Source organism: Canis lupus, chromosome 24 (genome assembly GCF_011100685.1).
Source record: "Canis lupus familiaris isolate Mischka breed German Shepherd chromosome 24, alternate assembly UU_Cfam_GSD_1.0, whole genome shotgun sequence".
Lineage (NCBI taxonomy): Eukaryota > Metazoa > Chordata > Mammalia > Carnivora > Canidae > Canis > Canis lupus.
In genome coordinates, this window is record NC_049245.1 from 19,351,852 (window position 1) to 19,596,835 (window position 244,984).

At 48.0% G+C, this 244,984-nt stretch overlaps 3 protein-coding genes, 2 long non-coding RNA genes and 1 other non-coding gene across 24 annotated transcripts; 2 read left to right on the forward strand and 4 right to left on the reverse strand.

Moving 5' to 3' along the window:
- Window positions 1-14,574: 14,574 nt before the first annotated feature.
- STK35 (serine/threonine kinase 35) lies at window positions 14,575-58,850 on the reverse strand. 2 transcript variants are annotated; one of them, XM_038571796.1, is made up of 4 exons: window positions 58,530-58,850; window positions 57,338-57,935; window positions 44,243-44,992; window positions 14,575-19,301 (listed from the first exon to the last, which is right to left on the reverse strand). In XM_038571796.1, the coding sequence occupies exons 1-3, from the start codon at window positions 58,833-58,835 to the stop codon at window positions 44,280-44,282; spliced, it is 1,617 nt and encodes a 538-aa protein (XP_038427724.1). In that variant the 5' UTR covers window positions 58,836-58,850; the 3' UTR covers window positions 14,575-19,301; window positions 44,243-44,279. The 2 variants fall into 2 exon arrangements, with proteins under 2 accessions (XP_038427724.1, XP_038427723.1); XM_038571795.1 differs by lacking the exon at window positions 14,575-19,301 and having other exon boundaries at window positions 43,958-44,992.
- LOC102156297 lies at window positions 56,914-142,200 on the forward strand. Of its 8 annotated transcripts, XR_005377675.1 has the most exons (9): window positions 58,847-59,302; window positions 79,478-79,552; window positions 80,664-80,764; window positions 81,476-81,644; window positions 87,824-87,959; window positions 120,631-120,784; window positions 131,540-131,730; window positions 141,421-141,617; window positions 142,021-142,200. It is a non-coding gene; the product is annotated as an uncharacterized LOC102156297 (long non-coding RNA). The 8 variants fall into 8 exon arrangements; XR_005377669.1 differs by lacking the exons at window positions 131,540-131,730; window positions 141,421-141,617; window positions 142,021-142,200 and adding an exon at window positions 57,778-58,480 and having other exon boundaries at window positions 59,135-59,302; window positions 120,631-121,987; XR_005377674.1 differs by lacking the exons at window positions 131,540-131,730; window positions 141,421-141,617; window positions 142,021-142,200 and adding an exon at window positions 89,300-89,371 and having other exon boundaries at window positions 58,857-59,302; window positions 120,631-121,987.
- On the reverse strand, window positions 59,930-60,034 carry LOC119865791. Its single transcript, XR_005378149.1, has one exon. It is a non-coding gene; the product is annotated as a U6 spliceosomal RNA (small nuclear RNA).
- Window positions 142,201-144,096: 1,896 nt separating the features above from the next.
- On the forward strand, window positions 144,097-157,993 carry PDYN (prodynorphin). Of its 9 annotated transcripts, none has more exons than XM_038571799.1 (4): window positions 144,097-145,041; window positions 146,293-146,349; window positions 154,453-154,597; window positions 155,913-157,993. In XM_038571799.1, exons 3-4 carry the CDS (start codon window positions 154,469-154,471, stop codon window positions 156,552-156,554), a joined length of 771 nt encoding a protein of 256 aa, XP_038427727.1. In that variant the 5' UTR covers window positions 144,097-145,041; window positions 146,293-146,349; window positions 154,453-154,468; the 3' UTR covers window positions 156,555-157,993. The 9 variants fall into 9 exon arrangements, with proteins under 9 accessions (XP_038427727.1, XP_038427734.1, XP_038427725.1 ...); XM_038571797.1 differs by having other exon boundaries at window positions 144,098-145,041; window positions 154,450-154,597; XM_038571798.1 differs by lacking the exons at window positions 144,097-145,041; window positions 146,293-146,349 and adding exons at window positions 152,389-152,463; window positions 153,066-153,385 and having other exon boundaries at window positions 154,450-154,597.
- LOC119865632 lies at window positions 149,197-155,334 on the reverse strand. Its single transcript, XR_005377677.1, has 3 exons — window positions 152,306-155,334; window positions 150,048-150,213; window positions 149,197-149,871 (listed from the first exon to the last, which is right to left on the reverse strand). It is a non-coding gene; the product is annotated as an uncharacterized LOC119865632 (long non-coding RNA).
- A 37,523-nt stretch (window positions 157,994-195,516) lies between the features above and the next one.
- SIRPA (signal regulatory protein alpha) lies at window positions 195,517-237,130 on the reverse strand. Of its 3 annotated transcripts, none has more exons than XM_038571808.1 (9): window positions 237,076-237,130; window positions 235,961-236,048; window positions 217,911-218,264; window positions 212,783-213,103; window positions 211,857-212,195; window positions 209,842-209,949; window positions 206,801-206,825; window positions 200,463-200,514; window positions 195,517-198,233 (listed from the first exon to the last, which is right to left on the reverse strand). In XM_038571808.1, the coding sequence occupies exons 2-9, from the start codon at window positions 236,037-236,039 to the stop codon at window positions 197,979-197,981; spliced, it is 1,533 nt and encodes a 510-aa protein (XP_038427736.1). In that variant the 5' UTR covers window positions 236,040-236,048; window positions 237,076-237,130; the 3' UTR covers window positions 195,517-197,978. The 3 variants fall into 3 exon arrangements, with proteins under 3 accessions (XP_038427736.1, XP_038427737.1, XP_038427735.1); XM_038571809.1 differs by lacking the exon at window positions 237,076-237,130 and adding an exon at window positions 236,607-236,644 and having other exon boundaries at window positions 200,475-200,514; XM_038571807.1 differs by lacking the exon at window positions 237,076-237,130 and adding an exon at window positions 236,607-236,644.
- Window positions 237,131-244,984: the final 7,854 nt, after the last annotated feature.

Sequence of the window (244,984 nt, forward strand, 5' to 3'; positions counted from 1 at the left end):
GCCAACATGGAAGCTGAGGGACCCTTTGAAAATGGAAGCCAGATCTTGTCTCCGGGCTCAAGACCCCCCAGAGTCTCCCCCTACCACTGGGAGGAAAAGCCAAAGACCTTGCAGAGACCTCTAGGGCCTGCCTGGTCTGCAACCTCCCACCTCGTTCCCACCCACCGCCCCCCCTCTGCTGCAGCCACCCTGGTCCCCCCACCCTCCATCAGCACGTTTGTGTCTGCTGCTCCCCCTCCCCAGCTGTGGCCTGGCTCACCCCCCCACTTCACTCGGTCCTCTGCTGCATGTCCCCTCTGCAGGGAGGCCTACCCTGCTACCCTGACACTCTCTAGCCCATTGCCCCGAATTCTCTTCAGCATTTTTTTAATATTTTATTTTTATTTTTTAAAAAGATTGTATTTATTTTGAGAGACATAGAGCGTGTGTAAGAGAGAGCATGAGCAGGGGAGGGCATAGAGGGAGAGGGAGGAGCAGACTCCCCACTGAGCAGGGAGCCCAATGCAGGGCTCCATCCCAGGACCCTGGGATCATGACCTGAGCTGAAGGCAGACGCTTAACCGACTGAGCCATGCAGGCGCCCCTAGAATTCTCTTCTTCAAAGCACTCACTGCCCACTACATATTTTTATTTGCTGTACCTGTCTCCCTGCCCTGCGCCCTAAGTGCCAAGAAAGCAGAAGCTGAATGCATGATGGCTGTGGCTCCCCAGCAGCCGGCCTGGGCTGGCCCATTGGCCCCTCTGTGACTGGGACATACCAGCCCCTCTCACTTGCTGACCTCTGAGACAGAGTGGGCCCCCCGTGGGCATTGCTTCCAGTAACATTGTGAGGGCAGTTATCAGCATGACTTCCTGGATAGACAGAAGAGGACGCTGAGGCTGCCAGAGCCCCATGACCTTCCCTGGGTCACTCTGTAGGAGGAGGCCTGAGGCACTGGGTTGTGCCCCTTGAGGCAGCTCAGGCCTGGAGTCCCCAGGCAGGAAAGGTCAGTGGGCAGATGGGCTGGGTCCCGAGCAAGCACCTGGAAGCCCCGGCATATGTCGGCAGGTGGACAGGTAAGTGTGGTCTTGAAGGGTGGTCAGGGCTCTGGAGGGGGGGGCGGGGCGCTGAGGCCCCAGGCAACAGCGTCTGGAACATACCAGGGCCTGAGCTCCTCCCAGGCCCCGGGCGTCCGTGCAGGCTTCTTTCAGGGCCAGTGGGCAGGGTGAATGGGCGGTGGGCCCTGTCGGGGCAATTAGAGGGCACAAAGCTGAAGGGTTGGCAGTTTGGGATGTGGCCTGGGGAAGCTTCTCTGGGCAAACACAGAATAAAGGCCCTGCCTGCCCCTCTCACCCCTGCCCAATGCCAGATTATGTAATGTGTTGATGCTGTGAGTGGCATCCACCCAACCCTCTGAGAACTCTGCCTACACCCCAGGAAATGAGTCTCGGGAGACTGACCCAGCTGGCTCCTGGCTCACCAGCCCCCAGCCTGCCCGACGCACACGCACACGCACATGCACATGCATACACACGTGTGCACACACACACGCACACCACTGTCCAAACAAAAAGTAAAAACCTGACTTTTGACTCAGTCACTTCAGAACTTTGTATTGAGTACCTGCTGTGATAGTGGGTGTTCTTCTAGGCCCCGGGAATACCGTAGAGAACATGACAGGCAGACATGGCTGTCCTTGGGGAACTGGCACGTGGGGGTGATGGGGACACAAAGGACACGACAAACACTTGGAGGGCGAGGTGGTGAGAGGTCCTCGGGAGAAAGATAAAAAAATAAAGCCAGCAGTTTGAGATCCCTGGGTGGCTCAGCGGTTTAGCGCCTGCCTTCAGCCCGGGGCATGATCCTGGAGTCCTGGGATCGAGTACCAGGTCGGGCTCCCTGCATGGAGCCTGCTTCTCCCCCTGCCTCTCTCTCTCTCTCTCTCTCTCTGTCATGAATAAATAAATAAAATCTTAAAAAAAAATAAATCCAGCAAAAAAGACATGAGGGAAAAGAGGGAGCTGGGTGGATACTGGGGTAGAGGATGGGAAGGGAAGAATTTCAGGAGAGCAAACAAGTGCAAAGGCCCTGCAGCAGGAATGTGTGCCTGTTATGTGAGTCCTCAAAACTAACACAGTCGTGCGTGGGACTGGAACAGGGTGGGGACAGTAGCCGATTAAAGGCCTGTGAGGGTCTGCATGTGATGGAGAGGGTTTCAGTTGTTACCTGCCAGGAGATGGAAGCCATTGCAGGGTTTTAGCGGATGGACCTTGGGTCAAACGTGGCCCTGGAAGCATACACAGTGTTACTCATCTACAAATGGAGCTGGTGACCTGGTGCCTCCTGAGGGCATCTACAGCCTGCCGGGTACCACACACGGCGCACCCATGCTTTATTTCGAGTTCCCGGGAGCTCTGGGATGGAAGAGTCTGGCCGGAGGGAATAACCATCCTGTCCTGCTGGCAGTGGCCTGATAGGACCAGACTGGGCTATGGCTGTTGAGAGGAGAAAGAGGCCTCTATATTGCCTGGTGGTCTAGCGTCTGAGCCCTAAGGTGACCCTCCAGCTGGAAAAACCCTCTGGGCTACCGACCCCTACTGCTTCTCCTCCCATTTTTACCTGTAGTGTTTTCATACCGATGGAAGAGTTAAAAGAATCATACAATGGACACACCCAATGACGCTTGACCCCACTTATTTGCACGTGATCCCATAGCTTCTCCCATCTCCCTCTCCCTTTCTCTCTTTCTCTGTCTCTAGAGAGCAGGGACAGAGGAGGTATGGTTCTCATAATGTTTCACCCCTAAATGCTTCAGCATGTACCCCCTTACCACCTAAAAATAAGGCCATTCTTCTATACAGCAAAAACACCAAAATAACCCAAATGCTGAGCAGTGTTACAATACGGTCATCATGTGTTGGTACCAGCCCCTCGGCTTCTGCTCTGTCAACTCCTAGCCCGTACCCTGAGTTCTCCAAATAGCTCGACCGTGTCCTCTACAGCTGTTTCACTTTGACTTTCCTCAATCCAGGATTCCATCAAGGATTAGACACTTCATTTGCCTGTTACACTCCTTCAGTGTCAGATGTAGAATGAATAGTGCCCACTGTACCACCCACATCGCCTTTTTTTTTTTTTCCTTTCTTGACACTGACATTCTTTAAGAGAGCCCAGTTGTCATGAATGACCCTCCATTTGGGCGTATCTGATTGTTTCCTTGTGATTAGGTTCGGGTGGAACATTCTGGGCAATAACACCACAGAGATGAGGTCGTGTTCCCCGCACCGACCTTCCCCTTGTGTGTTACATAAGGAGGACATCATGCCAGCTTGTCCGATCTTTAGTGATGTTAAATGTGATCATTCGATTCAAGTGGTTCCAACAGATCTCTCCATTGTAAAGTTAATCTTTCCCTTTGTAAATAATAATCCATCTGTGTAATGAATTATGATGTTTCAGACTGTGTGAATGTCCTGTGTGAATTCCCCCCACAAATTTTCACACAGTGATTTTAGCAGCCTTTGCCTGAGACCTTGCCTGAATCAATGACTGCATTGCTGGCTGCAATGTGGAGGTTTTCCTAATTTTATTAACCATTCTACATTCTTCAGTAAAGAAAGTCCTCCCCCACCTTTTTGTAGTATTACCACCCACTTATGGACTATTTAATCATTCATTGCTATTCAATGTGTTAAAAATCCAGGATGATTGTCCCTTTTTTCATGTTCAAATTGTTCCAAGTTTGGCCCCTGTGGAAGTCCCTTCAATCTGACTCTATATGTGCCCTAACTTTTTTTCATAGTAAATTTATTGAGGCATACTTGACATAGAATAAATTGCAAATATATTTAAAGTGTACAGTTAATACGTTTCGACATATGTCTACACCCATGAACTCATGATTGTGTTCAAGAGAGCGAACATACCTGTCCCTCCAATTGTTTCCTGGTGCAATTCCATCTTCATCTGATCACCCTCCCCTCCAGCCCTTCACCAATCTGCTGAGTCATGTGGATGAGCTTGCATTTGGTAAATGGAAGCTCCCTTCTGCACTCCCCTGCGTTATTTCATTCCCCTCAGCATCGTCACTGCCATCCTTCCCTGTTACTGTGGGTACCCAGACGTCATCACTCTTGTGGCCGAGTGGCATTCCGACGGATAGGCACATCACAGTTTGTCCACGTGTTGATATAATGCTGGACATCCTGGCTGTTTTCAGTTTGGGGCTATTACACATAAAGCTACTCTGAACATTCGTGTAAGTCTTTGCAAAAAACATACACTTCTTTTTCCCTTGAGTAATCATCTAGGACTGGGATGGCTTGATCATACAGGAGGGGTATATTTAATTTTTGAGAATCTGTCCACGTGTTCTCAAGGTGATTGTGACACTTTCCATGCCTGGTCGCAGTGCCTGAGTTCTCACGGAGCACATCCTCCCCCAGACCGTTGTGGTCAGTCCAAAGAATCATAGCCATTCTATTAGGTGTGTGGTGATAATCTTGCTGGGATTTTCCTTTTTAAATTTCAATTTGAAAAACTCAAAACATTTAAATTCCCTTAGTGACAAGTGATGCTGAGCATCTTTTCACGAGCTGTTTGCCATATGTTTGTTTTCACTTGTTACATGTCTATTGAAATCTTTGGCCAGTTTGGTACTGGGTTGTTTTTCTTACTCCTCAGTTTTGGGAGTTCTCTAAATATTCTGGATACAAGTCTTTTATTAAATACGTGCTTTGTAAAGGTTTTCTCCCAGTCTGTGCTCTGTCTTCGCGTTCTCTGAAGGGTTCCTCGAAATGCGGAAATTTTACATTTTGATGTAGTTCAATTCAATCACTTGTTCTTTCATGGATTGTGCTTTGGGTGGCATGTCTAAGGGATATCTGCTCAACTGTAGACTAAAAAGATTTTCTCCTGCGTTTTTTCTGGAAGTTTTATTGTGTTTGGTTTTATCTTCAGGTCTATGAACTGTTTTGAGTTAATTTGAGTATACAATGTGAGGCATAAATTGAAATTCTTTTTTTCTTCCTTCATACGTTTATCCAGTTATTTCAGCACCATTGTTTAAAAAAGATTTTATTTTCATTTTGTTTTTATTTTTTATTTTTTTAGATTTTGTTTGTTTATTCGTGAGAGACACAGAGAGGCAGAGATATAGGCAGAGGAAGAAGCCGGCTCCCTCCAGGGAGCCTGATGCAGGACTCAATCCCAGGACCCTGGGATCACGACCTGAGCCAAAGGCAGACGCTTAACCACTGAGCCACCCAGGTACCCCCAAAATATTTTATTTTTAAATAATCTCTATCAGCAACCTGGGGCTCAAACTCACAACCCAGAGATCAAGAGTCACATGCTCCACTGACTGAGCCAGCCAGGCACCTCTCACTGCCATTTTTAAAAAGGTGATCCTTTCTCTACTGCATTGCTTTCATAACTGTCAAAAATCAGTTGTTCTAATGTGTATGGATCTATTTTTGGACTCTGTTCTGTCTTATGATCTATATGTCTGTCTTTATGTCACTATCCTACTGTTCTGATGACTGTAACTTCATAATAATTCTTGAAAACAGTATTAGTCTTCTAAGTTTTTTTTTTTTTCCAGATCTGTTTTGAGCATTTTAGGTCCTTTTTATTTCCATGTGAGCTTTAAAATAAGCTTGTCAATTTTTACAGAAAACCTGCTAGGATTTTGGTTGGGATTGCACCAAACCTATAGATCAATTTGGGGAGAATTGCCATCTTAATATTGAGTTTTCTCACCCCTGAACAAGGTACAGTTGACTCTCGTTATTCACAGTAGTTATGGTCTATAAAGTCTCTGTGAATGTTGAATTAGTGAATACTGAACTATTGCTTCTAAAGGAAATGCAAGGTTAGGTTCCTAGAGCCTCTGGTCATGGTTTTGTCAATTGATCAATAAACAACCTTATTTTATGTGTGTTTTTGTTTAAAGGGAACTTATGTGATATCTATGGTTGATTTATTAAACATTGAACTCACAGCCAACAGCACTATAACTCATGCCTGAATGAAGTTTAACACACACATTTTCTCAGTAAGGCATATCACAGCCTTCTCGCACAAAGGAACCCCAGATGCACTTCGGCACTATGCTTGGTGGTGATTTTAAAATCACCAACGAAAAAGGCAAATGTGAAAAATGTAGCACTAAAAAGATTGCAAAAAGGACACTTGCTCACTTGCTTATGATATGAAAGCTGAAACAAGAAGGCAGAGCATCACCTGGTTTGACCTCAGCTGGGAATGCACATCAGGCTACTCAAATTTTTTGCTGCCCTGTGCACGTCTGAGTAACTGCAACACCACTGCCACTATTGATTTTGGGGTTCTGGATACATTTTAGCATATTTGTGAATTTCCAAGTGTGGAATCTGCGAATAATGAGGACTGACTTACATTTCTCCATGTATTTAGGCTTTCCTTAATTTCTCTTAGCAATGCTTTGTAAGGTTAACTGTGCAAGTCTTTCATATCTTTTGCCAGATTTATCTCTAAGTAGTTCAGCATTTTTAATGATATTGTAAATGGGTTTTTTTTTCTGTTTCAATTCTTGATTATTCATTGCTAGCATATAAAAATACAATTGACTGTTGTATATTGATCTTATATCCCGGAGCCTTGCCAAACTCAATTAATTCTGGGAGGTTTTTTGTAGATTCCATTGGATATTCTACATAGATGGTGATGTCATGTGCTAATCGAGACAGCTATACTTCTTTCTAATCTCATGCCTTATCTTTAATTGTATTTCTCACATTTGCACTGGCTAATTGAATAGTAAGTATTGAATAGTAAGAGTAGACATCCTTTCTTGTTCCTGACATACGAGGGAAAGCATTCTGCCTTTTACCTTTAGGTATGACGTTAGCTGGAGCTTTTCACAAATGCCTAAGGAAGAACACCATGCAAGGGTTTTAGACCTTGCTGAGAAAGGTATAGCTCAGTCACTGGTAGCAGAAAAATTTGATGCCTACCCAGGCTGGAGCTGACCTGGAATTTCTTGGTGGGGGGGGGGGGGGGGCTAGCAAAAGGCCACCCTTCAGAGGGAGTGTGTTTGTCAGGGGTGGGCAGCAGGCCTTCAGCCAACCATCATGGGGAGCAGAAGGGGAAGACTGGGTCCCCGAGGGATAGGTGGCCTTCAGACTACCTGGACTGCACAAGGACTCGCAGAGGGAGCATTGTTGCATCTGTGAGTCGCACCAGGCTATGGGCAATTGTGTGCAGGCCATGGAGGGGTTTTGGATTCAGGAGGGCTGTAGACAGATTTTCACCTGGTGGAGGCTGCAAGGTCATGGGTGGATCAAATTCTGGGCCCCTGGCAGGGGTAAGAAACCACCGTGGTTTCTTTTTCTTTTCCCCCACCGCCCCCTACCAGGCTACCTCCCAAGCTGGAAATTGCAGGAAGCTTTTTCCTTCTGCAATGTCCCCCCAGAGTCTTCTACTGAGGTCTTAAAATTGTGCTCACTTTACAGGAGAAATGCCTAAAGGCTTCTGCTGCTCATCATGGAGTATTTATAGAAGGAGCGTTTGAAACAAAGGGGCAATGAATTAGTTACTGACAGGGGTGGGCTGAACCCCAGATTTCAACCACTCTCTGAAGCTGGTAGGGGAGGGCCAGGAGGGTCTCAAAAATAGGTAGGGTTGGGGAAGGGGTCAAAGGAACTGTCAGAGGAAGAGAGCTTGGGGCCCTGAGAGCAGAGAACTGGCAGGCTCCAGTGGGAGGGCAACTGGCTCAGCTCTGCAGGCACCCGCAGCTAATCACCTTTGTTCCCAGATTACTGTTCATTTGATGACCCAGGGAAATAAAGGGCTACTTTTCTGTGCTGGAGTTGGTGGCCTCCTCTCCCAGGCCCCGTCCACAGGCCTGGCCAGGCTGCCTGTCCAGAATCACGGATGTCTGCAGGCTGCATGCCGCCCACAGAACTGGGGCCAGACCCCAAGTGTCCTCCCCCTAGGTCCACGTCTGAGCCAGGGTTCTCAGAGCGTGTCCTCTGTGTGTCCCGCTTCTGACTCCACGCCTCTGCCTAGTTGCCTTCAGGACTCTCCGCTTGTGACACAAGCACACAGTAGGGGCTCAGGGAACATCCTGATGATGAAGGAATGTAGGTCTAGGTGTACTTCATCTTTGAATTTCCAGTGAGCGGCGGCAGAGAACACGCTCAGTGAATGCTCAGCATGGGCAGGAAGAAAGCAGAGTTGGGGTAGAGAAGCTCGTGAGTCCACTGGAGAGATCAGAGGGGGGTTTTTCAGTGTTCAAAGCACTTTATTTGTATTAATTCCTTTGACCCTCAGAATAATCCTGTGATGGTGTTTATCATCTTTTCTCCATCTTAGAAGAAACAACAAAGCCTAGAGAGGTTGTAAACTGCTCAAGATCACACAGGAAGTGGCAGGCCTGGGACTTTAACCCAGGCACTGGATTTCAGACACCACTCTTAATCACCACAAAATACTGTCTCTTCACCCATCTCTGCTGTATCCCCAGCACTAGAAAATGGCACTCCATACGTAGTAACTGAAGAAATGACATATTAACAGACAATGATCCCAAGCCAACTCTCTGCATCAGGTGGTTCTGCTCGTTGCACCATGTGGCTGTTATCCCAGCTCTGAATAAGCTTCCTTAGAGGCCCCCTAGCCAATGTGGTTCTTTCTTTTCTTTTGAACCCAGGCCTGCAGGACTTTTATTAATGATAATGCCTAACCTTTATTGGGGTGATCTAGAGAGGCACGCACATGGCACAGATGGCCACTTGCCTCCCTGACACCCAGATTCCGTCAACCTTGGTAACAGGACTGCTGCCCCCTCTGCTTCCCAGCCTCCTTGGCACCAGACATGGCCATGCTAAGCTCTAACTGATGTGATGTAAGTGGAAAGGTGGTGTGGGACTTCAGGGAAGCTTCCACGGAAGGAGGGGGCTGGCTCTCTTCCATGTCCCTCCTTGATGTTGCCTGGGATGAGGAGAACGTGCCTGAAGCTCCACTAGCCATCCTGGACTGGGAAGTGACCTTGTTTCAGCCACTTGCTGAAGAGGTCAGAACAGGAAGACAGAAGGAGATAGGATCTCCCCATGTATGAAGCTGTGGATTGCCCTGTATTAATAGCCTCTCATTTCCTTTATTTTTTTTTTTTAAGATTTTATTTTATTTATTTGAGAGAGAGTGAATGAGTGGAGGGAGAGGTAGAGGGAGAAGCAGACTCCCCGCTGAGCAGGAAGCCAGAGGCAAGGTTTGATCCCAGGACTCCGAGATCATGACCCAAGCAGAAGGTAGACACTTAACCTACTGAGCCCCCTCAGGCACCCCTCACATTTTTTTTATGTAAGAGAGCTCAGCTTATCTCTTGCTTCACCTGCTGCTATCTGGGATCTCCGTTCAGGCAACCAGAACTAATCCTCACAGACAAGGGTGCGGTTATGATGCCCATTTTTTTCATCGGATAAAATCAAGTCCTAAAGAGCTAGAGCAACTTGACCCCTGGCAGTCTTGCAGAAGGGCCTGCGAGATGCATCCACCACACTCGGGCGCCCCCAGCAGAAGGCTAACTGCTCAGAGTGCTGGGTCAGCGCTAGCTGCAGAGTAGCTGGTCTCTGCCAGACGGGCACCGGGAGTGTGAGGATTTTGGCAGAGGCCTGGTCTGCTGGCTGGAGGAGCTGTTCTCTGTGTTCTCACCACATTCAAGTTGTCTGGGCCAGGGCCCTACAGCATTTTGGCAGGGGATTCAGACTGCGGTTATTAAATTCCTCATATTCTGATCTGCCCTCAAGGAACCGGTAGACCAAGCGGAGGCAATTACTGGAGGCCTTTGCAAGAGGGAAGTCATTCCAGCTCCATGTGAAACAGGATGGAGTGGCTAACATCCCCTGATGGGGAGTCAGGATCTGAGAGCTGCAACAATGGTCTTGTTTAGCTTCTCCTGAGGTAGGCCTCAAAGCATTTCCCCAGAAGCCCAATGTCAGGAGACGTTAATAGGTGTTCAATGTGGAAACATTACTGGTCACAGAAGCTTGAAAAACTGGGCTCATGCAGACCTTCTCAGGGCCTTTATCATGCACTGGGACATGAGCAGGACGAGAATGAGACACACAGAATTCCTTAACAGTCCAAGCATTTTTTCTAGAGAAACTCTTAAAGAATTTTTTTTCCCTTTAAAAATATTATCAATAGATACCATTTATGGATTTACTTCACATCAGGCACTGTGCTATGGATGACACACGAACGATCTCATTAATTCTCAGAAAAACCTATGAGGTGGATACTGGTATTGTTGCTATGTTATATAGCTAAGAGGACAGGCTCAGAGAGGAACATGCCAAGATCATGAGACTGTACGTGGTAAAGCAGTAATCCAAACCCTTCTGTCTGATTCCGGAATCCACCATACGATTAGGCCCCAAGAGGAGAGAGATTGCCACATCCCACACAGCTGGCAGGAGGCCAGGCTGGATCAGGATCCAGGTTTTTTGATTCTTGTTCCAATCGGGTTTTCCTACTTTGCCGCTTCTAGATTTGAACGTATGTCAGATGGTGAGTGATGTCCATCTCCCTATCCAGCACTTCCCTCCACGCACCCAGAGTGGCAGTGGCTAAGAGACCAGCTGGAGATGAAGCAGGAATCCGGGGCCTGGTTCTTGCCTCATCGCCAGCATGCTGCATGGCCCCCTCATTTACCTTTATGAGTCTGACACATGACACAGGGACACAGCCCTGAACTGGATCCGTCCATTGTGGGCCATGCTGTCCACCACAGGCCCTGCTCACGAATGCTGCCCTCCGCCCTGTGGGCTCCCCAGCAAGTTCCTTTCGCTGGGGCTGTGTTCCTACTGATATAATCAGCTCTCATCTATCTACTTACTCGATATGTATGGAATGCCTCCTATGGGCCCTGTCAGGGGCTGTTTAAGGATAGGAGAGACTTTTACATCTATACACACACTTGTGCAGGTATTTATATAGGTATGTTATACAGAAAACGACTTTCTGCTAGTGACAGTGCTAAAATTGCTAATGTTAAAGAGAGAGTGATGGTGAGGAGGCATTTCTTTAAATGAGGGGGCCAGGGAAGGGCTCTCAGGTGTGTGAGTGGAGACCGAGATGAAGCAAGAAATTATGTGCTCCAGGCAGAGGGAGCAGCAAGCACGAGGGTCCCAAGATGGAAATGTCCTGTGTGTGCTTCAAGGTCAGCAACAGGGGTGCCTGGGTGGCTCAGTCGGTTGAGCATCTGACTCTTGATTTTGGCTCAAGTCATGATCTTGGGGTATGGGATCAAGCCCTACACTGGACTCCACACTGGGTGGGGAGTCTGCTTAAGATTCTCTTTCCCTCTCCCTCTGCCCCTCTTTGCTCTCTCTCTCACAACAAGGAAGGAAGGAAGGAAGGAAGGAAGGAAGGAAGGAAGGAAGGAAGGAAGGAAGGAAGGAAGGAAGGAAGGAAGGAAGGAAGGGAGGGACAGCAATAAGGCCCAACAGGCCAGAGGGTAGAGCCTGGAGGTGCTTAATGCTGCAAGCAGGCCTGAGCATTAAGTGTGGGGAGAGGCGGCAGGTGGAGAAGTGCCTTCTACAGGCCAAGGAGAGGGTCTGGGTAATATTCTCTGTGCAATGAAGATCTACTGAGGCTCTTGCACCTTGGCCTGCTCTGCTGTGTGTGGGCTGGATGGAGAGCTGGGTCTCAAATGCCATCAACCCTCGTTTAGCTCCTCAGGGTGGGATATGGTGAGGCATACACCTCCCAGGAGCCAGGGAGGTGCTGCGACGCTTCAAGTGGAGAGGCCAGCGCAGGGCGAGGGACGGTGCTGCGTCCGCTGCGGGCTGTCTGTCTGGGTGCTGCTGGCTCAGGGGCCGCAATGGGGTGGGAGAGGGCTGGGTCCACACGGAGCTCGGACGGATGAGTGTGGCCTCAGGCCTCCCACCTCCAGCAGGTCTCCAGGTCTTTGCTCCAGAGCCCCTGGAGCTTCCCTCCTGCTTGGCCCGGCCCACCAGGATGCCCTGCCTGTCCTGAGGCTCCTTTCTCTGGACCCAGGGCTCCTTGCTAGCAGGGCCTGGGAGGCTTCGGGAGCAGGTTTAGTAGAGGTCAGTGAGGGCCCAGATGCCTGCCTGCTCCTTCCATGGGAGCGAGCTCCAGACACCTAGAGCCCTCCCTCCCAGGGCCTGGGTGACACAGACCTCTCTGCTCGGCGTGTGTCTCGTGTGTCTCGGCGTGCTCGGACCCTGCGTCCTCAACGGAGGACCCTGCGTTACGGTGACCTGTTCCTCATCACCCATGCCGAACCCAACATGTTGGGAGCCCTGAGAGCCTCATTTCGGAGGCCTGCCCTACTTAGCCCCCATGCCTAGGACACAGGGACAAGGAAATGCTCTGAGCAGTGCCCACCACGTAGTTTGCATGACAAACCTTTAGTCTCGCCAGCCACCCTTCCATGAAGTGGGTATTTACTACTTTCTGGATTTGAAAATGAAGTCAGAAAGGTGATCTGTCTCAAGGTCAAGGGAGCCAGTACATAGCAGAGTCAGTCTGCTAGGTACCTAATACTTGCTGGATCAGTGACTGCATCTGACTCTAAAGTCCCTATTTGCGATTCTCCCCTCATCTGCCATTAATAAGTAGTACAATGGTGTCGACATCTCTCTCTAACACCCACCAGGATGACTGCAATAAAAAAGACAGTAGCAAGTGTTGGTGAGGATGTGAAAAAAGGAGAACCTTTGCACCTTGTTGGTGGGAACGTGAAATTGTGCAGCGTCTTTGGAAAGCAATCTGGCGGTTCCTCAACCACTGTAGTTACCGTATGACCAGCAATTCTGCGACGTATGTTAGGTGTCCAAGGCAATCAGAAACACAGGTCAGTGCAGAAACTTGTGCACAAAGGTTCACAGCAGCATTATTTCTAAGAGGCCCCAAACAGGAATAATCCAACGTCCACCAACGATGCATGGAGACAGGGAACACGGTGTTTCCACACGATGGAGTACGATTCAACAATAAACAGGGACAAAGCACTGACACACGGGAGGACATGGATGGGCCTGGAGACTACTGTGAAGTGAGAGGAGCCAGACACCAAAGGCCACTTAGTGTGTGATTCCATTTACATGGAATGTCCAGAATAGGCAAATCCATTTACAAAAGATAGATTAGCGGTTGCCTCGGGCTGGGAGTGAGCATTTGGGAGGGGATGAGAAGCGATTGCTAACGGGTGTGATTTCTTTTCTGAGGTGGGAAGAATGTTCTGGAATCGGACGGTGCAATGGTTACACAACTAACTTTGAATATATGAAAAACGCCTGACCCGTACGCTTCAAAAGGGTGAATTATTTCAGCCAAATTATTAAAGCAAACTTGTGGGTCGTCCTTCTCCAGGCTCCAGGCTAAGCCCAGAAGGATCCTTTGCAAGAAGCTTCGTCCCCAGACACCAAAGCCTGTGCCTGGAATGTGGCGTGTTCACTCTCAGATCAGGGAGGAAGGCAGACTTATCTGTTCCTCTGGCACACATTCCAGAGGCCTGACTCGGCCTCCAGTTTTATGATTCCTGGGTCCACAGGTCCAATCCCCGAGCAGCCCGAGTGGTGGGCCCCAAGTAAAACACTGGGGCCCACCACTTACCTTACAGACTGAGCAGCTTTCCAGAAGGCTGTGCAGGCCCGGGAGCCTGGGCTTAGCGGCTTGCAGACTCTGGGAACATCCCAAACCTGCCTTTCTGGGAGAAGGGAACTCTAGGAGCATCTGTTGAAAGCCTACTAAGTGCTGGGCCCAACAGGAGGTTCCCATTTGGCCTCAACGGTTCTAGAGGGAGCACTGTCACTGCCATCTTGCTCGAGAAAAAGAGATGTGCAGTGAGACTAAATGCCCTGTCCTCACCAGCAAAGGGTAGAAGTTCCCTTTTCCTGGGGCACCAAGCACTCACCCGGCACTCCACAGGACTCTGGGCTTTAGCTGTCTCATCAGCAGAGGGACACACATCTACCCCACCTCCCATGTGGCCTGGTAGCTATTAACAGAAGCACCTGGCTTTTAATGAGTGCCAGGCCTCATTCCTCATGGGCTGTGGCTGCCGCTGGCCAGGCCAGGGGAGATGGGCTAGACGGTCTTTCTTCCACCAAGGTCATCACTGCGGCTTCACCCAGTTAGAGCCCTCTGCTCTCTGGATGTGGGTGTTACCCCCTCAGCCCTCAAAGGTGCTCTCTCCTGCTCCTCCCAGAGCCCACCGCTCCCCCTGAGCTTTTCAGGGATGGCCCTGTTCCCTTCCCCCGCTGCTGTAGTCTGGGGACTTCTCTTATCTCTAGGATAAAAATCCTGAGGGCAAAAGTTGCAGAAGCAGTGCTGGGGCTGGAGGGGAATCCCTGTGACAGCTGCCCAGGCTGGTGTGGATTCCTGTGCCCTGGGCGGGTTCCTCCTTCTGAGGGCCTGCTCCCAGGGTGGGGTGGGAAGGCTAGTCCAAGGCCACCAGGCAGTTTTCTCTGCCAGCAGCCAGGTGTCCCTTGCTCTGGTGCTGCTCAGCCACGAGGACTGGGAGCTGGGGGGCTGGCTTCTCCCTCCCCCCAAGGACGGGCGGCAACAAAAACACAAAGCACTCATTTTCAAATCACATATGGCTTCTCTGACCCCATCAAGTAACTTTATTCACACAAACGTCCCTTAATTTACAAAGCCTCAGTCATTCATACACATTAGGGGGAATCCACAGTGTTCAAGGAACTTAAATATAATGTATCATACCAACCCAAGTAAACCAAGTACAAAAAATATTCATATAAAGTTGTTCACACGAAGGTCCTAGATTACCAGCTTCTGTGCAAAAAAAGAAAATAAAGAAAAATAGATTTATTAACTAGTATTTGAAGCTAACTCTGTGCCTGGGTTACTCTGTGCCTCCCTCACACCCAAGTCAGCCCCATGGTGAGTGCTGAATCCTTGCAACATACTCCCCGGCTCTGATGGGAGAGGCCCCCTTGGGCACAAAAGATTTCTTTAAAGTGTTCCTGAACAAACTCCCTTCCACTTGTGGCCTCTCTTGGAAAAAGATGTGGGGACCTCCGGGCGACCGATGGCAGTGGGTTCACCTCTTGATGGTGGCCATTGGAAGCTGACATTTGCCAACCCTCGTGTCCCACCTCCTAGCTCCCCACTGAGGAGCATCTCCCTGGACAGGAATCCCCATCCTCCGAGCCTGGCAGGCAGGATCAGGGCCAGCCTGGTGTCCCAAAGGCTGTGCCTCAGCCCAGTGTGGGAGGACAGCCTCAGCCCCAAGCTTGTCTATTGTCAGGGGGTCCTCCAGTCACACCATGCCTGTCTGGGGGCCAACACAGGCTAAAGAAGGGGAAAGGAATTGGGGGGAAGCAACAGCCCAAGAGCCACCAGTGCCCCCAGATGTGTGTGTATCGTGGGGCAGGGGTGCAAGGAGGATCAAAGGTGAGAGGCGCTCTTGTTGGGCAGGGCCAGGGGCCCAGGCAGCATGGAGCAAGGTGAGGGCACAGAGTTTAGGGTTCCCTTCATAGGGGGTGGATGCCCAACTTCTGTTGTTCCGAGTTTCCAAAAGATACTCTGAGGCTGAAACCCAGGCATCCATCAAGATCTGTCTTCTAAAAAGGTAAGCTGCAACACAGAAACATAGAACATAGAATGTTCCTACAGTGCCAGCTTTTTAACCTTTTCTTAGAAAAAATGACTCAAGCAAAAATAATGTTATTGCTCCAAACACTGGTTTTCTAGGAGACAGCTGATATGTCAAGGTGCAGAGAACCTTGGAGGAAGGGAATGGTTGAGGCAGGGAATGTCCGGGGGGTGAGAAGGCTGCGAGGAAGGTGGTGAGTGGTCTTAGCACCGCAGGGTCGGGAGCAGAGGGAGTGCTGGGCGCGCGCCCCTCCCGTCTCCACCTTCATTCGCTCTGGGACGACCACTGGCAGTGCTGGACAGGAGGCCAGGCCAGGAGTCAGCTCTCCGCCAGTGTTGGGTACATTTCTCCTCCAGCTGTAAACAGGGTATTTCTTAAGTAAACAATGAATAGCTCCCTCCTAAAGGCAGCCGACAGGGGGCCAAACCACAGCAAGGTGGGAGGCCAGAGTTCTCACTCTCCTGTCCCAATGCCTCTGGGATGAGTGGAGGGGCTAAGGCCTGAAGCCTTAGTCCCCGGTGCCCAGAAAGGGGTCAGCCAGAGCCAGGCTTGAACGCACAGACTGTGGCATCCTCCTGGCTAGAGGTAAGAGGCAGGGGACCTGCTGGGTTGTGAGAGGCAGAGAGAGAACACCTGGTGGAAGCATGGTTTTTCTGTCCCCAGCTAAAGCTGCTGCTAGTACCCTGGTGGTGGCAGGGAGCCCTGTGCCTGGCTGCAGCCTCGGGGAAGGATTGGGCAAGGACTGGGGTGGGAGGGGACCCTTTCCTCATGGCTCTCTGTGGGTGGGAGTGAAGTTTAAGTGCCAGGAGGACAGGTAGGGAGGACACTGCCGACCTCCAGCTGAGCCAGCAGGTCTGGTCAAGGGAGGGCATGGGATAAGGCACTATGATCTGTCTTGCTGAGTCCTCTTGCCGGTGGGGAAACTGAGCTTAAGACCCACTGGGTCTCAGGCCCAGAACCTCCCCACTACGGACTAACTGGTTCACAGATCCAAGGAGAAAAGAATGACCACTATTTTAAGGTTTGGAAACTCCTAGAACTTGGACAGGCCTTACGGATGTGGTGATGCTGAGGTGAGGTGGCAGATGCAGGTGGAGGGAATGAAGGGCAGGAAGAGGCAGGAGGCTGGGCCACAGCGGGACTGCTGGGGGTGGGGTGGCTGAGAAGTGGATGGGAACTAACCGGGTCTAATCACGGCTAGTCCACTGGCTGTGGGCAGAGCCGGTGTTTACTTTGGGCTGCCGTCCACCTGACCACCTGGGCACCTAAGCTGGGCAAAGCAGGGAGCAGGGAGCAGGGATGGGGGGGGTGCAGACAGGAGGGAGAGACAGGCACTCGGGGCTAAGGAGTTGGCCGTGGTGAGCCAGGGAGGGAGGCCCTGCCACCAAGCAAGGGTAGGCCGAGTCCTGCAAGACCAGGGTGTGTAGAAGCCTGCCACCCCTCCCAGGCTGCCTGTCTTGCCCTGAAGGCAGAGAGACATCCTATGACCTACATGGGTTACTCTGATGCCAAGAGAAATAACAGGGGGACTACCCCAGCTCTGAGACCTGATCCAGATGGAGGATAGAGCCCTGGGAGGGCAGAGGAAAAGTCAAAGGAAAGGGAATACCTTGTTAGGCCTGAGCCTTTACCTGGGACCTGCAGACGGGGCTGCAGAAGGGGCTGCAGCCAGGGAGGGCGGGGGTGGGGGGCACAAGCAGAGAAGGGGAGTGAGCTGCAGGCAGGGAAGCTGTGCTCCCTACCCTCTCAGGGGGAGTTCAGGGCACACTCCTGGAGGCCCCAGAAGCCAGAAGGGAGCCAGGGTGCAGGCGGGCACAAAGCATTTCACAAGGAAGGGAAAGGCATGGCTCCCACCCGCTGCCCTAACTGTGGCCAACCGGCTGCCTTGGTATTTAAGGGGCTTGAGAAAGGGTGAGAGGATGCCAGCAAACACGTGGTGAGTTTGCAAGTTTGGCTGGTGTTGCCTTAGTCTGTCCCAAATGCCCAGGGCCAAAGGACTGCCGCTTTGGGGGAAAAGCCCCCCTCCTTGGTCACACACCAACCCGAACAATTTCTGACTGCCTCCCCTATCAATCCTATGCTGGTTTAGATAAAACAAAAAATGAACATAAAAGAATTCCTTTCCCCTTCCCCCTGAGACCCTGTCTTGCTTGACTGTAAAGGGGGGGAAAGCCTTTGGAGATGTCCCAGTAGCTTGTGGGTGAAAGGGACAACATAGGCCCAGCCACTTGCCCCTTTGAGGGACAAACACTCCGGTTCAGAAGCCCGAGAGGAGGGAGCAGTGTGAGAGCCGCAGAGGGCCAGATGGCCACACAGACTGTGGCCACACAGACGCTGGTGCTGAGGTCAATAGGGCCACGCTGGGGAAGCTCTAAGGTGGTGGCAGGCCACAAATGGACACCTGACAGCTGCGGGGGGTGGAGGGTGGGGGTAGTGGTGTTCCTAACTCATCCCCTCCCTGCTCTTGGCAGGTCTATTCTTTTCCCACCAGACACGTTTATGCTGAGGGAGGGCATCTAACAGTGAGTCCCTGGGGGTGAGGGAGATGGCGCTTGACACTGTCGCCGACTCTGACTCCACGGGCCCACGTGCAGGGGACACACCCTTCACTGCAAGGAGATGACAGTGGCAGCCAGTTCAGGACACCCTGTTCTTATGGCCAGGTCACAACCAGATCTCTGGGACTTAGGTGGTCTCTGTGACAACCAGAATGTTTGGCGGGCACACATGGGAAGGAGATGATCCAAGAGGCAGGAGGTGATGGGTGCTGTCCTCACAGGAGTGACAGATGCCCACCGAAGACCCAGCCATGTCCCAGGCAGAGGTTTGGCACGACAGTTTTTTCCTGGGGGTCTTCCTCTGGGAGGGAAACCACTAACAGAAAGGTAGGCTTGTAGAGCTAGACTGGGCTGGCGCTTGACCACTGGGAAGTGGGGAATAGTCACCTCTGTAGGCCCCCCATCGCCTTTCCCTCCCCTCCCCCCCAGTACTCCTGGTTATAAAGGGCAGAAGAGGGAATGGACTCCCACTACTGCGAGTCCTGGTGTGGCCCAGGTCTTCCAGCAGCTGAAGGAGAACAAACCCGCAGTTTAGACTTTCTTTTCTGCGTCCTCCTGGCCAAACCCTGTCTTCTTCCTCTTTCAGGTGGTTCTTCGCCTCGGACCATTTGTAAGGCCCGAGGGCTGGCCAGGAGCAGCCCCCGGGGGGTCCGGCTGCCTCCTGTCTTCAAGTCTCGCTCATGTTCTGGGACCCGGCCTGGTTCTCCACAGAAAGGCAGGCCTTCTCTGGGGAAGTGAGGTGTTCTAAGCAGAACCAAGGGGTGGGTGAAACAAAGGAGATAGAGGGAAAATAAAGGAACAAAACAACATAGCTCCCTAACCCCTTATAAAAATTAACAATGAAATTTATACATATGCTTTGTCCATGTTGTTTCTCTGTAGCATAGTTTCCTGCTCTTCTGAAGTCTTAATCGTTTAAATTAAAAAAGGAGAAAAAAAAAAAGGACAAAAAATAAAATAAGATTTTAAAAAATTAAGCAAAACTAAAAGGAGTGGGAGGGAAACCCAAACAAAAGCTTCACATTGCCGGAGATCCAGCTGTTGGGAGATCACCAACTGACCAAGCCACTGCCTGCACCCTCTGCCGTCCTCTGTGTGAGACACGATGAGACTGTGGGTCCCGAGGATCAACCTGGAAGACAGAAGACAGAAGGCAGGGGATAAATGGACACTAGGCTGGTGGGCTCGGGGTACCTCCAAGCTCCAGATGCCAGACTAGAGGCCAGCACCCATCCCAGAGACGGCAGGAGCTGTGATGGGCTGGGGAGGTTTCTAAATACCTTACAGGGAGTGACTCTAGATTCCCTACAACCGTCCTGCCATTGACACACATTATTCTCCCAGGGAAACTGAGGCACGGGTTAAGTCACATGATTAAACATCATACTGACAGAGAAGCAGACCCTGGCTGGGAACCCAGGCCTGCTGGCTGTGGCTACAAAATCCTATCACGAACCCCATCCCTGCACTACTAGGAAAAGATGCCATGGGACCCTAGCCATCAGTCTTTCCAGACTTCAGCCCCCTTCCCTCCTTGCCCTAATTGTGCTGTATTGAAGCTTCATGCGCACGCTTGTGTTTATCCTATTTCACAGACAAGTGAGACTCAGCCCCCTAAGAACCTGTCTGAGTTAACCAAAGCTCTTAGGTCTCAAAAGGGGCCAGAATCCCACAGCCAGGGGCAGGGGTGATTTGGGAGTTGGGTTAAGAATGAGGTTCTGGGGGCTCTGGGTGGCTCAGTTGGTTAAGTGCCTGCCTTCGGCTCAGGTCATTGATCTCAGGGTCCTGGGATCGAGCCCCACGTTGGGCTCCTTGCTCTTGCTCAGCAGGAAACCTGCTTCTCCCTCTGCTTGCTCACCATCCCTGCCCTTCTGCTCTGTCAAATAAAATCCTTAAAAAAGAAAAAAAAAAAAAAAAAAAGAACGAGGTCCTAGAGCCAGAACCTGTGGCCATTAACAGGTTCTGCCACTTGACTGTGGCAAATTTAAGCCCTTTGCTCCTTGGTCTTGTTTCCTGTACCGAATCACAGGTTATTATGAGGGCCAAATGAATACACAGAACTTGACGCAGTGCCTGGTCCTATTATGATTAGCTATTCTTTGGGAATTGCTGGGTGCCAGCCTCATGAACAAGACCAGCTACCAGCCTTTCAGGGACCCGTCTTAGTGCAGGCCTAGAACACAAGAGCCTATGGAGATCAGCCTCGAGCCAGCGACTGCCACCAGCCCGCTGTCGCAGCCCGAGCTGCTCAATCAGGGCCACGTAGAACCCCATCCTAGGCAGGCACCCAGGGCAACAATGCTTCATCTACGCGGCACATGGACTCATCTTGGGCTTTCAGAGTGCCTGCTCTCACCCTGAACAATGGAATCAGAGCAGTCTTCCATGGCATGCTGGAAATCCCTCCAAATCCCCCCCTGCTCTGGCTTCATTTTTTTTTGGGGGGGGAGGGTATTTATTTATTCATGAGATAGAAGGAGAGGCAGAGACACAGGCAGAGGAGGGAGTCCGATGCAGGACTTGATCCCAGGACCCCGGGATCACAATCTGAGCCAAAGGCAGACACTCAGGGTCCTGAACCATCCAGGTGTCCCCTGGCTTCACTCTTGTGTAAACTCCACGCAGCCCGAAAAGGTGTGCCCTCCCAACCCTGCATCCTCCTCACCATCACTTGGCACCTGTGCAGTCTGACCACATGGGCCTATTGTCCTCAGCTCTCAGGGAGACACTCGGCTAGTCCTCATGGGAGGCAGTGGGGTCCGGCAATGCTGAGCCTCACTTGTCTGTGAATGTTTGCTTCCTACCCTCAACCTGTGCCTCTGTGAGAAATGGCTCTTCTTTGAAGTCTGACTAGAGTAACAACTATCAAGTACCTGGTCCACAGCAGGAACTGACTCACTCCATGAGCCCATCCTGTCCTCGTCCCCAACTGGAGATGATGGATGTGTTAGGTTTGGACAGGATGTAGTCCGCAGTCACTGGACCACCCAAACTGCTCCTAGGTGGGTGAGGGTGGCATGGAAGGGATGCAAGGCCTGCCAGAGAAGTGTACCAGTGCCTTCTGGAAAGCCATCTGGCCAGGTATTTTCAGAGCCTCAGGTAATTTTCGACCTCTAGACCCTAAAATTCCACTTCCGGAGACCCAGCTTGACTGGTCACCTTACATGTGTAAAGGACTTCACAAATAAAGACGTTCATTGAAGGGTGATCTAAAGTACGAGGCAACAACCCACAAATCCAAAAAGAAAAGACTGAAGCAAACAATCTATCCACTCAGTGATGTATTACAGAGGAAATGAGAAGGCAGGTGGCATTCTGACATTACGGCAGAAGCACTTCCCCGGCTTAAGGGGAAGGAACAAGCAGGCTCCGCCTTCCTGCGGCGTACAGTATGGGCAGAACTATGTAATAAACAAAAAACCTCCATGTGTAGGAATATCTGTCAAGAAATGCATCAAAATGTTGTACTTGTCACATGTGTATTTTCTCCTTCCCCTGGTGCATATTGAGTACATATCACATTGCCATGCTTTACTTTGCAATGGCAAAAACAGAGCACTCTAAGGGATGAGAAGAGCTGGCAGCCCCAAAGAAAGGTCCCTGGAATAGCAGGCCAAGAGCCTAGACCCAGGCTCTCTTCTGGGCTCTTCCACACACAGTGGGCAGTGGAGAATTTTCTGTAGCTGTCAGGTGAGGTCAGATTGTACAGTTTCTTCCTCCAGCGCAAGGCAAGGAGTAAAGTGGGGATGAATTATAAAGGTGCCGGAAAAGTGTTTCATCTGGAAGAAAACAGTGGTTTTCTCAGCCTCCACCTCTGCTGCTTGTTTCCCTGTCTGTTAAGTCTCCTCAATCAACAACAACAACAAAATCCATTGGTGGGTCTTGTATCCCAGTTTCTGACTTGGCAAAATAAAATTACCAGAAGCACATCCCGGGCTGACCTAGAAGCTATCTCGAGCTCTGGCTTATTCAGCATGCCTAGGCCTTCTTATGCTTTCAGGACAAAGCAGAGCAACCAGGAGCCGGGGGGAGGCTCGAGGGGAACCTCACCATCCAAGTCCTTGTGAAATGCAACAAGAAAAGCCCAGGAAACTGTATGCTAACGTGTTATCTGCTAAGATAATCTCTTGGACCAGTTAGGACATTTTCAGCACTGCTTTCCTCCATCCCTTGCAGGACCCAAGCTAAGGACAACCTACTCAAAGGGATGCCCATCAGCAGGAAGGTGGCCCATAGCAGCAGAAAAGCAGTGGTCAGGGAGGCAGAGAGATTCAGAGGCCAGAAGTCTCCTTTTACATAATAAACCAGCAGAACAGAGTGTGCCCACGGAAAGTCAAACCAACAGCAGAGCTCTCTGCAAGAACTCCTGAGACACCAGCGTGTAATGACCGCTGTAATCACTGGGTCCCTTGCCAGGAAGCCAGGCTGACATTTCCCACAGGCTCCTCCACCCTCCCCTGACTTTGGCACTGGGTCCCATCCTCCTGTAGGATGCCTCAGGACAGCCTACAGGTCTGGGTCTGCTTCTCTCCCAGGGACAGGGCCAAGAAAGAGGGCTCTCTTTCTCTCTCTCAGGGAGAGGGCCGGGCCTTCGGGGTTGGTCCTTTTATAGACGGCCCACCTGCCACCTGCCTCAGGGAGCCAGTGGTGGCAGCTGTATCACCAGGGAGAGAGGCTCTACAGCCATGAGAAGGGCTCAGACTGCATGGTCCTGGGTTATAGCAGCAGCCCCTCCCAGGCACATGCTGGGGCAGTAGATGGTTTAAGGGCCCAGCCCGGGGAAGGGAGGGCTCGAGGGCTGGAGGAGCTTCCGACTTCACCTGAGCAGATGTCACCCCTCGGCTCCCTGACTCCCAGTGACCAGCTCCGACCTGGGCCTGCCTTGTGTGATTAACCTCTGCGTGATGTCAGCAGCACACCCCCTCTTTCGCCTTTCTGATCATCTCATTTTGTGAGGATGACTGCCCCATTTTAACAAGGGGATGGGCCCAGAGAGGTGGAGCAGCTGGGCCCATGCACAGAGCTGCTGAGCCACAGAACCAGCGATTCGTCCCCGCAGGCCCAGCGCCACTCACCGCCCGGGCTTCCCGCTCGGACTCTGCCCGTGGTCCCTGCAGCTCCCTCAGCACTTCTGACCTTATTTCTCTGTAATTATAGTCACAGCAATTGCTCACCCAGCATCGAACATTCCAAGGGCTTTGTAGGGAACAACCCTATTAGGGCAACTTTCAGCTCTTCCATGCTGCTTCCCACTAACCATGTTCCCACACGGAGCCTCCGTGTTATGGCTACTGCCCCATCTCACCTCCACAACCCTATGAGGTAGGCGCTCCGGTTGCCCAGTTGCACCGATGCCCAGAGAGAAGGGCTGCACAGCTAATGGGTGGGAGAGGACAGGGTCTGCCCACGGCTCCTACTTTTAGCATTAACTGTCCTGGAAAATCCCTTCCTGGAGAGACAAGAGGTTAAGTGGAGTTTAAAACCCACTTAATCCCTTCATTTATAAACACATTCACTCAGAAAAGGGTTCATGGAGGGCTTGTAGGTATTTCTGCACAAGTCTGGTGTCTAGAGCACATTGGAGGATGTGGAGCCACGAGGCTATGAGCAGACTTCTAGCAAGTTCCTCTGCCAGCTAAGCAGTTGTTTGGGCTCCCATTAACGCCACCAGCAGTTTGGAGAACAAGAAGTGGGGAGAGGATGGGATTCATGGGTTCCCCCACCCACCACCTCCCCTACCCCTCGGCCCACAGACATGGTCATCTAGGGAAAGAGAAGGCTATCCTGTACTCTAGAAGCGTGGTCCTCCTACTTTGTTGATGTCAAAATGTCATTTTTAGATGAAACTAAATGGCGGTGGTTCCCTGTCTGTACCATCCTTCCAAATGTTTAAGTCTGGCAGTGGCAGGGTATAAGAATCTCTAGGAGCCTAGAGATTCAGCTACGTTTCAGTTGAGCGTCTTTCCTCAAGTGCTCTCTCGGGGGAAACAGTACAAGCTGTGGTGACGGTCCTGGGTTCAAATCTGGTCTCTGCCACTTACCAACCATTTATATCATCTGAGTCTCCTTTTCCATACTAGCAAGTGGGGATGCTGCTCTTTACCCTTCTAGGGTCTGCAGTGAGGATTCAAGTAAGCTGCCTATTCCAGCACCTGGTACGGAGTCGGATACTCTGTATGATCTATCCTGTTGTTCACTGTGTTAATGGTCACTCTGGTTCTTAGACCAGAGCTGTGCAACTTATCTAGAGATGAGGCTTAATTCAGGAACTTTCTGTCCTACATCTGCAATATGGAGACGTAAGGGGAAGGCAGCGGAGGTGGTAGTAGAGGGAAGGGGAGCTCTCCAAATACCCTATCTGAAATGAGTCTCTGCCACACCATTGTTGTAACTCCCCCAGGACAGCCAGATGGTGGCAAAGGTATCCTCAGCACCTTTCAACCTGCTCAGGCCTAAAGATAGATTTTTAAAGCCCAGGAACCTCGAAATCTGAAATACAACCTAGCTGTCTGCGAGGACCTATCCTCTGTGGTATTATACAAAAATGTCATAACTACGTTGAAAGGATGGGCCGGTAGCCCAGGTACAGCACATGTCAGAAGGAGGACTCACATAGCAGTCTACAGGTTCTGAGGTGGCACAGAACACTGAAGCTCATGCCACCTGCTGTGAAGGTGTGAAGCAACCATAAGCATGTGTGATGTCAGGTGCCAGTCACTACATACACTCGTGCCACTCAGCAAAATAAAAAGGTTAAATGATTAGTGCATGCTTAACTGGGATTCCAACCTAAAGTCTGGTTTTCTCTGTCCCTCTCATCTATTTTTTAAAAAAGATTTTATTTCTTTATTCATTAGAGACACAGAATGAGAGAGAGAGGCAGAGACACAGGCAGAGGGAGAAGCAGGCTCCATGCAGGGAGCCTGATGCAGGACTTGATTCCAGGACCCTAAGATCACAACCCGAGCCAAAGGCAGATGCTCAACCACTGAGCCACCCAGGTGTCCCCCAAGAACTCATTCTTAACCAAAGCTCCCCGTGCAGTCCTGCAAGCTGATATTATTACTGTACTTAAGGCTATCTTTGACATGCTAGACATCATGCATGCCAGGCTTCATAAGCAAAGCTTCCTTTGTCCAAACAAAGGACTGTGTAGGAATTATCTCCATTTTACAGATGGGCAAACCAAGGCTCAGGTATCCATTTTCTGTGTATCATCTGTGGAGGTACAGAGGCAAGGCGATGGATGTCACAGTCACAGACAGCAGGCCTCTCCTAAGTAGGATTAGCTTCAAAATGAGTCATTCCTCACTTGTTTAATACACCAAAGCAGCTGGATTTTCATACTCACATATTAACATGCCAGCCCTGGGCCGGGGGGGGTGGGGGCGTGTCAGTGGCCCTGGCACTACTGTCCATTCCCATCTGTCAGAGGGACAGAGGCCAGGGAGCCAAGCTTTCTGATACACCATTTATCCAAGGCTTTGCTAGCCACAGTGGGGCTCAGAGAGGGGCAAGACTAGGGTCAACCGTGCTACAAGTGGCCCACAGCACAGCACAGGGGTAAAAAAAAAACAGAGGTGGATGTGACAGATGGGGTAGCCATGCTGTCCATCTTCGGATCTACAGAGGGCATGATGTCAGGGATGCCATCCGCTCTGGACTCTGAGCCCTGACCAGGAGGCCAAAAGAAGGCAGAAGTTTAGGGGTAGGTACTGAATGTGGGGTAAATGTCATTCAAAGAGCATCACGTTCCAAGAGTGGCAAAGAGCTGATGCTCCGTCAAGGGCCTGGGCTTTGAGGTAGGAGATCTAAAACAGGTAGCTTGGCTCTCCCCACTACTAGGTGAGGTCCCCAAGCCAAAACTTTATCAACATTGTAGTCATGTCTGCCGTGCAGGGTGTGACATCCAGTGACAGCGTCTGTACTGGGCACAGTGAGGTACACAGGAGGCAATTAACATATGGGGACAGCAGCCTTATGTCCCACCCCAACCCCAAACCTCACCAGCTTACTGGCCTGGGCGAGACAACTTGGCATCATGCCAGCCCCCTTTCTGCTCTGGGCCTCGGCAAGTGCTGGTCGGCTTGTAAGCGCCGGTCCCTTGACCCGCCCCGTTGCTGTCAGCTGGTCCCCTCCACATGCCTTCCCCCAGGGACGCTGGGCCCTGTGCCCCGGCGAGCACTCAGGGAGTGACCACAGACCTCCACGGGCCATGCCCTGTGCACTCCCCATCTACCCTAAGGACAGGACAGTCCTGTGCTTCTCGAGCATCTCAGGTTTGCCAGACCGATGAATCAAACGCTGGCTGACTGACAGGAACTGGGAGCTAGTGCAGGGCAACAAAAGAATTAATTTACAAGTCCCACAGAGTCATTCAGCATGGCAGGATCTTAACACAAAAATATGGTTATAAAATCCCTGCCTATAGCTGAGTTCCCACGGAACATCCCGCCATGCTAGGTGAAGAGAGAGATGCTCACCGTCACCTCAGAAAACCGGGCCACTTGTCCAGGCTCCAGCAGGTGGCAAGGGAAGAGCTGGGATGTCCTCAGTGCTCATTTCCTATCTGGCCGCACCGCGCCACCTCCCCCCAACACACCTCCAGAGCCCTGTGGGGAAAATGAGGCACATGGGGACCAAGGGTCTCCCTGACAGGACACAGTCCACCTGCTACAGAACCAGGAGGCTCTGCTGCCAATGTCAGCTCTCTGCCACTCCTTCCATGACTGCCTTCCCGCAGGAGGCCACCTTGCAAAGGGAAAGAAAGTAAGGTCTTCTGTTCAATCTGGAGAGGGAAGCCTGAAATCCAGGGGTGGCCAGCAGGACCAGCCTGGCTTCAGTAAGTCCCCCAGGGCAAGCCAGCCACAGAAAGAGGCAAACGAGAAGGCTGGCCTTGCAGACTAGGAGCCTTGGCTTTGGCCTCAATGCTGTGGTCTTCCCCAGATCTTCAAGACCACATGGCCTATCCTTCAGGTCTGACCACCTATAAAATGCAATGATGCCCAACACTGCTCCTCAGCAGGCCAGTGGCTCAAGAGGTGGTGGTGGCGTTCCAGCTGGGGGTGCTGTCAGGTAGGTTGAACTGCACCCCACATTCGAAGCACATGGGTTGCTTAAATAGGTAGTGATGGTGGTATGGGGCAGCAGCAGGGCAGGCCCCCCACCCCCTGCCCTGAGAAACTGAACACCAGCTCTCAAGCAGCCAGGGGCCCTCCCTCCCAGCTTCCACATCCTTTTCACCCACTTCCGCATGTCCAGAGGGGGCAGCCCTGTGAATTCTGAAAAGCGGCCTGTTGCCCAGGCTGTAACAGCACAGATGCAACCACAGGAATGGACTCCCATGTGGCCACCTACTAAGAGACACTGAAGCAGAATGTAGAAATAACGATGAAGGACCCCGTGTGGTGGTAGGAACCCCCGTTTCCAGTCTCATCTAGCTCTCTCCATGCTCCCTGCTGGGGATCTTGTTTCTTTCTAACGTTTTTTGAAGATTTTATTTTATTTATTCATTCACAAGAGACAGAGGCAGAGACACAGGCAGAGAGAGAAGCAGGCTCCTGGTGGGGAGCCCGATGCGGGACTCAATCCCAGGACCCTGGGATCACGATCTGAGCCGAAGGCAGATGCTTAACCACTCAGCCACCCAGGTGCCCCTGACCTCGTTTCTTCCTATGCAGCTAAGGGGCTTGGGACCAGGACAGGGGTTCTCAATCCGGGGTCCTTAGAATTGTGAGGAGGCATAGGGTCTGCAAATGCCAGAGGGCATATGAAGTATCACAGTGCAGGTCAGTCCCCTTTTTCTGGAGGGACACCCCTGATGCTTGGATTCTGAGAAGGGCCCACGCACAAGGAATCTAGATCCAAAAGCACCTCGCCAAGGCTCTTATCTATCAAGGCAAAACTCTTACCAGAAAGCAGCACAGGAGTGCTAAAAGGGGTTCCCCAGGGCACAGGTGAGCAGGGCAAGCTGCATGGGGGCTGAGGGCTAAGGGGCGTTCTGCGGGGGAGGCAAGCTTCAGCCTCCTGTACCATAGTCCTGCCTACCAGTGGGACAGGGGAGGTCCCTCTCCTTACAGATTCTCCAGGCAAACTTGAGACTCAAAGCAGATAAAGGCCATGGAGAGGAGACAGGCTCTATGCCGAGTCAGCTGAGCTCAGTCGGTGGCCCACTTACCACAGTGAGGACACGCACTCTCTTGCAGCAATCACTGGCAGGCCCAATGTACGGCAGGACACGGTTTACTGAGAGAAGGGAGGCGAGCGGAGCTCAAGCCAAGATGGTGTGCTGCAAACAGACGCCAGCCTTATCTCCAGCGTGTCAGAAAGTTTGGCTGGGGCAGTGAATGCTCCTACATAAACTGCAGCAGGCAGTTACCACAGGAGCTTACAGACTTGGAGACTCGGTCATATTATAGCAGTGCTCATGTTGTCACCATTGTGGACTTGCTTCATATTGTTTTAAACCTTTTTGATTTCTCAAAGTGAGCTGCCCCAAATGCTAGATTCAAAAGCTTGCCAAATGCACAAAAGGAAGAATGGCTGGGGCGCCTGGCTGGCTCAGTTGGTGAAGCATGTGACTCCTGATCTCCGGGTTGTGAATTCGAGCCCTATGGTGGGTGTAAAATCTTAAAAAAAAAACAACCCCCCAAAACCCCAAACACCAAAACTTGAAATCAAAGGAAGAATTAAAGGCAAGACCTAAGAGTCTGAGATCTGGAGGGCTCTCTAGTGACCAGTGAGTGATCCATAGGACTGTACTCTAAGTCATCCCATGGGGGGTTGAGGACGCAGACCTATTTAAACCTGGTCTTTCTGGCCTTGGGACGTCACATCTGGAGCTCCTCAGGGAGCTGGGAAGCACCTGAGCTGGTAAACAGGTACTGGCTGGCACTCCAGACTGTCTGCAGAAACAGCCCTGGTAATTGGCAGTCGGCTACAGGGACATCCTCACTAATTCCCTCCCTCAACTTATTAAGTATAGGGATGAAATGAAAGCTGCCAACTGCCTCAACAGTCCCCAAAGAGACTGAGGTTCAGCTGTGGCTGCTGTGATTAGCAGACAAAGGGCTCCAGGGAGAGGCTGGGCTCCTGGGAGAACCCTCCTCACCGGCCCTTTGCCAGGAGCATGTCTAAGGTGCTGTCCCAACTGAAGGAGAGGTCGCTCTTCCATATGGCGACAGGACAGTCTGTGGTTGGAAAAGGAAAGACTCAAACAAGGTCATGCCCAGAGTGGTCTGGGCAAAGGGAGACCATATGGACTTCTGGTTATAGCAACCAGACTGAAGCACAGTGAGCTGAGGAGAACTCACTGGGGGCACCTGCTAAGGGGCTTGGAGCTCTCTTAGGGAAAAGAAGAGCACTGCAGATTGCTAGTGAAAGGGAATGATTAGCCTGTAAGGATTTGGCAAAAACAAACAGACCGAATGAAGGCAACACACAGAGCTGTCCGTCAGTGAGCTCTCGCGGTGCACGAGGAAAAGCACTGGGGACTTCCTATTTCTTGTGCATTTAGTCTTCACACCAGCAGACAGTGAACGTCAGTGATAAATGAGTATCATTTAGCAGACAGGAAATGGGGACCCAGAGAAGTTAGGGGACTTGCCCAAAGTCACCCAGCTGGGAAGTAAGAGAGTGGCAATTTAAACCCAGATTTATCAACATACCAGGTCCCAAAACCAGTCTCTTACAGACACTAACATGGAAGCACAGCGCTCCCATATGGGCCATTGCTATCTCCCTTTGTGTGCTCAGGAGGGTGCCATCTCACACCTTCTGAAGAAGGCTGGCCCTGTCAGGTGTAGCATCTCTTCCCTCCCGCAGGGAGCCAATAGCTCTTGCCTCACTGTGACCTGCTCATCTGCCAGAAAACCACGGCCTTGTACATACACCATCACCACCACCTGCTTCCGCTTTCTTTCCAGGGTGAAAGTTACCCTCCTTAGGCTGACATTCAAAGCTCTGGACAACTTAGTGCTATTTCGTTCTCCCACTTTATCTCTGCATGACCCAACCCAAAGATCTGCTCTTGACACAAATTCTCAATGTTCTCATGCCAGTGTTCCTTGCTTGCACCACCCTTGCCGGCCCTCCTTTCTTCAGGGGTTATCTTAAGTCACAGGTCCTACAGGGTGCCATTACTTCTTCAACCAAAAGCCAGCGTTCCCTCCACTGAGTTCCTGGGAGCATGGAGGACTGCACCACTGCAGACGTACGAATGTGACCTACCTTCAGAAGCCTATGGAAAAAGAGCATGGTCTCCAGGGCTCTAGCCCTGGAGCTGGTACTTGCTAGCCATGTGGCCAGTGGGATAAATCACTTACTGTCTTTGGAGTGGGAAGGACATCCTACCCAGGACCTGCATGAGGATTTCAAGAGGTAAGAAACAGTGGGGTGGGACACACATGGGCGGCTCAGAGGTTGAGCGTCTGTCCTCGGCTCAGGGCCTGATCCCACTGTCCAGGGATGGAGTCCCGCATGGGGCTCCCTGCAGGAAGCCTGCTTCTTCCTCTGCCTATATCTCTGCCTCTCTGTGTCTCTTATGAATAAATAAGCATTTGTAAATAAGTATAAAACTTGGATCCATTCTCCAGGGAAGGAGAGGAGGTTAACAGGTAGAGCAAGCTTCTACCCCACACCCTACACATAGTTCAAAACAAGGGGTCTGAGGACAGCTGAAGGACTGACTCTGAAATCCCTTTCCATCAGCTTGATGTCAAGTTCAGGCCATGGGGTCGCCCGCCCCTCAGTTCTTCGCACTGACGTGCCTGAGGGCAACTGAGAACAGAGCGCCCTGCACCCCTTCCCCCTTCTCCTCTCCTTAACCCAAAATAAAAAGTTATTTCCAATGCACAAATAGAAGTGGCCCTCAAAGTCTATTTTATAGCCAGCGATCATGATCCTGATGTTACATAACCATGGGGAAAAACAACAACAAAAAAACCAACAACCCCCCCTCCCCCACCACAAAACCCTGAGAATGAGATGCAGGCGCTTCAAAGCTGCTCTTTGGCAGAACCACCAGCCTGCCCACGTGACAGGACACTGCACAGGTTTTCGGCTTGGAAAAGCAAAAGTAAACACAAAAAAACACAACTAATCGCTATGTTCTTGGGACACAATTATAGCAGAGTGCATATGCGAATAAAGACAGAGAAGAGCCAGACACATCAGTCACCTAATGAGAAGCTGATTACAATGGAAACAACAAAACACAGCAAGATACAGTCATTGCATGAAGGCTGTGAATCAGCCCTGGGTCTCAGGAGGGCACCTGGGGCTCAGGAAGGTGTCCTATGCTTAGCCCCAAATTTGGGATCCAGCAGCTCCCCAAGAAGATGCAGATAATCCCTTACCCATCCAGAGGAGAGGATGGGTTTGTGGCCCTATGTCCAAGACCCACCTTGTATTTCTCACTCCCCAAATCCCCTCCCTCTCCTGCAGTGTCCACAGTCTCGTAAATGGCTCTCCTCCCCACCCAGTGATTCATGGGGGCACCCTTCCTTCATCTCCCTCATTCAGCTCACTTGCAAGCCCCCAGCAATCTCCAAAGGCACTTTAAATTCACTCTGCCCCATCCCGTGTACCATCCACCCTAACCTGGGGGACTCGACTTCCTAGCTGGGCTCCCACATCCATGCCTGCCCTCTCCGATCCTGGCCGAGTGCTTCTGTAGACACGGAAACTGAGGGGGCAAGCTGCTGTGACTTATCAACACCTCCCCAGCCAGGCTCATCAGGTTCCTGTCTCCTCCCAGCCTTTCCCACTTTGCCCCTGCCAGTTCACTGCCCCTCTGCCTGGCAGACACACCTCATTCCTCAGGTCTGAGTTTCAATGGCATCTCCTATGAAAGACTTTATCAGACCCCCTTGGGGAGCTCCCTGCTATTCTATTTCCTCCATCCATCCATGCCTGGTCAAACCTGTAGTTGTCCCTTAGGATGGGTCTCTCAAAATGAGGTCTAAGTGTTTGGAGGGTGGGGACCAGGTCTGAGCTGCCCCCAATGTGCTGCAAGAACCTACCAGTGCCTGCACCATACTTAGGCTACCCAAAAAATTAATGGGCCCCTATGAGGTGTGTGTGTTTTCTTTATTGGCAGGGGTGGGTGGGAAGCATGCGAACCTGCACATGTTCTGAGACTACTTCCAGCTGTCACAGTGTGGCTGAGAACTAGTTGGAAAAGACAACAGAACCCAAGAGCTATGGAGGGCCTATTCGTGCCTGGCATCCCAAGGCTAGCTTTACATCAACTTTCCATTTAATCCACCTGAAAATCCTATGGGGTTAGTACTATCAGTAATCAGTTGTATAAATGAGGACTCCAAGGCTCAGAGAGATGCTTAAGTAGGTTAGCCGGACTGAGGTCAGGGATTACTCTCATCTCCATGGCCCAAGCTGGGCACAGAGCAGGTGCTCAATACATGTCTGGGGAATGAACAAGTGAAGATTTCTCGTTGTGATTCAAAGCCTATGTCTGAGACTCCACTTAGAGACCTAAGCCAGACCTGTGCATCCTATTGCTTCCATTCCCTATGTGCAGCTGCCTCTCAAGTTCCCCTTTCTGGAAGGGTGATCTCCCATTCTACCACAAAGACCACACAGGGCCCCATATTCCCCTGGTGGTACTTTGCTGGAGATCATCCCGAGATGCTCATTGTTATTATGGCTCAGAAGTCTGCTCTCCCAGGGCCAGGGAAGCCCATGGAGAAATTTAATTTTCTTCCTCCTCCCAGGAACAGGTGGCTGCAGGACCTCACCTCATCCTAAGGATACATGAGCTGAGGGAGAAACCAAGCAAGATCAGGAATCCCGAGTCCCGGAAACTCACCCTCTGTGGGATTCACAAACATAACTGGGCTGAGGGAACAGGGAGAGAGGGGCGGGGGAGTGGTCCCTTAGGTACCCTGGTTTTCTGGACAAGGAAACCACGGCCCACAGAGAAGTAACTTGCCCAGAGTCCCAAAGTTAGGTAGTTATGGAAGGCAGAGACACGATCAGGACCTGGCAGGCCCCTCTTCTCAGCTCTTATACCTAGATCTAAGCTTTTTGAGGGCAAATGGTTAAGAGGTAAGGTATGTGGTTGTGTGTTTAACAGACAGTAATGTGGCAGATTGTGCCTTTACCCTCTTTTGCCAGAGCAGCTCTCAATCCTAAGTGTGCATCAGCATCACTCAGATGGCTTGCTGAACAGCCCCCTCCCCGGTTTTCAACTCTGCAGGACTGAAGGGGGACCAGAAGTATGCACTCGGACAGTTCCCAGGTGATGCTGCCAGTCTGGGGACCACACTGAGAAAGTTGCTCACTGACACTGTGTTAGGGGACGGGAGCCAGGGAGTAGGCATAGGGAGGAGTATGGCAGTAGCTTGTCAACCTCTTCAAGTTCACAGGAATAGAATCCTGATCTATTAAGTAGGAAACTCCTTACTTGTGACTTCCTCAGTTCCTTCCACTGATAAAATGGAAGCAATCTTCTGAACGCTCATCAAACTTTACCCAGGCCACATAACCAGGCTGCAGATCCTAAAGACTCACATCTGGTTCCGCCTATAGCACCACGAGCTTACACCCAACACCCAAGGACACCCAGAGTAGGCAGGAAACCAAAGTTCCAGAACAGCTGTCTCACTGCTCTAGGACTTCCAAAACCCTGGGCCGCAGTGATATGCTCTCCAAAGGCTTTCTGTGCTACACCCGGTAGCACAGTGTCCTGCCCTGAGCATTTGAGGGCGGGGAAGGGAAGAGGATCTCTGGGTCACATCCGTGGTGACATCTGGATTTCAGTTTAGGCAATCTGGCCTAAACTACTAAATAATTTTTTCTAGAAGGTACGAATCACTGTGTTGTCTGGGGTGTGGTATACTCACACTCATTTCTGCTGCCCCATGCAAACCAGGGGTTCCTTCCAAACATTCATTAAATCCTAGTATGCAATCTGGTTACTAACAACAAATGAGTCTTTACTTGCGACTTCCAGTTCTCCTTATGTCTGTACAAGGCTGGGCTGGGCCGGTAAGGTCCACGCACTCTGCCAAGATCTGACTGCACTGTACTTCCAGCCCATGCCTCAGATGTGCCCCAGACCAGAGCCTTCTAGAAGGACATGTCTTAGACATGTCTGAAAAAAGCAGAAAGGCAAAAAATAGAAGGGTGCTGTCCCTGATATATGTAAGGGTTTCCTTCTAAAGGGATGGGAGTAAATGCACAATGAATCAATGGGCTCACACCATCTCTGACTCTGCCTGGAACAGCTGGCTAATACTAAAATCCAACATCATATACCAAAGCCCACCTGCCTTCCATCATTGCCACAATACTGGCGTAGGATGACGTAAAGCCCAGGTTACCCTCTGTGAGATTACCGCCCAGGCTCCACATCCAGCTCCTTTTTGCAACCTAGAAAAACAGACGCCTTTTCATCTTCCTCAGTATGCCCTGTGGTGTGCCTAGGTGGCTCTAATCCATTCCTCCCGAGTCCCTAGACATCATTTTCTTTTACAAAGAAACAAAACACAGAAATCTGACCTGTGTATGATGCAGGCTGAGTTATAGCTTTCCCTTGGCACCTCTAACTGAAAGTGAAATTCCTTTAAAGTTGGGAAATTCATTGCAGTATTTTATGGTATTGATTTATTTTAAACTTGGTTGGCAGTTTTAAGGCCTGCCATGCTTCTGAATCCTAGAAATGCTGGAAGAGGTCTCCATTTCCTTTGATTGTGTAATACTGCAGAGGACTCACCAGTGGCAATGAAAGGAGGGGCTGGGAGCTTGTGTGTCACTGCCCTGGTTTATCAAGATGGAACCCTGGGTTTTCTCCCCAGGTCCAGGGTCTAGAAGGCATCTCTGGTTGGGATCTCACTTACCAGAACAGTAGTACCCTTTCCCCTGGCCAGCTGGATCCTGTACCCGACACACCCTCAGGGACTAAGGTGAGCTTCTGGTGAGGTCTGAGCTATGACCCGCTCACTTGTCACCTGGCTTACAAAGTGCCTCTCAACTTACCTTCAAAAACCAGCCCAGGGTGCCACCTCCTCCAGGGAAGCTTTCCCTCCACCCTCTGAGGCTTCCTGTTACCTCTCCTAGGCCACAGCTTCTACAACTAAGTATCCAGGTCTTTTTCCCACTGCTACATCGTGAACCCCTGGAGGATAACACTTGTAGTCTACACTGTCACCTCCACCACCAGCCAAGTGCCTGCCATATATCAGGAGGGCTCTTGTTCATTAAATGCAGCTTGGCTCCAGCATCTTGCAACCACAGGGCTGAGGGCAGCCATATCAATGATAGAGACTCCCAATGACGACTACTGCCATCTTGCTTTGGGTTCTCAGTGTCAAATGCCCAGGCTAAGTCCACTTGGGACGGGCTTCTGCCAGGATCTGTCCTGGCAGAGGGAAGGAAGAGAGACAACAGGCTGCCAATGGGTCCCATCGGAGTCCCTTCCTCACTGGTGCCACAGGCTGCCCCGTCAGCACTCCCTCTGTGCCAGTGCTTTCCCAGAAGCATGCTTCCAGTCTCCCACCTTCCAACCTTTGGGTAGTTTTGACTTCTGCCTGCTACGTGCCTTCTGCCTACTACTGCCTGCCCCCCAGGGGTTAGGTGGGTACCTCAGCTGCCCACATCTGAGATTGTCTCAGTGTACCCCAAGAGGAATCCACAGAGCTGACCTCACCTGAAGGAGGGGATGGTATACATCCTTAGACCCTGAGAGATGCCCATGGGCAGCACCATACACCAATAGCTAGGGGGCCACCTAAATGGTGCTCCTCTGAGGAGGGAGTCCACCATCCACCTGAAATTAGAAGTCCATCAAAAGCTGCTTTTAAAGAGGCTGCAGGAAGCAGAACCGAACAGTGAAAATTTCCAGTCAGCTACCTCGTTTGGAATCCTGGCTCTCAGAACTCAGCAAAGGGATTCTCCACATCCTCATCCGCAGCAGGATGGATGGCCGGTGGTGGTTACGCAGATGCTATGTGATAATTACATATGTGGTGTCAACAATCAAAGAAAGTGTGGAACGTATTTAATTCAGAGCTGAAGAGAAAGAACAAGGCCTCTCTGCTCAGCACAAGTCAGGGGCCCCTTGAAGCAGGTTTTTATAACCAGAAGCTGTTATTGTTGGTAGGAGTGTCCGTGTCCCAGGGGAAGAGGAAATGGGACTTGGACGGACCCCAACCATCAGGCAACCTTGCTTACAGCTGGCCGATTACAAAAGTGATTTTGCTTTGCCCAAAGGGCCGCCGTCTGGGCTGGGAGGAGCCAAGGATGCCAGGGAGGAGTAGAATGTGAGCAACAACAGCCCTGGGGCAGACCTGTCCCCTCACAGATGCTTTGATGTCCTGCAGAGCTCCAAGGGACAGACTATCCCTGGGGGCCACCAGCCCCATTACATAACCCACAGCTCAGACAGCTCAGCTTCCTACCGTTGATACAGCTGGAGCTGTCAGGGGATGACAACTCCAAGGGCAAAAGCTGGCCCCCAGGGAGTCGCCTGGCCTTAAAAACATCAGCCTTCCTGACCTAGGGGAACCCCCAGAAAACATGAGCAGACAGACCAGGCCTCATAGTCTCTCTATATGCCAGTACCTAAGGCCACCAAGTCCTCACAGTAGAGGCAGAGCTCCCAGGGAGAAGAGAAGTAAACCTTCTGGAGCTTCACCCCCATCTCTCTGCTCGTAGCCCTGTGGAGTGCTAGCGAGACAGGCAAGGCAAGGCTAAGAAGTCCACTTTACAGACAGGGACTTAAAGGAGGCTCAGAAACCGGAGATCTGCTTGGGTCAAAGGATTGATGATCACCGGCTACATACATTCCCCTCCCAATTATCACTCAACTTGAAATAAAACCCTTATTCTCTAAGGATCTAATCACCTACTTCAGGGTAAGGATGGCATTTCCCTCCTTCCATACTTCCTTTGGAAAGTTCAAGGCTCCACCAGAGACTAAGTGGGATGAGCCTCTGGGGTGTAGGAATCAAATTGATGCTGGTCTCTTCGGCGGTTAAGGCTGCATGGAGAAGGGGTCGTCCTGGCTTATCCCTCTCGTTGGGCTACCTGGCTGTTCACCATGAGCACATTGCATATTTTTTTTTTTTTTTTTAAAGTACAAGAAACCATCTCCCAACTAAATAGAAGGCTACTAACTGCCCCGTGCCTTGTGCCCGCATCATTCATCTCACATGCCACTCCGTGTGCTTTGTTGAATTACAAAGACATGTGATTCCTACAGATGATGCAATGAGGCAACATCCCCTATCAGTGGACACCAGGGCCTTAGACCTGGGTTCAAGTCTATGCTTTGCTCCTTATTGCTGTGACCTTTGGGAAGATGAAATGATGGGTCAAAATGCACTTGGCCCCAGGGATGACCAGTGATTAGGAGCACCTTCAGCCACCTTCAGCACTGTTGCCCTTCTTTTAAAACCTAACCCCTCAGCACCCCCACCCCTGACACAGGTGGGGGGGTCAGGCCCCCACAGCTCAGTTTCATGCAGCTACCTCCCACAAGGGCCTGTAGTCTTGTGGGTGAAGGTCATGTCTTTATTTATTCATGAGAGACGGCGGGACGGGGGGTGGGGGGGTGCAGAGACACAGGCAGAGGGAGAAGCAGGCTCCATGCAGGAATGAAGGCCATGTCTTAGAAGCTCCTGGACTTGTTCATGTCTGTCCTCACGGCTGGGCAAGGGAAGTCACACTCAATTGAGTGAGGGGCCCGAAAACCTATTTGTCCTAGTTCCCAACTTCTCACCGAAAACTTGGTTTTAACTCACCCTCCAGGGACTCTGTTTTGAAAACTGCTGTTTAAAATGAACTAACAATTGGAATTTTTCTTTTCTTTTTTTTTTTTTAAGTTTCTGGGATCACTCTGATGAACTCAACACTTGATAATGTGACACGATTCTGGTGTAATTCTGCCAAAAGTACAGAAACCATCTGAATCGTTTTCTACAACTTCCATGTGAGCAATCATGCTGTTGTTGCCTGTTAGAGGAGCTGAAGCAGCTTGTGAATACTCAGAAGACCATCAGGGACCCAACCAGTGGGTTGCAGACCTCCACCTCCAATCTCAGAAGACAGGAATGTGAAGCCCAGGTCAAGGGATCACAACTCAGGTCCTCCAGCATGTGAGCCCAGAGCTGTGGATGTGGCCTGGAGAACCATAGAAAATATTCTTCCTTCCATACATGAGGTCTTGATGGCCGTCTACCATCAGAGACAAAAAATCCAGCCCAATTTATTGTTGAAGTAATAGAGGATATATTTATCCTTGGCCTGATGTCCAAAGACCCAGCTCTGGGCTGGATAAATATATCCTCTATTACTTCAACAATAAATTGGGCTGGATTTTTTGTCTCTGATGGTAGACGGCCATCAAGACCTCATGTATGGAAGGAAGAATATTTTCTATGGTTCTCCAGGCCACATCCACATCTAATTTCCTTCTGGAGTCCTGAGATGTCTGCTCCAAATTAAGTGTCATCCAAGTGCCACAACTTCTAAAGGCCCTGGTAACCGAGGCTTAGCTATGAGCCAGCAAACTTGGCAGTGAATGCAAACTCCCTCATCTCACAGCACCCACCCTGGGTACCATGGGCGGTGGTCCCTAAAACACCAGTTTAGCTTTACCCACTTTGGGTAAGGTCTGTGGCCGGCTGGGAGGAGACATTAGGAATTATTAAACATCTTCAAAAAAAATGACAAATAAGGGAGAGCTAGAATCCACCACTGAGTAATCTTTAAAAATAGTTAAGTTTTCTGGAACAAGAAATTGGCCAGAATTGCCTGGAGTCCAGCTTTGTTAAAAAAAAAAAAAAAAAAAAAAGAAAAGAAAGAAAGAAAGAAAGAAAAGCTATTGGTAATCTTCCAAGGCAAGACTACTAAGGACCACCACTATCTTCAGAGATGAACAGAAGGCAAGACAATACTTTCACCTCAAGCCAAAGTATGTATCTAAAATTTAGCACTTCGTTTAGGCAGTTTATATAGAGGGCACTTTCACAACCTCCTGTGATTCCAACAACCTCAAAAAGAGGTATCCCATTTTATGGATAATAAAACCTCAGTAAGATAAATATGATCTACCCTCATTTAATGGATGATAAGACCCAGAGAGGTAAAATAACTTGTCTGAGGTCACATGGGGGCCAGTAAGCCACAAAAATGGGACCACTTAGTCCTGGACAGTCCACTAGGCAACACTCCTTTCAGAGGAATCCTATGTTTCCAATCCAAAGTGCATTTGTTCACCGTTGCAAGAAAAACTAAAACCAGTGAGTCCTGATCTGAACATTACTCTGACCTCTACAATCCCAGATTACGGAGGCCTTTCTTCATCATGGGGGCAAGAGTGCTTCCTAAACTCAGGTGGAGCTCAAGCCACAAGGTTTAATGGGAAAGCTGACAAGTAATAAGCACACAAAAATTCCGTCCCTTTATTTAGGGCCTTGAATAACTCCTGCTTTCTAGGTCTCCAGAGGCCCCCTACTCCTCAGCAGCTCTCTTTCAAAGAACATTCCAAGAGTCATCTATCCCATTGGTTCTCAGAGGTGTGGTCTGGAGTGCAGGACTCCACAAAGCCAAACCTGTTCAAGGTAATACGAAGACGTGTTGGTCTTTTTCACTTTCATCCTCTCAAGTGTACAGTGGAGTTTTCCGGAGGTTACATGCTGAGTGACACAGCACCAGGGTAAAATCAGAAGCAAATAGGAGAAACCAGCTGATTATAAAGGCAGACAGGAAAATGATTTGTAAGAATATTAAAACAATGCCACTCTACTCGTTAAATTTTGAAAATATTTCTCATAGATGTTAACATAAGTATCATAATCTGAGTTATTCATTTGAAAACCTTTAAAAGTTTCTCAACTTTAATTTTTAATACTACCAGTGTCCTTAGATATAACCCAAAACAAGCTTTGTAGAGTCTTCAATTTCTAAAGTATAACTGGGCCTTTAAATTAAACAAAACCTGGAGAATCACTGGTCAATTCTGTCTGCAATTCCCTTCCTCTCATTCCCTCTCAAACCTGCTCTGGTTCAAGAGCAGTTATCTTCCTTATATGCCACCAAAATTGCTCAGGAGTGCCAATGACTTTCCAGTTGCTAAAAGTCAAAGGTCAATCGTCAGTCCCCATCTCCCTAAACCCACCAGCATCATATGGGCCATGGCCAATTGCTCCCCCCTCCTCCTGTCTTGTCTTCACCCGCTTCCAGGACACCATACTCCAGGTCTCCTATCTGGCTCCTTTCCCTCTCCCCAACTCCACTATGGGATGGCCCAGAGCCGAGTCATTCTTTGAGATTTCTAGGCCTACTCTGGCGCCTTGGCCATCTCTGAATTTCCATCTCTAGACCAGATCTCTCCCCCGAACTCCAGGCTCATCCAACTACCCACACCTCACCTCTGTACTTGGATTTTTAAATAGGCATTCCAAACTTTCCCATGACAGCAAAGCCTAACCTTCTCCAGCCCAACCTGTTGCTCTCCATGTCCTTCTCATCTCACGTGGTGGCAACTCTATCCTTCCAAAGACTTCCAAGGCCAAAACTTCCAAGTCATCTTTGATTCCTTTCTTTCAGATCTTATATTCAATTCAGCAGGAAGTGGCTGGCTGACTTCAAAATTCACCCAAAATTTATCTCACCTCCCTGGCTCCATTGTTCTAAGCTTCCATTCTCTCTCACCCGGCTTGCTACAGTAGTCTCCCACCTGTTCTCCTGTAGTTTACTTTTATCACAGCAGCCAGGATAATCCTCTCCAAGATCAGTTATTCCATGGCTGAATGAACATGTGTTCAAGACTTTCTGTCTTACCCAGGCACAAAACACAAAATTCTTACAATGGCCTACAGGCCTACTCTAGTTGACTCCCAGTTACCTTTCTTTCTTGCTTTTCTTATGACATTCCCCTCCCTGGGTATCTATCCAGCCTTCAAGTCTTTATACTGGCTGTTCCTTCTGTCTGGGAAGCTTTTTTTCCAGAAATCCTCCTGACTCCCTTCCTCAACTCCTAACCTTTACTCAAATGTTGCTGTCTCAAGAGACCCACCCTGATCTCTTGATTTAAAAGTACACCTCCACCCTCCACCTCCCAGCATTCTGATCTCTCTTATCCTGTGGTACACACCCCCCATACTTAGCATTCTCGAACATACTCCTTGTATTTATTATTTCCCCACCAGAATGTAAGTGCGACAACTGCAAGAATTTTTGTCTATTTTATCCACTAACATCTTCTGTTACTAAAATAATCACTGGCAAATAGTCTGTCAATAAATATGCTAAATACGTGGAATTAGCCTCTCTATAAAGTTTAAGTGGGTAGCGCAGGGCAGGGGAAGAGTCTGGAGACAATAGTTCTTTCCAACTCAAGTCTCTCATTCCTTAACTGGCCAGATACAGCTCATTGTCATCACAAATGATATGAAGCTTCTGGCATCACAAGGGCCAGCTCCTTGTGATTAGACCTGGGCCCAGGCCCACAAGTCCAAGTGCCCTGCTGGGACAGGCTAGGCTAGGCTACAATCAAATAGGCACCAACTGACCAAGCATTATCACCACCAGAGGTCAGAACCTGGGACACTCAGCAGAGCTATGTGCCTCATCTTTTCTTATGCCAAGGTCACTTAATTTCTCCTACCTGAAGGAATCAACCTTCTTTTAGCTAAAACTTTGCCCTTCCAAACAGCACAAATCCCAAGTGTGGCTGTCCAAATGGAGACCTGATATCAATTAGATGTGACAACCCCACAATCCTAACCCAAATTCAGGTTTTTCTTCCAATGACGACCTTCATCCTACCCCATGACAAACTTGAATGCTAACAGTTTTTTTTTTTTTTTTTTTTTTAAGATTTATTTATTTTGGAGAGCTAAAAAGAGTAAGCATGTTGGGTGGGGGAGGGCCTAAGGAAGAGGGAGAGAATCTCAAGCAGACTCCATGCTGAGCAAGGCTCAGATCTCCCGAGATCAGGACCTGAGTTGAAACCAAGAGTCAGGTGCTTAACCAACTACACCATTCAGGTGTCCCTCTAGGAATTTTTTTTTTTTTTTTTTTTTAAGTGGAAGGGATGAGATGGAAATGAGAGGTGGTAGCATGAGATACAACTACAATGTGGTCTAGCCAACCCTTTCTGGGCTCTAACATGGCACTACCCCAAACCAAGCTCTAGAGAAAATCCTTACTCAGTGGGCTGCAGGACAAATTGACCAGACATCTGGAAAGTGCTCAATGTTTGTGGGAAGGAATGAAACCTAGAGTCACTCCAGGAGTAAGTTCACTGAGAACACTACAGATGTGACCAGACTCCACACCACACTCACCCACAGCACTAGCACTCTCTGAGAGCTAGGAAGGGAAAGGAAGGGACCAAGAACCCACTCAGGTGACGGATGGCTCTGTGCCCAGTGTGGCTCCTGGGAGTGGCACCACCCCTCACCACCTCCTCTCAAGGTTTCACCAAGTATAAGGGTAACTTATTTCCAGCTCACCATAATTCAGAAAAAAGGTAGGAGGGAGGGTCATGAGTAAGATACACCTATACCTAAATTTGAAGGATAGCAGATAAATGACTTCACCCCTTGTGGGGTGGCAAAGGTGAAACAAAATGCTACTGCCCACCTGGTGTATATGGTAGTCAACATTTTTTTCCCTTCCCACAAAAGTAGGCTGGATTATTTGAAAGTAAGTCAAATCTGACCACTAAGCCAGCCAGCATTTGTGTCTACTGCCATTAACCTCCCCAAATTTATTACTTTCTTTCTACTTCCACACCCGGCCAGCTGCCCTGATGATCCAGGCACTCCTCTACCCTCAATGCTTCTCAGTTTCACGTTCAACCACATCTCCTTGCTGGTAGTGTGACCAAAAGGGTTGGTCCAACTGGTCTCCCAGGCTCCAGCCCAACTCAGGCTTCCATGGGCTGAAGTTCTTAACACTGACTGTTCTGCTCTGGTCCTTAGGTGGCTCCCAAATGCCTACACCAAGGTCGCATTCCAGGGTTCCCGTTTCACCTTGTTTCCCTTGCTTACACCTCAGGGTCAGGTCCAACCGCACAACCGCTGCCCTTTCTGGTATACACTTTTTGGATGTTCTGCCTTGGCTCTGCCTACTACTCTCCTGGCAGGTCACTGATTACTAAAGATCTGCCCTCTCCACCACCCCTTACCACTGGAGGCACTCAAATGTGCTAGGCTCCCTCTGGTTTTGAGTCCTTTGCAGAGGGTTGGTCCTTTTTCCTGGAATGCCTCCCCCCTCCCCCAATTCCCTACTCCTGCCTCTGGGCACCAACCTTAAAAGACTAAATGTCCCTTAATACCATTTCTCCTTTGGCCTAGAGCACCTATGGCAAATTTTGACCAATGTTTTTCTCCTTAACTAATTCAACTAAGCTGCAGAATTCATGAGGATGGGGCTGTATTCTGAATTTGCTTCCCACTTGTTAGCCCAGAGCCTAGCACAGCACTTGACAAATGAAAGCCTACGATCCATCTCTTAAATAAGCAGACTTCCATGTAGGAATATTGACTCACACATCCTTTACACTATCTCAAATGGAGGAAACCCATCATATGTCTAAACTAGTAGGAGACATCATGGTACATATAACAGAATGTCAATCACTGAAAACTGCACTTCCAAGGTATCACATGGGGAGATGCTCAGATTAGTGCTGAAAGAGTAGAAAACCAAACTGTATCTAAATATAGCACGAGCTAAACCGTGCAGAATTGGATAGGTGAATAGGAGGAATACATTAAGGATACGGTTTATTCTCTGAAAAAAATTGTCTGTACCTTTTGCACATTTTCTCCAGTAAACATTTATTAATTGATGAGAAGAAGTATTTCTACAACACTTGAGACTCCGCTCAAATGCCATGTCCACTCAGAAAACTTCTCTAGACTTTCCAGCTCTTATTCCACCCCACAGATCTCAAGACTTGTGTGGGTCTCTCATAACAAGCACTTCGTGGTCTTCAACCCTGCATCTCCCCCCAGCTCCACAGGGCCCACCGTGGGGCCCCGAGATGAAGAATCCAGTCCAGGAAGTGGGCATGCAGAACAAAAAGAGTACACTCACCTAGTTTAAAAACACTCAAGATGCTTTGCCCTGAATTTTAAGCAGCACATGTGACCTGGTCCATTCTGGTTTCAAGTTCAAAGGCATCAGGCCGGTCCTGTGGGTTAGCAGCTAACATATCTTTCAAGAGCTGCTTGATCCCCTCGGACATGGAAGTCCTGCGTTTCTGGGGGATATGCAACTCCATCTTTGGGTTTTCTAGCAGCGCCTCACCAACAGGGACGATTTCGGTCCCCTGTTTGATATAGGTCCCCAGGAGCTCCTTCTTGGTCTCAGAGTCAATAAAAGTGATTCTTTCTATCATTGCCCAGATGATAATGCCCAGGGCAAAGATGTCGGCCTTGGCTGTGTAGTGTCCCTCCCAGACTTCAGGGGCCATATAGAAGTCTGAGCCGCAGGCTGAGGACAGCCAGTATTTATTCACATTCACATTTTTATTGTCTGGATGGCCCTCTTTCCCTCGGGGGGCTAACCCAGCACACACCTTGCTGAGTCCAAAGTCTGCCACCTTGAGGATGGGGGTGCCAGACCGCTCCGTGATGAGGATGTTGTCTGGCTTTAGGTCCCTGTGCACGATGTGGTTTTTGTGCAGGAAGGCAATGGCGCTTGTGAGCTGTAGCATGAAGCTTTTGTTGGTGGCGGGGTCCGGCCTCCGGGACAGGACGTACTGATTCAGGTCTCCACCTTCACAGAACTCCATGACAAACCAGAGATAGCAGGGCTCCTCAGCATAACCCAGGATCCTTTCTCCTAAATTGAAGAAGACCGGAAAGAGCTTGAGTGCCACAGACACATCCCCAACACGCTCAGATCACATGCAGGCAGCACAGCCAGGTTTAGCTGGACAATGCTGACGAGGCTCCAAGCCAGGAGGACCAGCAAACCTGGCAGGGAGCCAGCACCGTGCAGAGTGGGCCCATCTCTACTCACTTGGGGTGAGGTGAGGTCTGCCGGGATAAAGGACACGGGTGGCAGACACTGAGGTCGAGCACCCGGCTCTGGCAGTATCGGTGCCTAGGTAAGGAACTGGTTAACTGTGCCAACCGGTTCAATGGGTAACCAGGAGGCACCGGCACTTAGTTCACCTTTCCAGGTTTCTGCCTCAGCTGCCTCACCTGCAAACGCCTGCACGTAATCAGTCACAGAATACCTACACGGGCCCTTGACATTAAGCTAATATTTACCACCCCCACCCCCTGGGAGGCAGGATGAAATAGCCCCATCTTCAAAGATGAAAAACCTGATGCTCACAGAGATGGAGGAGTCCAGGGACTCCAATACATGTGACCGGGAAGCCACTGTGTTTCACTATAGTATGTCCGGACAGACTACTCCATGTCCCGTGGGACTGCTGATGAGGCAAGGTCAGGTGTGCAAGAAGGTCATAAAAGGTCTGTTAATCCACAACAGGCAAAAAGGACCTCTCCTCCCCTCGCTCCTAACTTTTAAGACTCAGCAATGCACATAGAATGGTACCACAATTGTTTATTTTAGAGGCATACTCCCAGCAGTGTTTCCTGCTTGCCCACTGTATCTGCTTAGCACAAGTTAGTTTCTTTTTAGAGATGAGGGGCTGTTACAGACCAATCTCCTTAGTTTCAAGGAGATAACAGGCTATGTATCTAAGACAGCAAGCATTTTAAGTATCTGCATCAAAGTCAACTTGTACTAGGAGCAGTGAAGGTGGACAGGAGTTGCCAGATCTGGGAGTCAGAAGGCGCAAGACCTGAGTTACACCTTAAAGACAGGCAGTAGATCAGTTGAGAGAAGCAAAAAAAGAATTCTAGGCTTAGAGATGGGATGGATAATGGAACACAGGAGAGGCATAAACAGGAAGGAAATCTGGTGGGAACAGGAGTCCAAAGTAGACACAAAAGTTAGTAGAATCAAGTTGTTCTGGCATGAAACTCCAGCTCTGCCTTTCCAGAAGCCTTTCCTTTTTGAACCACACCAACTCCAGGAAAGCTGGTGACTGACATCTCCAAACAAACCCCAACGTTCTTTATAAGGTAATTAACGGCACACTGAGTCCTTCTGTGGAAGTTATTTGAGGACTGTAACTGCCCCAAAGTCTAAATAGGCAGAGGTCTGATCTTGCTGATGAAAAGGCAGGGCCTGTGGTGGGTGGTCATATGGATCACTCATGACTGAGCCTGAACACCAGTCCTCTGACCCCGAGCACAGGTCTCCATTCCACCAGAAAACAAGAGCTACACCTCCTTAAACAGCCACTGCCAAAGCAGAGTCTATGGAAACCACTGCCTTCAGAGTTCTAGGTTGAGGCAGGATGAAGAGATGGACAAGGCAAAACCTTTGGGTTTTTGACCACAATCTGACAGACCTCACTTCCCCTGTAATTATATAATTTGTTTGTTTATATTACAATCAAAGCAATACAGGTAGAACCAGTTTAGGGCAGATGGGGTGTTTTCTTTTTAAATTAGCTCTTTCCTATCTCATAATCCTCTTTCTAGGTCACTGGCTCTGGTGGGCTGACACTCTTTATCTGAAAACACTGTAAAATGATGCAGTGATCCAAAGCCCAAATCAAACCTGACTCCAGAGTAAAGATCCATAAAAAGGAGGGCAAGAAAGGTCTGCTGGTGGTAGAGCCAGAAAGGAAGCGATTAAAATGCCATCAAATTCCTTCTGTGAGGGCCACCATCAGAAAACAGTACAACTTTTTCACTGAAACAGTGGGGAAATAAAGGGTGGGGAATGGTGATTACTTTATATACAAAGTTGGTAACCAGGGCAACTCAAGTAAAAAGAAAACAAGTCTGCAAAACAGACTACATTGTAAGTCCAGGTTATGAGAACCCAGGGAAAGAAAAGGAGGGTAAGCAAGTGCCCTGGGGGGGAGGGAGGTGCACGTGACTGAAGAGCTGGCTCTAGGGGAGCGAGCTGAGCTCAGGAGATGCTACAGGAGGGGGTTTGTGGAGAGAAAGGCACTGGAGGAAGCAGCGGGCTCCAAATCAGAGCAGCTTCAGGGAGCGTGACAGAATGGAAAACCATGGAAAGCGGCCACTTCTCCCAGAGGCAAGAAGCACTTCTTCCTTGCATGGGCCCAGGCCGTGGGCTCACTTCAGCAGAAACCATAGCATGTGTTTTCAGGCAGGAATCCCCCCGCTGCCCCCACTCCCCTCACAAACCAGAGAGAGGTGTGAGAATTCCAGTCTTTTCCTTTGGGCAGATTGCCCACCTGGGCCCCTGCCTACCTCAGGGCAGGATGGAGGGAGGGTGCATGGGGCCTGATGTATTTCTGTTGAGAAGCCAGCCAGGGTGAAGTCACAGGAAGGGTTCAGGCTAGAAGGTGACAAGTCTGGGGTTAGATGCCAGCTCTGCCCTCCGGTTAACTGGGTGGTCTCTTAGCTCAAAGGAAAACACAAGGAGACAGACACCACGCAAAGAACCTGGGGCAAAGGTCGGGGAAGATGGCTACAGCTTTGTGAGCCTCTGTCATATCCACCAACATTGAGGGGGCACTGACACCATATACTCCTGGGACTCAGGTGACGGACAAACAGATTTTGCAGAGCCTCCATTACTTTGGAGGGAATGACATCCTGACCATCAATGACATCTCCAGAGGGCCTCAGCCAAGTCCAAGGAAGCCATGGACTCCAATAACCCCAGTGCTGTAGGCCACAGAATTGAAGGTCTCACATGCTAGGAAACCGAGGACGTTGAAATCAGAAAAGGAGCACTGAGGGGGCACTTGAGGGGATGAGCACTGGGTGATGATACGCTATACATTGGCAAATTGAACTTAAAAAAAAAAAAAAAATCAGAAAATAAAAGTGGAGAATTGTATCCTATTGCTCAGGCTGTAAATAGCCAAAACCATGTTTTCTAGCCAGAGCAAGCGGGTTTTTTTATTTTTTTATTTTTTTAAGATTTATTTATTTATGATAGAGAGAGAGAGGCAGAGACATAGGCAGAGGGAGAAGCAGGCTCCATGCCGGGAGCCCGACAGGGACTTGATCCCAGGACTCCAGGATTGCGCCCTGGGGCAAAGGCAGGCGCTAAACTGCTGAGCCACCCAGGGATCCCCAAGCAAGCGGTTTTTGAGGTGTTCTCTCTCTAGAAGCCTTCCCTCTCCCCAAATCTCTGCTGGTGCATCCAAATATGTTTCTTTGTACCCTGCCTGAATGTCAATCTACCTGATGCTTGCCTGATTTCCCAGGGAACTTCCCTCTTCTGATGGACCACAGCCCCAGTGTTATAATTTACCAAGGCAACTGCACATCGAGGAAGGGAAAGTGCTCCAACTTTTAGGGATCACCAAACCATGGTCCTGAAATGACACCAATTCCTGGAGACACATCACTGGGGTCCGCCAGTGTATAGGGGCTCGTGAAGGTCAGGTGATCCAAGGGAGCTTCAGGGCCCGCCCAGCTCACAGCAGGCCCAGTGGTCATCAAGCCCACCCTGTGGCTGCCCCCAGTTTCAGGACATAGAACTGGAATGCACAAGCATCAACTATGTAGAATCCCCACGTGAAGCTTATAGTTTGAGGAGAGAGAAACAAAATTAAATTTTGTAATTTCCTTGTTTGGTACAGCCTGATGGTCCTGTAGGGTAAGAGTGAAAAATTTAGCTTCCCAGATCATGAGAAAAGATTGAAGTGTTAGGGATTTGAGGTAAATTAACCTGGGAGAGGCCATTGGCTTCCAGGCACCATTTAAAGGCTCACTGCGTGAGCAGTCCCTTCTCCTGGACATGCTTTTACAGGTGGGGAAACCAGGAGGAAGGTTAAGTAACTTGCCCCAGATCACTGCTGTGGCTGCTTGGGTAAGATGTGAGCCTCCACTGCTAAGCCCTTCTATCGCACGATGATGCTGCCTGGGGTCTGGGAGGCTAAGAAACACACTTGATTAGAGACAGGCCCACCTTCAGCACAGTTTGCCCTCAAATCCAACAGCCAGAAGACTACAGAATAAACTCGATTTTGAAACCTATTCTATGACACAGTTTACGGGGAGACAGAGAAAATGGGGGAAAACAAGTCAAACAGGTGTCTCCTAACAAATGTGGCCTGCTTTGTTCAAAAATCTGAGGCTTAAGGATGTCAGCGCAAGCTCTGGGACAGCAGGCAACTCCTAGAAAGGGATACAATATACCCAGGGGTTTATGAGCCTATTCCCAAGCTGCCTCCAGAATATGGGACTTCCTTGCGCTCGTTCATTCCATTTAAACACTTCCTAGGCATACACTGCTTGTCAGACCCTGGAGGAGATTAGCAGTAATCCCTGACCTTGTAGAGGTTTCTGGTCATTAATGACCAGCCACAGCACCCACAGCCATGACAACAGACTAGGGAGCAATTCTGTGCGAGCAGTGGGCAAGGTGGTTAGGAGAGGCAGGCAGGCTGTGGATCACTCAAGGGTGGCCCTTGAGCAGTGTCTCCCAGGATGGAGTGTGTGCACACCACACAGCAGGGTATGAGCTCACAGCGAGGGACCCAAGTTATCGGAGGAGGCTGAGGTGAAGCTGCTCTGGAGTTGGGTCCGAAGGAACGGGGTCTGGCAGACCAAAGGCTTTGAATTTAGGCACCAAGAAATGGGAACTAAAAGTTCTTGACATGTTTTAGAACAATATCCTGCTTGCTGAGTCTTAAGTCACCAATTTTAAGTCCTATCATTTAAGATATCAGGCTGCTAACAACACTACTACACACCCCTGCTTAGGCTTAGTTCTGGTTGTCAAGATGCAGACACGTTGGAGAGCAGGTCTCAGAATCACTACTACAAGTTCCCTCTGAAGGCATGAGGAGTTAAGAGATAAAGATGGATTGGCAGCTGAGAGGTGCATCAGGAGTTTCTGAAACCCAAAGAGAAGTGAGGACTGGAAAGGGAGGTAAAAAGGGGTTGGGGCTAAGCCAAGGGTAGGGGGAGAGGCCTTGGGAGGTTTAAAAGTCAAATGAACTTAGTAACTAATATCACATGTCCTATGTGACAAGAAAGAAGCACAGAGAGTAGCCAATCCTCTCTTCTTACTCCAAACCCCTACCTACTGAGACCATAATCCTGTTCCTTTCTACAGGGAGGAAATGAAGGCTCAAGATCAATTACTTGGCTGTGGTCTCACAGCCAGTAGGGGATGGGGTACCCAGGCTCTGCAGTCTGGATTCCTAACCATGATGTTCTTCTACTACTGCCTTTGTGCCAGAAGCAAAACTGAATGCCTATATGTTCTACTGCCCGACTGTGACACAGGTTCTTTGTCAAGTTCACGGTATTCCTCCAAGGACTTTCCTGTTCACCAAGTCCCTCATGTTGATAGTGCAACCACACCACCTGCAGATTCATTTTTCAATAGAGCACCAATGCTAAGATAGTTCAGCAGTGTGTGTCACAAGTTTTATTAATGCTCAACCCATTTGACCAAAAAAAAAAAAAAAAAAAAATCTCATGAGGAATTTATTCTAAGAGTATCAAAAAGATAAACAGAAACAAACGAAACTCCTATCACAGACAGCAACAAAAAGGGTACACACTAAGCACCCCAAGCACCCAGGGCTGGTTTCCTATATGACAAAATAAAGGCAAGGGATTGAAAAGAAGGGTCCAAGGATAGTTAGTGGCTAATTAAGGTACTGCCACTTAGCTGAATGCTTTAAAGGGCCATATTGTACTTCTAATTTACTTAAAAGTCAAAAGAGAAGGTCACATAAAAGGTCAGAAGGAAGTTTAATGTGAAATGGAAAAATAGAATATAAAATTATAATTTTAAGATAAAAGGTTAGAAAAAAAAAAACCTAGATAAATGAATTCTGAATTCATTGGGATTAGTCATCCCTGGTTTTGATTTAGTTAAAAACTGTACGTTAATATTTTAAAGAAGTGGCTCAGTTGAAAATCAGTCCTGAGAAGCTGAAGACAAGGACCCTTCGCAAGACAAGCTCTTCTTCCCAAAGAAAGATGAGCACAGAGACCAAGCCCTGGGCTCAATGACCTTGGGCTGTGTCCTGTCACTATAAAGAGGCTGGGTCCAGTATCAACACCCAGGGCGCGTTCAAAGTACTTCACAAGAGTAGTCAAATGTCATTGTGCACTAGACAATCAACCCCTTAGGATGGCTGCCAAGATAGATACAGTGTCCTATAGAGGCCAAGGGGCCAAGAACCTGCAGGCCTAATAGAAAGGATGGAACAAGGGCTACAGAGCCAGCCAGGCCCAGGGTCGACACCACAACCCTTCATTTACATGGCTATGTGACCCTGGGCAAATGTCTTAAGACCCTATGAATCTGTTTCATTATCCATAAATTGGGAGACACCTACCTAACTGGGCTATCATAAGGCGTCACTATGATATAGGAAGCATTGTGGATGGCACCTGGACATCAGAGGATACAACTACTGGGTGTGAATGGTTAATGTGTGCGGACACTGCCCTTGGGTAGTCATAAGGCAGCACTATCAAGCATGTGGAAATTGGAAAGAGCTTCTGGATGTAGATGTAGAGCCAAATAATCCCTCACTGGTGGTACTGTACAACTTACTGGACCTTGATGGATCTGGATTTTCTCCTATATAAGACCAGGTTACAAAAACACCAACTTCAAGTGGGAGGATTAGATGAGGGAACAAGCATGAAAATACCAAGCCTAGCTATTAGTACTTGAACGTTACAGGGGTCTTGTTAAAATGCAAACTCTGCCAGCTAGGCAGAGTCGGAAATAACCTCTGGTGGCCCGGACCCATTTTTCTCTCCACATGTGACTGCCTTACCACTTATCTAGGTCTCATCTCTGGCCAGGATTGCTTCTGTTTTTACCCTTTTACAACTTATCCTGCCCTCCCCTAAACTTAGTCCACATTCCTGGCAGCTGTTCCCATAAGAGCACCTCTGAGAGGTTGCAGTGAGGTAACATCTGTTGTTCTCCTCCATGAGATCGCGCACTCACGGCGGAAGGAAACCAAGTCTCTATGCGCCTCACACATAACAGGCGTTCAATAATTGCGTGAAACGAAAGGAGATGAGAACTGTGAGCTAGAGGCTTAAAAACGAAACAGGGAAAGTTCTAGTAGTAGGTGTTTTGAATGTCTATGTTAAAGACAACCAGGTAAGAATCTACAATTTGAGTCACTAAGGACCTAATTCTTGGAAGTTTACACTATAAAAAGCCTACCTGGTGCAACCCAATTAGCCCAAACTCTCAATTAAGCCAGTTGTTGTTTCTGTCTCCTGAGGCTGGTATCTAAAATTCCCAGTGCACAGAGAAGGCAGGCAGGCAGGAGGAGAGGTCTGTGTGGCTGTCTCAAGACATTCAAGAGCAGATCAGGAAGGAGGAACAGGGTACTCGGCAGCTGAGACACATGGGAGGGAGTGCCGAAAAAATTGGCAGTGCCAAGTACTGATTAGCACATAATTAAAAAACAAACAGTAGGCATTAGTTTCTGAGTAAAATGTGATTATGCATTTAACTACTAAGAAAAACAGAAGAACCCAGAACTTAAGCCACCTGTCCCAAGAGTGTAGCACAGCTGTTAGAAGAATGGACTCAAGCTTGAATGCTTAGGCTTGGACCCGAGTGGTTATTTGCTTAGCTGTTTCACATGGGGCAATTTCACTAACTTGGTTTCCTCACCTGTAAAATAGGGGTAATTATAACACTGACTTCAAAAGGGGGTTGTGAGGACTGAATCAGTTAATGGGTATAAAGTCTAGAATAGCACCTGGCCCACAACAGAAAGTACGCTGTAACTATTAATAGGGTAAAAGTGGAACCCAAACCTTCAAACTCCCAGTTACTACTACCTCGTTGTATCCCGTTAATTTCCAAGGCCCTTGACACCTCTGATCTATTTTGGAGTAGCCAAACACCACACCTAATTGGGATCCCTTGCCTTTCAGAGGGTTCTCTAAACTCAGGCCAAGCCATAGTAGAGAATTCAGAGCTGCTTTCTGGGGGGGAGGGAGGGGGGGTAGCGGCCAGCTCTGAGCCTCCCTTTCCCTAGGCACTCAACAGGATGGGGGTGGCGGGGGAAGGGCAATGTGCAGGCTGACAGCCAATCTACTGCTAAGACCCTGGTTTCCCTCCCCACACTCAGTCCCCCCTTCAGCTTACTCAAGTCCACCTTCTCTGCTTCCCATGCCTGTATATTCCCCAGGGAACCTCTGCTGCTAGCTTTCTAGGTAACATTCAGGACCTTGAATTGTGGTCATCTGGGCCTGAGTCTTCTGTATACCTCGCAGAGGAAACTTTGCACATCCTCTTCTTACAGAGTACCTGGCACAAATGCACAGAGAAGACTTACCAAAGACCTAGATTCCCACCACTGTGAAGCTGCCTGAGGAGCTCTTGAGCACAGAAAACATGAAATAGTTGATAAAGCAGAACTAATATGTTACCAAGATGGGATAAGTTAGATCCTTGGATTTTCCAAACTTCTTTTTGGTTTTATGAGCCTTGGGTTCGTCCTGGAGAGGATGTATCATATATATAAGCTTATTAGTCGCTATGTGTCAGAAGAGTCAGTGTGTGCGTTAGAGAGCATGCAGGAATTTGACTGTAGTCTGACCAGGAGTTCAGCCTTGCCTGCAGTCTAAGTGGCAGCAATCTTGAATTTAGTTTTAGATGCATTCAGTAGAGGGTCCTTTGGCAATGGAAATAAGGGGATAAAAGCAAACTGTTGATGCTTTAACTCCTGTTTTTTGTGACAAGTACTTAAAAGCTAAACACATCAACCAAATAATTTACAAGATTGTTAATCTGGTTTTAAAAAGCCTAGGAGGCTGGTTTGAATGCTGCCACTAACTCATGTGGGGCAAGTCCTGTCTTTTTTAGACTTATTTCCTTCCCTGTGAAACAGAAGACCAGATGAGGCTGCCTAAGACTACCACTGACTCTGGAACTTCTGCTCACTACATAATGCTCTAGGTGTTTGGTCTACGTTCAGAGAGAAAGAAGGAGACCTAGAAGCTTATTAAACAAAGTTGAATAAAACCAAGAATTGCATTAAGAAGTTTCTCATTTCTTTTTGATACTGGATTTACAGGTCAAATAATTTAAGCTACCGAAATGCCTTGCTTATTCTCTGGAGCCCTGATACTGAAGAAAGGGGAAACCTCCCCCCCCAACTGTTCCCTATTTGGGCCAATTGTGAAATAAATCCCACTTCTTCTCTATCTATACAGACCTGGGCACTCTTCTTTCAAGCTATCTTCTCCGCCAACTCGTAGCTAACTCTAGATTATCTTCCTGTTAATCCTGTGCAACACTCTGTAGAAAGCTCTTGTTAACCAGACAACTTGCCTTTTCCTCCTGTGACCCTGATTAGCACCTAAGTCTTCTACAGGTCCTCAAACTTTCAAAATTAAATTCCTTTGGGGCAGACTGCCCTGCCCCTCCCCCCATCTCTCCCCCAGTGAAAAGCTACCATGGGGACTCAGTAAAATTATGTAGATTTAGTTCAATTGAGACTTTAAGGTAGATTAACACTTTTTTGTTCTATTTCAAAATTATTCTAAATTGCAGGACACTGGGCAAAAGGTGACTGCAAAGGAGCTTGTTTAATGACAGGGTTGAACCAGATTATCTTTAAGATTCCTTCCAGCTCTGACATTTCTGAGTGATAGCAGCACACTGTAAATCCAGCGCCCCAGGGCTGATTAAGACTGCTAAATTCTGAAAGCTGAAGGCAGGAAAACTTCACCTACAGCAATGTGGGTCTTTTTGTCCTTCACTTTTAATATTAAAGAGAAAACAATGCCCATTTAGCTGCTAGCTAAATTAACATTTGACATGTAAATTTCAATGTCAGTTTCATCAGCCAGGTTGTGTACATTTCCTTTATTGCTCTGTCTCTGAGCTCAGAGCATTACCTGACCCACAGAAGAGGCTCAAATATTTTCAAAACTGCTTACAACTGAGTGGGACAATTGAAGTGTGTGGCCTAAAGCAACATACTGTTTCGCTAGACCTGTTTTAAATCACAAAGGGAGGAAACTGTGCACACCACAGTTTCTCTCAACCCGGTGTTACCCAGACAATAGGATGTGTTCCATGGTCAAAAGAGTTTGGGAAACTTGAACAAGGACAGAACTAATCTCAAAGGGGATGATGAAAGAGGACTCAAAATGTGGACTTGCTGAGTTTCCTCCTTATCTGAGCACTTAGGGACATTCCCAGGCTGCACAGCAGCTCGAGGACACAGGCACCCTTATCTTATGGATAAAGGAATGCTCCCCACAGGTTTTAAACTTCTTATCCCAAGTCTCATGTAAGTCTGTTGAGACAAGCCATGACTTAAAGTGAGCCTAACTGTAAAGCTGATGGTATTAATCACTAGACTATCCGGCCACCTTTACTGTGTAGTTCTGTCAAATTCTACGTGTGAGAGAATCTAAACAGTATTTATAGGTAAGGAGAGGAAGCCAAGACTTCACACCCAGGTGAAGTTTCAAGATTGGCATCAATGAACTGAGAGTAGAAGGGTAGAGAATTCACTAGCAAAGTGAATTCTCACATCCCAAAGCAGTTGAGTATTATGGAAGTCCAGAATATTGGCTAATCACCTTGGAGAAGACAGGGAGAATGTAAGTGAATAGCTTGTAGGATACAGGTAAGCTCCAGAATCTCCCGGAAAGTCTGCATTCAATCACTATGGGGAGAGGGTGGGCTTTTCAGAATGGATGAGGCAGGGCTGGGCATAAAAAGTGAAACCTGTTTTTGAAAAAGGACTCCAGGTGATACTGCTAATACCTTCAACCCACGGTCGAAGCAACAGACTTGAAATGGGACAGAGCTCTCCTGGGATGGGGTGCAGGAGTTTAAAACTGGGCAAAACAAAATGCCCTATCCAACCCTACCCCCTCAATCCTACTCATTTTTAAAGATCAGTTCCAGTTGATTCTTGGGGAGGTGAGGGCATTATTACCCATCTTGAAAGGATCTAGACCTTAAATCAAGACAGATCTGGGTGTTATGTCACTTAAGCTCTGAAAAATTGCTAAGCAAACTCCACTTCCCTTACAAGCTGATTAACCTCGCCAACTTCTATCTGTTTAACCTCTAATCCTTAGTTTCTCCGTTTATAGAAAGAGGAGAGGATTTACTTTTAAAGTTATTACCTAAAGTCACTCTGTAAGACATCTAGGACATAGCTGGGTCTCAGATTAGTAACCTTTCTGTTGAGGAAGTCTTCTAAGACCTTTCTAGCTCACTGGCCTTCTCCTCTCTTTAGAGAACCTTTGGCTACTTACAAGTCTGAACAAAACAGGTCAACACTGAGCACTCAAGATGAACTCTTGCCCTAAACGCAGCGAAAACTCAGAAATTAGGATTAGCCCTCCCATGACTGCAAAGCTACCTTGCTTCCCTGAGCCCCATCTTCCCTATAAACATGCTAGCCAGGCAGCCTGGGATGGGGGGGGGGGGGGGGGGGGGGGGGTGTTAGAAAAAGATTAAGTATGTAAGGCAGAGGAAAAGAAAAAGATGAAAAAGATGTTACATGTTATGTGACAGCTATAGGCCCACCTGGGGGATTATTATTCAGCAGGACCCAGAGGATTTAGCCAGGAAACCCGCCAGTTTGGTTGACTGCCTTGGGATGGAATGGGCCGTTGGGGGTGGGGGTGTGTGTCTCAGAGGAAAACAGAAGAGTAGGAAGCAAGAGTTTGGAGGTGGAGCTGAAGGGTGTCAGGACATTTGGGACCAGACACGGAGGGGGTGTGGGTGGGTTCGGTAAAGTTCTTTTTTGTTTGCTTTGGGAGGGAAAGAGAAGAGGCCCTAGAGAGGGGGGCTCTGAAGTTCTTCCCACCAACTCAGCCCCGTCCTCTTCACTCCCCCTGTGGAATCTCAAAGTGCTGCAAGTTTAATAGGTTTAAGTTTACTGAGCGCTTAACTAAAAGCACGGTGAGCACTTCCATGAGCTTTTTTTTTTGTTTTTTGTTTTTTTTTTAACGAGAATAGCACCTCCAGTCAGTGCCAGGGGCTCATCCGGGGTGCTGAGGTGCAAGGGGAGCCTAAGCGCCTGGGCCCCGGGGAGGAGGGCGTGTCTGGGCCCAGGCTGACAAGACCCGGGCCGGCCCCGGCATCCAGAGCGGCGGGTCCAGGCCCCGTGAGGGCGGGCCGGCCGCCTCCTACCTTTGAGCGAGGTCTCCACCAGGCGCAGGTAAAGCTGCGAGCTCTTGTTGCCGTGGCTCATGCGCTGGGCGAGCCCGTTGCGCTGCAGGACGCACTCCTCAAACTGCACGACGTTCTGGTGGCGCCGCTTGAGGCTGGTCAGGGCCCAGAACTCGGCCAGCGCCAGCTCCACGTTCTCGGGGGCGTCGCAGCGGATCTTCTTGACCGCCACCCGGGCCCCGCTGCGCCCGGCCACTGCCTCGTAAACCACGCCGTAGCTGCCGCGCCCGATCTCCGCCAACAGGCTGTACCGCGGCCGCGCCGACCCGCCGCCGCTCTCTGGCCGCCGCCGCGCCAGGTAGGCCTCGCCCGGGGCCTCGGCCGCCGCCGGATCCATGGCCTGGGCCGCCGCCGGCCTCAGCTTCGCGCTGGGCGCCCGCGGCACTGGGCTTCGCCTTTTCCGCTCGGGGCTTTGTGTACCTCTGCGGGCGCCGTCCTCCTCCCCCGTTTCCATGGCTGCGGGCGGCGGGGGGAGCAGCAACGGCGCTGCCCGGGTCCCCCCTGCCTCATCCCTCCGTCCGGCCACTGGACGCGGAGGAGCGGGACCTTGGATTGTGACCTGCGGGCGAAAGAGTCGGTTAACCAACTAGGCCGAAGCGGGAAGGCAAGGAGCGTAGGCCGCAGGGCGTCCCACCTCCGCCTCCTCCGGCCGCCGCGGCCCCTTTAAGACGGAAGCCGCCGCCGCTGACTGAACGGGGGGAAGGGAGGGGAAAGCGGGAAGGGCGACACCACTAGGCTGTGGCTCAGAGGGGGAACAGGAAAGAATAGCAACCCCCGCCCCGCCTTCTCAGCCAGTTTGTCGCCTGAGACTAGGAAAAACTAGGACCAGCAGTTTTTACGACTTAAGAAAATTGCCTTAAGAGCCGTTCTGACTGCGGAACTCTTTTTCCCCGCCTCGTCCCCTCCGGGATCACCCTCCCCGCATCCCGCCTTGGGTTCTCCCGGGTGTAAACAGTCCATTGAATTAAGCCGGAGCGGAGCCCGGCGGAACGACCCAAGTCCCCGAGGGCGGCGGGTGGAGGAGGTTGGCTCAGAAGTTCCGCGTCCCTGAACCCGCCAACCTGGGGACCCAGCGGCCCTCCCCCAGCGCCCGCGGGGACGGAGGTGGGTGCAGCCTCGGCGCTGGCTCGGACTCCGCAGACTGCGCCCTTACCTGGCCGGCGCCCCTCCACTTCCGGGCGGCCCGCTTCCCCCCTGGCGCCCTGGGCCGGGGATGGTCCGCTCCAGGCCAGGGCTGCCTCGCGTACGGAGCGGCGCGGGAGGCGGCGGCCCGGGCCGGGTGTGCCTGGGAGCCCGCGGCGGCGCGGGTGGCGGCGGCGGCGCCCGCGGGGGAGAAGCGGGTGTCCGGGCTCCCGCGGCTCTCCACGTGCTCGCGCCGGCTGAGCCCTTTACATAACCTGTTTATATAAGCTGCGCCTCCCGCCCGCACTCGGGCCAGCGGGGGCTCCTGGTGGCCCATCCCCCGGGAGGCCGGCCGCGCGCCGCGCCGCCTGGGTCCTGCCAAGGTCGACGGAGCAGCCGCAGCCGGGCGCACCGGGCACGCCGCGCCGGGGCCCAATCACAGGCGAGAACACCCAGCCCACGAAAAATAGGCGCCAAACTCCCGGGACCCGCTGCGCCCCCCTCCGAGGCTCTGCGGCCGCCTGCCCCCTGCAGCCTCCTCCCTCTCCGCCTTCGCTGCTTGAAGAGGGGCTGCGCGCAGTAGGCTCCTAATAAATACTCATTGTTGATTGGCTTGGCGGTTTGATTGATTCATAGGCAGTGCCTGGGAACCTCCCGGACTGGATTGGAGTCCACACGCTGCCGCCCAGGAGCCCGTTGATTCGGGGCAAATCATCGTCAGGTTCTGTGCCTCGGTTTTCTGTTCTGCAAAATGGGTGATTGGACCTTAACCTCCCAGCGCTGACAGAGCCAAATGAAATACATGTAATTTGTGTGTAAATACATATATTAAGAGTGACTAAGTATATATGAGTACACATAGTAAGTGGCTAATTGGGTGCGAGGCTGAAAGTGCTGTTTTGTTCACTGCTTTGTACTCCAGTGGCCTAGTAGGTGCCTGTGATTTTTAAACTGAATCTGTTGAGTATTTATTGGCTTTCTATAATGTGCTAGGCACTGTTCTAAGTCGCTGGGGAAAGAGCAATGAACCAGACAATCTTTACCTTCAATGAGGGTCTATACCCCTGAAGGAGACCAGTGATATGGTGACCTTGTGCAAGTTAATTAACTTTCATGTGTCTTTACTTTCCATCTGTAAGATGGTGAAGAACAGTGTTGGAGGCCCTGTGCTTATACAGTTAAAACACTGAGAACAGGACAAGGTCTTGCACACACTAAGTGTTAGATACTATTAACTAAGCACATAGAATAATTTTTGACATGGATAAGTATGATGGAGAAAAAGAATGAAAAAGTGCTTTGGGTTTGGGACAGGTCACTTCTGATAGTATGAAGGTCATTCATTGAAAGGTGGTAACTTTGGGGGGGGGTAAAATTTAAAATTTACATGTAAGTTACAAGGATAGTAAGGAATTCTCATGTACTTTTTTTTTTTTTATATAGAACCTTAATGAATTTGTGTGTCATCCTTGCGCAGGGGCCATGCTAATTTCTGTGTATTTGAATTTTTAGTGTATGTGCTGCTGAAGTGAACACAAGAATTCTGATATACCTTTTTTTCTGTTTTTTTTTTCCTGGTTTTTTTCTCTGATATACTTTTAACCAAAATAACAAATTGTTATGTTTTGCTATGTTTGCATTATCATAGACTCTCTTGTGTATGTGTACGTAATATATACATATTCTTTTTTCCCCCTAAGTCATTTTAGAGTGGGTTTTCAGACATTATGCCTCTTTATCCAATACACTTGTGTATGTGTGTGTGTGTATATATATATATGTATATATATACACATATATATATATATACACATTTCCTAAGAATGTGGACATTCTCTTGCAGAATCTCAGTTGTAATGATCAAAATCAGGAATTTTAACAATGATATGATTCTTTTAATACACCTTTAATATTTAAATTTTGCTAATTGTGCCAATAATGTAGCCATTCCTCAGGATCCAATTCAGGTTTCATTTGGCTGTCCTCTTTTTAGTTTCCTTTAATCTGGAGAAGCAGTTAGTTACTCAACCTTTGCCTTTCATGACCTTGACATTTTTGAAGAATACTGGTAAATTATTTTGTAGATGTCCTTAATTTGTAGCTGTCTGTTATTTCCTTGTGATTAGGTTCAGGTTATACATTTTTGGCAGGAATGCCACTGAAAGAAAGTTGTGTCCTGAGTGTATCACATCAGAAGGCACATGACATTGGTTTGTCTCAATATTAGTGGTATTAACTTTGATCATTTGGTTAAGATGATGTCCCCCAAGGTACTCCGCTGAAAAGTTACTATTTCCCTTTTGTAATTAATAAGTATCTTGTGGGAAGATATTTTGAGGCTATCCTATTTTTTTTAAGATTTTATTTATTTATTGATGAGAGAGAGGCAGAGACCTAGATAGAGGGAGAACCAGGCTCCTTGCAGGGAGCCTTGTGTGGGACTCCATCCTGGACCCAGGATCATGCCCTGAGCTGAAGGTAGCCGCTCAACTACTGCTCCACCCAGGTGACCTGAGATCCTATTTTTCATCTTACTCTCTGCCCACTTGTTTTAGCATTCATTGATGATTCTTACCTGAATCGGTTATTATTATAATGGTTGCAAGATGGTGATTGGTTTGCAAGAGCCACCATAACAAAATATTAGACTGGGTGGCTTAACAGAAATTCATTTCCTTGGGGTACCCGATGGCTCAGCAGTTAAGCTCTGCTTTCATGATCAGGGCATGCTCCTAGAGTTCAGGGATGGAGTCCCACATCGGGTTCCCTGAGGGGAGCCTGCTTCTCCCTCTGCCTATGTCTCTGCCTCTCTCTCTCTCTGTCTCTCATGAATAAATAAAATATTTTTAAAAATCTCATTTCCTCACAGTTCTGGAGGCTAGAAGTCCAAGATCAAAGTGTTTAATTTTTCTTCTGAGACCTCTCCTCTTGGCCTGATTTTAGTTGCCTTCTTTTTCCCCACAAGATGGTTCCTCTGTGTGAGCATCTTTTCCTTTTCTTATAAGGACACAAGTCATATTGGATTAGGGCTCCACCCTAATTTCCGGGATCCCTGGGTGGCACAGCGGTTTAGCGCTTGCCTTTGGCCCAGGGTGCGATCCTGGAGACCCGGGATCGAATCCCACGTCGGGCTCCTGGTGCATGGAGCCTGCTTCTCCCTCTGCCTGTGTCTCTGCCTCTCTCTCTGTGTGACTATCATAAATAAATAAAAATTAAAAAAAAAAGACCTATTTCCAAATGTGTTACATTCTAAGGTAATGAGGCTTATGAATTAAACATGAATTTAGGTGGGAGGGAACCTGAAGCCAACCATGCTAAAACTGGTAGTAAGTCATTTAAGAAAGAAGGAAGAAGTATATAGAAGCTGTGAGACAGCAATAAGCTTGATGTTAAACTTTAGCCAGTTGATGAGTGTGTTAAGTGGTACAGCCACTTTGGAAAAAAAAAAAAGTTTGGCAGTTTCTTATGAAATTAAATATACATCTACCCTATGGCCCAGCACCTCCATGCCTAGGTATTTACCCAAGATACATGAAAATTTATCTTTACAAATATATATATTTTTTAAAGGTTTTATTTATACATGAGAGACACAGAGAGAGAGGCAGAGACGTAGGCAGAGGGAGACGTATGTGGGGAGCCGAATGTGGGACTCCACCCCAGGACCCTGGGACCACACCCTGAGCCAAAGGCAGACAGACGCTCAACCACTGAGCCACCCAGGTGTCCCTTCACAAATACACTTTTATAAGAATGCTTCTAGTGGCTTTTCCCATAAGAGTCCCAAACCGGGAAACACTCTAATGTTCCTCAATAAGTGAATGGATATCTGAGCTGTGGTCTTCCTATACCTTGAGGTGCTGCTGGGGGTGGGGGTGGGGGTGGGGGGCAGGGACAGGGAGGAACATAACAAGGATGAATTAAAATAATGATGCCCAATGAAAGAAGCCAGGCACAGAAGAGTACATACTACACGATTCTGGGTACAGTTCTTGAAAATGCAAACTAATTTATAGTGACAAAAGTTAGAGTAGTAGGTGAGGTGGGGAGGGAGGTACAACAGAGGAAAACTTTTTGGGCTGATAGCTATGTTTATTATCTTGTGATAGTTTCACGGGGGTTTATGTTAAAGTCACTTCAAATTGTACACTTTAAATAGGTGCAGTTTATGTATATCAGTTTTGCAGCTTTACCTCATTAGAGCTGTAAAAAGATGGATTAAAAAGAGTACATGCTGCATGGGTCCATTAATATAACGTCAAGCAACATTGATCTGTGGTGGTAGAAAACATATCAGTGGTTAGCTCTGGGGTGGGAATTGACTGCTGTGGGGCACAAGAGAATTTTCTGGGTGATGGAATTTTATTGTATGGAGATTATACCGCAATAAAATTGATTTAAAAGGTGAAAAAACAACCCAGGTCCTGCCATGCTGTGAACACATGTATCTTTATTCAGAGCTGCTGCTGCTTTTTAAAAATTGTTTTAAAGATTTTATTTATTTATTCGCAAGAGACACACAGAAGCGGAGACCTAGGTGGAGGGAGAAGCAGGCTCCCTGCAGGGAGCCTCAAGCGGGACTCGATCCCAGGACCCCGGGATCATGACCTGAGCCAAAGGCAGATGCTCAACCGCTAAGCCACTCAGATACCCCTTTACTCAGAGCTTCTAAGGACAGGGGCTGCATGGTGCCAAGGCAGGGCTGTCCCCATTTCTGCCATTCTGGGCCCCAGAGGTTGAGCAAGGCCAATGGAGTCTTTTCTCCCAGCGAGTTCTCCCACCTGAGTCTTAAAAGAGAGATTGGATCTGAAGTTCTGGGAGAACCACAAGAAGACTTCAGTCTTTTTGTGTGTGTGAGAAGGGCCAGGATGCTTGAGACATTGTTGATGGCTTGACTAATTTTTCCCCCTTTACTCCAGCTTTAATTAAATGACAGAAGGAACCTTATACTTCTTATTATAACCAATAGCCAATGGCCATGAAAATTGACAGCCACAAGAATTGGCAAAGTATTCTCATGCCAATCCTGTGAGATGGTTATTATCATTGGCCCCATTTTAGAGACGAAGAGACTGAAGAGGGAGGAGGTTGCCCAGCTAGGATTGGAACTGAGACCCCAGACTCTTCACTTTACATTTCTGGCTCAGCTCTGCCCAGGGTAAGCAATTATATGAAAATTATGGCAAGCCTTCTTCCACGCTGTTCTCTGTTGGCACACGTGCCTAACTCCAAGTCCCTGGAACGTCAGATGGTGCCAGACATGACTGGAGCCCAATATTTAGTAATGGAAGAAATGTAGGAAGAAAGAGGGGGCAGCAGTGAGGCGTAGGCCCTTCCACTAGGGCCCTTGCCTTGGAGGGACTGACATAGAACATGAGATGCAGTGGAATTATGTGGTTCCAAATAACATTAGTCCTACCCAGGACACTAAAGCCATTTGTGAAGAGGTAGCAAGGCACAGAGCAGGTGCCGTTTTAGAAGAGTGCTTTGGGAAAACCTTTATAAGGAGGTGACCATTTGCAGAGAGACCTAATAGAAGTAAAAGAATCAGCCAAATGCCGATCTACTGGAAGAGCATTTGTGTTAGAGGGAAGAGCAGGTACAAAAGAGGCCAGTGTGGCCGAGTGCCGCGAATGGGGGAGGAGAAGCAGGAAACAAGGGAGAGATGTGGCGAGGCAGAGACTTGTGGGCCATGATGAGGACTTGGGATTTACTCAGCATTTGTGATCTAGCGAGCACCACAGAAAGCAAAGGAGCAGGAGAGCTGAGGCTTGCAGACGCTGTTACTCTGAGAACTGCCCAGAGGGAAAAGGCAGAGTGGTGATGCTCCCTGCCCATCCCAGGATTTCAGGGGGAAGAGGACGCCCCAGGGGCAGCTGTGGGGGTGGTTCCTATGGGAAAGTGGGGAACTGTAGCCCAGGAGGGGAAGGCTGGGTGGAGCAGAGGAGTGTGGATGGAATGGAAGCTGGGAGGGGTGTGAGATGGCTCTAGTGGACCAGGGCCAGTGAGTGGGGGGATGGGGTGGGAGGGTGGCACTGGGTGGCAGGGCGCCATGGCAGAGAATGCTGTGAAATGGTGGTTGTACCAGAGGGAGGTGAGGTTCTTACAGGGGTAGAGGATGAGACTTCACTTTGGAGGCCTATGGAGGTGCTGAAAGACAGAGAGGCTCCAGGCGGGTACCTCAAAGGAGGGTACATTCTGAGCAGGAGACTCAGGAAGGCCCAGAGGAGGCTCTGCAGCCATCTTGCATTCCCCTCCCATATGGGAACTGGTTTTACTGGGTGCCAGGAGGGGCATCCCTGAGGAAAACTGGAGTGTGTTATGCTACCCCAACACCAAGGAGCTCAGACAACCATGTAGGAGAGACGGTTTGTCTTCATTTAGTGAGTGGGAAGATTGGGTCCTGGAAGCTGTTCCAACCAAATAAGTGCAACAGCAGGGGTCTGCCCCAGCAGCCTTGGGTTTGGATATCCAAGCTCTTGACCCCTTATACAGGTGTTTTCAAGCTTGAGTACACACAGGGATCCCCTGGAGGGGTGGTCAAAAAACCAGGTGGTTGACTCCAGCCCCAGAGTGGCTGCTAATCAGGAAGCCTTGGGTAGGGCTTGATCATTTGCAGCTCTAGCTAGGTCCCGGGTGATGCTCTTGCTGTTGCTGGTCCAGGGAATGACCACACTTTGAGAACCACAACATTACGCTATGCTGTCCCTAGACTGAGCACAAAGCTGAAGCCATTATAAAGGATTGGCATTCTGGCAAAGAATTTGGAGATGGATTGGAGCTATTACAAAGAAAACTAAGCAAATAAGACACACAGTGATTATTAAAGCAAAGAAAACAAAAACGATTTATAAGAAAAACATTGTAATCATCATAAACTACAACATTTAGCTGGAAATAATATTACATTGTCATTATAATGTAAAAACAGCACATTGATTTAACCAAAAATTATGCTATAATTATTTGGGGAAAATTGGAGCAAGAAAGTGTGTGTTGTGTGTGTATGTGTGTGTGTAGAGAGAAAGAAGAGAGAGGAAAACTAAATTCTTATTCTCCCTAGCTGTAAGTTAATAGAAAAGTCTACAATTAAAAAATCTTGGAAGTGGCACCATAATTGGGTTTGAAGAGACAACCACAGAATGAGTTATTGCTTCATGGGCAAGGCTTGTGGGTGGCACAGGGGATATTTCTTTCTTTCTTTTTTTTTTTTTTAAAGATTCTATTTATTTATTAATGAGAGACAGAGAGGCAGAGACATAGGCAGAGGGAGAAGCAGATCGAAATGTGGGACTCGATCCTGGCACCGCGGGATCATGCCCTGAGCCGAAGGCCAATGCTCAACCTCTGAGCCACCCAGGCGTCCCACAGGGGATATTTCTTATAAGCCTTGCCATAGGATCTAGTTTGTAATAGTAACTAACTCTTTTTTTTTTCAAATGTTTTATTTTATTGAAACCAGATGAAATTGTTTCAGTTCAAATGGAAGAATTAATATCTGAGAATATTTAAGAAATCAATGAAAATAAGAATGCCTCATGGAAATTAGTTTTACCAGATATTAAAACTTTACTTGTAAAACCATCCAAATAGATGGATAGATATCATTGACCAAACTTTAATCAGACTTCCTTATGCCCTCTTCTAAATGAGACCTTGACCTTGGGTTTCAGTGTCTCTCCTTATTGGGCCTGAATTGCCCACTAACTCTTAAACATTGTGTGTATTTATTACTTGGATTGAAATAAATTGACATTTTTAATGTCAATTTAATGATTTTGAAATTTTTAATTGACATTAAAAATAAAAGTGGGCATGGGATTTAGCTACCACTGAAGCAGCCTGTCAGCTTGGTGGCGCTGTTCAGCTTCTGGCTGTGATGCCCACCTGTTGTCCTGTATCACCTAAAGGCATCAGAAGAGCTGCAAGTCAAGTTAAGCTCTCAAATCATACCCTGTGGATACTGCACTAGAGACATCCCGTCCCCAGCAAGACTCAACAAGGGTGGCCTCTTGTCTCTTTAAGTCACAGAAAACAAAGATGGAAGCAGATACAGGTACCTTGTTTCCCAAACTTAATAGATTGTTCTAATTTCATGTTCTTCCTATTGGCCACCGAAAGGCTCTGAAATTCCAATCTTTCTTCCTCTTCTGTCTGGGGATTGCATAAAAATTCTCTGTGTCAGTCTATGTATCTGAACATTTGCTGCAGAAAATTGGTTGCTAGGTTCTTAGGAGTTGTTTATGATTTTTGGAAAGATAAGGGAATACAATGCAGAGCTAGCAGAGCAAACTCCCTGATTCTGTTAACTACTGGGACATTCAAAATAAATGGTTGGGGAATCTGGTTGAAATGTATATAGCCACAAGGCGACAAAGTACACTCGCTGATCAAAGTGTAAAGAATTCAGCCTTTTAGGAAGGCAATTTGAGATCTCATTGTTTATTAATATAGTTGAAAATTCATACACTGGATCTAGAGATTCCATTTCTACAACTTCCCCTATAGAAATACTTACCCAAGGGTGGAGCAATATATGTACAATGAGGATTTTTATTGTGGTTATTTGAAATAGTAAAATATTAGAAATACTCTGGTGGCAGAAACAAGGATTAGTTACATAAACATTTGAATATAAAGTAGCCATCAAAAAGAAGGAATTAGCTCTGTATATACTACCATGGAACTAGTCACAACATATTATTATATTAAAAAAAGCAAATATAAACTAGGATCTCTAGTGTGACTTCATATTTTGTTTCAATATACATAAATTCATCATTGCTAATCTTCACTGAGTGATTTCTCTGTATTTGTTGCTGTCCTAAGTGCTCTACTTAGACTTATTATTCCGAAAAGCATAGAGGGTAGGCTTCATCATTTCCCTTTTCCATAGAAACTGAGGCACAGGGGTGCCTTTGTGGCTCAGTTGGTTAAGCATCTGCCTTTGGCTTGGATCATGATCCTGGGGGTCCTGGGATTGAGTCCCATGTGGGGCTCCCTGTTCAGTGGGGAGTCTGCTTCTCTCCCTCTGCTGCTCTCTCTGAAAGGAAAGAAAGAAGAAAGAGAAAGAAAGAAAGAAAGAAAGAAAGAAAGAAAGAAAGAAAGAAAGAAAGAAAGAAAGAAAGAAAGGAAAAAGAAAAAAGTAAGGAAAGAAAGAAACTGAGGCACAGAGAGGTTATGTGATTTTCTCAAGGCCGTGTCACTAAGAAGATGGAGCTTGATTTTAAACCTGGGCATATCTGATTTGAAAGCTAAGGGTCAGACAGCCCAGGTGGCTCAGCGGTTTGGCACCGCCTTCAGCACAGGGTGTGATCTTGGAGACCTGGGATCGAGTCCCACATCGGGCTCCCTGCATGGAGCCTGCTTCTGCCTCTGCCTCTCTCTCTCTCTCTCTGTCTCTCATGAATAAATAAATAAAATATTTAAAAAAAATAAAGCTCATGGTCTTTTTTAAAAAAAATTGTTTATTATTATTTTTTTAAAAGCTCATGGTCTTAAACCATCACATCACATGACCTGTGTACTTATATTTTTGTTTCATGCATATATAAAGGAGACATTTAGATAAATAATACTCTAGATGCCAAGAATTCCCTTCAGGTGCTTCTTTTACTTTCAACATATTTTTATAGTTTGACCTTTTAATATGTGTCTTTTGGTTATTAATTTTTAAGTACCTTTTTATAGAGATGAAAAAACAATAAAATTCAGTTAAAAAATAATGTGCAATAATGTTGACTACACCTCATTGCTCATTTGCTCAACAAATACTGATGAACTCCAGTTTGCCAGATAGGGCACTGAGATGAGTAACATACAATTCCCGTCAGGAAGGAACTCATTGGGGAGACACAAAGAAATATCCAATCTATAGCCTTTTATTTTAAAATTGAGGTATAATTGACATTTAATATTAGCTTCACTTGTACAACATAAGGAGTCAGTATTTGTATGTATAATGAAATGAACTCCACAATAAGTCATCACACAGTTACAAAATTATTTTTCTTATGATGAGAACTTTCAAGATTTACTCTCTTATCCACTTTCAAATGTATAATACAGTATTATTAACTCTAGTCACTGTGCTATACATCACCTCCCCATGACTTACTTATTTTATAACTGAAAATTTGTACCTTTGACTCTTCACTCATTTCACCTACCCCCTAATTCTGTCAACCACTAATTTGTTCTCTGTATCTGTGAGCTTGAGTTGTTGGGGTGTTTTGTTTTTGTTTTGCTTTTCTTCTTATTTAGGCTCCACATATAAGTGAGATCATACAGCATTTGTCTTCCTCTATCTGGCTTATTTCACTTAGCATAATGCCTTTAAATTTCATCAATGTTGTCACAAATGGGAAGATCTCATTCTTTTTTATGGCTGAGTAATGTTTCTATCTATCTATCTATCTATCTATCTATCTATCTATCTATCTATAAAATATATATATATTCCTATATATATGTGTGTGTGAGATATATACATATATATGTATATATATCTCAATGTATATATATGTATATACATATATATGTGTGTGTATATATATTTCAGTGACACTTAAGTTGTTTCTGTATCTTGGCCATTGTAAATAATGTGGATAAACATGGGGGTACACATATCTTTTTGAGTTGGTGTTTCAGTTTTCTTTAGTTTTCTACACAGAAGTAGAATTGCTGTATCCAATGGTAAGGCTATATTTAATTTATTGATGATTTACTGATGAATTTTGTACTGTTTTATGTAGTGGTTGCAGCAATTCCAGACTGCAGTTCTGCCCAGGTCAGTTGCACTGTAATTTTTTGTTTGTTTGTTTGTTTGTTTATTTATGAGAGAGGCAGAAACATAGGCAGAAGGAGAAGAAGGCTCCCTGTAGGGAGCTTGATGTGGGATTTGATCCCAGGAACCCGGAATCACAACCTGAGCCGATGGCAGATGCTCAACCACTGAGCCATCCAGGCGTCCCTATTGTACTGTAATTTTACTCTCAATTTTAGCTGGCCAGTGAGGAATGAGGCTGTACCATAGGTATCAATCTCGAAGTGTTCTGCGTTGCAACTAATGAGAGCCAGGTGCTGTGCTGGGCCTGGAACGTTACACATTGCTTCCTTTATATATAAAGGAAGAACAACTCTATAGAACTCATTATTGGTTCAGTCAACATTTATTGGGCACTTAGCCCTGTGTGTGAGTTGGGGATCTGGATGAGCAAGACAAGTTGCCTGCTGATAAACTCTCACTGCATTGTGAGGAAAACTGCCATGTTTATAAATATAGTTCTATGTTGGTGAATGTAATGGTAATAACATTTAAGAAGCACTTTCTAGGCACTGGTTCAAACACTTCTCATGTATACTAATTTATTGAGAGGTACTACTATTATTTCTATCTTATAGATGAGGCACAGAGAGGTTAGGCAACTTGCCCAAGATCGCACAGGTAGGAAGTAGGTCAGGGATTTCCAATCCAGGTAAGTGCTTTGAGGAGCACAACCAGAGCCCAGCCTGCAGTGAAACAATCATAATAAAAATATTAACAACCATAACAGTACCTGTCACAAATCACACGGAGCTATGTTGAGTTTTAAGTGCTTGCACATACTTATCTCACTATTTGGTAGTCCTAAACATAAGGCGACCCTCTCTTTTTTCACAATAAGAAGATTGCAAAAAGGAAAATATTTGGGGGGGCCAACTCGAATATATAAATTCTTAAGGCTGTAGATGAAATAATCAAATGTCTCTATGTGTAATATTTATTATTTTAGGTATGCATATATATACTTTCAAGATTAATCTATTGTTTAAATAATATTTAAATGTATTATATATTAATGAATAATATCTTCAGTGAGAAGTACTGGTTTTTTCTGCTCTCACATTTTTACAAAACAATTTTATTCCTTCTTTTCCCATGTGTCTTTGATTTCAGGATCGTTATTATTACTGAGGATGGTCTCTGAATCACCCAGCTCACTTTCTAGATCACATAAATTTCACTCCTATTGAAATAGTGTGTGATGCAGCACTTTTTGAACCTGTATTGATTCTCTCGCTAAAAGATTTTAACCTCAAAGTCCCGATTCACTTAATCTTAGGACACTATTGTTTTTTGGTTTGTCCTATTGGTTTATATTTGCGATCACAACATCCTAGCATTTAATTTGTTGCTTTTAAAGTCATCTGTAGAAAGCTTGCCTCATTATACAGGGTATGAAGCCAGACCCCAGTAGAATAACTATGTCCGTATTAAAATTTTTTTACTTTTTTTTTCTGAGACGACTTCTATGGGGTGACTTCTATAAACTGGTCTTCCTCAAAGAATACTTTGTTGCTTAAAATCAAGTAATTGAGAGCCTAGGGAATATGTAATATTCTGTCAGCTTTTGTAAGAACTTAAATATAAGGCAACTCTCACTTTATGCTGTGGGGTGATTTTTTTAGGGAAAAACACTCTGTCTTATGTCCAGGTATATAGCATCTGTTAACCTCACCTGTTAAACATGGTGAACCTGTCTGTGCAAATCCACATGGTGCCACTATCCTCACTTAACACATGTGTAAATTGAAACTCAGAAGGTAGGGTGACTTACCCAAAGTGCCTAGCAGATGGCAGAGCTAGAACATAACTCAAATCCAAGTGTATCTGGTCCTCTCACCCCCACCTCTCCCATTAAAGCACTGGAAAAGTTTCTAAACCAACTTCCTAATATAGATGGCTGGCCCTGGTAGGTCTGTGGGGCTGTGTTGACAGAATGCTAACACTGATTAATTTATTATTCTTTTATTGCCTTCTGCTTGTATAGCTGTGTGCAGTATTTCATAAAGAGAATGGCAGAGCAATTTGCAAATATAAAACCCAGATGCTTAATTTTAATTTCTGGGTTTCTGTTTCAAATCCACTGCAGAACAAGGCAGGTTATTTATGTTATAAATAAATGCTCCAGCATCTATGTCTAAAGATCCCCGGAAGCTGCTGCTCTTAGGTCCTAAAGTGATATATTTCCTTGCATTTGTTTTGCTCTTGAAAGGCAACAGTTTCAGGTTTGAAGTGGGAAGTCAGTAGTGCCTTTCTGGGGAGTGCAAGGTCTTTTACAGGTATGTGCTGGAGCTGGTTCCTCTGGGCCCAGGAGAGCTGATCATGTGCATCTCTTCCCAGCTTTGCTCAGTGATATCACATTGGCAGCTTGAAATTAGCCATGGTGGGAGTAGCTACCCCATAGGAACTGGCAAACCTTACAAATCAAGGCTCCTTCCTACCCCACATCCCTCCCCCAAATGATTGAATCTCCCCGTGCCTTGGGAATAGTAAGAGCACTTCCCTTCTAGGTTATTCTGAAGATGTAGTGAGATAAAGCTTGTAAAGCACATGGCATTGCTTGTATATTTATTTAAATAAATAATGCATACTAAGAGTTGAAAACAAACAAATGCTACAGTGAGTGAGAAGTAAGTTTCTTTCTCAACCAGGACCTCGATTCCAATTTCTATTCTGAAAGGCAACTTATTTCTCCAAATCCTTCCAGAGATATGTAAACATATATCCGTGTATAGAGGCGTGTGTGTGTGTATATATGATCTTTCTTCTTGACACATGTATATTTTTTTAAATGACAACATAGTATGACATGATTTTGCCCCTAGCCATATATGTATCATATTTATATGAGAAAGGGAGATAGACAGACATACATCTATCTATCTCTATCTCTAGCCATCATCCTCATCCTTATCCTCATCCTCACCATCTATGATGGATAAACAGGCTCATATAGATCTAGCTTGTTATTTTTTAGGACTGCCCATTATTCCATTTGTGGATGCCCCATGGTTTATTTAACTAGCCCTCTGTGGGTGACTTTTAAGTTGTTTCCTATCTCTTGCCAGTATGAACAATGGGCATTGAACAACTTGTCTTTTGCACATAAACATGAGTATATCTAGGCTTATTTCCTAGAAATGGAGCTCTTGGGTGAAAGGCCATGGCCACCTTACATTCTGATTTGATTGTCCAATTGCTCTTCACAGGGAGTGCCAATTTACTCTCCAACCCACAGCGCAGTGGGTCAGTGAGTCCCCATAGCCTCGGGACGTTGTCCAACTTTTTGATCTGTGACATCTGACAGTCCTTGGCACCTGGATAGGTAAATGATTGTCATAATTATTATTGGTGGAAAAACCCAGATCCAGGGAGGAAAGGAGCTTGCCTACCCTCACCCATATGCAGGCTTCTGCACACAATGCAAAGAACTGGTGGGTCCAGGTTGATACAGATGCCCTTAGCCCTGCCAGGAAGCAGGGAGCATCCCTTAAGCAATGGAGTTCTGCGAATTCTGCTTTGCAGGCTCTTTATCTTCCCTGTTTTTCTAGCATGAAATTTCTCAGGAACACTAAGGATCAAGAGGGTGAGAAGCTCTAGTGCTCTGGGAGGCTTTCAGTACAGCTCGTTCATGATCGCTGAATAGAATCAGTTTTCTGAAATACAGACCTCATCATCTCATCCTTCTCTTTAAAACTTTCTATGACCCCCTCCCCCCGCCATTTCCCAAAGTTCCTAGATCAGCAGCACCGGTAGCACCTGGGACCTGATTAGCAATGTGCATTTTTGGGCCCACCATCAACAGGCTGAATCAGACTCCCTGGAGGTGGGGCTCAGCATTCTGGCTTCAGCCAACCACCAAGTGATGGTGATGGGTGCTCCAGTTTGGGCACCAGTGTCTTACAGAATGAAGTGGCCTCTCTTCATCATATACTCCTAACTCACCTTTACTTTTCCCTCCCATGACTTCTAGACATACCTAGCTACTCGCTCCTCAAACCTCCTTATACTTTCTCACCTCTGTGCTTGGGGAGTAGAAACCCCTAGTTGCCCTCCATAAAGCAATGGAAGCTACCATTTTTGAAATCCCATTTTGTAGCCTCCCTTGCAACTGTGTTCTAGCCCATGGGATTTGAGCAGAAGTGAAGCATGCAACTTCCTCTTGTGCCCTCAAAAGGAAAGAACATGTCTCCTGACGCTGGAATACAGACATGATGGTTTGTAACCAGGCAAATAGACAAAGGCCAGGCCTCAGGTATGGTGGAGCATCAGGAGGGAAGGGGCCTGGGTCCCTGACACTATAGGGTTACCACAGGGGTGGGGGGGCCCTAGACCACTTAAGCCTAGACTGTAATAAAAGAAAGAAACTTCCATTAGCCCAGTGTCACTTGAGGTCTGTGTAAAACAACTATCTTCCCTAATACACTACCTTCAGGTGTGCTGATCCTCCATCTGCCTGGCAACAGCCCTCTCCTTCCTTTTAAGGACAAAATCAAATGCACCTCCTTTCCCTGGTCCTAGGAGAGATGATTTCTCTCTCTTTCTTTCTTTCCTTTTTAAAAAATTTTATTTATTTATGAGAGACAGAGAGAGAGAGAGAGGCAGAGGAGAAGCAGGTTCCATGCAGGGAGCCCGACGTGGAACTCGATCCTGGGACTCTAGGATCACGCCCTGGGTTGAAGGCAGGCACTAAACCGCCAAACCACTCAGGGATCCCTGATTTCTCTCTCCACCTCAGAGCTCTGGTTGCTGGCAAGCATAGTGTCAAGTCACACACACACACACACACACACACACACACACCCCGTCCTTGACTTGGGGTGAAGAGGGGGCATGAGCTTTGTCATGGTGGAATATTCCACAGGTCTGGCTCACTGTCTGACGCACAGTGGATTCTAATGAACATTTTTCAGTGGCAACTCTAAGCTTCTGCGTTTTTCTGTACTCCCTGCTAAATTGTTCTTTGGTGAATTCTTTGGATGAGAAATGAGAACCAATTTGTGATCTGGAACGGTGGTTAGAACTGTTTTTCCCTTCCCAGAATGACTGTGGACCAAGTAGGTTGAGACTGGCCATCAGTAAGTGCTTTAGGGATGACCTCAGGGGTTAGGTGTAGGAAGATAATAGAGCAGGGGAAAGAATTCATTATGTTTCTGCCCAACCCATGAAGCCCCCATCTCCCCATGTTTGTTCTGAATGGTGTGGAGAGGTCTCAAGGTCAAGACTTGCGAGAAATTGTGACACAGCGAGACCTTTTTCAAAAGGCCACTCAGTCATTGCAAACCTATGTTTCATGTCCCGGGAGCCTCCTGGTTTCTCAGAACAATGTTTGTTCTTTCGGACCAAGCTATGCCAGAACACTCTGACCTTTATTCTGACTCAGAACTAAAAAGTCTAAAGCATATATTGTCAATCAGATTGGTGATCTCTCTTGTGCTCTCTTGCTCTCTCCAAGGGCTAACAAGTTGTTAATATTCCATTGGTTCATCAAATATTTATTGGGTATCAGCTTTTTGCCAGGCACTGTATAAGGTGCTTGGAATACAAAGATGAAAAAGGTGCTCTCCCTGTCTTCGCTCACTAAGTGCAGGTGCAAATGTATGAAAGAATGATCACAATAATACAAGAATTTCTAAAGTGTGGTCCCAGGACACCTAGATCACCCTGAGACCCTTGAGGGGATCCATGAGGCCAAAACTAATTTCATAATAACACTAAGACATTATTTGCCCTATTCACTCTTAATTTTTCATGTGTGTACAGTAGAATTTTCCAGAGACTGCATGATGTCTGTTATCACAACATATTATAATGCAGAAGCAGACAGGAGAATCGGTTGTCTGTGAAGCCAGACATTAAAGAGAATTTGTAAATTTGTGAAAGTGTCACTCCTCTCACTATTTTTCAAAAAATTCATTTCATAAAAAATGATTTGTCTATATTAACACGAAAATGAGCTTATCATGGTTTTAAAGATAACAAATACCTAAAAAAAATCTCCATTTTAATTTATGAGATAGAAAATACCAATGAATATAGCCCACATAAACAAAATCTCTCTGCAGCCCTCAATACTTTTTAAAAAATTTTTCACTCTGAGATCATTGTAGGTTCAAAAGGGCGGGGGGCGGGGGGGAGAAAGATGACAGAGTCTGTATACTCTTAACCCACTTTCCCCTGATGGTGAACATCCTGTGTAACTTTAGTACAGTGTAACTTTAGTACAACCAGGAGATTGGCAGTGATACAATCCAACTTCCTTATCCAGATTCTACCCATTTTATGTGTGTCTGTGTTTAATTTACACCACTTTATCCCATGCATAGATTTGTGTGACCGCCACCACAGTCAAGATGTCTAACAATTCCATCACAGGGTTCTTTCCTACTACCCTCTTGTCCCTACAGCCACCTCCCTCTCTCCTCTCTGGCCCCTGTTCTCCCTCTCTACAATTTTGTCATCAAGAATGTTCTATAAATGGAATAATGCCTTATGTAACCTCTTGAGATTGGCTTTCTCACTCAGCATAATTCCGTTGAGATCCATCCAAGGTGTTGTGTGTATCCAGAATGTACCCCTTGCTATGGCTGAGTAGTGTTCCATGATGTAGATGTACCACAGTTTACTGAACAGTTCCCCTATGGAAGGACTGTTTCTGATTTCTGGCTATTGCAAATAAAGTTGCTATGAGCATTCATGTACAGGTTTTTGAATGAACAGAAGTTTTTACTTGTCTGGGGTAAATGCTCCCAAATACAATCGCTGGGTAGCACAGTAAACATATTTCATTTTGTAAGAAATCATCACTTTTTTTTTCTTGAGTGGCTGTATCATTTTACATTCCAAATTATAAGTGATCTAGTTTCTCTGCATCTCCACCAGCATTTGCTGTTATCACTATATTTTATCTTAGCTATTCTGATAGTTGTGTAGTAATATCTCATGATGATTTGAATTCACATTTCCTGATGGCTAATGATGTTGAAAATATTTTTATGTGCTTACTTGCTATATCCTTTTCAGTGCAATGCCTATTCATGATCTTTGCCCATTTTCTAATTGGATTGTTTGTTCTCATTTTTGGGTTTGGAGCACTCTTTATGTATTCTTGATACCAGTCCTTTGTCAGATATGTGGTTTGCAAATATTTTCTCCCAGTGTTTTGTCCTTTTTACAGGTCCTTTCTTGGAGCAAAAGATTTTCATTTTGCACTATCCAATTTATTATTATTATTTTTTATAAATCATGCTTTTACTAAGAACTTTTCACCCAGCCCTAGATCACAAAGATTTAAAAAAATTTCCCCCCAGAAGTTATATAGTGTTGGGGTGCCTGGCTGGGTCAGTCAGTTGAGCAGCCAATTCTTGATTTGGGCTGGGAGCATGACCTCTGGGTCCTGGGATTGAGTCCTGCATTAGGCTCCTGCTCAGTGGAGAGTCTATTTGAGAATTCCAGCCCCACCCCCCATGCCCCTGCCCCTCTCTCTGTCAAATAAATGGATCTTTTAAAAAAATTGTGTAGTATTACATTTTACAACTAATCTTTTTTTTTGATGAAAAATTGTGAGTTAATTTTTGCATAAGCTGTGAGGTTTAGGTCAAGGTTCATTTGCCTTTAAATGTCAATAATTTCTAAGGGACCCTGGACCAAAGATTTGAGAACTTCTATAGTAAGGTATATGAGGTACTCCAAGAGAGGTACGTGCAAAGTGCTGTAGAAAGGTTAATTTTGAGTGAGGCAGTTCTTGAAGACTTTCCAGGGGAGGTGACATTTGAGTTCTGCTTTGGAGGATGAATAGGATTTTACCAAGCAGAGAAGAAACCTTTTCTTTTCTCTGTCTTCCATAGCCAGTGATAGTCTCAGTGATGAAGACAACAAAGAAAAGGACCTAAAGAGTTTGGCAGACCGTGGTTGAAATGCTTCTTAAGGGATGCCTGAGGGGCTCAGCAGTTGAGTGTCTGCCTTGGGCTCAGGGTATGATCCCAGGATCTGGGATGAAGTCCCTATCGGGCTCCCTGTGAGGAGCTGGCTTCTCCCTCTGCCTGTGTCTCTGCCTCTCTCTGTGTGTCTCTCATGAATAAATAAATAAAAACTTAAAAAAAATGAAATCCTTCTTAATTAGCTAAGTTACTTACTTTTCCTAAGCCTCAGTTTTCTTACCTGTAAAATGGAGAGAATAATTCTTTTCAAGGAAACTGTGAGGATTAAATAAGTAGCTAAACTGGCAAGGATGGTACCTGAGACAGGATAGGCACCCAATAAATTACTTTCTCTTCTTGTTTCATTATTTCCTTTATGTTTTATTTATGTTAAGAAGTTAGACCATTCCTTTGATGTTCAGCCTATATTGGTTTCATTCTTTTTTTCCCCACATTGCTCTAGATGAGTGGTTCTCAGACTTTATGTATCAGCTGTCACGAAGCTGATACTCAATATTTAGGCATGAAGGGCTTTAAAACACACGTCACAGAACTTCTGATTCAGTAGGTCTGGGGTAAGGCCTGGGGATCTGCATTTCTTTTTATTGAGATGGGAGGATTTGCATTTCTTACATGCTTCCAGGTGATGCTGATGCTGCTGGTCTGGAGAACATACTTTTGAGAACCACTGTCATAGGTATTCCCAGTAATTGTCTCAATAAATTGTATAGAAGGAATCAAAGTATTCATGTTCTACTGTAAATAGGTTTTCAAGGAAATGGCTTCTCGTGTATGGTTTTCAACATCCATAGGGATTCCCCAAAAACTCAATGAGGAGATTTCTGGTTTTAGAATAGCTAGGTTTTGGGGATGTCTGGGCGGCTCAGTGGTTGAGCATCTGTCTTTGGCTTGGGTTGTGATCCACGGGTTCTGGGATGGAGTCTTGCATCAGGCTCCCAGTGGGGAGCCTGCTTCTCCCTCTGCCTGTGTCTCTGCCTCTCTCTCTGTGTCTCTCATGAATAAATAAATAAAATCTTAACAAAAATAATATGGCTAGGTTTTGTTTTTGTTTTTAATTGTGGTAAAAAAAATAAACACCTAACATGTGTACCATCTTTACCATGTGTGAGTGTGCAGTTCAGTAGTGTTAATGAACTACATTCAAGGTTGGCCTGGTTTTCTATCTTGTTCTCTTGTCATTGAATCCACTTCAAGTAATAAGAACATGCAAACACCCTTTCCATCTTTGCTGAGACCAGGAGACATCTCTAACTGTGAGACACAATAAATAAAGGCAGAATCTGTTTTGGGGAATGACAGAAGGTTTGGTAGAGTGGAGGAGGGTCAACCATCCCGCCTAAGGAGGGGCATATACTGATGGACAGCCCATTCACCCCAGCATCCTGGAAGGTTCTAGAATTGGCAGAACCAGGTTTTGTAGGATGCAGGGGGTAAGGCAATGCTTTGCTGCAATTGCCACTTTGGCCTTCTCCAGGCATATTTCGACATCTGCTACTGAAGAGTCGACTTATGGAAATAATCCTTAACCTGAGATCCCCGCTGTCCTTGACAGTGGGAGCCAGTTTCTGTGTAGGTGTGCATATGAGCTCATGACTGGGGTAGAATGAACGTATCAGATTCTCAGAGAGAGGGGGAATGTCTGAGATGCATTAAAGGATGAGCCACTCATTGACTAGATTTCTAAGCTCTCCCTGGGCTTATCTCCTGGGTATATTTTTGCCTTCTCACACCTTTGAGCTCTGTACACACAGGTACTTTGACTAGAGAATCCTTCCCTTGTCAGTAGAGTGAATTCTCACTCCTTCCAGACTCTTTTGAAATACTGGTTTTCTAGGGGGGGTCTTCCCTGACCCCCCCCCCCAGCCTCCTGTCTGGGGTGGGGTGACTCTCTCGGTGCTTCCCCAAGCTTCTGTACACCTCCCTCATCTCCTTAAGAGGGATACGTCTGCTGCCTCTGGAGGCAAAAGCCCCTTTTCTCCCAATGCCCTGGTTAGAGAGCTGAGTAATAATCTCCCAGCAGCACCTGCTTGCCCAGTCTCAGGATAAAGTACTTGCTAATTGGGCTGAGAGCTGGACTGGGCAGATGCTTGGGAGTAAATAAGCCCAGGCCCCTGAATTACATTTCAAAGCTTAGTGGAAGGCAGAGTGAAATGACTGGGAAAAAAAAGGGGAAGACAGGGCAATCACTAAAACTCTTTTTGCCTCTGTCCTTAGGTTACCTACCAGGGCTGGGTTTACTGAGGCTCTTCTGGATACTGTGAACTTGAACCTGAACTTGGGAAAGGGAAGGTGAGGTCAAGGTGTTGCTCTGATTCAGCACCAGGTGCTAGTATCTGCCAGGAGAAGGGTGTGAAGTGTCTAAGTTGGTGCAACCCTAACCCCCACAATATATGGAACAGACATTATTATTTGGAAGCCACCCTGCACCTGAACCCCAATGCTCTATCTGAAGAATTCTTCATGTTACATGTCTTGATGGAAGGCAGACACCCTTTGTTTCTGTTACAGGATTTTTAATCTCTAACATTTTTTTTCATCTTCGTAAGAATGTCCATCTCTCTGCTCACATTGCCTGTCTGTTCTCACATGTGGTCTTTTTTCCATGAGCGCCTTTAGTATGGTAATCATAGTTAATTTGAAATTCCCAGTCTGATCATTTCAACATCCTGCTATCTCTAAATCTGGTTCTGATGTTTTCTCTGTCTCTTCAAACTGTGTTTTTGCCTTTTAGTATGCCTTGTGATTTTTGTTGTTGTTGAAAGCCAGGCTGGATCAAAGAAACTTTGGGAAATGGGCCTTTAGTGGTATGGTGGTAGCGAATAAGGGAGACAAGCATGCTATAGTCCTGTGATTAGGTCTCAGTCTTCTCATGAGGTTGTGTGTCTGAGCTGTGGACTTCACAAGCATTTCTCAGTTTCTCCCTCCTGTAGGTAGGACAAGATGGGTGGAGAATGCTGAAGCTGGGTACTTTCTTCCCCTAAGTCAGTTAGGCTCTGATAAAATCCCAAGAGATTAAACTCTGGTAAAATAGTTTCTCCTGAGGGTAGGCATTGGTAAGAAGGACAGAGTGCTTTGGCATATTTCCTCTTGCCCTGGCAGAGAGGCATAAAGGGATTTTCCTCCCAATTTCACTGAAATTCCAATATTCACTGCGAAAACCTGGTCAAGCTCCTGAAGGAAAAACTCATAAAATTCTGGGGGTTCCCCATGACTGGGGGCCCCTAGAGGTTTTATCTCTCAGCCTTATTCACACTGAGCCTCCTACAACTCCTCAGGTCTGCCTATGTGTACACTGGTTCCCATGGAGGTTTCAGCTTCAGTGAGTTGTGATTCTCTGTGTCTGCCTGTCTGTCCAATTTTAGGGGCAGCAGTCTGCCCTGGGATCTCATTTCTCTTACAGATCCAAGAAGAGTTGTCGATTTTTCAGTGCTTTCAGCTCTGCACTTGTTAGGACAGAGTGATGATGACTTCCGAGTTCCTTACATGCTGGACCAGAAACTGGTAAGTTGGGTTTTTGTTTTTGTTTTTCTACGTTGTAGTAAAATATCTATAACATGAAATTTATCATTTTATATTAAGGACCATCCTTAAGCGTGCAGTTCCAAGGCATTAAGTACATGCACGGTGTTATGCAACCATCACCACCATGCATCTGCAGAACTTTCTTATCACCCCAAACTGAAACTCCATATTTATTGAACAGTAACTCTCCCATTATGTAAGTGCTAACTTTTATACCGTTGTTGATGTCATCATTATTATTACATAGTGAACAACTGCAATTGTTTGGTTAGGAGGCCGGGCATCATTCTCAAGAACATGTTTTGGGTGGGGCATCATGATTTACTTTAAGAAGGGGGCCGATGGGCTCAGTGTGTATATTTAGGGAGGAAGGGGCACCCATGGGGAACAACCGGGGGCCTGAGTGTGCTATGGATGTTCCTTCAAGTCAGAGCAAAGCAAGCCCTGGAAGTCTGTCCTAAATGAAAGCATTTATCAGGGTAAATGTCCTGACTCCACATTGACTTCATTTCACCAGTTTTGTTTTATGGTTTCATCTGCCCAGGAACGGAACCTTGAAACTCCCAGAGAGATGAATGGGAAGATTCCATGTGCTAATCTCATTTCCAAATGTAATTGGTACCTGAATTACGAAGCTCTCTGCTTCCAAAGGCTATGTTAACAAAGCCATCCATTCTCCTCTCCATCCAGGTGGGCCAGCGTGCCCCAGTGATACATGTTCATTGTTCCAGCAGTGGAGAAGTAGCGGAGTTGGTACAACCTTTCTGGAGGGCAATTTGGCAGTATGGATCAAAATTTTAAATTTGTAGAACCTTCGGCCCAGCAATTTCATTTCAAGGATTTAATTCATCTCAAAGAGGTAATTGGACAAATGGGTAAGGATGTTTGTACAAAGATGTTTAATGCAGCTTTGTTTACAGTTGTGAAAAATTGGAAACATTCTAAATGTCCTATATAGAGGACAGTTTATGTCAATTACGGCATCCACGATGGCGTGTTTACTATGTGACTGTTGCCAAAGAGGGGTTTGAGCTGTAAGTAAGGAGAAACCTCCAAGGTATTCATGCATATCCTGCAGAGTATTTCCCTCCTTCACGTTCTCCCGCTAGAATGACCCTTAGTTATAATACCCAAACTGGTAGTGTGGGTGTGTCTCTCAACAACAATGCTGTTCTTGGGGCAAATGCTTATATAGGAAACCATTTATATTTAGACCCCCAAACTCATTAGAACATTTTAACAAAATTATTTGGGAGAAAAAGTTTCACATTATATCCCAATTAAAAAATGGATAGAGGGGCGACTGCGTGGTTCAGTCGGTTAAGCATCTGCCTTTGGCTCAGGTCATGATCTCAGTGTCCTGGGATTGAGCCCCACATCGGGCTTCCTGCTCAAAGGGGAACCTGCTTCTCCCTGTCCCTCTGTGTGCCACTCCCCTTGCTTGTGCTCTCTCTCTCTCTGTATCAAAATAAATAAATAAACAAAATCTTTAGTAAAAAAATTGGGTAGATTAGAAATACATGGAGAAATGTTGAAAAGTAACCAAGTGACCCAGCTCCTAACATGGTAGTTTTAAAAAACATAAATGTATGTGTATGTGTGTGTATGTATATGTATATGCATTTATACGTGTGTGTGTGTGTGTGTATGTATATACATACACACACAGAAAAGTCATACATACATTTTATGGAGCTTTACCTTAGTAAAATTTCAGGAAATTTATTGAGGGTTTTGAGGTAATCTGTATTTAATTTTTCCCACTTAATATAATGGGAATTGGTTTCCTTTTGATATTTTTATAAGGACATCTGTTTTTTAGGACCTAGTTAGTAAAATGAAAGGGGATATGCCAGGACTGGGAGGGGACCCTGCTGCCCTAAGGCTGATTCCTACCTCCATGGGTTCCCTGATCCCCAGTTCCAGTTCTACCCCAGAGCCCCCAGGGCTGAGGTCTGCCCACCTTGCTGATCCTTGTAAGGGCTCCTGAACCTGAGTGACCACCTCTGGCACAGCCCCTGGACCCCTCATGCTTGCACCTGAGCTGGGTTTCCCCAATTCTGGCATCTCCCCCTTTAGCTTGCTGGTTCCCCCAATCTGGGGAGAGTAGCTACTTTCCAGGTTCCAAGCTGGAGCCCCTCACTGCCTCACCAGTTCCAAGTCCTTCCCTCTAACAGATGATCCTCCTCAGCAACCAGATTGGGGGGGCTGGGAGCAAGCAAGCAACAAATGCACAACTGTAGTAAAAGTCAAAACCCAAAAACAGATGTTGAAAAGCAGGTTATAAACAGTGGTTACCCTCGTTAAGAAGCTTTTGGCTGCATGTAACTCAAAGTGGTGAAAATGTGAATGAAATCATATTATCTCACTCAAGAAGTCAGATTTGGCAGCACAATGATGTCATCAGGAATCATCAATTTCCCCTCTTTGCCCATGGCAAGGACTGGGTTGTGTGACTCATTCTTAAACCAGTCAGTGCCCACAGGGAATGGGTACTGCCCCGAGAGTTGACCAGCAGATCTCAGCCTAAACTGCCTCTCAGCAATACCTGTGAGGTCTGGGTTCCTGAGGCCACAGCAACCCAGTGTATGGCATCTCTCTGGGGGGTGGGACCTAGGGCTTCACCTAGATCTTTTAATTCCCTAGGTGTTTTTGATGGGCAGCACGAATCAGAACCACTCTTTCACACTAATCCTAATTCATTCCCTGAAGGGACCATTTTACCTGAAGCACTTGGCCCCCAGACACCTGAAGAATAATTAGGGTTGTAGCTGAGAAAATGACAGAAAGGCTTCCTTATGTGGACTCATGATAGTATTTCACAAATATGGTGTGCTCCTGTTTCTTTAGGTGAAAACATCATATAAATATATAAAATGACATATATGTCAAGAAAAAATTCTGGAAGACCATAGATCAAACTTGTAATCATGATTGTCACGGTGTGGGGTAGGGGAGAATTAATTATAGCTGGTTTTCACCTACTTGTTGAACTTGTACAATGACCATTAATCACCTAAACAGAAAAACAATGAAGATACATACATTTTGGGGAAAAAAAAAGACAAAAGAAGATGTTGTGAGGGATGAAATGCTGCTTTATCCCTGGGAGGTAACCTCTGTGGGGAGAGCCAAGTTCCTTGTTCAATAACTGATTGCTACAGGCTTAACATTTATCACAGATCCAGCAAGTGTTTCACTCTTTCCCAAGGGACCAGGAGGAAGGTAAGCTCTGATCAGGAACACCCACTTCCCTTGCCAGCAATTGGGTTAACCAGGACATATGATGCAATTATGGCCAGTAAGATGTGACAAGGCATCTGTGGAATGTTTCTTTATTTTTCAAAGAGGCACAGGAAGAGAGGGTCTCCTCTTCCCCGAGCCATATTCTTCTGTATATGTGATGCCTTAATATTGAAGGCACAGTTTTGTGATTATGTGGGGATGGCAGTGTGGAAATGCTTGGTAGCAGATTTTTTTCTTTTTTTTTTTTTTTAATTTATGATAGTCACAGAGAGAGAGAGAGAGAGGCAGAGACATAGGCAGAGGGAGAAGCAGGCTCCATGCACCGGGAGCCCCACGTGGGACTCGATCCCGGGTCTCCAGGATCGCACCCTAGGCCAAAGGCAGGCGCCAAACCGCTGCGCCACCCAGGGATCCCAGATTTTTAAACCGGAAGTGTAATTTCCATTACAGTAAAGTCCGCAAACCTTAAGTGTATATAGCTTTGCAACTTTTTATGTCTGTATACACTCGAGTAATCACTACCGGATGAAGATGCAGAACATATCCAGCACTTCACAGGGTTCTCTTGTGCTCCTTCCCAGGCAATATCCAGCCTGTTCTGATTCCCAGCTCCATACATTATTGTATCTGAACTTCCTATAAATGGATTCATACAATACTTACTGTTTTGTGTTTGGCTTCTTTCATTCAGGATGTTTTCTTTGACATTCTTTTATGTTTTTATGTACATCAGTAATTTATCTTAAAAGTCACTGTGTTGTGTTCCAGGGGTACTGCAATTTTGTTTTATCCATTTCCTGCTGATGGACATTTGAGCTATTTCCAGTTTTTGGCTATTTTGAGAGCGAAAAAATGTGCAATAAACATTCCACGTATCCATCTTTGGGGGGATGAGTGTCCTCGTTTCTCCTGAATGTACATCTTGGAGTGAAATTGCTGAGTCATTGGATAGATAACACTTTATTTAGTTAGTTGATACTGCCAGTTTCCAAAGTGGTTTAACTAACCTATACTCCTGCCAGAAGTGTGTGAGATTTCCAGTTGTTTTTTTTTTTTTTTTTTTCCTGTTGTTTTGTTGTGCCCAAGATTGCGAATCCGAGAAACCACCAAGGAGCCGACACTGATGCAAGCACACGAGGGTTTATTAGCAAGCTTGAGCTTGGGTCCAAGTATACCCGACACAGCGGTGCAGGGACTTGGACCCCTGAAGTGTGTTACAGCTGGGTTTTTTATAGGCTGGTCTAGGGGATTTTCAGAAGGGGTGGAGGAATTTCTCAAGTTCTGTTTACATTTTGATATGGGGCTTTCAAGGGCATTGAGCTCTGTTCTCATTTTAATATGGGACTTTCTACCACAGGTGTGGGCTCTGTTGTCTTTCTGATATGGGATTACCTGCCGAGGACATTCTGCAGTTTTTCCTATAAAGTTCAGCTCTTCTTCACAGGGGCCTAAGATGGCTGTACTTGTGCTAATGCTAAACTTGAGGTGGAATGGCCTTGATTTTTCTCGGCATCCACAATTTTACGTACTTATCAACACTTGATATTGCCAGTCTTTAGTTTTGTCCATTCTGGTGATGAGTTGTGATATCTTGTAGTTTTAATTTGCATTTCTCTGACTAGTTTTTCTTTTCTTTTTTCTTTCTTTTTTTTTTTAAGATTTTATTTATTTATTCATGAGAGCTACAGAGAGAGAGAAAGGCAGAGACACAGGCAGAGGGAGAAGCAGGCTCCATGCAGGGAGCCCGACATGGGACTCGATCCGGGGGCCCCAGGATAATGATATGGGACTCGATCCGGGGACCCCAGGATAACACCCTGAGCTGAAGGCTGACACTCAACAGCTGAGCCACCCAGGCACCCCTCTGACAAGTTTTTCAAGTGCATTTTGGTCATTTTCTCTTCTAAGAGGTGTCTGTCAAAGTCCTTTTCCCTTCCTAAAGTGGGTCGTTTTGTCTTACTGGCTTGTAGGTGTTATTTATATTCTGGATATAAGTTCTTGGTCAGATATATAGAATGCAAATATCTTCTCCCAGTCTGTAGATTGCTTCTTCACTTACTTAATAATACCTTTTGGTGAACCTAAGTTCTTATATTTAATGAAGTCTAAATGTTTTCAGTATAGTGGGTTTTAGGGAGTTTCTTTTTGTGCTCAGTTTCAGAGATATTTGCCTATCCCTAAGATCATGAAGAAACTTTTCTATATTTTCCTTGAGAGGCTTGATTCTTTTTAACTTTTACATTTAGGTCTGTGATCCACATCACATTAATTTTTATATATGGTGTGAGGTAAAGATTCATTTTTCCTCCATACAGCCTGTTTTCTATATGGATATCCCATTTCTCCAGTGCCACTGAAATTCAGTGGAAACAAAATGAACATACATATTTGGTTCCATTTCTGGACTCTCAATTCTGTTCCACTCGTCTATTTGTCTATCCTTGTACCAATACTGCACTGCCTTAATTATTGTAACTTGATATTAAGTGTTGATATCTGGTAGTGTATGTTCTTCTTCAAGATAGCCTAGGCTTCTCCTTTGTATTTCCATAGAAATTATAGAATTAACTTGATGAGTTCCACACATAAACTGTGTGGGAATTTCATTGTGATTGTATTAAATCTATAAGTCAATTTAAGGAGGATTGACTTGACAATATTCAGTCTTCCAATCTATGGTCTATTTCTCCATTTAGATCTTCTGGAAGACCTTGTTGAACATCTGATTTCATTTCATCAGCGCCAGAGTTACCTCACCTCGGTCTTCTTGTCATTATATAATAGGATCATATAAATGTATTACATAAATATTTTCCTTACTGCTTAAGTAATTTTTTCCTGGTTACTTGCAGCCAAAAACATCTCAACTAATATAACTAACATAAGCTTGTCCTGTGGTGTGATGGATTAAGCAGAAGACTTGAGTCTGTGCTATATCCTGTGTAGCCATGAGTAAGTCACCTAACCTCTCTTGGCCTGCTTCCTTATCCATGGAAACCTCATGAGGTTGGAAAGTTCTTCTCCTTTTCACAAACCAGTGAACACTGGCTCATCCTTTGTGTCTCAATATCATTTTCTTTGGGAAGGCTTTTCTGACTCTTTCATTTAAAACCTAGATATTTCATAAAAAAGAAAAAAAACTAGATATTCTTTTCAGGGTGCTTGAGTGGCTTAGTTGGTTGAGCATATGACTCTGTATTTTGGTTTGGGTCATGTTCTTGAGGTCAGGGGGTCAAGATCCATGTCAGGCTCTGCTGGGTGTGGAGCCTGCTTGGGATTCTCTTTCTCTCTCTGCCCCCACCCTGCTCATGCTCTCTGTCTCTCTCTAAAAAAAGATAAAAATAAAAATCAATAGATATTCTTTTCCTATACATGCCTTTAAAAACATATAAAAGCATGTAATGTAATATTATTGTTTGCATGTTTGTCTCCATCAGTGCTTTACTGGATCAGTCAGGGACTGGGACTTGGTAGGGAACAGAGAGTGCAATTAAAGGGCTTAACTAAAGAGAGTTTAATGAAAAGACAATTATAGAGGAATAGCAAGGATTAAGGAAACCCCTAAGGGAAGATGAGGTGTCCCAGGGACCAGCCACAGAGGCAAGCCATTATCTCTGAAGAATTGAGATAAAGGAAGTATTACTGGAACCCAATGAGACTTGTAGCTATGAAAGAGGGGCTGCCCAACAGATGCTCTGGGCTATAGGGGAACATGCCATCATGAGAACCATGGGCGGATGGAGAGGAGAATCAATACCCACCCCTCTCTCTCCTCTCACCCTCTGACTTCAGCTCCCATAGGATCAACTCAACCAGAAGGCAGAGGGTGAAGGAGTCCGGTGATACCATCTATAGAGATCATCCTCTCAGGCCTCAAAGTAGAGCAGCATGAGGCAGAAAATGGATCTGGGAGAAGAAATAGCTAATGGTGAGTATACTCATCTTCAGCATGAGCTTCTTGAGATTGGACACGTATTTGAAAAATACGTTGCCATAGTGTTTTATACACCTGTTACAAAAAATCCAAACATCATAGAAAATTATAAAAACGAAAAGCCTCTATTAGCTCCAGAATAACCATAGCTAACTGTTTGTTAGATAATATTTCAGGTTTTATATGCAGGCACGCTGAATATGTGGGTCTGTGGAAGATTGTGTTTCCCAAAACAACCACATCAGTATTTCTGGTCTCATCTGCTCTTCCAGACATGGCCACTCCTCATCACTAGGCGAGTCTATTTCCCCTCCCATGGAATTGGGAGAGGGCTCTGTGATTGCCTTGACAGGTAGAATGTGGCAGAAGTGATGCTGCATGACTTCTAAGGCCAAATTATGAAAGACAAGATGGCTTTACCTGGAAATCTCTTTTTTCCTGGGATGCTCACTCTGGGAAGCCAGCCACCACATTATGTAGAAGCCCCAGTCACGTGAAGAGACCTCATGTAAGTGTGGTGGCTAATTGCCCAGCTAAGGTCCCAGCTGACACTCAGCATTAATTGCCAGATAAGTGAAAGAATGAGCTTCCAGATGATTCCAGCTTCCAGCATTTTGAGCTACCTCAGCTGATGCTGCACAGAGCAGAGGCACTTATCTTTACCAAGCCCTGCCCAAATTGAAGATCCATAAGCAAAAATAAAATTGTTTTAAGCCACTGGAATTTTGAGTGACTTGTTACGCGTAGTCATAATAACGAGAACCGAGGTCATATCAGGGGGTTAAACTCTCAGGCTCTCCTGGAGTCACACTGGCTGAGTTCTTCTCTGCCACTTATTCTTTGCCTAACTTCGGCCGAGTTGTTCAAATTCCCATTCTTACTTTCTTCACCTGTAAAATGGGCACAGCGACATGAAACCTCTCACAGAGGTTCGTGTATGAAACAATCCACTCAGTTCCCAGCACAGAGTAATTCTTATGATTCTTGATCATTGATTCCCTCAAAGACTACTAGGAAAACTTACTGATGAAACAAAGCCAAGGGTATTAAGCTTCCTGCAGAAAGGGAGAAGGTCACCTTGAGAAAGTTGTAGTGGTGTTGGAAAGGGAAAGTATTTTTATATGTATATTTTTTATTGGAGTTCGATTTGCCAACATATAGCATAACACCCAGTGCTCATCCCGTCAGTGGCCCCCTCAGTGCCCATCACCCAGTCACCCCAACCCCCTGCCCACCTCCCCTTCCACTACCCCTTGTTCGTTTCCCAGAGTTAGGAGTCTCTCATGTTCAGTCACCCTCTCTGATTTTCCCCACTCATTTTCTCTCCTGGGAAGGGAAAGCATCAAGAAAGAATGCTGCTGGGTGTTAAAGGCTGTGCTGGTCACGTAAGATGGTGCCTCCTTGAGGTGGGTCATAGGGCACAGGTAACTGGATGAGACTGGGCAAAGTTTAGGACCTGAGAGCTTTAGACTGGTGGGCCCAAAGGACTTGAAGTGAGTCTAGATGAGCAAATTTTGTTTCTATAAGCGAGGCATTGGGTTGGTTCTGTCTTATCTTCTGAGAGCAGGTATTTCCTAGAGCAAGCAACGAAAGTATTACTTGGTCGCAGTATTATTTAATGCGGGGACAAAAAAGAGTGTTGCTTTCAGTTCTCATTATACTTTTTTTTTTTTTTCATGGAAAAGGGCTCCTGGCCTACCCCACCTATTATATTGAAACTTGCCTTTCCTTTGAATGCCATTGCTTGGCTATCTTTCCTTATCAGTACATATCAATTCATTTTCTTCTTTGTAGCAGCTGCTTGATATTTACTTGTGTGGCTGCAGCATGATCCGTTTGCCTTTTCACATATCAATAGACACCTGGTGTGTGTATACAGTGTGTGGCAGGGGGACCCAGACCCGTAGCACGTGCCTGGCGTGCAGAGCTCAGAAAAGGTTTGTGACTGAAGGGAATGTGTATGTGAAAGCTGTAAAAGGCCATGTAGAAGTAAGGTATGGGTGGATGGTTGGGCTCCCCTGTCACTGCATCTTATTTTGTCCTGGCGTTGTCACCTGTGTGAGGAATCATCTCAGGGTATGCATGACATGGGAGAGCCCCAGAGGTTCCTGCATGCCCCCAGGGAAGAATGGAGGAGAAGCATGAAAAATCGTGAGCCTGGAGAGTGGCCAGGTGACAAGCTGAATCAGGGCTGCATGGAGGGTACAGTTGAGACTCTGAACCATGCAGGTGCCCAAGGAAAGAGATGGAGCATTGAATCCATGCCAGTGGGAACAGGTCATAAATTTCAGCTCCTGCAATCAGGACAGTACTGACCAGACAGGGCAGAGGGCACCTCATGGAACCAGCAAGGCCCCAGAGAACCAGACAAGGGCCATTTCTTCCTGTTGCCACAGGGACATTTCCCCTACCTCCAAATGTCATCAAGGAAACATCTGAAGACCAAAAAAGCAGTGCTGGAGGGGGTTTTTGACTTATAACCAGACATAACATTTATGAAGAAGAGGCAATACAAGACATAGCCATAGGCTTCTCAATAAGGGATAGTACCTCCACACCAATGGGGGGCATTTAGCATCTGAAAAATGGGGTGCAGGGGATTTCCTCCCACTTTTTGATTATGAAAACATTCAAGCAGAAAAGTAAGAAGAATAACTGCACAAATGCACATGTATTCATTGCCTAGATTTCTTGCTTGTTGTGTTTTTTCCACATAATTGTTTTATCTATTTTTTTGAAGCAGTTTAAACTAAATTACAGATATCCTGACATTTCACCCCAAATGCATCTCTGAAAAACAAGAACATTTTTTTTCTGCATAATGTGGGGGCGTTCTTAACTGACAGTGGGGAGCACTGCTGCCAGTTACGTGGGTGAGGGGCAGAGATGCTAAATGTCCTGCGATGCATGGTCTACTTCAACTCCAGGAAGACTGTCGGCCCAGACTTGTCGGTCTGATAGCATCATTCTGCACAAAGCCTGCTCTATAGAAAGACAAGTTTGTGTAGGAGGATGTGTGGGAGTATGTGGGAAGGCTGCTATCATATATTTATTCATTTAATACATATGTCTTTTTTATTAAAGTAACACATACACTGGTAAGATGTGGGGACACACACAAAAAAAGTTATATAGGAGAAGCAGGAAAAAAAATCAACTGTAGTCTCATCTTCCAGGGTCAGCAACTGTTAACATCTTGGCACATTTCCTCTAGTCTCTGTCTATTCACATATTGAGATCATACTATCTCTATGTACTATACTATATGTCTATATCTGTACTTGTGTCTATATCTATACTAGTTGTCTATCTTAGGAAAGCTTATTTTTAATTGGTTATTTAAGGTCTCCTGACTCCTGCCTACTCTCCAGGGGAGTGGAGGCTAGAGAGAAAGAGGAAATCTGTTTTTGAAATGAAAACTATGCCACATTAGAAAAAAATGAGCCTGATGGGTCACTTGTTAATTTGCTGGCACCCTACCTACTCATGACACTCCGTTAATCCTCAGAATGACTTTGTGATGTAGGGTGTATCATGCCCATTTGTTGAATGAGATACATAAGGCTGAGGGAGCTTAGGAAGCTACCCAAAGGCTCCATAACCTGTGTGCTTTGCCATTCTGACTTACAATCCTGAATACAACCACAGGCTTCCTGACCAGCTCCTGGGAGAGGGAAGCAGAGATACTGGGGATGCAGGGTATGTACTTGCCTGGGAATCCTGAGCCATAAGAGACTCACAGACTCTCTTCTACTGAATCTGGAACAACAAATAGGATGTCTCCAGTTTGGAGGGGGTCCCTCTTCCCCCCTTTGATCATCTATTTCTCAGTTGGGGTATGGTTTGAGAACAAAGAGCTTGCCCACCTATGTGTGTGTATTTGGATCTGCGGCCAGTACCTGGAGTGAAAACACAAATTACCTGTAGTAGTTTAAAGATGGCTGCAAATTCTTTGACATTCTTTCCATTCAAGAGGAGGAATCTATCTTTCTCCCCTTGAGACTGGACAGGCTCCATGAGTGCTTGACTAACAGAATACAGTAGAAGTGAAGTTGTGCCTGCATTCAGGCCAACACCCTTAGAGACTAGAAGCTCCACATGCCATCTCTTGGGACACATGCTCTTACAATCCAGCTGCCATGCTGTGAGGAAACCCAAGCAGCCCCATGGAGAAGCCACGTAGAGATAATATAGGCCATTGGTCTGTATAGCCCCAGCTGAACAGTTAGCCATCAGCTAGCACCAACTGGCTACCCAATGGGAGTGAACCACCTTGGAGGTGAATCCTTCAGCCCCCTCAAATCTCCCCAGCTGATGCTGCATGGAGCAGAGATGAGCCAACCCTGCCAAGGCCTGCCCAGATTGCAGATTTGTGAGCAAAGTAACTGATCATTGTTATTTTAAGCCACTACGTTTTTGGAATGGTTTTTTGTGCAGTATTAGATAACCAGAGTGCCACCACTTTCTGAGCTGATCTTCTAAGGAAATTTATATGTGAAACCTTACAAACATACTATCTCCTTTAATCCTCACACTTCCCTCTTAGGCAAGAAAAATAACAGCTAACATGAATTCAGTGCTTGCTATATGCCTAGTGCAGTTCAAAAATCCTTTTCCTATGCCAACTCATTTAGTTGTCCCAATGACCCTGTTTCATATGTACTTTTATCCTTGTTTCACAGATGTGGAAACAGGTACAGAGAAGCCACGCACGTAGTGGCAGAGCCAAGGGCTCAGTTGTCGGATGTGGAAGCCAGCCATCCTAAGCACTGTTCCGCCACTCAGGCAAGGGCTGATGAGAAGGCTTAGTCTCAGAGAGGTGGAGTGACTTCCCCGAGGGTGCACAGCTCTTGAAAGCCTTTGGAATGCTCATGCTCCAGGTTCCTCCATTGAAACTGCCAGGGTCCTGACAGTGTTGACTGCCCCCTGGGTCTGTCTCTGTGTGATCCTGGCTGGCTCTGATCTCTGAGGGTGTCCTCCAGCTTGATCTGCTTCCTTACTCTGCAGCTGTGGTACCCACTGTCCTTGGGCTGTTCCCACACATTCAGTTCCATCTTCAAAGCACTGGATTTTTTCGATCAAGAAGGCGCTTTAGAAGATTGTGCCTCAGGCTTAGGAAGACTTTCCAAAAGAACTTTCTAACATTCCAAGGATAGTTTGTGCTTTGACCACTGCCTGGCTCCAGGCGGATCTCTTGGTCCTTCCTGCTCAGCTGTCCCCTCTCCTGCACCTTGTACCCCCTCTCCTTTGCAAATGAGGGGTGGGAGTGAGCAGGGCAGGATGTCAGGGAGAGGAGAAAGTGAACAGGAGCTCTGCAGTCACATAGATTTGTGGCCTAGGGTGATTATTTAATCTCTACTTGTCTGTAAAGTGGGATTAGGAGTAAGTAGCCTCTTCTTTAAAAACAACAACAACAAAAAAGATTTTATTTATTTATTCATGAGAGACAGAGAGAGAGAGAGAGAGAGAGAGAGAGAGGCAGAGACACAGGCAGAGGGAGGAGCAGCCTCCATGCAGGGAGCCCAATGTGGGACTTGATCCCGGGTCTCCTGAGCTTCAGCCCTGGGCTGAAGGCAGCGCTAAACCGCTGAGCCACCCGGGCTGCCCAATAGCCTCTTCTTCATAGGGTTGTTGTGAAAATCAAATGATGTAATGTAAGTGTTTCCTGGAGCCTCTTTCAGTATCAGATTTGTTACCTGTAGCTCCACAATTGCCTGTAGGTCCCACAATAGTAAGAGAATGTCTAGAGGCTTCTGCAGAAGTCTCTGTGGCCATCTGCTGAAGCCCATGTGTCTGCCCACGAGTGCAGAGGAGCAAAGTGTGCCTTCTGCCTCATTTCTGCCTCCCAGATGTAGGCAGAACTTCCAAGAATGTCTCCCAGAATGTGCCAGTAGGATTAGTCCACCAAAGGAGTTCTATGCGCAGGAAGGTGAAGATTCAGGAAGTCTCTGGCTCAGTTGCTGGCTCAAAGGCCATGTTGCATCAGCTGAAATGCATACCTCAGGAACCTGCTACCACTCTTGGTTCCAGGGCCACACTGCCTCTGCCTTGATTAAAGGCAAACAAAACTGATGTCCCATGGCCTTCCTCTCGGTAAAACGAAGTGAAGCCCCAGTCAATGGACCTCTACTGTCACTGCTGCAAGGAAAAATAATGCTCCAAAAACACATGGTTGTTAGTGCAGAAAGAGAAAGGACATTCTCCACCTCACTTCTAGCTTCCAAACAGCACGGCCATTTTTGGAAGACGGGTTCCTCAAGGACCCAATCTGTAGACTTGGGTTTGCCAGCCTCTAGCATGTGGTAAAGTATGCACAGAGGGCGGTAAGGAGCTGACCGAGCCAACCCTTGATGTCAGAAACACATCCCAAATGTAGGAACCATTTTCCTGTTCACTACATTCATTTGTGCTTGATCACTATCCCTTTCCAGTAACTTTCTTTGCTGGTACCCTAAGCGCATGCACCATCTGCTTCCGCTAGCCTATGAGCCCAATGAGAAAAAGAGTAGCAGCTACAGCTTGGGCCTTCCAAGGCAGAAAGGTAGAAAGTAGGCAGAACATCCATTTCTTCTGTGCTCCGACGAACCAGCTTGACAGAACAAAGGGCCTGGCCATGGGAGCCTGGAGGCCTAGACTCAAAATTAATTCCCTGAAGAAAGCCCTCAAAAAGGTGAGGCTATGTGATGGCTCCAGGGCATGTGTGGGCAGAAGAGGACAAAGCCTGAGGCAGGTGGAAAGAAGACTTTCTCCCACCCACCTGAGCTATCTTGGTGGGACACCAATTATGAAGGAAGAGAAGCAGAAGACATGCCAGTTCCTGGCAGCAGCTTCTCCCAAAGCTAATCTGGGTCGCGTCTGGCAAGGGTGGATGCTGTCTGAGGCATCTGGTACCTGAGCTCCTAAATAAGCATAGTTGGAGAGCATGTCAGAAATCAGCCCTGGGTGGTTCCGTGCAACACAGAGGGCTCTGGAGTCAGGCAGTCGGGGTTATGCACACAGTGACCTGAGGGGAAGTGACTTCAACCCTCTGAGCCTCTGTTTCCTCCTCTATAAAGGATGGTTCACACCTCTACTGCAGGTGTGGGTAGCACTCTGTATAGAGCCCAGTCCAGAGTAAGTCCTGCATATAGTGAAGCAGTTACTAAAATGAAAAGGGAGAGGGAATGGACTCATATTGAGGGGCTCTTTGTCAGCTGCTCTCTCTACACCATCTCCCTTAGTTCTCCTAGCAGGTCAGGGCCTCCAAGGCATGAATAGTAACTCCCAGAGCTTGCAGTCGGCAGCACAGAAACAACCCTATGAACTAGGAATTCTCCCCCCGGGTTATACATTTTTTTTTTTTTTGAGAGGGGGAGAGGGACAGAGGGAAAGAGAGAGGGAGAGAGAGAATCTCAAGCAGACTCCCAGCAAAGTGCAGAACCCATTGTGGGGCTCGATCTTGTGATCCTGAGATCATGACTTGAGCCGAAATCAAGAGTCAGACACTTAACTGACTGAACCACCCAGGTGTCCCTGTCCTCCCTGCTGTAGAGAGAAGGAAACTTTAGGAGAACAGACGCTTTCAGGGCCTCACTTGCATCCTCCTGCCCTTACTACCCATTCCAACCATGGACACCTGCATTTCTTTGTGCAGGCATTTCCTGTTGCCATTGGCCTGGCAGGCTAGAAAAGCGAGAACATCAACAATCACCAACAGCTTTCAACCACTGACTGGTGGGAGTTTGTGCATAAATAGTCTGTCTGTGTTGAGACGCCTGAGTGGCTCAGTGGTTGAGCGTATACCTTTGGCTTAGGGCATGATCCTGGGGTCCCAGGAGTGGGTCTTGCATCAAGTCCCACATCAGGCTCCCCAGAGGGAGCCTGCTTCTTCCTCTGCCTATGTCTCTCTGCCTCTCTCTGTGTATCTCTCATGAATAAATAAATAAAATCTTTTTAAAAAAATAGCCTATCTGGGGATCCCTGGGTGGCGCAGCGGTTTGGCGCCTGCCTTTGGCCCAGGGCGCGATCCTGGAGACCTGGGATCGAATCCCACATCGGGCTCCCAGTGCATGGAGCCTGCTTCTCCCTCTGCCTATGTCTCTGCCTCTCTCTCTCTCTGTGACTATCATAAATAATAAATAAAAATTTAAAAAAAAATAGCCTATCTGTGTTGACCCTCAAGGGGATAACCCTGAGGTGTTGGTTCTGCTCTGTGTCCCAGAAATTTCCCATGGGATTAAACTTCCCATCTAATAAGATATAGTTATCCTTATTACACATGAAGAAGTTCTCACCCTCTCTCCCAAAAGAGCAGAAGCACCATCCCAACAGACATTGTATCCACTGCTAGCTATACTAATGGTTCCCCCAGTTCTGTCCCAGTCCCACTGAAGATTGTTATCGGAAGACCAAATTGTAAAATTAAGTTTCAAAAACTTGTATATAAAACAAAAATGTGGGAGGAATCAAATAGCTCATGAGATCCAGTTAGCAAAATGTCACTAATGTTGGGAACCGGTATGATATTTTCTGGAATGTCATGACAATCAAGATCTCTAAGGAGTATTATTTGTGGCAGAGAACAGAATTGATGTATTTATGGAGCACAACACAGGGAAGGTAGACTGTTGTCCTTGCTAGGTAAAAGCAAATGAACCTTGCATACACATTGATATGGGGTGCGGTGAAGCATTAGACAATCCAGTAGCTGCATACTAAGTGCTCATGGCCATGTTGATGTATTCTAGTAAAGATACTAAATCAAAACAGTAACTGCAGTGGGAAGCATCACTAGTTATGTTTATAAGAGTTCATACTCAGTTTTCAAGATCTGTCTGATTTCCTTGTAGGTCAGACTCATAGGTGAGTTAATTGGGGTATGTGATAGGTATCACTATCCCTACTTTTCTCATCTTTGGAAGTGACATCAATCTTTGCAATTTCCCCAGCAATTTTGTATTACTTCTGGTTTGCCACTGCAATAAGAGGGGAAAGTTCTAAGAGTTTCCACTCAATCTTTCCTACCATAATGATCCTCCTCCTATTGGTCAGAGAGCCTGTGTGAGGACTCTGCCAGTTGTCTAGTATGTTTATTTAAATGATGAATTTGGAAGCTGAAAAAATGACCTACAGGGTGGGTTTGTGGATGAACTGGTTCTGCTGTGACTCTGACTTGAGCTGAGATTCTATTATCTGACCACTACTAACCCCCACTTTGGGCTGTGGTGGTGTTTTGGGTCTCCAGGAAGAAGCATCAGTTCAGAGCCAGTGTCTAGTTACCTACAAAATTTTCTTTTTCTTGCTAATAAAGTCACTTTAGCAAATGACTGCAGGTCCTTCTGGGGGAATTCTTTCAGGAAGATTTTACTGTGCATATTTGAGGCAATGGCACAGAGCCATTCTTCGAGGATACCCCACCACTCCTTCAGTCAAAGGGCTCTTATTGTGGGAATTGACCTAGACTTCGAAATTGGGTGAGAGATATGGCTCTTTCCTGTGGACACTGGTCAGGCTTTTGCTACCAGACCTTGAATCTTTTCCTGTTGTAGAAATCAAGCAGTTCACTCCTAGAGTGCCCATCTATTTCATCCTTAGGATTCCATGATCAATTAACCATTACCAAAGATCTTTGTGTACCAGGACAGTCTAGTTACTGGTACTTCCCTGCTGCCATTTAAGATAGATATACCTACCTAGTCTTTAGCAGTTAAGTGATGCCATTTGTCTTCCGCTACTTCGTGATCCCATGATTTTCATTGAAATCAGGTATCCCATATCAATGGTGACATTCCGTATAGTTGAACCTATCATTCAAAAAGCAACCACAGAGCTTTCAAGAATATAGGTACTCCCCTCTCAAATGTATTTCTCAATGCCTTAAAATCAAGAGAATGTTTTTTTTAAAAAAGGTTCCATTTATTTATTAATGAGAGAAAAAAGAGAGAAGCAGAGACATAGACAGAGGGAGAAGCAGGCTCCCTGCAGGGAGCCTGATGTAGGACTCAATCCCAGGAACCTAGGATGATGACCTGAGTCAAAGGCAGATGTTCAACCACTGAGCCACCCAGGTGCCTCTCAAGAGAATGTCTTCTGGGTGTTCTCATGGAACATGGTGGGTGGGTGAGCAAGTTGTACAGGATAAACCCAATCAAACCTTCTCATGTCCCTTTATCTTTGAATTTCTTCTTCCATATAATTCCAGGCATGTAAATCCAGTTTGCGGACTCTCAGTTTCATTAATTGTTGGTCACTGTTGAGTTCAAGTTTCAGTCAGTTGCTTAGTGAGCAGTTTGAGACACCTCCATGGGTATGAGATAACATATGAAATCTGAAGTCTTTAGTAGGTTCATCTACATCAATGAATGTGCTCACTGTAGTGTTCTAGCCCACTAGATCCTTGGTCTAACAGTCTTCAAATCCAGACCTACACATGATCCTAGATGTGTGCTGATATATATTAGCAAAATTTTATAATTCTTGAATATTTAAGCTGCTTCCTCCTACGTTATAATTAGTATACTAATATTTCACCTTAGTTATGGGTTTAGTGGCAACAAGAGGTGGTTACGGTGGGTCTAAGGCATTGCCTTAGATGAAGTTATCACAGGGTTCAGGGGAAAAAATATGCCAAAAAAGAAGAAAAGAAAGAGAAAGAAGAAAGAAGAAAGAAAGAAAGAAAGAAAGAAAGAAAGAAAGAAAGAAAGAAAGAAAGAAAAGAAAGAAAGAAAATGCTATTGTCCAAATACACCAGAGGGAAAGTTACTGCCACCAATAATGTGTGCTCAGAATGACGTAGGGGTTCAAGATTGTCAGTTTAATCTGGATTCAATCAGATGTTCTCCTTTCACATTTTATGATCCCATTCTTTCCCAACCCAATTTCACATGAACAACTCTATGAAGATGTGAATTCAGTTGTTATTGAAATTCAGCATCTCACACAATTAAATTCTGTACTTCCAGTCATATCAACCTTATGTCTTTAGGAAATAAAATATTCTTTTAACTTCTATTCCTTTTTTTTTTTTTTTTAGAAGGAGGGATAGGGGCAGAGAAGAGGGAGAGAGAGAGAGAATCTCAAGCGGGGCCCAATTCCAAGACCCTGAGATCACGACCTGAGCTGAAATCGAGAGTCAGACGCTCAACCCACTGAGCCATCCAAGTGCCTCTTTTAACTTCTCAGACCATGGTTTGAACTGAACTTGGCATTTTTTCTCTGTAAGCATTCGAGTCTGCTCAAGGAATATATCCCACACTATAATCATTAGAGTCATCATTATGGCCATAGAGTCAACTGAAGCATCTCAGTGGGCTCCCTGGGCGCTTGTTTCAGTTGGCCCTTCATCACAGCCAACCACAAGTGATAGCTTATTTAATCAGCACTGCATGCAATGGATTACCAGCATCTCATTTCCCATTGGTGAGGAGCTCATTATTGCCCTCAAGCCCAAGGGCATGACCACACCAACACCCAAATCCCATTTTTACAGGTCTGTCTCTGGAGACAACTCCTATAGCAGCCAGGGTCCAGTCAAGAGATAAAAACTACACAGAAACTTGAACAGAGAAAGTTTAATATAAAATTAACTATGAGAGAAGATTGGAGTAACAGAATTGGCTAGTGAGAAGTAAAGAACTGTGAAGAATGCAGGAATACTGGCTATAAGGTTCTGAGGGTAGTCCTACCCTTGGGACCAAGAGAATGCCCTAGAGCTGTGATCTAGACCTTAGGGAGGACTAATTGAGTCTCTGAGGTACTGCACCTGCAACAATTGCTGGACATTTGCCCTCTGGGGTCCCAGCAGGGAACCATCTGCCCAGAGATGCCATGCCTTAGTACTTGCTATAAAATTGCCCAAGGAGGTGCTAGGGGAGGCTGTTCACCGGGAGGTACTTGGTCTGTAGCATTCCACTCTGAAGTCACCTGAAGAGGTTCTGGAAAAAGCTGCTTGCCTCTGGGCACTGCTGGCTGCAGTACACTGTAGTTGCTGGCGCCTGCTCTCCAGAGGCCAGGTGTTGGAGAAGCCACTCAAGCTGCTGGAGCCAGGCAGTGGAGAGGCCATAGACACTGCAGGAGAAGCCATGTGTGTTACAGGAGCTGGGCCCATCAGAAGCCACAAGTGCTGCCAGAGCCTGGTGCTGCATAGACCAGGCTGCGCCATGGAAGCCTACCCAGAAGAGTGGGCTGGAAACAAGAAGAGAAACGCCTTCCTTCTTCAGGATCTGTCCCTTGCCACAAGTGACAAAACTTGACATTGTACCAGCTGACAAAGGAGAAATAATGACAGGGCACACCTTCAGTATTGCAGACCAGGCAATGAGGGGTAGAACAGAGGTGGCAAATTTATAATTGGTGCACTGAGAAAACATTGTGAATTATCTAATGCTGCACTGTCCAATACAATAGCTGCATGTCACATGTGGCTAGAGGCTACTATTTATAATAATTAAAATTAAGTAAAGGTTTAAAACTCTAATCCTCTGTCACACTGGCCACATTTTAAGTTCTCAGTAGCCACGTGTGGCTAAGGGATACTACGTTAGAACAGTGCAGATATAGAATATTCTATCACAGACATCATCACAGAAACTTCTGTCAAACAGTTCTGATCTAATGTATCTTTCGTTTTAAAGATTTGATTGATTTATTCAAGAGGGAGAGAGCAGGGGGAGGAGAAGAGGGAGAGGGACAAGCAGACTCCATGCTGAGTGCAGAACCTGATGTGAGGCTTCATCTCAGGACCTTGAGATCATGACCTGAGCCGAAACCAAGAGTCTGACGCTTAACCAACTGAGCCACCCAGGTGCCCCTGATCTAATGAATCTTGATTGCCTCTTTGCTTTGGCTGCTAGAAATCTTGGAGATAAATTCAATCTCAAGGTCAAGGATAAAATTAATCTCTAGCAGAGTGCAAGCCTATAATCCTGCCCTTGGCCTCCTTCATCTCAATTTCCTAATCAATTCATTTTATCTTGCTCTATTCATTTCGGTAACTAATTTTAACATGCATTTTGGAATTAGGATGGGCAAAATAAAAACTTTTTGAGTAGAACTCACTTATTTTAAAAGCTGGGTCAGTCCTTAGAGATCAACCAGTTCATTTTCCAAATGTAGAAGTCAAAGCCCAGGGAGTGAAAGCAAGTCACCCAAAGTCAGAGTCAGAACCAGGATGATGATTCAGGTCTCATGACTCCCATCCCAGGTCTTACCACACAAGACTTGTTCTATGTCCAAGATTTGAGAGACAGGGTAATGTCGTCCAAAGAAATAATTAGACCTGAGATTTGAACTATGATTCATGGCTCTCCTTTGAGGCTCAAAGGCTCAGAAGAGAAGGAATATATAAGCAGGTGCAGGGAGGGGTCGTGGGAGCCCAGGACAGACCTGTCAGGATTACAGACCTTACATTGGTCTCTCTATTCATCGACAGGACTGGTTGTGCTTCTGCCACCATCACTCAGGACCCTGTTTACACCTTTGATGTGTTTTGACTCCAACCTGCCCTGCTGCCCTCCTGTGAATCTCTGTTCCACTCTGTCCCCAGTGATGCCTCTGTCCCCTCACCTGACCACTGTCCCTTATGCAAGGCCATAGCATGCTGTGATTAGCAGGAGTTATGGATGTATATGTGAAAGCTGTCTGTGTATATGTATGGCTCATATAAATGACACAGGAAGAGGCTGTGAGATGCCAGCCTTATGCTGTGGGGCATTTTGGGTGTATACGCACCTCTGGACAAGTTCTTAAATCTGCCTGCTTCTCTATCCGTACCGCCCCACCCCAGCACAGACTTGTCATCTCTCATCTCTAACATATAAAAGCCTTCTAATGGTCCCCCAGCCCTAACTATGCATTCTCTTTTCTGCAACAAACATGCCTTTAAAAAAAAAAAAAAAAAAGCATAGTTTACACACTGTAAAATTCCTTCTTTTTCGTGTGCAGTGTTGTGAGTTTTGATAGACACACACACACAGTCAGGGAACCATCACCTTAATCAAGATATATAGAACAGTTCTGTGACCCCCAAAAGTTTCCCTGTGCCCTATTACAGTCAAGCCCTCCCTCCCCCATCCCTCGGCAATGATTGATCTGTTTTCTATTTGTAGTTTCGGCTTTTCTAAAATAGCATACACACAGAATGAAACAGTAGGTACTCTTTTGAGTCTTCTTTCACACAGCAGAATTCTTAGGAGATTTAGTCGCTACAGGTAGTGATTTGTTTCTTTTTGCTGTTTAGTAGTGGGCATTCTGTTTATCTCTTGGCCAGTCAGTGGGCATCTGGATTGTTTCCAGGTTTTGGTGATTTCGTACAAAGCTGCTACGGACATTGGCTTCCAATGTGTGCGTGTGTGTGAACATAGTCTACCTGGCTAAATACCTAAAATGGGATTACTGGATTAGATGGTAATAAAGGTATTTTTAACTTTACATGAACCTGCCAAACTGTTTTCCAAAGTCATGGTACCATTTTACGTCCCCACCAGCAATATAGGGGAGTTCTAACTCCTCTACATCCTTACCAGCACTTGGTATGGTCTTTTTTTTTTTTTTCCAATAAGAGGGATCTTTTAAAAAATCATATTTGATCGCTTCAGGCTCCGGCTGAAAGTCCTTTATTGCTTCTTATTGCTCAAAGTTCTCAAAGTGGCCTTCAAGATTCTGAAATTTTGCCTGCTGAGTGCCTGCTCTGAGACCAACTGTTACTATTTCCTGATGCTGTCACATCAGCATGAGGCCCTCTTATACCACCATGTATTGATCGCAACTGTAGCAGATAATTAGCTGTGTAACTGGATGCTGAATATCTCTGCCCCTCATTAGAACATCTGCTCCCTGAGGGCAGGAGCACATCCGTCTTGTCACTGCTGTATCTGCAGAGCCCGCACACAGTATGTGCTTAAGAAGGGCCTCTTGGGGGCAGCCCCGGTGGCTCAGTGGTTTAGCGCTGCCTGTAGCCTGGGGTGTGATCCTGGAGACCCGGGATCAAGTCCCACATTGGGCTCCCTGCATGGAGCCTGCTTCTCCCTCTGCCTGTGTCTCTGCCTCTCTGCCTGCCTCTCTCTCTGCCTCTGAATAAATTAAAAAAAAAAAAAAAAAAAAAAAGAAGGGTCTCTTGGTAAGAGATCTCATTTCATTGTGTCAGCCACCTAAACGGAGGGATGATTATTTTTGTTTTACAGAAAGGCTCAGAGAGGTGCAGCAAATTGCCCATGTCACTCAGCTGGAACCAAGTTTGAGTGAGTCTTGGTCATTCTGAAGCCATTCCTCTTCCCCAGGTCATCTGGTCTGAAGGCCCTCTGATCTCATGTTTATAGATGGCTGGGAGGCCCTACATCCCAGGGAGGAGGAAGCCACCTGCTGAGAGTCACCCAGACACTCATATATCTGTTGGTTTTCTCTTCACTGTAAAGGTCTGCATGCTTCCAAAGCCAGTGAACCAAACTGTGGAATCAGCTGGGCTTGCCCTTTGTCTCATTTTCCTAAGGTCACCTGGGAAGATAAAATGGAGGCAAGAGGGGTTATTCAGGTTTCTCATATTCCTCATATCATTGCTCCCCACACCAGCCCTGTATTTTCACCCATTTCACAGTGGAGAGAAGGGCCCAGGCAAAGGCGAAGACAGAGGCAGAGGCCTGCCCTAAGTCACACAGTGAATGCTGCCATTTCCGTTCATCTTAGGGGATGACCAGTCAGGAATGTTTCAGGAGAAATGAAGGGATCCCATCCAGATGTCATTATGTATCAATGTCACCCAGAGGGCTTATTAAAACTCAGATTTATGGCTCTACCCTCAGAGAGCCTGATTCCATGGGTCTGGGTAGGGTCTGATAATTTGCATTTCTAACAAGTTCTCTGGTAAAGCTGGGGGAGGGGGTCGGGGGGTTGGGAGGGGGCAACCTTTGCCTTCTGGTCTGCTTATTTCTTTAGGCCAGTGGGGGTTCTCACTAACCCTAGGGTCCTAATAATAATAACAATGATAATATCCCACATTTTGTTGAGCTGCTACTACGCGCTTGATACTGTTATGACTTCACACACAATAACTCACTCAAACCCACACTATCCCCATTTTCCATGTGGGGGAAGTGAGGCACAGAGGTGTTAGGTAACTTGCTCAAGGTTTTAGCACCTATAAGAACCAGAGCTGAGCTTTGAACCCAGGCAGTCTGGTTCCAAGCCCACACCTATGAATACCACACTATAGTACTCTCCGCTCATCAGTACCTGCCCTTGCATCAAGGATGAAGGGGGCCAGGCCTACCCAAATGCACTTCAGGGCACAGGCCAGAGGCCATATTCACCATTTGGTTTTCAATCCACGCCCCCCCCCCACCCCATTTAGTTCTTGGACTACATTTAAATGGAATGCAGACCTTCCCCAGAGTCTCAACAAAGTGACAGTTGACACATCTGCTGGCATTAAGAAAGCCAGTAGCCAGCATAACGCTACTTGTTGACAACTCCTCAGCTAGACGCAATCAGCAATTACGCACTGTCAGAGGCTTATAAATAGCTTCCCCCTTGGAGGTAGTGGCTCCGGAAGGCAAAGGTGTCTTGAAGGGGATTCTGTAGCGACAAGCTAGTGATGACACACGAGGGCTTGGAGAACAAAGCTTTATACTGAACAGCGGCCAAAAATAACTCCTTTATGTTGGGAGGAAAAGCCATCGGAACTTCATGGCGGTGGAGGAAAAAAAATGCAGATGTCAACTTTCCCGAGGCTGTTATGAGTGGCTAAAAGCGACACATTTAGCTGCATAGTTCCAGAGAACATCGGAGGGAAGTATAGTGTCAGAGCTGGAGAGATTCTAAAAGATGTAGGAGCCACTCCCTTCCCATCAGGAATTTGAGACCCCGCAAGGGTCAGGTCCTGCTTAGAGTCCTACAGAGAAGCAGTTGTTTTGGCCTCTGAGGCAGTGAGTGGGCTCAGGGGGCCGCAAGGTGAGCTGCAGGTTGTCTAGGCAGAGGGATGCACACAGAAGAAGCCAATCAAAGGTGGGCTTGCAGGAGAGACTGGTTTTAGCATACTCTGTCCAACTTGCATAGTTGGGGACATTTCTTTCTGAGTTTTTTTTTTTTTGTAAGATTTTTATTTATTTATTCATGAGAGACACAGAGAGAGAGAGCCAGATACATAGGCAGAGGGAGAAGCAGGCTCCCTGTGGGGAGCCCGATGTGGGACTGTATCCCAGGACCCTGGGATCACGACCTGAGCCAAAGGCAGATGCTCAACAATTGAGCTACCCAGGTGCCCCGGGGACATTTAGAATACACACATTTTATCAGGTCATTCCCCTCTTCAAAAACTTCCAGTGGCTTCCCATTGGACAGGAAGAAGCCCAAACCCTTGTGGAATGGACAAAGTTGTACAAGCTCACACAGGGCAGTACAGCATGGTGGTGGAGACATGGACCACAGTTTCAGAGAGATGTGGGTTCAAGTCTTGGCTCTGCCACTCATTAGCTGTGTGATCTTCAGGAAGTGACTCAGTCTTTCAGATGTTCAGCTGCAAAGTGGGCAAATAGTATCAACCAAGCTCATATATTTGAGAGGCTCAGAGGCACTAATACAAGTAAAGGTGCCCAGCAGAAAGTTCGACTCATAGTAATCAGTGCTATTAAGATTACTATTAATTATTCTAGATACGACATTCGAGGCCCTCCTTGACTTGGTCCCAGCCTCCGTCTCCAGCCTCATCTCTTTTCCTGCTTCGCTCTCACATGTAGGTGGGAAGGATTTGTCATGGCTCCTCAGCATCAGGCTCTCTATTCTTTCTGCCTTGACAGCCCTTTCTTCTCCTAGCTTTGAAGACTCAGCTATGGTGTCTCCTTGCCTGGGACGTATTTCTTGACTCCTAGCTGGTGCTCTGAAGCTTCTTCTGTGAAGAAGAAGGTCAATCAGAGAGGTTAAGAACAGGAGCTTGGAGTTTTCAGCAGCCTGAGTCTGAGTCCTGATCCTGCCAACTACTCTCTGTGCAACAGGATATGTGCCTCCTAAGCTCCAGTTTCTGTAGGGGGATGACAGCAATGACCTCAGGGTTTCTGTAAGATGACCCCTCTAAAGGGCTTAGCACAGGCTCTGGCACATAGCAAGTACTCAATTATAGTACTTATTAAGTGCCATGAAGTAGTTGTTATTTTAACAAGGAGTAACTTTAAGTACCTGGCTATACTTGGTTGCTTTTTCATTCTGGCTTCACCCTGGGCTAGTGCCTAATCTGTAGGTTACATCTCTTGGGGTTTTTCGTATAAAACAGGTCTGTGTCTTTGTCCATCTATCTGCTATCCCTCCATTCCTACACCCCCCACCCTTGCCACCCCATCCATCCACCCCCCTACCATTCTTCCACCCATCCATCCACTGTACATCTATCTGGCCACCAGCTACCCCTTCTATCCACCATCCTTCTCTCTATCCTTCATCTCCCATTCACACACCATCTACCCTCTCTCCTCGATCCACCCACCATATGCCATCTACCCATCCTTCCATCCTCTCCACCCACTATGTATGCTTCAGAACCATGGAGATGTAGGCAGAAATAAGTGAAGGCAGTGGGACATCACAGAAAGATCAGGAGCTTTGGCATCAGACAGACCTGAATTCTAAGCCAGGCTAACTTCATGACATTTCTTCCCTGTGAGCATTTGGCAGGACATTTCTCAAACTGCATCTAACCAGAGTAAATGTCCTCGTTCTGAACATTTGAACATGTATATGTGTGTGTATGTTCACCTGAGCCTTTCCTGGGGCTTGATTCTCTGCGGATTCCCAGCTAGAGATGAGTTCCCATCTTATCCTGTGAAGCTCATATCAGCACCTGTACTGTGCACCTGTGTGTTGACGCCACCTTGTAACATCTTTTATAAGAGACTCATTTCTAATTGTTGGCATTATTATTTTTGCTTGCTCCTAATTTTGTCCCCCTTTCCCCACCTAGTTGAGAGGTCCTTGAGACCAGGGACAATTTTCTTAGTCCTTGCATCTGCCTCCATGTCTGATATCATGCTTCTCCCTGGAGGCTGTCCTTGATTGCTTTGTCATCCCTGGACCCCCTACAATAACAACAACAATATTAACAACAATAGTAATAGCTAATACTTACTGAGCACTTACTATGTGCCAGATTTTGCCCCTGCATTCGTTATTTCCTTTGAGCTTTACCACCATGCCACAAAGCCGAGTCACTGGCCCAGGATTACAAAGCTGCTAATTGGCAGAGCCAAGAGTGAATGCAGCAGTCTGACGCCAGAGCCCGTGTTCTTCTCCATGACACTACACCACCTCCTCTGCTATCGGAGGGATAGATATGACTATATTTGTCCCACTTGCGTCAAAGGATGGTCTGAACACAATAAAATGAAATAGCTGAAGAATGCTTTAAAAATGAAAAAAAAAAAAAAAGGAGTTAGTTCAAAGGAAAAGCATTGTCATTAAGCCTGGGGGATTTCCAGTACTTATTTCATAGTGCAGATCCCCTGACATTATCATCTGGCACCGTCTCCCCTCAATAAAGCCTCCCAAGGGAAAGGCGTTGAGAAACTAGTGGTAATTGGGAGGAAATTGCTTCTTGCAGGTCTTTTTGAGGCAACCTTCAATCTCTGCCTTGCAGATAAAGTAGGTTTCTGAGAAGTTCAGTTTTGGTGCCTCATTTGAAGGAATGACAGAGAAGTGAAAAGTAATTATCTTTTTTGGGATTTGGGTGCTAGGGAGCTGGATCTTTGTGTTATCTGTCTCCCCTTCTAGACCTGAGGATCACCTCTGTCCAGGGCTGGGCTATATCTGTTTCTGTCCTTCTGGTTCATTGTAGGTATTCCATATCGTGCTGGCAAATGACTCCTAGGGAGGAAGGACACTATCTGAGATGAGTAACCAGTATAGCTTTACCCATCTAGGGGTAAAGGGGGGAAAGGGCTTTACCCAGGACTGGGTGGGTGGCTGCCCCACGGGCGGTAGAAGAAGCAAAATTAACCCAAATCATACCACTGATGGGTTTCTTCTGAAAAGGGGGTTCTTAACCCAAAGCAGGTGGGGAAAGGGACAGGTGTCCACTGGTCAGGCATCCAAATTCATCAGTTGGGGCAAGACCTCTTTCTGCTCCAATCCCTTGCAGACAGCACAAACTGTAGCTACTCTTATCTGTCATCAGCAAGAAAATAGCAGAGCTCGTTAGCTGGGCGATGACTTTCCTGCCAAATCCAGAGAAACTCAAGACAATGGAATTATGCATCCATTAAAGAGAATGAGGCAGAGGATCGTGACAGTTAACATTTGCTATGTCAGGAACTCTGATAGGCACTTTGCAGGCATTATCTCATTTAATCTAACAGGCTCATGAGGCAGGTTCTATTATTATCACTCTTGACAGAGGAGGCACTTGGAAAAGTTGAGTCGCCTTCCCAAATGGATCGCATGGCTCAGTCTCTGGAGGACAGTCCCTTATCCTCCAGCTTTTTATTGTGAAAATTTTCAAACTTACGGAAAACTTGCAAGCCTCGTGCAATGAACACCCATATATCCTTTATGTGGTTTTACCAACTGCCAACGACTTGCCATATTTGTGCCATACTCAGGAATTACAATAATAATACTTTGACAAATGCATTCTATCCCTTCTGTATTCAGATTTATGTCCTATATTCAGATTTCTCCAGTTGGCCCCCAACTGTCCTTTATAGCTAATTTCTTTCCAATCTCGGATCCCACTACATTTGGTAGTTGCCTTCAATCTAGAACAGTTGTCAACTTTTTTTTTTAAGATATTATTTATTTTACAGAAAGAGAAAGAGAGAGATTGAGAGAGAGAGAGAGAGAACAAGCAAGGGGCATGGCAGGGAGAGAAGCAGACTCCCCAACAGGTAGGGAGCCCAATGTGGGTTCCCAGAACCCTGGGATCATGACCTGAGCTAAAGGCAGATGCTTAACCGAGTCACCCAGGCGCTCTGCTTTTTTTCTTTTTCCCTCTCATAACATTGACATTTTTGAAGAGTCTAGGAGACTATGTCACATTCTCGATTTGTTTGTTTCTTCCCAGCTAGATTCAGGATGTGCATTTTTGGCGGGAATGTCTTGCAAGTAATTGTGCGCTTGCTAGTACATCACATAAGAAGCGTGTGGTACTAGTGCATCCCTCACCAATGAGGCCAAATTTGATCTTTTGATGAAAGCAGTGGTCATCAGATTTCTCACTGGAAGAGAACCCTCCTCACTCTGTAAATAAGTACGCCGTGGGGTGATACTTGAGACTGCATGAACACCTTGCTCTTCATACAAATCAGCCTACTGCACAGAGACTTGTACATACAGACACGGGATGTGTCCACGGTACATTATTAAATTTAAAAAGCAGAATTGTGTGGGTAATTACAGCCTTCCTTTCTTTGTAAGTGATTACACCTGTGAGTAAATGCATTGGAGGGGGGTGTTGCCTGGAAAAAGATTGGTCTGGCTGGGCCATTTATATAAGGGAAACTGTGAGTACCTGTGCACCTTTTCTCATTTGCTGCTCATTTTTCCACGATGGAATCTTCCAGTTGGTCTAGGAGGACAAAGCCTGACTCTCAGAGTAGGGAGGAGGATGGGGCCTCAGCCTTCAGATTATACCTCTTACTTAACTCAGCTCTTTCCTGGCTTCTGGATTGAGACTTCCAAGGCCAGAGTCTCTTGCCTCAACCCAGAAAGACACCCTTTAATCTTTTGCCTGAGGGCTAGGGGTCCTCACGCAGAGGCCTCTAACAGCTTCTTTTTTATGGACTTCTAACACACCAGCCATTTCCTGCCCTGTCTGTACCCTATTTTAGGAGGCACATGACACCTCCCACTCCTGAGCCTTTTGGGGAATCCAGGCACAAATTAGATGGCTTGCCCGCTCTCTGCTGCTTTGTACAGGTTTCAGCTTTTTTAGCTTTGCTATGTCGGTCACCATTTGTCCATTTGCTACAGAACTTCTGTGTTTGATTGCTGTTGTCCTCTCTTTTGCTTCATCTTTGTGGCTCACTTTTTTTTATCTCTTTCCTTTCACTGTAATGGGAATTTGCAAGGGGCCATGCCTACGTGCTTCATCGGTTATGCTTAACCCCAAGTCCATACCATTCTTAGGTTTGTATGGTTTCAATTTTTAACATGAGCCCTTAGTTTGTAAAATAAACTAATATATATATATATATATATATATCATTCAGTTTAATTATATGTAATTCACATATATTTTTATATAATGTATATTACATATAAAAAATATATTTTTTATTTTCTTTTAAAAATATATGTGTATTTTAGGGGCACCTGAGTGGCTCAGTGGTTGAGTGTCTGCCTTTGGCTAAGGTCATGATCCCTGGGTCCTGGGATTGAGTCCCTCATCAGGCTCCCCACAGAGAGCCTGCTTCTTCCTCTGCCTGTGTCTCTGCCTCTCTCTGTGTGTCTCTAATGAATAAATAAATAAAATCTTAAAAAATATATACATGTGTATTTTAAAGACACCACATACAAGAGGCATTAATAGTCAGGAGCCTGCTGATTGCAAATGAGAGAAATTCACCTCAAACCGGTTTAAATACGGAGATGATTTACTGGTTCACATAACTGAGATGTCCAGGGTGAGGGCATGGGAACCCCACGGACACCAAAAACATCGTCAGGACTTTTTCTCTTTCCATCTTTGGTTTTCTGTTACAGCCTTTCTCCACTGCTCTGCATTGGCACATTTTTCCACCTGCAAAATGGGGCTGTCAGGAAGCCTGAGTGATGGAAAGGGTTGGCAATTAAGGCACTCAGCAAACAGAGAAGGTTTCTGAAATCCTAACCAGTAATAAGCATAATTGCTTTTCAGAAATCTACCCAAAGCCCCCGCCCCCAAGAACACGCACACAATGAGGCAGAGGAGGACGCTCAGCTTTGCATCAGGAGCTGCCTGAGCTGAGAAAATGAGAAGGGATCTGGTGAATGAGTCAGTTGCCAGCCCTGGTACAGGCTGATCTACCTGCCTTGAGGAGCCATGGGCCACTCAAGAGTTGCTCGGGGTTTCCTCATTCTTCAGGCTGAGCACTGGAGTAGGGGTGGGGGTGGGGTGCTGGCCAGAAAGGTCTCAAGGTCACAACTGGCTCACTTTTCATGCTGATGAGGACATGTGTCCGTGACTGATCTCTCCAGCAGTTAGGGGCTGAGCTCTGTTTTGCCGGCCGCAGGACAGGGATGTAGCCTATTGGCACAGCAGATACTGGGATAACGGGAGATGTTACACTCAGTGAGAAACACTAGAAACCGCAGGAGGCAAGAAGATGTGCTATAAGTTTAGAATGAGTAGGTGCTTCTTGTGGCGGGGTGGGGGGTGCATCCCTGAGAGTTTCTTAGCAGATGTAAGTGTGGGACCTCAGACAAATGATTGTATTTCTTTTAGCCTCAGTTTTCTTATATAGAAAACAGGGCAGCATCAGCCCCTTACCTTACAGATGTTGAAAGCTACAGCACGTTATTTTCCACTTTTTTCCTGTTCCGTGTATGGAAATAAATACCTCAATAAGCCTGTGGAGCAGTGAAGTTGGCCAGACCATGTGTGCTGTAAGCCACTTGCTTATGTCTTGCTGCTGCTGTTAGGTCTGTAAGTGAAAAGGCTGAGTAGGGAGGGCATGACACGGAGGCTTTCCCGCAGAGGGCACAGTAAAGGAACCTGTTGGCAGAAATCCCGAGGGAGGACTTCCTATTTAATTTTTTTTTTAATTTTATTTATGATAGTCACACAGAGAGAGAGAGAGAGAGAGAGAGGCAGAGGGAGAAGCAGGTTCCATGCACCGGGAGCCTGATGTGGGATTCGATCCCGGGTCTCCAGGATCACGCCCTGGGCCAAAGGCAGGCGCCAAACCACTGCGCCACCCAGGGATCCCCCGAGGGAGGACTTCCTAACTACGAAACTGAGGTCTGAGCAAAGCTCTTGGTCTACAAGCGGGGACCCCAATGGATGGGGCTACGTATGATGTCCCAGGAGGTCAGACACTGTAATGAATGGACATGGACGGTGTTGGGACAAGGCTTGCTCATTGCAGAGGCTTTAAAACTGTAGCTACTATTATTTAAATTATCACCACAAAAAGCCCTCTTGTCACTCTCTGCTGCCCCTCAAGAGATTGGAAGCTGTGGGTCTTGAGCTAGGCTACCCTCACAGGTGTTTTGTATCCTTCCTGGGAAATGCAATTAATAGAAGGAAGTGAAATTCATTGAGCCTCCTTAGCAATATGGGAACAAAAAATACAAATGAAAACCACAAAACAATATTTTGTCTATTTGGCAAAGATTTTGTTTTTAAGGTTTTAGTATCCAGCATGGGTCTGAGTGGGGAGAAATCAACAGTCTTAAATCATGTAGGTGGGAGTAGACATTGCTACTACTTTTCATGAAGTCAATATGACCCCCCCCCCAAAAAAAAAGGCATCAAGAGCATTAAAAACATGCATGTCCTTTGACATAGCAATTCCACGTCCAGATACAATATTTAGTGGATACTTGCAAAGATTTAATTAAAAGGTATGCTAGACTGATGGTTGCAGTGCAAAATGTAAAATAATGTTCAGCACCAGATTCTTAAATAAAGGTGCATCTGCTCATAGGGCTAAGCAGCCATTCTAAATGATGTTTTTAGAAGTGTGGTCATTGGTGTGAATATAAAGTTAATTGGAGGAAACCAGGGAAAAAACTGCAGGTGTTGTATGATCCCTGGAATGGATGTGAGCTTTTCATCTCCCCAGAATGTTCAGGGCAGGCCATGTCATGACAGGCTGCCCTGGACTCCTGAGTCAAGCTGAGCCACTGAAGGCCATCCCTAGGATGATGCTAAATCCCTCAGAAGAGAAACAACTATCCTTCTATAGGCCTAAGGCCTGCCAAGAGTTGTGGTATCCCCTTTTGCCATCATGTGGGAGAATCTGCCTGAGATGAAATCAAACAACAGAAAGTAGAACAAGGAGATGTGGGAAGACAGATTCAGATGACATTCATTGAGCTCCTGGATCCACTTGCTCCTGAAGTCAGACCCCTGGGATTTTCAACTCTATGAGTCAATGCATCTCTTTTATTGCTTACATTGGTTTGAACTGGATTTCTTTCCATTTAAAGAGTCTTGGCTAAAATAAGCCCTGTTTTTTGAAAACCAGTAACAAGAAAGTACTCCATAAAAAAGAAGTATTCATAAAGGTAGACACCAAGATGTTATTGTGATTTTCTTTGAGTACCCAAGGCTATGTTGTTGCTTATTATTTTCTTTTTGTTTGAATATGTAGTAAATTTAAAACATGCCCTCCCCCCAAAAAAACCTCCTCCAAGCCCAAATATGTCCACAAATTCTTTGATACCTCTGCCAACAGAATATGGGGTCTCTGTTCTCTCCCACTGAATCTGGAGGACCTGAGTGACTGAATGCCCTCTAGAGTGTGGTGGAAATTATGCTCTGTGACTTACAATGCTAAGTCATAAAATGCCATGAAGCTTTGGTCCAGTTTTTCTGGTACACAAGCCTTGGAGCCTGGAGCTTCCACATAAGAAGTCTGAGGCAGCCTTGCTAGGAGGAAGCCCAGGCCATATGGACAGTCCCTGTGTATGTGTTCTTGCTGACAGCCCCAGCTGACGTCCCAGCAAATACCCAGCATCTATGACCAAACATTTAAATTCAGATACTTCTAGATCATTTCTCCCCCCACCAATAAAGTCAGTCCCAGACTTTGGTCTTCCCAGTTGATGGTCCATGCTGGTGCAAATATGCCATGGCTACTGTGTCCTTTCCAAATTGTTGACCCACAGAATGTGGGAGCATAATAAAGTTATTTTAAGCTGCTAAATTCTGGAATGGTTTGTTACACAAAAATAGATAGTTGAAACATAGATATTTTCTGATTATTCTGCAACAAACAAGACTTGTTTAATATTTAAGGATTTGAAAAGAAAAACTAATAGGAAATATTACTCTTAAAAGTTGCATACATAAAAACAAACAAAAAAACACAGCACCATCTAGGAACAGAAATTGGTCTCCCCCCTCAAAGAAAGAAAGAAAGAAAGAGAAAGTTGGTCTCCCACCTGCCTGTTTCTCTAGGTCAAGGTGACAGATATCATTTGTCTTTATAGTCTACTGCTTGCTGGATGAGGGGGTGGGGGCAGCATGAATGAGTTAATGTCCTAGAGTCTTTGTGACCCCTGATATCCTAAATTTGAATTCTTAGAAGCAGCTGTCTTATCAAAAAGGTTAAAGCAATTTCAGCCTAATTGCAAATGTCGACAAATCCTCGAAAAATAATCTAACAGCATGTAGCATATGCATTAGGATGCTTATGTTTGAAAGTAAAGATAAAATGTAACTCAGGGGCACCTGGCTGACTCAGTCAGTAGAGCATGTGACTCTTGATCTGGGGGTTGTGAATTCAAGCCCCACCTTTGGGGCAGATATTACTTTAAAACAAACAAACAAACAAGGAACTTAATGTGGTTTAAATGAGAGAGAGAGAGACAGACACAGAGAGAGACAGAGAGGCAGAGAGAGACAGAATTTATTGAGTAACTAAAAAGCTGAGGGGGTGGGATACCTGGGTGGTTCAGTGGTTGAGCATCTGCCTTTGGCTCAGGCCGTGATCCCGGTGTCCTGGGATCAAGTCTTGCGTCAGGCTCCCCTCTCTGCAGGCTTCTCCCTCTGCCTATGTTTCTGCCTCTCTCTCTCTCTCTCTCTGTGTCTCTCATGAATGAACGAATAAATAAAATCTTAAAAAAAATAAAAAGCTGAGGGATAGACAAATTTCAGGGGAGGCTTATTCCAGCAGCAATGTGACCCAGGTCAATTTCTTTTTGTGTATTTCTCTCCTTTGCTGCCTCGCAGGAGGGGGCGGTGGTGGTGTGCTAATTCTTATTAAGCAATGGGACCTCCCCTTATGGCCACAAAATTGATGTTAGCAGCATAGGAGCTATATGCTTTCTGGCTCTGGTCATAGCTATGCATTTTCCTGTTGGTGGAAAAAAGAAGTGTTGAATCTGAGTCTAGTTGGTCCCACGGGTCTAGCTTTGATCATGTACTTATCCTTAAATCCATCGCCGTGTGTGGTGGTGGGTGGGTGTGGGGAGTGATAGAACATCCTGATTGGATTAAACGAAAATTTACTCAAGGGATTAAGGGTTGATCAGTCCTACCTAAACTCTATGGGTGGCATATTCCAGTTCTTTTTTTTTTTTTGAAACTTGGAACTTTTATTTATATTCCAGTTCTAATGAAGAAAGGGGAAAGGAAAAGTATGGAGTGAGACACATGTCTCTGTAGCAAGAGGCACATTAATCTTTATGTCCTTGTCCCAGTAGCCCTACTTCTGGGGAAATGTTCTAAAATACTAGAAAAGGCTTATTTATGGAGATGCTCACTGTTATTTACAAGAGTAAAATTCTAGAAGCATCCTCAATGTCCAATTCACCCATTTATTTCAGTTATTAAGGTCTTTTACAATGGGGTAGACATTTGTACTAGACTCTGGGGACACATGCAAGTAATAAGACACAATCTGGATGTGACACTCAAGGTTCAGAGGGGAAAATAAAGTAAATGTGCAGTTTTACTAGGGCAGTAAGTATGAATACAGTAGATGCACAACGCTGTGGAAACCCAGAGGAAACACACCCAACTTGGGTTTTGAGAATGATGATAGGAGGGCTTCCTGCAGGAAGAAAGACCTAAAGGACCAGTGAGAGTTGCCACACAAGGGGAGTGGAAATGATGTAGGGACGGTGGGGGGAAAGAGGGGAAACATTTGAAAACTACCAATGCCTAGGTCCTACCCCCAAAAGATTTGTTTTCTGTTAGTCTGGGGTAGGGCCTCGGCATAGTTTGCCTTAGGGGAGTCCTGTCAGTGTTTAAAATAAACAGCTGGATAAACTGTATGGGGTGGATAGGATATGAGATCTCAAGACCATTGCTTAACTATGGAGAGGTGATTGCTCTAATGTGGGAACTGAGGCAAGGAGAGGCATCTATTCTGGTTCTGAAATAAATTAGGAATGGTGATGGCGTAGGGTGCTATTCAAGTGTTCCCCCCTCTCCTGCTTCTTTCCCTCCCTGTTCCTTCCCTCTCTCCCTTCTCATTCCCTCTCCCCCCTCCCCCCTCCTCCCTTCTCCCTTCCTCTCTCCCTTCTTCTCTCCCTCCCTTCTCCCTCCCTCCCTTCTTCTCTCCTTACAGAGTACCTAGCAGGGTCAGGCTGTTCCCAGCCAGCACAAAGCCCTTCCAGACACCTTCCTGTGGACGTGCCTCTGGATTTGTTGAACACTTTCTGTGGTTGGACAGCTTGTGGAGTCCACAGGGTGACAGGGTGGGAGGATGCATGTGGGGTTTGCCGAGATATCAGAGACAGTGGCTCCCAATAAAATCAACCGAGGGCACAGCCCCATGGAAGTCACAGGAACTGGGGGTGGGGGGGTGTACTTCTGGTTCCATGGGCTGTGGAGTGGAAGGTTCCAAGCTCTTTGAGGAAGCAGTGGGGTAGGATACCAGTTGAGCTGGGATAGAGGGTCTGGCATCTTTGGGAGCTGCATGTCATTCATTTGACTGTCTGGTGCCAGAGAGAGAGGTGAGTGACAGGACAGGAGAGGGTACCGGTCGTCAGGTAGGCCTATTAGAGTACTTGGACTTCATCCTCAGGGCAAGAAGGAGCCAATGCCTATATCTGATCGGAGAGTCTCATGATCAGATCTGCCCCCCAGGAGATCCCAGCGCTGCTGTGTGGAGAACACCCCACCCGTGGCAGACCTGGCCTCTGTCTTGGAGCTTTGCCGCTCACAAGTGAGGAAGTGGTTTCACCTCTCTGAGCATCAGTGTCCTCATCTATAAAGCAAAGATGAAAATGTTTACCTGCTTTGGGTTGTCGGGAGGATACATACAATGTAATAAGGTGAATAAAGCCAGAGAGCACCATGCTTAAGAGGACTGACGACCAGGGAGCCAGATTACCTGCTTTAAATCCTGGCTCTGTTGTTACCAGCTGTCTGACCTTGGAAAGTCTCCTGACCTCTCTCTGTTTCAGTTTTCCCATCCACAGAATGGAGATACGATCATTCATCCTTCCTAGGATTGTTAGGAAGATTAATATTATTATAATATTAAAACAATGATCCGTTATAGAATGAATAAGTCCCGGAAATGAAAGACACAGCATAAGGAATATAGCAGATGCTACTGAAATAGCGACATATCCACTGGGACAGGGGGTCGCTGTAGTTGTGATGAGCATCGCGTCATATATAAACTTGTTGAGTCACTATGTTGTACACCCGAAACTAATGGGACATTGTGTGTCAGCTGTACTCACAAAACCAAACCAAAAAACAAAACAGTGACCAGAGAAGTGTTTGCTAGTAAAGTAGCTGAAAGGGCACAGGAGGGGCCCAAAGCCGAATGGCAGGTAAGGTGTGTCAGAGCCCGATCTGAGTTAAAGCCTCTCCCTGTACAGTGCCTTTCCAGTTAGACTGTTCATCTCCCCACTATTGTTATGAATCTTTTCTCTAATATGCGAGGAGAGCACAGACCCGAACCACAAACACCACATAACACTGCTCCTAGGAAACACCTGGCGCTTAGCAATGATTAGTGATCAGAGAAGCAATGTCCCCTCTGCCATGCAGTGTTGAGTGGGAGGATCAGCACAGTTAAGAAAAGGGTGTGCGAAGGGGGCTGAAGAAATCCTGGGGTGGGTCTGTGCCCCCCCGGATCTGCGTTTGTATTCTGAGTTTGAGACTTGGCCCTGCCGGTTAATAGAAGTGTGACCTTGAGCAAGTCACTTAATGTCTCTGTATCCCACTTTCCTCATCTGAAAACTGGAGGGAATGTAACAGTATCTCCTCTAGGGGCGCTTTGTAAGAAACACTTGAGCTAGCATATGTACCCGGCACATGCTAAACGCTGAAAAAGCTTTTAAAAGCTACGACGATGATGGAAACGGTGATGGGGGTTCTTGAGTGTTTACTCTGTGCCTGCCTTTACCTTCATTGTCTTATTCCAGACCCACACAGACTCCAGAAGGCAGGATTTATATCTGTCTTTTTCCAGAGAGGTGAGAACTTGGGCTCAGAGACTTGACACACCTTGCCAAGGTCACACAGCAAGTATAAGGTCAGGCTGGGATTTGAATCTCCATCTGTTTGATTACAAGAGTCTAAACCTTCAACCACCCACCATCCTTTCTCCTGTCAGTCAGCAGCACCCCCAGACTTCAATGGGGGTGAAAAGCATATCCTATTATTTTCATACCCTCCACCACTCTACTCCACACCCAAGGGCTCGTCCCAGAGTGGGCGCCAGGAAGTGTTTGCTGAGTGAATTGATGATCTCCCACACCTCGCAGCCTTCCATCTCTACATCCTTGAACCAGCAGCCTCTACTGGAACACAAGAGGAAGAGTGACGAAAAAAAAAAATCTTGGTCCCCAAGGATACAATTAATCAGAATGCTTCAGTTGCGTACATACCTCTGTCTGTATAAATATGTGTATTTGTATCTATATAAATAGTAGCACTCACAAAGGTTGCTGGCTCAGTGATGTGGTTGAATGGGAGACTGACAGCATGATTCATGGCTCAGGTCAAATTTAACTCTAACCTGTTGTGCAAGACAGATTTACTCTGAGAACCCTTTCTGCTGCATAATTGCCATGGGCCCACCTTCTCCCCAGGGAGAGGATATTTCCAAACCAGCCCACACAGATTCTTCTGCTGGAGTCCTTGGCTACTTTCCCAGCAGTGTGGGCCCAGGTGAGATCCAACCAGGCAGTCGTTGTTGGCAAAGGTAGAAGAAGCAATCAAAAGCCACAGCCTGAGACATCCTGCCAGGAACCTGGAAGGTGAGATGGAGACCCCTCTGGGATAGGTGGTCTAGGAAAAGCTTCTCATCTAGCCAGGCCAGCCAGCTGTCCTGTTCGTACAGCTGTCCTGTCTGTTATTTACCTAGAGCATCCATCCAAATGTGTCCCTCCAGCCATTGGTTAATTCATTCATTAACAAATCCATCCATGCATCATATTCTCCCATCCATCAGAGCCTATCCCTCCAAGCTTCGAATGTGTGTGCAGCATCTGCTATGTGCCAGACACAGTGCTGAACACTGGGAATATAGTAAACAAGTCAGATATTTTGCCCTCACCGAGCTTATGTTCTAGCACAAGTTCAGAAAATAAGCAGATAATCATGCCTGTGTTTTTTTAGTTATGGGCTCCAGGAAGTAAATGTAGAAAAGGGGTAGGTGGTATTTAGGGATCCAATCCCGTGGACAGACGTTGACTTAGTCTTGGGGTCAGAGAAGGCTTCTGAGAATTGATGGGTGAGAAAGAGCCATCCATCTATCTGAGAGCTGAATGGAACTTTCAGGGCGGAGAGGACTTCTGAGTGAGCATGGAGGAAAGGCAATGGAGTGCATTAAGGACGTTACAATGACAAACGACTGGTGGGGGAGGTGTTGGGAGGCTTGATCTGGAGGCTCTGGAAGGATTTGGTGACTGAAAACGTTCCAGTTTCCCTGTGGTTCCATTTTCTCTGAAGAAGTGGGAGTTTCACAGCTTTGTTTAACAGGAAGGTAGGAAACCATGGTGGAAAAGCACAGAGCTAACCTGAGCAATTGGCTCTACGGTTCTACAGGTGTAGGACCTTGTGAGGCAAGCTCTTTAACCTGAACCTCAGCTCAGAACCTCAGGGGCACCTGGGTGGCTCAGTCGGTTGAACGTCTGACTCTTAATTTTGGCTCAGGTCATGACCTCAGGGTCATGAGATTGAGCCCTAAGTAGGGCTCTGCACTCACTGTGGAGCCTGCTTGGGATTCTCTCTCTCTCTCTCTCTCTCTCCTTCTGCTCTTCCGCTGCCTCTAAAATAAATAAATAAGAATTTCTCTGAGCCTCCGATTTTTCACCTATAAATAATAATAATAATTCTGCTGGTCTTTCTTCCTTTGTTTAATATTTAAAGAGCCCCTCTTATGTCCCAGGTGCTTTTATGGACACTGGTAATATTCCAATGACCAAAACAGACTAAAGCACTGTGTTGTTATAAAGATTAAATGAGATAATGCAAATGAAACATTAGATACCATGCCTGGCCCGTTGCCTATGACTATTAGATGGTGGCTGTTTTAACTAGTATTTTAAAAAGTCAATCAAGGAACACATTCCTAATATGGCTCAGTATACTGCCACCCCCCCCCCCATGGAGGTAGCCGGTAGCATGTTCCCCTGCAGTCCTAGCACCCCCACTCACCTGTTCTACCAATTCAGAAACCGGAGAGGCATCTTGCATTCCTCTCTCCTCCTCATACCTGACAGCCAGTCGTCACCAAGTTCTGCTCTTCCTGTTTTCTAAATATCTCATATGTACCCACTCATCTCCAGCCCCCTTCATTGACATAGCTTGGGGCTCTTAATGTCACACTTGTCTGACAGACATTGTTAATTAATTACTTACCTGAAATGTACATTCTCGTCGTCTTCTTCTACACTGAAAACATCATTGTTTGTGTCTGTAATATCTGTGTATCTCAGGTTACTCACATTCCCAGCCTCTCTTGCATTTAGGAGTGACAGTTGTGACGAAGAGGGAAACAAAAATCTCGTGGAGGTAAAAAGGATACGGCATGGAGCCTTGTCTTATACCTGTTCTGAATTTTTCTTTCTTTAAACATGCATGTGATGTCTGGAGCTGTGGCAGCTATCTTGGAGCTGTGAAGTAATAAGCTGGAACGGAAGGACCCCACCATCACCACCAACAACAAAAAGATCCTGGATCTTTGGTAAAATAGCTAACTGCTGACCTCTAAATTTTGTGTGGAAAGAAGAGGAAACCCCTCCTTTGTGTAAGCCGCTGTCATTTGGGGTTTCTGTTATTGGGTATAAATGGATTCCTACATGGTCTGCATGTTGTGTTATCAGCTTCCCAACTTGCCAGCTTGCCTCCCCTGGGGCGAGCCCCCCAATTCATTCCCTGCGTAGCAGCCACAGGTATGTTTTGAGGCATACAAGTCAGTTCCCTTCAGTGCTGAAAACTTTGCAAAGGTTTCTCATCATCTACAATAGTCCCTGGGCATGGTGTTATTTTCTGGCTAAATAAGGGTTTTCAAGCATCTCAGCACCTTGATGAGTTTTTTCTGATGAATATTGAGATATTAATCTCTCACTCAACTCATATGACACTGCTGTTATTGCAATAGCATTTCAAATAGAGTATTAAATTTAACTTTACCTGACTTTAAAGAAAAAGAAGAAACGGAAGTAAAATTGAAGTGCTTGATGATTTTCAAATAGTTTTTCTTCACACAAGGGTTATTATATCTTAATAGATCTCTCTAAGGAAATTATTAAGGAGACATGAAAACTGAGTACAATGTGGGATTGGATCGGATTCTGGACCAGGAAAAGGACATGATTGGGAAAACTGGCAATATTTTAATAAGATCTGTAGTTCTGTTGATAGTATTATATCAGTGTTGATTTCATGGTTTCAATGACTGTATAGGGCATATAAAAGGTTAACATTAGGGGAAACCGGTGAAGGGCATATTGAGTCCTCTGCATTATTTTTTCAAATTCTCCGTAATTCTAAAATTACTTCAAAATAAAAAGTTTTTTTAAAAAACCACTTTAAGGAAAAAATTTATAAAACACAAAAGAGTAGAGTAAGTTTTTTATTGAATTACAATTGACATACCAGATGAGTAGTTTCTAATTATGTTCTGATTCAAGAGAATATGGAGCACTCCCTGGTGTGAAATGTGATGGCATGAGCACTTCTAGAATTCCTTTCATTTTCTCTTCCTAAACTTCCAAATTTTTGTTAATTATTTTTATGTTGTCAAGATTTTAGATCATTGACTTGTTTGTGGGCTTCCTCATTGCTACTGGAGCTGTTTAATCCTAATTATGTATTTAACTAATTCTGCACTCACCACTCTGTTTCCTGAATTCTTTACTTTGGTTTATTTCTTTATTGGATTTCATAAATGAATACTTTAAAAAAAATGTCTCTGACTCTTAAAGATAGAGAACTGAGGGTTGATGGAGTGAGGGGGGGAGGGATGGGGTAGATGGGAGAGGGGTAGTAAGGAGGGCAATTGTGATGAGTACTGGGTGTGGTATGTGATGAGTCACTGAATATTTCTGAAACCAATATTGCACTGTACATGAACTACTGAGAATTTAAATAAAAATTTGAAGAAAAACCCCACACAATGTGTCTTTGCTCCTAGGTTCACGTGTACTTGAAAATGTGTATGTGCTGCCATTTCATTTATACAAATGAAAACTTGACTGGGTATAAAATTATGGGATTTTGGTTTGGAACTTGTAGACATTGCTCTACTGTTTTTCTGTCATTGGTGTTTAAAGCAATTTATATACAGTGCCGTTGACTTTTCGGTATATACTGTTTTATGAAGTTTAATGCGTGTAATGTTGATATAACCATAACCGGAATCAGAATGCAAAACAGTTCTGTTATCCTTCAAAATTTCCTTATGCTGCCCCTTTTTGACAACTCTTGCCCCATCCACTGACTTCTGACAACCAGAGATCTATTCTTTGTCCTTATCATTTTGGCCTATAGATGTCATATAGTGGCATTATGTAATATGTAACCTTTTAAAAATTTTATTTATTTATTTATTTATTTATTTGAGAGAGAGTGAGCGTGAAGGAGGGAGGAACAGAGGGAGAGGGAGAGAATCCTCAAGCAGACTCCATGCTGAGCAAGGGAGGGACTTGATCCCAGGACCCTAAGGTCTGAAGCTGAAGACCTGAGCTGAAATCAAGAGTTGGAAGCTCAATCGACTGAACCATCCAGGTGCCCCACAATATGTGATCTTTTGATGCTGACTTCTTTCATTCAGCTTAATGCTTCGGAGTTGCATCCATATTGTTATATGCATCAATACTTTGTTTTTATTATTTCTTACAATGTATTTAGTATTACATTATGCTGATGGTACACACTTCATTTATCCCTTGTTGAAGGACAGAGTGGCTATACCATTCTCCTTCCCCCAACAGTGGATGAGAGTTCTAGTTGCTCTGAATCTTTATCAGCACTTAATATAGTTAGATGGTTCCCTCCCCCCTTAGTTGTAGCCATCCTATTTGGTGTATAATGATGATGGTTTAATTTGCATTTACATAAACAAATGATGGTTGAGTATCTATTTGTGGCTTATGTACCTCTCATATATCTTCTCTGGTAACATGGCTATTGAAATACTTGACCCATTTTTGGTCTTATTACTGCTGAATTTGGAGCATTCTTTATATATTCTGAATAAAAGTCCCTTACAGACTATGTGATTTGGAAATATTTTCTCTCCATATATAGCTTGTTTTTTCATTCTCTTAGCAGAAAAAAGTTTTCAATTTTCATGAAGTCCAATTTATCAATAATTTTAATGGACTATGTTTTTGGTGTCATATCTGTGAACTCTGTCTAACTAAAGGTCATGGAGAGTGCTTCGATCTTTTCTTTTAAGTGTTTTATGTTTTATCTGTGATATTGTTGTGTTAATTTTTGTATAAGGTGTGAGAATATAAGTTGAGGTTCATTTTTTTTGCACATGAATGTCTGTTCCACCATCATTTGTCAAAAAGACTGTCTTTCTTCTATTGAATTGCTTTCACAACTTTGTTGAAAAACAATGGACTGTGTTTATGTGGGTCCGTGTCTGTACTCTCTATTTTGTTCCATTGATCTATGTGTCTGTCCTTTGTTTAATACCTCACCTCAATGTCTTTGTTACTGTGGCTTTACAATAGATGTTAAAATTGGTTAGTGTGAGCCCTCCAACATTGTTCTTTTCATCAAAGTCGTTTTGGCTGTTCTAGTTCTTTTGCATCCCCATATAAATTTTAGAATTATATTCTAAATTCTATATTTAGAATTATATCTACCGAAAAGTTCCTGCTTCAGTTAGTTTAGGGATAATGGGTATCTTAACTGTTGCCTCTCAATCAGTGAGCATGGTGTGTCTTTTCATTTAACTTCAGTATTTTCATCAGCATTTGGGAATTTTCAGCATACAGATCCCATACATGTTTTGTTAAATTTATACTTACATATTTTACTTTTTGAGGACTTATTATAGATGGTACTGTTTTTAAAACTTCAGTTCCTAATTGTTCACTGATAGTATATATAGATACAATTAATAATCGTATTTACAAAAAACAATTTACACTCTGACCTTCTATTTTATGAACTTGCTAAACACCCTTGTTAGTTCTGGAAGTTTTTTCTTTTTGTTGATTGTTTGGAATTTTCTGTATAGACAATCATAGTATTTATGAATACAGTTCTTTTTTTTTCAATCTGCATGGCTTTTATTTTTTTTACTTGCCTTTCTGCAGTGACCAGGACTTATAGTACAATGTTGAGTCAGTAGTGAGAGTGAGCATCCTTGCCTTGTTCCCAGTCTTAGGGAAAGCATTTAACCTTTCACCATTATGTGTGATGTTAACTGTCAGTATTTTGTAGAGGCCCTTGATCAGGTTAGGGAGAATTCCCCTCTAATCTTAGTGTGCTCAGAGCCTTAAAAAAATCACAAATGGGGGGATCCCTGGGTGGCGCAGCAGTTTAGCGCCTGCCTTTGGCCCAGGGCGTGATCCTGGAGACCCGGAATCGGGTCCCGCGTCGGGCTCCCCGTGCATGGAGCCTGCTTCTCCCTCTGCCTGTGTCTCTGCCTCTCTCTCTGTGTGTCTCTCATGAATAAATAAATAAAATCTAAAAAAAAAAAATCACAAATGGATATTGAGTGCAGTTTAAGTGCTTTTTCTGCATTAGATAATATGATCATGTGGTTTTCTTCTTTACCGTGTTAATGTGATGGGTTACATTGATATTCAAACATTGACCCAGACTGCACTCCCCAGATAACCCTCACTTGGTAAAGATATATTATGTGTACATGTGTATGTACATACGTTATACACAGACACACACACATTGCATGTATGTGTACATATATGTGTGTGTATACTTTGCTAATACTTTTTGAAACCATGTACTTGTGTGTATATATACACGTGTGTGTGTGTGTGTGTGTGTGTGTATGTGCGTGTGTAGTTTGCTAATATTTTGTTGAAACCATAGGGGCCTGGAGTTATATTGTTCAGAATATTTTAAACTACTTATTTGATTTCTTAGACATGGGAATATTAAGGTCATCTATTTCTTCTTGGGTGAGATTTGGTAGTTTGCTGCTTTCAAGAAATCAGTCCATTTCAACTAAGTTGTCAAATTTAAGTGGGTAGAGTTGTTCATAGTTTTTTTTTCTTTATTATCCACTTACGTCTATGGAGTCTATAGTGATAGTCTCTATTTCATTCTGGATACTGATAATTCACATCTTCTCTCTTTTTGTTAGTCTGGCTAGAGATTTATCTATTTTATTGACAGTTTCACAGTAGCAGTTTTGGTTTGATCAATTTTCTCTATTATTACTTGTTTTCATATCATCGATTTCTGATCTTTATCATTGTATCTATCTTTTTTATTTCCTTCCTTCTGATTGTTTCTGGTGTATTTTGTTCCTTCTTTTCCTCATTTCATAAGGTGGAATCTTAGATGGTGGATTTTATACCTATATGACACCTGCCCACATACATGCATTTAATGATCTACATTTCCCCCTACACACTGCTTTAGCTATATCCTACACATGTGGAGAGGTATTTTCATTTTCCATTATTTCAAACTGTTCTAATTTCCCTTGATACTTCTTGTTTGATGCATGGATTATTTAAAAGTGGTTTTTTGTTTGCTTGTTTTTTAATTTTCTAAGTATTGGGGGGCTTTTCTAGGTCACTTTTTAAAAAATATTTTATTTATTTATTCATAGAGACAGATTGAGAGGCAGAGGGAGAAGCAGGCTCCATGCAGGGAGCCTGATGTGGGACTCGATCCCAGGACTCCAGGATCACACCCCAGGCTGCAGGCGGCGCCAAACTGCTACGCCACCGGGGCTGCCCTTCTAGGTCACTTTTTCTTGTGAATTTCTGATTTAAGTCTGTTATCTGCAGGGGTATTTTTTGGATGTTTTCAAATTTTCAATCTTGTGAAGGCTTATTTCGTGACCCAGAAGATGGTCTATTTTGGTGACTGTTCTTTGGACATTTGAAAAGAATATGTATTCTGCTGTTCTTAAATGAAGTATTCTGCAAATGTAGAATCAATTCAGTTCCTTGATGAGGAACCAACTGTTGTTGGTTCTTCTCTATCCTGCTGACTCTCTCTGTGCTTGTCCTGTCAGTTACTGACAGAGTAATAGTCACATCTCCAAATATAATTATGGATGTGTTCATTTCTCCTTTCCAGCTCAGTAGTTTTTACTGATTTTGAAACTCTGTTGTTAGATACAGGCACTTAAGAATATGGGACACCTGGGTGGCTCAGCGGTTGAGCACCTGCCTTCGGCTCAGGGTGTCATCCTGCGGTCTCAGGATCGAGTCCCACATCAGGCTTCCTACCTGGAGCCTGCTTCTCCCTCTGCCTACATCTCTGCTTCTCTCTTCTGTGTCTCTCATGAATGAATAAATAAAATCTTAAAAAAAAAAAAAGAATATTATGTCTTGGGGTGCCTGGGTGACTCAGCTAGTTAAGTGTCCAACTCTTGATTTTGGTTCAGGTCATGATTTCTCAGGGTCGTGAGATTGAGCCCCACAATGGACTCCTCGCTGAGGGTGGAGCCTGATTACAATTCTCTCTCTCTCTCAATCTCTCTCTCTCTCTCTCTCTCCCTCTACCCCTCCCCCACACATGCAGGCTCTCCCCCTCTCTCTCAAAAATGAAGGTTGTACCTTTTTTGTGAAATGACCCTTGTATCATTATTTAGTGGTACTTCTCTCTTCTATGAGGCATACTTTGATAATAATAGAGCCACCCCAGTTTTCTTTTTCTTAGTATTTGCATGATACATTCTTTTTCATACTTTTACTTCTAACCTACCTACATCATGAATTTAAGATGGAATTCTTGCATGCAGCTTATAATTGAGTCTTTTTTAACTTCAAATCTGATCATCTCTGTCTTTTAATTGTATGTTTATACCATTTTCATTTGGTGTAATTATTGAGAAGTTTGAATTTAGGTCTCCTATTTTATTTTACTTTTTTCATTTTTGACTTCTGTTTTTTCTTTGCTTTGTTTTCCTTTTCTGACTTCTTTTGGATTTTTTGAAAATTTTTTTAGTATTCCATTTTTCTCTTTTTATTTACTATATCTCTTTGTATGCAGTTTTTAGTGGTTGCTGTATTATAATATATATGCTTGATGTAGGGAATACAATATATATACTTGACTTTTAATAGTTTACTAGAATCAAGAGGATGTGGTAATTAATTTAATATGAGGATAGGAAAAAATAAAGGATTAAATATGACACTGAAGTTTCTGGATCAGGAACTGAGTATAAAGTAATGTCATCCACTACCAAGGTGAATTTAAATGGAGGAGCAGATCTCAGGAAAATGAGTTTTGTTTGGAACATACAGAGTTTGGGATGCTTGTGGATCAATTGAGTGGAGATGTCAGAAGGCAATTTTTTAAAAAGATCTTATTTATTTATTTTAGAGAGAGAGGACATGAGTGAAGGGAGGAGCAGAGAGAGAGAGAGAAGGAGAGAGAGAGAGAGAATTCCCAGGCTGACTCCCAACTGAGCACGGAGCCTGATGCAGGGCTCTATCCCAGGACTCTGAGATCATGACCTAAGCTGAAATCAAGAGTCACATGCTTACCCGACTGAGCCACCCAGGTGTCCCATCAGAAGGCAATTTATCACATGGATTTGAAGTTAGGAGAAAGGTCCTGAGCTGAAGGAGAGATTTGGAAGTCCTCATTTGAAGTTGGCATCTGGGGATCCCTGGGTGGCGCAGTGGTTTAGCGCCTGCCTTTGGCCCAGGGCGCGATCCTGGAGACCCGGGATCGAATCCCACGTCAGGCTCCCGGTGCATGGAGTCTGCTTCTCCCTCTGCCTGTGTCTCTGCCTCTCTCTCTCTCTCTGTGACTATCATAAATAAATAAAAATTAAAAAAAAAAAATTAAAAAAAATTGAAGTTGGCATCTGTTGTTCTTGACACTTAACATCTATTGGCCTTTAGTATCCCATCTGCAACTCTTGGCCACATGAAAGGGACTAACCCACTCTTAACTCTAGAAGTGGGAGTTGAGTGGACTCAACTAATTATCATATCCCATTCCTCCTGGCCACAGGAGGGGATTGGCTTAGGGCTAGTTAGATCTGTAACCAAATTTGACCAATGAGAATAAGGTCCAATATTTCTGTCCCATTGTCTCAGGGAGACACACTTTGTTTCTAGTTGAAATTACTCTGATAGGAAGTAAGATCTGAAGATACTGCTGCCATCTTTCTTCCCTGAAGGAAGAATCATCTGCAAATACATGAGCAAAAGAGGGAGCAGAGCTGAGGGATGCTGGGAATGAGTGGGTCCAGGGGATACTATTTGAGCCTCTGGTCAATCTGTGCTCAATCTCTGGACTTATCAATCATGTGAGCCATATTTCTTAAATTATGTGTGATTGGGCTTTCTATTCTTTTTGAGTAAAGAGTTCTGACTGATATATAAGCATCTAGTGAGTGTGGAAGCATGGTGGTGAATGAGAGTGTGGAATAAGAGTGGGTCAAGTGTTAGTGAAGAGGGAGACCCATTTAAGGGATAGGTAGAGGAAAAGGAGACCATGAGAAAGCATGAGAGGAGCACTCAGAGAGACAAAGGAAGGGCTCTTTGTCTTAGAAGCCCCAGAAAAAGAGTGAGTCAAGAAATAGAGAGGAATTAGCAATGTAAAATACTTACGGGGGATCAGTCAAGATAAGGACTGAGAAGGGCCCTTTGGATCTTCCAACAAGGAGACTGTTGACAAAATAGTTGTAGTTAACCAAAGTAGAAGGATTCTCTGAAATAATCATTACTTTATACCCTCTTCTGCAAATGAGGAAATTGAGGCAATGAGATACTTATTTTTTTTTTTAGTAACGGATATAAAATTACAAGTAAAGAACAGAACTCTAAGGGTCCTTGAAGGTCACTTGATCTAATTACTTATCCAATACTTGAATCTCTTATACAACATCTCTGAAGGCTCTGCTTAAATGCAGCTACTGAGAAAGAACTCATTACTTCCCAGATCCTATGAGAACTCCCCAGTTTCTGACTTCTTAACTATGTTCTCTTTACCCCACAGAGCAGACACATGCCAAGAGATTGTATACATCCTGAGTTGAGCTGTGGGAAAGCTTGTTGGATTTGAGGTACTCAGAAGATTAAGTCAGATTTTGAATGTTAAGAGGGATTTTTGGCTGAGATGGAACCCTCTTTTCATAACTCCGTCCATTCCTTAAATAAAGCCAAATCCCAGGATGCCTGGGTGGCTCAGCGGTTGAGAGTCTGCCCTCAGCCCAGGGTGTGATCCCGGAGTTCCAGGATCAAGTCCTGCATCGGGCTTCCTGCATGGACCCTCCCTGCTTCTTCTTCTGCCTATGTCTCTACCTCTCTTTCTCTTCTCTCTCTCTCATGAATAAATAAATAAATAGAATCTTAAAAAAAAAAAAAAAGCCAAATCCCTTGGGAGTTTCAGGACCAAGACTTCCCAGGGCCAGCACTAGATTTCCATGGGCATGCTCACAGGCAACATAAACATAGTATACCAAAAGTTGAACTCCTCACCTTCCTCCACTAAAACCTGCTTTTACTCTTGAGATTCTGACTCCCCTTACATCCAAGGGCTCAGGACGGAACCCCGAGATCTCCTTGACTCTTCTCTCTTCCTCCACTCTCCATTTCTTATGAATCACTGGTATCCCTGGAATTTGTTAATTTCTCCTTGATCCATCATCACATCCAAGCAGAGGCCACCGTTACCTCCTGCCTAGACCATGATCAGTCTCCAGCTGGTTTCCTACACTCAGTGTCTTCACCTACAATCTGCTCTCCACACTGAAGCCTTATCAGACCCAGGCTCAGCACCCTTCAGTGACTTTCCACTACCCTGAGGAAAAAGTACAGGCTCCCTGACATGGTCTAGAGTTGGTCCTTAACCCTGAGGCTTCTGCTTACTCTTCAGCCTCACTTTCTCACACTCATGCCTTCTACCTCCTTGAAGAAGCCATGCTATTTTTCTCTTTTATTCCCTTGTGCTACATGCCATTCCCATTCTTAGTACTTCTTTGTGTCCCCTCCTTCTTCTCTTTCATAAATACCAATGAATTCTTTGTTTGGATGTCAACTCCCCAAGAAAGCCTCCCCTAACTACTCCCACCACAGGCAGAACTGCCCTCCCCGCCCCGTTCTCTCAGTAGCCACTGGAACTCCTCTCTTACACAGAACTTATAGTCTTCTCTACTCATTTTGGAATATTTCTTGCCTCTTTGACTTTAAGACCCATGAGAACAGGAAACTCATCTTCCCTCTTTATCACTGTATTCTTACTGCCTGGCACAGTGCTAGCACACAGTGTGTGTTGTGTGTACAATTCTGTGGTTTAATTATTCGTTTAATGCTTATGGTGTTGTTGGCACCATTTGACTGAAAAGAAGCTGAGCTCAAATGAGTTAATGTTGAGACATTCTTACTGCACCTTATAAAATCCAGCTGGAAATCCTCGAAATTCTCCACTGCTGTCTTAGAAGGTGCTAGATGTAACACCGAAGATGGGAATCATTAAAGCCTCTCCAAGAGACCAACCCGCAAAAATTTATCCTCTTCAATACTGGAAATTTCTTTCCTGAAGACCAGTAAGCCCCATGATGACATCAAAGCCAATCAGATCTTCTGATTAGGGACGCCTGGGTGGCTTAGAGGTTGGGCGTCTGCCTTAGGCTCAGGGCATGATCCTGGAGTCCCGGGATCGAGTCCCATGTCGGGCTCCCTGCATGGAGCCTGCTTCTCCCTCTGCCTGTGTCTCTGCCTCTCTCTCTATGTCTCTCATGACTAAATAAATAAAATCCTTTTAAAAAAATCTTCTGATTAGCATGAAACTAATTACTATTAGTCAGTGATTCAAGCCCACATCTAAAGTCTTAAAGGTCCAACCATCTATTCACTCATTTATTCAGCACATATTTATTGAGTCTTTATGTCAGTCTCTCTGCTAGATGCTGAGGGCACAAGAGACACAGGGTCCCTGCACATTAGTTAACATAATTGTTGCCAGTTAGACCATGGGGAAAGAAATGCCTTCTTTATTTATTTATTTGAGAGAGAGAGAGATGGAGCAGAGGGAGAGGGGTAAGTAGACTCTGAGCTGAGGGCAGAGCCTGATGCGGGGCTCCATCTCATGACAATGATATCATGACCTGAGCCGAAATCAAGAGTTGGACACTCAACTGACTGAGCCACCCAGGCACCTCAAGAAATGCCTATTAATTAAATAATACCTTGTGATTGTGTGCTCGCTTCGGCAACACATATACTAAAATACCTTGTGATTGTGATTCGTGCTATGAAGGAAAGCATTGAGTACTCTAGGAGCATATAAAGAGAAAGAGAAGATTGGATACAGGTCTCAAGAATCACAGTTTCCCTGAAGTAGTAACCTAAGGTGTATGTGTTTTTTTTCCTAGGCAATAAAGTGAGCAAAGAGTGTTCCAGGCAGAGGGAGCAGCAGAGCAAAGAGGCTTAGAAAATGGGAAGGGGCATGATGCCTTTTAGCTGCTGAAGGAAGGCAGCTGGCACGGAATTTGAGAGAAGAAATAGGCAAAATGAGGCTGGAGAAGAAATTACATCCAGACCATACAGATCCTTGTACACCAAGGTAGGGATTTACAGTTTTTATTTAAGAATAACGAAGAGTTCTCACAATGAACTAGTCAATGCTCTGAGAAAACAGGAGTAGCTGGTGTCAAGTATTTGCCATGCATTTAATTGTTACAATATCCATGCATGGTAGATGTGGTGATTTTAAAACTTGATTGCAAATTGACACTCTTCATTTAGAGATAGGGCCTATATCCCCTCCCCTTAATCTGGGCTCATTTGTGATGGTTTTGACAAAGAGAATATAAAGCAAGTGATACTGTGTGACTTCCAAGAAGTTGCTAGGTCATTAAAGGTCATGCAACTTCAGCCTGTTAAGTGGAACTCTAGCTCTTTGGGTCCTGAGCCACCACCCTGAGGATGCCATGCTGGAGAGGCCACTAGTCATTGTTCCAGATGAACTCAGCCTTTAATCACCCCAGTATAGGGACTATATGAGTGAAGAAACCTCCAGGCCATTTCAACCCCCATCATTTGGATTCTCCCATTTGAGGCCCCAGACTTCGTGCAGCAGAGACAAACTATAACTCTTATGTCCTGTCTGAATTCCTGACCTAAGAATCTGTGAGCATAATAAAATGATTTTGTTATGCCATAAAGTGTTAATGTAGTTTTTTATGCAGAAATAGACAGCTGAAAGAGTAAGTACTATTATTCCTGTCCTGTTTTACAGACGAGGAAACTGAGTTTCAGAAAGACAAAGCAACTTGATCCGGGTCCCACAGGTAGTCAGTGGCAGAGCCAAGATCTGAACTGAGGTCTGGCTGATTGATTGGAGCTTACTCTCTTCCAATTATTCTAGATGACTCTGACTGAGTCAGTCTCTTTGACAAAATCTCCCAAGTCCCCCATTACTTTCTTCAACCCGGAGAGCCTCCTTGGCCAATCTACATTTCAATGACTAAGATATGGTTAGAGAAGCAGCCTTTATGAAATATTTTATTCACATCCTTTTCAAATAATTGAAAGATATTCACTCTGCAATCAGTTCTTTCCTGATTTTATTTTCTCCTCTGCACTCCCAGGCAGGAGCCAGATACTTCTGCCAAGCCTGACGGATCTGCTCCTCCTCTCCCCACACTGCCCCCAGTGCAAATACCCACTGGCCCCCATTAAATCCCAATCAGGCTTGGAGATAGCTGATTCAGCCCCCTCCCTTGCCTCCCAGGAAGAGTTAGGGATGAGCAAATCACTTATTGGAGTAATTCTGGGAGCTGAGGCAGAGCCATGGCTGGAAGCCACCCGCTAACTAGAAACCCAGGACATCAATCAACCAAACTGATTTTTCCGCTGCTGCAGCCATTTAAACAGTTATCTTTGCTCAGGGCTTTGTCCAAAGTTACTCAACCAGTGGGTTCCTGGGCGATAAGTCACCACAACCTCACTCCACTGTCTCTGTGTCCTGGGGCTGCCTCTTTACTCACTTCTCAAGAGGGGTTGAAGTTCATTTGTTGCACTCTAAAAAGAAAAGAGCCTGCACTTCTTGTGCACACGTTCTGGTTATAGCAGGAAGATGAAAGGGGAGCCCAAGGTCTGTTGGGATATCAATATACTTCTCATTTGACGCCCTGCAGAGGCTGGGGGAAGAGATTTTACATTCATTTTTATACCGCCCCCTGCTGGTCCCATTGCTCAACTGCAATAGATGCATGATTCAACTGGGGGATGGGAGTTGCTGGGAGCGGGGTGCTTATAAACCAGGTTCAGGGGGGAGGAGAGTCTTTAGCCATACCAACCTCCTCTCCACACTTTACATATGGGGAAACTGATGCCGGAAATAAAAATGTGATATACTCAAGGTTGTGATTTAAAGTCATGTTAAGGTTATAACTAGTCTCTCCATGACTAGTACTTTGTCTAGTTTCTAAGGGTGCCCAGGACATAGTAAGTGTCTCTGGTTGCCATCATAGCATGAAATCAGAAGATCCTGGTTTCTAATCCAAGCTCTGCCACTTAATAGCTGTCATGAGAAGACAATTCCCTGAGTCTCAGATTTCTCATCTGTAAGCTAAGGATGAAAAGACAAGGTATAAAACAGGGTTTTGTAAGAGTTCCTTCGTCCATGCGTCTATTTAAAACCGGCTGAGTAGGGCACCTCCGGTGACTCAGCAGTTTAGAGCCCGCCTTCAGCCCAGGGCATGATCCTGGAGACCCGGAATTGAGTCCCACATCGGGCTCCCTGCATGGAGCCTGCTTCTCCCTCTGCCTATGTCTCTGCCTCTCTCTCTCTCTCTCTGTCTCTCATGAATAAATAAATAAAATCTTTAACAACAACAAAACTGCTGAGTATCTACTATGTGCCAGGCACTGTGCTGAGTATTTGGAATATAACAACACATAGGATGGTGCACTACCTATTCTCCTTGAGGGTGGCAGTCTAGTGAGACATGTGCCATCACATGGGCAGAAATTCAACAATTGTTGAAAAAGGAAACATTTTCCGTTTGACTCTCCAACTTTTCAAGTATCTGGAGGCTCAGGGCCTTGCCCCAGCTGTATCAGTCTAGGAATGTTGATGACTTGAAGGGATTAAGTTATTTGAAGGTCAAGACCACGTAAATCTTTATATTCTCCAGTGTGCCTGGCCCCAGGATGTGCTCAGTAAATATTTGTTTGGCTGCGTAGATGCCCCAAGTTCTGGCTCCCTCTGCCTTACCGGCTGCCAGCCGATTGCTGTCCGTGGTGCTGAAAAGCAAATTCCTGCTACTCAGCATGAGGCAGCGCAGGTGCTGAGGCAGAAAATGGAGCCCAGGGGAAGTGAATAGAGAGGGGGAAGAATGAGCCAACTTTTCACTGGCTATTAGTGACATCTTCATTTTGCCATATCTTGGAAACCAAAGCTGGTATTTCTTTTTCCAGCTGTCCTCATTTGGCATTTCTTGCTAGCTGAGAACATTAGGTAGGTAGGTGTTCTTTTTGATAACCACACAAGGTAATAATGTCTAAGATGGATAAGGGGGTGGCTCCTGGGTGCCCATAGTCCCATAAAGCACTGTTTGAAAATGTTATTGAAAATTGGTGGTCTTGGGCGCCTAGGTGGCTCAGCAGTTAAGTGTCTGCCTTTGGCTCAGGTCGTGATCCCTCGGCCCCAGGATCCAGCCCTACACTGGGCTCCCTGCATGGAGCCCGCTTCTCCGTCTGCCTCTGCCTCTGCCTCTCTCTGTGTGTCTCTCATGAATAAATAAATAAAATCTTTAAAAAAGAGAAAATTGGTGGTCCTTTTTCCAGTCTCTTCCTGAGCAAGTAAAAGGCAGCAGTCATAGATGCTCCCCACCCCTAGTTGATTTCACCCATGTCTGCCCCCCAGGAATGTGGGAATCCCTGAGTCAGAAGTGGCCATAGGGAAACCAGAGATAGGCAAGTCTGGAGCTGGTGAGTTTCCAATTGGCCAAGGATTCCTTTTGACCAGTATTTTATGTGATAATATGTTCATTCATTCATTCAGTCTATGAATATTTATCATGTGCGTACCATGACCTGGCATTGCTACAGGAGCTCCAGATAGAGTCGAGTTAAGAAAATCAAGGCCCCTGACTTCCTGGAACTTACATTCCGGTGGGGGAGATAAACAATAAACAACTATAGAAATGAATGTGTTGTATAAATCCAGGCAAGAGGGAAGATAATGAAAAGGAACACTCTTTTAAGTAAGATGATCGTGGGAGGCCTCTTTGAAGAGGTGAAATCTGAGCATAGATGTAAATTAATTGAAACAATAAGACATGTAAATATTCGGGTAGGACAATGTTCCAGGCAGAGGGAACAAAAGAGCAAAAGTGTTGAGTGGGAAAAAGATGTTCAAGGACAGCAAAGAGGTCAATGTGAGTGGAACAGATTTATCAAAGGGAACGTTAGAAAGGGTTGGATAAATACACAGAACCCAGATCCCATGTTTTGAGGAGGAAAATCAAGATGCTCAGAATAAAAGAAACACAGAATGACAGTTGTAGCCACACCTTCCATGGATAAACCAAAATACTCTGGATGTCACTAGAGATATAAGGATAATTAGAGCTCCTGCCGAGATAGATCTCACCATGTCTAAAGATCTAATAAATGGAGGCCAGCGGGAGTTAACAATTTACTATTTATTCAGTCAACATTTTTTGAGCACCTGCTACGTACCCAAAGACCATTGTCTAAAGCAAGTCTCAGGTTTAGAAATGGAAACAGAGGGAATGAAACACTGGATGAAACCAGAATATCTAAAGGCAAGTAAGAAGCTCCACATAGCAGAGGGCTAGGTAAAGCCACTTCTTTCTGATACTTATCTGTTCTCCAATAGGGCCTCTTGAGGAACAGCAGTGGTCTAGAGTAGGCTAATCTTAGAAACAGGTGCTTTAGAAGCCCCAACCATTGAGTCTGAGTCAAGCAGCATGGGCTACTTCCTGCCAGATTACATAAGGAAAGCAGCTCATATTTCAGGCATCTTTGCTAAGAATTTCACTTAGTCTTCCATGAGGTGGTTGGAGTTTCCTTATCACCCCCATTAGGAGACTCCCAAGTTCCCAAAATAAATCCTGCCAAACAAAAAGAGTCCCTCCTTCACTGATCTTGGGTTGCAAAGGAATTTTATACACCCTGCCTTGTAGCTGCAGGATCCTCAGCAAATTTGAAATGTTGGCAGAGTAACGTCTATTCTTTTGACAAAGGAGAAACTGAAGCTTGGAAAAATTAAATGACTTCTCCAGGGTTACAGAATGCTTAAAGTGATGAAATAGGACTCAGTCCTGAATCTGCCTGACCCCAAAGCCATTTGCAGTCCTAATCTGTTCTTGGATCTCAAGCATGGAGATCATGTTTGGCTTTTTATTTTTTTAATTTTTTTATTTTTTATTTTTTGGCTTTTTAAAAAAACAATCCTCCATTTGGCTTTTTTGAAAAACAATCATCCTCTGGACATTTAGAACCAAATTTATAATGGTAGCACCAGACATCTCTGCCCCTTCTATGGCACAGTCTCATTCTTAATCTCTCTTAATCCTCCCAACAATATTGGAAGGTAATAGTGATGAGAATAATAGTTAACATTCACTGAGCACTGAGTATGTAGTAGGCACTTTCCTAAGCATTTTACATGTACTAGTTTCATATTTGCAACACCTGTGAAGTAAGCACCATTTTATTCCCGTTTCATAGGTAAGAAAATTGAATCCCAGAGAGAGAGAAAAATAACTTGCCAAAAATCACACAGCTAGTCAGGCAGAGCCAGGTGGTGTGGCTCTGGAGCTCTTGCTCTTAATCACTGTACTCCACTGATAAAACAACCATTACTCAGAGAGGTAATCAACTTGCCTAGTTATATACAGTCCAGAAATGATGGTTCAATACAAGCCCAGGATCAAACTCCAGATTATTTCCATTGCCCCACACTGCCTTTCTCAATAGTAAAGCAGAAGAAAGGAGAGAGCTTGTTCTATGACACCTTCATGGAGCACAGAGTGATTTAATGCTGCCAAGGAGTCTCATGGGGATTTTATTTAAATGATGATCTGCATTGTGCAGTTGTCTGATATTCCCTCCCACTTACTTTTCTCAAATGTGGAAACCATGTCACTCTGTTCACCCTTCCCAGTGCATAAATACTTCACTGGGGAAGGGATTTGGGGTGTTCAGAAAGTTTTCTCCTTAAGTGCTGTTATTGCAGGGACCTGTAAGGATGACTCAGAGAGGGAGAAGCTGTAATGGAAAATTAATTATTTTACCAGAGATGGGACCCAGGATGAATACTCAGAATTAAACCAATAAAGGCCTTTTAATGAGGGCAAGGAGGAGTCCTGAGTGGTCATTGACCAGTTAGTTATTCAAAGGGAAGTCAAGAACAGGGCTTCCCATCTTCCATTTCCCAGAACTTTAAATATCTCTAATGTGTCCCAGAGCCGTGAGGTGTGCCTATTGGAGAGTATGTTTCCTTGTGTCTGCTGTGTGTACATTTGAGTGTGGTTGTGTTTCTGTGAGTTTGTGTGTCAGCCTGAAGGCTGGTGAGGGTCTGTGTATGTGATTGTGTTTGTGTGTGTCTGCTCTTGTCCTTGTGTGTGCATCAGTGTGTGTTTGGTGTGAATCTATGGGTGTGGGCTTGAGGATACTTGTGGGTCTCTGGCTCTAAGTCCCTGAGGGCCTCCAGGAGGGGATATTGGGTTAGAAATTGACGTGTTGGTGGGGCAGGGATGGAGGAAGCACTTACAGAGCAGGTGTTTTGATGCTCCTGTGATGTAGGAGAAGAGATGGAAATAGAGGATAAACACTATAAAACCTTGAAAAATTTTTTTCTCCTGAACTGGGGAGGATGAGCTACCATTAATAATAATAGAAGGTTATAAATTAACAATAGTATCGTAGAACTAGTCATATGAGCTCCATTTAGCGAGTACCCACTCTAAGCTTTTTTTTTGTACGTTAGCTGCGTTCTCATCATTACTCTGTGCTACCGTTATGTCCATTTCAAAGAGAAGGCAGCTGGAGCTCAGAGAGGTAAAGTAACTTTCCCAAGGTTGCACAGCTAGGAGGACTGGGGCCAGGAAGAGCATTCAGGTCTGCCTAACTCCAGGGCCTGAACTTTGCCCCCCATCGTCAGACTGTCTTCCTTGGCCGGCATCAACCACTACCCCCAGCTCTAGCCAAGCCCCTGCCCTGGCAGGATGAGCCTCAGAATAGCAAGGAGAGGGGGGCCGAGGCTGGCTGGTAGAACAGATGTGATACAATGGGAATAACTAAGTTCTAGGCCCCGCTGGCCATGCAGTGGCTGTGTGGCCCTTATAGCACTACCTCTTCTCCGGACCTTACTTTCCTCACCACTAAAACAACGATTCGAATTCATCTGGTTCCATAGGTGTTCTCGCTCTATGTGGGTCATAGGGCTGAGGCTCCATAGGGGCCCCCACATTACCTGGGGAGCATTGATGTGGAAAATCGGCTCTGCGTGAGGGCAGAAGAGAAAGCTCAAGACATGTGTCCACCCAGCCTAGGACACTTGCCTTTCCACATACAGTGGCCATGCCGGCTTGGCCCTCAGCACGCCTTCCCACCACCTTCTCCTACTTCTCTCTCGCGTGCCTCCCTGGACCGCAGTGGTGAAAATTGTTTTGCCCAGACTCCCTTGCAGCTCGGGTTCTGGATGCAGATTACATTCTGCCAATTAGCAGAGGTCAGGCAACCAAAATGGAACAGAGGTCATCTTTCTGCTGCTTGGGCTGTCTCCTCCAACAAGAGCAGTCATGGAGGTGTGGGGGGCTACACAGCAGCATTTCAGGGATGAGGGGCCACCCCTGGGAGTGGAGGGGCTGCTGTGATGGCAGCATGGTGGCTTTCTGGATCATAATGTTGTGGTAAGTTCTTGAGCTCCCTGTTTGCAGGGATGGCGTCTATCTGCCTACTTTCTGATAGTGTGACTGGTGTCATACAGTGTTCTCAGATTCATTCCCAGAAGCCCAGTCTAGTCCTCCAGCACATGTCCCCCCAACCCCAACAACATCTTTTTTAAATTCCCCAATTTGCTACATTAAATCTCTGTTAGTGAAAGTTCGGGATAGTTTCTTTCATCCACACTGAACCTTGACTGATCAGCATGGTGTATCCCTACTTAGCCTTCAAAACCCAGCCTAGGCCTTCAGCTCTGGGATGACCACCCTTAAGCTAGGCTGACTTAGGTACCTCTCCCCCATGATTCCATAGTCACCAAGTCGCAGACTTTGCCACATGGTACTGAAATTAACTGTTCACTTTCTATCACCCCTATCAAACTGTGATCCCCAGATGGCAGGGATTGAGTCTTCTCAGCCATGCCACTGGGTGTTTAGCAGAGAACCTGGCCTATGGCAGGCAGTCTGTAAGCATTTTGTGGGATGAATGCAGAAAAGGTACCAACTTGCCAGTTTAGGAGAAACTGTGAGATTTACAGACTGAAAATAAAGCAATTTAATCTCCCCCTTTGGCAAAAAGAAACTTACTTCTCATTAAGAGCTATTATTAGGGGTGATGGACCTCATGGAGCTTGTGGGATGATGAGGAGCATTTCAGATCAAATATCCAGAGTCCCTTGGTAGAGTTGTCCTCCCACTGATGTTCAGACTACTCCTGAGGAATATAAGAACAGGTGGCTTTTGAGAAGCAGCGTGATGAGTGAGGAGCCCCGGCTTTCCAGGCTGACAGACTGGGGTTCATATACCAGCTCCTCTACTTCTTACTGGCTGTGCAGCCTCAGGCAAGTGACTGCACTCCTCTGAGCTCGGTTTCCTCCTCTGAAAGGTAGACCTAATGGTCTCTATGTCATAGGGTGGTTGTGAGCGGTACATAGGGTGGTTTAGGAGAAGAGATGAGTGCCTGGTGGAAACTTGATACATGGTGACTGCGATATGATTTGGGTGATTGGAGATGTAAGGTTTTTCTCTTCTTCATTTGAGCAAAACATTTCCCACCATTGACCTCCTGTTTGACTGGTGACAGAGGTCAAGAGTGGGCTCCAGGTGTGGGAAGTTCTCTCCAATTTCTGTTCATCGACTCCGCTCTTGGCACTGGCCTGTGTATCTCAGCTAGGAGAAAAACAACCACTTCCTTCCTGTTGTTACCCGAGAGCTCTCCTCAACCAGGAAAATAGACACCTTCTTTTGTCTGTCCTACCCCTCCATTTTTAGCCATTTGAAAGTGTACAGTTCAGCGGCCTTAAGCACATTCATTATATTGTGCATCCATCACTGCTGTCTATTTCCAGAACGTTTTCATCACCCTAAACAAAAACCCTGTGCCTTTTAAGCAGTAACGCGCCCCTTGGTGGCTTCTGTTCCCCTTTCTGTCTCGGAGTTTGCCTGCTCCAGATGCCTCACTGAAGCAGTGAGATGGGGACAGTTCAGCCGAGAGCGGGTCCTGCAAGTAAGGAGTATGGGTCTTCTTCCAAGCTGGATGAAAACCACTGGAGTGTTTTAAATAGGGATGTAGCACAATTGGAGGTGCATTTTAATTTTCATTATTTTTTTAAAAGATTATTTATTTATTTAGTCAGGGGGTGGGGGCAGAGACACGGGCAGAGGGAGAAACAGGCTCCATGCAGGGAGCCTGATGTGGGACTCGATCTCGGGACTCCGGGATCATACCCCGGGCTGCAGGCAGCGCAAAACCGCTGCACCACTGGGACTGCTTAATTTTCTTTTCTTTTCTTTTCTTTCTTTCTTTCTTTCTTTCTTTCTTTCTTTCTTTCTTTTTTTTTTAAGATTTTGTCTATTTGAGAGACAGAGAGAGCACACAGAGGGAGAAGCAGACTCCCTGATGAGCAGGGAGCCCTATGTAGGGCTCAATCCCGGGACCTTGAGATCATGACCTGAACTGAAGGCAGATGCTTAATGGACTGAACCACTCAGATGCATCCCTCCGAGGTACATTTTTAAAAGAATCTCTCCGGCTGTGGAGGAGCCAGTAGTAGGTAGGGGTAGGAGTGGAAGCAGAAGCCAGGTGGGGAAGTGGTGGGTGCTGGCCCAAGGCGACAGAGCCATGGCAGTGAAGACCTCTGATGAATCAGAAGGGGGGCAAGAGAAAGGGGAGTGAAGCATGAGTCCTCTGGAGGATGACATCCTCCTCAACTCTCCTTGCCTCTAAGCCCTCCTCTGAACTGTTCCCTCTGCCTGGATGTCCTTTCCTCCCCTTTGCCTGGACAACTCCTACTTGGGATCATTTCTCACTTAGCTTTCCTGTCCTCCAGGAAACCTTCCCCTCCTCAAGTACAGCTTCGGAACTCCTTGGCCCTGTTCCCGTGACAGCCAGGTGCACACATGGTGGCTCCAGCATCAGAGGACACCACAGCCGGGACACAGGAAGCCAGTTGGAGACGGGAACTGAATCCCACGGGAGTGCTCCGTGTGCTCCATGTCAGCTGCTCCCAAGTTCCCAGTGCAACAGGTGAAGCAAGAAAATATGTAGAACTTCAAGATGAGATAGAAGCAGGGCAGGGAGAAGCCAGGAAGCAATAGGACCCCTGCTTGGGGCACAAACCCTGGTCCCCCTGGCCTGGTTTCAGGCGGTGCTCTGCCCTCTTCTCCCTGCATGGCTCCGTGCCAACAACGTACCCTTCCCAGCCTCTCTTCCTGATCTGTAGCGTGGGGGTAGCAAGTGCACCTGATTGCAGGGTCACTGGGAAAATCAGGTATTATCATTAACTGGGAACGATTTGCTACAGGCCTGGCATGGAGGAAGGCCTTAGGAAATGCTGGTTTTACTTATCTTTCTTCTGCCAAGTTCTTCCTTTTCCTTCCGAACAGAATGATTCAGGGGCTGATTGTTGCAAATATTTTCTTCTCTTCAGTGTTTGCTTTTGGCCCACTTGGAGATCTGAATTAGAGCCTTGTCATGCCAGGAAGAGAGCATGACGGAGCTTTGGAATCAGTTCTGACACCTGCATGGAGCTGGTGCTGTCCGCCTATGTTCAGATGACTCAGGAGCCCAGAGAGGCGAGGGACCCATCAGTTACCACACGGCACGTAAGTAGGAGCATTGGGGTTTGAGCCCAAGTGGGCCTGTGATTCCACGGTTTCCCATCCCACGTGCTGCTGCCTGTAGAGCTGAGATGTGACCCTGGGCATCACTGAGACTGTGTAAAGGACGCTGCAGAAGGAAACGAAAAGCAGATGAATAAACCATTTGTTTGTCAGGCTCACAATTGGCTCCGGGAGTGAAGAATGTCAAACCCTGATGGTGTAAAGCGGGATTATCTGTGGTGTCTCTACTCCGTCTCTACCCTGGCTGTCCTTACTCCTCTTTGTGATGAACAATGGTTGAAAGATGCCTCCACTCCTCTATCTGGTGCCTGCTGACTCCCAGGAATGGGAGCTGTTGTACTCCATCTCTTAGAGCCTTTGTCTGTTCCAAGGTTATTACCAAGAGCTTATGGAGGTAGAGGTGAGGGGCTGAGCAGGAGGTGAAGAATAAGGAGGCTGGAGACAGACTGAGGATGCAGTTGGCTTTAGGGAGGAAGAAGCCGCTGCAGCCCCAGGTTCCCAGATCCCTGGGGTAGCAGTGAGTGGACTCCACCCAAGTCCCCTGGGTCCCCTGGTGGGAGGGGGTGCACAGCTTGACCTGTGGGCAGGTACTCACTGAGCCTGGGCCGTGGTCACTGGACACTGGGGACAGGGGCTGCCACACTGACTCATGAAGTCCTTTGCAGCTGCCCATCAGACCCCATGTGCTGCCTGAGAAAATGGACAAGGGGGAAAAGAAAGGCAAATTCGGACCCCCAAGAGTCCTCTCTGAAAGGGAGGAGGTAAAAAAAAGAAAGGGAGGAGGTACAATCATCTCCAGGCTGGAGGGGAGCATGAGGGGGCTGAGCCCTGGGGCCCAAGGGACTGGGTTCAACTCCTCCTCCCTCCCTTCGAGACAGACTTCCGCTGTCTCATGGGTTTGAGGATACATCATAATGTCTCTGCCACACACCTGCTGGTGGTGAGGGTGCAGCGTAACATGCGGACGTGTGTGGAACATAGTAGGTGCCCAGCAAACGGCTCCTTCCATCTTCCTCCTTGTCACGAATCAGGTGCAGGGAGAGGACAGCGCCCCAGAGAACAGAGAATGCTGGTGCGTCAGAGCGCAAACGATGGCATTCATCACACGGACAGATGGTGACGGAGCACTCATTAAGTGTTGACTGCGTGAAATGATGCTGCCCACGTCCTGTTTCACTCTTCACAAGAGCCCGATGAGCTAGAAACTTATCCCCATTTTATAGATAAGCAAACAGGAGCTGAAGTTGGGAACTTGTCTCAGGTCTCTCCACCCATGAGCTGGAGATGTAGGCAAACCCACTTTTTCCTCACTGGGGAGATGGGGATAATATTCACTACCTGACCAGGTGGTGAGGACTAAGCCCGACAACTCTGGCTGAGTGCCTAGTGCAGCATCGGCGCCCAGGGAATGGGCAGCCCCCGCCAGACTTCTGAAACAGTCCTGCCTCCCACCACAAACTGTGTGTCTGCTGTTGAGTGAGGAGAGAGGCATGTTCTCTTCCAGACTCAGAGACCACCCCCCATCCCCACTCCCCACCCCACCCATGTTTTGGAAGGTATTCGTAGCCATGAGAGTGCAGCCTTCACGCTGCTGCTGGCACGGGCCGAGGGCGCACAGGAGGTAGGGATGCCCCCCACCCGGAGTGCAGGCAAAGGCACATCGCAGCCCATATTTTGAGGGGGATTTCAAGATACTCATTTTGTGTTGCCACCAGAGCAAAGTAAACCGCAGCTCCTGGCTGCCGGGGAAGGGCTGAGCTCCTGCCAGGGCTGGTTGTGCCTGGCACCAGCCCAGGCATGTACCAGAGTCGGCTGTGGGTGCAGGCAAGTGTACACACAAAAACATTCCAGGACACGCGTGACCAGCCACACGCGGAGCTGCCGTAGCACCCAGCACCCGGTCTGCCTTCCCCTTCTCGTCGCTTCCCTTGTCTGGGGCTCTCTGCCTTTTCTGTGGTCTCTAGATCCCTGTAGGTTCTGAGCCTGTCCTCTTGCCTGGTTTCCTTCTCTCCTTCCTCTGACTGTCCCTCCACCCGCCTCCCAACGCCCTCTCTCTGGTGGCCCCATCTCTGGCACTCTACGTCCCTCCGTCCCTCCGTTTTCCTGCGGGCTCCTTGTCTGGATCACGCCCTGTCTCTCCGACAGTGTCTCTTTCTCTTTCTGATCCTCTTTGAATCTTCTGTTTCAGCTTCTTTCTCTGTGTCCCCATCTGTCTCCAGATCTGTCCTGTCTGACTCTCTCTCTCTCTCCCTTTCTCTCTCTCTCCCCATCTGTCTCTGTGTCTCTCTGTCTGCTGGTCTCTGGCTCTCTTTCTCTGTCTCTCTTTCTCCAACACTTTCTGTCTCTGCCCTTCCCTACCTCTCTCTCTTTATTCCTGTGACTCTCTCCTGGAAACGCATCAAAGACTGAAGTGGCCGGATTTCAAGTGACAAACAGCACTACACCCAGGATCCAGCCCCCTCCCTGCACGGCTGCCTTCCTCCTCCACATCCCCTGTCACGAAGAGAAGCCTATTGTGTGGGGCCCAGGGAGTTTGAGTTGAAGGGCCCGGGGGTCTGCGCCTCTGACTGCTCTGAGCTACTTCCCCATTGGCTCCCAGCAGCTTGTGCTCAGCAAGGGCTGAGCGACAGGGGAGGCTCTAGTCCATAAAAGGGGGGGCGAGGCACCAGAACTGCCATTCTGAGGGGCTTTGGTGGTGCTCACGGCCGCCTCTTTGGCACCTCCTTCGGAGCCCGAGTCTGGGAGACCCCTGAGTCCTGAGCCAGCCACCTGCCACCACCCTGCGACCTGCTCAGCCAGAAGCTGCCCGGGGACAAAGCAGGACACAGGTAATGTCCGGAGGGGCACGAGAATCTCTTTTTTGATCATATTTGTTTTTCCTGGTCCTCTGGACCTGAGGGTGGTAGGAGCTCGGGCTGGGGGATTTCAGGTCTGGGGCTGATAATCTGGCAGATACAGTTACAGTTACGAGGCTGGGTTGCGAGCGCCAGATCCGTCCGTGTGAGACGGATGGTTCTTCGGAATCCGCCCTCCGCACAGCCCCAGCTTAAACAGGTGGGTTCTTCTCTCCCAAGAGGACCACCCCTCCGTGTCAGCTCCAGGGTCATCTTCTTCCCCAGCAGCCTGCACACACAGTTCCCATCTGAGGATGGGATGCCCTGGGTGGAAGAAGTGAGTTTGGCCCCTCAGGAAGGTTTTAAAGGTCAGTGATTCTCACTGGACTCACAGAACAAGGTCTGAGGGGACGTTAATGAGATTCAGGGCTCTGGCATTTACCAGGTATCATGTACATCACTGTACAGCCAAGTTCAGCCTTTTCATCCCTTTTTGGATCATGTTTAATTTTTGACAGGGTACTGGCTTGAGTGGTTTCCTTTGACATCATTTACATGGAAATGAAGTTTGGGGCTATTTTGTTGGGAGGGAATGGGGAAAGAGTGACAGCATGCCACGAGACTCAGGCTTCGCAGTATTTTTCTTGTCACTTTTACTTTGAAAGGACTTGTTGCTCTCATGTAAATTAGAGCCTGAGAAGTCCAAGTTGGGCAGGGAAAAAGATGCTCAGAGGGGAAAGCCATTTGCTCACTGGTAAAGACATCCCTGTCCAAAGAAGAGTATTATTGAATCCCAAAGTTTGACTCTAGCAAAAAAGCTGGTGAGCTTCAGAGAAAAGAGAAAAAGGGAGAAAAAATGCTTGGTGACAACACAGAGGTTGAATAGTAGATTCTGTGACCCTATACTTTTTCCTGGGTATCTTTTATCTAGAATCTCTCCAAGCTTTACAAACATTCCTTAATTAAGCCTCCAACCTTCCCAGGGGAAACAAGCTCTTCAGGTTATTGGATCTGATTTCAATTCCCTTCCCGCAGACTGAAAGTCTTCATTACCGTCTTTCTTCCAAGGGTTGGTAAAATATACAAGTCTTTCTAATTTGACAGGCATTCCGGTCAAGATCCATTGCAAATGTTTCAGAATGTCAACCCCTGGCCTCCCCCTCCCACTGCCACAGCTCCCTCTCTTTCCCCTTTCTTCCTCCCCTCAATCCCACCCCACCTTGCCTTTTGTTCTATTTTTTGCAGGTCATTTATCTCCAGGCTTTGAGATCTGCGTGGGGGAGCTGTTGCAGCAGCCGAAGGGTGAGCTGCGCTGCCTGGGGGAGGTTTGCGTTTGCTGACGGGATCTCAAGCCCACTGCTTTGCCCCAGATGAGCTAGAGGTGTGATGGGTGGCGGGCGAATCCCGTGTCTCCGCTGGCAGCTGGGAGTGGGATGTCGCAGTGCTTCCTGAGGCATGTTTTAGCAGAGCAGGCAAAGGGACGGGCTTGGGGGCTATTGGAGGCAATTTGCAATCACCATAAAGCAAATGGAAAGGGATGAGGGTCTTGGGATAACTCCTGGGAGCCAGGAATGTTCCATAGATTGTCTAAATGTGCGTCTCACAATACCCAGATCTGGGTTCAAATCCCAGTCTCACCACTCATTTGCTGTGTGATTTGGGACAGCAGCTGAAGGTTCATTTCCTCACCCACACGGTACGGATAATAGTATTCACCTCATTGTGAAACTCCCGTTGGGTACTCTAATATGCCTGGCATTCAGTAGGTACTCAATGAGTGCTAGTGTGACTGCTCAAGTTCTCACCGTCTAGAGCGCAGAGTTGGGCCCCCTTCCCCTCAATCTGTTATAATATCCCTCATCATTCCACACCATCCAACTGTGAGCTACGTCAGTGTCTGTCCGTGTCTGTGGGGGGGGTGGGGGGAATAGGTCCAGGAAATAGGTCTCGTATTTCAGTTTGCGGGGCTGGCACTCCCCTCCCCTCCCCCTCCAGTCCTCTCCACACCAACAGAAGACCATTTCTTCATCTGTTGCCTCAGGATCATGAAGTCTTCCCAATCGATCCTCCCTAGCCCCCCTCCCACTGCCTACCTCCTTGGGCCATTCTTGCACAATTGTTGTATTTATTAGATGTCTTCCATCATTCTAAGTGGGATCAATAGTTGGTGGTTTGATTTCAACTTGTGTCTGAGACGGTGCAGTCAGCTAGCTGATTTCTTTCACCGTTTTCGTTCATCTCAGCCCATAAATGTTGGTTAATCTCACGGCGTCTGACAAAGGTCTAAAACGATTTCACTGAGACAGGGCTGGCCATTGTGGTGGCAGTAAATATTTCTGGAGACACTCAGCAAGCCCAGGATCAGGCCCTGGAGATGGAAAGGTGTCCTGGGTCCTTTGATGTTGGGCCCCATAAATCCTGCCCCAGCCCAGGTCCAGATTGATGCTCCTGGCAGGAGGTAGATGGCCCAGATCCACGAGGCACATATCCAGGCTCGGGACGCTTCTCCGGGAGGCCATCCAGCCGAACCCATGGCCGGAGTGGGGGGCTGCAGGCACGTTCACTGCATTTGTCCACCGTCATTTGGCTCTTTGACTAAATGAACCTGTTGACCTGTTACTGGATAGTTCTGTTTAAGCTGAGAAGGGTTGAGTGAGTAGTTATGTGATTGGATCTCTGGTCCACTGGCAGGAGGACGAACTGATGTTTGTGATTCCCACAGTAGGTCAAAGCCCTGGATCCAAGTCCACTTTCTGTCCTGCCTTCCCTGTCTCTGGTTCTGTGCCCTCCCCTCCTCTTTTCTCCTCACCTCCCCACCTCTGCTCCTCCGTACCTTCTGCCTCTGGTTCCCATCACCTCTCTCACTGTTTGTTCTTTCATCAGTTCTCTGCTTCTTTGGTGTGTTTATCTCTTTCTCTGTGTGCAAGAGTCTCTACCACTCTAGTTGGCACACCCACGTGTATGTGCCTCTTTGTCTCTGTCACCCTCTTGGTCTCTGTCTCCTTCTCTGCATCTGTATTCCCATCCCTCTCTTTGCTTTTCTCCTTAACCCTTAACTGCATCAAATAACCAAGGGTATGACTCCTGCTCTTAAAAATCATTCTTTTAAAACTCCCCATGACCACCGAGGGCAGGGCCCCTTCACTCTGGTCTCTGAACAGCAAATGGCCCAGAGAGAGGGCCAGCCCTGAGGGTGGGCCCTCATTACCATGTTCTCCACTTTGATTCTTGCTGGACTACATGGTAGTTTCACTTACCATCTGATTTCTGAGCCCCCCGTGTTCCCCAGTCGAGAATCCATTCTTTGTCAATGACCCTAAAGGCCTCACAGGAACACTGTCCTCCACTTTTCAGGATCTGCCTTTGCCAGTCCCTGGAGACCTGCAGAGGTGAACTTTGTGTGTTTTCTGGTGGGATAGAAGTCCAGCAACTATCTCAGCTTCAGGAATGTGAGAGTTTGGTAGGAGGGTCCGCTGGATATCCAACGTGACCACACACCTCAGGGAAGGTTTGTGGGTGGAGCACAGACCAACTTTCAAGCCTCCTTCTGCTATGTCCTTGCCTCTTGGCCTAGACCTGGTGATTTTGTCTCTCTGAGACTCTCTTTCCTCATCTGGAAAATGGGGCTCATCATGCCAGCCTCGTGGAATCTCCTGAGGGTGAACAAGCAATAATTGAGCTGAAATGCAGAGCAGTGAGTTGGCCCCCGTGGCTGTGCCTTAACCAGGGATGGACTTGGAGAGCTCAGCTCTGCCATGCATGTGCTCAGGACCCTGGGGCCCTTTGTCACTTGGTTCTCACCCTTCCTTCCTGGAGCCTGAGCCTGTACCAGTAGCAGCTACCCCAGGAGGGGCCACAGAGGCCACAGGTCTGGCACAGAGCCACCGTGCAGTACTCCACAGCTGCTGTCAGGCAGGTTGTTGGGGGGTCATTGAAACACCATCTCCTCAGCGCAAGTCACCGCCTGGGGGTGGGAGGCCCCAGCTCTGTCTCCACTTCCCTCCTGACTCATGATGTGACCTTAACAAGTGACTTCATTCCTACCTTTTCCCATTTCCTCTTCTATCAAATAGGGATAATCATATGCGATAAAGTGCCGGGAGAGATAATTGCAATGTTAAATCAAGCCATTATTATTCCATGCTGGCTTTTTAATGCTTGCTGCTCCTCTGAGTCCTCTGACTACAATATAGAAATATCACCAAAAGGAGATGAGGGGGCGGGCAGGCAGTCCCTTCCCTTTCCAGGAACCCTGGGCCCTGGGTAGGAGAGAGGACTACTGTGTGCTGGCCCTTTGAGCGATGTTGTCACTGGGGCAGCCCTGGCGCAGGGCAAGGGGGTGATGCGTCCCCTTCAGGGACAAGTGAGAAGCGCAGGCTTGAGGAGGGGAATGATTCCCTTCTGATTTTTCCCCAGAAAGTCAGCTTCAGAATGATGAGAATAATTAGAATTAGGAAAATGATTGTAAGATTAGTGAAAGCAGGGGTCAGCAGACCTGGTCGGTAAGAGACCAGCTAGTATATATTTTGGGCATTCGGGGCGTCCAGTCCCTGTCTCAACACCCAGCTGTGCTTTTGCAGCATGAGAGCAGCCACGGACGATAGTAGGCAGATGGAATGGGCATTGGGTGCGTTCTCAGGATTCCCCAGAGAAATGGAAACAATAGGATGTGAACATATAGAGAAAGAGATTTGGTAAAAGAATCCAGCGATTGATGGAGGCTGATGAGGCCAAAATGTCCTCTCCTGCCCCCCACCAGCCCCTGCATCCCTCACCGGGCTGTCACAAAGCCCATGGGGTAGTGGCTGAGGAAGTCCCATAGATCTGCAAGGAAAGAGGGTTTTTCTTTGGGAGGGCTGCTGGAAGGCCCCCCTGGCCCACCCAGCCCATGAAAAGAGGTGGCTCCTTCCCTGCAGGCTGTGCAAGCAAGCTCCCCATTGGGGTCTGTGCACCTGACGCTGCCCCTCAGCCCACCACGTGGGCTTGCTTGTGCTTCTCACCCCGTGAGCTTCCAAGTTCCTTTTCTTCTCAGTTCGTTCTGGATGGGAGTTGAGGGGCAGACAGGGCTATCTCTGATGGACAAGAGCTCCCCTGAGCAAATCCCCTGAGCAAAGGTGAAAATGCTCCTGAAGGACCCATCTGGCAGTGCACGATAATTTGTTTATCCTACAATAGAAAGGAAATAGGATTGCTTGGGAAAATCTCAGGGCTTATGTGTCTTTATTAGAGTCACCTTTTAACCCAGAAAGATCTGGTCAGAAGCCTAACTCCCATTCACAAGCTAAGTGAACTTGGGCAAGTGACTTCTCCTTCTCGGCCTCAGTCTTCTCCTCTATATAAAGGGTATAAAGACATTTGCTCCCACCTTGTGGTGAGGACGAGAATCACGTGTGTGAAGGGGGAACACACAACCTGGCACCCAGTGGGCTCTTGAGCTGTGGTGGCTGTTACTGGACTGATGTGACCATGAATACAGAGCTCTCATCCCTGCCTGGCACACAGTAGGCCCACCACATGTGGAAGTTCATTCATTCAACAACTTGTTTTTTGGAGTTTCACCTGTGTGTGTTCTAGGCCTTTGTTATCACTCCTTTTGGCCTCTTTCTTTTTGTATCTCCTGTAGTGCAGGAGTTGAATGGAGCTTTCATACTCCACTATCTAAAGCACCTACTATGTGCCAGGCACCCTGCCCGGTGTGCCCTGTGCATGATCTCTTATTTAATTCCCACACCAACCCCCTGGTACACTATTATTAGCCCCATTATGTGACCAAGGAAACAGAGACACAGCAAAGTTAATTTTCCCAGACGGGGTGGGGGGAGAGTCGGGGTTTGAATCCACATAACTAAGCCCTTGGTGATTCTGCTTCTGGGTCAGGAAGGGATTGGAGGTGCTCCTTTCCTTTCTGTTTAGAGGAACCCTCTGACCCCATGGTGCTTCTCCAAGTTGTTAGAATAGGCCATGCAGGGGCTGCAAAGTCAACTCTCTGTCGAATGCTCGGCAGGAGACACAAGGGAAACTGCCAGGTAGGGACATTGGTGACCAAGCTGCATGTGTCATTTGGGTGACAGTTGCCATATGGCAGCACGGGCCCGATATCTCCAGTACTTCTGATTTTTTAAAGATAAGTTGGAAATTAAGATTTGAAAATTCCCCAATTTAAAAATGTTGGCAACAGAATTAAAACCAAAAAGAAGAAGAAACCCCTGTGCAAGTCAAAACACCCAGTGCCATTTGCTGTTTGTTCCACCAGCTACCGGCTGTAGCCTCTGAACATTTGCCATGTGCAGGGAGAGTGCTGCGGTTGGGGGAGAGCAGGAGCCTCAGCCCTGCCTGTCCCTCCTGACCCCCATTGCTGCCTTGACCCTCCCTGGGCACTCCCATGCCCTTCAGGTCCCTCCCCAGTTCTTCCTGGGAAACACACTGAGGCCTAGGGAGCCAGGGCCGTGATGGGGGGAGGGAGGCGTGGGGTGGTGGGGAGAGAAGTGGGGCTTTGCTGGAAGACAGGGACTCGGCCCTTCCCAGGACCAAGGAACCACAGCTCTGATCACGCCTTGAGCAAGTCTGGAAAAAAATCAAAGCCTCACAACAAAGCCCCTAATATTCAGCATGTGACCTGGTTCCCTCTGCCTCTCTTGTCTCCTGGGCCTTCCCTCTTTCTGTGCCTCCCGCCTGTCTCTTTCCCTCCTCTGTCTCTGTTTCTCCCTCCCTCTGTCTCTCTCAGGACTGTTTTTCACTAAGCCCGCCTCATCCCTCCCCACCCCCTTCCCCTTCCTGTCTGCCCTCTTCTCTTCCTTTCCCCCCCACCCTTGGCTCCCTGGTTTCCATAACAGTTTCTCAATTTCCTCTAGCAGTGTTGACTCTAGACTGCTGCAGACCCCATGAGGTTTCTCTGGGGGCATGGAGAGGTGCAATCCAGAAAAATTCAAACTAAGCTTCCCAGACATCCAGGGGTGATCTGTGTATTCACTCAACAAACCCTGGGCCGAGCTCTTGTTCACAATGGAGCCCCATGTGCTGAGCTGGGCACCCCATTCACTCCCCCATTCATTCATCAATCCTCAGATGGCCCTAGTCTTTCCACAACATTAGAATGAGGTGCAGACGCCTCACCTTAGCCTAAAGGGGCCCCCACTATCTGGCCACAGCTCATCTCTCTGCTCTTCTACCCCAGTCTCCTGCCTTATGTTCTCTTATCCACCCTGGTCTCTTTGTCATGCTCAAACGCACCACACACCCTCACTGTAGTGACTTTCACCTGCAGAGACGAAGCCCCCCACTGGTTAGAAACTCAGAAAGCAGGAGCACTTGTGTCATAGAGCCAGCATAGTGACTGTGGGAGTTCAGAAGGTCAGGCAGACTTCCTGGAGGAGGTAACCAAGGCTGAGTGTTGAAGAACAAATACGAGTTAGCCAGGTCAGTGGGAGATAGGAGTGGATGGGTGGGGTGAGGAAGGTGCTCCAGGAAGAGGGAATCCCTTGGGTGAAGCATGAAAAATGGGGTACATGGGGCACTATTTTGGAGTTGCAGGTGGTGTGGTCAGGCCCACATCAGACGAAGCTCACAGCCAGTCTGGGTGCTGCACATTTGCTGGGCTGCCTTAGACAGATGACATAGTCTCTGGGCTTCCATTTCCCTGCCTATAGAATGGAAAGAATATTAGTCCCAGGTTTATGGGATTGTTATGAGACCTTCTTCCGTTAAGACACAGCTGAGGCTCAGCACAGCCCGGCATGCAGTTAGCACCAGTCAGTGCCAGCTCTGCTTGGTGGGAAAGCCCTGGAGCAGCTAGCTAAGGGGCAGCCTTCCTCTCAGGGGCAGTGGAGAGCCGGGAAGCAGGGCAGGGGTGCAATCAGGCTGGTAAGACCAGAGGCTCCCTGGAGCCTGGGCCAGAGAAACTGGAGACTTGGGCTGGGAGTGGGGTAGACTGGAGGAGCCCGGCCAGTGCACTGTGGTAAGAAGATGGGCTTGAGTTAGACGCCCCCCCAGATACAAATCCCAGCTTTGCCACTTACCAGCTCAAGAACATTGGCAGCCTTCTTAACTCAGTCTTCTGATCTGTAAAGTGGGAGCGACAATGGGACCCACCCCAGAGAGTCGCTGTGAGTACAAATGAGTTTGCTCGTGAGAACAGCTCAGAACATCATGAGTACTTAACAACCATCTGATCAGCTAGGATTATTATTAAATACGAAGTTAGTGGATGAAAGGAAAGGCTGCCGACGTTATTTGCCTGGGACACAAAGGATCTCTGATCAGGCCTCCTAACCTGGAAGCCACGCCGTGTGGGAAGCATCAGGCCAGGAGGTCTGTGGTGTAGGCTTCTCCTCCCCTGCAGGTAATTCACTGCTGATCTTGTACTGAGCCAGCCCTACCATCACCATCCGCTGATATCAGAGAAAACACGAGCTGCCTGCTTTGCATCTGAGCATAAAAGGCACTGCTTGCTCTCCTGGAACCCCAAGCCACTCAGCAGGTGGTAGAGCATGAGAGAACATGGGGGGTGGGGAGGGCAAGAGAGGTGGGATGGACCCATGTCCACTCTTCTGGGTTTTCTTCTCTGAGCCTCCCTGCTTCGTGGAGCAGAACGTGCCCAGCCTCAAGAGAGGCCTGGGTTCCCACCTTCAATCGCTATGTGACCCTAGATCTGCCAGCCTCTCTGAGCACCTGTTTTCTCATCTATAAAGTGGGGATGATGAGGGGCCAGGCCTGACCCAGCCTAACAGGTCTGACTGCAGGATTGCCATGCTGCGCAGGGCATTTCAGGGCGGACAGGGGGGATCTGAGAAGGACCTGGAGGCAGGGAGGCCCGCTTGGAGAAGGTGGAAGTATGGCCACGGTAAGTAGAAGTGCTGGGGTGAAAAAGGCAAATTCTAGAGAACTTACAAGGCAGATAGGACAGGCCTGGGGACAAGCTGAGAAGTCGGGGGCAAAGGCAGGTGATGGGGCCTCAGAGAATCTAGGAAAGCAGATGCCGAATGTCTTCCCGCTCGGTAGGTGGGTAAAGTGGATTTTGAAGGCTGGCAGACCCAGATCAAGTCCTGGCTTGTCTGTTGCCTGACTGGTGCTGGTGATCGCTTCCCCTCTTGAGCCTCGACTTCCCCATCTGTCTGATGAAAATAGACAGACCCTCCTCCAGAGCTGTCGTGCAGATGGAAGGTGAACAGGTGGGAAGGCTGCTGGCACGTAGCAGGTACTCAGCACATTAATTCTCTTCTTTGACCCCCAACTTTGGGCACCCACTGTGCCTCCTTGGGCCTCTATTTTCCTGACTGTGAGATGGGAACGAGAACAAGAACGTTAGCCTTACAGTGTTGCCTGCAGGGGTCAGTGAGATGGCTCAGGACACCCATGCAGAGTAGGCGCTCACTGGTTCATTATCTTCTCTTTCTCCGTCCCCAGCAGGAAGCGCTGAGCCAGCATGGCGTGGCAGGGGCTGCTGCTGGCCGCCTGCCTCCTTGTGCTCCCCTCTGCCACAGCGGACTGCCTGTCCCAGTGCTCCTTGTGTGCTGTGAAGACCCAGGATAGGCCCAAGCCCATCGAGCCCCTGGTAGGTTTCAGGATGTCCAGGTCCTAGGCCCACGTGCAGAAGGGACATCTGTGTGCAGGGCATGAACAGCTGTGTGTCTGTCCTGTAGGCTTGTCCTACTTGTGCAGGACACATCCTGCCCCGGGGTAGGTCTGAGTACCCGGGGCTGCAGGTTCCCACCTCCATCCCCACCTCAGACCTTACCACCACTGCCTCGTTCAGGTCTGGGACCTACAATGCAGGTTTCCAGGGAGCCTGATGCCCGGCAACAGGGAGGGCCATTAAGGAGGCTGTGCTGGCTGAGAGTTGGCAGCCTTCTGGTAACTTTCCAGGGCTTCTTACCATTCCCAATCTAGTCACTCCTACAGAAGGAGGTCTTTCCAACACCACTAAATGCCAGGATCCAAGGCTTGACCCCTCTCCTTGGTCTCAGCCTCTCTTGACCTGGCCTTGTTTGCTTTGCTTTGAATCAAACTCCCCCACGTGTCTCTCCTTTGATGGCAGACAGGTGAGACTAAAGGTCCCAAGGGTGTGGTGGACAGAGCACAGGCTTTGGTTCTGCCACTTTCTCACTCCACGACCCTGGAATTCATCCCTCTTCAGTTTCCACATCTGCAACGTGGGGGTGATTCTATGAGCTAACAAGGCAAAGTTCTAGACACACAGTCCTAGAGGCTCTTCATTGAGAGGCATGCTGGGTGCCAGCTGCTGTCTGCTCTCAGTCACTGGAGAGCACAGTGGTTAGGCATGAGGGCTTATGGCATTAGCCTGCCTGGGTCCAAGTTCCAGAATTATCCAGCATTGTCATTGTCATCCTCACGACCATCATTGTGATCACGTTCGAATTCCCCCAGCATTCCTATGAAGGAGCTACTTTTATCCCCTGGGTTTGATGAGCCCTCAGACCCATCACATGTGTTCTCTCCACCATCCTGCATGGCTCCGTGCCTCTCTGTAATGTGTTAAGAACATCCTTCACACCTGGGGAAGGTGGGGAGAACCAAGTACTCCCTCTGGAATCAAGCTGAAGAGGATGAGTGAGTGCACCAAAGAGCTCTCTGGGAAGATCTTAGCTGTGATGTTGGCATTGCCATCTGTAGCCACGTTTCCTTGGGAAAGCCGGTCCACTCTCTATGTCTCTCGCACGTAGGCATAGAGTCCCCTATTTTCATGCACCTCTCTGGGAGCATTAAGGTGGGAAGCCCGAACTTTAGTAATGGCAGATACTTTTTGATATTCTCAATAAGGGGCTCTCTGGGGCAAGGGAGTGCATGTGGCCGGCCTGGCAGTTGGATGGTGATGACATCACCACTCTGGTCTTTTTGGGTTTTTGCAGATCTGTTCCCTGGAATGCCAGGCTGCTCTGCTGCCTGCTGAGGAGTGGGAGAGATGCCAGAGCCTTCTCTCTTTCTTCACCCCCTTCACCTTTGGGCTCAACGGCAAAGAAGACTGGGAGACCAAGGCCACTTTGGAGGAGCCCTATAGTGAGCTGGTTAAGCGCCCTGAGCCCTTCCCGAATGAGCTTGAGAAAAACAGGTTTTTCCTCAGCACCCCAGCAGAGGAGAATGCACTGAGCAGGAGCCTGGCGGAGAAGCTCAGGGGTCTCTCTGGCAGGTTGGGGGAGGGAGGGGAGTCTGAGCTGATGGGGGACACTCAGCTGAATGATGATGCCATGGAGGCTGGGGCATTGGATTCCAATGAGGAGGACCCCAAGGAGCAGGTCAAACGCTATGGGGGCTTCTTGCGCAAATACCCCAAGAGAAGCTCAGAGGTGGCTGGGGAGGGGAACGGGGATGGGGATGCGGTGGGTCACGAGGACCTGTACAAACGCTATGGGGGCTTCTTGAGGCGCATCCGTCCCAAGCTCAAATGGGACAACCAGAAACGCTATGGAGGTTTTCTCCGGCGCCAGTTCAAGGTGGTAACTCGGTCTCAGGAAGACCCTAATGCCTACTCTGGAGAGCTTCTTGACGGGTAAACTCTTCCCCATTGTGGAGTTGAGTCAGGAGCTTCCCCTGACCCCCTCCCAAACTGGAGTTCCCTCATTCATCCTACCGTATATCCCCTTCCCCATGTTCAATTCAGGCTTGTGTGCAAAGCACCCAAACCCAGCCTGCCTCTTTTATGCCTGGGTCACAGTGTTTGTCTGGGGTCAGTGAGGAAGAAGGATGGAGGTTCACCTCTCCAGTAGTCTCAGTGCTTGGCTCCAACTCTAGACCTTTGAAACTCTGGCCAACAGCAGCTTTTGCTATGAACTCCCCCCCCCCATTAATGTGACTCCCCAGTTTCAGGAATCTAGACTGACTTGTTCTTCTTCCCTCTAGATAAATAGCAAAACAAGATAAATAAACAAATAGAAATCCTAGCACTTTATCCCAAACCTAATGAACCTCCTTGAGGAGACCATGCTTTAGGCAAAACGCTCAAACACTGCATTTTATTGGAGCAGGGAGTCTTACACGAGAGAGTTCAGTCCTCCAGTGGGCATGTGTTCAGTTGAGTTCTCTGCGTTCTCCTCATTTAGAAACATACCTCTTGAAGAACCAGGTTCCTGGACTCCAGTTCATGTTGGTACCTTGGATAGCACCCAGCCTCAAGTGAGAGGAAGGGGCATGAAAACCCCTCCCCAAATGGTAATGAGAGCAGTCTTCCCACTGAATACTGAAATGATCCAGAAGGGAGCAAGACAAAGCAATCTGTGCAGCAAACTCAAAATGTGGACCAGTTCCCTCAGCCCTCATTAAACTAATTAAACAGATCGGAATCACACTCCTACCCCAGGATGAACTGAAGCTGAGTCAAGTTGATGAGGTTAAGCACGACCATGTTCTTGAGCAGCTGAATTGGCCGCCAAGAGTCTTAGCCATCTGGTCAAACATATGCATTGGGCATTGGGTAAGGGAATCCAGAAGCAACAGCTAGAAAGACAAAAAGGTCCTTTTCAACCCCTGTGATGATTCTTTCCTCTTAATGTCTCAGAATAAAACCAGAAAGAGCCATGAAGTGATTAAGTGCTTGAGGCCAAATGAATTCCCTTGATTCAGATAACCCAGAATCAGAGGCAGAGACCTCCCAATGCCTTGGTTTCAATCAAAGTCTTCTCTCTCTCTGTTGCTCTTACTTGATCATCCCTAGGCACTATGATTTGGTTTGCAGGCCCAAGAGGCTAGGCTGGATAGGAAAGGAAATGGTCTTGAATTCAGTTAATTTGTATAAGATGCTACTGAGCATACCTCTTCGTGTACAGCCCCCAGATCTCATGATGTTCTGAAATGTGTAGATTGTTTTAGGGTTACTTTGTATGCTTTAAAAAAAAATCCCACTTATGCAATTTACCCAGAATTTGCTTTATTCCTTAGCAGGCCTGTGTTATTTCCTACTCCTTCAGTGCAATAAATAAAAGAAAGATGGTGATGACTCGGGTGTGTATGTGTGCGCCTCAGTCCCCATAGTGTAGAAAGACCATTTGCAGAAAAGAGTGCTGGGGAATGAAAAATGCACACACACACACACACACACACACACACATTCACATCAGAAAACTAAGTGTAGGATGAGAGAAAGAGCACAAACTTTAGAGCACCATTGCCCTAAATTTGAGATCTGTGTGATGTTGGGTAAGTTATTTGACCTCTCTGAGCCTTACTTTCCTCTTCTGTAAAAGAAAGACAACCCCCACCCCCGACTCCCAGGGACTTTCTCCTATGCTGAGTTACCAAGGCGAGAGGCCAGATGTTGCTAGACAAAGGTGAAGAACCCTCTAGAGAGTGGGTAGCATAATGTCCTTTACTAAAATGACATGCTTTATTAAATGGCATCAAGGAGAGGTATTTAAATAGTGCTGGTGTGGAAGAGTCTCAGTGGCTCCAGACCTTGTGGGTCTGGCTTTCTGAATGACTCTATAGAAGACACAGGACCAGGGAGGTCTCCCTCCTTCTTTCCTTCATTCAAGAAAGAATTAATTGAAAACTCTACTGTATGGTAGGTCTTTTTCTAGGTGCTGGAGGTACAGGAAAATAAAATGAACAAAGTCTTAGTTCTTACAGAACTCACAGTCTATGGCAGGGGGAGACAAGTAAACCAAAATAGAAATCTAAAGTGAAAAATTAAATTTAAAAAATAAATAAAATGTAATGAATTTAAAATTAAATATAAATGAAATTTAAAATAGTGGTAATTATTGTGAAGGGAACACTTGGGATTTAGTAATAATGGATAATAGAGATAGGAGAGGAATATCCGGATCCTTCTTGAGGAATATTCCATTCTCGATGTTCATAGGATCATCAAGTTGGAAGAAACCTAAGGCTGGGATTATCTCCTCCAACTAGCTACTCTTTGCCAAATTGACACATTGATAATAAATTTTAACTTGGATTTCACAACCTATTGCTATTCCTTAATGATTCAGTGTGAGGAAGTTCTATCTTTATTTGGGTTGAAGTTAGATTTCTGTCCCTTTAATACATTGGGTCTTGATCTTGCTGTCTATCAGCCCAGGAGCCTGTCTAGGGAAGAATTTTCTGTGACTTGTAGACAAATGGCTCCTAATTATCTCAAATGGGCAAATGAACAAACAAACAAACAAAACCCCAAGTAATTTGTTGGCTCACATAAGTGAAGAGTACAGGATATTAGCTTTGAGTACAGCTTGAGCAAGGAGCTCAAAAAGAACACCAGGACTTCTCTCACTAACCTCTTTTCTCCTCTGTGTTGAATTCATTCTAAGACTTCACATGCTTTTAAGATGCTACCATACCATGCAAGTTCAGGTCTAGTATGCTATTCTCACAGAAAATCCCCATCAAAGTGTTACTGTACTTCATTAGCTCTAATTGTGTCATTCATCCTATCCTGAGCTAATGTCAATCATTATGGACAAGCCAATGCAATGCCGTGATTGTCAGGACTGAACGACATGGATAGCCAGGGATTGATTCAACCCAACTCAAAGCAGTTGGACTAGGAGTGGGAAAGAGGATGGTTTTTGGAGGACAACTGGCGCATGGTTCCCAATAGAAGAAAGAATAAATGCCAGCCCACCATTAATAGATGGTCACCCCCCCTAATGAGTGAAAGTAGCTGGGTGGGAACTGGAGCAAACTGGAGAGTGTGATGGGGAATATGGGCTCAGAGCAGCCAGATTTGATTTTTAAAAGACCACAGAAATCTGACTTTGCATTTTTTTTTCATGTAAGTAATTTTTTAAAAGAAGTATTGAGTAGGACAAACAGTAACATGCTTGGGATGAGATGCATCACTTTCTTACCATTATTTTGTGACTTCTTTCTAAATTTTTTTAAAATAAGAAACACTTCTTTTTTTGGGTTTTAAAATTTTCCCCATATGCCATGGATTCTAGAATGCTATTGCTCTGGACTCCCTTTTCTGGACCCATTTCACTTGGTCAATGAGGCATGGCCACATGAGGTGGAAGGAACATGGTGGGGGTCCCAGAGATCTGGGTGAGGATCCCACTGTCCCGGGTGGCTCTGGGCATGCCGCTGCACTCCACGGAGCCTCAGTTGTGGGTTTTTAAAAACATTTATTCATTTATTTTAGAGAGAGAGAGAGAAAGAGAGTGTAGGGAGGGGCAGAAGGAGAGAGAGAGAGGAAAGCAGACTCCCCCCTGAGCGCAGAGCCTAACCCTGAGATCATGACCTGAGTGGAAACTGAGAGTCACATGCTTAACCAACAGATCGACCCAGGCACCCCTGAGCCTCAGTTTTCAATCTGTCAGTTGGGGAGGAAAATACTGACTTCCCTTGAGGGAGGAGAGGATTTGGTAACATGAAGTCTATGATGCCACACCAGAGGTATATGATGCTAGTTGCTGCCCCATCTAAAGGGTAGTGCCTCTGATTACAGTATTCCAGATGTCACCTGAGTGAGGCAGACACCTGTTGAAAGAAGGAAATTTTCCTGATGGTAAGAGAAGGATGAAATTAAAAAAATTTTTTTTATTAAACTATAAGATATGTGCTGTAGAGTGTACTCAATCTTAAGTCTGCAGCTCACTGGATTCTTACATATGTATACGCCTGTGTGACCACCACTCGGATCACAATATAAAATATTTCCAGCACCCCAGAGAGGTGATCATTTTTTTTATGAGCTGTTTGAGGGGATGGAGAGCAAGCCATATGAAGGATTGGAACAAAAATACCACAGACCCTGCAGAGTCCTGATTCTTTGTCCATGTCACCAAGGCCCCTGTGCAGCAATCATAGAGCAGTCGTTGGCTAAGGGATGCCAACATCCCGGTAGCCTTAGAAGAGCGTGTTACTAATAAGCACACCGTTTCCACGACAACGCCATACACCATCAGCAGTGAGGAAAGTCTTGTTATAACGATCATGACAATCATAATGATCTCTCGGATTTGGATCACCCCTCCCCCACCCCCAGCTCCAAGCTCTTCACACAAACAAGCCCAGTGATGGGGCTTGTCTATTAATTAAAGGCCCCCAAGTGAAGACAACAAAAATCCCCATGACAATGCTGGGAACAATGGTTCCCTAATAGATGTCATTTTGGCATTCTTGATTCATGTACTGGGTCCGTGTGGACTTCCATTGTAGCTGTAGGAGGTTTATAACAAAGATGTATAATTACTCTTCTGATATGCAAATTTGCATGTAAGTTGCACTCCCACCCTATTTGTCTTGTCTCTGTCTAACTTAAGCCAAGCCCCATTCTTCTTTGTCCCCAGGACTCCCCTCATTCTTAATTCCTTTTGACGTGAAGTTTGCCATCCGAAAATGTCCACCCGTCTCGGTCTTAAACTCCCCGTTACACGAGCATAGCTCCTAAAGAGACTGCCCTGGTGTCTATGAAATTTGGGAGTGCTTTCTCGTCCCTGGTAAGATCCATGCGGGGTTTGGACTTGGAAGGAGCACTGGACTGAGAGTCCGGGGACCTAGGGACCTGAGTGTGGCCAGGCTCTGCTAACTGGCCATGGGGGTGGGCTTTGAGTTCTCCAGGACAGTTTTCTCTTTTGTAAAATGAAAAAGATTAAAAAGATAATATCGTTAGGGCTTTTGTCATTTCCAGAGCTGACACATAGCACTTGTTCTATATCAAGCACTGAGTCAAAAAATGATGAACAGAGCAAAAGAGCCTCAGTTTCCTCCTTGTCTGACAATGAGGGTGATGGTTTCTGCCCTGGCAGGTAGTGGGGGTCATATAAGAAGACACAGGGACAGTACTTGGCCCAAAGCTGGGTGATTAGTGCTAGTACCCTCCCCACCTGAATCCATCCTATCGCTTGATGAACATTTATTGAGCAACTGTTGTATACCTTGCACTGGGGTAAGGGCAGGGGATTCAGCTGTGATCAAGTAGAGTCCTCACTTCACAGGGCTCACTTTCTGGGGGGAGGGGACCAATCACCTATAAATTAACCAATGGGTCAATATTTCAGGTGAGCATGAGTGCTATGAAGGAGATTAGAGGTACCGGATGCAAGTGATGGCAGATGGGAGGAGTTACTCAGGGGAGTCCCAGAGGCCTCTCTGGCTGGGGGGCATGTTTGACCAGAGGTATGTAGGAAGTGGGGAGAGGGATCCCTGGGTGGCGCAGCGGTTTGGCGCCTGCCTTTGGCCCAGGGCGCGATCCTGGAGACCCGGGATCGAATCCCACGTCGGGCTCCCGGTGCATGGAGCCTGCTTCTCCCTCTGCCTGTGTCTCTGCGCCTCTCTCTCTCTCTGTGACTATCATAAATAAATAAAAATTTAAAAAAAAAAAAAGGAAGTGGAGAGAGGGAGCCTTGTGTGTATCTGGGTAGAGTCAGGGAAGAGCATTCAGGACAGGGGAACAGCAGGTGCATAGGCGGAGAAGAGGGTGCATAGTTGCTGTGTAGAGAAGGGGGGGGTGGAGAGTGAGGGCAGAGGGTAGGAGGCAGGCTGCAGACGCAAACAGGGCAGGTCACAGAGGGCCTCCCAGAACTCCGTCCTGACATACACCATTACCCATGGAATTACTAGAGCCTCCTTTACTCTCCGAGTCTGTTTTGGGTAATATATCATCTCGTTGCCCAACTTATGGGCATGGAAAGGATCTTGACTTTTGCTCGGGGTGAGATAGGAGCATTGGAAGGTCGTAAGCACAGGCGGGACATTACCTGACACAAAAATTCAGAGGGGTCAGGCCAGCTGCCATGGGGAGAGCAGGCTGCAGGGAGCATGGGCGTCATTCTGTGGTCCTGTCAGAGAATGGCACCTTCCAAGGTGTGCAGGAGAGATGCAGAAGCTTTTCTTCCTTGGGATGGAGGGGCCCCAGGCAGAGTATTCTCTTCTTAACAGGAAGTGATGGACACCAGGGCCATGGGCAGGCAGTGGTGTGCCCTCAGTTAGTGGATTGCACTTAAGAAACCAGTCTGTAGGGACACCTGGGTGGCTCAGTGGTTGAGTGCCTGCCTTTGGCTCAGGTCATGATTCCCGGATCCTGGGATCGAGTCCTGAATCAGGCTCCCCATAGAGAGCCTGCTTCTCTCTCTGCCTATGTCTGTGTCTCTCTCATGAATTAAAAAAAAAAGAAAGAAAGAAAGAAAGAAATAAAAGAAAAGAAACCAGTCTGTAGACACCAGCTAGCAGCATTCCACCTGCCCTGCCCCATCTCAGCCTTGAAACAATGTTGCCTTGGTGGTTTGAGCTTTGTGCTTTTGGAGAGAAAAGTCCCTGAATTGGGACTTTACATAAAAGATTCACCATTGGAAAGTGTATAAATCAAATTTTTATAAATCAGATTGTATTTTAATGCACTAGGGAATATTGCTATTCAATTTCCTTATTGATTTTACAGATTACGACACTGTCTCTTGCCTGTTTAGAAACATTTGACAATGGGGCAGTCCGGGTGGCTCAGCGGCTTAGCTCCACCTTCAGTCCAGGGTGTGGTCCTGGAGACCGGATCGGGTCCTGCATGGAGCCTGCTTCTCCCTCTGCCTGTGTCTCTGCCTCTCTCTCTCTCTCTCTCTCTCCCCCTCATGAATAAATAAATAAAATCTTAAAAAAAAAAAAAAAAGAAACATTTGACAAACCCTTAAAAGCATCAAGAAGGCTCCTGTGAAATGAACCAACAGTCAGGGTTCAGGTATCAGACATTTACTGAGCCTCCATTCTGGGCCAAGGCACAGTGAGTGTCAAAACATGTGTGACCTTTGCCCTGAAGGGGTTTCCAGTTCAGCAGAGACCTGATAGAGCAAATAACTGTGAAGAATACATAAGGAGTTACTCTGGGGAGGAATGTGTTGCAAAGGGAGCTTCAGATGTAGAGAACAGAGGCCTGTCCTGATGGCAGTGCTGAGAGGGCTTCATGAAGCCATGGACCCGAAGCTGAGATCTGAAGGAGGAGCAGGAGTTAGCCAGGTGTAAGTGCGGGTGAGTGTAGGGCGTTTTCAGGAGAAAATCAGCAAGGGCAGAGGTCCAGAGGTGGAAGGAGCAGTATGTGGGCAAGCATCAGGAGGAAAGCCAGGGTGCCCATGCTTGATCATGCCAGGCCTGTAGGCCATGTCGTGATGGCCCTATTTCAAGAACAAGGGAGGCAAGTGGAGGATTTCACTTTCACAATGAAGTGACATGGTCAGGTGTGCTGAAACAGTTTTCTGGAACAAGGTGAGGCATTAAAAAAAAAAAAACAAAAAACAAGGTGAGGAATAAATATTTATATATAAACCTACAACAAAGAAAATAATACCACCTTTGGTCCCACCCCTTAGAGACAGCTGGATCAATGTAGTAACACCTCCTCCCAGGGTGGCTTCTCTGCTTATCTCTGAACACTGGATGACATGCTGTCCTCATTTAACGCTATACGTCTTAAGCATTTTTTATACATTCTTCCTAAGTGTCATTTCTAAATTGACATAATCACAATAGTTCACAAATTGGATCTACCGTAAAGTTAACCCAGGCATTTCCCCATGGGTAGAGGGACTGAACATCCCCATCTGCCCGAACATTCACAAGATTATGCCTTTGCCTTGGTGTCATCATAGCGCCTCTTTCACTTCTAAGAGTCTTGAGTGAATAATTACATGGTCCCTCTTCCTAGAGGATGAACATTTGAGTTGCTCATGTTATTATTAATATCATTGTACCGCTGTGGTATATAACCCTGTGATATGGGTGTTTCAGCCAATCAGCTTAAACGAGCAGGAGGGTCACCACCAGTCCTTGCTGAAAACACCCTCAGAATTCACCTCGTTGTGTTCCTCGAACTCCAGACATCCACCTGCCATCTGTCACAGACACACTCCTGGCACCACCCTGTATTTAACGTTCATCTCTCATTCAACTTATTTTTTTTAAAACGTCCGTGAATTGGTTGACCGGGGAAGAAAACTTCACGTCACTACACAATGGGGAAGCCAGTATTAAATTCTGCTAACAGAAGGGGCATAACAACAAATTCAAGGAATAATATGAGGGGCAGCCCTGGGCCAAGGTTAGTCAGGGACAGAAGAAAAGGAAGCTTTGCAAGTGTCAATGGCTGGGAAAGATTCTCCAGCTTTGAACTGAGCCTCTCTCTGATACAATCAGAAGGTTACAAAGAGCATGATGCTTGTCTCCCTCTGGGGTTCTGGTGGAGGGGGTTGCGGGGGGTGGGCAAAGCAGGGCCCAGCATCACCTGGGGGAGCTGTAGTCACTAAAGGCTGAAGTAGCCTCAGATCACAGCCATGTGCGTGCTCACGAGTTTGGTCTTTACTGCCAAGGTTTTTGGCCTGCTGGTGGCGTGCTTCTCCCGGGTGTCCTTGTATGGAGTGCTGCTCTGTGCCAAGCCCTGAGCTGTCAACCTGTCAGCAGACTCGCTGGCTCCCTTGTTCATTCATTTTGGGGACTCACAGGCCAGCTGCCCTTTCTCCTGGAGTCTACGCTTGAGAGGATGAGACAGCAGTGAACCAGGAAAACCCCATTACAACTTTATATAAGTTAAATCCTGTAAGAGCTTTAATTTTTAAAAAAGATTTTATTTATTTGTCTGAGAGAGAGAGAGAGAGAGCACGAGCAGGGGGAGAGGCAGAGAGAGAAACAGCATTCCCACTGAGCAGGGATCCCAATGTGGGACTCCATCCTAGGACTCTGGGATCACAACCTGAGCTGAAGGCAGATGCTTAACCGACTGAGCCACCCAGGCACCCCTAATTTTTAAAAAATTAATAAGCTTTATTTTTAGTTTTAAGATTATAAGGAAATTGAGTGTCAGTACAGCGTTCCTATCTACCACTTCAGCTCCCCCAGTACCTATGGTGTTTGCTATTATTAACATCTCGCATTAGTATGAGGCATTTGTTGTAACTGATAAGCCAAATGCCGAGACATTATTATTTGGGCTTGCTCTTTGTGTCGCACAGTCTGTGGATTTTTACAAATGTGTAAGGACATGTGTCCACCATTATGGTATCACATAGAATAGTAGTTTCACTTGCTAAAAATCCCCTGCACTCCACCTGTTCACCTCTCCAGCATCCCCTCATCCATCTTCTAGTACCCACTGTTCTATCTCCATAGTTGAGCCTTTTCCAGAACATCATATAGTTGGAATCATCCTATACAGTACATATAGTATATATAATGTCCAGTAGGTACCTTTTCAGGTTGGCTTCTCTCACTTAGCAATGCACTGAAGCTTCCTCCATGTCTTTTCGTGGCTGGATAGCTCATTTCTCTTTAGCGCTGAAAGCTTCTCTGTTGTCTGAAGGCACCACAATTTATTTACCCACTCACCTACTGAAGGACATCTTGGTTGCTTCCATGTTTTGGCAATTCTAAATAAAGCTGCTATAAACATCTATGCTCAGGTTTTGGTGTGGGCAACATTTTTCAACCTAGAGTTTTATTTTTTATTGAAGTTACAATTTAACTACTAAAGTTTTTTTTTTTTTTTTTTTTTTTAAAGGCCTTTGGTCAATAGGGGGTAAGGTGAAAGGGACTGGCTCTTTTGATAATATGGTCAGAGAAGATGATTTTCAAAATAAGACCTCAAGGGTGGGTAGGAGCCAGTCATGGCAGAGGCTGAGAGGAGAGCATCCCCAGAAGAGGGACGAGCAAGGGCAAAGGCCCTGAGTCAGGAAGGCACTGGGGTGTGAGGAACAGCAGAGGCCAGTGTGACCTGGTGCTGGCTGAAGGAGGTGGAGAGCTAGACAGGTCTGTAGGCCACAGTGGGCATCCCAGATTTTATTGCCAGTGCTCTGGGAAGTCATTTGGGACCTTAAAGTAGGGGGTACAGGGCTGAGAACTGCAAGGTGCTTGTAGATATTATCCCAGGGGGTCTCCCAGCACCCGACAGGGGCAGAACACAGTCTCCATTTGTAGATCAGAAAAGTGAGGCTCTGAGCCAGAGAAGGCTGGCCTTCCCCGTCTAACTCAACTCCAGGGCCACTGCTGCACAGAACCGGGGAAGAGAGACATGCGGAATCCGAAGGGAAGCCTCTGAATATCTCTCTCCATTGCAGGCTGGGCAGACAGCTTCAGAATTCAATTAGGCCATAAGAAGATTAGCGAAGGAAGTCGGCTTTGACCTCCAGGGCGGAGGGTGGGCAAGGCAGGGAGAGGGGGTGTGTGTGTGGGGGGGGGGGGTTGAGGGTTGTGGTTTCAGATTAGACAGAGGAATTAGGTAATGGGTATGGCCAGAATCTAATTGCCCGTAGACCAACCTCTTTAGAGGAAATGGAGTCCTTTGTTGTCATGGTAACCAATTAAAAAAAAAAAGGGTTCAGCAGGTCCATGAACAGCAAGAGAGAGTCACCCTGGACACAGAAGTATCACATCCTGGCAAGCTCTCTGGTCCCCGGGTGCATCAGGACCCATAACAGAGATGGCATAAACCAGATGAAGTTTCTCTCTTGTGAAAAAGTCAGGGGTGGGCAGCCTAGGGCTGTGTTTTACTTATTTAGTTTTTGCTGCATAAACAAACTGCCCCCAAACTTAGTGGCTGAAAAACAACAATTTATTTCTCCTCTTCTGCGCGGTGGTGGGGCCCCTCCCCTGCAGTTTGATCTGGGCTCGCTGTGCAGCTGCAGCCAGCGGGAGGCCGCCGGGGCTGGGTGCTCCCACGTGGCCTCTCTCCGGGGGCTGGCGGGGCTGGCGGCTGGGGGTCTGGGCCGAGACCCTCGCCTCATGGTAGGCGAAGCTGTCTTCCTCGCCCGGGGTCTCAGCTCAGCACTCTCAGAGGGCAGTGCAGAAGCTGCCTGGCAATAGCCCCACCTCAGAAGTCACCCCAATGCCGAACCTGCCTTGTTTTGCTCATCAGAGTCACGGGACCCATCCAGATCCAGGGGAGGGACACACACATCTCTTGATGGGAAGAGAGCAAAGTCACATTGTCAGGAGGCATCGGGAAGGGAGGGATCGTTCAAACACTCTATCACAGGCTCAAATTGATGTTCTGCTCCACGGAGTTATTGGAATCCGGGGGTCCTTCCAGCTCAACACTCCCCCATCCCTAGTGTGCAGCCCTGGCCCTCCGGGTCCAAGGGAATAGCTAGATGCTGCCCACCACCACAGCTGGGAGACTGGGGAAACAATCGAAAAAGAGAGGGAAAAGGACACAAACACCAGCTGGCTTTCCAGAAGGGTTGCTGGAGATTGCCACAGAACGGTTCTGCTTAGATCTCACTGGGCTGATCTTAGCCGCATGGCCCCACTTGGCTGCAAGGGAGGCAGGGAGCCAGAATCTTTGTTCCAGGTGGCCAATGCCCATTCAGAATCTGAGGTTCTATTTCTCAGGAGAAAGGGGAGCGGGGATATGGGGCCCCAGCAGTTCCTGGCACTCTATGAAAGTCTACCCTTGAGATGATACAACGCCCGGAAGGAAATCACACCAGCTCATGTAGGATGGAGAACTGTTCCCTCACTAGGCAAATGCTTATAATCCCACAAAGGGTTAGAAGTCAAACCCACATCATTGTGTATTTGGTATTTAAAGTATTCATAACATTGAAGAGACTTTTTTTTGCATATTAGAGTACAAACAAATTAGCTTTGTGACTCCAATTTAAACTGTGTAATGGATTTTAGACTTGTGATTCTTCTGTCAAGAAGCAAACAAACCTTCTTATATCCCAAATTTATAAATACTACCAAAATGTATAAGAGAGTTTGAGATTCATTGTAGGTATAAGTTTTTAAATTAGATTTTCCAAAGTGGTTTAGATGCTTTGGAAACTTGCTTGTCAGGTCAGGCAATGGGAGTATTTAAGAAAGGAAACCGAATGTGTTAAATTTGTACGTCCTGTGTAAAATGTTGAAGATAATTAACCAAGTTTGCAAATGGGATGGATCATTTAACTGAGTATGAGTGGATTGACCATTAATCAAAAGCCCCCTTGAAAGTGACTGTATAGAAATAGAATAATGGTTTGTAAATTGGACTTAAAGGCTTAAGAATAACTAGATTTTTAAAAAAGCTACTGTAATACATTGAATACTAATTAAACAACAAATATTTCCAAGGAACCTTTTCTGTATACAAAAAAAATCTTCCCCACACCGATATTCTCAAGCTCATTTAAGAGCTAAATTGGAATTTTTGGATGACCCCAAAGTCCCTGTTTATGCCCTGGCCACACAGTGATGCCAGCCTGGGTGGAGAACATTAGGGGAATGGAACTGGCAGGACATGGCACCTGACTGATGATGGGGCAGGGTAGGGGGTGGCAAGAGGAGAGCCATGACAAACGATCTGTCTGCAGGTTGGGCACAGGTGTGTGTGCTCAGACTCCAGGTAAGTGCCCCTGGGAGGATGCCCACTGTCCAATCTCACTCGCCGCAAACTCCCAGGGCTACACATTGACTTTCACTGGAGACTTTCCTCTGGAGCGTGAGAGGAGATCCCAGGGGACCCTCAGGAAAGTGTCAGGGTGGACACAGCAGTCCTCTGGTTAGCTCTGGAAGACAGGGGCTCTGTAAGCCATCTCCTCACTCTGTGCCTGGGAAAGATGAATCCTGGACATACCAATAGTCTGGAAACAACCATTGCCAACTTAGGTAGTCAATGCTGTGGGAGCCATAGCCCATTTCTGGCTGGTGTACCCCACTGCGTTGGGTCTAGGCAGAAAAGTGCCCCTTCTTCACCAAGTCTATCAGCCGAGCCCCAGGCTTGGGGCTGCAAAAGGCCAGCCCCTCATTCGTGTGGGTGCAATTCGCACTCCAGAGCTCACTTGGGATGAGGGCTGAAACTAGTCCACAGCTGAGACCACTTTCTTACTTAGCAACATGGTGTGAGAAGTGGTGCTGGCTGTTCACAAGACTCATCTGAAGGTCAGGGTTCCTCCTGGACCCTCAGTCTCCTCTTCATATTGGGTAGCCATCACCGAAGGTCCTCAGTGTTTGTGGAGTGAATGGTTGAGTTACGTACAGCCCTGGCACACAGTGGGCCATCCATTTAGATTCCGTTGCCTCTCCAGAGGCCCAGTCTCTTCTGTGGCGATCCAGGGAAGTCTCAAGGAGCATCCTGAGCATCCTGCTCCTCTGTAGTGACCTTGCTTCAGTCTTGAGAACTGCATCTGGTCTTTATGGAGATCTTAGGGGGCAGGAACTCCTCGGTCCAGCTCTTCGGGATAGGTCTGCAAAGTTGCTGCATCCACAGGAGGTGGCAGCAGAGAGGCAGGTGGCTGAGAGCCACCTGGTCTGGTCTGGGAGCGCCCCCTCGTGGCTAGATGGAGCAACACACGTTGAGGGAGGTTTTCCCTCCATCCCGGCGGTCTTGTGGTTGTAGACGGAAAATAAGAATTTATGTGAGAGCTCAGGGGCCTATTTAATATAAATGGGCGCTTGTGAGCATTATGATGAGAAGTCTTCTCTGTACTTCCTATTAAAATAGAATGTTCTTCAGGGCTGTCTTTTTTCTTTGGCTGCAAACGATGAAGCAATTTCCTCATTGCAAAGAAGAGGAAGTAAGGCTTGCTGAAGTTCTCCTCAGCAGGGAAGACCGCGAGCTTGGGCAATTGGCTTTCAGAAATTGAAGCCTCACTCAAGAATAAAGCACTTTTCTTTCTCCACCCATCCCATCCTTTCTCCACTCCAAATTTAAAATTAAGATAAAAACAGGACCAATTTATTTTGTCACCTGGCCCTGAAGCTCTGGGGAAAAATTTAAATAATAATGATGGTGATGATAAAAGCAACAATAACAAACTGCAAGTGCTGAGGGTTCTCCATGGAGGCTGAAATGCCTGAGTGGAAGAGCATTTCATGAGCACAGACCAGAATCTGGGGAGGTGCTATGGGTTGAATTCAGCTGCTCAGATATATAAGTGAGCAAGTGTGCTTCTGTGAGAGGGGAGACTAGGAGGGGCTTTGTAATTAAACAATATTCAAGGTACTTCAATAGTACAAAAAAGTGGGGGTGCTGGAGTGACCAGCCATTTGTTGAGCCCCTATTATTACCACATGGCTCTTACTAGTGCATCTTTATCGTAGGCGTGACAAATAAAGGCAATCATCTCCTTCTACCAATTCAAAAACAGAGGCTTAGAGAAGGAAAAGGATGAACTCAAAGTAACATAATTGGAAACCGAAGGCCTGTGATTTGAACCCAAATCTAATGCCAGCTCTAGTGTTTGCCTCTAATGCCAGCATTGGGTCAACTGGTCTACCAACATTCATTCAGTCCTTTTGTATTGTTTTAATCTTTTTAAAGATTTTATTTATTTATTCATGAGAGTCACAGAGAGAGGCAGAGACATAGGCAGAGGCTCCCTGCAGCGAGCCTGATGTGGGACTCGATCCCCGGATCCCAGGATCCCAGCTGCTCAACTGCTCAGCTCAACTGCTCAGCTCAACTGCTGAGTCACCCAGGTGCCCCTGGTCCTTCCTTTATTCAATGCTTACTATGCACCGGAGACCTTCCAAGCAGTGATTACTTGGGTGGCCTGAATTACCCTCATTCTCTACTTTTCTTCATTAACTCGTTCACCTAACCACTTGTTCTTAATTTTATTCATGCAAGTTGTTTACTTATCCATTCATTCTCTCACTTATTTCCTCCTTATTCATTCACTCACTTGATCATCAATTCACTTGCTCATTCATTCTTAGGATCATTCACTTATTTATTTATTTGTTTGCTCATTATTTGCTCTTTCTCTTACTCCATCTCTTCACTTCCCTAATCCTAATTTACTCATTTCTTCACTAATCCATACACTCACTTATGTATCATCCCATCCATCTGTTCTTCCACCTATCCCTCACATATCCATTTATCCTCCCATCCATAACTCATTTCATCCATCCATCCATCCATCCATCCATTCACCTCCATTCTTTTGGGCCTCAGGTTAATCCTGAAAATCAAGAAGTGGTTAAAATCCAGTTCTAACCTCTGCCATACTTAGCATCCAGTGGTGGTGAATAAGAAGAGAGGCCTCACTTCACTGTAATGACAAGGGGCTGGCAGAGCACAGAGGGAATCCTAAGTCATCTGGAGGGTGAGAAGTTCTGGAGGAGAACTAGGCAAAGTCCTAAAAACAGAATTAGCCAAATGGAACTTGTTGGAGGCAGAAGGAATTTCAGGCAAAGGGAATAACTTGTAAGCTTACTTGGAGGCAGAGCAGGGGCCTGCAGGTGTGGCTGGAATTCGGAAACAAATAGAAGGAAGGGCAGGGAGGCAGTAAAGGGTGGGTGTGACTGCCTGTAGCCACATTTGTTTCTCTCCTAGGCTTTGACTTCTAAGATATTTGGCTTTGTACATTGTGAGGATGGCTCTGTTTGGAGCTCTGTCTGCCTTAATCCCCTTCTGGCTTCCATTAGCTCTGAGAGAACAGTCCTGTAGGACTATGAGAAATCCAGGCATCCTCTTATGTCCTTAGTGATAGCCTACCTCTCTATCACTATTACAGCCAGTGGTGAAGAGTTACCGTTAACCCTCATCTTTGTGATTGTATCTTCGAGATCACTGCAGCACAGCCCTCCCTGGGTTCCACTTCCTCCTTCATATCTGAGACATTCCAGTTCTTCACCCCATCTACTTCTTTATTATTAGCCAGGCTGACATTTACCGTAATTTGACTCTCCCATTATTTCTTGCCAGTATCTCTTTACCAACCTCCTTTTTCATCTCTATGCCTCCAGCGGCTTCCTGAAGCCCCCACCCATTCCTCTGCCCCCCAGAGTGGCCTCTCTGAAACTCCAATACCCTCGGTCATACACCCGAATATAACCCTTCAAGGACACCTTTTTCCAGACCAATGGATCAAGTCTAAACTCCCTGGCCAGGCATTCAAAGTCCTTTCCCATCTAGTGCATTCCATTTCTCCAGGCTTGCCTGACCCTACCTTCTTACTTATATACTCCATGCTTACCAAAGCCCCAGGAGCTCCCTGATACATCCTACTCCTATTCACTTTTGCCTCTGCAACACTGGTCCTCACCTGCAATGGCTTTCCCTATCTTATCTTCCCCAGAAGACTCCTGCTCATCCTTCAAAAAATGGTTGGATACATCCATTTACCTTGTCATGGCTGCTATTTCGCCAGTCATCATTTACTTTACTACAAGGGCTTTTTTCCAACTATCTGTCTCCCTTTACTGGACTGAGAGTCCCTGGGAGACAAAGCCTTTTCACAGTCCTCCCTGCATTCTCAGAGCCTAGAACAGAGCCTGGAATGCAGAAGGTGCTCAATAAATCTATAGAAGAATAAATGAATGAATGAACAAAATATCTCTATGGATACCTGAGTCTGGATTGGACTGATGACTCTTCCTGGGTCCTCAGAGATGTGTGTCCAGCCTGGCCATTTAGCCTGCTACCGGAGCAGTTTTACAGACCTTGGCAAAGGTCTGAAAAAATGCTAGGACAATCTGGTTGCTTGGCATTTGGAACTGGCTTCCAAAGGCTTGTCTTCCCAGAAAGGTCTCATCTCTAATGCTGATGGGCAGAACAATGTTCTAAGGGTGGGACAGGCCACCCAGAGAATACACAGCTGCCAGGCTGTCAGTGAGCTGAAGTCTGGAATCAGAGCCAAGGCCCTTGGGAAGAAGGCAGTGGCACATGAAGATTCATTCAAAGGTGCTGGCAGCTGCTTCCCTGGGCTAACTTGATGCTGCTCTGCACTGACATTCCTGTAGCACATGCTGGGAAGTTCTCCCCATTGTCAGCCCCCGGCACAGATGGCCCAGCCTTCTGCTTTGGCCCTATAAGAAAGACACCACACGTCCAAGAGGAGGCAGAGTGAGGACCCATCCCTAACTAGGAAGTGACCTTAGCAAGTTCCTTCACTTCTTTGGGCCTCAATTTATAACTTCAGCCATAACACAAAGGTGACATTAGTACCTACGCTATGGGGCTATTGAAGATTAGATGAGATAATACATCTCAAGCCCTTAAAAAACTATGAGGCAAACAGGAAAAGTTTAATAAGAGTTAGCTGTTATCATTTCCTGAGTCTTTACCACAAGGTTAACAAACACAAGTGCCTAACTATTATGGAAATTTTTTTTGAACCCATGACTCTGAGTTCTTCTAACTGAGACAGCCGGGTACCCCTGGGGTCTTAATTTTTAATCCAATCTGAAAATGTCTGCCCTTTAATTGGGGCGTTTAGAGCATTTATATTTAATGTGATAATTAATATCTTTGGGTTTAAATCCACCATATTGCTATTTGTTTCTTATTTGTCCCATTTGTTGTTTCCTTTCTCTTTTTCTTCTTTCTTTTAAATCAACTATTTTTCATGATTCCATTTTATCTTCTTTGTTGGTTTGTTAGCTATAACTTTTTTTGTTTAAATTTTATTTATATTACATTAAATGTAAATATTTATATTTAAATAAAATTTTATATTATTTTTTAGAGCAGTTTCAGGTTCATAGCAAAATTGAGAGGAAAGTATAGAGGGTTTTTTTTTTAAAGATTTTATTTATTTATTCATGACAGAAGGAGACAGAGAGAGGCAGAGACACAGGCAGAGGGAGAAGAGAGAGGCAGGCTCCATGCAGGGTCTCCAGGATCACACCCCAGGCCGAAGGTGGTGCCAAACTGCTGGGCCACCGGGGCTGCCCAAGTATAGAGATTTACCATACATCCCTTACTGTCACACATGCACAACCTCCCCCATTATCAATATTTCCACCATTTATTACATGTGATAAACCTAGATTGCTATACAAAATAATGCTGATTCTTCTCAGGATCCACCACAACCACCCCTCTTTGTTTCCAGAACCGTAACTAGACTCAGATCCCATTAGGTCCCAACACTTGAAGTAAAAGATGAGCTATAATCCAAAAGAATTACTTGGGTTTTCTAATTTTCATGGACAGAAACCCCGGGAACATGTGTGAGAATGAACACTAAGGGGGTAGGATAATAGTAGAAGGAACATAAAGTTGGATCAGGCAAACTTATTGACATAGGCTCACTAAGCAAGGATTCCACCTTTAATGATGTAGCTCAGGAAGTCAGGAAGGGCTCTAACTGTTTGTTTGGTTGATTGATTGGCTGCAGGATGGACCAAAAGTTGGTCAGCTCACTGTGAATGAATTGGAAATGTCCAACCTCCTTTGGTTTAATGTAGAGATAGGGACTTAGGGACTTGGAGAGATTGGAATATTAGAATGGATTTGTCATTTAAGATCTAGCTTACATGAGGAGGGTCCAGAAGACATACCTTTCACCAATACTCTGAGAAATACATTTGTGAGAGGAGTCCCAGCATCCTTGAAGAACTCCATGATCAGTCTTCTCTGTAGGCCAGACCTCACAGTGGGAACAGAAGCCATGCAACTGGAAAACTTAAAAGCAATGGGAATCCTGGGGTGATAGGAGCCATGTGGCTGCATTCAACCAAGAGCAAGGTGGGTGTGATGACCATAATGGACAGCAGAATCCAAACAGCAATTAGAATAGTGTGATTCATGTTGACCCATGGCATTCCTAGAAGTGAACAAGTATTCATGGTATTAACCGTGGTATTTCTTAGAAGTAAAATAGGAAGCCTACTTCTTACTTGATCTGTATAAGCAGAAGAGTTCTAGGTCAAGTGAACAAGAGTCTAATTCAAATAATAAAACAGGGTCATGTTCCCTCAATTGATCCCCAGACTTGAGTCATTTTACAGACCCAGAGCCCCTTAAATGAAGGGGCAGCCAGGTCCCCTTGAGGAAGTGTCCTGATATACTCCCGAAATTTTATACTGATAATCTTTTCCCAGTCTTCCCTGCAAAGAGACCTACAGCCTTTTGCCCATGTAACTGTACGTCAGGGAAAAAGGAAATAACCAGACCATTCAGGGAATATTGGACACTGGCTCTGACATTAATTCTAAAGACCTAAAATGTTGCTGTGGCCCACCAGTCAGGGTGGAAGCTTATGGAGGTCAGGTGATCAATGGGGTTTTAGATCAGACCTGTCTCACAGTGGGTTCCCAAACCCGACCTCTGGTCATTTCTCCCCTTCTAGAATGTATAATCAGAACTGACATATTTAGCAGCTAGCAGAATCCCTGCAACGGTTCCCTGATCTGTGGAGTGAGGGATATTATGGTAGGAAAGGCCAAGGGGAAGCCACTAGAACTGTCTCTACTTAGGAAAATAGTGAATCAAAAGCAATAGCACATTCCTATTGGATTGCAGATATCAGTGCCACCATCAAGGACTTGAAAGATGCAGGGGCGGTGATTCCCACCATCTCCCCATTCAACACTCTCATTTAGTCTGTGCGGAAGAGAGACAGAGCTTGGACAATGACAGTGGATTATCATAAGCTTAACTAAGTGATGCCTCCGGTTGCAGCTGCCATACCAGATGTGGTTTCATTCCTTGAGCAAATTAACATATCCCCCAGTACTTGGTATGCAGCTACTGATCTGGCAAATGCCTTTTCTCCATCCTTGTCCATAAGGTCCACCAGAAGCAGTTTGCTTTCAGCTGGCAAGGGGAGCAACACACCTTCCCTGTCCTACTTTGGGGGTACATCAATTCTCCAGACCCACATTATGATTTAGTTTTCAGGGATCTTGATCACGTTTCCCTTCCACAAGACATTGTGCTGGTCTCTTATGTTGATGACATTATGCCGATTGGACCCAGTAAGTAGGGAGCAGCAACTACTCTAGACTTACTCATAAGACATTTGTGTGTCACAAAGTGGGAAGTAAATCTGACAAAAATTTGGGTGTCTTCAACCTCGGTGAAATTTCTAGAGGTCTGGTGGGGTGGGGCAGGTTGAGATATTCCTTCCAGGGTGATAGTAAGTTGTTGTATCTGGCCTCTCCTATGGCCAAGAAAGAGGCACAATGCCTAGTGGGCCTCCACAGATTTGAGGGAACATATCCTTCATTGGGATGTGTTAGTGCAGCATATTTACTGAGTGACCTGAAAAGCTGCTAGTTTTGAGTGGGGTCCAGAGCAAGAGAAAGCTCTGCCCCTGAGCCATCTGATCCATTATAGAAATAAGAAAGATAATGGTCTTGAGTATTTCCTCCTTATTTAATTACAAATACATTTGTGTATACACATATTTATTAAGTAAATATCTTTGTTTTCTTTGTTCTCTCATTACCTTATCATGTAACAAAAGATGTTTTGACTCTGTATCAGTATTTAAGTGTTGCTCATTTTACATCATAGTATAGTAATCCTCCCTTACTCATGCTTTTGCTTTCAGTAATTTTAGCTACCCATGGTCAACCACAGTCTGGAAGCAGATGATCCTCCTTCTGACGTCATCAGAAGATACATAGTCACCTAATGCTTTGTCACAAAGCCTGTGTCGTTCACCTCACTTTATCGCATCACGTAGGCTTTTTAGCACCTTCCTCCATCACAAGAAGAAAAAGGGTAAGTATGCTATAGTAAGATATTTTGAGAGACCACATTCACATAACTTTTATTACAGAATATTGTTATAATTGTTCTATTTTATTATTAGTTATTGTTGTTAATCTGGTTCTCTGCCTAAATTATAAATTAAACTTTATCATAGGCATATGTGGGTAGGAAAAAGCATAGTATATCAAGAGCTCAGTGCTATCCACATTTTTAGGCATCCATGGGTGTCTTGGTATGATCCCTGCAGATAAGAGAACTACTGTATTTCAGTTATGGGATGTCAGGAGAAGAGTAGACATCATTCAAGGAAGGACCTTATCTCTTCTTCTTCTTCTTCTGCATTTTTGGTTGTACAGGGTAATTTTGTCATGTTAAATAGAAATAAGACTTTTTATTGCTTTTACTTGGAGATTAAGTACGGCTGAGGAAATATATAAGTGCACCAAGTTGACAAGGGGTAGATTTATACAGTTTCCATGTATATCCTGATGGTTATTTTTATGTGTCAGCTTTATCGGACTAAGGAATGCCCAGAAAGTTGGTAAGACTTTTTTTTTTTACAAGATTTTATTTATTTATTTATTTGAGAGAGAGGGAGAGAGAGAGAGAGAGAAGCACAAGTCCGCAGAGCTGCAGGCAGAGGGAGAGGGAGAAGCAGACTACCTGAGGAGCAGGGAGCCCGATGTGGGGCTCAATCCCAGGACCCTGGGATCATGGCCTGAGCAGAAGGCAGACACTTCACTGACTGAGCCACCCAGGTACCCTGGTAAGATATTATTTTTGAGTGTGTCTGTGAGAGTGTTTTAGAGAAGAGATTAGTATTTGAATTGGTAGACTGAGTAATGAGCCAATGTGGGTGGGCCTCATCCAATCCCTTGAGGGCCTGACCAGAACAAAAAGTGAAAGGATGAATTCCCTCTTTGCTTGAGTTGGGACACCTGTCTGCTCCTGCCCTCAGACATCAGACATCCACGCTCCTGGTTCTTGGGCTTTTCGACTCCGATTGGGACTTGAATAGAGAATGGGTGGGATTTTTGGCAGGGAGACCCTGCCCAGGTTCCGAGGGTATTTCAGGTGTGCAGACACAAAATGGAATGAAAACAAAGACGAGGAAGAAAAACCAGACCACCCTGTCCCAACTTCTAGGGCTAAAACTGTTTTTCTAATAATTACATTGTGACCACAGAAAATAACAAATCACCACAAAAAAATGATCAGGCCTCAAAGGAGGGGTTAACTATAAAGATTAACCAGATCTAGCAACACCTATCTATAGATCACAGGAGTCACAAGAAACAGAGACTCTCACATATTATCTAAGCATCATATCTAGTTCCAGGCCACTGACCTAACCACGGGCAAGCTTCTTGGTAAAGTCCTCATAAAAGGCCAGAGATGAAAAGTCCTCAGTGGCAATCCAGTCGGGACCCCTCTCACTCCCTCCCGAGAGCTTTCACTGTATTCTTGCTTAATAAAACTCTATCGCTTTGCTCATTCTCTGTCCATGAGATTCAGTCTTCAACTCTGTGAGACAAGAACCTCGCTCTCCTGCTTCATACTTACACCATTGGCATCCCTGGTTCTCTTGGGCCTTTATACATTGGTTATATATATCCTACTAGTTCTGTTTCTCTGGAAGACACTGAGTAATATATGCTCATCAGTACTCAGAAGACTCCAGGGGTTCTCTGCTGATCTTCAGATCTTTTGCATGCTCTCTTCCTCTCTTTCTCTCAAGCCTTCCTTCCTTCCTTCCTTCCTTCCTTCCTTCCTTCCTTCCTTCCTTCCTTCCTTCCTTCCTTCCTTCCTTCCTTCTTTCCTTCCTTTCTCTCCCCTCAGTGCAGTGATTACCCCGTGAACTCTAGCTGCCTTGGCCTCCCAGCTACATCTCCTTAGCTCAGGAAGGCTATTTGGCTCCACCTAGGTCTCCCCTCCTGCACTGTGGCTTGAAAACTCTCTCTAGATAGTAAGCTAGGAGGCAGTAGTCAGACTCCCCTCTTTTTTTTTTTTTTAATCTCAAAGATCACTTTCTCATTGTCTCATATCCAATGACTTGAAAACTGATATTTTGTATATTTTACCCAGTTTTTTGTTTCAGATAAGAGGACAAACTCAATTCATGCTACTCCATGTTATCCCATGTTACTTAGCCAGAAGGAAGGTCAATGAATGAGCTCAGATCCCTTCTCAAGGAACCAACACATCTCCAGGTGTTTCCATTGGTCAGCTAGGATGGAGAACTATTGGCCCAAGCCATCCTAATTCCTCTTTAAATTTTATCCAAAAACACTGCATAGTCCAAGCAAGACCTCCCAATGGCTATATTTAGCCCTTGGGTCACCATTTTGAGATTCATTGTCTACCTGTTTACAGATATTCTTTACTTATTTTAACTAATTTAAGCCTCAGAATACTCTTCACACTTTATAGGTGCAAAAATGAAGACTCACAGAAGTCAGGTAACCTGTCAAAGTTGGGAGGTGGAAGACAGGATTTGAACCCAGGTCCACTCTGACTTCAAAGCCACATTGTTTCTTACTTGAAATTCCTCCCCTTCTGTCCTCGTCTGCACCCTCATTGCACATTGTGTTGTATGTACTGTGTTTTTCTTCCCAGCCACCTCACTCCCTGATGTTGAGACTTCCTGATCCCTGTGTTCCCACCCCTCCATGTTTAGCGGAGAGCCTAACTTGTGGAGAGGATAAGGGAATTTTGGTTGAACAAATGACTTCTTTCTCTGTTTGCCTTGTTAATGTTTCATGCTTTCTTGAGTCCACACCTGTCTATTAAGTGGGAGGAATGTTACCAGAAGCACAGGTGGGATTTAAACAGGCAGGTGTTACGTGTGAGAGGTACCACAGGGCTGAGAAGGTGGAGCTATGCCAAGATAGTCGGTTCGTTAGAGGGGAAAAGCCCTGATTGACTTCATGTAAACAGAGCTTTTGAGGGATTTTTTTTTTTTTTAAAGATAAATTATTTGAGAGAGAGAGAGCATGAGCAGGGGGTGGGAGGGGCAGAAAGAGAGAGAGAAGCAGACTTCATTGAGCAGGGATCCTGATGTGGGACTTGATCCCAGGATCATGACCTGATCCAAAGGCAGATACTTAACCCACTGAGCCACCCAGACACCCCTGAGGGATTTTTTTTTTCCAAGTTAAGTCCTAGTATATTGGAGGGGGATAGTCAACTTCAGGAGTCATAAAAAAATTCAAATTAACAAACAAAATGTTAGCATAATTAAAAACAAAACAAAACAAAACATGGATATAACAAAATAGAAGGATAAGATGTGCTCAGAAGCTGCAGATGGCGTTATAAATCAGTATTATTTTTCTGGAAGGTTATTTAGTGAAGCTTATCAAAAGCCTTAAATATGTTCATACCATTTGACTCAACGATTTCACATCTAGAACATTCTATCCAAAGGAGATAATCGGACAGGTGCACCATGATTTATCCATGAAAATCCTCATTGCAGCCCTGTTGATACTGTATTAGTCAAAAGACAGGGACTTGATAAATGCATCAACTTGAAAGACAACTCTGCAGCCTTTAAAAGCAAATACACAGAGAAATAATGACTTGAAAAATGAACGGTGAAAATTATGAACAATGGTTAAGAAAACGCAATTATAAAGTTATATTCACATTAATCATAATTAATACTTGCTGTATGCTTCACTTATGTAATTAACTCATTTAGTCCTTTTAATAATCTTCTGAGGCAGGTAGTGTCCTTGTGGATGTAGAAGCTGGAGGACTGAGGCCAGTGAGTTCCCTGCAGGCAGCTAGTTGGTGGCAGAGCCAGGATTCCAACCCCTAATGCTAAATCCCAGAGGCCAAGACCTTAACAGCCATGCCAGCAGTTCCCCAAATGTGGTCTCTGGACTGGAAGCTCTGCATCACCAGAAACTTGTGAGAAAAGCTAAGTCTCAGGCCCACCCCAGGCCTTCTGACCAAAAGCTCTGGCAAAGTAGGGCGGTGGAGGTAGAAGTGGGGGATGGTCCAGCACTGTGCGCTTGAGCAAGCTTTCTAGGCGGATGTATGCTGTATTTGGAGAACCATTGCCCTATTCTTATACTGTTGCTCCTGTTCTTACGGTGGAATGTCTCTGTATGTACGAAAAATGATGGATGAATTGGTCACTACAATATTACCAGTGTCATCTCTGGGTGGTGGGATCCTGGGTAATTTTGATTTTCTTCTTTGTAAGGTTTTTTTTTTTTTTTTTTTTTTTTTTTGGTCACTTTAGAAAGTTTACAATGAATATTTTGATCAGGACCAAAAAAAAAAAAAAAAAGATGTTCTTTAAAGGTAAGAAAAGAGGAAAAGCCCCAGGGAGAAGGAACTTTGCTTTAAAGCTCAGTGAGTGGATATTGTAGGCCAGTGGGACGTAAAGAAGGAAACAGTTTTCCTAAATCATGTAGAAGCTCAAGTAGCGCTTCTCAAGTGTGTACAAATTGCCAGGGGGTCTGTTAAAATGTAGACTCTGATTCAGGAGGTCAAGGTGGCTGAGAGTCTGCATTTCTTTTTTTTTTTTTTTAAAGATTTTATTTATTTATTCATGAGCGACACAGAGAGAATGAGAGGCAGAGACACAAGCAGAGGGAGAAAGAGGCTCCATGCAGGGAGCCCGACATGGGACTCGGTCCTGAGTCTCTGGGGTCACGCCCTGGGCTGAAGGCAGCGCTAAACCGCTGAGCCACCAGGGCTGCCCAAGAGTCTGCATTTCTAACCAGCTCCCTGATGATGCAAGTCCAGGAACCACACTTTGAGAAACAGGGACCAGAGAAATAGAGGCTCTCAACGGCCAGAATGCAAGCTCCACAAGGGGAAACCTCCTCTGTTCAATGATGTATCCCCAGTGCTGAGAACAGAACAAAAGTAGTTATCAAATCAATGCATGGAGATGCTGGGGATACAGGAAACGGGGTTTTGATCATGGTTCTGCACCTGTTGCCCCGCAGGGCAGGGTGTCGGCTCTGGCCCTCCTTTTCTATGACCCGATGCCTAAGCCCCACTCAGCATGGTCTGGAGCTGCCTGAGATTTTACCTTCATTCCAAAAAGTATCAGGAACTCTGCAAGTCTCGGCTAGGCATTCTGAGGAGCCCAAGGAAAGAACTTAGCAATGAAGAAATCCCTAAGTTGAGGCTTCTGTAGGAACATGAACTCATCCACATAGACTGTGCGCTGCATTTGGATTACAGGTTAGGCTCATAAGCCTGAAATAAATTATATACTCTTCGTATTATTCAACACTGTACTGTATAATAATAAATTATACAGTTATAGGCCTCAGCCCAAGTTATAACAAATTATACCACAGCATATAATTACCCCGCACTGCACCATATAATAATAAATTAGACAGCTACAAACCTAAGTTGTGATTCCAGAAAAGAGATATGAGAATGAATAGGGGCTGTTGATCCATTCCTCTGATTATAATCTTGTTGTCAGACAAGCCTGGGGAGAAAGGGGTCGATCCTTCCTCCCTCTCACTTTCCTTCCTTCCTTCCTTCCTTCCTTCCTTCCTTCCTTCCTTCCTTCCTTCCTTCCTTCCTTCCTTCCCTCCTTCCACATATGTGGATGCCTCCTTGATCCAAGAACAGACTTGGACTTGGAAGCGCGGGCTAATTGGAGCTAATGCCCATCCTCCCCCAGGTTGTCGGGGAGAACCACACGTGAACTGAAAATGTAACGCGGTGCGGTAACAGCTGCCTGAAGAGTAAAATGCTAGAAGCAGCCGGGTAGTAAATGTATTAGCACAGATGTTAACTCCTCACAGCCCTGCAAGGTGGGCACATCATCTCCACTTGGCTGGGGAAATGAGCAGGGCTGAAATGACTGGCTCAGGGTCCTGCGATTGGAACTGACAGGATGGAGATTTTAGCTTAGGACCGTCTGCTGGTTTTCCCTCCTCTAAGGGAGAGGGTGCCATTCCATGGGGTCAGCTTGGAAAGCCAAAATCAAGTCAAATAAAAATTGCACATGACATAGCCTTAGGAGACACCAGGTTGGGGACATCTCCTGGCGAGTCCGGCACAGCCAGGTTTTTCTGCAGCCCTGGAGCAGGTGGCTCTTCCACCTCTGAGCTCATGGGCCTGGTGTGATATTAGAGTGTAATGTTAGTGGGTGTTAGGTACTTATTTTACCCTCCCAACCTTCTGAAGCTGGTATTCTTACACTTACTTTATAGATAGGGAGCCTGAGGCACAGAGGGGTAGCGGCTGGTTCAGGTTATACAGGTAGTCAGTGGTAGAGCTGGAATCTGAATTTAGGCCAAACCCGGTCTCCCAAATCCTTCACTCTTGATGCTATACTGCTGATTTAAAAAAATAAAAAATCTTCAAGTCTAAACTACCTCAGGTAGTTATAGGATGAAAGACCCTCAGGGACTGAGCCCCAGAGAACAGATTCTCACCTGTATCTCACATCGGTCAGGACGTGCATGCGCATTGGGCCACCGATACTTTAATTTTCATCTTTATGTTCTCTTAAGAGGATATTAAACATGCGTAAGCTGTGAATCCCTTGTAACCTAAGCATGTAAGAAGCCCAAAGGGACAGAGAAATGAAGACAGGTGTCTCTCTGCCTGCAGTGGTCAGGGAAGACTCCTGGGAGGAGGTGGCATTAGAGGTATAAAGGGTCAATAGGAGTTTAAATAGCGGGGCAGCCCAGGTGGCTCAGCGGTTTGGCGCCCTCTTCAGCCCAGGGCGTGATCCTGGAGACCCCGGGGTCGAGTCCCACGTCGGGCTCCCTGCATGGAGCCTGCTTCTCCCTCTGCCTGTGTCTCTGCCTCTGTGTGTGTGTGTGTCTCTCATGAATAAATAAATAAAATATATTTTTTTAAAAGGAGTTGGAATAGCATTCAAGGGAGAGAGAGGCATTCAGGGCGAGAAGAGTCAAGGTAAGGTCCTACAAGTGAAAAGAGATTGTCTTTGGGGAAATATCAAGTCCTTCTAGGTGGTTGTGTGAACTGGGCAGAAGGTGAGATCTGGTGGCAGGCCGGGCCCTTGGATGCCTCAGTAAGGAATCAGGACTTTATCCTGAAGGTGATGATGACGAGTGTGGGGACTCTGAGTTCCCTGGGGACTTCATCGTTTCACAATGTAGCCTGAGGAAGAAACTGAGGCCCTGTAAGGACCAAGTGAAGCCTGTCCTACATCCTCCAAGGCTCTCAAATGCTGGCTGAGTGCTTATTCAAATGTTCTTGTTATCATATCTGTGAAGAAGAGGAAGAGGAAGAGGGCATCAATTGGGAGATATAGATGGGGGGCCAGATAAAATACACAGGCTGCCCACACTCAGTTAAATTTGAATTTCAGACAACAAATAATTTTTAATGTAAGTATTCCCCAAATATTCCATGAGATATACTCACTCTAAAAAAAAAGTATCCGTTTTTTGAGTGAAAGTCAAATTGAATCGACTGTTCTGTATTTTTATTTGCTAAACCTGTCAAATCTAGGCAGAGGGGCACAAGGCAATTTTCAAATAAAGTCCAAACTCCTGTAAACCGGTCAGGGTCCCATAGAGAAGCAGAGGCTTCATGAGTGATCTGGAAGGAAGAATTCATCACAGGGCTGTGACCTCATGTAATGGGGGAGCTGGCGGGGCCTCTGCACAGGCTGTCACCTCCACATCTCCTGTGGGCCAGCTGTGTCTATGGATCTGTCACAAAGGAGAGCTGGCACAGCAGGCCCAGGACTCAGAGAAGCTGAAGATCTGATGGGAGCTGCAGGATCCTGGGGATCTGAGCACTGAACCTTCCACCCCTCACCCCTCACCCCTCACCCCCTCACCCGCACACCCTGCCACCTAGATGAACAAATGGGTCAGTGACAACATGCGTGGGCTTTGTACCAACCCTCAGAGCATAAAGCAATGGTGCCTTCTTCACTTGCGTCTTCAAAACCTTGAGCGAAATGTTGCATGGGTCCAGCATCAGCGCAGAACCATACAGGAAAGGATTTCTGGGACACACAGCTCCAACTTGGCTAGGTTGACAGACACAGTTTAAGGCCTTGTGGCTGGTGAAAACCATGATCACAAAGGGAGGGCGCTGGGAGGGCCAGATTTGAGTTCCAGTTCTTGACTGGCTCTCAGATAAGTTGGCTTCTCAAAGGTTGGGTTTCTCACCTGTGAGATGTATAGAAAACTCAGACCTCCCTTACAGAATTGCTGAGAAGACAAAACGAGACAATGAGTCCCATCTAGCAGCTGACATCTCATAAGAAGTTAATGAATAATAATTCCTCTCTGTGTCAAAGACTTGGCTATCCAGCTATTTTGCTATGGGAAAAAAAAGTCCCTCGTCTTAAAAGATAAAATATTAAGAACGGTCTGTTGCAATATCTTCTCTCACATAACTCACCAGGTCAGTCTTGGAAAGATAACATAAACCGTCTTCAAAAGCATCTCCAAATGCCAAGATTAAAATCAGACACCGCATGCTAGCTGGTTGTGAATTACTGAGATCTGAGCACTCCTTCCCCTTCCCCAAAATAAACAACAGAAATAAGCCCTAAATGATGAGAAAAATAGTAAAATCATGCTCCCATACTGCTGCAGATGCTGTGGCTGCTGATTAATAGAGAATGCTTTCTTTTAAAAGGCCACTTATCGAAAGGAAATCTGGCATCGGAGCAGGCCCGGAATGGAAGCCACAAGGCCGAGGAGCAGGTGGTGGCCGTGGTCAGGGGACAGTGACAAGGCCAGACAGGCACCCCCCAGGGGTGGGAGGCAGAGGGCTCAGAGGACAGCAGCTCTCTCCATTCCTAGTGCTCAGAGAGCGGTAGAAAGGGAGGGGTTTCCAACTAGCCCTCCATCACATATAACCCCCGGGCCTGTTATCAATGTCATCTCTGTGCCGTGCCTTATTTTCACGGCTGAACAGAAGAAAAAAAAAAGCGACTTCTCCGTGGTTGGAAGAATAAGGGTAAATTGGCCTCTTTGGGGTGTTGGAGGCCTGTCTCTGACTCCCACTGGAAAAGGCGGCCCATGGGCAGTCTTTTTAGCCACTTAGCCTGATTTTGAGATTTTTCTTCTCGACAACTTGCGATTCCAGATTGCAAGGAGAACTAACGAATGCATTCAGGCCTCGTGGGTTTGTGCCAGGGCCGGAGAGGTTGGGGAGAGTGTGGCCAGGAGCAGAGCAAGAGTTGCCGTTCAGGGGTGGCAGCTGGAGCTCCTGTGCGTGGGACGGGTGGCGCAACGTGGCGATCTGGACAGGATGAAACCAACAAACAAAAATGATCGCGTGTTAAAGCCGACCATCCCACTTCCAGGAATTTCTGTGCTGTGATGTTTACTGCAAAACTATTTGCAAGTAGGGAAAAATATAGAGGGAGCCCAAACCTCCGTCGATGGGGGAATTCGTGAGCGTCCTCCTCCTCCCATCACTGCTCCTCCAATCCGTCCTGCCCAACAGCTGGGGTGGTTTGTAAAAAGCCACATTGGAGCACACTGCTCCCGTGGTCTAGCAGCTCCCTATTTCAGTGTCTCAAGCTAAACCCCAAGCTCCTCAGAGTGGTCCCAGTCTGCCCATTTCAAAGATGCGCATTGTCTGCCTCCAGTCAAACCGCAGGGAGCTCAGTCCAGCCTCGGGGACTCTGCCCTTGCCGGTCCCTCTGCCTGGAGTCTTCTAGCCCTCCTGCCTCCTCTGCCTCCCCTTCTTTTCTGCTGGCGGCAGCGGGAATGCCGTGTCATGTCCTCGGGGAGTTACAGCACCATAGCCCAACTTTTTTCCCTCCCTAGCAGTACCTCTCCATCTCTTTACCTCCCGTCTTATTTTCTGCAAAGCAATCAGCCCAAGGTGAAATGATCTCAATTATTTGTATATTTATTAACTGTCACCCCACTAGGACTGAAAGCACCTCTATGTGTTCGGTGCCCTGGCCTGGTATATAGAAGCTGCCATTGTACACGTTTGGCAAATGCATGAATGGATGAACAAATAAACAAGAATACCATGAAGCTGTTTAAAAGCGTGAGGTTGGTCTCTGTGTGTTACTTGGAAAGGTGCCCCAGATACATAAACTCATTGGATATGAGCCCACTCATGTAGACAACAGTGTACACAGTAAGAAAGAGCTACCTGTTTTTGAAGACTCGCAATCATCTGGGCCCATTTGCAACCATGTTTGCATTTCTTGTCTTGTCTCCTTTGAGCTTCCTGGCAATCCTCTGGGTGTAGGTAGGGGTTTAGGGGCCGTTCTACGGAGGAGGTTACGCTGACATAGAGAGGTGGAGAATATTGCCCAAGGTCACACAGACGGAAAGTAGGGGGACCAGAAAAGAAATCCGGAGCATCTGACTTTCAAGAGTATATTCACTCAGTGGTATAGAGTGATGATCTCGGCTGGTGGAGAGGGGCCAAGGTGACAGTCAGGAGGCACGGAAGTCAGGAGAGGGGCCCAGAAGCCAGCACTGTGTGACCTCAGGCAAGTCATCTCCCTTCTCTTTTGTTTCCATCTCCTGGGGCCTGGGTGCTTGGATCAAGGTTAGGGTGTTCCCTCGGGGGTGGGGACCCAGGCACTCCCAGCTGTCGCCCCACCCTTCCTTCTGTTCCCACCAGGCTGGAATGTGACACCACCCCGCCCCTCTGCTACTGGGCTGGGGGAAATGCCCAGGGGCCATTCCTGAAATAGCTGAGCTGCAGGCTCAAGGTGCTAAGGGCAGGACAGGTGATTTCAAAGGGCCTTTGCCAATCTCTTGAAAGATGAGACCTTAGAACTTGTTCTTAGTCAGCAGAATACACAGCTTGGAAGGGAAATCAAGTTAGGAGTAGGTGGCTCAGGAATTTCGTGCAAGCCAGAATGGCACTGTTTCCACACATATATGAGAGAAGAAGGTGTGGTCTTGGGCTCACTCTCCCCGTGTGTTCGTCTGGATGTTGCATTTGGGTTCCCTGTTACCTCCCCTTCTGCACGCTCATTGCTCATTGCTAACTGCAGCTCCATATATACTTTGGGGATTATTTGGTGATTTCCAGCCCCTTACCCCAGCCCAAGACACCCCAGGAGCCTAGGACTTTTCTGTTGCTCCCTATGTGTCCACAGTATAACCTGCAGTAGACGGTGGGTAAAGCTTCCTTGAATGGATGAATTTTCCCCTTCCACCAGCTTTACCACGTTAGAAAGGCCCTGGGGTTTCATCCTGCCTCTGAGACTAATTAGTTGGGTAACTTTGAACTTGGCTTTCAAAACTCTAAGGCCCTGTAGTCAGCCTGTCTGGATCAGAACCCACGCTTTGCCTCTTCCTAGCCTCATCACCTTGGGAAAATTTCTTACCTTTCCTGTGCCTCGGTTTCTTCATTTGGGAAACGGGGAGCCCTGATGGCACCTGTGTCACAGGTTGAAGTGGAAGATGAGTAGCTTAGCACATGAAAAGTGCTTACAATAACGACTGGCACGGAGGAAATCTGGATAAACATTAACTCACACCATTTAATGTAATTTATTTTAAGAGGATTTTATTTATTTAACTCATTATTTTATTATTAAACCTCCTTTGCTGAGCTATAACTTACAAATGATGAAATGCACTCATTTTAAGTACACTGTTTGGTGAGTGCTGATGGCTGTCACACCCACGTGAGCACCACCTCAATCAACATAAAGGACATTTCCATCTCCCCAGAAATGCCCTCTGCCCCTTCAGCCAAGCCCTTCCTCTTCTCCAGCACCCGTGTCTCTGCTCTCTGGCACGGTAGATTGGTTTTGCTGGTTCTAGAACTTGATAGGAATGGACTCACACAGTGTGCACCCTCTAGGGTCTGGCTCCTGCTCAGCATCACACTTTTTTGAGATCCATCCATGTGGTTGTATCGGTACTCTGTTCCTTTTTATTGCTGTAACTCATCCTAGTACGGATTATTTTCTCCTCTGTAAAACGAGGGCAGGAAGTTCCATCTCAGGGTGGGTGGTGAAGGACCAAGCAGGACCCCGAGCCACACCTCTGCCCCGATGCAGCCACACCCCAGCAGTGCTGTCTCTCCATTCCCCCAAGAGGGCCCCCCCCTCCAATGCCCCAGGGAGCCCGGAGTGCAAAGGGTCAAGGGCTCTTCGGAGCAGCCCTCTGAATAGATGCAGGGCGGCGAGATGATGGCTGTGTTTATAAAGCAGATTTGTTATTTTTTAATTCTTCGCCTTGTGTCCTTTCCCCTACTTCTCTCTTTTAAGGATAATTAAAATGCAAGCAGGCACTCCCTGCGAGGAGACAGCTGAAGATTTAATTGCCCCAAGAAAAATTTTCCAGCTAAAGGTCCTGGGGTAATGGCAGCTCGGGGCCCGGCTGCCCCGGCGCCTCTGCCTCTCCACATGATCTTGGCGGTAATGCGTTAATCTGCACGTGCATGGGGTGCACTTGCCGGCACCCCTGCGAGCGCGGACAGGAGGGAGCCCACAGCCTCCGTGGGGCCACAGCCCGCTGGCCATTAAACCCTCACCCTGCCTCCTCCTGGAGACCAGTCCCTGGCCCAGATCCAGGCGACCACGACCAGCTGCCACACCAGCTGACCCTGCCCAGAGCGGGCCCCCAGGGGGCGGGAGGCCCCGGGTGGCCAGGACGCACCTTCCCCCACCAGGGCTGGGCCTGCTGTCCTTGAAGTGGGGCCAGGAGGACGCGTCTGTTGGGGCCTCCGAAGCCCCACCGGCTTCGAAGTGGGGGCCGGCCGCACCGGGGTTGTGCAACCTCAGGGTAGGGGAAGATCTTTGCAATGTCTCATCATGTTTTCTAAGACCAGCCCCACTCTCCCCAGAGGAGGCACCAAAGGCTCAGACAAGGGTCACTGGCTCCTTGCCTGCTGGGGAGCACGCAACCATTTTTTTTTTTTAAATAATTGCTCTGAACCCAGGATCATGATGAAAGGCAGAGGGACTCAGTGGGGAAAGTCAAATGGCTCAGGGTTTGAATCCTAGTTCCAAACCTGCCAGCAGAGGCACTTTCTGTTCTCCTAAGAGGCCTTGCAGTCTCTGGCTTCTGGGCTTTTCTATGTGATATCATTTCCTCACCTTTCTCCTCCCTTCCCACCCACACATCCATCCTCCAAAGCACATAACCTTCCACCCAGTCATCCTCCCTCCCATCCTTCTATCCATCCAACAAATATTTATTGGAAGTCTTGTGGGCCAGACACAGAAGTGTTACTGTTGAGTAAAGCCAACACCCTGGGAGGCTGCTCCCAGGGCAGTGGAAGAGGGGGATGTTAATTAAGGAACCACAAGGTCAATATCTAGCCACAAACAGTGACAAGGGTTACAAAGAGAGGTTCTGGACAGGGTTGTTACAGTGGTGTTTAACCAGGGAACTCGGCCCAATCTTTGCATTGGAAGAACAAGCAGGAAAGAGACCCAATGGGTGTTCCAAGCAGAGGGAGTAGCATGTGCAAAGGCCCTGTGGTTCATTCCAGGAACTGTTAGGAGGCTAGTGTTGCCAGTGCAAGAGTGATGGGGGTAGGGGTGTACGTGATGGAAGATGGGGCAGCAGAGCTTGGCAAGGGCTGGAAGGATCATTTCTCCAAAGTATTGGCGCCACCGCACCCTCTTTGTTTGGCTCATTTCTTACTCATCCTTTGGGCCTCAGCTCTGGGTTTCCTCTTCAAAAGGCCTCGATTGCCCTTGATGCACACTGAGTGAGGTCAGTGTACTTTCTCCTAATAAGAAAATACTTGGAAGTAAGGCAAAGAAAGTGGGACCTTGGGATCCCTGGGTGGCGCAGCGGTTTAGCTCCTGCCTTTGGCCCAGGGCGCGATCCTGGAGACCCAGGATCGAATCCCACGTCGGGCTCCCGGTGCATGGAGCCTGCTTCTCCCTCTGCCTGTGTCTCTGCTTCTCTCTCTCTCACTGTGTGCCTATCATAAATAAATAAATAAAATTTAAAAAAAAAAAAAAAAAAAAAAAAAAAAAAAGAAAGTGGGACCTTCTTTCAATGCCTACTGGGGCATTGTTTAAAAAGATCCACTGAAGGATCGGTTAATTCTACAAGCAGTGTAGCTGTGTTTGGCTTTGCTATTCTGTATTTGCATCCATCCTGTTCTACAACTTCCTGAAAATTACCCATGGACACCCCCTTGTCCAGATGCTCTGGCTCCCTTGTGCCCCATGAGCTCATAAGGGTGTGGCCTTGCTTTAGTCAGCGTGGCTCTCCAGGAGGCTTGCAGGGCCTGGCGCACAGCAGGAGCTACAGAAATAATTACTGGCTGAATGAGTGATCTTGTCTCTCCACCTCCCTGAGCCTAGATTTTCTTATCTGTGGAATGGACAACATAGTGCCCATCTTCAGAAGTAAGAGTTCACTGAAATAAAGAATTCAAGTGCCCAGGACCCTGTCTGGCACATGGTAAGCTTCAGTCCCCCTTCTCCCAGGGGCTGTATCCCAAAGGCAGGAAGTGACATGCTGGTGTTGGGGAGCTTGTGGTCTGCTTGGGGGACAGGCAGGAGGGAGGATGACCTACCATGGGGCCAGGGCAAAGGTAGCTCCACCTGGTACCTGATTGGACTAGGCTGGCCAGAGAGTCCATTCCAGGCCTGGGAGGAGCAGGACGTGTCCCTGAAGAGGTCAGGTGGGGTGTGAGGAAGAAGGGAAGAAGGAAGAGGGGACTGGGTGTTGGATTCCCCAGAGTTGGTAAGAGGGAGCCACCCCAGGCTAACGAAGGAGGGAGAAACCTAGTTAAAGTTGCTTCAGCCAGGAGGGGAGACCCACCATCGTCAAACTCCTCTGAGAACCTGGCCCTGGTGTATGAGTGTGAGTGTGTGTGTGTGTGGGAGTGTGATCGTGTGTGAGGATGTGTGCAAGAGTATGGGTGTGAGTGTAGGAGTGTGGATGTGTGTGTAAATGCAGTGGTGTGAGTGTGTGAATTGTGTGGGTCTGACCATGAGTGTGTGTGTGTGTGTGTGTGTGTGTGTGTGAATGCCTGTAGGTGTGGGGGTGTGAGCATGTGAGCATATCTGTGTGTGAGTGTGAATGTGAGTGTGTTGAGTGCTGTCTGCCCCACACTGTTGCAATGGGTCTTAGGTCTACTCTCTGTGTTACCTTCACTAGAGCCCCATGGTGAAGAGTCCACCCAACCTTCCAGGAGTACACACTGAGGCTCAGAGGCAAAGCCACTGCCCAAGGTGACAGGGTGAGGACTGTGCAGTGGCCTGTCATGCCTGAGTGGTGGGGCGAAGGGCGTGGGCGTGGGGTGAGTCAGTAAGGCAACCTCAGTAGACAGATGATGGCAGATAAGTAGCTTGTCCCATAGCCTTGGCCTTCCCCGTATTGCACTTTTTCTTTCACTGTATCATGTGCTTTTTTGGTCACCGAGATGCTATTTCTCAGAATTGCTCAACAGTGTTCCCAGAGCCATCCCTGGGCCAGGCCCTGGGCTGGGCTCCTGGACTGTCAGGTTGGGGCAGGCATCCAGGGTTGAAGGTGGGGGTTGAAGCCCCAGGGGGACATCCTATCTTTTTTGAGGTATAACTTACACACGAGAAAATGCAGACATTAAATGTGCACTTGATGGAGTCTTACGTCTGTAAACCCCCACATCGGCCCACTCAAATGGAGGTACAGAACGTCTTGTCGCCCCAGAGGGCCCCTCAGACCCCTCCGCATGGCTGCCCCCGACAAGGATAGACCCCATCCTCCCAACCTCTGTCACCAAAGAGTTGCCAGTTTTTGAACATCTGGGGCACATATCTTTTGGGAAAGCATTTTCAATTTCAAAATCTTATGTTCAATAAAAACAACACAAAATCTTATGTTCAGAAAACAAACCCAGACCCCAGCAAACATAGTGCCACAGTTAAGGGCGGGGTGGTGGTGGAGTCGTAGAGATGCTGATGGTGCCAGGCTGAGCCCCAGGGAAGCTTAAGGACATGTTGGCTGGCCGGTGTCGAGGCAGGCGATGGGGGCTGCCCCAATACTCTGATGTTTCGGTGGTTGAGACTACGTGGCATTTCTTGGCTCCCAACAGACATCCCAGTGCACGCCAACACGGTCTGCGGCCCCTGCTGTATCTCCAGCAACCCTCCGCATGCCCGTCCAGGACCCACCCACACCCACAGTGACACCATTTCCTGGATGGTGGCCCTTAAACAAGACGTGCAATCTCTCTGTGCTTCCATGTCTTTATTAAGCAGAGGATAATCATAGTACCCATCTTATAGGCTTGTTAAGAGAATGGAGTGAATTGATTTTAAATAAGTTAATATTTGTACAGAGTTTAGGAGACTATCTGATACGTAAAAAGTACTTATGTAAAAAATAAATAAACAAATCTTGGTCAAATTTTGGCTGGTGGAAATATGCACGCAGGGGTTTTCACAGCTGGGCATTGGAATCTGGAGATGGCAGAGATTTTCCTGATTATCATGTGAAAGGGGTGGGGGATGGGGGGAGGCTGCAAATGTCCTCTGGGTCTTCACGGGGGTTAGGGGTGGGGGTGGGGTATGTGGTGTCCTGTGGTTCTCCTTTGCATAAGGCAGAATCAGAGGAGATACCCGATAAATGCCAAATGTTTGACTGATTTCCTGGAGGGCAGGAAGGGGATCACTTGGCTCCTATCAACTTTCATTTTGCCTGCCAACCCACAGCCCTGGAAAGTGGGCCGTGAAGGAGGTGGGTCAGGTGCGCCAGGTGCTGCATAAAATACATCCCCCATGTCTCCTTGCCCAGACACGCAGTCCATCATTCCCCACCTTCCCAGAAAATGCAAGGCACTTCCCTGCCCACTCGGCCTGGATGCATGCCTTGAACACCTTATCCCCGCCAGCAGCACACAAATTGCCCGGGTTGGGCCCCAAGGGCAGCTGAGAGCTCAGCTCTCTGACCTGGCCTGCGAGGCAGGTGACTTCTCTGAGCCCTGCTGGAGTCTCCTTTGCCCTACGTGCCTTAGGTCCCTGATCACGGGGTCAGGCCGAAGGCTCAAGGATGATCCCATGTGGGCTCGCAGATCCAAGTGCAAGTCCCAACTTGATGACGGGTTCATTGCATGAGCTTGGAGGGGTGCCACGCATCTCCTACACCTCCACCTTCTTTCCCGGCCAAATGGGCACAGCCACGGCTATCTGGCCACTCTGAGAAGGGAACAGGGCAGTACGATGTGATGAGGAAGAGCCAGACTCTGCCACGGGACACTGGGGAAATGACTTAGCTTCTCTGGGCCTCGGTTTACTCATCTGTAAAACAGGGATGACAAGAGTTCCAGCCTCATCTGGTGGTTGGGGGGGATTAAATGAGATAAGGACTGTGAGATGCCGGGGCATTCCTTACCATATAGCCTGGTCAGTGCCAATACATGAGGTCTTAATTGTTGACTCAGGGCGCAGAAGCTGGGCACTGGGGTTGGGCAGCTGGAGCCGGAGTCTCAGCGACGTCACTCGGCAGCTGTGTGACCCTGCATACATTCTACCACTTTCCTGTGCCTTCCTTATTCACGGGGTCGGGAATATTTCCTACCTTAAGTCGTGAGGTTTGAAGAAGCTCATCAAGGGCAAGTGCTGACACTCAGTAAACATGACTTGTTAATATCATGACCATTATTATTTCAGTCATTAATATTATTAATATTCTAATGGAGGAGAGCTAAGAAAGCCAAATTTATTGAGCACTTATTATATGCCAGCATCTGGCAAGAATATTCTAGGGCCAGCACTGGGTTTCTGCATTCAGTGGAGGGGGAGGTGAGGTTCCCAGAGGGTGACCCACTTGTACATGATCCCACAGGTGGGGACATGTGACTAGTCCCAGCTATGCAATGTCTGGGGTGGGAAGGGAAGACCGACACTTAGTGAGGCAGGCAGGTGCCAAGTGTGGGGCTCGGCATCCCTTTGATCTGCACAAGAACCCTGGCTGGGGGTATGACTGTCTCCATTGCATCAATGACATAGTGAGTCTGAGTGTCCGGAAGGAGGTGAGCTCTTTGACCTCTGCCAAATGGCAAAGCCAGGATTCAAATGTGGTTGTCGGTCGGGATTTCGCATCCACAGGTGTCTGGAGCACAACTTTCCACCGACTCCCTGTGAGCAAGGCGAAACAAAGTCTTTGTGTCTAGAAAACCCAAGAGAGAGACCCAAACCCTTCAGCCTCCAATCCCCGAGGCCATACACCATCTTCTCCCAGGTTCCTGGGGATAGGGGCCCCCATTCCCAAAGACAAAGACACTCAACATCCGAGGGGTTGTTGTTACCCAGAAATCTTTATTACAAAAATATTTTGCAAGCCAAAAAGTTTAAGTTGCAACTATATACAAAATGGGGCCTGTTTCCTTCCTAGCAGTCTTAAAATAAACTCCCGAAACCACGCTCCTTCCGCAGTGTTGTTTCGACCTCTTCCTTTTCCTGGGGTTCGATACACAAGGTATGGGAATCTCCAGGCTGCCAGGCCGGAGCTAAAAGCTGCACAACTTCCTTGGCCTCATTCCCTTACTCCCCTTCCAAAATTCAAAATAAAATTAAATTAAAATGGCACCAAGAAAACATTCTCTTAAAATTCCGTTTGTGTGTGTGTGTGTGTATGTGTGTGTGTGCATGTGTGCACACGTGTGCACGCTCAAGCACATGTGCCTTCTCTGGGCAGAAGAGAGGGAGACCAAGGTTTACAAGCCATCCTTTTGGAATTTGGAAATAGCTTGAGCCAGGTGGCTGCACCGCTGTGCTCCCAGATGCCACAGAGAAACTGGCTCACTGGGCCAAAGCGGCCCACATGGCCTGTTGGCTCAGCCAATTCCTGGATGCCATCATGTAAAACACCAAATCACCGTCCCCAGAGAACTGGGTCTGAGCAGAGCTCCCGGTGTTCCATGCGTAGGACCTGCTGATGGACAAGATGGCTCAGCCTCTCGCTCTGATGGCCTGGAGTCCCTGGGACATCAAATGGCAGGACCCAGGGGGGCAGAGAATATGAACCTCTCAGCTCCAACAGTAGGTCGGTGATACGTGAAGACTGAATAAACAGGGCGTGCAACACATGCTGGCCCTGGGACCAGCCAGGCCCCCTTCACCCCATTGGAAGTGTGGGCGTCAGGGTAAGAGGTCGCAGCATCTGCCCAACCTCCTGCCCAAAATCCTGTCTTGGATTTATTCCAGTTTGATCTCGAAAGGATATGAGGGCGTCAGGGGTAAGAGGTCGCAGCATCTGCCCAACCTCCTGCCCAAAATCCTGTCTTGGATTTATTCCAGTTTGATCTCGAAAGGATATGAGAGCAGAAACAGAAGATTCCTCCTACAGGGATCAGCTCAGTGAGCTGGAATGGGAGCAGTCACTAAAGGGTGGGAACAACAGCCAGGCATAGCTTCCCTCCCCTGCACGGCATCCAGCACTTGTGAGATGGCAGAGAGCGGGGGTGGGGTGGGATGGGGGCATCTTTCTCCTCTTTCTGGATGAGAAGACTGAGGCCTCAGTTTTCGACAAGACTGCCCTGTGAAGGATGCAGCCTGGAGAAGTAGTGGGCAGGCTTGGACTTAGCACACTGGGGGCACGGAAGGCAGCAGTTTCAGCCACGTGGCTCAGCTGAGGACGTGGCCAGTTTTGTCCCGGAGAAAGAAGGCTAAGCACCTCCATGGAGCAGCCACACCACGACCTTCCTTGCCCCATCCTCAGGGTCTGGGACGGGGAAGGACTCGGTTTCTGCTGTAAGAAGATCCCTCCAGGACAATCAACTGGTAAACCTTAGACCGCACAAGACCCAACCAGGTACTTCAACACATGACAAAGAGCCAAGATAACGTTGCTGTCATTTTAAGAAAAAAAAAAACAAAACAAAACACCACAGATCAAATTTTCTAACACCTCAGTTTCAAGATTGCACATTTCACATTTCTCAATAATTTACAGGCGTCCACAGCGAGATGTTGCTGAGTTAGTGCGAGCTGGAGGAAGCAAGCTCAGGTCTAGAAAGGAGAGGAGGGGCCACGTGGAGCTTCACGGTTGGGATGATGGGTCCTCAAGGAGTCTCGGAGGGCCACCAGGAGGAGAAGGGCTTTGTTACTCAGTCCTTGGTGGTGGTGGTGGTGGTGGTTGTGTGGGAGTTCCTTGGAGGATCCTCCCCTCCCCCAGGGCTTGTGCCTCATTAGTCCTGGGATCGGGAGGCTAGGACTATTGGCAGCAATCTCACCAAGTCTTGGGATGCGGGTCCCAGAGGTTTTTTTTTAATTTAAATTTTTTTTCCAGCTTCTCCATGGATGGGGCAGTTCGATCTACAGGGAAAATTTTCCCCAAGCCTCAGTTGGGTGGTAGTGAAAGGAGGTGGGGTTCTCTCCCTCCTCATCCCGGAAGATCAGGCTGCAGAGCATTAAGGGCGAGGTCAGGTTCTCCAAGACCATGACCAAGACCCACATGTTGATGGAGACAGGCATGAGGATTCCCGGACCCCCAGCAGCTCTGGCCAGTTCCCAGGTCGGTCCCCCGGCGGGTCTGGCAACATTGGCCTCCATGTGTGGCCATGTGGGGGGACTGTGGCTGCCCTGGAAATGCTGGAGAGCCAGGCGGGTCGGGGAAACAAGAGCCAGCCTCATCCTGGGGTCCCAGGGCCTGCACCATCCCGGCCCTCTGGGAACTGGGCTGGCTGTCCCCATCACGGCTGTCCCACATGGGACAGGAAGGCTCATGAGGACAGACCCTAGAGACGACCATGGTCCTATTCACTTCCTCTGGACCTGGACGCTGGCGTACTCCGAGTAGGATGGCTCGGGCTTGGGGGCCGTCTGCTTGGGAGCCCGGTTGAGGTGGACCATGTCCAGGTCGGCGTAGGTGAGGGTGTCCTCGGGCGCGGGCGGCGGGCCAGTCTGAATGCTGGCATACTCTGTGTGGTTGTTGGGCTCGGCGGCCCGGGGGGCAGACTTCTTCCCCTTGGGCAGGTTCAAGTCTGCATACGTGATGTCATTGTTGTCCTGGATCTAAATGTAGTGGAAAGAAGTTCATTCTGGAGCCTCCCGCCGCTCATCCACCCCCTGGCATCAAGGCTGGATGCCTCTGGCTCCCCTTGGACCCCACTGGCTCAGCGCTAATTCACACCCTGCTCTAATCTGGCCCAGGTTCCCTGTTTCCAGCCTGACCCCTCCACTACTCTCATGGCCTGAAGGAGCTTCCCGAACACCTGTGGGGTCACTTCAGTGTTGCCTTGCTGTCCCTCCCCCGGAAGCTCTTGCCTGCCTTTTCACTGCTCTTCCCTCTGCCTGCTGTCCATCCCCCTTCTCCTTGAAATGAAACCCACCCCACCCTGTACATTCCAGAAAAAGCACTGCTTTATCCTAAGACCCTGCCCTTGGCTGGTTCCAGGGCCCCCAATCCATGCTTCTCCATTACAGCACCCACCACCCAGGACCGAGTCGGTGGGGGGGTCTGAGTAGATCCCAACGCCCAGTGGGTGGAGGTATTCACTCACTTACTGGTTTCTTCAACATCTATTCACTAGGTATCTGTTATAATGCAGGAACCAAGGCTGGCATTGAAGAAGCCTCATCAGTGTTGAATGAGTGAATGAATGGATGGATGGATGGATGGATGGATGGATGAATGGACAGATGGACAGCAATTTCAGCCTCACTCAGGAAGAAAAGGGATAGAAGCATGTGAGAAGGAGCCCCCAGGTAGCAGATGCAGTAAGAAGCCTGGACTTTGAATCTTGGTTGTGCTCCCTCTAGCTGAGGGACTTTGGGCAATTCACTTGACTCCTCTAGGCCTTGGCTTCCCCATCTGTAAAGCAGGGATATACTAGTGTCTATTTCCAGGGTCCCTGTGAAGATCAGATATGATCACCCAGATAAAACTCTTATTTTTTTTTTTCAGATAAAGCTCTTAGAACAGAGCCTGTCACAGAGCGAGTGATCGTGTATGTTCAATAAATATTAGCAATCATCAACCACCTAGCAAACTCGAGCATCTCGCAGGTGCTAATCTTCTCACTCACAACTGCCACCTTAACATTACTCACCATGAATCACAAACTCTGCTCCCCCTGTGCCCCACACCTATGCTGTAGAAGAGGAGGGGGTGACAGCAACCAATGCTCCTAGTTGGTGTGTGGTGATCACCACAGACTCAGCTCCCGAGGGCTTGCAGGCTCCATGCTATCACATGGACCATCTTCTCTAGGCCCTATCTCAGCCTCTTGATAGGAATTACCCCATTTTACAAGTGAAGAAACTGAAGCCCAGAGAGGTTAAGTAATTTGGTCAAAGTCATACTGCTGGAAAGGATCCCAAGCCTGTGGGACCCTAGAATGTGGTCTCCCCACGCAGTCTGCACACTCACTCAACTTCTCTCTGGGAAACCCACACTAGCAGCACTAAATTCCCTCCCTGGCAAGGGCTGGCATCTGGCACTGGGGAGTCTAGACACAAGGTGGCAAGCTCCAGAAGGGCTGGGTTGTGACTGCCTCGTTCACCGTCAGGAAGTCTTGGTGGGCTGTGAATTCTGGGCAGGTTTCCATGACCAGTTCTCACCGTCATCTTTTACCCCGAAAGTTCCAGAAAGAAGTCTGGAGGTAAAATGGCTGGGGAGAACGCCTTGTTTTCTAATTACCCCTCGAGCTTGAGCCCCACTGGGGGCCATACTGAGGCAGGAGAGCAGGCCACGGTGTTTAGGCCTACAAATGCTGTGTCTTTTAACAGCCCTCTCTACAACAGATTGTGTCTAAGACAACGACAACAGCCCAGGAAATGTCAAGGACACCTGGTGCTCTCTCGCTCCAGGTTCAGGGCAGAGGAGCCCTGTACCTCCAAGGTCTGATGGCATCAGCCAGTGAGAAAAGCAGGGCTAAGTTTCTCGGAATCAGGCCAACCATGTCGTCTGTCCAATTGCGTTAGCAGTGTTGAGAAAGCACCAGAAAGTGAGCATGCCCTTGCACAAGGCAATTAGTGAGCAAACTGTGGACAGCGCCCCCTGGAGTTGTGCGATGGGTGTGCTGGGTCAAGGAGGCTGTGACCCTCTCCTGATTGAGGCAGAGGGAAAGAGTGTGCAGAGGATGAGGGGGAAATCAGAAATGTCAGGCTCCCCCAGTCTCCCCATCCCACTCTGGCCCCCCTCCCCGCACTGGGGAAGGACTCTTAATTTAGAACAGGATCTGGAACTTTGGTTGAGGCAAGGAAATCACACCATCAACATTCCCGGGAAGGGCATCTCACCAAGGACTGTACCTGGGTTATTTCTCTGGTGTTCTTCTCGGGCTCATGCAACCTAAAAAGGAAAGAGACGCACAGATAAAAATATCCTCACTATCTCAAGTGCTCATGCAAATCAGTAAGCATAACATTTCGTCCCATTTTCTATACGGGTGGAGCAAGTCTCAACAGAAACACAACTGTTTATCAAATGTTTGGACAACAGGGTCACTCTCACTAAGAAGGAATTTTAAGCAGTACACTTTTTTTTTCCCCCAACCTACATTTTTCAGCAAGATCTTTAAAAGTTAAACTACTGGGTGCTAGGGAAGGTATGGTGAAAACAGATACATTCATACATTGCTGGTGGGAAGGGCAAACCCATAGAACCCTTTTGGGAAGCAGCCTGGCAAAATCAAGATCTTGGAAGGTGTCCTCATCTTTTGACTCATAAACGCACATTTTGGGGGTAATTCAAAATACAGAAAAAGCTTTGTGCACAGAGGCATTTGCCACAAAGCAGGATAAGGAGGAAGGTTTATATGTTACAGCTCTGCCAATTGGGACTGGTTAAGGAAATAAGGATAGAGTCACAGATGAAGATTTAAAAGGTTTATGAGATTTTTTCTTTATTACAAATGATTACATTAAAATGATAAGTGAAAAGGCAACATCCTCTGTAGAACGATCTCAATTCTAAAAATGTGTGGATAACACGGCAAGGAAACATAGTAAAATGCTAACAGCAGTGGTCTTTGAGAGGCTTTCGCCCCCCGCCCCTTCCTTTTATTTCCCATATTTTCCACATGTTCTATATTCTACACATCTAGGTCTTAGCATTAAAAAAAAAAAAAAAGAAAGAAAGAAATAAAAGGGAAGGAACAGTGTCCTGGTTAATCAAAGAAGCTGTTCATGCACTTGATTCTGTAATTGGAGGCCATGGCTCGGCTCACTGCAGGGTCACAGTCAAGGTGGTGAGCAAACCAGAGCCACGGTTCTGCAGGAGTTGTGTAAATTCTCAGGCCGGCAACTCTGGGGATGTGAGCCTGGATAATGTCAGAAATGAGCAATGGGGCTTGGCAGCAGGGTTATTAATGGATTTGGCATGAGATCTTGGCTCAGAAAGCAGTTCTGGGGCATGACAAGCCCCACGTGGCCACAGAAACAGCCCTCTGGGAGCAGGGACACCGGCTGCTAAGGAAGATCACGAAGATCTCTATCCGCACCCCTACCTACTAATTCCAACCCTTCCAAGGCTCCCCACTGCCTCTGGTTCAAGTAAAACCCATCGCCCGGCTCATAAGCCCCTTGTGGGCTGGCCCCTGCTGACTGTCCAGGCCCTTTCACTGCCTCGGCCTTATTTACTCACATTTCCACCACCAAATATTTCACAACGGCTACTCAACGAGACATACTTTGCAATAACAATAGCCTGGGAAGCCACCCTCGACCACTTTTTCTCTCTGCTAACTTTTGGGCATTCTTCAAGACTCAACTATGGTGTCACCTCCTTGGCAAATCTTCTCTGACAGTGCTGGGCTAGCTGGGCTGCCCCTCCATGACACCTTCAAGCCTCCTTGCCTCTTTTCCCAGCTGGCATATGTGTCCACCTGCCGCCTGCCTGTTATGCATCCTCAGCACGTGGGTACAGGCACATAAAAGTGACTTGGAATGAAGACAGTCAGACTGTCCCAGGGCCTTTGCACATGTGGCCCTCCTCCTTGCCTCTTCATTTGCTTCACTGCTTCTCTTTCCTTGAATTTCATTTCAAACAGTCCTTTCTTGGGGAAACCTTCACTGAACCTCATCCATTCTCAGAACACTGGGTTCCTCTCTTTCAGAACAATACTGCAGACAAGAAGCAAGTATCCATTTTGTTGTGTCTGTCTCTCTCATCTCTGAGAATGGAGCTGCTATTATCCATCCCTGCGTGCAGGCTAAAAAGTGGGAATCTTCCCAGATTTTCCTCTGTCCTCCTTTACAACCCATGGTGTGAACCCATCACAACACTTGTTGACTCTGCTTCCAAAATCCTTATCAAACCCAGTGACTCAAGTCTCCTCCACCATCTCAGCTCTGTAGATTCCTGAAGAACCTCCTCCCTGGTGTCCCTGATTCTGTTCCCACCCCTCAGCGTGCCATTCTCCACATGGAAAAGGCATAGGTGATGTCATGGCATTTTCTGTTTAGAATGCTCAAACCCTTGTCACCACACAGTGAGATCCAGCTCCATACTCAGAATGGTGAACCCATGTGATTGGCCCTCCCTGAATGTTCTAGTCTCCCGTCTCTTCCCTTTGCCTGCTCCAGCCCAGCTGCCCTGGCCTCCTCCGTGTTCCATGAACATGTCCAACTGCTCCCGCCTCGGGGTCTTGGCACTGGCTGTTCCCTCTGCCTGGCTTACTCTTGCCCCAGATATTCCTATGGAAGGAGCCTTCCCGTCCTTCGGCTACTTTCTGAATGTCACCTCCATAGACCAGCTTTCTCTGACCACCCACTGCACCCCACCTCCTGCCCTGCTCCTTGCCCAGCTTAATTTTATTTAGCCAGCACCTGTATCACATTGTGTATCAACCTCCCACCCAGCTTGTTTGGTGACCTGCCTCTGGATGGATCACGGGCTCCACACTAGAGCCCTGACACCCCATGATGGGCTGATGCACTGTCAGCATGCCCTAAGTGTTGAATGAATGAACACCGAATCAAAAGGGCCACGAGACCAGGGCTGGTGTCTTCTTTGCTCTCCTTCGCAATGCCCCTCCCCGCCACCGACTTAAGGCCTGGCACTGAGCTGGGCTCGATTCAGATGAATAAATGAATCAGAGAAGCCCTAAATATTCCAAAAATAAACGCAGTGAATGTCTGACAAGTGAACAAATGGCCGAACCGAATGAACCCCAGTGCCCAATTAAGGGAGCAGGGACATATTTTTCTCTTGTCTGAGCTGGGGAAGATTACAGACAATGTTCTACTGGTAAGTCCCTAACCCAGGGAGTTAGAAATACCCAGTCCCTCCACCGGTCTCACAACCTGAAGGGCCCTCTGAGCTCAAAGCAGCTGTACCCGCCACTCGGCATCCTCCCCAAGGTGCTTGGTTGTTATCTACACCCGCGTCCTCGGGAAAGCGTCAGATCCCAGCCAGCTGACTGAAGCCAGAGCTGCATGGGAACCACCATTCCCGCTAGCCAGCCTCCGCTTTGGTTTAGGGAGATGAAAGGGAGCAAGCAATCTCACGGATCCCTTGGTAGGTTCATGTTGGAAAAAATAAAACAGAGGCAGAAAATGGTTGGCTGCTCTGGGGAAGAAAAAAATAGGCAGCGGGAGCCACCAGAGCCATGATGAGCAGCACCGGCTGCAGTGTCAGAGCAATCTGGGCTGGAGTCGGGAGTTCTGGCACTTGCCAGCTGTGGGGCCTTGGGAATGTCACACGACTTCTCTGAGCCTCGGTTTCTTCCGCATACAAGAGGACAAGAATAACCTTCTAGAATAGAGGTTCTCCAAGTCTGAGTTGGAAGCAGCAGCAGTAGCAGCACCTGGGAACTTGTCAGAAATGCAAGGTCTGCATCAGAAACTCTGGGAGGGGGGCGGGCAGTCATCCATGTTTTAATAAGCCATCCAGGGGATTCCGCTGCATGCCTGAGTTTGAGAAGCTCTGTTCAATTAATGTGGGGTGATAGTAAATCAGAGGGGTTTTGCCATAATTAAAATTACCATTGGGTTACTAGAGGGAAAGGGCACAGATCGGTTCCCAGGACGAGTAAGTGTCTGACAAATGTTAGCTGCTGACACGGTCATTACTATTATTGACGCTGCCCCTTTCTTTGGGGGAACTTCTTATCTAACTGGAGAGATAAGACAAGCAAAAAACAATGACAACAATAAAAACAAAATAAAAAAAGAACGATCCTCCTGTGTGTGAGGCCCTGAAGCCACCGAGGAGAGTTTTAAGGACTTGGAAGAGGGAGAGATTGGGGATCAGGGCTGTGGTTTGGGATGACATTCATTCATTCCTCATGCATTTGTTCATCAACAAACCTTACCTGAGCACCTATTCCATTCCAGGCATGGAGGCAGGTTCAGCAGAACCTGGGGGAAAGGCTCATGCCCTCAACGGGGGAGGGTCATAGCATGGGGCAGGCGCAGAGACAGCTTGAACACACTGTGGTGGCAATGCAGGGGCGCCAGGTGGGCTCCCAGGATGGGCCCTGGGGATGGTAATGCCCTCACTGAGTCTGGGGGAAGGGCGGGAGGTAAGCAGGTGAGAGGAGGGGTGCCCCCGGGAGCCCCCTTGTTGCACACCTCCAGGAGGTGCTGTTCACAGAGCCTACGGTGACTGCTGCCCCCTGGTGCAGTGGAGACCCTGGGTGGTGCGGGAGCACATCTCAGGGAGGGAGGCCAGCACGTGAGGACTGGGAGCAGAGTGAGGACACAGCGTGTGGGAGGCTGTGAAGGGAGTGTAGCGTGGCTGAGTCACCGAGCATGAGGGCTGGGGAGTGGCCGGAAGTGAGACTGTCCAAGTCAGCGGGGGCTGGACCATGAGGCGCTTGAGGGCCTCGGGAGCATCGCTGGATACTGTTTGGGGCTGTGGGGAGCCACTGAAGTTTTCAGGCAAAGGACAGAAGTCAAGTCTTGGGGTATCTGGGTGGCTCAGTCAGTTAAATGTTTGCCTTGGGCTCAAGTCATGATCTCGGGGTCCTGGGATCGAGCCCCACATCTGGCTCCCTGCTCAGGGGAGAGCCTGCTTCTCCCTCTTCCTCTGCCTCCCCTCTCCCCACTGCTTATGCCCTCTAAGTAATTTAATAAAAACCTTAAAAAAAAAGTCAAGTCTTGCCCTTGGAAAAGAGTATACTTGGTATACACACAGCACACCCATTGCCCTCAACAACTTTGGGACTGTCCTTGACTCTAATCCATCAGCAAATCCTCTTGCCTCTACCTCCAAAACATATCCAGAATCTGCCCCTTTCTCAGCCATCCCACCACCATCATCCAGACCACCAACATGTGCTTGGACCACTGCAGCAGCCTCCTCCTGGGCTTCTCTGCCTCCACCCTCACCTCCTACAGCCTGTTCCCCACAGGCCGGTCACGGCGGTACCTTTAAAACAAAAGTCAGATCATCTCCCTCCTATGGCTCCTTATCCCACTGGGAGTAAAACCCTAGACCACTGGCCTCCACTCCAGAACCTCAGCTCCTGCTCTGCAATTCTGAAATCCACAAAGCTCTAAAACGAAAAAGGAGAAGAAAAGATTTGCACAACCCATTTGTTAGCAAAACCTGACCTGAACCAACATAAAGCTATTTATGGCTTTTATTTATTGCCAATTGGGGCATACCCATGCAATTTATTTGTAGCTTCCATGCAGGTATATTTAAGTGGTAGATTATGGGGTTCTGGATCTCTCCACTGGGGGAGAAGATGGGGCACTCTCCTTTAAAAGCTAGGAAGTCTGAATTAGTAACAAACCGGGCTGCATGGCCTTGGGCAGAGACCATGGACCTGTATCTCCCTGGCTTCCTCTGGTCCTCAGGCCTTGGCCACGCCCACTCTTGGCCACCTCCACCCCCCACCCAGCAGACACATCCCCCTTCTCAGCTCCTGGGCTCAGGTCCCGGTTCACATCCCCTCTTCAGCAGAGGTCCCTCTCCCCACCCACCCCCCAAGCTAACCCCGGCCATTCATGTCCATCCCCTTGCCGGGCCTCATTTGTCACCACCTGACAAGACAGTACACATGGCTTTGCCTCTAGGCTTACTGCCTGCTTCTCTCCTGGATCCTGAGCCCCACGAAGGCCTGGATTCTTGCTTACTGCCCCAGCACCCGGACAACAGCTGACACATATAGGGATTCAGCAGAAGTCACCGAAAACATGAATCAGCAAAGTAATGTACTGTCTGCGGCATAATGTCATTGCTTTGGCCTCCGAGCAGGCCCTTGGCTGCAGGAGGGCAGATGGTTTCTACCCTACTTACCCGGCATCCCCAGGGCCAAAGGCAGCCAAGGTATGAAACACCTACTGAATGAATGAAAGCAAGAGCAAAGTACACAGCTGGGATCTGGGGGCTGTGTGTGTGGGTGGCGGGTTTCTGCCACCATCCAAATGGGATTTGATGAGGGTCTCGCTGTCTGTGGACAGCAGGCAGGAAATCAGAACCTCGGTGTGCCAAAATCCCCTCAAATCCCCTCATTTGAGACGATTATTAAAAACGAAGCTGGCAGAGCAGCTTAAAAAGGAAATAGAAAGGTTGCCTGGCACAGGGGTGAGGGTCAGTGGGTGAGGATCGGGCTTCACAATTTTGAGGGGCTGTCAACCATCCCACCGACAACTATGGAGGCATCCTAGCCCAGCAGTGCACTCACCTTGTAGAAGAAGTGGAGCCCTTGGCTGAAAGAGAAAAGAAACCAAAACCAGTTATTTAACCCAGAAACACACTGTTCTTATGTAACTTTTGTGGGGGGTAGGGCAAAGGTTTGCCTCCAGGGAAGCTGTGAGGAATTGCTGAAATCACCTCTGAATCACAGGAATCGCCTATGCTCACTCCAGTGGGGTGGCCCAGTATCTTCCAACAGGAGGACCAGTGGGCTGGGGCTTCCTGCTTTCCCATCTCTGGGGGTTCCCAAGGTCATATCCCAGAGCAGCCTTCAGCCCAGGAGGGGCCAACTGCCTTGCCTCTGCCTGGCCTTACTTCCACCCACTATATGCCTTACCTGAGACCCTAGAGGAGCCTGGATCCCAGCCAAGGTCCTTCACTGCTGGGGAAGAGATTCCAGCAGAGCTGGAGTTGGGGGAGCAGGTGCAAATCCTATGTCTGTCCTTAACTCACTGGCTGTGTGACCCTGGGTGGGTTACTTCCCCTCTCTGAGCTTGGATTTCAGCTCTCCAGCTCGCACAGTTGGGCTGGACATTCATTTATTCTCATGTCACCACTTTCCAAAAAAAGGATCTTACGAGGGAAGAAAGGGCCCATCTGGTTCAGAGATTTTAAGCCTATGATATGGGGCATCCCACAGAGAAGTTGCTGGGGTTTGGCCACTATCTGACTCCCATCTAATTGTAAAATTGTAATTAAAAAGCAACCTGCACACCAAATGTGCTCTGCACTGCACTTTACCAGGCAAGAAGCTGCCACCATGCAAGAATATTCCCTGCCGGCTGAACGCCTGGTACCAGGGCAAACAGTGGATTTTTAGGTGAGCTGGTACCAGTTGGGAAGCCTGTGGCTCAGCATCCAGCGTCTGAATGGAAGCTAATGGACTGCAGAATGCTGGGACACGAGCTGTCTTAGGGTGTCCAGTCATGAGACATCAATCACCCTCGTTTTACACTAGAGAGACTGGGTGGCTCCCTAGGGACCTCGCAAGGGTCACACAGCTGGTAAGCAGTAGAGCTGAAATCAGGACGTTTCACTGCGAGTATTGAAGTAGACGACGGGCAGACTCCTCCAGGGACCAATGAGAGAAGGGTCATCTCGTTAAGGAGGAGATGCTGCACAGAGTGGTCCCAGACACTGTTCCTGGAGACTGACCACGTTGGACTCTTGGCCTCACCCCTTAGCGGCCATGAGGCCCTGGGCAAGTTCTAGAACTTCTCCATGCCTCAGTTTGCTCATCTGTAAAAGGTTAGTGAAACCACTGCAGAGGTCTGTGGTGAGAACAATGCCTGGTGCATCAGAAAAACTGAGTGAGCGCTAGCTGTCACTGTCACCAGGGCCTCTGTGTGAGGGCTGGACTCTGCACACAACTAGACCCGTCACTCAGGGGCTGCGTGGCCTTCACCAGTGACTGCAGCTCTCCAAACCCCATCTCTCTTCTGGAACACTCAGTTCCTAACGCCCAAGCCCACAGTAATGAGAGTGCATGTGCCAGAGCCTGACATGGTACCCAGGGACGGGCCTGGGATTTCACTAATGGCCACCAGGGGTGCCATCCGATGGGCTGGCCTCAGTGGGCAGTGGAGCCCGCTTCTCCACCCTTCCTGCGTGAGGGCTCTCTGTGGACTTAAGGGAAAGACCACTGGGTAGATCACTTGGTGGAACCTCTTTCAGACTCCAGACAGGCAGGGCCAGACTCCAGCCCTCCTGGAGGGGAGCTAAGGCTCGGCCAGTACGGCCAGTACTCCCAGCAGAGTCCTTCCAGCCCAGTCAGGAGGGAGAGAAGCTTGAGGAGCCAAGGTGAGGGGGTGCAGAGATGTGTGACTGATGAACAACACGCCCATCGGAACCCCGCCCAGGGGTCCGGGTGCAGAAAGACAGCTCAGGACAGCACTTGGTGGTCTGTGGCACATGGTTGATCACAACCAGCATTTTAAGGAGAATTTAGTAAATATGACAGAAAAGAAAATATCAGAGTTCCAATTTTAACTATAGGAGTGTGGTGTGCATCAGGTGGAGACATAAAATGTGTTTTTCTAACTTCTAATCAAGTAAGTTTCAGAAACACTGGCTTAAAATCGTCTCCTCCAAGAGTGGCAAAGAGAACACGTATTTTCTGAGGGCTGAGAATGCATGAGAACTGTTATTTTATGTGAGCTTATTTGTGTTTCCTAACTCTTCTCCAAGGGAGGAACAGCTATACCCATTTTACAGATGTGGAAACTGAGGCTCGCAAGGGCCAAACTGATTGTTTAGGGCAGATAACAAGGCTCTGGAATCCTGGTTGATGCAAATCCAAAGTCAGAAGCCTTGCCATGGCAACAACTACACACATAGGCCTGCACACAAACAAGGGCATGACGTCCTAGCTTTGCACTTATACCCTCCTGCTGTGGACTCCAAGGCTGTGCAGCTTGCCACCATGAGAAGAGCTTTCCAGGAAGGTGGCTTTTGTTTCTGGGCTCACATACTGATACTAACAACAGGAGCTAACATTTACTAAGCACCTGCTGTATGCCAGGCACTCTCCTAGCACTTTTCCATGACATCACCCACTTAATTTTTCCCAATAGTCTTGGAGGAGGTGCTGGTATGATCCCCACTTCCTCCAGTCTCCCACCTAGGGGTGGGCATGTACCTGGATGGGTAAGAGGAAAGTAGAAGTTTGCTAGGATTCCTGGAAAATCCTGTTTCTTTCTTGAGACCCTCCCTTCACACCCTGGCATCTCCCTGCTCCCCACGTTGGTAGTGGTCCCATGGGGATGAGGCCTGGAGTGGTGATGGCTATCTTGCAACTGCAAAGTGAGGCGGAGGGAGGCACCCACCAGGGGGAGGGAGCCACCCACACTCTGGCCTGGTAAAGGTGCTGTGCCGGCCCTGACAGGACTCTGCTACCACTGGGCTTCTTGTGGAAACAACTAGACTTCCTCACAGCTTAAGCTACGTTAGCCCAAAGCACCCTCATGGCCTCTCCTTCTTGGAGGGACAGCCCAGGGGCCAACTCCTGGAGGAAGAGGAGAATCCACGCACCTTTCTTCTGTCGGATTCGGAGGAGGTAGAGGGCTGCGATCAGCAGAGCCACCAGCAAGGCACAAACCACGCCCACCACAATGAAGATACTCCGGCTGTCATTATTGTCTAGGGACCACAGGGAATAGAGGCTTCATGTATGCAAATTAAAAACGGTGAAACTTAATACCCACCACCCCTTTTCACCGCTAGGTAGGCATCATTAACTGAGAACACCTGGCCATACATATTTTGAGCCACATGAGCATGTTCATGGGTATGCACACACTTCCCCACCTGGGTCACCTGTGGGCAATGCAAAACCATGCTGAGGTGCCAGGAGGAAAAATGTGTGTTGCTGACAGTGATGGAGGAACCCTGGCTCAGGATGTGGGCAGAAATCTCACTCCCAGGGGACAGAAACATGTTCCTTCTCATCTGGAATGAACCAGAATGGCCACCATGGCAGCACAGGTCCATCTGAAACTCTGAGTCACAACTGGCTGTCACACATAGGCTGGGGGTGGGGGGGTGGGGTGGGCGTTGAGGGACGGTGAGGACTGGCAGACGTGCAGCTGACTACTGGACTCTACAGAGCTCTCAGGAGCTGTCTACTCATCTGTGCCCGGGACCTGAGCAGAGGAGCTCTGAACTCGGGACCCTTGTAATGGAGACTGTGTAGGTAGGGCTGGCGCCAGGGCACAGGTAGGGAATCCTGCACTAGTGCATTGTGGGTTGTCAGGAGCAGGGTTCGGAGTTGCAGAAACGTGGGTTCAAATCAGTGCACTTGGTTGTGTGACCTTGAGCAAGTCATTCAAACCTCCTTCTATATACTGACTTCTTCTTGTGTTATTGAGGCCAATAATAATCTCTACCTCATTGAACAGCTCTGAGGATTAACTTGCTAACTAAACAATCAACCAAGTCACTCACTCTCTCCTTTTTAAGAGTATGTGCTGAGTGTCCACTATGTGCCAGGTCCTGAAGCTACGATGCTGAACAAGACAACCATGGTCCTTAGCAGCTGAGTCTTAAAGCTGAAGGGTCAAGCACATTTTCTTTGACACTACCATGAATAAGTGAAGAGGCCCAGAGGAGACAGTGACTTGTCCAAGGTCACTCAGCACATCTGCGACAGAGCCAGAGTCGAAATCCACATGTCCTATCTCCTAGTGTAGTGCTCATCCTATGAAAACCAGGCATCGGTGACATCAAAGGGTCACCCTGCAGGGCCCCAAGGCTCCTAGAGCTTCCCTGTTCCCTTAGAGATGCACTAAGGAAAGAAATGGCCTCTATTGTAATCCATTCAAAAGGACAGCCAGGTGCAAGGCAGAGCCATGCTAATGACAAGTGATGGAATATTCCATAGTGGCACCAAAATGCCAACGAGGTGCTGCTACTTTGAAGAGAGATATCTTGAGAACAGGTTGGAAGGGGCTGAGAAAAATCACATCCAACACCTCTCACTCTAACAACAGAGAGGCAGGGCTGTCACTGTCTTAAGTGGGCATGGACCTTGGCCTAGAAATGCTCTTGGGGAAATCGTCCCCCAGAAACAGCTGCACATGTAACAGAGTCTGTGCAAGGTCATTCATTACCGCAGTGATTCTACTTGAGATAAGCCGCAAAGATTCTGAAGCCCCCATCCCATTCCAGGGCTGCAGGCTTGCAAAGGAGGCCAGGGAGACAAAGCTGAGGTGAGAAAGAACAGCGGGAGGGGGTGGCTGGCCTGGCATGGTGACAATCTCAGTCAGGTGCAGGAGCAGGAGGCAGGAAGCTAGAAACAGACAAATGTCCCTCCCTCCCTTCTCTCTCGAATGTATGCTTCTGTCAAAAAGATCTACAAAGATATGTACCAAACTCTTACCAGTAGTCCCTCCTGAGGTGTAGGCTTTGGGCAAGGGGCACTCACTTTAAAATTCTACTTTGTATCTACAAGACTTCTAGATTATTCCATAATAAACATAAATGACTACTTTTAATGTTAAAAAAAGATAAAATTCAAAGTGCCAGGCCAGTCGGCATTGAGGCCTCACCCTCGGGTTTAAGTGTTTCCTGGTCCTTCTGGCGGGCAGAGGCCACAAGGGTATGGTTTTTGGTGACTGCAGGCTGCCCGTCATGCTGCACCTGGCAGGTGAACACCACATCTTCCCTGTGGGTGGATGAATTCACCAGGAGCCAGCTCGTCCAGTTAAAGGTCCCATCCTTGTTCTCTAGGAGGTTGGAGGCCACTGAGGGAGTTTCTGTTCGGGACACGTTTCCATTCTCCAACCAGGTCAGCTGTAGGCGCTGAGGGTAGAACTTCTTCACTTGGCAAGTGACATTCACCTGGTCCCCTGCCATGGGGTGCTGGGAAACCTCCAAGGTGGGCGGAACTGAAACAGCACAGAGCAGAAGCTCTGACCTTATGGAACAAACAGATCACAGCGGAGGAGCCGAGAACTTAGCTCCCACCACACAGCAAGGGAATCACCCAGAACACTGCCAGGCATGCAGCTGGTGCTCAAATACTGAGGGCAGTCTTCGCATATGAATGACACCCCTAAGTACAGTGCCAGCACACAGTAGGAGCTCAAGGACCGATAGCTCCTATTAGGGCAAGAATGAGTGAAATCAAGACACACAGCACCTGGCAGGCAGTTAAAACAGAGTAACTGTAGCAAAACAAATGAAATCACCAAGCACGCGGTGGCTTGGATTACAGCAGGTGCTCAATAATTGGAAGCGCTATGGTAAAGCAAATCAGACTACCTAGCACAGTGCTTGGCACATGGTAGGTGTTCACCAGGCAGCTGCCATGGAAACCGGGGAGGTGAGTGTACATCCAGGTGCAGGGTGACTGGGAGGGTCTGTCAGGAGTCAGACTCCAGGCAATGGAAAGCCTGGAGCAGAGTGGGGGAGGGGCAGGCTCCTAGGCTTGGGGGCCAGACCTGGGCTTGGGCTGAGGGTGAGGGGCGTCTACCTCGAAGGGTCTCAGACAAGTTGGCAGTCCCACGAAGAGGAGGGCCCCCCTGCAGGGTCACGTGGGCCACCTCGCAGATGACCTGGGAGCGAACGTCCCCCGGGGCCAGCACCAGCTTGGTTGTGCTAGAGATGCTGTAGGAAGCGTTGTCTTCCTCTGGGTACACAGTGGTCTGAGAGGCTGTCAGTTCATTCCCGTTTTTGAACCATCTCAGGGTGATGTTTCTGGGAGAGAAGCCGTGCGACTTGCAGGTGAAGTTCACTGTCTGCTGAGGCGTGGCCCTGGCCGTGGGGCCGGACACCACGGGGGGAGAGGGTTTGGCTACAAGAGGAGCATCAATGAACAGTAAGCATGACGGTAGTCAACAGCACTAACCGTACGTGTGACACTGTGGAGAAGCCTCAGCCCTCCTGATAGTGTGAGGAGGGCAGTGTCATCTCCTCATCAACAGAGGAGGACACGAGGTTCCAGAGCTGAACTGTGAGTTGGGCCCAGGGGCTCAGGTGCAGTTCCAGGCCTGAGCTCAGAGTCCCTTCTCTCCTCTGCCAGGTGACTTCCCAGCAATCTGGGCACAGGAAGGACATTTCTGATGGCTCTCACTCTTGGTATCCAGGGTTCCTCGCTGCCTCCCTGGAAACCTCAGAGAGCCTGTGCAGCTTCCTTACAGGGGAAGCAGGGGCGGAGCAGGACCCCATGGAAGCCAGAACCAGGCTGGCTGGCTGACCAGAGGTGTGGCCATGGCACAGCGCGGCTCCGCCATCTGTGAAATGGGACGGGGGCATTTCTCTTTCTCTGGGGTTGCAGTGAGGGGCAAGTGAGGCAATGATGCAGTTTTGCTTGGAATTTAACATGGAAATGCTTCTCAGAACGAAACACGGATCTATCTTTATCCCAAACCTAATTTATACCCAGAGCTCTCTGTTCAGGTATTTATGAATTTCCTCTCATTTTCACCCTTTTTTACAAATATTCCACAGGGTATAATCTGTGCTACCCCTGAATCCGTGAGGGAGGGAATGAAGGGATGTTTTCGAATCTGCATTCTTTTCTCGGGTCAGTTTTGGGTTGAAAACCAAGATCATTATGTGCTGAGGAAGCCAAAGGTCATTAATTTCTTAGTCATGGCTTAATTTCAAGGACAGAAATACAGAACTACGAGTAGGCAGTAGCTGTCCCGTGTCCTGAAAGCACACCCACATTAGTGAATCAAAGGGGGGGGGCATTTTACTCATAAAAGGTCCTATAGGGTACCTCCAAGTTGTTAATTATTACCCAACACCTTGTATAACAAACACAGGAAATATAAATATTTACATTTGTGAATATTTAACTTCCTAAAACTCATCAAACATGTTGAGGACATGGGAAGGAGGTGTCACTTGAATAAGTGAAGTCATGAAATCACCAACAGCCTGGATGCCCCTAGAGAGATGAGGTGCTGTGCTCAGCTGCCAGTCACGGGCAGCATCTTGGCCATCTGACTCTGGGCTGGTCTCTCCTCGCCCCTCAGCTTCTTCATCCCTCTGCCAGCCCTTTTAAGGGGGGTGCCCAGTACGGTCCCGTTAATAGGACAAGGCTCCGGGAGGAACACGGCTGGTCCAGGGCATGCATGCAGTGAATATAGGGCAGAGCTCATCTCACCACACATACAACTGATTAATTTTAGCTTCTTTGTTCTTCCTTCCTGTGCCTCTGGGCCTGTTTTGGTACAAAGTGGATCCAAACACTACCTTGGTAACATGTGAGGATGGATGTAAAACACAGAATCTGGCATACAGTAGGTGCTTAATAAGCAACACCTATGATTATTATCATAAGATCTGGTCGTGACTACTTCTGAAACTACCTATTTGTTCTTTTGGCAGTAAGAAGGCAAAGCGAAAGCTTAGCAGAAACACAAGGAGAGTCCCAAAGCCTGCTCCCCGCAGCTGCCATGCAAAACCCCAAATGAGAAAAGCAGCAGAAACCAGCAAATTATGATTCTCTCCCTCTTCTTTTAATAATCCCCTCAGGAAACAAGTTTGGCGAATTGGCTTTCAAAACACAAACGAGATCACAGGCGTATTCCTGCAGATTAGCTATTTACAGAGAGCTGGGAGCATTCTGAAAGAAGGAGGACAGATTTTGTCCGTGACATTTTGGTGTGTTGAGGCTGCGAGGGCTCTGGGGCTGAGCGGCGAGCATTTGTGGGGATTCCAGCACCTGCTCAGACACACATGTGCTTGAAGACGGGAAGGTCCCCTAGCAGTGACACTCAGATCTGAGCAGGGTGTCGGCTCCCCTCCTGGGGCTGGAGGACAGGAAGCAGCTCGGCCCTAGGCATGCTCTTTGGAAGGGTGTCCTGGCAGCTCCACTGGTGCTCATTTTCCCAGGAATTGCCACCGGCTCAGGTTATTCTGAAGCACCCAACCAACCAAAAGCTCCTCTCCCAGTCCCGGTAGCTCAGGGAGCCAGCTTTGTCAGGGGTAAAAATAATTCAACGTGTCCTCTGTGATCTCTGAATATCCAGCTCAGGGCTCTTCTGCCCATTAGCATCCTCAAGACTAGTTAAAAAATTCACCTGCCCAGGCTCATGTCTGATTAAGTTAGAATATGTAGAGGGGAGCCAGGGTCTGGAGAGCTTTTTTCCCCAGGCAATTCTAATGAGCAGCCCAGGTTGAAAGGTTCCCAAACCCCACTTACATTCGGGGCCTGGGAAGAAGGGTGACCCCGTCAAGGTCCTGTGGCTCGGGCATATCACTGCCATGTTCGTGGGATACTGACCACCTGCTAGGCCCTGCTCTAAGTGCTTTACGGGCATTTGCTTGTTCAGTCCCTGCAGCGGCTCTGTGGGGTCATGCTGTCGCTGTCACAGTCACAGACAGATGAGGACACAGGACCCAATGTGGGGATGACTCATCAGAGGTCACAAGCCAAAAGGCAGAGCTGGGTGGGAGCCCAGGCTGTGGGGGCTGGCCACGCCCTCTGACGCCCAAAAATCACCTAACCCCCACATCTGGAACTTTCTGGACCTCTTCTCCGATCCTCAGACCTCTGACTGGCAGCCTGATTGTTGCCAGGTCACAGATGGGACAGGGAGGACCTGAGCGAAACTGAGGCTAGCCCAGGGTCGCACAGTTCTGGCAGGACCACCACCCAGGGCTCACTGAGGGTCTGTCCCCTCCTCCGGCTCACTATGTTCCCCCTAACGTGCTGCCAAGGCTGGCGTGCTGATTCACTTGCTTGGGGTAAGGAAACGAGTCCAGCAAAGGGAGCAGAGTCACAGCCCTGAAGGAACACCTGGATTTGGGGCTACCTCTCCTTGCTGGGTGATGCAGACGGAGCCTCAGATCTTCCAGTTGTCCTAAAAGGAGGACTCCACAATTATCACCATTTTATAAGTGAGAAAACTGAGGCCGAGGCAAACAAAGGGGTTGCTCCTCACCCCTCACTGCATCCCAGGGGGGCTTCCTGCGGCCCTTAGCTTTCACTGCCACAAAAGAGCAAGCATCCCACCTTCTCCAACCCGACAGTGACCACCACCCTCCTTGGCTCTCTGACATTCTCCCCTGTAAGCAGTTATGGGGAGGGGTCCCTCTGGGTGCCCAGACCTGCTGACCCTGTGGCAACAGAGGGAAGATGTGAGGTTCCAACATCTGAATCTAGAATATGAACTTTGGCTCAGGAGCCCAAGACACCATCCAGGATGTGTCTCCCAATCATCCTCAGTTTGCAGAGCCAGGAATGGGGTGCCCAGTATTGCTGGGATTGTGGGGGCCCCTCTGCTCTGTCCAGGCCACTGTCCCAGGCTGCTCAGTGAAGGAGCAACATCACACAATGAGAAAAGACTCCTGATGCTCTTACATGTGAGGAGCTGTCCCCCAGGAACAGGCTCAACACTTCATGAGATGTTGGCATGTCTATCTGATCTGGGCATGAGAGGCTAGCCCACCTCCCCACATCCCAGGACTCTTTTTTTAAATGCATATTGCTGAAGAACAGAATACAGGATTTTAAAGGAGAGGGTTATAGCATTCTGAACCTTTGGAAAAATGATGAAAAGGAGAAATACTGGCTTATTATTGAAACGGTCAGTATAACCTGGTTTTATGCGGTACCTACTATGCACCAGGCTCTTCCATGGAAACAGTATCCAAAGCTGGGGCAGGAAGGAACCTGCAGGAATCAGATGGGTTCTGGAATGATCTCCTCACTCACTGGATACATGAGCAGGAGCAAGACGCTGTCGTCTCATGACAGGCTCTGAATTTGTACAAGGGAGGTTGGGCTGGATGGGGCCTTCATGTGCTGACATCCCAGGGTTCTGGACCCTGGGCCTCTGGCAGAAAACCCTAAATGACCATTTTTGTGTCAACAGGGAAACCCTCCTCACCCACATGGGGCACCTCTGCCCTGGGTGAGGACATTCTGAGATGCCCCAGGTCTGCTGGGAGCCTGCCATGACCGTGAGTCAGTCTCTGAATCACATGAGGGTTTTCTGGATAGATCCACAGCAAATGCTAAACCTCTGGCATCTCCTCCAACCAGGGCTGTCAGGGTAAACAGTGCGTCTTTGCCTCTCAGGAATGTCTTTTCAGAGCGATGTTTCCGAAGATAAAATAAAGAAACACATTCTTCCTTCTCTCCACCCTGGATGGGTTTGTCCTCATTGGATAGGGAGGGAATGTACACTTCATGAGAGGGGAGCCCTTGTCTGTTTTGTTCCCTGCTGCTTCCCCAGCACCCAGAGCAGAGCGTGCATACAGCAGGTGCTCAGTAAGTGCTGAGTAGAGAGAGGAGTCAGCCACATGGAGGGGAGTGCTCTCTGGAACTTGGATTGAGGTCAGACCTTGTGACTGGGCAAGCCACTCAGACCTCCAGTCCCTCATCCCTGGAACCAGAGGGCTGGTCAGGATTGAAAAAGGTATGAGCTGTGGAGCCTGCAAACTGAGGTTCTATGTTTTCCCACCATTTTCTAGTCTAAGCAAATAGCACGACCCCCCAGGCCTCAACTTCCCTGATCTATGGAAGAGGCTGATATAGGGGCACCCACCACAACAGCCAATTCTTAGCTGGTGCTCAGACAATGGAGGGCATTCTTAATGACTTGTCACAACCAGGGGACAATGGAGGCTCAGGCCATACTCACCGCTCACAGTGACCAGGGTGCCTGGTCCCGACTTCAACTCCACATCGGGGTTTCCTTTCTGGAACTTCACACAGTAGTAGGTTCCCGTGTCTGCCGGGGTGATGTTACTGATGCGGATGGAAAAATCCGTGTTGTTCCTCTTTGTAGAGTCTGAAACATTTGTTACTCGGGGGAAGTGGCCTCCTTTGAAATGGAAGATCAACTCCCGGCCTGGCCCGGTCCCCCTGAACCACTCAACCTTCCCAACGGGGAAAACGGAGGTCAGGGTGCAGCGCAGAGTAGCTGTCTCTCCAGCTGCGACAGACACTGACTTCTCAGGCTGGATCACCTGCAGCTCTGCCTCACCTGCCACACCTGGAGGGGAAACAAAGTAGTCATTTATCCATCCTTATGTGATCCTGCATGTTTCCTCAAGGGTTGATCCACAACAGCACGTTGAGTACACCGTGAGCAGGCCTTGACTCAGCATGTTGCATGTACACGGCACAATGAGCCTGTGACGTGAGACCCTATCAAAACCCAGTAAACTGAGGTTAATGATGTGCCAGGGAGCAGGCTGGAGGGCCTGAGCCCTCTCCGGAAGCATCATGTCTGACCTGGGCTCTGAACCTACCAGGATGTAAGGGGCACAGCGGGGCAGTGGCTCAGAGGTCGGGGTTGGGGGGCTAGTACGATGTGTGTGGGGCTCTACGGGGAGCTTAGATTCTCTTTGGGGCCTGGCTTAGGAAGCAGATCCCCGGGAGGGAAGCCACACCGAGCAGCTGGGGGGCGTCCAGGCAGTGGAGTAGTGAGGTGGGAGGACTTGGATTTGAGTCCTGGCTTGGGCCTCACTGCTCTGTGACAATGGCCATCCCTTGGGCCAAGAACATCCAACAGGAAATGGGTGTGGATGGGAGTGCTGCCCTTGGTCTGAGCACATCCTTCAGGGCTCACAAGCCTCAGTTTCCTCATCTGTCAAACAGTTACTGCGATCCCATCTCGATGGATCTCTGGCATGACCAAACGACAAGCCTCGGCCAGGGACAGTTGCAAAAGAAGCATCTAGTCTTTGGAGCCATCTGACCTGGCCGGAAACGTGGCCCGCCTTTTATTTACACGTGACCTGAATTTATCCATTGATTTCGAGTCTTAGTTTCCTTATCTACAAGACTGGTAGAGCAACCGCTAGCCCTCTGCTTTGTTCTGAGGAGAAAGTGCAATGGCACGTAGAAGTTACTTAGTATCACTGGGGGCACAGGGAAGCTACTACTGTCATTACACAACCAATAAATGATACAAGGGGGAGGCTCTGCTGTGTGAACTTCATTCCTGCTCTTGTTGATGCACCTGCAGGCCAGGCCGTACTGGATGCTGGGGACACACAGGGGTTGGATACATGTCAGCCCTCAAGGGCTTCCAGGCTGGGTAGCTGGGAGGCTCCCTAGGAGTGGTGGAGGGGAGGAGCCTGAGCCCCAAACTGGAGAGGAGTGGGGCACTTGAGACAGAGGACTAGGTGGTGATGGGGGCGGGGGACACCAGGAAGGTGACCAGGCAGTGGGAAGTGGCTGGGAGAAGCCGCTGAGATACTCAGGTCGAAGTGCACCCAGGCACTGATTCTGAGCAAGGTAGGGTGGGGGGGAGAGAGGACAGATCATAAGGCCCTTGGAGAAACACAGAGACAGGGAGATAGAGAGAGGGACCTCAGACATACGCTGAGGGAGAGACATGGACAGGCATGGACAGTGAGTGAGGGGAATGGAGTGGGGGGAGAGAAGACAAAAGATAGGCAGGGAGTAGTGGCAGCCCGGGGTAGGGCGATCTATCTCCTCCTGCTCACACGCTGACCCACAGTGTCGCCTTGTCCTGTTCTGACACATTGCCTAGGTCACCTTTGCCTTGTACACCAGAAAGGATGCAGCCAATGCCCTGAGCAGCCCCCTCTGGCTCTGGCTGGGCAGGAGAGAGACCTCGGAGTCTGCCACCTGCCCATGGCCTGACACCACCCGCTGGCAGGGACAGGGCGCTTAAAGGCTGGGAAGCCCCCCGACTCCAGGCTGCCCTCATGGCTGGCAAGCCTGGGGCCTCAGAACAGGCCTCTCTACCCCTGTGCCTGTTGTCCCAGTCCTGACTCCCAGGCTAGAGGTCACCCAGTTCTTCTGGAATGTGCCAGAAAGGCAGAGCTGCAGCCAGAGGGTGGCCCGACCCTCACAGGGGAGAAACCAGAGCCCACAGGGGGGCAGGGGCTCGGGGTGAAGCTGGTGGCCAGGTGTGTGACAGGCACACGGAGGAGGCCCACCGAGGCAGCCAGCAGCCCTGAGACAGCACAGGCAGGTGCCAACAGCATGCAGCCAAGAACAACCCCAGTGGGTCTGCATTCTAGCACGGGACACTGGAGGAACTGGAAATGCCGCCTGGGGGAAGCGCAGGCCCAAGCGCTGGTGTCCCTCTTAGCCAGCTCAGCACCCACCCTCTCTGGGCCTCCATCCCATCATCCATCAACTAGGGTACCGGTGTCTGCTCCACGGGATGGTCATGAGGACGAGGACACAGTGGGACATAACTGCCTGCCTCATGGGTGCTGGGTAAATTTTAGTTTCTGTTCCCATTATCATCACCGATCTAACGTTTATATCCTTGATTGTCATGTTCCCCCCCCCCCCCCCACCAGGATGTAGCATCCACAAGGAACTGTTTCCAACCCCCTGCCTGGAACAGTGTCTGGCACACACCAGGCCCTCAATAAATACACGCTGAATGAACGCTCATGAATGAAGGAAGGAGGGATTTCACTTGCTCCTGGGCAAAGCCCCTCTCTGAGTCTTTGCTCATCTGTTGAATGGAGCTGCCACAGGCATACCCAGGAGACCGTGGGAACTGGGCGCCCGGGACCGTGCCTGGCCCCTGGGTGTGCAGAAGAGATGCCAGTTATTATTATCCTTATCAATAACACCACACAGGGCCGTGAGTCAGCAGCTGGTGAGGGGAGCGGCGCGAGCAGGAGATGGCTGCAGAACCAGGCGTGCAACGTGTTGGAGCAGGGCTATTCTTGGGGTGCAGCCGGAGGCCTGTAATCACACCCTGGGCAGGCGACAATAAAATCTGGAGTTGGGTAGGGCTGGTCCCCCCCCCCTTTTTTTAGCTCCTCTTGCGCTCTCTCCACCAACTGCAGCCAGATTTAGGCGGCTTAATTAATTAGCTAGTGTTTATAAAGCGTTTGAAGAATTTTAAAAGTGCGACGTAAGTGCCAAATATTATTTTAATCTGTGTATATGTGTGTTTTTTCCAGCAGAGAGGTTTTTTTTCTTGCTTGCTTGCTTTTCTTTTTCTCTGCAGGTTCTGTTCTGGGAACCGGGCTTGTTAAAAATCACTCCTGCGGTTCTGGGCCTGGGGTCATCATGCTGGCATCGCGGACAAAACCATTTCCTGCTCTCTCCTGCCCTCCTGGCAGGGAGAGCCGCTGTCCAGGGGCCTGAACCGTCTCCAGGAGAAGAGGGCGGCTGGGCAGGCATTCTCGCACGCTGCTGGTGGGAGTGGAAATTGGAACATCCTCTCGGGAAAGCAGTTTGGCAGGATGTACCAAAGGTGTGAAAGCTGTTCACCAGCCTTTGCGGGGCTGTTCCATGAGGACATAGCCCCAAACATGGCGTGGGGTTCCCACATGACGATCTTGAAAAAGTTGGGAAAAAACCCAGACAGTCGAGACGGGGATGGCTAAATGAATTACGGCCTATCCCTTACATGGAGTACAGGTAAGCCCAAAAAGCCACCACCAGGAAAACTGGTAATGTGGACATTTTTTGGACTTCATAATTTTAAACGACACTGTGATTATGCAAATAAAACCTGTTCGTTGTAAAGCTTTAGAAAAAAACAAAAACACAATCATAATCTCATAAAATACCATCAAAGGTAACTGCAATCAACATTTTGAGGTAGTTAAAACATGAGTGAGTAAAAACAATGTAAAATCGGACTCAGATAACTAAGATCATGAGCAAACATTCTGCTTCGTTCACTCAAGCGTTCTCACAAAAATAAAAAATTGGAAATATCCTAACGTCCAAGAGAAGGGGACTGATCGATCCCATGATGGTAAACCCCTATGAGGAACAAGTGTACAGCCATTAAAAATGATGGTGTAGAATCACAATTATCAACACAAAAATATATCATGAGATCAGGGACAGTGACCGAGTGACACATTCAGTGTGATCTCAGGCTTCCAAGTTTAAAAGGAAGTACATATTAAAGATTAGTAGTGGTTAATTCTGCAGTAGATTTACAAGGGATTTTCCTGTTTATGCTTTCTGTTTGCATGACTTGTGCAATAAAAAAGTAAGAAAAACTGTGCTTTCAGTATGATTATGACTTTGTAAAATAAAATAAAACTCTTTTTAAATAAACAACAGCAAGGTACTATATACAAGGCCATAAAACGCCACACTCTCTGGATCATGAATCTAAAACTGAGGGGTTTTTCCTTCTATTTTGGGGATTTTTCAGACTTCCTAAACTGGAGGAGTATTAAATATTTACACTATCCTATTTTATAAAAAGGAAAATCTATACATGTAATACATCTGTCACATACATGTTCACTGTTGAAATGAGCCTGCCCTCCAGGAATCTTGTCTGTGTGTTCACTAATGTTTTTCCCCAGCTCCTGACACAGTATCTGGCACAGATTAGATGCTCAAGAAACATCTGCAGATATGACTAGTCCCTGGAATATCTAGAGACAAAGGTCTAGAGTGACAAACACCATGATGCTGAGGTACATTATGTCCGGGAAATGAGGCCCAGGGTTGGCCCATTGTCTTTTTCACTTGAAAAAACAATATCACTGAAAAACAATATTCACTGAAAAAACAATATATTGAAATCTGTTTTTTCAGTGAGTATTTACTTCTTTTGGAAAAAAGTTTAATGAAATAAAACCTGGGAGTAATTTTTCTAACAGGAGAAGTCAGCACAGTGGGTGATGATGGCTCCCTGTATTTGTTGTAAGACAGGCTGGAGGCCACTGTCAGATCGCCACAAACTCAAGGTGCCCAGGGGCCTGGAGGCCATGGCCACAGCTCTGGCTCAGGACCCTGGTCAGGTGCAGACAACCCCTGGCTCCCACAGCAGGAGTAGTTCAGTGGCCCCTTCCCTATCCACGACCATTCCTGGCTGTTCTCGTGGGGGTAGCTGCTGGTTTATGATCCCCCACACACACCTTGTTAGGGGCTGCCTTTGGCCCCTTCTGGGTTATGATTTAGGGTTGTGGGTGAGAGTGCTTTTAATGCAAGAGTGTGGAGGAGTGTGCAGATGCAGATGCAGGAGTGTGCACATATGTGCACACATGTGCTGGGCAAAAGGGGCGTGTGCACCTGTGAGTATGTGCAGGAGATGATGCATGTGTGCAGGTGAGTACAACAGGGCTGCTCAAGAGTGTGCACGAATGGTGCCCAGTGAACAGTGGCACAAGGGGGTATGAGCTATGTGCGGGAGAGTATCTGAATCGTGGGCGGCCTGGGTATGTGTGAGCATGTCGGTGGCATGAGAGGGTGTGTCCGTGCCCAAGGGTGTGAGCAGATGTCTGGGAGGGGTATGAGTACGGGGCTGCCTGTGAATGTGTGTGCGGGCAGGGGAGCATAGGAGTGGGATGTGTACGTGCATGTGTAGGCATGTGTAGAGAGAGTGTGTGTGTGGGGAGCCTGAGTGCGATGGGAGTGGTGTACACACGAGTGTGAATGTGAGTGTGTGCACTGGCAGAGTGTTGTGGGCAGGGACAACAGTGTGTGTGGGGACCACTGTTGGCATAACATCTGTGTATCCACGTGCCCAGCTGCGAAGGTGTCTGACATGCATGGGTTTCCACACATAAGGGTGGTGGGGGGGTGGGGAAGAGCCACTTCCCTCAGGTTTGCCATCAGCTGCTGGTGGGCAAGGCCTGGCATGGCAGCTGGTCTCAGGCACCTGCTTATGCTTACTACGTGCTCATGTGGTGAAGAGGCCAGGCCCAAAGTCTGGAACCCATGGCCCAGGGCAGGTAGCAGACAGTCCCTGGGACTGATCCATGCAGGGCTGCCTGGTGGATGGCTTATGGATCCTATGGTTTCCCAGAGGCGGGGCTCAGGGCTGGATGCAAGTTTGCCAGGCCTCCAACAGCCACAGCGAGGCACTGACTTTCTCTGGAGGTGGCCTGGCTCTTTGTGTCCTCCTGAACCCCACTCCCATGCCAGGCCCAGTCCTAGATGCTACAAGACACAAAGCGGAGGGCAATGGGTCCTGGCCCTTGTGGGGCAGAGTCCTGGACATAGGCAATGACCACCTGTACAGAGATAAGTGAATGAAGAGGGGCTTGGGATAGGGTCTCGGGAAAGGGGTGGGATGTGGGGAGACCTACTGGAGGTTGGTGGCCCCTGAGTGGGGTCATGAAGGCTGACAGAGGCTGGGGAGATGAGAAAGCATTCCAGGAAAGGGGACCCATAGGAGCAAAGGTGCAGAGGAGAGGAAGAGCTCTGCACAATCCAGGGACCAGGGCAGAGTCCTTAGGACATGTTCGCCGGCCTTGAGCCAGCTAGGATGGGGCTAGCCCGGGACTGGGCTTCAGGAGCATGGGGCTAGCCAGGGACTGGGCTTCAGGAGCATGGGGCTAGCCGGGGATGGGCTTCAGGTGCATGGGGCTAGCCGGGGATGGGCTTCAGGTGCATGGGGATAGCCGGGGATGGGCCTCAGGTGCATGGGGCTAGCCGGGACCAGCCTTCAGGTGCTTGGGGCTAGCCAGGATGGGCTTCAGGTGCCATCCGCACGGTAGGCTATCACCAGCAGAGGTCTGGTGCCGTGGACAGACCTGTCGTGCTGCAGCAGGCACAACCCCAGCTGCATTGGAGCCAGCACAAATGGGGATGCACAGGGTCTCGTCCATAAGTAATTTGCATTACTTTCTCCTCCACCCCGACTCCAGGCAATTCTGGGCACTGTACCATATCCTTGCAGGGAGTGCGCAGACCCTGGCACCCCCTCCACACAGCAGGAGAACCCCTGCAGGGCCAGCAGTCTAGAATCAGGGCTCTGGGGCCAGAAGACCCGTATGTCTCATCCCCAGCGGGGGTACTTGGCAAAGTCCCTCTTCTCTGAGCCTCCGCTCTCTGCAATCTGTAAACAAGGAGGTACCAATGGCTCTCTCCCCAGGGTCGGAGGTTAGTGGCTCAAAGAACTGGACAGAGGATGGTCTCCCGCCCTGTCACGTCGCACAACCCATCTATGAGCAGATCTTGCCAGCTCCACTGCTAGGATTTGGCCAGACTCTGATCTCTTCTAGCCACCTGACCGCACCACTGTCCCTGACCTGGATCCTTGTCTCAGATTCCAGATTGGCCTTTTGTGCCTTCCCCTCCTTTTCTCTACAATACACGCTCTCCTTGTAGCTAGAGGAGCCTCTAAAATCTAAGCCAGATAACCTCTTTCTTTGCTGAAAACCCTCCTGCAGCCTTCACTGCACTGTGAGACTCAGAATCCTTCTGGTGGCTGCCAGGGCCCTACAGTAGCTTGCTCTCAATTGTGCGAGATCCTGAATGGATTCACCTCAGGCCCTTTGCACCTGCTGCTGCCTCTGCCTGGTACTCTCATCCCCTAGATACCTACACTCTGGCTCCTTTACCTCCTCAGGTCCACCTGAAAGGCCACCCCTAGCCACTCTGTATAAAACACTATCCCTTTTGTGTCCCTTGCTCTGTTTTATTTTCCTACGTATCACCCACCACCCAACATATTACCTAGGTATTTGCCGATTTCATTAGCACCACCTCCCTACCCTAGACTTACTTATGAGCCCTTTGAGAGAAGACACTTAGTTTTTTCCCCGCAATATGCTCCAGGTTTATGCCAATACCTGGTATTCGCTGAATGTATGTTCAGATTTAGATTCTAACTCGGCCACTTCTGAGACCCCAGGAAAGGTCTTGACCCCTCTGGACTTGTGGTTTCCCATCTGTAGAATGGGGATGATGATAATAACTCTAGGATCATGCTAGAATAAAACAGGCTGATGCATGTGAAGAGCCTAGTACTGTGCCTGGTAGAGAGGAAGCATGTAATGCCGGGCAGCTGTTACTGTGCTGCAGACATTTAAGGACAAAGGAGAGGATGGATGATCATGGTTTTAAGACTGAGAAGCTAAGGATTCTCTCCAATGCAGAACCTGCTCTGCCCCAACACAGGCATGAGATTGCTCACTGCTGCATCTGCTGGCTAGGAAGCCTGGAGGCGGGGAGGGCCAAAGAACCTTGTGAGTTTTTGCTCGGTGGCGAAGGGACCTGGAGGTGATGAAGCAACGCCTGCAGTGTGGCCTTCTCTGCCAAGCAGCAGGGAAAGAACTCTCAATATGTGTCCTTTGTATCTACCAGGCCCAGAAGGACCTCTCAGGCAGGGAGAACATACAGGGGACACAGCTACACCATCCACTGTGCTTGGTGCCTCAGTGACTTAAGGACCTTCTTCTCACCTTCCCATTTTGCAGATGGAGAAACTGAGGCTCAAAGGTGGGGCCTGGAAAGGCTGAGAATGCATGCATCCTCCCTACCACATGCCACATGGTTCCTCTAGGACAGGCCCCAGTGCTGCCCAGCTATGCTCCCATGGGTACCACATATGCATGAGGTCACATAACAGGGAGCCCCCACGTAACTGTCCTGAGCAGCCCAGAGAGAGGAGTGCTGTTGTCACCAACCCCCATCCAGGTGAGGCGGCTGTAACCCTGAGAGGCAGAGAAGGGGCAGAGGCAGGACTCAAAGAGAAATCTGCTCCCAGAGCTGGTGAGCGATCGTTTCTCCCTGTGATGATGGAGTCCCCTCCAGCTCAGGCTTCTGGATTCTCACGCTGCCAAGGATCGCACACATTTTCCCAGCCGAGATAAAGGCCCCCTTAAAAGCGACACGCATTTATTAAATGACATTTGCCAAGGCTTCAGCACACTCTGCTGCCGACAGCAGACAGTCTCTGGATGAGCTTTTTCCCCAAGCTGACACTATCCACTGATGCCTTTTATAGCGCTCCTTGCAGCTCACAAAGCACTTTCCACAGCTCTTAATTCCCTTAACCCTCAACAGTTCCCCGTGTGAGAGGAAACAGTGGTTCCAGGTTCCATTTTGCAGATGGAGAAACTGAGCCTCAAAACAGGGAAAGGCACTTGCTCCAGAGCACATGCTTACAGAGTAAGTGGCACATGCCAGATTCGAACTCAGCAATGGGCCCCAGAGCAAGCACCCACTCCACTGCCTCCCCTGCTAGAGAGGGGGCCTGGGGTCTCATAAAGACAAAGGGTGAGTGAGACAGGCATCTGGGTTGGAGCATCAGAGATGGCAGGAGCTCAATAGGAGGGCAACCAAGGTTGCCTCCGCATCACAGAAGGAGAAATTGAGGCTGAGAGGGGCAGCGTGTGGGTTTCAGGTCTTCCCGCCAGTGAATGATGGAATGGAGGTCCCACCTGTTCTCTCCAGCCCCAAACCAGGAAAAGATGACCATGCAATAAGAACAGCGATAGTAACCATGATGGGAAAGCATCACACATCACCATTACCAGGAGCACGACCGGCCTCGCCAAATCTCCACGGGGACCCAGCAAGGCGGGGCCGTTACTGCTCCCATTTCACAGAGGACAAGACTGAAGCTCAGGGAGGTACAGTCCCTTGGCCGAGGTCGTGGGGCTGCCGAGCAATCTGACTCCACCTGCATCTTCACCTGCTGAACTGGATGGCACTCACGCAATGAATGGCTCTTTGGGAGCGACTGACCTCAGGCTGGGCCCTCCACACCAAACCCTGCCCAGAGACTGGAGCACTAATGGCATCACGTTTCATGGGTTGCCAGCTCATTCATCACAGTGTCTACACCGGGGCAAGCAGTTTTGTGTAGCCAGAATTTTAAGTACAAATGTGGGGTCTCTTGGCTACCTCCCTCCACCCGGGCTGACCCTGATATTTGTGTGCTTCTTGATGCTTTGGGGATCCCTATGACAGCAAGATGGGTGGGGATTTGTGCAGTGGGCATGGCCCAACCACAGAAGTGAGACTGTGTAGTCGTCAGGGCATGACTCTGCTTTCAGACTAGGGTTGCTGCCTGTGTGCCCCGAAGGCTCTGAGCCCTCTCCTGAAAATGGGGATCGTAGCACCCACCTGTTCCTTCATTCAGCTGTATGTATTAACCTGCCTACTGCTGCCAGCCCCTGTGCAAAGGCCTCAAGAGGCCCAGCAGCGAATAAGACAAAAACAGTCCCTACTCTCATGTAGCTTACATTTTAGCAGGGAACACAAGGCTGAAAGAATGACACAAATATAGAAATGGCTGGGAGTGCTCAGAAACAAATTTGTTGTCATGACTGAGAATAACAAGGAGAAGCCGCTTTCAGAATGGGGTGGCTGGGAAAGGCATCTCTGACCAGGCGAGATGGTCACTGTTGAAACCTGAAGGAAGCAAGAGACAAGAAAGGTATAGGAGAGAAGAGCATGTGCAAAGGCCCTGAGGCAGGAAAGAAGCTGGTGTGTAAGACAACTAGAACGAAGGCTGCTGTGGCCAAAGCCCCCAGACGAAGGAGAGTGTGGTATGAGATGAGGTCAAATAGACAGATGTGGTCCAGAAAATGCCAAGCCCCATGGATCATGGTAAGAAATTTGGTATTATTCTAAGTGCAGTGGGAACCAGGAACTTGGGAGCAGGAACAAAGAGGATTTGATTCACCCAGCTGCTCTGGGTGATGAGACGGGAGGAGGCAAGAATGGAAGCAAGAAAGCGGTGATGAGGATGCTGAAGCACTTAGGGCCTAGGCTCGAATCCTAGCTCTGTACTTATAGGCTGTGTGATCTTGGGCAAGTCACTGCACTTCTCTGGGTCTCAATTTCTTCATCTGTCCAATAGGTATAATAATAGTTCCCGTCTCACAGAACTGTGGTGACAATTTAATGAGGTGATACATAGCATACTGATTCTATACATGGCCTGGCATGGTCAATGTCACAGTGCTCAGTGAACCAGACCCTATTTTGTCTGGCCCTGACCTCTCCCAACTGTCACACTGTCTATCTCCCTTCACTCCAGCCTCACTGACTCCTTGCTATTCCTGGAACTTATTCCAGCCTCAGGGCCTTTGCACTTGCCACTCCTGTGTGGCTTGCTCTTCTGATATTCCCATGGCTGCTCCTTTAGTGTTATTCAGGCCTCCGCTCCTCAGAAAGGCTCTCCCTCTGTCCCCACTCGACCTTCTATTCCTTTGTCCTGTTTTACCTTCTTTATAGCACCTGTTTCCACCTCATGCAATATTTACTTGGGTCTGTTTTGCTTCTTCGCTAGAACGTCAGCTCCATGAGAACAGGTGTTTTTGTCTACCCATGCTTGTATCCCCAGCAACTAGAGCCACCCTGACACATAGTAGATGCTCAAAAATATTTGTTAAATGAATATTTATAATTCAAATGATCATAACGAGAATAGTAAAGGAGTTAAGAGTAAACTGAGGCTGGGATCTGGCTTTAAATCTCACTGGCTACATGGCCATGGGAGGAGCCCGACTTGGCTTTCGGGAGCCTCGGTTTCCTTATCTGTGAAATGTGAGTGAAGGACTCCACACTTTTTGGCACACAGTGAGCGTCAGACGACAGGGCACATCGAGAGATGTGGGAACGGCTGAAGTGACAGCTGATGTCTAGCATTTGTTTTCTAAAATGTCCCTCGACCCCTCCACCCCCAGTAAAGTGAGGAGCAGGCACAGTAAGAATGATAGATCAGTTGAAGCCAGGGGTCCTCCCACCATTCCTTCTCATTTTTGTCTAGGTTTTAAATTTTCCAAAACGAAAAGGTAAGGAAGGGAAGGACAGCATGGATTCGAGGCTCAGCTCACTCCTAGCACCAAAGGCACTATTTCTTTCCACCGTGGGCTTCCATTTCTGGGGGACACTGTCGGCTTTAAAGAAGGGTGGCAATGGGGACGGGCCTGGCAGCAGCCCCCAGCGCTCCGGCCGGCTCTCCAGGCTGAGGCTCATGGCTCTCCTGGCTCCCCATCTCCCTCCTGATCCCCTTGGCTCCTGGCTCCAATCTGCGGCCATCTCACACCCTGCGCCCCCAAATGGATGTGCCAGGAAATCCTACAGACACAAAGAGCCGATTCGTATCATGTCTGACTTCCACCTCGGCTCTTCCACATCCCTCTGGATGGAGGGCCTGGCCAGGGGTCTGGCCAGACACCTGGCAGGGGAAAGCCATCTTGCGGAGGGCTCCATCAGAAGACCTGCCCCAGCAACACCCAAGTGAACAGGAAAGCAGTTTCAGCTGTGAAAATAGAGTCTTCCTTCTCCAGCATGGGACGGAAACCCATCTTGGGAACATCCGCCACTTCCGCCTCCTGGGACGATTCAGCGATTGATAGAAATATGAGAGAAGTGCCAAGAGAACGGGATATCAGCACCCTGGGGCCTCAGTTTCCCTACCTGTCAAACAGGGCTAAGAGATGTCTACTTAGCAGCCTGGGCTCTACAGTCGGGCTGATCTGGGTTATCAGCCGGACTCTGCCACTTACTGTGTGACCTTGGGTAAGTTACTCCACCACTCTAAGCCCAGTCTCCTCTTTGGTCAAATGGATCTGATAACCGTGCACAGCACCCAGGCTAACTGTGAGCACCACCGGGATCACACGGGCCAAGTGCTGAGTCCAGCAAGTGGCTGGAAACAATGGTTTCCATTATTATTACTTTAGTATTTTTCCATGGATTTCAGGATCCTGTCAGATTTCTGGCTTTAATGATGGAAACTTCCAGCACAGCCCAGTTTCAAAAAGCCTTGGCCGGAAGAGAGGGTGCTCAGTGTCCTACCTGGGCCTTGCAGTGGATCTGCTGTGCGAGCCCACCAGTCCCGTGCTGTCTCCCACAGTGGGGCACAGCAAGCTTTTCAGTGAGAGCACCAACAGCTCTCCCAGGCTTCCTCTGGTTTTCTGGGCCTGGGAACACACGATTCCAAACCTGTGGATCCGGACAGAGACACCTAGAGGCAGCCTGCGCCCATAGCCTCAGTCCCGGGAAAGGACAATTAAATCCCATCAGCCTGGGGTTCTGCTCAAGTTGTCCCTCCCCCTACGGCCCCAAAGCTACAGGGAAAAACCCCAAACTGAGCTGCACTCACTCCTGTAACAGCTTTTGTTATGTTGTGCCCGCTATGTGCAAGAAGCTGTGCGAGGTACTTGACAAAAGTCAGCCCCACTTTTGCAGAGGAGGAAATCTGAACAGAACACAACTGTGGCCACAAGGCTGGCTGGCACGTGCCGAGTGCTTACTATATGCCAGGCACATTACATGCATTACACGTGCATGTACAAGGACTTCACCCTTGAAACAAGAGTTGCTAATGTCATCTCTATGTCACAGATGAGGAAACCGAGACACAGAGTGCAGTAGATTGCCCAATACATGGTAGAGCAGGGATTCACACCCAGGGCTCCAGGTTCGAGCCTGGGACTTAGCACTAGGCTCTGCTTGCTCCAAATCCAGAACCCCCTGGCTGCCAGGGGCTGATCATGTATGCACATGGTGATAAAACAAGGAGACAGCAGGGAAACCTGGGTGGCTTAGTGGTTGAGCATTTGTCTTTGGCTCAGGGTGTGATCCGGGGTCCTGGGATCGAGTTCCGCATCAGGATCCTCAAGAGGAGCCTGCTTCTCCCTCTGCCTGTGTCTCTGCCTCTCTCTGTGTCTCTCATGAATGAATGAATGAATGAATAAATAAATAAATAAATAAATAAATAAATAAATAAATAATAAATCCTTAAAAGAAAAGGAGTGCAACAAGTAGCCTCAATCAGGGCCAGGATAAAAATCCTGGGGGTGGGGGAGGGGAGGGCTCAGAGAAGGAAGAGCTCCCATGGATCATAAGGCAGTACAAACTGAAGGAGGAATAGGCTTGGGCATAGGAAGATAAGGAAGTACAGGGAAGGGCATAGGAAGATAAAGAAGTACAGGGAAGGGCAGCTCTGATGGCAGGAATAGCGTAAGCGAAGGCATGGAGAGGAGAGAGTGTAGCTGAGGGCCCGGATTTGTACCAAAGTGTTTACCAAACTGGGTTAGGCCGCGTACTAATGAGCATTTCACGAGCATTTCACAAGCCAAACGCCTCGTGTTCATATGTTTGGGGAATGCTTGGAGTAAACAGGGTCCACGTTGGGATCCTACAACTCTGGGCTCCTCAGGCCTCAGGTGCCAATGGGCGCGAGCGGCCAGGAAAGCCGTAGTGCGCGGGGAGGAGGCCTGGCTGTCTTGCAGCATCTCAGGTCAGCTTTTTGGAAAACATGTGGCTGAGAACCAAGGCCTGTCAGGGAGGAGGCCCGGCACACTGCTGCACTTTTCTTTTCAAGTGTTTTTGGAGAAAACTGGGACCCACTCAACAGTTTTGAGCCGGGGAGTGACATGATCTGCATTGTGTTGACAGGCCAGAAATCTGAGCACATTTAAAGGGGGGGGGGGGGGAAGAAGAACCTTCCATCAGTCCAAGACTCTACAAATAAGAAAATAACCTGTCGCACGGAGCCATTGGAAGCAGCGAGCGAGTGTGTGTGGGCTCCGTACAACAGTTTTAGACTCCCTTCCTCTCACACACCCCCTCTCCATCTGTCGCAAAGGGCATCGGGAAGATGCAAGGAGGAATATTCCAGCTCTGGGGGCTCCAGAGCTCGGCAGCCCAGATGGGGGGCTCTGGTGGAAGCCACATCGCTCCTGTGAGCTGTTCCATCCTCTGTGTGCCTTCTGAGAGACGACCGTGACTCAGGGAAGGACTTCTGCCCCAGAGGAACTCCTCACGCACCTCCATCTAGGCCTGGAGGGAGCTCCTCTCGCTCCCTCCAGCCTGGACTAAAGTCACCCTGATTCAGTCAGTAAAGTTCTTCCCTCAGAGCCTACCCAGCCAGAAGGACTGGATTCAGAATCCCGGTGCCCTGCCACATACTCCTTAGGCAAGTTACTTCTCCAGTCTGGGACTCAATTTTCCTCATCTGCAAAATGGGGGTAACAGCCAACTCGTGCTTTGCCTTGCTGCTTAAGGAGATGACACAGACAGGCACTCGGCACAGTCAACTTTCAGAGACGTGGGTTCTCCTCCCTTCTCTCTCAACATGTGGTTCACATCAGGACTTTGTACACGCTGAATGACTACAAATAGAGCAATGAATCACACGGTGCGTCTCCAGGGAATTGGTAAAGGAATAATTAATGGCCAGAAAGTACCTGGAGAACACCATGGCTTTAAGGAAACTTCCAACAGCCTGAGCCCATTGAGGCCCAAGTGCCCCCCCACCCCCTATGTCTTCTTAAGAAAGAGGAAGTGAGATTAACTTCACCATTTAGGAAAGTACACAGGAGCTACCAGTATGTCCCCCCTCTACCAAAGGGTCAGAAGGTCACTGGAGAGCCCAGCTGTCCCCCAACACCTGAACCCCAACGTGGCCTGGCCTCCTCCAGGCCAGAGTGAGGAGCCAGTGGGAGCTCATCAAGGTCCACCCAGTAGGGGACCCAGAGGACCATGACCTCGGTGGGGCCACCCAAGGAGCCCACATGTTCTGCACCAGGTGCTGCAGGCTGCTGCAGAGCCGGGCTACCCAGGTGTCCCCAAGCCCCAAGCCCAGCTCCCAGGCTCCAAATCTCCCTCAGCGGGGTTGTTTTAGGAAACAGGCCTCACGTTGGCTCCAAGAACACAGGTTGGTGACTTCACTGGCATCGTTTTAGAATTTCCCTTTGGCAGCATTTGTGCTATAAGCAATCTTTAGAAACTTCTTCTCCTGCCTTCCCCAACCCAGATAATTCACATGACCAGCCCCCTGCAAACAGTGATCATGTGGAGTCCCAGTAATCATGTGACACCTCCCGGGCTGACAGTTCTGCCCGAGACACTAGTAGTCATTCAACCTAACGCCGCCTTCCTAAGCCTGACATTTGAGTTTCTCACTTGAACAAATCTATTTTCTTGGAAAATTGGACAACTGCCTCCTTCTACCTTCCTGCCCTCCTCTCCTGCCTCTCTTCTGCTTTGTCATAAACTCCATGCTGGGAGCAGCCGAGGGAGGGGCCCGAAACCCCATCCTGCCGTCAGCCCAGGTGAATCCCATGCCAGGGCCGAGAGTGTGACCAGCAGCCCAGAGGACACAGAGCGAAGGATGCTGGCAGGCTCCGCTATGATGGCAACACCCCACCCCTGCCCCAGCACCTTCTGCCAAAAAATTTATTCTTACCTCCTAAGATTTATTTATCTCAAAGTTAATCTAGGCCCCTCTGCTGCTCCCACTTTTTCAGGCTATTGGTGCTGAATGGATTGGAACGGAAGTTTTACGACCTAATCTTTACCATTCTATAGATTGTTTTTATAGGCAAAAAGGGGTGATTTGCTCACAAGAAGGGTGTTGGCGTTCCCAGCCAGGACCCCGGGAAAGGCAGGCTGCCCATCCGAACACTTGTTAATCAGTGTCACCGGTCATTTGCCAGAAACTGAACCACAGGGTCCTGGTTGGAGAAGGGTCTAGAATAGACATTTAGAAATTAATGTGGGCCCAGTTCCCTGTTTCAGGAAAATTAAGTACTTGCGAGAGACACTTGTGCATTTCCCGGCCAGGCCAGGCAGGACGTGGGGGCAGGAACTGGGACTTTTGCAGGGTGTAAATGGCTGGCTCGGGCAGGAAGGAGCAGATCGGAGATGCCACTCACCAGGCAGACATGAAATGTATCAGTGCTTCCTTCCTACCAGCCAGGACCCAACGAACATGGAACATGCCGCGGGAAGACCCAGGGTGGAGTGGGGTGGGGTGGGGGGGATGCCTACGCGGATTCCTGGGGTTCTGGGGAGACTGCAGGGCAGAGAGAAGCTGCTGTCCACCCCCACTTCTCCCTCCACCCACTCTGCCAGTTCTCCCTTCCTCACTGCTATCAGATGGTTACCAGTCTCTAGGCAAATGCAAAAGGCACGAGGGGGGGGGGTGGACGGGAGGTGGGTACTGAGCTCATCTTTACCTCCCTCCTCAAGGATGGTGATGCAGACCCCTCTGCCTACCACACAGCTTCAAGTAGCCAAAAAACAAGATCCCCATTCGTCTCCCCACCCTAACTCCTTTAAAGCCATTACTCTGCTGCCTGTGCCCTCCCAGGAGACCCATGGTTTTGCAAAACCCCTTTAAGATGCAGGACTCCTGAATGGTGACCTCACCCCTTGGCGAACACACACACGGTAGCCTTCAGAGCCCGCCTGCTGGAGACAGCCAGGTGTTTGATGTAAGCCAACAAAAAGACATGCTCAGAGCCACAGGTAACAGCCCCATGGAGCACCTGAACTGCAGGGAGCTGCCTGGAAGCCGGGGGGGGGGGGGGGGGGGGGGGGGGGGGGGGGGGATGGCAGGAGGAAGTGGGGGAGCCTAGAGAACAGCCAGGAGCAGACCATCCAGCAAGAGGCTTTGGCAAGCACAGGGACAATCCACCAGCGCTTTCGCATCGGGATCTGTTGATCACAGCAGCTCACCCAGAGTTACTGCGGCCTCCCTTCCTCTCTGTCTCTCATACACACACCAACACTATGTTACTCTGCACACCAGAGGGAGAGCTCACTCTTCCCTCATTGCAATAGGCTGCTTCTGTCCCCTTCCAGGTAGTACCTGGGGGACCTTTGCCTCTACCCCCTTCTCTCAGACCCCGAAGTCGGACTGTCAAGAGCATTAAGTCCAGGGAAAGAGCTTCTGGAGAAGCCAGGGGCACCTGGCTCTGAAAGCTGCTGACAGCCTGCCTCCCCCATCAGACTGGGCAGGGACTGGGTGGACCAATTCATCTGGGTATGTCCCAGTGCCCAGCACGATGCCCCCGCGATCAAAGTCCACGGAGAGTGGGTCCTACCCGTGGCTGTGTGACCTTGGGCAAGTGGCTGGCCGTCTCTGGGCCTCAGTTTCTGCCTCTGTAATCCCGGTTACAGACACGTCTCCCCTTACTACCGCTGGACATTAGCCCAGTGGCTCCCAGAGGCGCTCCGGCAGGCCTGGGTCCCCGGTCTGGCAACGGCAACGGCGGGGGCAGGGGTGCTTACCTGTCCAGGCGCAGGACGCGGCGAACAGGAGGCAGAGCAGCGGCCCGAGGCGGCCGGGGGCCGGGCCGGCGGGCTCCATGGGCCGCGGCTGCGGAGCGAGGAGGGAGAGCGGCGGTGAGTGCGCGCTCGGGCGGGCGCAGGCTGGAGCGGGGAAATGACTAAGGCTCCCCCTCCTCTCCCCCCACCTCCCCCCGGCCGGGCTTCCCCCCCACCTCCCCGGAACAGGCGCCTGGAGCGGCTTAGGAGCCGCCGTCGCCGCCGCGGTTTTCGGAGGAACCCCCAACCCCGGGAGATCGGGAGGCGGAGAGGGGGAGAGACCCCGAGCGCGCGAGAATCAAGCCGGGGACGGCCAGGGAGAGGCGGCGGGAGAGAGAAACAGACCCGAGGGAGCCAGGCGGAGAGCCAGAGGCGCCGAGAGGCGAGAGAGGGGGAGAGGGGAAGTGGGGAGAGGGGGAGAGAGAGAGGGAGAGAGGGAGAGAGGGAGAGAGGGAGGGAGAGGGAGGGAGAGGAGCGCGCGAGGCGGCGCGCGGATCGCGGCCCCAGCGCGGGAGAGAGGAGGACCGCGCAGGGGCGAGGGGCAGCCGCCGAGCCCCGCCGAGCCCCGCCGAGCCCCGCCGCCGCCCCCGCCGCCCCCGCCGCTGCCCACCTGCCCCTCCCGGGCTCCTCGCGGCGCCGGCGGCTCGGCGGGGCTCGCTCCCGGCCCGCAGTCCCGGCCGCTGCCCCCGCCCTCCCGGCAGCCCGGCCCCCTCCCGCGCGCCCGCCCTCCCTCCCCGCCTCCCTCCTTCCCGCCAGCCCGGGGAGGCTGCGGGGCTCGGGCCCGTCGGCCCCCTGTCGCCCGCCGGCCGCGCGCCCGGGGGAGGGGCGGGGAGGGGAGGAGCGGGGAGGGGAGGGGAGGGGAGGGGGGCGGGGGGCTGCGTCGGCCCCAGCCCTCCCGCCGGGCCCCGATCCCCGCCGCCCGCCGCCCCGCGAGCGCCCGGGACCGGACGGGCCGCCGGCCGCAACGCGGTGCCAGTTCGGGCGCCCGCGCCGCTCCCTCCCGCTTGCCGGGCCCCGGTCCCGGTCCCGGTCCCGGTCGCGGTCCCGGTCCCGGTCGCGGCGCCCCGTTCCGCCCGGACCTGCGCCGCCGCGGGGGCTGGGACGCAGGGCGAACGCCGCGGGGGCTGCCCAGAGGCCGGGCCCCGCTCCACTTTGCGCAAACTTGTTTTCCTAAGGTCAGCGCCGCGAGCCGGCTACATCGTCCTCTTAAGGTGGACCGGGGAAGTTGCGGCCGGCCTCCCCCTCGCCTCCGGACCCGGGCCGCGCGGCGGGGCCCCGCTTCCCGCCCGCTGGCGGCCGGCGAGCGGCTGGAGGCGGCGCGGGAGGGAGGGGGCCGGGGACGCGGCGGGGGTGCCCGCCTTCGGCCGCTCGGGGACTGCCCCTGCCCCTGGGCCCGAAGCCCGACGCCCCTCGGGGGGTAGGCGCGCGCTCCAGGGGCCCGGCTCTTTGAGAGCTGGGCCGAGGTGAAGGAAAAGCAGGAAGTAAGTGAATGTAGGGGGAAGGGGAGAGGAAGGAGAGAGTGATGGTACAAAAATAGCGTGTGTGTAGGAAGGACTTCAGTACCGCCTGGAAAAGAGGCGCAGGGAAGCAGGGAGGAGAGGGAACGCCAAGGGGGGCTGTGGCCGCCGAGAAGCCAGAGGGGCAGGGTCCCGACCAACCAGGGGCAGCGGGCTCTCTGGCAGGCAGAGCCAATTCAGGGGGTGCAGAAGGCCCAGGCCGGGGTGTGGGGGAGAGGTGGGGCTTGAAGGCCTGGGCTCCCGGAAGATGATGGGGGGCAGGAGTGGGGGAATGAGAGGTAGGGAGAGCAGGGGAAGGGGCCTGGAGACAGGACAGAGCTTCCTGGTGAAGCGCCTCTCTCTCTCTCTCTCTCTCTCTCTTCCCCTCACCCCCACCTCCCTCTCTCTCTTTTTCCTTGAGGGAAAGCTGTGTTCCCAACAGCACCCAGGTCAGTGAGAGGGACTGGGGGTGCCCTGGCCACCTGGCAAAGGGATACCACACGGTAGGCATCAGAGGAGTCCAGGACCCTCTGCACATTGGAGGGATCTGGGCTTGGAAATAAGCTATGACCAATTTTCTTCACAAGGCCTGTAGGAGAATATGAATGAAGCGAGGTGGAGAAAGAGCCAGTCCTATCAACAGAGAAGCAGTTGAGGCCCAGAGAGGGAGTGGACTTGCCTAAGGCCAAACAGCGAGGCCTGGAGTAACAACAAGATATCAATCTGGGATTTCCAGGCTGCAGAACTTTGCAAAGTGACTCCACCCCCGCCCCCACCCCAGACTCCCTGTCAGTGTCCGGACAGGGTGTTGTGCTAAGACAGGGAGGCAGCGCACACCTGTTGAGAGCATGAAGCAGTCTCCCTGGGTTGCAATCCTGCCAGCCTGCTCTTCTGATTGTACAGACTTGAGGAAATGCCTTGCCATGTCTGTGCCCCAGCTTCCCCATCTGCGATTAGGCTAACAGGAGGATCAACCTAAAAAGGCTGGTGCGGGGATCAGATGAATTCATATTTGTACAGTGCTTCAAAAAGTGCCTAGCATGTAATCTGAGTGCTACACAGCATTTGATAAATAAGTAAACTGCTTGGCAACCGTCCTTGGGAGCCCACAGGGTTCTGAGCGGTGTTTGAAGTGCAGGGGGATTTTCTTTTCTTGGGGTGTGGGAGGCACAGCAATGACCCACACAAGGTCCACGTCCGTAAGGAATTTACATGCTAGTGGGGAGACAGATAAGTAGACGAGTAGAAATAATTAATGAACAACAGAAGATTGAGCATAGAGAGTGAGAAGTGAGGGCAGGGCCTGCGTGAGATGCTGGGAGCAGAGTCACCAGATGGGGCAGCAAGATGAGGATTTGGGGACTCGACATTCCAGGTGAAGGAAACAGCGCATATCAAGGCCCTGGGGCCAGCTTGCCCAGAGAGGAATGAGCAAATATGGGGGAAAGCGCTCCAGCCCCATGGCCTTGAAGACCTTGGTAAAAAGCCGGCATGTATTCTGCAGGTAGGAAAATCATTGGAGGGCATTGAGCAGGGAAGCACCATGGTCTGATTTATATGTTTTAAAAGGCTACTCTGGTGGAGGCTAGAGGGTATGCTTGAGAGAGGGGAGCATGGAATCAGGGCACCAGTGAGGAGGTGGTTTTGGGGTCCTCTTCATATCTGAGGTAGGAGGCGGGCAGTCTCCGTCTCTGCAGGCCACATCTGGCTGAGACCATGAAGGTGACCCGCTGAGGCTCCTGGGAAAATCCATCACCCGAATCCTTCTGGGGTGCAAGGAGAGGGCAGGAGCTACCGCTGAAGGTCAAGAGACGAGGCGGTCTCCTGGCCTGGGCTTCCAGAAAGCTCTGCCATTCACTGTTCCCCAGCACACACACACACACACACACACACACACACACACACACACACAGACCTGCTCAGGATTAGGAAGCTGCGGATTAGGAAGGATAATAATTGAACCACCTGCTATTTATATAGAGCACCTTTGGCAAAGGCAGCCGGCAGGGCTGCCCCACGCAGGGGCCCCTTCCATCCTCCTCTCTGCCCCAGGAGGGGGTCTGGCCTGTTCTCCTGGTCCAGCCATCACAGAAAAATCACCGTTCGCTGTCAGGGCTGGAAGGTCACCGAGACCAATGGGCAGCTCGGTATGCTGAGGTTGGGTGACAATGTGCCTGAGGTCATGCAGATTATGGCAGATAATTGAGGTGAATCAGCTGCCTCCTCTGAGGAGGCGTCCTGGGTTGCCCTGGATTAAAATCGAACTGCTTTCATACATATATCCTTCATTATTCATGCACTCAACAATGTTTATGAAGCACCTACTGTGTGCAGGCACTGTGCTAGACCTTGGGGATATAGCAGTTGGGAAAAAAAAAAAAAAAAAGACAAAAACTCCTGCCTGCAAGGGGCTGAAAGTTGCCAGCAGAGGGAAACAGACAACTCAACATGGAAGATGGGGTGAAGGCTACAGGGGAAAATGAGCAGGGAAGGGGCCCAGAGAGCCTGTGAGAGGAGATGGGTCAAGGAAGGCCTCCGAGGACATGATATTTGAGGGAAGACTGAGGGATTCGAGAAGCCAAGCCAGAGGCTGTCCCTCCTTGCTTTTTCTTCTCTGTCACTCCCTGTGGGCAACCTGTCAGCAATCCCTGGCTCTACCTTCCCGGCATGTCCAGAACCAAACCACTTCTGGGTGCCTTCATCATCTCCCACCTGGGCACCTTCTTGCTGCCTTGGGCCCTCCTTCCCCCATCTCCTCTCTACTCAGCAGCCGGAGGGGCCTTTAGGGAAATCAGGTGGCATCCTTCCCCTGTTGTCCAGGGTGCACTGGAAAGCAGACTGGAACAAGCATGAGGAGGGGCAGGGGGATCAGGGGCTTCGGAGCCAAGACTTTGCCAATTTGGGTTCTGTGGCTCAGGGAAACGTTTTTATGTGTGTGCGTGTTGTGTGAGCCTCAGTCTCTTTGTGAAACGGGAATAGGCAGGCCCACACTGACACGAGGGGTCACAGTCACGAAGCGGCCACAGTAGCTGGGGTGGGGGACGGGCCGTGTGTGCACACCAGCTCCCGTGATGTGTCATCTCACCAAAGCCCCAGCAACAGCACCATGTTCCCAGAGGCGGAAAACCACCGGGCCAGGGTCACTTTCCCGGGCAGGCTGGGACCTGCCGGCAGCCCGCTCTGCCTGGGCTCTGCTCCTGGCTTCCCGGAGCCCCGGGCTGGCGTCAGCAGGCAGGCGGGCCGGCCAGGCTGCCTTTGCACGGGTCCTTTCGGGAGACGAGAGATGCCAACCGCCTAGTTTTCTGGGCGAGAGGAGCCATGTGGAGTTACAGGCCTCAGCTATGGAGCCAGAACAATAAAAATAAAAATAGCCAGGACTCCCAGGCAGCCTGGGCCAGGGAGCCCACTGCCCCAGAGAGGAGCTCCTGGTGAGTGGTGAGCTAGCCTGGCGGGGGCAGGCGGTGAGAGCGTCCTCAGCTCCTCACCTCCTCACTGGGGGCTTGCTCTGCTCCCTGACCCATGCTCCCTGACCTGTATGCGGGCTCTGGCCGAGGTGCCCCTGCTCACGGGGATGGAGTGACCTGCCGGGGCCCCACAGCTGGTGAGTGGCCAAGCCAGTTAGGATTAGAACTCAGTTCTCCAGCTGCTGATCCCAGGACCTCATCTTGAGAACCACATGATGACCACATGATGGTTACAGCCAAGGAAACGGAGGCTCAGAGAGGTGAAGTGACCTGCCGAGTCCACATGGCTAGAAGGTGACCCCATTATAAAACCAACAACTGGGGGCACCTGGGTGGCTCAGTGGTTGAGCATTGGCCTTCAGCTCAGGGTGTGATCCTGGGGTCCTGGAATCAAGTCCCGCATCGGGGTCCCTGAGGGGAGCCTGCATCTCCCTCTACCTTCTCTGCCTCTCTCTGGGTGTCTCTCATGAATAAATAACATTTAAAAAGTAAATAAATAAAATAAAATGAAGGCACTGTCAAGTCCCCCTCCTTAGTGTGGTCTGAATATGTCATAAAGAACATGCCTGAAAAGCACGGTAGCTGCTGGACAAATGGGAACTGTTGTTTTCTGGAGAACAAATGGGAACTGTTGTTTTCTGAGTTTGTTGTTGTTTTTTAAGATTTTTTAAAAATTCTATTTATTCATGAGAGACACAGAGAAAGAGCCAGAAACATAGGCAGAGGGAGAAGCGAGCTCCCAGTGGGGAGCCTGATGCGGGACCCAGTCCCCGGACCCCAAGATCACAACCTGAGTCGAAGGTAGACGCTCAACCACTGAGCCACTCAGGTGCCCCAGTGCCTTCATTTTACAGACAGAAAGGTGCCTTACTGAAGTCTCTGCTCCCAGGTCACCTCCGCAGGCCCCCCTGTTAAAAGAGTCACCTCTTCAAACCCCAAAGTGCTCTACCCCCTTCCTAACTTTGTCTTCCTAGCACACAGCATGACCTGCCAGGGGTGGGGGTCTTTGTGGCATTGTGCATCTCCTTGACCAACCACAAGTCAGCCCGACCCAGGGGTCCAATGCCTGGCCCTGGAGGCATATCCTGTGGCTTAGATGTCAGTGCTACTCAGATTGGCTATGGGGCAAAATACCTTGCCCCTCTGGGCCTCACTTGCCCAGACTGGAGATTAATAGAAACATACCTCAAACGTCTCTTGCAAGGGATGAGTTCATATAGGAAAAGATCTTGCTGATTGCTATTGTTTTCAACCCATCCTGCAGCCCCAGGGCCTTCAACAGTAGAGAGTAGGTTGTCCGTAAATATGTACCCAGTTAAAAAAGATGCCAGGGTAAGAAATCAGCAGAGCCTAGATTTGAAGGGTCTCTCTGAGGCTGTGCTTTAAAGTACCCCACTTCTAATCACCTCTCCACAGCACCCCACCTTTCAACTATAGCTGCACAGGAATCAGAGCTGCGGTTCTTCTGAGCAGGCATCATCATCACCTGGAGGGGTTGTTAGTGGATCCCGGGGCTCCACCCTCTGATTAACTGATTCAGCGGGTCTTAGGTAAGGCCTGAGAACTTGCATTTCTAACAAGGTCCCGGGCACTGCTGCTGCTGCTGCTGCGGTCTGATCCAGGGACCACCAGATACAGTGACAGGAATGTTTCAGAGCTCAGTCCCAGCATTCCCACTGGTGGGTCTGTCTAGCCCTCTGTGTACTGTTCTCCCTGCCCAGGGGAGAACAGAGGGGGCAATGGTGTGGCTCAGAGATTGTAGCCAGTGCCCCGGAGCTCAGGGGCTGTGAGAGATCACCGAGCCAGGGCCTGGAGGAGCCATGCTGTAATTAGTGCTTTCCAGGGGAAGTCAGCATCTAAGTGTCTTGGCAGGCAAGCAGGCAGGCAGCTCGCCTGAGCTCCTTAGGGGTGGGACCAGGCTGTCAGGCCCTAAACACTGTTCTCAGGCTCTGGGGCTCTGGCTCCGCCAGGAGCTGAGCCCAGCTGTGTGGAGCCAAGCCTCCCCCAACACCTCTGGGTGGGGGTGCTCTGCAGGGTGGTGATGCAAGGGCTGGCGTCAGGACAGAGAGCTGATTGCTTTGGCGCCTACCGGGAAACCTGAGTTCAAGTGCGGACTCTGCCCGGTGGTGATATAATACAGCTACAGTGTAGATGCGCCTTCTGAGCCCCAGGCTTGAAGGACTCCAGCAGATTCTCTCATGCCCCTCACTCCAACTCACATGACCACAATTCTTATCCCCATTTCACAGATGAGAAAGCTGAGGCATAGGGAGGTTCAGGGTAAGCTTGTGAGCTGCAGCATTAGACTCTGAATCCAGGAATTCTCATCCTCCAGCCCCTGCTCCCAACTTCTGCATATTCTGACTTCCGCTTTGCTGGGAGCCCGGGGCCCCATGGTGCTGTGCTGCTGTCTTGGGGTCTCCCTTGGCACTGGAGGGCTGGCTTCCTGATTCCCATACCCCTCTGTGGCACCCAGCCTGGGCCTGTTGGCTGGCTGGAGGCACACGAGCAACTGACCTGTGAATGAAATAATGAATGGACAGATGAGTCTAACTCTTCCCAGTGGTGATGGGACAGTATAGCTCAGAGGCTGGGATGTGCGTTCAACTCCAGGCTCTGGACGGCGCTAGCTGTGTGATCTTGGGTGCTTCCCAGCCTCAGTGTCCTTATCTGATAACAGGTTGAGGGCAGGCTTAATAGATAAAAAGGGCAAGGGTGTGTATGTGTGTGAGAGAGAGAATGCGACTGTGCTGGGGAGGAACAGCTGCCAAGAACCCTGTTTGGTGCCTGCTTCTGCCTTGACTTCTCCATCTCAGCTCTGTTCCTGTGTTCCTGTGCTTGCTCAGGTGTCCTCACTTTTTCTTCCTCCCTACTCACTGTCCTGCCCGACGATCCTCTGGATCTACCTTTCAAAGAGACTCCGAATCTGACCACTTCTTACTGCCTGTGTCACCCTCTGGCCCCACCATCTCCAGCTCTCACCTGGGTTAGAGCAGTTACCACCTCACTGGGTTCCTGCTTGCTCTCCAGCCTCCCCATCCTATCCTGCCTTGGGTCTAAACCTCCCAGTAGCCTTTCCTGTTGCCTCTTGCAGTAAAACCTAGGACTCAGTGTGGCCCACAAAGCCCTGCCTGACCTCACCGACTACCCCTTCTCTTGCCCTGGCTCACTCTACTCCAGCGATAGTCATCTCCTCTGCATTCCTTGAACATGCCGAGCAATTGCCCACCTCATGGCCTTTGTACTTGCTCCCTGGACCCAGGGCCCCCTCTCCCCAGCTAGCTACCTGGCTTGCTCCATCTCTTCCTTTGGGTCTCTACCTAAATGTCCCCTCCTCAGAGAAGCCCATCCCAACCACTCTGTCTAAAAATGTCCCATCATTTCTTACCCCACTTTTTCTTGATTGCATATAAATATTATATACTTCTTGGTGGCTCTGACTTTCCCCCTTTCAAATTTGAGCTCCATGCAGGGTCCTTATGTCTGTTCTCCTGTGCCTGGAGCTTTGCTTACACAGAGCAGGGCCTCAGTAAATAACATAGACGGAGTAAAAGAGGGGGATCAGTGGCCAGCAGCTCTGTCCAAGAGGCACCAGTTGTTCGACTGGGGGGCATGGGCTCCTCTGCCCTGACAGCCCTGCTTGGGCTGGGATTCCTCGAAGAACAGATGTCCTCATTGAAGTTGGGTTTCCTTCCCAGGCAGGCAGGCCAGGAGTCCAGTTGGCTTCATTCCTGTTCCCGAGAGGAAGTTTCTGTCCCTGGGCAGGAACTGGCCTGGCTCTCAGGGAAAACCAAAGTAACATACACCACTTTCTCCGCTCAGCTTCTGTGGCCTTGGGGACAGCAGGTGGCCACACCAGCCTCCACACTGCTGCTGCCTCCGGAGCAAGGAGGAAGGCGGGATGGGAGGTCCCCTCCAGAGCCCATTAAGTCATGGGAGCCTGGCAGCTGCTTGCCCTGTAGCTCCTCGGCTCCCATCTTGCCTGGCCAGAGTTGACTCCTCTCATGCCTCTTCATTTGTGCAGTTGA

Bases quoted from the DNA above. Each gene is read 5' to 3' on its own strand.
- SIRPA (XM_038571808.1), bottom strand. From the start codon at position 236,039: ATGGAGCCCGCCGGCCCGGCCCCCGGCCGCCTCGGGCCGCTGCTCTGC. The intron at 209,950-211,856 runs GTGAGGCCTCAA...TGTGGTCCCTAG, and splicing joins GGAAACACTTAAACCCGAGG to ACAATAATGACAGCCGGAGT. The intron at 198,234-200,462 runs GTGAGATGCCCT...CACTACATTTAG, and splicing joins TAACCCAGGTACAGTCCTTG to ATCCAGGACAACAATGACAT.
- STK35 (XM_038571796.1), bottom strand. From the start codon at position 58,835: ATGGGCCACCAGGAGCCCCCGCTGGCCCGAGTGCGGGCGGGAGGCGCA. The intron at 57,936-58,529 runs GTAAGGGCGCAG...TTTCGCCCGCAG, and splicing joins AGTGGAGGGGCGCCGGCCAG to GTCACAATCCAAGGTCCCGC. The intron at 44,993-57,337 runs GTAGGAGGCGGC...TCTTCAATTTAG, and splicing joins GGTGGAGACCTCGCTCAAAG to GAGAAAGGATCCTGGGTTAT.
- PDYN (XM_038571799.1), top strand. From the start codon at position 154,469: ATGGCGTGGCAGGGGCTGCTGCTGGCCGCCTGCCTCCTTGTGCTCCCC. The intron at 154,598-155,912 runs GTAGGTTTCAGG...GGGTTTTTGCAG, and splicing joins CCAAGCCCATCGAGCCCCTG to ATCTGTTCCCTGGAATGCCA.